Source organism: Dysidea avara, chromosome 15 (genome assembly GCF_963678975.1).
Source record: "Dysidea avara chromosome 15, odDysAvar1.4, whole genome shotgun sequence".
Lineage (NCBI taxonomy): Eukaryota > Metazoa > Porifera > Demospongiae > Dictyoceratida > Dysideidae > Dysidea > Dysidea avara.
Genome location: NC_089286.1, coordinates 10,141,302 through 10,380,926, shown reverse-complemented (window position 1 = coordinate 10,380,926; position 239,625 = coordinate 10,141,302). Strand labels below are relative to the sequence as shown.

The following is a 239,625-nucleotide window of genomic DNA, read 5'->3' as shown; positions in this document are numbered from 1 at the left end:
TTGCCTTAGCTGCATTCATTCTGTTTCAAATCTGGATGACTGTCCTGTGTGCAATAAACCCTTTTCTTCTTGTTCACAACTTTGGCAACATATTAATTCCATTCATCATCAAAGTCCACTTTTCCAACTGTTGCCTTCTTTAAATCTTGTAATTGTTTGGTTTGCTCACAGCCTTCTTGCCAGTGGGCTTTTCATTTTGGTTATCACAATTCTGGATGCAAGCGTCTTTTGAGTACAGGAAAGCGTTGTGTTCTTGTACATGCTAGTGCTGTGTTGAACATTCCTGTTTCTCAATTGTGTATCCCATGTGGCTCTGCTTCCCTTATAGATAAGCCTTTTTCCATGCCAACTGGTCCTTTACAAATTGGCTTAAACTCTGTAGAATGTGGACCTTTTCAAGGTCTGCTGCTATGGAATCTGAGGTACTTGCCTTTATGATGGACCATGTTATGGTTTGTCCTGTGAATACAGTTGCCCATGTTCCTCATAGTGTTCGTGCTCGAGTATTGAGGATTAAAGTCCATAAGGCTTGCTCATCTGTTTGGGGTTTTGTTCACTTAACCATGTTTGCCAAGGCAGTTTTGTGTACTCCTTCCACTAGTAATAGCCTACGTCACCATTTTGTCATGAGCTCCATTCTACCTGATCACTTATATCTCTGCCAGTGCATGTATTCATAGTCTTTGGTCTTCTCTACAGGATGACCTTAAAGTGTCTAATGGGACTTCTCTTGATTGTTCTTGCTAAACTTTGTTTTGGGCTAGGGAGGGTAGGCATAACAATGCCCTTCAGGCTCTTTCATGGCAGGGTGTTACTGGCCATGATGATGACTCTGCTTACCAGGATCTGCTCAATCATCATCCTTTCTTCGTCATGCCCAGACACTAATGAAGTGTCTTCTAATTCTTTGATTGTGATGGTTTTGAGCTGTTTACAAGCTTTTCCAAAAGGCACTAGTCCTGGAGCCTCAAAACTTTGCGCTCAACATTTATTGGATGCAAATGCTGGGTCCATCGTTCCTTCTGCTTGTGATTGTCTCTTGTCTCTTACCCGCCTGATGAACCACTTGCTTTCTGGCAAAGCCCCTTCATGCCTTGCTCCTTGGTTGTGTGGAGCCCCATTGACAGCATTGCTTAAAAAGGAGGGCCAGGGTGTCTGCCCAATTGCTGTGGGTAAAGTACATACTAAGGCACTTGGCTAGTTAGTGCTTATTTGCTGTTTGCTCATCTCTTCCAGGAGTTTTCCTTCCCTATGGTCAGGTCGGGGTAGGTATCTTTGGGGGCTTAGAGGATGCTATTCATGTCACATGTCATTATATCTCCCAAAATGCTTCTGACTCCACCTTAGCATTGACATGAAAAATGCCTTTAATGAATGTAGTCGTGCAGCTTTTTTCACTCATATTGCTGATGATTTCCCAGAGATTTGTTGTTGGATTAAATGGTGCTATTCACAACCCACTGAGCTATGTTTTGGCTCACAGCGCATCCTTGCCTCTTCTAGGGTGCAACAAGGTGACCCTTTAGTTCCTTTGCTGTTCTCTTTTGTGTTAATGCAGTTCATTGATTTTGTCAAGCTTCATAACCTCGTCAAGTTAAATCTTTGGTATTTAGTTGATGAGACTTTCATAGGTTCAAGATCTTCCTTGCTTCAGCTTTTGGATACTTTCATTACTCATGGTCCTCAGTTTGGCCTTCACTTAAATCTATCCAAGTGTGAGTTATTTTAGCCCATCAGGTGACTCTTTTCCTGATATTCCAACCAACATAAAATGTGTGACCAAGGATTTATAGGTCTTAGTATACCCGATTACAGGAACAGCTAAGTTTTTTGATAAGTTTTTGTCTTCTTGCCTAGCAAAAGTTGTGGCTACCCAAGATAGTGTTTCCCTCTTGGAGGACCCCCAGGTTGAGCTCCATCTTCTACGAAGTTGTTTAGGTAGCTGTAAAATTGTCCATCTTCTTCGAACAGTTCCATTTGCTATTTTACACTCTTTTCTTGAACTAATCTTAAAATCCACATTGTACAGTGTAGCCTTTCATGTGGTTGATGGTCCCAAGCTACTTTACCATTTTGTTTAATTGGTCTAGGTTTGCATTCTTCTTGCCATTCTGCTGCAGCAGCTTTCTTAGATTCATGCAATAATATTCGCCTACTGGCTTCCCAACTTTTGTCACTAGAATTTCATGAGTTAACCTTTCCTGATGAAGATGTTGCTGCAACTGCCTTTGAGAAGTTTTACTCCAATATTTCCACCTCTGTTGCTTCTCAGCATGACTTGCAGGTTGTTTTAGATCACCATCAATAATCAATATGACCAGCTTTTTGCTTCATTAAACATTCAAGAACAAGCCCATCTCACAGCTTTGTCTCACTCATCTGGCACCAGTAGTAGGTAGCTTAAGGCTATTCCTCAAGTATCACTTGGCCTTTCTATTCCTGGTTCTGAGTTTGTAGTCAGTCTGTGCTTATGGCTGGTAATTTTCTTATTTCCACTCTCACCACTTTGTGTGTGCCTGGCATTGACTACTGTGGTGATCATCTTCTGGAATGTGCGCATGGGACTATGTGCATCCATCAATATGACACCACACTAGTTGACATTGTTTACCATGCTTTGTCTCAGAGTCATCCTGGGAGCAGAGAGTTTCACTCCTGCCCTGGTGATGTTTGCCATCCAGATTTCCATCATGGCCGTCCTACATATTTTGACATCTCAGTTTGTAGCACTACTCAGGCTTCACCTATTTCATCCTCATCTACTTGTGCCGGAGTAGCTGCTGCAGCTGAGGAGTTAACAAAGGATGAAAAACATCAAGATGTTGTAGAGGAAGTAGGGTGTGACTTTTCCCCTTGATGTTGAAATGTTTGGCGTGTGGTCTCCATTCGCTCTTGAGGCTCTGCACTCCACTGCTGATCACTCCACAGCTAGAAGTAGTACTTCTACTCGACTGGCTCATAAGAACACTCTTCAGCAGCTTTCAGTGCTCACTTTGGTTGAATAATGCAAGAATGATCTTAAAATGCTGGGCTTTACAGTGTGGAGACACTGACTTCCCTTTTGTTGATGTCTAGTTTTGTAGTTATTATTTTTAGTGAAGTTATAAGTTACTTAGTTTAGTAGTTAATTGTGATTTTGATGTTTTTGGTGGTAACTTTTCGTATGCTCATGTCGTGTAGCCAAAACAACGGAACAACTCTGATGGTTTGGGGGTGCAACAATATAATTATTTTGACCGCTTTTTGTACTGGGACATGGCACAAAAGGGGAAAAATGGTCTGTTGAAGGAGTGGGCCAACCCTAGTCTCTGCTGATCACTTTTAAATTTTGTGTGGGGGAGGAGAAAACAAGGATATGATCGAATCTGGTGGATCTCCAATAAGTACTTTTGTGCGGCCAGATCGGTCTCTAAGTTTAGGGGATTATTAATTACACTAGGAAAATAATAAGATTTCTTGTACCAGGACATATGACTGAAATACCAACAACATACCAAATGTACTTTATATGGTGGTGGGATTTCCTTTTCAAGGACACATAATATGAAGAAGTTTGCTACATGGCAAGGACATATTCACAGAAACACTGTAATTTTCACAAACTAACCTGTGGAACTAATTCACAATGCTTTTGTTTCATTGTGACACTAATGTGGTGGATGTCAAGACATCAAAATAGTTTCAGAGTGTTCCCTTCGAAAGATCCACCATTCAATTCGCCATAGAAAAAGTAAGTGATTTTCAACCTTAAAATGACATTTCCTCTGATTTCCTACTACTATAGCTCATTTTAATGACTATTCACTGCTCTTTCCAAATCTGGTCCAGAATCTAAGGTATCTCATGGGTTATTATGCCATTTATTATGCCATTTATTACATGCTTGCAAAACACCCAATACAATATAATGTATGGGGAAATTTGCTATACTAGTTTAGGTCATTTTGACGTGCAAATGTTTCCATGAATTGGAGCATCATTGTACTCACAGAGAGTTGCTCTATATGTGTCTCTCCTGGAGAGTTACTAAACAGACTTGGAGTAGGCAGTACACAATAATTAATTTAATTTTTAATTGAAATGTATTGGACATGTCTAGTATAACAAATAACCACAAACTTCTTGATATGGATGGAAATTTCCTTTGAATTTCTTGGTGCAGGAAAGAGCTGAATTTACCATAGCGTTTTCTTTACATGTTGTTCACTAAACAGGTACAACATTTTGGAAACATTTCCAGTAAGCCCACCTCAAGATATGAACTGTAGGAGTAAACATGGACTTTCATGCATAGCAAAATTTCAGGTTTACTTTTGAGAACTTTTGTAATTTCCTTGTACAATGTAATTCAAATTTCCTTTACAGTATAGGTATACAGTAAGTGACATAACATACACAAAAACAAATACGTTCCAGATAGTCTCTACACTTTTCTAGCACCCCCGAACATTATTAATTGTCATGATGTGGCAATTGAACCAGTGTTGCAACCCCTATCTGGTGAATCTTTTCACTATGCCATGGCTAATGTGGAGGATGAGGCACACCTGGATGTCAGTGTACAAGGATTTTGGGGAAACCGTTTTCAAAGGGCTTTCTTTGATGTAAGAGTTTTTAATTCCACTGCTCAGATTTGAGCGTGACAAACAGCGTAAGTATGAGTAGCGTGTAAGATGTTAAAATAGGCTCTTTCACCCCATTGGTGTCCTCTACTTTTGGGGGAATACGTAGGTGGTGTGGCCACTACTGCTTAAAAGAGGGTGGCATCTCTGCTTGCCGCTAAGAGAGACCAGAGCTATGGTAGTGTGGTGTCCTGGATTAGATGCTCTAACAGTTTTTCTTTACTGAGGTCAGCTGTAACCTGCCTGCGTGGAGCCAGGTCTCATTGTGACTATCGGAGCACTTGACCTTGCAGTATCTGAAGGTCAGGTGTTTCCATCAATTGACTGTTGTTGTTTATTGTTCTCACTAGTACTCTTGTTTATTATTTTAAAATAATGGATTAATAGTACGTTATAGTTTTTTAAAAAACAAAATAAGAAGAAAAAACTAAGAAACTAAGCCAATTTTTGAAGTCACATATCTTGGGAATGCTTGAAGCAATATTGTTCAAATTTGGTTTGTGGACTACTGATGGTGGAGGGCATGTCCACAGCAAAATTGTTTCATTTTGTAAAGGCAGCACGGAGCTACGAATGCATGAAAATTGTGTTTTCTTCCTTCTTGTCAATATACTCATGGTGTTGCGTGCCAGCTCCTTGGGCTATGTGTCTTGATTGGGCCATGTGTCTTGATTAAACTCATCAGGAAATAATTGGTCTAGATGCCATAACAGCTTAAGCAATCAGTACCCAAACAATAATGCTGAATGTGTTATGCAGAGAATGCTATTGAAAAGAAGATACACATGTGAACTAATCACTTACACTTAGAGGAGACACACTTATTGACATACATTCCACACTAACAACCAATGGCAATAATCACATTAGTAAAAACCACTAACCTGAAACTTTAAAAGTTTTCATGTGGCCCATTCTTTGTCTTGTATCTCATTCCTAAAAAAATCAATGCAAAGGAGTACATGCAATATACAACTTACCTCAAGCATAATCCTTGAAGTCAAACTGCGCTGGGTTAACTCCTATATAGTTCATAGATCTCACAATCCGTGTTGCTACACTAATACAAACAAACACAGGTAAATTAATGCTTGCCTTGTACTTGGGTGTCAAAAGGCGGTACAGCGATACTAAGAACATCAGGAAACAGAGTACAAAGCGATGGCACCACAATAGTTGGGAGGCCACAGTAGGATTTCAGGTTGGTAAACTGCATCTTTCTCCCCCATCTGTGTGCACCACCATCACGCCAGTTCTCAACTCTGTACCTCAACATCTAACTGCTGTAGCTGTATCACACATCACCGTCAGCCGCTTCTTTGTTCTAAGTTACAACTTCTGTGAACTATCATTTCAAAAAAGCATTAGCACAATGATGGTGAGGATACTCTGCGATGGCGATAACGACTTCAACTAGACTACCTGGTGATTTGACAGACAATAGGAAATATATGTAAATCCAATCCGTTTTTGTAGTGGCTGTTCAACCCCAAGGTATAGTTTTAGCGCTTTAGTCTCATATGAAGGCAGTATAGTTGAAGAAATGACGACAATCTTGTTTAGGTCTAAATAAACTCATACCGATGGGGCAACAAAGATTTGAGTCTTGCTTCTTTGAGTAGTTAATGAATTTTTGTTTTTCTCAATATGCATGCTTGTGCAAACAAGGTGAGTTTTTACTGAGATGGTCACATAATATATATATAGACAAATCAAAAATTTAAAATAAGAAATAGGGATCGCTGAAAAAAGCCACGAAACAAGAAGGGATTGCTGGGGTGGTAATGTAAACCACATATCCCTATTTTGACTCTTAATACTCAAATGGAGCATTTATAGAGAGGCAAATAGTGATTTGTGCTTTACATTACCACCCCAGCAATCCCTTCTTGTTTTGTGGTTTTTTTCAGCGATCCCTATTTCTTATTTTTAATATGTCTAGTTTGTGTACTTTTTTCCAAATTCATTTATGGATTATAAGTTTATTGGCACATTAGTGTAGCAAGCTAACAGAGATTCCTCAGTTTAAAAGATTAACTCATTAACTAGATATCTTACAGGTTTTTGCAATTTAATTCGTTGCCTTTGCGATTGAATTTGTCCCGTTTGCAATTGAATTCATCGGTTTTGCAATTGAATTCGTCCCGTTTGCAATTGAATTCATCGGTTTTGCAATTGAATTCATCGGTTTTGCAATTGAATTTGTTGCGCTTGCATTACAATTCGTCGTAAACAAAATGGCTCCAAGAAACCAACCGTTCATTAAGAGATGACTTATTTACGCCATGGAGAGTTACACTTGAGACACTAGAAGGTAATTGGAGCTGGTAATACGCGAAGCTGATAGCTGTCTGACAAGTTAATTAGCTTGCTCGCGAGTGACCACACCCATTGCGAAAGGCATAGTAGAATTTGAAATGTTGCTGGATAGACTGTAGAGGAAGAATTATTGCCTTATACAGAGTTGTTTACCACTGTTGTACTTGAACAAGTTCTTGTAGCAGCTGCTACACCATGTTTTCGTGTTTTCTCCAGCTGCCATTCTTGTTACGGACGAATTTAACTGCAAAAGTGATGAATTCTATTGCAAAAGCGACGAATTCAATTGCAAATGGGACGAATTCAATTGCAAAAGTGACGAACTCAATTGCAAACAGGACGAATTCAATTGCAAAGTCGCCGAATTCAATTGCAAAAACCTGTAACGCATTATTAATTTTGTATTTATAAAGAGTCAAAATAGGTATTTGTGGTTTACATTACCATCCCAGCGATGCCTTCTTGTTTCATGGTTTTTTTTAGCGATCCCTATTTCTTATTTTAAATGTTTAATATGTCTAGTTTGTGTACTTTTTCCAAATCCATTTATGATTATAAGTTAATTGACACATTAGTGTAGTAAGCTAACAGAGATTCCTCAGTTTAAAAGGTTAATTCATTAACTAGTTGTCTTAATGCAATATTAATTTTGTAATCTATGATAAAGACTGTATTTTCATCCTAATTTGTACACGCACAAAATATAAGGCAGGATACATTAATTCCTAGTCTACTCAGTGCATGTTTCAGCCATCATCGTCACACTTGGTGCCATTGCTGAAAACACACTGCTATAACCTGTCAGAAGAATCACTGATTGTGCACCTATCACACAGGAGACAGTGTTGATGACGGCACGGGAGACTTGTGTTTATTCTAACAGAAGCACAAGAATGAAACTCTATGATATAAGTTATAAGAATGGTAACTGTTAGTGTTATAATTCCTGTAGAGCCCAATTTTTTTTCGAAAGAGAAGATAAATTTTCATGTGATATAATGATGCATACATCAAGCGTGTGCATTATAGGTGTAGAGTTGTCTAGCAGAATAGGTAGTGAAGAGATAGCCATACATTGTAGCTGTAGTGCTATTATTGTAGTGATGACACTTTACAACACCTTTGTATAAATGCACGTATGAACAAGGCTGCATGCAGCAGCAGCCGTGTGAGTTGGTGTTAATCAAGCTAAATAGGAGGAGATGGCTAGGCTTGGCCAAAAAGTCTTCCTATGCCGGTGTCTGCATGTACAATTCACAACGTCACTACTAGCGGCCAGTGGCGTAGCCAGTCTTACATGATTATCAGGGATTTGGCAGTCATTACCCATGCAGGAGTACTTTGAACTGGCATATTGAGTTCCAATTGCCAGGACGTAGACTGGGCTCTAGCCCTGGAAAGCCTAGGTGTAGCCTGCTAGCAACAGTGTGTCATAAAGTGGAACACCATAGGTATAGTCAGCAAGGTCTGGTTAGCATGTGGTCATAAATACTTGCAACTGTCAATGTCACTAGCTGATCGGAGAATGTGCTAGAGTAAGTACACAGTAGCTAGTTACAGTGACATAAGCACAGTAGCACACAATCCTCCCATACCATATAAGACTGTCAGGCTCACACCTAGGCATGAGGCTATTATGCTCCAAAAATTGAGCATTATGCTTTTGAGCAGTGCTCAAAAAATCACCTATTATGCTTTTGAGAATTGCCCATTATTCCCAAAATTATGCCACCATAATTGGCTAATAATGCCAGTTTATTGCTGTATCAGACCATTTTCATTGATGTTTAGGCTTCAAATAGTCTTGAATTCTTTAGCTGGTTACTGTATTAGAGAATTTCATTTCAATATGACTGCTTTATTAGAGTAAATAATATTCAATGACTGTTCTATTAGAGTTTCTGACTGCTCTATTAGAGTATCTCGATCTTTTTTAACGGAATTGTGCAATCTGCAGATTTTCCTACTGTTAAAGCTTTATAATCACCTCAAAATGCTAGCATAATTCCTGATTTCCACACATACCTATTATGCCTGAAATTATGCCAGCATAATCGCCGCATCCCTACTCACACCCTGTAAGTTGTTTATGACATGGATACCATATGGGAGGGTTGTTGATGATATGTGGTTAGACCGCAAAATATTTTTAAATAGTAGGGTTGTAATAAACATCCCACCCAACCTTTTTTGTGTGTGAAAAGCAGGCATGGTATCAGCGCTACCATTTATCTTCCCCCTATAACGGACAAACAAGGTACTCACTGTGATGGCTAGGAAGAATAAATTGGATGCTTTGCCTGCACACTTGAACGGCTTCTCGTAGCAAACATGGATAGCGCACTAGAGACCCTATTATGGTGATCTTGTAAGTAGAGATTTCCAACTAAATTAAATAATTAACATTCCATGCATTCATTGGTATGATAAATATTGTGCTATTTTGCAGGGTCATTTTAGTACAAATCCCACCTCAATTGGTGGTTCCTATCAAAAGATATAAGCAAAAGAAGTTGACAGTGTGATGATTTTTGTGTACAGTATTTTCAATGCTTTTATATATTGCACGGCACTAAACACAATATTCAAAGTGTCATTAATCTAGATAGGAAACTAATAATGACATGAAATTTTCATCACATAACTATTTTATGGAGAACAGCATATGAGCTAGGTAAAACCTCTCAAGAGTGACCACTTCTTTGTAGACTGACCACTCAGAATATTACATGAATAAAGCAAGTGATTCACAAATAAACTGTGTGTATTGTGTAATACTACATACACACAGGTACCCAATGCATTTTCAAGGATAACTAACTAGAAAAATCAATAATATTATATAACATGATAAGTAATTGCATCACAAGTCACAATCAACAAATACTTCGGAAACATGACAATCAGATGGCAAAATGTAAGACCAATATTATTATTAAAATAGATGTGTTTGGACACTGTTCAGCTTGATTTGTCACATTGTGAGCACTAAGGATAATATTATATAACACAATGACATCACTATATACTGCAAAGAGAAATTATAAATAGTTTCTGATCAAAATTACAATCACTGAAGCTGCTATAAAATGGATCAAAACAGCAGTAAATACACCAGAATATAACATCAGGTAAGTGTGGAGCCATGCAAGGTTATTATCACATGCCAGTCTCCACTTTTGAAAAGATTATGTACAACCTTGAACCTTATATTGCAATTCCGCGCAAGACAACAAACTGCTCACCTTCAAACTATACTTGCATCGATGCAAAGGGATGCCTTGAAGCCCACGGTGATTGTAATGCTGAATTCTGAACAGTGCTAGATGGCGATTTACCTTTAAAAAGGCCATATTTTCGTCGTAATCAACGTCAATCGTCCTCCAATCAAAAAACACACAGCATAATCGAAATCAGCATATACGGTTTGCCCAGGAACACTTTCTTCGTCCTCATCTGTCACAGATTCACGCGGAAACACTCGGAAACTTTGGCTATCACCGGTGCCGTATTCTTCCAATTAGAATTACGTACGCACTTATTTGTATGGGATTCCTATGGGGATTTTTATTTCTCAAACTTTGATTTAACATATTTCAATAAATACCACATGGATTTTGATCCAGTGAAGTGCGTTACGAAGTACGAAGCACCCACTACCATTAACTGGAACGGCAGCTTGTGAAACATTTATTGAAGGTGTGTAATTTAAGTAGCAAAAATATGTGTGAAAAATTGGTTGGTTGGAAATCGCTATTGTAAGGTAAAAGACTGCTACACAACTTCAATCTACCATCTATTAACGTTATAAACCAAAACAGCCAAGCTGTAAAAAAGTGTGCGGCCCTCAAAAAGGCAATGGTGAAAAAAGATGTGAAATCCAAGGTGGCGGCCAAGAAATGGCTGTGATGGTAGGTTAATGGTAAAAAATTTTAATAACGACAATTCAGGTGAATTTTTGTGCCGCTTGGTCTTGGCACAAAATTCACCTGAATTGTCATTGGCACAAAAATTCACCTGAATTGTCGTTATTAAATTTTTACCATTAACCTACCATCACAGCCATTTCTTGGCCGCCACCTTGGATTTCACATCTTTTTTCACCATAGCCTTTTTGAGGGCCGCACACTTTTTTTTACAGCTTGGCTGTTTTGGATTAGATTTCATTTCTTTTTGTATTTGTATACCCCAAAGCCAGCCTATGGCCAGTTTTGGTACTTTTTTAACCTATCTTTTTTTACCACAGGAAGAAGAAAAGATGAAGTAGATGTACTTTAAATATTTTATCAGTAAATGTACAAATTATATATATAATACATATATTGATTACAGAAATCTCCATGGTGGTTTCTTTGTAACTGAACACTCTACAAGGTGACTTCTTCTAGATGATCTCTCTACAGGGTGAATTGTTTGTAGCTGAACGATCTACAAGGTAACTTCTTCTAGCTGATATCTCTACAGGGTGATGTGTTTGTAGCTGAATTCTGTACAGGTGATTTGTTTGCAGCTGAGCTCTTTACAGAATGGTTTCTTTGTAGCTGAACTCTCTACAAGGTAACTTCTTCTAGCTGATCTCTCTACAGGGTGATTTGTTTGTAGCTGAACGATCTACAAGGTAACTTCTTCTAGCTGATCTCTCTACAGGGTTGTTTGTTTGTAGCTGAATTCTGTACAGGTGATTTGTTTGCAGCTGAGCTCTTTACAGAATGGTTTCTTTGTAGCTGAACTCTCTAAAAGGTAACTTCTTCTAACTGATCTTTCTACAGGGCAATTTGTTTGTGGTTGAATTTTTTACAGGGTGATTTCTTTGCAGCTGAACTCTCTACATGGTGGTTTCTTTGTAGCTGAACTCTCTACAAGGTAATTTCTTCTAGCTGATCTCTCTACAGGGAGATCTGTTTGTAGCTGAACTATCTACAAGGTAACTTCTTCTAGCTGATCTCTCTACAGGGTGATTTGTTCGTAGCTGACTTCTGTACAGGTGATTTGTTTGCAGCTGAGCTCTTTACAAAATGGTTTCTTTGTAGCTGAACTCTCTACAAGGTAACTTCTTCTAACTGATCTTTCTACAGGGTGATTTGTTTGTAGCTGAACTATCTACAAGGTAATTTCTTCTATCAGATCTCTCTACAGGGTGATTTGTTTGTAGCTGAATTCTGTACAGGTGATTTGTTTGCAGCTGAGCTCTTTACAGAATGGTTTCTTTGTAGCTGAACTCTCTACAAGGTAATTTCTTCTAGCTGATCTCTCTACAGGAAGATCTGTTTGTAGCTGAGCTATTTACAAGGTAACTTCTTCTAGCTGATCTCTCTAAAGGGCGTAGATGACTTCTGTACGGGTGATTTGTTTGCAGCTGAGCTCTTTACAAAATGGTTTCTTTGTAGCTGAACTCTCTACAAGGTAACTTCTTCTAACTGATCTTTCTACAGGGTGATTTGTTTGTAGCTGAACTATCTACAAGGTAATTTCTTCTAGCTGACCTCTCTACAGGGTGATTTGTTTGTAGCTGAATTCTGTACAGGTGATTTGTTTGCAGCTGAGCTCTTTACAGAATGGTTTCTTTGTAGCGGAACTCTCTACAAGGTAACTTCTTCTAGCTAAACTCTCTACATGGTGGTTTCTTTGTAACTGAACTTTCTACAAGGTGACTTCTTCTAGCTGATCTTTCTACAGGGTGATTTGTTTGTAGCTGAATTCTCTACAAGGTAACTTCTTCTAGCTGATCTCTCTACAGGGAGATTTGTTTGTAGCTGAACTCTCTACAGGTGATTTGTTTGAAGCTGAACTCTCTAAATGATGGTTTCTTTGTAGCTGAACTCTCTACAAGTTAACTTCTTCTAGCTGATCTCTCTACAGGGTGATTTGTTTGTAGCTGAACTATCTACAAGATAACTTCTTCTAGCTGATCTCTCTACAGGGTGATTTGTTTGTAGCTGAACTCTCTACTAGGTAACTTTTCTAGCTGATGTCTCTACAAGGTCACTAGTTTGTAGCTGAACTCTCTACATGGTGGTTTCTTTGTAACTGAACTTTCTACAAGGTGACTTCTTCTAGCTGATCTTTCTACAGGGTGATTTGTTTGTAGCTGAACTCTCTACAAGTTAACTTTTTCTAGCTGATCTCTCTACAGGGTGATTTGTTTGTAGCTGAACTATCTACAAGATAACTTCTTCTAGCTGATCTCTCTAAATGGTGATTTGTTTGTAGCTGAATTCTGTATAGGTGATTTGTTTGCAGCTGAGCTCTTTAAATAATGGTTTCTTTGTAACTGAACTCTCTACAAGATAACTTCTTCTTTGTAGCTGAACTCTCTACAAGGTAACTTCTTCTAGCTGATGTCTCTACAAGGTCACTAGTTTGTAGCTGAGTTCTCTACATGGTGGTTTCTTTGTAACTGAACTCTCTACAAGGTAACTTCTTCTAGCTGATCTCTCTACAGAGAGATTTGTTTGTAGCTGAACTCTCTACATGATGGTTTCTTTGTAGCTGAACTCTCTACAAGGTAACTTCTTCTAGCTGATACAGGGTGACTTGTTTCTAGATGAACTCTCTACAGGGTGACTTGCATGTAGCTGAATTGTCTATCAGATTAACTGTTTGTAGCTGAATTCCGTACAGAATATCTTGCAATGTAATATAATTCTGTAATGGAGTAAGTTATAAACGTAGCTGAATGCTCTATTAAGGTGACTGTTCTATTAGAGTATCTGGATCTCGCATTTGCTACACGTAGTTGCCTTTCGAATCATAACTGAGTGGTTTGTAATGCGATTCTTCTGTACTACTGCAAGAAGTTTCTATGATGATTATTCCAGCTACACACTGATTTTCAGCTCATTGCTCTAAGCGGTTTGCCTGGTAGATGTGAAAACTAATAGTTTTTTATTTATAAAAATCGATCGCGTAATTTTGACACAGGTTGGGTTTTGTGTCATATCTCCATGGTCTTTATCTCAATTCCTTTCAAACCACAAAAAAGGCACTCCTACGATGGTTACTCCATCTACATATAAATTTTCAACTCATTCCTCCAAGGGGTTTACCCTGTAGGCGTGACAGACCTTCGACCTTATTTTACGCACATAAACGGTCATAACTCCGTGTATGTTCATCGGATTCCTACCAAAGTTGGTACTGAGATCCGCCTTAATGAGCCCTTCAAGTGTGCCAAATTTCAGCCCTATCCGAGTACGCATTCGTGTTTTTAATATGTAAATATTTTAATAACGACAATTCAGGTGAATTTGGTGCCGCTTGGTCTTGGCACAAAATTCACCTGAATTGTCATTATTAAAATTTTTACCATTAACCTACCATCACAGCCATTTCTTGGCCGCCACCTTGGATTTCACATCTTTTTTCACCATAACCTGTCTGAGGGCCGCCCTTTTTTTACAACTTGGTTGTTTTGGATTAGATTTCACTTCTTTTTGTATTTGTATACCCCAAAGCCGGTCTATGGCCGACTTTAGGGCTTTTTTTAACCTATCGTTTTTTCTTTACCACAGGAAGAAGAAAAGATGAAGCAGGGTGATTTCTTTGTAGCTGACCTCTCTACAAGGTTATCCTTCTAGCTGATCTCTCTACCGGATGACTTGTTTCTAGCTGATCTCTCTACAGGGTGACTTGTTTGTAGCTGAACTCTCTACGGGGTGGTTTGTTTGTAGCTGAATTTTCTACAGGGCGATTTGTTTGCAGCTGAACTCTCTACATGGTAGTTTCTTTGTAGCTGGACTATAATAATAATAATAATAATAATAATAATAATAATACTATCTACAATGTAACTTCTAGCTGAACTCTCTACAGGGTGACTTGTTTCTAGCTGATCTCTCTACAGGGTGACTTGTTGTTAGCTGAACTCTCTACAGGGTGATTTGTTTGTAGCTGAACTCTCTACAAGGTAACTTCTTCTAGCTGATCTTTCTACAGGGTGATTTGTTTGTAGCTGATCTCTGTACAGGGTGACTTGTTCCTAGCTGATCTCTGAACAGGGTGACTTGTTCCTAGCTGAACTCTCTACAGGTTATTCTTTGTAACTGAACTCTCTACAAGGTAACTTCTTCTAGCTGATCTCTCTACAGGGTAATTTGTTTGAGCTGAACTCTCTACATGATGGTTTCTTTGTAGCTGAACTCTTTATTAGGTACCTTCTTCTGGCTGATCTGACTACAGGGTGACTTGTTTGTAGCTGAATTCCCTATGCAATGTAATATAATTGAGTAAATTATAAATGCAGCTGAATGCTTTATTAGGGTGACTGTTCTATTAGAGTATCTCGATCTCGCATTTGCTACACGTAGTTGCCTTTCGAATCATAACTCAGTGGTTTGTAATCCGATTCTTCTGTACTACTGCAAGGACTTTCTATGATGATTATTCCAGCTACACACTGATTTTCAGCTCATTGCTCTAAGCGGTTTGCCTGATAGACACGAAAACTAATAGTATTTTTATTCATAAAAATCGATCGCGTAATTTTGACACAGGTCGGGTTTTGTGTGATATCTCCGTGGTCTTTATCCCGATTCCTTTCAAATCACAAAAAGGCACTCCTACGATGGTTGCTCCATCTACATAGCAATTTTCAACTGATTCCTCAAAGGAGTTTACCCTGTAGGCGTGACAGACCTTCGACCTTATTTTACGCAAATAATCGGTCATAACTCCGTGAATGTTCATCGGGTTCCTACCAAAGTTGGTACAGAGATCCGCCTTACTGAGCCCTTTAAGTGTGCCAAATTTCAGCCCGATCCGAGCACGCATTCGTGTTTTATGGCGGATTTTGCGAAATGAAGAAGAAGTAGAAGAACAAAAAAACGAAGAAATTAAGACGAACTTTTGTTCGCTCGTATCTCGGAAATGGCTGGAGCGACTTTCTTCAAATTTGGTGTGTAGACTCCCCTTGCTGGCCGGCACCTCTCTAGCAAATTTGGTTCCAATCGGATAAGGGATCACAGAGCTAAATAGGTGTGAAAATTGCGTTTTCTTTCTTCCTGTTAATATACTCACGGGTGGCACGCCGGCTTCTTGGGCCGCACGACACTCTACCGTGTGTCTTGATATGAACAATTCGCGTAAAATTTGCAATTTTTGAATGTTTCCAAATTTCATCTAGACCATTTTTACTGCTATATCACCATTTGTCTGAGTTCAGTGTTTGATGATAAGCCTACCGAGCATTGTTTTATGCTCAAGTCTACTTTCTAAGGCTTGTTTTAGGTCACTGTTCTATTAGGATTTTCAAAAATTCTTCTGCGATCCCTATTATGAACCCACTATTGTGGTTCATGATACACACCAGTGGACATTAAATTCTGGTTCAGTAATGGTGTATAGACAATTTCATAGAATTTCAAACTTCAAATATTATAAATATGCCAATGACACAATTATTGTAAAGAAAATTTGTCTGTATGATGTATATAGTCAGATTCAGTGTTGCTAAAATTTATATTATATTATGGTTTGAGTGAACAATATCCTAAAATGATGAGCGCTGACTAAAGTGCTGCCTTTAAAATCTTCCTAAAGACATCTTATATAACGATAATCACCTTTATGGAATAATAATTTATTAGTCCATTTAATATCAAATGCAGCATTAAAAAAAATAACAAGAAAACACTTACAAGCAACTGGATATAGAATTTTTTAAAAATCAATTAAAATTTTGTTTGGTTGCCTACCTGCCTGCCTGTCTGTCTGTCTGTCTGTCTGTCTGTCTGACCACATTCTCAAGGCTGGAGAGGCCAAACAAAGCAGCATACGGCTACCACAATACCAGTGGCATGTGCCTTTTGGGGTTCCAACAAGTGTGTACCTTCTCTTTCCTTTATCTTTAATCAATCTAGTTGTCATCTTCTTCATGCAACGATGCTATATCAAGGCATTAATTTTCCTTATCAACCCTTTCCTTGAACAGCATATTTAGATGACACAAAATTATTTGAAGCACTTACGTTACTGTGAAAGGTACTGAACACCCAGTAGATACCTGTAACTTTTGAATCCACACCCATTAATAATTTAGGTTGGCTACTAAGTGGAGTCCACACCTTTACTCCCTTTGTAGCAGGATGCTGACTTGAGATACTCTAGTACAGCAGTCACCCTAATGGAACAGTGATGTGTGTAAAGCTGTATGCTGCAACAAATAAACTAAAATTACTAATTTAAAGGAATTCAAGCAATAAAAAGTAATGAAACAAGAGATGAATGATGATATTACAGCATAGCTTTGTGGGAAGATCCTGCTTAGGCATTGAACAAAATAATCACTATGACATGCACAGAGCTATGCTGTAATATCATCATTCATCTCTTGTTTCACTACTTTTATTGCTTTGATCCCTACTTCATTTTTAAATTAATAACTTTTATTTTGTATATATAGGTAGTAGAGTTGTATTACCATGGCATCTGGATCAGACAATGAAGATGATGACTTTGATAAGTTTATAAGTATGTTCAAAATCATACCTCCTGTGCTTATGATAGTAGCTATATGGTAGTCCTGAGAAAATATGAATGTTGCATGAGTATTGTTGCTTTTCTATTCCTAATTTCTGTTCCAGTTGTTAACTTGATTACACCAAATGGCCAATTTTCTTGGTAAAGTGTATTTTTCAACACAGATTGGAGTTGTGGGCTGGACTCGTGGACTAGTCATGAGCTTTAAACAGATTCTTAATAATTTATATAATTATATAATTATCCCTTTGTTACTGGAATTATTTTTTATAAAATCACAAAAATCGCAAGAGACAAAACAATAACAGCTTGTGTAAGCTGTGCGTGAAATGTGTGAAAGCCATCTTTCAGTTAATGCTAAACAGTATGTGCCATTCAAAGACCTCTCTTTACCCTACTCGGTCGTCTAAAAAGTTTCACAGTAACACACAGAACTCACGCACTGTGAAGCAAAGGAACTTGGTCTGCTCGGACTGTTCCTTCTGTCACGCGAAAATAAGAGCCGAGCCAACATCTTGTTATGTGTGATGCTGTCATACTGTATACCAATTGACTTGCCATCGCAACTTTATTCCAGTGGCGTACTATCACCAAGACAAAAGTTATGGCCGATTTTTCACAGGTATGTAAACAATACACGTGTTTTATACTTCTTGTGTGTATTCCAAGTGATATCGGTTTCCCTGGCTGCTTTTCTTGGCTTCACATGACATACTGTTTGAAATGTCTGGGCTTCCTGAATAAAATGACAGTAGTTTCAGCTCTGTAGCCCCCGGATTGAAGATGCTATGGATGGATTTCAATGGGTGCGCATTTAAATCCGCTTGAGGGGCAATGAACTAGGTATTATACAGTACAGTAGTACTGTATATTAGAGATCATGGTGATTTGGCCAAAGAAATCACCCTAAAACCAGCTTCATAACTCCATCCTGGCACCTTCGCAGTATTGGTTAGGTATAACCAAGCCTAAAAGTGCCTTCAGTACAATCCTAAAGGCTTCCAATAATTGTTACAGAATTTAATAAAAAATTATTAAATGGAATTTTCTACTGCCTGCCTGCCTGCCTGCCTGCCTGCCTGCCTGCCTGCCTGCCTGCCTGCCTGCCTGCCTGCCTGCCTGCCTGCCTGCCTGCCTGCCTGCCTGCCTGCCTGCCTGCCTGCCTGCCTGCCTGCCTGCCTGCCTGCCTGCCTGCCTGCCTGCCTGCCTGCCTGCCTGCCTGCCTGCCTGCCTGCCTGCCTGCCTGCCTGCCTGCCTGCCTGCCTGCCTGCCTGCCTGCCTGCCTGCCTGCCTGCCTGCCTGCCTGCCTGCCTGCCTGCCTGCCTGCCTGCCTGCCTGCCTGCCTGCCTGCCTGCCTGCCTGCCTGCCTGCCTGCCTGCCTGCCTGCCTGCCTGCCTGCCTGCCTGCCTGCCTGCCTGCCTGCCTGCCTGCCTGCCTGCCTGCCTGCCTGCCTGCCTGCCTGCCTGCCTGCCTGCCTGCCTGCCTGCCTGCCTGCCTGCCTGCCTGCCTGCCTGCCTGCCTGCCTGCCTGCCTGCCTGATACCTTCAGGTAAGCATAACTTGATAACAGCTAAGGCTATGGGCTTGATTTTTTCACTGTTTGATGTTGCTTCGTCCCGAGATGTGCCTTTTGGCATACCGCAGTACATACAATCCATGCATCATGGACTTACCTTTGTCCTCCTTTGTGTCCCATTTCTTTTTGCTGACAGCCCAAGGTGTCGATTCGTGGTAGCACGATGCATGGATTCCCTACACTATAAGTTTGTAAATGGGAATCGTCCATATTTTCCGTTGTGACTGGATTGATTGCAGAGATGAGTTTAACACTGTTCTTCATTTGTAATGCTGTGTAACGGGTTGAACACATAGCTGAAAGTGAAGCGTAATGGCCACTGCACTTTTGAGGCAGTAATTGATAGTTGGGGGCACACAAATCGTTGTATTTTCGTGGTGACTGGATTGTTGCAGAGGCACTTCTTCTACTGTTTTTCGTCTGTAGCGCTGTGTAACAGGGTGAGCATAGCTGAAAGCCAAGCGTAATGGCCACTGCACTTTCGAAGCAGTATTTGATAGCTGGGACACTCATTCAGACGAAAACATTAATTCTGACGCCAGTCTTTCTGTTGATGCGGTATGCATGGGTTCACTAGTCATAATAATGTTACAAAAAAAAGTAAACAAACAAGTCTAAGGAAAAATTAGGGATTTTAAGAAACGAGAGAGGTCGCCTACACCTGCAGATGTACCAGTGAACATTTAATCCCTAATTCAGTCTTGGTCTTGGAGTGTAGACTGAAATAGAAATTAAATGTTCACTAGTATAACTGCAGGTGTAGGCGACCTCTCTTGTTTTCTTACTTTTTTTCTATGATCTTAAAATTCCTAATTTTCCTAAAACTTGTTATTTAGCCCTTGTATGCAACTTCTGCTTCCTTATAGATCAGAAGGTTGTGTGGCAGTAGCTATCAGAATATTAAATAAAATGTGTGCCAATAGTTATTCCACAAAATACTCAAATATCCTGTAATACGTATAACATTGTGGGATGGTACATGACTATGCCCTACCATTAATAGTGAATACAGCTATTTATTATTGAGCAGGTGGGGAGTGTGAGAGAGCTTGGTTAAACATGTTGAATTACTTTTCCATCATTGGATCCTAAAGGTCCATAGAGCAATCTACAAGCTTAACTTCTGAATCTATGTTACAACATTATTCCTTGCCATTGTTTTTCTAACAAATTACTACATACATATGCCGAGTTTGTGATCTATAAGGAAGAGCTGTATCGGAAATTGTAGTTCACACAAAACTAGACAATACCTGGATAAGTGTTATGTTTCTGTTTCAAGTCTACTTCATGAGCCCAGTTTGTGAGTCCAGTTTGCTTTTTTCATTCAATCAACTATTAATGGATGCTCCTATTCATGGTTTCAGTGGTTGCTAACCTAACTACTATCTAGGAATACACCATTTTATTGTGGGGCATATATTAGGATGGTAAAAGTAATGAGAATACTGTAAATACTGGCAGAAGAGGAAGTGGACAATTAAGAACACAAACTTTGCACATTTTACAAAAGACATAGAGATACACTAATAGAACAGTCATCATTATTAACAGTCATTAACAGTCAACAGTCATGTGTCTAATAGGTTCACCAAGAGGGTTCTGTTACCTGACAACTATGTTGTCATTACCTGCATGTCTCTCACAACATGCCTTAAATATCTCACATCACAGACCATGACCACGTAGGTAACATAGTCCTTTCATAAAACATGTTTATGCCTACCTGCAGTACATTCCTAGATATGAAAATGCCACAGACTTGGGTACAAAATGTATAATGACATTATGGAGGGATTCCACGGATGATGTGGTATTTTGGGGACAGTTTAACCATGTCATTGCTAAGGTTGGTCTTTGTCAATAGTGCACCCAACTTCTCGCTTGCTTTGGTATCTACAACAAATGTATTGTAAGCGAAAAAAGCTGTTTACTCATGTCTCTTAAACCATTTTTTTCTATCACGCCACCTTAACTGACCATGTTCACATTTACGGTTCCATTGTTTCCACTTTGCCCTTATGACTTCTTTGTTCCCATCTGCTGTTGAAGAGACATGCCAGTATAAATGACTAATCATGCTCTTCAGCCACTCTCCTACTAGCTCACAGCCCTTCTGCTTAGCTAGCTTTTCCAACTTCTTATGCAAACCTGTATGATTGTACAGGTATCTGTCAACTTTGCTTGCTAGTTATATATAGAACATGATTACCTTTGGCTACAAGCCACACATTGTAACGCCGTTTTACAGGTGGATATGTTTCAAGAAGCCATTTGTTTATTTGCTTGTGGCAATCTGCGATTAATGTATCCACCTACAAACCATTGACTGATATTTATCATTAATTTCATCTTCAGTGTCTGTCTCATAGAACTCATGATTGGCTGTGGAGTTGAGTACTGGTAGAAAAGATGAGGTTGGCATCGGAAACAATAAGTCACACTGTACACCAAAGTCTTGAACTGTAGGTTTAGCTTCAGTTTCTAGATGTATATAAACCATATGAAAGATAGCTATAGGCACGGGTGCTTTACCTCTAGATATCATCTCTGGCAACACTTGTATTCCTGAATAATTGGTATATTTTGGCACTGCCTCAATGTCAGCCTCAATGGCATTACCGCTGCTGCTACCCAACTGTGAATCACTAGTCTCAGGCTGTGTGCCTGGTAATACAGCTGTTTGTAGATCAGTAGATTCTGCCTGGGTGCATTATGACATCAGAGCTTTCCCCTGTGAATCCCTAAATTCTGGCTGGGTGCCTGATGATGCAGCTGTCTGCAGTACTTCCTTGACAGTCTGTGTTTATATGATCAGTTATACCATCTATGACGTATATAGCTAAGTTTATACTATAGCTATAGGTAGCTACATAGCTATTGACACGATATACAGCACTTACACGAGATCTCTCTTAAGCCTGTCTTTTCTTTGGTGGCTTGTTCCCTTCATTGTGCAAAGCAACAGCTCGTTTTAGTGATGAGAAACAATCTTCTGATGAATGGGATGGGGTAGAGGAGGAAGTGTCTGGTCTTTTAAAAATCATAGGAATCACTCCATGTACTAGTCTCAGTTGTTTCTTAATTCCAAAACTAGCTGCTATATAGCAGTGTCCTTTTGAAGCAGTCTTTTGTGAAGTGCTCGCTGCATAAAACAGAATTCTGAGTTGGACCCTTCCAGTTTGCCCTGGTACTTTAAACTTGTTTTGTCTATTCTGCTTGCAATGCAAGATCTGCAGGGAACTGGAATAGGCTTTTTCCTTTGCCGGGTACATTAGAACATCCAAAAGCCACACATCGCTTTTCTATTGTCTTTACAAATGTCAATGTACAACTAACATGTATACCATTCCAACGATTAAAGCTTATACGCTTCCACTCTTGACATCATGAGCGCAAAAGGGAAGAAGCCATGAAATGGTCTAGTAGTCCCATTGTTTTGTCCACCTTTTCACCAGTAAAACATTATTATTTTCAAAAACAAATTATACAAACATTAAACACATAACATACACTATATACTGATATAAAAAATATGCACACCAAAATTTCATGCAATCCTCCCTTTAAAGTTTTAGTTACCATCATTAATATATGTGACCGGATCTGCGAAAAAGGGACATAATCGCACAAGCCTAAATTTACAGTATAAAGCATTGAATACATTGAGTGAAATACTTGTGTATCATTGAAAAACTTCCGTACATCTTTTTAACCTTTCTTAGTGAAGGAAAGGGCTAACAATAAAAACCTGGATATCATCTTATTCGCCTGCTCAAGAGGAGTTGGAAAATCTTTGTTTCGTTGCAGCAGACCCAAGGATACGTACGTTATGAGCGTTTGTTTACGTCATGTCAAAGCGATCGTACGTGGTCGATTTTTCTTCACAAATTGTGCCATTGTATGCAGTGAAGAAGAGTGAGTAAAGGACAAACTTACCCAGTAATTGATTCCCCTGTTCATGGCGAACACGATGGTGAAACGTTTTGCCCCATACCTCAACCCGTTGGTAAGTTACAATGGTTTTTGTAAGCGCCTGTAATTTATTTTCCCTATACTTGCTGTACAAATCGATTTTTCTGTTGGTGCTACTTTGTAGGGCTGTAACTCCCAAAGTTATTGGCAAATAAAACCGAAACGTTGCCAGAGGGTACACTTGGCTAAGTAGATTATAAATATTTAATAAACAGGAATTCGAAAAAAAATGTGATTATGTCCTGTTTTCGCAGATCCGGTCACATATTTTAGTTATAGCTTTAATAATACTGCATTTACACTAGGCGTTTACACTAGGCGCAATTAGAAACCACACTTGTATAAACCATGACAGAACTTTTATGGGTGCATGTTTACATTAATTTTATTCGAGCGTGACCAACCACGCGTGCCAACAACGAAGGGATATAGCAGTACTGCAGTTTTCTGCATCATTAAAGAGGAAAAGAAACCAGAACTCAACACACCCATCGCCTATATCATAGCCAGCACAGCCAGAGCTACACTTTCAACATTACTACTTGCTGAAAGAGACATCTGGACTTTACCAAGGTAATATCTAATGTAAACTTGTTAATATGTATGGCTTTCTATAACATCTATGAATACACACTGGCTTGAGAATTTTAGAATGAGTAAGCAGACGTTCCCTTACCTCTGTAATAGAGTACTACCATCCATTGAGAAGAGAAGTACATGTCTGCGCCAACCCATATCAGTGGAAAAACAAGTTGCTATTACATTGTGGTATTTGGCAACACCAATGGAATACCGAAGTATTGGACATTTATTTGGAGTAGCACGTACAGCATTTCTTTTTGTACATGGAATGTGTACAGCAATTGTAGATGTATTACTCAAGGCATATATTAGTTTTCCAAAGAGTGACAAAGTAAAGCAAGTGGTTGATAGATTTCAGAGAACATGGGGGGTGCCACAATGCTGTGGAGCAATAGATGGCTGTCACATACCAATATCAGCTCCTGCAATGAACCATACCAATTATTATAATTGGAAAGGATTTTATTCAGTGGTTACTCAGGCTGTAGTGGATTTCCTGTACAGGTTTCTAGACGTGTACATAGGGTGGCCTGCAGCTGGTAGTGTGCATGATACACGCATGTTGCACATTCCTCCTTGTACAAACTGGGTGTAAACAGCAGGCTACTTTTAGATACCGAACAGTCAATTGGAGGCACGGAAGTGCCGCTGTATCTCATCGGAGACTCTGCCTATCCTATACTTACATGGCTAATGAAACCATTTCCTCATAATAGTAGTTTGTCTGCAGAACAAAGAACATTCAACTACCATATCTGCAGAGCTCGCATTGTAGTGGAGAATGTTTTTGGCTGACTGAAGGCTAGATGGCGTCGTGTATCCAAACGTCTGGATGCTGATATTGATAACATTCCTACAATAATAACAGCATACTGCATACTTCATAATATGTGTGAAGTATATGGAGAGGCATTTGTTGACAACTGGTTGGATGAAGTTAGGAGAAATGATCAACCACATTTTCACTGTATGATTCAACTGCTAGAACTATGTCCACATCTGATGCTAGATCAGTTGGAAATGCACTAGTACAGCACCTATCAGGATGATAATCAGTGTACAACATACTGTATGTACTATGTATAATATACTCACATGATCAGTTCACAACAACATATGTGTCATATTAATTAATTTTTTCATGACATGTATTCAATGTTGATTGCACATATATATATATGGTACATGAATATACATCATCACAACAGCATTGTATAGAATCATGAATATGTTACAACTGTTCAGTGCTCACCATGTAATCATTGGTTACTGTTGATATCCTGGTGGCGGATGAGAATAATGGGAATAAGATCCTGACAGCATCATCTTAAACACACGCATCTGGAATTTTTGATCATCGCGGTGCATTTGTGCCTCCCGTTCCTGTTGTGCTTCTTCCATTTTCATCCTCTTTTCTGCTGATTTTAAAAACTTCTTATCTGGTTCCTTTTGTGCCTCAACAACCTGCTTGATCATTCCTTTCATCGCATCTTGATTTCTATTTATCATTTTCTTTTCTTCTTACTTGAAGACTAGTTCTCACCATTTTCCAACTTGTAGAACGGCAAGGATACCAAAATGCCTTCATTTGACTGCTGCTTCTGGTAACACTTCAATTTGTGGTAATCATCACGTGAGCATTGATTTATTCCCACGATCGATTTCGATCAGAGCTTGTATAAAACAGAGGGTAGTACCACTACCTCATCCACATCAAGGCCATATTTGCTTTGATGAAAGTGGCTTGCTCTTTTAGAAGTGCAACCACTTTCCCGGGATACATTTCAACATACACCAGGATACATTTCAATGTACACTAGGATACATTTCGATGTACACCTGTGTACATTTAGATGTCTCCCTGTGTTGAGGTGTACATAGCAAATGTATCCACTGGAATTCCTTTGATCTGAGGTATGAAAGTGTTACAATTATTTGTTGTATTTTCTTTTTTATGTGACATCTGTTGATTACATGCTGATCATTGTGATGTGGATATTCAGTTGGTGAGTCATGTTATAATGCTAGATGCAAGAATGTAACTGTCTTGAAATAAATTGTCTGTTTAAAATTCAACCAAGTAGTGTACAATTATTTGTTGTATTTTCTTTTATGTGACATCTGTTGACTACATGCTGATCATTGTGATGTGGATATTCAGGGAGTGAGTCATGTTATAATGCTAGATGCTAGAATGTAACTGTCTTGAAATAAATTGTCTGTTGTAAAATTCAACCAAGTAGTGTACAATTATTTGTTGTATTTTCTTTTATGTGACATCTGTTGACTACATGCTGATCATTGTGATGTGGATATTCAGGGAGTGAGTCATGTTATAATGCTAGATGCTAGAATGTAACAGTCTTGAAATAAATTGTCTGTTGTAAAATTCAACCAAGTAGTGTACAATTATTTGTTGTATTTTCTTTTATGTGACATCTGTTGACTACATGCTGATCATTGTGATGTGGATATTCAGGGAGTGAGTCATGTTATAATGCTAGATGCTAGAATGTAACTGTCTTGAAATAAATTGTCTGTTGTAAAATTCAACCAAGTAGTGTACAATTATTTGTTGTATTTTCTTTTATGTGACATCTGTTGACTACATGCTGATCATTGTGATGTGGATATTCAGTTGGTGAGTCATGTTATAATGCTAGATGCTAGAATGTAACTGTCTTGAAATAAATTGTCTGTTGTAAAATTCAACCAAGTAGTGTACAATTATTTGTTGTATTTTCTTTTATGTGACATCTGTTGACTACATGCTGATCATTGTGATGTGGATATTCAGTTGGTGAGTCATGTTATAATGCTAGATGCTAGAATGTAACTGTCTTGAAATAAATTGTCTGTTGTAAAATTCAACCAAGTAGTGTACAATTATTTGTTGTATTTTCTTTTATGTGACATCTGTTGACTACATGCTGATCATTGTGATGTGGATATTCAGGGAGTGAGTCATGTTATAATGCTAGATGCTAGAATGTAACTGTCTTGAAATAAATTGTCTGTTGTAAAATTCAACCAAGTAGTGTGCAATTATTTGTTGTATCAAGACACATGGTAGTGTGTCGTGCGGCCCAAGAAACCGGCGTGTAACACCCGTGAGTATATTGACAGGAAGAAAGAAAACGCAATTTTCGCACCTCCGTTGCTCTGTGCTTCGGCTTGATGAAACAAGACGATTTTTGCTGTGGACACTCCCTCCAACTGCAGCACTCCACATTCCAAATTTGAGCGAAATCGCTTCGCGCGTTCCTGAGATATGCGACTTCAAAAATTGGCTCAGTTTCTTCGTTTTTTTTCTTAATTTAATTTAATTAATTAATTTTTAACTATTGAACCTCAAACCTTTTGTGGTTTGAAAGAAATCGAGCTAAAAAACAAGAAGATACAACGGAAAAACCAACAGTGTGTAACAATTACGCAATCGAGATTAGCTAATAAAAAAACCACTGCCGGCTTGCCACGCCTACCAGATAAACCGTTTGGGGTAATGCTTTGAAAATCGTTGTACAGATGGAGTAATCATCTTAGAAAGGCTCATCAATAGTGTAGAATAATCAGACTTAAAGCCACGGAGTTATAACACGAAATCCAACTTGGTGCAGCAAGTGTGAGATCGAGATACTCTAATAGAGCAGTCATCCTAATAGAGCAGTCACCCTGAAGAGAATTCAAGAGATCAGCTAGAAACAAGAAACCTGTATAGAGATCAGCTACACACAAGTCACCCTGTAGAGAGATCAGCTAGAAGAAGTTACCTTGTAGGGAGTTCATGCAACTATGGAAAGGGATAGTTCAGCTAGAAAAAATCACCTTGTAGAGTTCAGCTACAAAGAAACCACCATGTAGAGAGTTCAGCTACAAAGAAACCATCATGTAGAGATTTCAGCTACAAACAAATCTCCCTGTAGAGAGATTAGCTATAAGAAGTTACCTTGTAGAGAGTTCAGCTACAAAGAAACCATCATGTAGAGAGTTCAGGTACAAACAAATCTCCCTGTAGAGAGATCAGCTAGAAGAAGTTACCTTGTAGAGAGTTCAGCTTCAAACAAATCACCCTGTAGAAAGATCAGCTAGAAGAGGTCACCTTGTAGAGAGTTCAGCTACAAAGAAACCATTCTTTAAAGAGCTCAGCTGCAAACAAATCACCTGTACAGAATTCAGCTACAAATAAATCACCCTGTAGAAAGATGAGCTAGAAAAAGTTACCTTGTAGAGAGTTCAGTTACAAAGAAACCACCATGTAGAGAATTCAGCTACAAACTAGTGACCCTGTAAAGACATCAGCTAGAAGAAGTTACCTTGAGAGAGTTCAGCTACAAAGAAACCATTATTTAAAGAGCTCAGCTGCAAACAAATCACCTATACAGAATTCAGCTACAAACAAATCACCATGTAGAGAGATCAGTTAGAAGAAGTTATCTTGTAGATAGTTCAGCTACAAGCAAATCACCCTGTAGAGAGATCACCTAGAAGAAGTTTACTTGTAGAGAGTTCAGCTACAAAGAAACCATCATTTAGAGAGTTCAGCTTCCAACAAATCACCTGTAGAGAGTTCAGCTACAAACAAATCTCCCTGTAGAGAGATCAGCTAGAAGAAGTTACCTTGTAGAGAGTTCAGCTACAAACAAATCACCCTGTAGAAAGATCAGCTAGAAGAAGTCACCTTGTAGAAAGTTCAGTTACAAAGAAACCACCATGTAGAGAGTTCAGCTACAAACTAGTCACCTTGTAGAGACATCAGCTAGAAGAAGTTACCTTGTAGACAGTTCAGCTACAAAGAAACCATTCTGTTTAGAGCTCAGCTGTAAACAAATCACCTGTACAGAATTCAGCTACAAACAAATCACCCTGTAGAGAGGTCAGCTAGAAGAAATTACCTTGTACATAGTTCAGCTACAAAGAAACCACCAAGTAGAGAGTTCAGCTGCAAAAAAATCACCCTGTATAAAATTCTGCCACAAACAAATTGCCCTGTAGAAAGATCAGTTAGAAGAAGTTACCGTGTAGAGAGTTCAGCTACAAAGAAACCACCCTGTAGAGAGATCAGCTAGAAGAAGTTACCTTGTAGATCGTTCAGCTACAAACAAATCACCCTGTAGAGAGATCAGCTAGAAGAAGTTACCTTGTAGAGAGTTCAGCTACAAAGAAACCACCCTGTAGAAAGATCAGCTAGAAGAAGTTACCTTGTAGATCGTTCAGCTACAAACAAATCACCCTGTAGAGAGATCAGCTAGAAGAAGTTACCTTGTACATAGTTCAGCTGCAAAGAAATCACCCTGTATAAAATTCTGCAACAAACAAATTGCCCTGTAGAAAGATCAGTTAGAAGAAGTTACCTTGTAGAGAGTTCAGCTATAAAGAAACCATTTTGTAAAAGCTCAGCTGCAAACAAATCACCTGTACAGAATTCAGCTACGAAAAATCACCCTGTAGAAAGATCAGCTAGAAGAAGTTACCTTGTAGATAGTGCAGCTACAAACAAATCTCCCTGCAGAGAGATCAGCTAGAAGAAATTACCTTGTAGAGAGTTCAGCTACAAAGAAACCACCATGTAGAGAGTTCAGCTGCAAAGAAATCACCCTGTAGAAAATCCTGCCAGAAACAAATTGCCCTGTAGAAAGATCAGTTATAAGAAGTTACCTTTTAGAGAGTTCAGCTACAAAGAAACCATTCTGTAAACAGCTCAGCTGCAAACAAATCACCTGTACAGAATTCAGCTACGAACAAATCATCCTGTAGAGAGATCAGCTAGAAGAAGTTACCTTGTAGATCGTTCAGCTACAAACAAATCTCCCTATAGAGAGATCAACTAGAAGAAATTACCTTGTAGAGAGTTCAGCTACAAAGAAACCATCATTTAGAAAGTTCAGCTTCAAACAAATCACCTGTAGAGAGTTCAGCTACAAACAAATCTCCCTGTAGAGAGATCAGCTAGAAGAAGTTACCTTGTAGATAGTTCAGCTACAAACAAATCTCCCTGTAGAGAGATCAGCTAGAAGAAATTACCTTGTAGAGAGTTCAGCTACAAAGAAACCATCATTTAGAAAGTTCAGCTTCAAACAAATCTCCCTGTAGAGAGATCAGCTAGAAGAAGTTACCTTGTAGAGAGTGAAGCTACAAACAAATCATCCTATTGAAAGATCAGCTAGAAGAAGTCACCTTGTAGAAAGTTCAGTTACAAAGAAACCACCATGTAGAGAGTTCAGCTACAAACTAGCCACCTTGTAGAGAGTTCAGCTACAAACAAATCTCCCTGTAGAGAGATCAGCTAGAAGAAATTACCTTGTAGAGAGTTCAGCTACAAAGAAACCATTCTGTAAAGAGCTCAGCTGCAAACAAATCACCTGTACAGAATTCAGCTTCAAACAAATCACCCTGTAGAGAGATCAGCTAGAAGATATTACCTTGTAGATAGTTCAGCTACAAACAAATCACCCTGTAGAAAGATCAGTTAGAAGAAGTTACCTTTTAGAGAGTTCAGCTACAAAGAAACCATTCTGTAAAGAGCTCAGCTGCAAACAAACCACCTGTACAGAATTCAGCTACAGACAAATCACTTGTAGAGAGTTCAGCTACAAACAAATCTCCCTGTAGAGAGATCAGCTAGAAGAAGTTACCTTGTAGAGAGTGAAGCTACAAACAAATCACCCTATTGAAAGATCAGCTATAAGAAGTCACCTTGTAGAAAGTTCAGTTACAAAAAGAAACCACCATGTAGAGAGTTCAGCTACAAACTAGTCACCTCGTAGAGACATCAGCTAGAAAAGTTACCTTGTAGAGAGTTCAGCTACAAAGAAACCATTCTGTAAAGAGCTCAGCTGCAAACAAATCACCTGTACAGAATTCAACTACAAACAAATCACCCTGTAGAGAGATCAGCTAGAAGAAATTACCTTGTACATAGTTCAGCTACAAACAAATCACCCTGTAGAAAGATCAGTTAGAAGAAGTTACTTTGTAGAGAGTTCAGCTACAAAGAAACCGTAAAGAGCTCATCCCCGATCAGCTACAAACAAATCACCTGTACAGAACTCAGCTACAAACAAATCACCCTGTAGAGAGATCTGCTAGAAGAAGTTACCTTGTAGATAGTTCAGCTACAGACAAATCTCCCTGTAGAGAGGTCAGCTAGAAGAAATTACCTTGTAGAGAGTTCAGCTACAATGAAACCATCATGTAGAGAGTTCAGCTGCAAAGAAATCACCACTGCCTAAATTTCAAGGCAATAGCTCTTTCCAATCTGAAGTTATCAATTGTCAAAGTTGGAAAATGGGATGTGTGGAAGGCCCCTTTTCGCAAATCCGGTCACATATGTATTATATGTGACCGGATTTACGAAAAAGGGTCTTCCACACACATCCAATTCTATGAACTTGAATGACCATACCTTTGTGCTCAAAGAAGATACTAACCTGAAATTTTGTTCATGTATTAACCTATGTTGTTACTCATCACTGTCCAAATTTCAAGGCAATACTATTTTCCTATCTGACATTATGAACTGCCAAAGTTCGTAAATTAGATGTGTGTGGAAGACCCCTTTTCGCAAATCCGGTCACATATATAATCTGTAAATTTACTGATAAAATATTTTAAGTATATCTACTTCATCTTTTCTTCTTCCTGTAGTAAAGAAAAAAACATAGGTTAAAAAAGTCCCAAAGCTGGCCATAGGCCGGCTTTGGGGTATACAAATACAAAAAGAAATGAAATCTAATCCAAAACAGCCAAGCTGTAAAAAAAGTGTGCGGCCCTCAGAAAGGCTATGGTGAAAAAAGATGTGAAATCCAAGGTGGCGGCCAAGAAATGGCTGTGATGGTAGGTTAATGGTAAAAATTTTAATAACGACAATTCAGGTGAATTTGGTGACGCTTCACAAAATTTACCTGAATTATCATTACTAAAATTTTTACCATTAACCTACCATCACAGCCATTTCTTGGCCGCCACCTGGTATTTCACATCTTTTTTCACCATAGCCTTTCTGAGGGCCGCACACTTTTTTTACAGCTTGGCTGTTTTGGATTAAATTATCTTTTATGTGACATCTGTTGACTACATGCTGATCATTGTGATGCGGATATTCAGGGAGTGAGTCATGTTATAATACTAGATGCTAGAATGTTACTGTCTTGAAATAAATTGTCTGTTGTAAAATTCAACCAAGTAGTGTACAATTATTTGTTGTATTTTCTTTTATGTGACATCTGCTGACTACATGCTGATCATTGTGATGTGGATATTCAGTTCGTGAGTCATGTTATAATGCTAGATGCTAGAATGTAACTGTCTTGAAATAAATTGTCTGTTGTAAAATTAAACCAAGTAGTGTACAATTATTTGTTGTATTTTCTTTTATGTGGCATCTGTTGACTACATGCTGATCATTGTGATGTGGATATTCAGGGAGTGAGTCATGTTATAATGCTAGATGCTAGACTGTAACTGTCTTGAAATAAATTGTCTGTTGTAAAATTCAACCAAGTAGTGTACAATTATTTGTTGTATTATCTTTTATGTGACATCTGTTGACTACATGCTGATCATTGTGATGTGGATATTCAGAACGTGAGTCATGTTATAATGCTAGATGCTAGAATGTAACTGTCTTGAAATAAATTGTCTGTTGTAAAATTCAACCAAGTAGTGTACAATTATTTGTTGTATTTTCTTTTATGTGACATCTGTTGACTACATGCTGATCATTGTGATGTGGATATTCAGACCGTGAGTCATGTTATAATGCTAGATGCTAGAATGTAACTGTCTTGAAATAAATTGTCTGTTGTAAAATTCAACCAAGTAGTGTACAATTATTTGTTGTATTTTCTTTTATGTGACATCTGTTGACTACATGCTGATCATTGTGATGTGGATATTCAGGGAGTGAGTCATGTTATAATGCTAGATGCTAGAATGTAACTGTCTTGAAATAAATTGTCTGTTGTAAAATTCAACCAAGTAGTGTACAATTATTTGTTGTGTTTTCTTTTATGTGACTACATGCTGATCATTGTGATGTGGATATTCAGAACGTGAGTCATGTTATAATGCTAGATGCTAGAATGTAACTGTCTTGAAATAAATTGTCTGTTGTAAAATTCAACCAAGTAGTGTACAATTATTTGTTGTATTTTCTTTTATGTGACATCTGTTGACTACATGCTGATCATTGTGATGTGGATATTCAGTTGGTGAGTCATGTTATAATGCTAGATGCTAGAATGTAACTGTCTTGAAATAAATTGTCTGTTGTAAAATTCAACCAAGTAGTGTACAGTTATTTGTTGTGTTTTCTTTTATGTGACTACATGCTGATCATTGTGATGTGGATTTTCAGAACGTGAGTCATGTTATAATTCTAGATGCTAGAATGTAACTGTCTTGAAATATATTGTCTGTTGTAAAATTCAACCAAGTAGTGTACAATTATTTGTTGTATTTTTTTATGTGACATCTGTTGACTACATGCTGATCATTGTGATGTGGATATTCAGAACGTTAGTCATGTTATAATGCTAGATGCTAGAATGTAACTGTCTTGAAATAAATTGTCTGTTGTAAAATTCAACCAAGTAGTGTACAATTATTTGTTGTGTTTTCTTTTATGTGACTACATGCTGATCATTGTGATGTGGATTTTCAGAACGTGAGTCATGTTATAATTCTAGATGCTAGAATGTAACTGTCTTGAAATAAATTGTCTGTTGTAAAATTCAACCAAGTAGTGTACAATTATTTGTTGTATTTTTTTATGTGACATCTGTTGACTACATGCTGATCATTGTGATGTGGATATTCAGAACGTTAGTCATGTTATAATGCTAGATGCTAGAATGTAACTGTCTTGAAATAAATTGTCTGTTGTAAAATTCAACCAAGTAGTGTACAATTATTTGTTGTATTTTCTTTTATGTGACATCTGTTGACTACATGCTGATCATTGTGATGTGGATATTCAGTTGGTGAGTCATGTTATAATGCTAGATGCTAGAATGTAACTGTCTTGAAATAAATTGTCTGTTGTAAAATTCAACCAAGTAGTGTACAATTATTTGTTGTATTTTCTTTTATGTGACATCTGTTGACTACATGCTGATCATTTTGATGTGGATATTCAGACCGTGAGTCATGTTATAATGCTAGATGCTAGAATGTAACTGTCTAGAAATAAATTGTCTGTTGTAAAATTCAACCAAGTAGTGTACAATTATTTGTTGTATTTTCTTTTATGTGACATCTGTTGACTACATGCTGATCATTGTGATGTGGATATTCAGTTCGTGAGTCATGTTATAATGCTAGATGCTAGAATGTAACTGCCTTGAAATAGATTGTCTGTTGTAAAATTCAACCAAGTAGTGTACAATTATTTGTTGTATTTTCTTTTATGTGACATCTGTTGACTACATTCTGATCATTGTGATGTTGATATTCAGACCGTGAGTTATGTTATAATGCTAGATGCTAGAATGTAACTGTCTTGAAATAAATTGTCTGTTGTAAAATTCAACCAAGTAGTGTACAATTATTAGTTGTATTTTCTTTTATGTGACTTCTGTTGACTACATGCTGATCATTGTGATGTGGATATTCAGAACGTTAGTCATGTTATAATGCTAGATGCTAGAATGTAACTGTCTTGAAATAAATTGTCTGTTGTAAAATTCAACCAAGTAGTGTACAATTATTTGTTGTGTTTTCTTTTATGTGACTACATGCTGATCATTGTGATGTGGATATTCAGAACGTGAGTCATGTTATAATGCTAGATGCTAGAATGTAACTGTCTTGAAATAAATTGTCTGTTGTAAAATTCAACCAAGTAGTGTACAATTATTTGTTGTGTTTTCTTTTATGTGACTACATGCTGATCATTGTGATGTGGATATTCAGAACGTGAGTCATGTTATAATGCTAGATGCTAGAATGTAACTGTCTTGAAATAAATTGTCTGTTGTAAAATTCAACCAAGTAGTGTACAATTATTTGTTGTATTTTCTTTTATGTGACATCTGTTGACTACATGCTGATCATTGTGATGTGGATATTCAGTTGGTGAGTCATGTTATAATGCTAGATGCTAGAATGTAACTGTCTTGAAATAAATTGTCTGTTGTAAAATTCAACCAAGTAGTGTACAATTATTTGTTGTGTTTTCTTTTATGTGACTACATGCTGATCATTGTGATGTGGATTTTCAGAACGTGAGTCATGTTATAATTCTAGATGCTAGAATGTAACTGTCTTGAAATAAATTGTCTGTTGTAACATTCAACCAAGTAGTGTACAATTATTTGTTGTATTTTTTTATGTGACATCTGTTGACTACATGCTGATCATTGCGATGTGGATATTCAGACCGTGAGTCATGTTATAATGCTAGATGCTAGAATGTGACTGTCTTGAAATAAATTGTCTGTTGTAAAATTCAACCAAGTAGTGTACAATTATTAGTTGTATTTTCTTTTATGTGACTTCTGTTGACTACATGCTGATCATTGTGATGTGGATATTCAGAACGTGAGTCATGTTATAATGCTAGATGCTAGAATGTAACTGTCTTGAAATAAATTGTCTGTTGTAAAATTCAACCAAGTAGTGTACAATTATTTGTCGTATTTTCTTTTATGTGACATCTGTTGACTACATGCTGATCATTGTGATGTGGATATTCAGTTCGTGAGTCATGTTATAATGCTAGATGCTAGAATGTAACTGTCTAGAAATAAATTGTCTGTTGTAAAATTCAACCAAGTAGTGTACAATTATTTGTTGTATTTTCTTTTATGTGACATCTGTTGACTACATGCTGATCATTGTGATGTGGATATTCAGGGAGTGAGTCATGTTATAATGCTAGATGCTAGAATGTAACTGTCTTGAAATAAATTGTCTGTTGTAAAATTCAACCAAGTAGTGTACAATTATTTGTTGTGTTTTCTTTTATGTGACTACATGCTGATCATTGTGATGTGGATATTCAGAACGTGAGTCATGTTATAATTCTAGATGCTAGAATGTAACTGTCTTGAAATAAATTGTCTGTTGTAAAATTCAACCAAGTAGTGTACAATTATTTGTTGTATTTTTTTATGTGACATCTGTTGACTACATGCTGATCATTGTGATGTGGATATTCAGACCGTGAGTCATGTTATAATGCTAGATGCTAGAATGTAACTGTCTTGAAATAAATTGTCTGTTGTAAAATTCAACCAAGTAGTGTACAATTATTAGTTGTATTTTCTTTTATGTGACATCTGTTGACTACATGCTGATCATTGTGATGTGGATATTCAGAACGTGAGTCATGTTATAATGCTAGATGCTAGAATGTAACTGTCTTGAAATAAATTGTCTGTTGTAAAATTCAACCAAGTAGTGTACAATTATTTGTCGTATTTTCTTTTATGTGACATCTGTTGACTACATGCTGATCATTGTGATGTGGATATTCAGTTCGTGAGTCATGTTATAATGCTAGATGCTAGAATGTAACTGTCTAGAAATAAATTGTCTGTTGTAAAATTCAACCAAGTAGTGTACAATTATTTGTTGTATTTTCTTTTATGTGACATCTGTTGACTACATGCTGATCATTGTGATGTGCATATTCAGGGAGTGAGTCATGTTATAATGCTAGATGCTAGAATGTAACTGTCTTGAAATAAATTGTCTGTTGTAAAATTCAACCAAGTAGTGTACAATTATTTGTTGTGTTTTCTTTTATGTGACTACATGCTGATCATTGTGATGTGGATATTCAGAACGTGAGTCATGTTATAATTCTAGATGCTAGAATGTAACTGTCTTGAAATAAATTGTCTGTTGTAAAATTCAACCAAGTAGTGTACAATTATTTGTTGTATTTTTTTATGTGACATCTGTTGACTACATGCTGATCATTGTGATGTGGATATTCAGACCGTGAGTCATGTTATAATGCTAGATGCTAGAATGTGACTGTCTTGAAATAAATTGTCTGTTGTAAAATTCAACCAAGTAGTGTACAATTATTAGTTGTATTTTCTTTTATGTGACTTCTGTTGACTACATGCTGATCATTGTGATGTGGATATTCAGAACGTGAGTCATGTTATAATGCTAGATGCTAGAATGTAACTGTCTTGAAATAAATTGTCTGTTGTAAAATTCAACCAAGTAGTGTACAATTATTTGTCGTATTTTCTTTTATGTGACATCTGTTGACTACATGCTGATCATTGTGATGTGGATATTCAGGGAGTGAGTCATGTTATAATGCTAGATGCTAGAATGTAACTGTCTAGAAATAAATTGTCTGTTGTAAAATTCAACCAAGTAGTGTACAATTATTTGTTGTATTTTCTTTTATGTGACATCTGTTGACTACATGCTGATCATTGTGATGTGGATATTCAGGGAGTGAGTCATGTTATAATGCTAGATGCTAGAATGTAACTGTCTTGAAATAAATTGTCTGTTGTAAAATTCAACCAAGTAGTGTACAATTATTTGTTGTGTTTTCTTTTATGTGACTACATGCTGATCATTGTGATGTGGATATTCAGAACGTGAGTCATGTTATAATGCTAGATGCTAGAATGTAACTGTCTTGAAATAAATTGTCTGTTGTAAAATTCAACCAAGTAGTGTACAATTATTTGTTGTATTTTCTTTTATGTGACATCTGTTGACTACATGCTGATCATTGTGATGTGGATATTCAGTTGGTGAGTCATGTTATAATGCTAGATGCTAGAATGTAACTGTCTTGAAATAAATTGTCTGTTGTAAAATTCAACCAAGTAGTGTACAGTTATTTGTTGTGTTTTCTTTTATGTGACTACATGCTGATCATTGTGATGTGGATTTTCAGAACGTGAGTCATGTTATAATTCTAGATGCTAGAATGTAACTGTCTTGAAATATATTGTCTGTTGTAAAATTCAACCAAGTAGTGTACAATTATTTGTTGTATTTTTTTATGTGACATCTGTTGACTACATGCTGATCATTGTGATGTGGATATTCAGAACGTTAGTCATGTTATAATGCTAGATGCTAGAATGTAACTGTCTTGAAATAAATTGTCTGTTGTAAAATTCAACCAAGTAGTGTACAATTATTTGTTGTGTTTTCTTTTATGTGACTACATGCTGATCATTGTGATGTGGATTTTCAGAACGTAAGTCATGTTATAATGCTAGATGCTAGAATGTAACTGTCTTGAAATAAATTGTCTGTTGTAAAATTCAACCAAGTAGTGTACAATTATTTGTTGTGTTTTCTTTTATGTGACTACATGCTGATCATTGTGATGTGGATTTTCAGAACGTAAGTCATGTTATAATGCTAGATGCTAGAATGTAACTGTCTTGAAATAAATTGTCTGTTGTAAAATTCAACCAAGTAGTGTACAATTATTTGTTGTATTTTCTTTTATGTGACATCTGTTGACTACATGCTGATCATTGTGATGTGGATATTCAGTTCGTGAGTCATGTTATAATGCTAGATGCTAGAATGTAACTGTCTTGAAATAAATTGTCTGTTGTAAAATTCAACCAAGTAGTGTACAATTTATAGTTGTAATATGGGCACGAGTGATTTGCCAGAATTGTATGCCCAAAGTCTGAGTGCGTAGTGTGTGAAGCAAGTGGCCTGGCTGACTTCCCAATAAACAGCATTGGAAGCTTAACTGTACCAGTTACATTTTTGCATACACATATTGTTACTTTATCGTTACATTTTCACTCCCTTTTAGCTATTTTCTCTGACAAGCTAACAATGATGATAAGCAATACTGAAGGCCTCACAATCAAATAACTGCTCTGTAGAATACTCAGCCAACACCGTTCAAAATCATATTTAAACTCGCAGGCAACGACAATATCCGCTGTTCCCTGTTCGCCTTACATGGTTATACTTAGAAGATTATGGTGTTTAAAAAATCACCATGTAAAACCACTGCTTGTACAAAAAGGAGTAGAAGTGTCTGGACACAATCGCTCGACTCTTGGCCTTTTCTTGGAACAAACTACTGTTTACAGACACATCCTCACATTTCTGTCTAAACCAAATATACAATGCCTTGTAAAGTGTTTGAAAATTTCCAATCTTCATTAATTATCACCCTTTCCATATGGCCATCCAAGATGGGTTCAACCTGGCAGAATAACCCACATTCAACCCAAGTTCAACCCAGTTTCTGTTCACAAGCAATCATCACATGATGGTATTCATTGAATGATAATTGTCTCCTATGCATGTTATGTATTCATTAAAAACCACAACTTGCTTTTGAAGCCATAAACTGAGTTCAACCCTACTGCTTTGTAGCTCGGTTATGATTTTTAAAGTGACCATATGAAAAGGGTATTAGTTGTCATCTCCCTCACACCCATTTCCTTTTGTAGTTTAGCTTTACTATTCTTTATATCTACAAGTACACAGGAATTTTCAACTAGAGTAGGGACCATAGCACATATATAAAATGTACTGAAACAAGCTGGAGTAGTGCACGATATTAAGTCACAGTAAAACAATAAGAAGTGTTATATTCCTACTGTGCATTTCCATTATGGTATCTTGAGCACAGTAGGGTTCTTATTGTTTTACTGTGATTTAATATCATGCACTACTGCAGCTTGTTTCAGTACTTTTATCGATGTGCTATGGTCCCTACTCTAGTTGAATATTCTAAATTTTTCTGTGTACTTGTTTGTTAACTTTTTTTGTAAATAATTATTATGACTGGTGAGCCCACACATACCGCATCTGAAATGGTGCCGTGCACCCCAATTATCGTCTGAAAAGTGAAGAATATCCATTACACTTCGTTGTCAGCTAGGTTCAATGTGTTACGCAGCATTTCGAATCAAGAACTGTTCGAAAAGCATCTCTGCAATCCATGCATACCGAAAGAAAGAAATGGTGCCGCACACCCCAGTTATACAATTATTGTCTGAAAAGTAAAGTATCCATTACACTTCTTTGTCGGTTATGTTCAACCCGTTACACAGCAGTACGAATCAAGAACTGTTTGAACAGTACCTCTGCTATCAAAATAGCCACTATGAAGAATACGAATGATTTCCCTTACGAAGGAAAGCCATCACGTGCTGCCGCCAAATTGGCACTTTTTGCTGTCAGCAAAGATGAATGGGATACAAAGGAGGACACCATGAAGAATGCACTGTACATAATGCAGTATGCCAAAAGGCACCTGTCGGGCCGAAGCGATGTCAAACAGTGAAAAAATCAAGCCCATAGCCTTAGCCGTTATCAAGTTACACTTGTATCAAGGCATCGGTCAGTCAGTCAGTAGAAAATACCATTAAATAAGTTGTTTTTCTACGTGTCATAAGTAATGCTCCAGTTTAGTTAATTAATGGTGTGCTTCAATATACTCAACACAAAAAACTGACTTACCCTGCCAAAGATATTTTGGGTGGTCAGGCCATTGATGGACTGCAATGGAGGTCATCGTCATGCACACTATACTTTTATTGATCTGATGTGATATTTAAGTTAGAAATTATGTAGCTATCTCTTTCATGTGATACTCAACTACATATGCTAAGCATGTCAAGCTAGGGAGTAGGGGCTTGAAAATATATGCTTTGAAATGGCATGTGGGGCTATTTTTTTTTATTGTAACTGCTAATGCCTGATATGCATGATCAATTAACTCAGTGTAATGCCATGCAGTTGTCTCACTAGAACTCAGTTTGAAAAGTAATTTAAAGACAATTAACATATATAATGTAAATGATTTAGACCAAGCACTGTAATGGGAGCAGTGGCTATAATCTGCATTGAATGCTCTATTAGAGTATATTACGATGACTGCTCTATTAGAGTATCTTAATCTTTTCATGCAAACTGAAAAGTGGCCCAACCAATGCCGGACTGTGTTACCATGGGCTCTGGCCCTGCTTACTACAGCCATAGACTCTATTATGTGTGGTACAGTAATGATGTCTAGTAGTAATGTTTGAGTAGAAAATTCAGTGTGCCAAAACTCAGACCTGCTCAGCCTGAATTATTGAGTATTTTTTTACCAAGGCAACTGCCTCGGTTGCCTTAATGGTAGCTACGCCACTGAGCCAAGGCCGTAGCCAGACTTTTATCTGGGTAGGCTCTTTTAGAAGAAAAGTAGACCTTTTTATATGACATGTTTCAGATTATATTATGGTGTGCGCACCCAGCATGCTGAAACTAGGGGGTCTGGGAGCATGCCTCCCCAGGAAATTTTTTGAAAATAGGTACTAAAAGGTTGAATTTAGTAGCATTTCAGTCAATAAATAACAATTTTTTAGGTAAGCTGAAGACCAGCTGTATGGATGATATCTGGAAAAATATCTCTATACTGCTACTGTATACCATCTGTACATGCATGTATCTAAATATAATATATTGGAATGTCACAGTGAATAAGAATGGGAAAGATTGAGCACTCTGCCATGATCAACAGGGGCAGTGGAGCAGAACAAAGGGTGTCTTAAACAATGAAATTTACACATTGCATACATGGAGTTGAAGTATGGGTGCTATTCGTGGGCTCTGTATGGAGAGGCTTTTCTACCAAAATCTTACATTTTAATGAAAGCTCGGTTTAGACAATCTACATGTAAATTAAGTAGCTTTTAAAAGAAAATGTAATCGTGACTGTTCTATTAGAGTGGTTGTTCTATTAGAGTGGTTGACTGCTCTATTAGAGTATCTCGATCTTGCATTGCATATAATACAAGCACTAAATAAGTTACTTGGAGCACTTAATTTAGCTTCTTATTAGTGCTATCTAGTAAACTGTAGCTAATGGACTTTTGCTCCTGAAAATTTGGACTTGTATACTAAAATTGTGGATCTTTTTGGTTAAATTATGGACCTTTATGCTAAAATTGTGGACCTTTTTACTGAAATTGTGGACCTTTTTTCCAAGAGGGCGGTTCTTCAGAACCCCCCGAACCCCCCCTGGCTACGGGCCTGTGAGCTGGACTAGGCCAATACACTTCCACTAATTGATCCATTTCACTTATGATCCAATCATGCCAGATATTCTATAACCTGGTTTCAATTCTGATATCGACCCAGGAGATGTGTACAGTAGCCAGCCTACTGATACTAGCTACTGATACTAGCTACTGATACTAGCTAATGATCAAGCTAGAGTACTGTCTTACTGATGCAAATAATGACTGATCATGACTACTGAATCACAACCTTGACATTTCAGCACAAGAAGGATGGTGAAGACCAAAATAGAAGCTCTTTTATGTGACCATTTAAAATACTATAGTATCAGTGTCTGTGAGTGATTAATTAGTAATCAGCTCTACAGTACATAGGTGGCTCCAATGATTGGCAGACATCCAAGTTGGTAAAAACACAGGAAAGGAGAAACAACAAAAGTTTAAAGATTTGTGACCGGATCTGCAAAAAAGGGACATAATCGCACTAGCCTAAATTTACAGTATAAAGCATTGAATACATAGGGTGAAATGCTTGCGTATCATTGAAAAAATTCCGTAAAATGTTTTAACCTTTCTTAGTGAAGCAAAGGACTAACAATAAAAACTTGGATATCATCTTATTCGCCTGCTCAATAGGAGTTGGAAAATCTTTGTTTCATTGCAGTAGACCCAAGGATACGTAAGTTATGAGCGTTTGTTTACGTCATGTCAACGTATGATCGCTTTTTCTTCACAAATTTTGCCTTTGTATGCAGTGAAGAAGAGTGAGTAAAGGAAAAACTTACCCAGTAATTGATTCCCCTATTCGTGGCAAACACGATGGTGAACACTTTAGTCCGTACCTCAACCCGTTGGTAAGTTACAGCAGTTTTTGTAAGCGCCTGTAATTTATTTTCCCTATACTTGCTGTACAAATCGATTTTTCTGTTGTTGCTACTTTGTAGGGCTGTAACTCCCAAAGTTATTAGCAAATGAAGCTGAAACTTTGCCAGAGGGTACACTTGGCTAGGTGGATTATAAATATTTAATAAACAGGAATTCGAAAAAATGCGATTGTGTCCTGAGTTTCGCAGATCTGGTCACATTTGGTAAAATTGTTTGATTCCATTCAACTTTCACAATGTTCTGACAGTATGTTAGTATATGTATGTCTGAAAAGTTATTCCACACACTGGAATTTTATGGGAATCAAAAATGGAAGGTAGTGACACAAAGAATTGCTAAAAAGTGGTGAAACAAAGAAGGTTGCCTATACCTTCTGCAGATATACTAAGACTAGTGGACGTTTATTTCCCAATAGTTATTGATTGACAGGGCCGCCCACAGGGGGGGGCAACTGGGGCATTTTGCCCCGGGCCCCAGGAGGCCCCATGAAGGGCCTCCTGAATACCTGTTTAAAAGATCGATATACTCTAATAGAGCAGTCAGATCTAAATACTCTAATAGAGCAGTCACAGTATTCTTCAGAGGAGCAGTATAGCAAGCTTATAGATAAGGAGATATGGTTGGTGATGGGTAGTTATTGTCATTGCCAGCAGGTTGGGACCTTTTTTTTTTTTTTTTTGGTCTTCACCTTACAACTTGGGTGAAGGGCCCCACTTTAACTCTTTGCCCTGGGCCCCTTAATTTCTCTGGGAGGCCCTGTTGATTGAAAGAGGGATTTAATCTCCACTAGTATATCTGCAGGTATAGGCAATCATCCTTGTTTCACCACTTTTTAGTATTCCCTTGTTTTACTACTTTATGCTTTGATTCCTTATCAACTTAAAATTCTTATTTTTTCTTCTACTTGTAAGGTAGAAATTAAGTTAGCTGAACAGGTGAAAAGAATGGTTCAATAGTGTTAAAGGTTTAACCTTGGGAGTTAGGTCCCTGGTTCGAACTGTTGACAGTTTTTGTGCACTTTTTGCTACTTTGTGACTGTTCTATTAGAGTATTTTGACCCAAGCAATGTTACATTATGTTGCTTTTTCCTGTAACTCTGTAATTCTTACTTAGATTTTATTTAAACCACAAAAGGTTTGAACTCTGATGGTTACCTATACACAGACTGATTTTCAAGTCATCTCTTTGGCGGTATACTAATCCAACAAAATGACTTCTTAATATTTCAACAAAAGGTGTTAACCAAAAAGTCCAGAAAATGTAAAAAAATGTTGGGAGCAACATGGTGAAGGCTATGCAAGATGCTTCCTTGGCACACTTCGGTTGTTTCGCTCACTCACTACAGCTGGTTGGGTTATTGTCTCAAAGAAGTATAGCTGACATAACAATTATTTGTAGGAGTATAGTGGGTCACTTTCACCGACTCCCTCATCATGCTATTACCCTTACAACCAACCACAACACAGCACCACATTGGGTTGTGCACCACCAAGCATGGGCTACTGTTAATGACTTTAACACACACTAGGGTAACAAAGAAAGCGTTACAGTAATACTTGAAGTTATAAGCCCAATTGCTTGGTGACAGACAATCTACTCTCCTCAGAATTAGTATATCACTGAGCCACTGGCTTCTATCAGCCACCTATGATTTGTTACACCTGTGTTAGATGGTTTATCTCCCATTTTGCTGAAGATTACGTTTTGCTGCCTGGCCAGCAGGGCATAGAACATAGCGTGAGTTGCTGTGTATAATCTCATCAGAGCTTGCAGAATACTAAACAAGCAAGCAATTCAAGCAACTTAACTATGTATAAATCCGAAAAAAGAACCACATCTCCCATTGTCCTGTACTGTAACTGCCACCTGGCTTCTATGTGGTTGTAAATAACCGGATATTTTTTTACTGCATTACAGGACCATAAATAACTATAGTGGCTGCATGTGCCTTTATCACTACAAAACAATTATAATAAAAATATGGAGTAATCAACATGTTGGCTTACTGACACCTCCTTTCCAAAGCCCTCTTGGCATTCAGGTTGTAAGCCTCAAAGTGAGATCCTTTGTCATAGGTAATGACACCATAACCACTTCCTCAGCTCCAGGCTGTGACCATTCCATCTTTGAAACTGGGGGGTCTGGGGGCATGCCCCCCCCAGGAAATTTTTTGAAAATAGACACTAAAGGTTGAATTTAGTGGCATTTCAGTCAACAATTTTTAGGTAAGCTGAAGACCAGCTATTTGGATGACATCTGGGAAATATCTCTCTACTGCTACTGTAATTATATCATCTGTGATTATACCATCTGTGTCTATAATATATTGGAATGTCACAGTGAATAAGAATGGGAAAGATTGAACGTTCTGTTGGATCATGCATTGAAGCATGGATGCTATTTATGGGCTCTGCATGGGAGGGGCTTGCCCACCAAACATTTTATATTATGAAAGTTCTAGTTTAGACAACAAATATGGCTTTGTAAATAAATTAAGTAGTTACATACAGGTTTTAAAAGAAAATGTAATTGTGACTGTTCTATTAGAGTGATTGTTTTATTAGAGTGATTGTTCTATTAGGGTGGTTGACTGCTCTATTAGAGTATCTCGATCTTGCATTAGATTACAAGCACTGAATGAGAGCCAGCTACTCGGAGCACTTAATTTAGCTTCTTATTAGTGGTATCTAGTAAACTGTAGCTAGTGGACTTTTGCTACTGAAAATTTGGACTTGTATACTAAAATTGTGGACCTTTTAACTGAAATTGTGGACCTTTTTCCCAAGAGGGCGGTTCTTCCGAACCCCCCCTGGCTACGGGCCTGCTTTGGTCATATATACCAGCACTCCAGGCTGTGACCATTCTATGTTTGGTCAAACATACCAGCAGTCCAGGCTGAGATCATTCCATCTTTGGTCATACATACCAGCAGGTCCAGCACTCCAGGCCATGACCATTCCATCTTTGGTCATATTTACCAGCACTCCAGGCTGTGACCATTCCATCTTTGGTCATATAATACCAGCACTCCAGGCTGAGACCATTCCATCTTTGGTCTTACATACCAGCACTCCAGGCTAAGACCATTCCATCTTTGGTCATATATACCAGTGCTCCAGGCTGTGACCATTCCATCTTTGGTCATATTATTATACCAGCACTCTACGCAGACTATGACCAATCCATCTGTGGACATACCTACAGACCATGACTATTCCAACATTGGTTGTACATACAGGCAACCCTCTTAGGCTGTGGCCATTCTGTCTTTGGTCACACATACATGTATCGGTTCTATAGGTTGCCTTGGCAATAAGTACTGGTCCTCTAAGACCATTCCACCAATGGTAATGCATACAATAGCCCTCTGGACTGTGACCATTTGGTCTTTGGTCAATTTTTAAAGCTCCATATCTATTTGTCAGAAGCCATGAGTTTAAGAAAACAATGCAATATGTATAAGGCTACAAATTAAAGCAGCACATCTAACATTTCTCATTATTTACGTCCATGCAGATCCCTTGGAGCCCGCTTCTACCCCAATGATAGTATCCCAAACTTGAGGTCAAATTTACTGGTAATCAAGTCAGTACCACCTGTGATTGGAACTTCTTTCTAATTTAATTTGTTCATTTTCGCAAATGCTGATGTTATCAATTCCATCCTCTTACCTGTTGACAGCCCTGACTTGTCAACTGCATTACCAGACTAGTTGGACTTCCTAATTAAACATTCGACTGTAGCTATATTTTGTTGCTACCATTTTATCAAACACAATGACTAAGTTGGGGAGGGCGTTATTTTTATGCATACATACTTCCACTTTATTTTAAATCTATTTATTTTAGAACTTTTTATTTTATTTTTATAGCTATACCAATAATAGTTTGAGCCCTTTAGCCATGCATGCATATGCCTACTATCAGAACATGAACAATAGGTGATTGAGCCGTACTGCTATTCAACCCATGAACAATATAGCTGGATGCGCCCTTTGCTCAATCATGAACAATAGATGGTTGAGACCTTCGCTCAATACTACTATCAACACATGAGTATAATAGATGGTTGAGCCCTTTGCTCCGTACTGCTATCAACACATGAACAATATAGCCCTTTGCTCGGTCATGAACAACAGATGGTTGAGCCTTTGCTCAATACTATATACTATCAATATATGGTTGAGCCCTCCGCTCAGTATTGCTATCAACACATGAACAACATAGCTGGTTGAGTCCTTCACTCAGTCATGAACCATTGCTGGTTAAGCCCTTTGATTAGTACTGCTATCAACACATTAACAATATAGCTGGTTGAGCCCTTTGCTCAGTACTATTTATTAACACATTAACAATAGATGATTGATCCATTTGCACAATAGATGGTTGAACTCTGCTCAGTACTACTATCAACATGTGAACTTAACCTTTGCCACCAAGAACAAGTAATACCAGTGAATATCACATACAGTATAGTAAAAAGCACACTCATAACATGATAACTGGTTGTAAATTTGACTGTGTATATAACCGTCTTAACTTGGCCCGTAGATTGTGGTGTTCCTATACGCCGGTTCCTTTGGACCATTAGCCAAAATGTGGTGAATACTCCATTGGAGAATTGCATCTCCAGTGTAACTATACAGGATCCTTGAGTTGTGGTTTATAATGGTGAATTGAATTCTTAGAAATGCTATGTGGCCACAAACTTACTATATTAAACTCTCTAACAGCATTCTCTCAAGTTTGACCAAATTTGTTCCTATGGTGCTTCTCAAGCCAGATGCACCTTCTTGTCTTCTTCTCCAATATAGTGCATACATTGCACATGCACTTTTATATTTGATAACAGCACTATAAATTGAGGTTACCCTGGGATTGCTCTGTATGAACAAAAGCTGATGGTACACAGATTATTCTATTTACTATTCGAATCTGTGTTGAATTAACCATTCATTGAATTTTGTAGGCATACATTTAGTGTTAGGAAAAAAATGTCTTCCCCCTACTTGAGAACAGCAACAGGTCAACTTAACTACCAAGAAATCATTTTCCTTTATTTGTTATAGAATTCTGTATCAAACCACATATAAGGATGCTCTAGACACTTTCTGGTACATGGACATTTACAGGGGCAGTTCCAAGAATTTCCAGAAACCATATGTTTCTTTTTACATTTTAAATTATTTTTTAAATTTATTTTAAAATCCACAACCACATGTTCTAATAGACGGAATAGCTATAGCAATCTGAACGCAAACTTTGTTTAGACAGCATTGGACAATGTTAAGTTACTTTAAAAGAACAAATGAAATTGGTCGTGGAACTTCCTATAACTTCTAAACATAATATAATCTAATCAAAAACAGCCAAGCTGTAAAAAAGGTGCGGCCCCCAAAAAGGCCATGGTGAAAAAAGATGTGAAATCCAAGGTGGCGGCCAAGAAATGGCTGTGATGGTAGGTTAATGGTTACATTTTAATAACGACAATTCAGGTGAATTTGGTTCCAAGACCAAGCGGCACCAAATTTACCTGAATTGTCATTATTAAAATGTAACCATTAACCTACCATCACAGCCATTTCTTGGCCGCCACTTTGGATTTCACATCTTTTTTCACCATGGCCTTTTTGGGGGCCGCACCTTTTTTACAGCTTGGCTGTTTTTGATTAGATATCACTTCTTTTTGTATTTGTATACTGCAAAGCCGGCCTATGGCTGGCTTTGGGGCTTTTTTAACCCATGTGTTTTTTTCTTTACTACAGGAAGAAGAAAAGAACTTAAAAGAAGAATTTTAGTACTTAAATTATTTTTGATTTTATTAGTAATTATACAAATTATATACATATATTTATTACATGCCCATTATTCCCCACAGGATATTTTTTTGCAGCTGATCTCTCTACTGGGTGACTTGAAATGTAGCTGAACTATATACAGGATGGTTTCTTTGTAGCTAAACTCTCTACAAGGTAACCTCTTCTAGCTGGTCTCTCTACAGGGTATTTTGATTCTAGCTGAACTCTCTACAGGTGATTTGTTTGCAGCTAAACTCTCTACATGGTGGTGTCTTTGTAGCCGAACTCTCTACATGATGGTTTCTTTGTAGCTGAACTCTCTATAAGGTGACTTTGTCTAGCTGAACTCTCTACAGGGTGATTTTTTTGTAGCTGAACTCTCTGCAGGGTGATTTGTTTGCAGCTGAACTCTCTACATGATGGTTTCTTTGTAGCTGAACTCTCTACAAGGTGACTTCGTCCAGCTGATCTCTCTACGGGGTGATTTGTTTCTAGCTGAACTCTCTACAGGTGATTTGTTTGCAGCTAAACTCTCTACATGATGGTTTCTTTGTAGCTGAACTCCCTACATGATGGTTTCTTTGTAGTTGAACTCTCTACAAGGTAACTTCTTCTCTACAGGGTGATTTGTTGTAGTTGAATTCTCTACAAGGTGGTTTGTATGAGGCTGAACTCTCTACATGGCGGTTTCTTTGTAGCTGAACTCTCTACAGAGTGATTTGTTTGCAGCTGAACTCTCTACATGATGGTTTCTTTGTAACTGAACACTCTACAAGGTGACTTCTTCTAGCTGATCTTTCTACAGGGTGAATTGTTGTAGCTGAACTATCTACAAGGTAACTTCTTCTAGCTGATCTCTATACAGGGTAATTTGTTTGTAGTTGAATTCTGTACAGGTGGTTTCTTTGTAGCTGAACTCTGTACATGATGGTTTCTTTGTAGCTGAACTCTTTACAAGGTGACTTCTTCTAGCTGAACTCTCTACGGGGTAATTCCTTTGTAGCTGAACTCTCTATATAATGGTTTCTTTGTAACTGAACTCTCTACAAGGTAACTTCTTCTAGCTGATCTTTCTACTTGGTGATTTGTTTGCAGCTGAACTCTCTACATGGTGGTTTCTTTGTTGCTGAACCCTCTACAAGGTGAATTCTTCTACCTGATCTCTCTACAGGGTGATTTGTTTGTAACTGAACTCTGTACAAGTGCGTTTTTGTGGGTGATCTCACTGCAGGTTGATTTGTTTGTAGCTGAACTCACTAAAGGGTGATTTTGCTTGTAGCTGAACTCCTTGCATTGTATCTAGTTTCTAGCTGATCTCTCTACAGGGTGATTTGTTTGTAGCTGATCTCTCTACAAGTTGATTTGTGTGTAGCTGACACAGCGAAACTGGTAGTCTATGACGACCTTGTCCTTGTACGTATAACATACCGTCGTGGATTGGTTACGAGTGGATACAGCGTTCGTATCAGATTTCGTATCATCAGTCGTCTTGCTTCGTCGTGGGACCATTTCTTGGAGACGGAATTCTGTCTGGCACCGTAACAGTAGCTCTCTATCAACACCCAGTACCTCCGTCGCGGTAGTATCAAAGCATCCTTTGCCGTATCAGCAGTCCTCTATTAACACCCAGCAACACCGTCGTGGTAGTATCAAAGCATGCTGAACTTCGTCCCAGTAAAACTAGATCCCGTAAAACTAGCCATTTTCCGTATAGGTATATTAAATTTTCCGTATACTAGATATTACATTTTCCGTGCATTAAATGAAATAAAATGTTAGTCTGAATCTTCAAATATGGCAACCACCGGATCAGCCAAATCAACTTGGTGTACCTAGAAATATGCACCAAATAACCACTTATTTCAACAGCAAAAACTTTACTTACAAGATTTGGAGGTGTAGCATACTGACCCTAAGGAAAAATAAATAATTTAGCATATACATATAATTTTGTACAATGTCTCAAATAGCGGGCTGGATGTTTCTTTCAAGCTACTGCCAAACCGCTAGCATAAGTGGAAAATGGTTACAAAGGTACTACAATAAGGATTAACAACACGGTTGTGGCTACACTTGTACAAGGCACGTCCCATAGGCCAACTTATGATGCATATTTGTGGGCTATCAACTGCCTTCATAGTTGTAAGGTTTCCAATACCATGCAGGACGCCCAGCCACTACACCTTACTCGGTGTTCAATTTCATAAGGAAGAAAGGAGCCAAGTCCTAGCGGCTTGCTTCAATTCCTTCATGAGTTATGATGGATTACACAACATTACCTTCTGTGGCTTATTTTTCACATACTGTAGACATGTACAAATTCATTATTTCACTCTAATGCTGTTTTCTAAAACTAAGGCTAAAACTTTGGACATCCCAGGCCATCGGTTTTTCTCTATATATAACCAAGAAGTTATTATAAAAAGTTTCAGAAAATTGCAAAACTAGCTGTGCTTTTGGTCACATATCAATAATGTATGGATGTAGCCAAGCTTTTACCACACAAACTCAATCTTAACATTTCAAGCAAAACGCCCTAGATTTGCTGTTGTATTGCCAAAGTATCAATCAACAAACTTTCTTCTCAAACGTTAACATGATGGTAGTGTATAAAGCAATCCCATTGAAATAACCCAATATTCAGTATGCAATGCTTATTATTTACAGTAATGACAAATTATACACAAACAACTCACCTGCTGTGATGGCAATGATTCTTCATAGTGCTACAAAATCAATAATATGTAAATGTAAGCCTAATCAACACTTTGACACTTACGTTAATGCAATGATCATTGTTATCTGGTCGTTGACTGAACTGTAATACAACCAGTTAAGGTACATCACACGGAAGATTTTGTAGGTTAATTTACCTGAAGATAGTACTGGTCTTGTGGAGGCTGTATGTTGCGAGCATAGTACGGTGAAGGTGAATAGCCCTTTGCAATGTGCAGCTAAACTAAACATATGAACTTTTATACTGTACACACATACATCTGAATAATCATCTTGCGGCAGAGGATAGTGTGTGAGGCTCTGAAAATAGATAATAGCCATCAGAAGAGGTATTTGCTATGTCATACGTAGTACATACTTCAGAATCATAAGCTGCGTGCATCTGATCATGACCTGTACCACCACTAGCAACAGCTGGATCTTCAACCTGTAGTGGTCAAAATAAAATCACAAATGATACAGCTTAGCTGCGTACACACCTGTTCCACTTCAGTATAGGAGGATTGCAACTGGTGACCATTTTGTGGTGCATCATGATAAGCAGTTGTTACCTAAAATGTATCATCTGTTACACTATACTAATTATAAGTTAACACACAGTAGGACTTATTGACCGTGCTCTCACTGCCCAAGCTGGAGCTCCCCTCGGGGCCTCACACACTAGTGGAGTAGACACTACTCTGGGCTTCTTCAATACACTTTTCACTGTCCACCTTTGATCCAGCTCTTGAATAAAGTCTTCTAGTTCTATCAGGGAGACCATAAAATCAGCCTTGTTGTAAGAAATACCATTCATGTAATGTAACTAACCAGTAGATCGCCACGATGGTGAATGTGTTCTGTAAGAGCCTTCACCGTCATCACTCTCTTCAATCATATAGGCTGGTATGATTTCTCTCCATCTTTTCTTTTCTTCTTTCGTCGCGCATAGCTTCTTGCGACGATCATACAACTGTTTCCAGAATATTGAAATTTATTGATGCACCCAAAGAAAACTAACCGCTTTCTGCCTGCTCCTCACTTTGGTGTTCCTGTCATTGGCTTCTTTAATAGCCACCCTGTCAGGCCTCACATCAGTAACTAGCTTTCGTCTACGGGATTCGTAGTAACGATGAACTGCCTCTAATATTAATAACCAACATCTATATATGTAAATAAAATATGTAATGTGTACTACGTTACATGACTCAAACAATATATACCAGTATGCCTTGCAAATCCCAGATTTTAAACAAAAAAACTATATGTACATGTTCCATCAATTTTTAAAGTATATACAGCAGGAGTTGCTAAAAGCTGACCAATTTAGTAATATGTAAATAAAGGGTCTAAGTACCTCATTAGCGACGAAACTTTAAAGCATACTATGCATACCGTAGTCTCAATTAGGTGTAGTCTCATGAAGGTACAAATATCACCTGGTGACATTGCTCTTACTTCAATGCAGCCAAAATGTTGGCTGGTCAATCATAATTATAACCCCAATCATTCAGAAAATCACGATGCAGAATTTACTTAAAACAACCTTGAATTATAGAGGAAGATGATTTATTTTAAAACTTCAGTGCTGGTCACTGTAAATTTCTTTTGAAATATTTGAGCCAAAATTCTGCAGTTCTCAAGTGCAATGAAAAGACGACTTGAGTCACTTGACAATGAACAATTAGGTGAGAAAAGGCAAAATATGGAATAATGGAACGGCAGAATTACAGAATAAGCAAAACTTTGAATATCCCTACAAGGCGAAGATGAGACAACACTAAAACTATGCTCAGCAATTCTCAGGACGATCTTGAAATAAAATCACTCTAAAGTAGAAAAGTACCAATACTGACATTACGTAGTATCACTGCCTATATTACTGGTATCGGTACCAGATCCATATTGGCAATACATACTAAGGAGTGAAGACTTACCACATTTCCTACATTTTCAACCATCATTAAATACGTTTCTAGTAGCAAATAACTTACAGTAGTTATGCAAACAAACTAATACCTTGTTACCGGGGCTCTTTTTAAACTATTGGCACACACACACACACACACACACACACACACACACACACACACACACACACACACACACACACACACACACACACACACACACTCCATGTGTATTCTAATAAATGCTCCACGTCATGTGGTGCTTAAAGTGCAGTTAGGTACAAAAACTTCAGTTCTTTCTGCTGTACTAGCTAATATCAGCTATCGCTCTAAGTTAATAGCCCTAATTTATTGCAGACACCTTTCTATTAACAGGTGAAAGCTAAAGCAGGATTTAACCTTCATATTTTTTTTTATTTGCTTAGAGATGGATGACTAACAGTTGAGGAAGATGATTAAGTAGAATAATTATTGAAAACACAGAATACGGCAAAATGCAATAGCAGAGTTGCAGAAAAGTGAAATTTGAAATCTACCGAATCCGATCTGGCTTTATATGCTCTTCACCTCATATAATCACAAACACAAGACAACAATAGAACAATGCTCAGCGATTTGAAGGGCAGTCTTTAACGAATCGAATAATGCTAGTAGCAAATTATCGAATAGTTATTTCAGCACTATTTCAAATGCACTTCACCATAATTTGCCACTAAAATTTAAGTTCTCTTTGCTGTACTAGCTAATACCAGCTATCACTCAACATTACCTGCCCCAATTTATTAGTGTACACTGTCTTCTACGAATATAATCTCTCAAACCCTAAAGCCACCGGGCTGCTCTTCATTTTCGTTTGCGTAAGTACGGGTCACGCCCACTTTTAGAACGGCGAGATACGCATCTACTGGGAGCCTATGAGGCCTACTACGGCATTTTTCAGTTATAGAACACCTGAACAGCCCACTAGGAAAGCCAATCTCGAAGCCTGTGGAGAGTCGCTGTGCCAGTTTTAAACCTTGGAAAAGAAACCACCTTCAAGCCAAAGCTCACCAGTGCGGTGGTTCACTAAAGGCTTTGTTTAGCCTTAACTTGTTGTGGATAAGCTGTTTTTACCACTGAGCTAATGGTTTGCTCACGTGGGTGTGTACAGACAAACATACATAGGCACACACACGTTTTTCGGGAAACAAGTTCAGTAAACCAGGCGCGCGCCCACAGCCGGCCTTCGGCTGGCTGTGGGTGTGTGCCTGGTTTAATTACATCAATATTTGTTGTCATTTGCTATTTCGTACCTTTCTTCTAAATCAAAATCAGCATCGAATTCTTCATATAGCTTCTTAACATCTCCCTACAAATATGATCAGTTAGCCATGATAACGGTTGCAGAAGTATCAATCCAACACAAGGTAAATAAACAAATGAAAGTTTATTAATCCACCTGCACATGGCAATGCAATCAAGTAAGATGCAGCAACTAATACTTAAGCACTTACATAAAAGCTTCTCTAATATTAACTGTTAATGAATACTGTAGTACTTACACTCAAATTGGTATCGAGACGTTCATCATTAGAGCTAGCAAGTGCTTCGTCTGGTGTGGTACCTTCCTGACCGGCAGACTGTAAGTTTGTTATCTCTTCTCTCATTGACAACTTCTTTTAAGGCTTCTACGGTCATCCTCAAAGCCTGATTGTCCATGGCAAACTTTGATAGTGCTTCCTGCTGACTTTGCATCATAGCAGCCATCTGGTCAAGTTTCCCCTCAATTTCTGAGGTCACAGGTTCACTATGCTGCTCTTGTCTAGATCTCGCATAGAATCCAACCAAATGACTGTTCCTATTATCCACACCTAGTGGTACCCAAGTAACACACAGAATAAATTTGGCCTGTTGCCTTCTCACCTCGAGTCCTTGAAGTAATTTGTTGCTCTAATCTTCAAGGTGTGCCACGGTTGGCATCCATATCTATTGGAGAAGTAGTGATATGCAGAAATTAAGTCTGCGACTTCTCACCTCGGCCTTGTGGAGTCTGTGATTGAAAGCTGTGATCTGGTCCCTGAGGTGTGCCACGGTTGGCATCCATACCTAGATATAAGTAGTGATAATATTGTGTAGAAATTATGTGTGCTGACTTCTTACCTCGGCCTTGTGGAGTCTGTGATTGAATGGTCTGACCTGGATCCTGAAGTGTGTCACAGTTGGCATCCATACCTGTATATAAAGTAGTGATATGTAGAAATTACATGTGCTGACTTCTTACCTCGGCCTTGTGGAGTCTGTGATTGAAAGCTGTGATCTGGTCCCTGAGGTGTGCCACGGTTGGCATCCATACCTAGATATAAGTAGTGATAATATTGTGTAGAAATTATGTGTGCTGACTTCTTACCTCGGCCTTGTGGAATCTGTGATTGACTGGTCTGACCTGGATCCTGAGGTGTGCCACGGTTGGCATCCATACCTGTATATGAAGTAGTGATATGTAGAAATCATGTGTGCTGACTGCTTACCTCGGCCTTGTGGAGTCCGTGATTGAATGGTCCGACCTGGATCCTGAGGTATGCCACGGTTGGCATCCATACCTGTATATGAAGTAGTGATATGTAGAAATTATGTGTGCTGACTTCTTACCTCGAGTATTGTAATGGGTCATTGTGTTAATTAATCAAAATGCTCGAAGAATTGACCACTGGGATTTCTGATTCCACTCTCTAGGACTAGCCAATTTCTGAGCTGGTTGGACTGTACAGCTGGCTGTTTTAGCGGTTCAAACAACTCAAGTTGTATAAATTTTCTTTGATGGCGCTTATTTCGTGTCATCCCTCTCCAATTTTCTTTCTACAACCAATTTCACGCTCACACATAACTCACGCTCACACATAACTCACGTTAGATATCTCAACAAAGTCCTCTTCGTTTCCATTTTCGGGGAATTCCAGAAGTTCCCTACTTGCGTCCTCCTCGAGATCCGAGTCTTCTGTATGCATTAACTTGTGCCGATAATACGTAGACTTGGACACTTCTTTGTGGCAGTGATCACAAAACTGTCGCTTTCTATTTCGCTTGACTCCTAGCTAGGCTTTGTGAAGACAAAGTCGTCTCGGCCATTTTATTATCGTGTCAAACCGTAATAGTTACGGATTCTTATACGATTGGCGTATCCAATGTATCACGAAATTTATTTCGTATCCGTACGTCTAGCTCGTCTCGAGAAATGGCAGGTTTTAAGTACGGAAATCGTGTCAACTCGTAACTATTAGTGAGTTTCGCTGTGTGATCTCTCTGCAGGTTGATTAATTTTTAGCCGATCTCTTTACAAGGTAATTTGTTTGTAGCTGAACTGTCTGTAAAGTGATTTATTTGTAGCTGATCTCTCTGCAAGTTGATTTGTTTTAGCTGAACTCTCTACAGGGTGATTTACTTGTAGCTGAACTCCTTACATTGTGTCTAGTTTCTAGCTGATCTTTCTACAGGGTGATTTGTTTGTAGCTGATCTCTCTACAAGTTGATTTGTGTGTAGCTGATCTTTCTACTGGTTGATTTGTTTGTAGCCGATCTCTCTACAGGGTAATTTGTTTGTAGCTGAACTCTGCACAAGGTGCTTTTTTTGTAGGTGATCTCACTGCAGGTTGATTTGTTTGTAGCTGAACTCACTAAAGGGTGATTTGCTTGTAGCTGAACTCCTTACATTGTGTCTAGTTTCTAGCTGATCTCTCTACAGGGTGATTTGTTTGTAGCTGAACTCTCTATAAGGTGATTTGTTTGCAGCTGAACTCTCTACATGGTGGTTTCTTTGTTGCTGAACTCTCTACAGGGTGATTTGTTTCTAGCTTATCTGTCTACAGGTTGATTTGTGTGTAACTGATCTCTCTACAAGCTGATTTGTTTGTAGCTGAATTCTCTGCAAAGTGTTTTGTTTGTAGCTGACCTCTCTTCAGGGTGATTTGTTTCTAGCTGATCTCTCTACAGGGTGATTTTTTTGTAGCTGACCTCTCTTCAGGGTGATTTGTTTCTAGCTGATATCTCTACAGGGTGATTTTTTGTAGCTGACCTCTCTTCAGGGTGATTTGTTTCTAGCTGATCGCTCTACAGGTTGGTTTGTTTGTAGCTGAACTCTCTACACGGTGATTTGCTTGTAGCTGAACTCCTTACATTGTGTCTAGTTTCTAGCTGATCTCTCTACAGGGTGATTTCTTTGTAGCTGATCTCTCTACAAGTTGAATTGTGTGTAGCTGATCTCTCTGCAGGTTGATTTCTTTGTAGCCGATCTCTCTATAGGGTAATTTGTTTGTAGCTGAACTCTCTATAAGGTGATTTGTTTGTAGTTGATCTCTCTGCAGGTTGATTTGTTTTAGCTGAACTCTCTACAGGCTGATTTGTTTGTAGCCGATCTCTCTACAGGGTAATTTGTTTGTAGCTGAACTCTCTACATGGTGGTTTCTTTGTTGCTGAACTCTCTACAGTGTGTTTTGCTTGTAGCTGATCTCTCTACAGGGCAATTTGTTTGTAGATGATCTCTCTACAGGGTGATTTTTTTGTAGCTGACCTCTCTTCAGGGTGATTTATTTCTAGCTGATCTCTCTACAGGGTGATTTTTTGTAGCTGACCTCTCTTCAGGGTGATTTGTTTCTAGCTGATTGCTCTACAGGTTGATTTATTTGTAGATGAACTCTCTACAGGGTGATTTACTTGTAGCTGAACTCCTTACTTTGTGTCTAGTTTGTAGCTGATCTCTCTACAGGGTGATTTGTTTGTAGCTGAACTCCTTACATTGTGTGTAGTTTCTAGCTGATCTCTCTACAGGGTGATTTGTTTGTAGCTCATCTCTCTACAAGTTGATTTGTGTGTAGCTGATCTCTCTACAGGTTGATTTGTTTGTAGCCAATCTCTCTACAGGGTAATTTGTTTGTAGCTGAACTCTCTATAAGGTGATTTGATCTCACTGCAGGTTGATTTGTTTTAGCTGATCTCTCTACAGGGTGATTTGTTTCTAGCTTATCTCTCTACAGGTAGATTTGTGTTGATTTGTTCATTGCTGATCGCTCTAATGGTTGATTTGTTGTAGCTGAACACTCTGTAGCTGAACACTCTGCAAAGTGTTTTGTTTGTAGCTGATCACTCTAAAGGGTAATTTATTTGTAGCTGAACTCTCTCCACAGTGACTTGTGTGTAGCTGAATTCTGTGTAACTGAATTCTTTAGAGAGTGACTTAATTGTAGCTGAATTCTCTACACAGTGCATGACTTTTTTATAGCTGAACTTTCTTCAGTGTTACTTGTAATGTTCTGAATCTCTATAGTGATATATTTGCTTAACTCTCCACATGGTGACTGTCTTCTTGCTGAACTGTCTATAAGATTAACTGTTTGCAGCTGAATTCCCTACAGAATAACTTGTGATGTAATAAAATTCTATAATGGAGTAAATAAATTAGCCGAATGCTCTATTAGGGTGACTGTTCTATTAGAGTATCTCGATCTCGCATTTGCTACACGGAGTTGGCTTTCGAATCATAACTCAGTGGTTTGTAATCCGATTCTTCTGTACTACTGCAAGGACTTCTATGAAGATTATTCCAGCTATACACCGATTTTCAGCTCATTGCTCTAAGCGGTTTGCCTAGTAGGCGTGAAAACTAATACTTTTTTATTCATAAAAATCGATCGCGTAATTGTGACACAGGTTGGGTTTTGTGTCATATCTCCGTGGTCTTTATCTCGATTCCTTCAAACCAACAAAAGGCACTCCTACGATGGTTACTCCATCTACATAGCAATTTTCAACTCATTCCATGAAGCGGTTTACCCTGTAGGCGTGACAACAAATCGATCTTGTTTTACGCGAATAATTGGTCATAACTCCTGAACCATTCATCGGATTTGTACCAAATTTGATGCTAGGATGCGCCTTTGGACTCCCTTTCTGTGTGCCAAATTTCGAGGCGATCGGAGTACGCGTTTGCTTGTTATAGCAATTTTTGCAAGTGTGCGAAAAGACGAAGAAGAAGAAGAAGAAAACGAAGAAAAAAACGAAGAAAAAAAAACGAAACTTTGGCAGCTCGTATCTCGGAAATGGCTGGAGCGATTTCCTTCAAATTTGGACTGTAGACTCCCTTGGCTGGCGGGCAACTGTGTAGCAAATTTGGTTCCAATCAGATAAGTGATCACCGAGATACAGAGGTGTGAAAATGACGTTTTCGTTCTTCCTGTCAATATACTCACGGTGTGGCGCGCCGGCTTCTTGGGCCGCACGACACACTACCGTGTGTCTTGATTTCTTATAACTAGGGAAAGGACTCTATTATAAACAATGTACTTCGGAGTGGAACCCCCGGTTTTAATTGTCTGGATAACTATTCAATAAGAAGGGTTCACCATGGCTATATAACACAAAGCAGCTGCTCTTCTACTTTGGAGTTCATAATAGTGGTACAATTGAAATCAGTAGAACTGTAATTCATTTCAAGGCATTGGAATGTCATGATTGAGCCTTTAACTCGGTACTAGCTGCCAACATGTGGACTTATGATTGAGCCCTTTACTCACTACTATCAACACATTAGCAACATTTCCTTAGTGATATCATCACTGTGACATTAACTGAACATTGTGATTGGGGCCTTTACTCCTAGTACAATACTATCAGGTAGTACTGCCAACACAAGCTCTGCTCAGTACTACATATCAGCACATGAGATTAATTTGCTTGCTCAATCAACACATCTATTGAGCACCTTATTTGTTCCATCAGCACGTGGCATTATTTATAATATTACCGGTATCAGCATGAAGGATACGGTTACTAGAACTTTGTGCTGCCAGCATACTTTCCCCTTAACATTTTTCTTGCTGTTCACCGAGCTGCCTCAGCCAAGTGCTTCCTCTATATCCCCTCAATGTGTCTAAGCAGTAAGCACCTTCTTTACGGCATCTTCGGGATCAAAAGTCCACCTTTCTGCTGGTCAGTGTCTCGGTTTTTGCTGCCGTTAAAGCTCGCCATCCTGGTGGCCACATTCTCCATCGCCGTTACTCGTACTGTAGAAGACGCATTAACGAACTCATAGCCTACTCGTACAAACACGTGGCGTAGAATGAATTGTAACACTTTACCTTACCTTTTATACCTACCGTCACGTGAGAGAGGCTCGCGTGACAACCATATAGTATTCATGCGGGAGCTTATTTTCTGTATTACATTCAACCAACAGAAAATACACTTGTCTACTGCATCACATAGCCTCACAAGAATCCAAGAGAACCTCAATAGTAGGGTCTGTTATGGCAAAATTTAGTCAAAATCAGATTAAAGCACCAAATTTGGTTCAGTGATTCCTTAGGATGTATAAATGATTTCAGAAGGGATGCCACTATGAACTCCCCCTGGGCTCCTTTGTACGACAGTTAATTTTGACAACCCACAAAATTAGAACCCACTACATTTTCAATGCTGAATAGCCCTTTTCTCAAACACATTCCCAAGGTTAATAGTTACTATTAGTGAGAGAGTAGTCCATAACATACCATAATAAAATATTATGACTCTGTATCAAAGATACAGAGCTTAAAACAAAATTGTACATTTAGCAAAAATTTAAATCGCTACAATTTAAGCACAGCTTTTTATTAAGGCATTCACAGTATCAGATTGTTCTATCAAAAACTATGTCCGTATTTGTAGTACACTGACTATGTACTGTGCTCAGAACATAGTCAGTATTGTACTGTACTGTGCATTACTGGATATAGGTTGTAAACAGGCTCAACCGTACATATAGCCAGAATTACACTACATAGCTAAATTTGTATAATTCTATTTCCTAATTGCTGTTCTGTTATTCAAATTCCAATGAGATGGCAAAATCAGATAAAGGTAAGAGACCATTGTCATGTTCAATTGTAACTTTAAACCAATGGTTTTAAGTCCACTTAGATTCTCAGATTTCAATGATCCCTCCAGAGCAGTATAACCTGCAGCTGGTATAATTATATTGGTGACAATGATAATTGCTCGTTCTCTAGCAGTTTCTGTATGCTGGGCTAAAAAGTATTGCTATTATCAAATATTGGCATGGAACACTCTTCATTAAGGAGTGCGCTATGATCTGAAAATATAATAAGCAACCATTAAACCTACGTATACGGAATTGGTATTTCCTGAATGTATAGCTACAGTGCCAATAGAAAACTTGCCTTGAGTTTAGCACTGACTATGATCAGCTACTGTACATAGAGATATGCATATAGTAAAAAGACAGCATTAAACAGATAGGTAATATAATCTGGCAATGATTAAAGCTGAAGATTTTTCTTTTCACCCCACTCCAAGAGGTGATCAAAGTCAACTTGAAGCCTTGTTAATTCTGGCTATAAGGTTGAGCCTATTTGCAACATCAGCAAGTGTGAAGTATCCGGTAACCAGGTGTTCTGTGCACAGTACTTAGTCAGTATGTGCAAACATGGACATGGTTTTGATAGAAAATAAGTAACAATTGTAAAAAATCCAATCCTTCATAGCCGTGTTTAAATTTTAGTGATTTTATTTTTTGCTAAACTTATAGTTTTGTTTAAGCTGTTTATCTTTGATACAGAGTCATAATAATTATTTTATTATGGTATGTTTTATGGACTACTCTCTCACTAATAGTAACTATTAACCTTGGGAATGTGTTTGAGAAAAAGGCTCAGTATAGAAAATGTAGTGGGTTTTAATTTCATGGGTTGTCAAAATTAGCTGTTGTATGAAAGGGTGCAGGGGAGTTCATGGTCACGCCCCTTCTGAAATCACTTTATAGACCCTAAGGATTGTAAGGAATCACTGAGCCAACTTTGTTGCTTTAATCTGCCATGTTAGAATTAAATCCATAAGGAACCAGACTACAGTACAACTTGCCACAGCACAAGACATAAATAAGTACCAGGTGGAATTCCACGCTGTATATGTTCCAATCAGTCCTAGAACAAAATATGGCTATAGCTGCTTGCTGTGCTAAAAATGACAATATTCAGCAGCTGTCTACTTACCAGTTAGGATTGGTGATAAAAAGTGTTGACATACTAAGTCCCACTGAAGAAGTAACCCACTCTATTTCTGCAAGACTCGCTTCTATATCAATTGTGATACCTTACATTCATGTTTTAATTAGAACTTTAGAAAAGAATGAGGATGACAGTGGGATATGCACCATGAAGTCACAGATTCTTCATTCTCTTAGGACACATTTTACTGGAGTTGAAGGTAGGAAGGAGCTTGCACTGACAACACTTGATCCTAGGTTTGAGGATAGATTTTTTGGAGGGGAATATTATAAAGGCTACTGTAAAGGAATTGTTGTTAGATGAAATGATGAAGGTTGCCACTAAAGCAGAGCCACAAGATTCTGCTGCCCCCAAAAGGATGTGCCCTTTGAATAACCCTGTACTGTTAGATGTTTTCACAGAAATTATAGCTGACCCCAGTAATCAAAACCCAAATTCCAGTACAGCCAGTGAACTTGACAAATACCTTAATGATTCACTAATTAATTACAAGACTGGGGACCCATACAATTGATGGGGACAGCACAATAAGGAATTTCCTACACTATCAATTCTGGCCAGGCATTTCTTGAGTGCTCCAGCCACTTCAGTCCCATCTGAACAATTAGTTTCAGCTGCTGGTGACCTATATGATGAGAAGAGAAATAGGTTGCTACCTCACCTTTCTGAGGAGTTATTATTTATACAGAACAACTTCTGCTTGATTAGGCAAACATATGAATTTAAATAATGCATAAAAATTTACCAGTGACTGACAGTAATCAATAATACTATTCCTTGTAACTTAGTATGTGTATCTGTGTGTATACAAGATTATTTTTTTAGATAACAACGTGGGATTATATCGGATCAGTTTAAATTATTGGTTTGATTTAGTATGCGGTTATCGGGATATTAGCAAATTCCCATATCGGTGCAACACTATACTTTGTTTTCAGCTATGTTATGCCCGCTATGCAGTGTGACAAACACAGAACAGTAATAGAAGTGCCTCTGTAATCAATGGATGATTTTTCCATCATAGCACAAGAAGCCTTTGATGCATTACCCATTGAAATTTCATATATAGCAACTTATTGGAAGCATTTTGGGTTGTATTGAAACTTTTGGGCTTGATTGTACCTAACCAATACTGCCATGTGCCCATGAAGGTATTGTAAGTCTGATTTCTGGTCAATATTTGTTGTGTGAGAAAGTGAGTGAGGCAAAGCAGTGTATCATGAACCATGACAGTGGTACATAATAGGGATTGGGGCAAAATTTTTCAAAAACTCTCTAATAGAACACATGCCAAAAGCAGCCTTCCAGGCTTTGGATATGCTTCAAAAACCTTCCAGACCTTCCTCTAGTGTTGTGAAGACTGACCTGGGAGTATAAAACACAAGGGAAGTGGTTTTGGGAGTTTTAAAAAATTTACAAAATCGTCCCAAATCTCTATCTTCTTATTCTTATTTCACGCATCTACAGCCCACAGGAAGTAGATATCAGCACTAAAAATGTATGGCGTATTTTAAAATCATTCCTACCCAGGTCTGTGTGGTATTAAAATCTTTGCTTTCTAAGGTGATTGTGAGATATAGAGCAAGAGTCATGGCTTTGAGATGCTATTCACTCACGAAGCCATAAAAGCAAAAGTACAGCAGTTTAAAAAATGCCATTTGAAGCAACGCATGGGACTAAAACGCATCAAGATGTATTAAACTAAACATTACACATAAATGCTACTCACTGAAATTGTTTCTGAATGTTTTAGAGTTCTTCAATTCGCGTCAGTGAAGGGTGTGTGGCCCATAGCCCATCACTGAAACCGCATTCCGGGCACTTTCCTAAGGGCTGCTACAGCCATTTATCAGTCAAGAATCGACGTAACAAGCCTCGTAAGCTATCAGAAATAGTGTAACCCTTCGAATCTAAAAAGGGGTGTGTCCCCTTTGTACGCAATCGAAAATTAAGGGCAGCTCTGAGGCTATGGGGGAAAGAATTTGCATAAGAAAACGGTATAAGGCTATGGTGAAAAAAGGTGTGAAATCCAAGGTGGTGGCCAAGAAATGGCTGTGATGGTAGGTTAATGGTAAAAATTTTAATAACGACAATTCAGGTGAATTTTGTGCCAAGACTACTTTTTTTACAGCTTGGCTGTTTTGGATTAGATTTCACTTCTTTTTGTATTTGTATACCCCAAATAGGCCGACTTTGAGGCTTTTTTAACCTATCTTTTTTTCTTCATCACAGGAAGAAGAAAAGATGAAGCAAATGTTAAATACTTTAAATATTTCTGATTTTATCAGTAAATGTACAAATTATATATGTAATACATATATTTATTACAGAACTCTCCGTGGTGGTTACTTTGTAACTGATCACTCTACAAGGTGACTTCTTCTAGCTGATCTCTCTACAGGGTGAATTGTTTGTAGTTGAACTCTCTACAGAGTGATTTGTTTGTAGCTGATCTCTATACATATTACTTGTTTCTAGCTGATCTCTTGAATTCTTTTCAGGGTGACTGCTCTATTAAGATGACTGCTCTATTAGAGTATCTTGATCTCACACTTGCTACTCCAAGTTGGATTTCGTGTTATAACTCTGTGGCTTTAAGTCTGATTCTTCTACACCATTGAAGAGCCTTTCTAAGATGATTACTCCATCTGTACAGCGATTTTCAAAGCATTACCCCAAGCAGTTTATCTGGTAGGTGTGGCAAGTAGTCATTTTTTACTAGCTAATCTCGATTGCATGATTGTTACACACTGTTGGTTTTTTCGCTGTATCTTAGCTTGATTTCTTTCAAATCACAAAAGGTTTGAGGTTCAATAGTTAACCTATTTACCTACCAATTTTCAGCTTCTTCCCATACGCGGTTTACCCTGTAGGCGTGACAACATATTGATGCTATTTTTCGTGAATAATCGCTCATAACTCTTTGCCTGTTTATTGTATTCCAGCCAAAGTTGGTACCAAGATGCGCCTTTATACCCCCCTTCTCTGTGCCAAATGTCAAGGCAATCGGATATGGTGTTCGCATTTTATAGCAGTTTTTGTAAGTGTGCGAGAAAAATAATAAGAAAAAAAAATTAAGAAACTAAGCCAATTTTTGAAGTCGCATATCTCGGGAACGCCTGAAGCGTTTTGCTCAAATTTGGTGTGTGGAGTACTGAAGTTGAAGGGTGTGTCCACAGCAAAAATCGTTTTGTTTCATCAAGGCAGCACAGAGCTACAGAGGTGCGAAAATTGCTTTTTCGTTCTTCCTGTCAATATACTCATGGTGTAGTGCGCCGGCTTCTTGGACCGCACGACACACTACCGTGTGTCTTGATCATCTTTTATATTAAGCAAAATAAAAACTCCCATCATAAAAAACAGAATTAAAAAGAGGGCGTGTCTCCTTCGTACATGATCGAAATATTGAGAGCACTTGCCTTAAGGATCTGCACGAGAGAAGACTAAATAGTAGCTACAGATAGTTATTACTTTTTACAGATTGGTAGAGTTTTCCAACTACCGTATAGTAAAAAAATTTGGCGAATAGCATTCAATTTGCCAAAAAAATTTTCACCAATTATTTTAGATGATCACACGAGCACATTGAGTAACTAGAACTTGAGATGAAGGTCAGCTCGTACCACCAAGCAATAAAGATCGAGCTGACTTTGGAGATCTTCCTAGGAATGTGTCCCACAGTTGTAAGCACTCCTTGGGATAGCATTTCCAACTGGCTTCCCGTTCGCACGTCAGCTAGTTCATCATCTCACAATGGATTTGGCCAAATACCTTGATATATGTGATAATCTCTGCTACTAGAGTTCACTGAAAAAGTAAATACGGTCACTCTCGGCATCGCAGGAGATAGCAAAGCACACCTTAGCTAGCACATTGTTAGATCAGTTGCTACAAAAGTACTGCTACAACAACAACGCTAGCTACCTATACACTTACTACACTACTTAACTGATGAGCTGACACCTTGTCGTAATATCCTTACGTACCGTACAGTAAAAACTTTGGCAGTAAAAACTTTGGCAAATATTATTTCAATCACCAAAGTTTTTCCGCCAATTTTTCAACAGAGGGGTTTCGTCACACTTTTTTTATCATCAAAGTTTTTTTACTGTACGGTATATACTTTCAGTGCCATCAATGCCTTTATTGTTATGGATCAAAGCATTTAACATACAGCCTGTTGCATGATCATGCCATTTCAGAGTCTACAGCTATTCCATAAGACTGATCATGAGTACACACTCTACCTGTAGCTAGTAGACAGATGCTTGAGCATCATGGAGCAAGCCTTCATATACTATATTACTGCAGTACTATATATTACTTCAGTACTATATTACTGCATGCAGTGCACACCAGCCATAAAATTCTGTTGTCCATGTGCGTGAACATGAAAAAAGTTCAGAAACTAGGGGGCAAAAATTTGTAAATTTAAACAAGTAGAATAGGGATCAAAGCTGTGATTCTGAAAAAAATGCGTAAACAAGAAGTAACAGGGATGGTGATTCACAATACTGCTTAACACATCAATACAAGCAAAGCAGCTTGATTTGTGTACATTGAATTTAAGATTCCTATTTCGGCTTTTTATTTTAACAGTCGAAATAGGAATCTTAAATTTAATGTACACAAATCAAGCTGCTTGGCTTGTATTGATGTATTAAGCAGTATTGTGAATCACCATCCCTATTGCTTCTTTTTTATGCAGTTTTTTTTTTCGGAATCACAACTTCGATCCCTATTCTACTTGTTTAAATTTAAAATTTATTGCCCCCCTAGTATACATAAGGCAAAGCATGCTATAGCTAATATGTGCCATTTGGTAAAATCACCCGTACATGTGGAAAACTGCAAAGTGTATTTAATTGGGCTATTAAGTGGATAATGATGTAAGAATTATGATAAACAGCTTTAATATGGAAAACTCAATTGTGGGTTTATGCTGAGAGCAAAGAAGCTGAGGAAATTGAAAGATGGAGTTCTCACTATAGTATCTGAAAGTCATAAATCATTTAATACAGTATAGTACTGTTAGTAGGGTTGGGGTTTCTTGACCTGAAATATCACATATACTTCATGACAGCTTGGAAAGGCCAGTACCCTTCCCACTCTCCCCAGAATTGTCTATGACACAGACATTCTACGGAAAAGACACGTCTCTGATCCAATGAAGATTTTGACAAAATAATTTGTGCTCTAACTAAGTAAGCGCAAAGCTTTCAAAAAATATGCTGGACTCTGGTTTAGTGTTCATTGTAGCCAGCCAATTATTGAATGTGTTTTGTGTCATGTTCAAACCCAGTCTTGATATTTGATGATTCTATTTGCTATATCTTTTCCTGTTTGTGTATGGTAGCTACCGTATGGCTCCAAATTTTCGTAGTATAAAAATTTCATAAAAGCCATGTTTTCATCAATAAGTAAATTTTCGTAAAAATAAATTTGTAATTTCAAGCTCTTTCATAATTAAAAAAAATCGTGACTTTGCACGTACGTGCTTTTACGGTAATATGTGGAACACGAGTTACATCGTCGTGAAGTAGAATACTTGTGAAGACAAAACCAGAAGCACGGATGTTTAATGGATGGATGAGTACTGAGAAAAAAGCATCATACTTGTGTCAGAGGTTATTAAGTGTACCAAAAACGACTGGACAGGTAGTACACCGAGCATTATTTTAAGGTCGAAGAATAATAATAATAATAATGATAACAATAGTAAATTTCATGTGATAGTAGCCTACTTGGAGATGGTATTTAACAAACTCCTTTTATACCAACACTTTCGTATAGCTAAACCCTCACAAGCCTCGTGCTTTAACTATCGGTGGCTCGATTTCAATGCACATGAAAATTTCGTAATAAAAATTTTCATAATTACAGTGCAATTACAAAAAATATGAAATTTTTTTGCTACGAAAATTTGGAGCCATACGGTAATACATATTTATTTTAACAGTGAAACAAGAAATAATGGATAAAATTCAAGAAGCAAAATCTAGTGGTTTAACTTTAAGATTATCATACACAACTATTAGTTTCACTGGATCAGCTGGAGCTGGAAAAACAAACTTTCTTAACTTGCTTTATAAAAAGAAATTTGTGCCACATCACAATAGCACAGGAGTGGCAACATCAGAAAACATTATTAGTATAAAACGAGCTGGTGTACTTGGATCAGGAAAGGAATCTCAGTGGATTGAGATGAACCATGACACAATGCTGGCGCAACTTAACAGTTATTTGTCATCCATTGAAAAGATGCCTTCTTCATCTGAAACCCAAATAGGAACACCATTATTTAAGTCAAAGCCAAAGGTTGCAGTGGAAAATGATATTGCAGCATCTCTTACTTCTCGTGGCACACCATTACTAGGAGAAGTGTGGAACATGATCAACCTGTTGGACACTGGTGGTCAGCCGGAGTTTATCAGTCTTTTTCCAGCTATCAAGAGTTCAGTTGCTCTTACTTTCATTATCCTCAATATGAAAGGAGGAGCAAAGAGTCTGGATGAGCCAGTATTGGTTGTTCATAGTGAGGATGGGGAGCAGTCATATGTTCCTTATCATTTGAGTATGACAAACTTAGATCTTGTTAAACTTCTTATGGCATCCTCGAAAGATTCCAGTGTTAAAATCAATCCCCCAATACTACCTAACAAAACTGAAGGTATTGAAGGAAACAACTCATATCAGTGTTATGTAGGTACACATGCAGACAAAGCAAGTAAAAAAGATATAGAAAGCATAGAAAAGAAATTAGAGATTGTTGCACATGAATTTAAGTGTGAGAAATTCTTATGGGAACATGAGAACAATTCCATATTGTTTCCAGTTGATAACACAACAGCAGGTAGTGACAAAGAAGATCCCATTGCTGAACTGATTCGTAGTCGTGTGCATGAACTAGTAGAAAAACGAGATATTTATGATGTGCCAATTACATGGTTTATATTGTTGCTACAAATACAAAAAAATACCCTTGAACAAAATCTCAAGTTTGTTTTATATGAAAGTGTAATTGAAATCTCCCAACAAGGAGGTCTTAATAAAAATGAAAGAGAAATACAAAGTGCTTTGTTGTTCTTCCACATGATGGGAATCCTACTCTACTATCATGACGTTCCTGGAATGTCCCAGTATGTGATCACTGACCACCAGTGGTTGTTTGATAAACTGACTAGTATTGCTAAGATCACATTCAAAAGAGCTGGTTTTGATAAAAAAGCCATTGAAGAATTTAAACATGAAGGTATACTACAAAAGTCATTAATTCATCAAATAAAACTAAATACAGATATCCCACCTGAACATTTTTTTCAGTTGTTAACCTGTTTAAAAATAGTTGCTCCACTCACTGAAGATAGTTATTTTATGCCATGTGTGTTACCAAGTTACACTTCTAATCACAACATTCTTGAGGATTATGGCAGTCTTCAGTACAGTGAACTGTTGGTTCAGTTTTCACAATGTCCTCTACCACAAGGATTCTTCTGCTGCTTTATTGTGGAGATATTTCAAAACTTACCAATGAATTGGGAACTGCCGCTACACTCTACAAAGAAAAGACGTCACACATACAGTAACCTGATAACTTTTCACACTACAGACACGGTCCATGCTGTTTGTCTACTTGACAAAGTGGGATACATTGAAGTTCAAATAAGACATAAAGTCACCTTACCAGCTATTCATTATGAAGTACAAACAATACTTATTGAAGCACTAAACAAAGCATGTGATCATCTTCAACTACAAAATGAACAGCTTTTGTTGGGATTTTATTGTCAGTGTGGGGGAGCTGATGAGAAGCACTTGGCTATGTTACCAAAACAGTTTGATAGTACAACTAAGTTGATAAAGTGTGACTATGAAATATCTCAATTGACAGTAGAACAAACTGTCTGGTTAACATCACAGGTAATTGTTTATAAGTAATATGTTGGTCTCCATAGTAAATCATTTGAGCTGACCCTATTCCCATATGTTATACTGCTTTGCACTTATTGTATATTCATGGACCTCAGCTGTCCAAACACGAGCAGGTATTGTTATTATTAAAGACTGCAAGTTTGATGGATGTTCCATTAGAGCAATGAATATCCTTTCAACTTATTAGTTTACTTCACTCATCTTTACAATGATGAATTATACTTTCTTCTTTCTTTTGACTGATGTAAATTAACTTGTACCAACTTCATTAATTTTATTCATGTTGGTCAGGACTTCATCAATTGTAACTATGAAGTTTCACAAACTAATCAGTTATCAGGTGTTTGAATACTTGAGGTTCCACTGTACATAACTTTCATGTTACATGATTTTGTATGCAGGCAATTTGAAACAGTGGAAATAGAAAACTGAAATGGTCAAATTGTCATATAAATGTACCCTAGAGTAAAATCCTTGTTTAGTTCCAATTGCCCTTTTTGTTAACTAATAATAAACATTGTGCATTATTTGTAATACTGCAATTGTTTATTTGTATACAGGTTGATTTAAACGCATCTTCACTACCCAAGAGCTACCCGAAGCAAGATACAAGAGCCAAATCAAGTTAGTTGGCAATATATGCTGGAATGTGGTATGAGACAGTTAAGCAAAAAAATCTTTAGGTGATAGTAGTAAGAAGAAAAAATTAAACTACATGTGCAATACTTAAATGCTAATAGCCATTATTATTATGTCCAGTAAATATAAGTAGTACTTTTACACCTAAAATTAATATAACGTGTCATGTAGCCACCATTTTAAGAAACTTACTTGTGGCATGTATTAACAGTACTAATCCATTTACTCATGCAGTAGTGAAGAGACACGATTATACATGAGAAATCCCTATTCTGGCTTACGAATTGTGTGTATTTATAGTTAGAGGTCAATCATGCATATTTGAGTAATCTGTATAAAACCATCCAATTTCCAAACAAGGTTGCATTATAAAGCTTTATTTTCATTAATCATCTTGAAACATTTGCCCATCTTCTATGTGGTATGCATAATTATGATAGCTGTATATTTTTTATATCTTATAAGGACCTACAATGAAGGTACTGCATAAGGTAGTGATTCCTAGAATAGCAGCTGTCTGGAGCCGAGTAGCTGATGCTTTAGACTATGAGCTGGAGTACAAACAAGTGATAAAGAAGCAAGGTCATGATGATCCTATGGAATGTTGTGTAGCACTCTTAGAAGATTGGTTGACCAGTGACAGAGGGATTTCTACAAAAACCTGGTCAGGATTAATAGGTGCTCTCAAAGAAATAAGGTCCCTCTCTGCAACAACAGAAAAAATTATAGATGAACTGACAAAAGAAGGAATATTACAAGGAAATGATGATTAACCTTCTGCATAGCTGCAACTTTGAACACATTTATTTTAACCTACAACTGTGCACACAAATATTTACCCAATATATTTGACCCGGCCCTTTTGCTGTTATGCTATTGCTGTACTCGTGAATTATTGTAAGGCACTTTTACATTTTCTTTTATTAGTTTTGGTAGCCATACTATTAAAATTAAACTGTTATTATTGGTGTTTTATAATGTAGAGCAACATGTTTCAATACATGGGTATTGCTGAAGTACTATTCAGAGACATTCATATCTTGCTGGTAGAAATAACACTATAGAACAATTATATGTAGCAGAGTAGCTTGAGCTTGTCTTGGAAACATCATCTGCCATTTTTACAACTACAGTGTTCACATTTAAAAGCCATCAATCGTGATAAAAATTGGAGGAGTTAGTATATTGATGGTAAAAGCTATTATGACTATGTTCAAGGTAAAACACAGGGTAAATAAAAACCTTTTGGAATTAAAATGTGGACTGCATTATTTGGACTAACCATAAGGCACTTTAAAAAGTATTACATGTTGCTGATTAGGGCTGTACCGATATGAAATATCCCAATATCTGATGTTCTTACTGCATAAATAAAATATTCTATATAGTAGTGGATTATCTGTAACCATTGGTAGTTTTTATTGTTGTACTCCTATTGGATGAACCAACAATTTTCATATCAAAACATGTCACACTTGAACTTTGTAAATGGTGAAAAATATATAACCTATGCTAAAACTAAACACAACCCTTTATAATTTAAGACAGTCAAAATTCAGTCTACACTTGTACTTATCTGGTAGTCAGAGCATAACAGTTGTATCACTACAGTGGAACCTGTTAATCAGGACACCTGAAAGTGAAGATCCCTGTTTAACCTTTAATCTCCCTATTATTGTGCTTGTACTACTCCACATATTGCTTTATATCTCCTACATGCATTAAGCAATCATGATGAAAGTTTCAGGACTAGCTCTCTACTGTCCATAGAACATTGGTGTGAATAATCCACTACTAAAGATTGTGATATCGATAGATTTAAATGTAAAGAAATTCTGAAAGTATAGTAGGTAGAGTTATTGGCAATCTTTGGTGCTTCTTTGGGTAACCATGATATAGCTACAAGCAGACAATTTTATGACGGGAATAAAATTATTCATTGGTGCATGACAATAGGACTACAAATGGCAATGTATTGTTTTGTATGAACCTTATATGGAAATTCATATTTTTATAGCTTATGCTAAGAAGTTACTGAACTGATCAATTAGACAAAACACTTTCCAACCAGCTACAAAAACTATTTCAATTAGATGTAAAAATGTATGGGAAAATAGATGCTGGGAGATGATATAATCTGGACACTTGCCAAAGTATTCCTTAGCTGGCATGTATATAGAGAATTAGAGATCCCTTGATAATCAGGATGGTCTCAGGTGCCCTTACACAGCTAGCCTAGTTTAAATAATATGGGTAGTATTAGCTACATGTATAATTATGTAACCGGATTTTGGAAAATCAGTTTTAATGTCAAATGAGAAATACATGTAATAGTTATTCCACTGTCACTCATGCTTTGTCTGCAGGGCCGCCCAGAGAAATTAAGGGGCCCAGGGCAAAGAGTTAAAGTGGGGCCCTTGACCCAAGTTGTAAGGTGAAGACCAAAAAAAAAAAAAAAAAAGTCACAACCTGCTGGCAATGACAATAACTACCCATCACCAACCATATCTCCTTATCTATAAGCTTGCTACACTGCTACTCTGAAGAATACTGTGACTGCTCTATTAGAGTATTTAGATCTGACTGCTCTATTAGAGTATATCGATCTTTTAAACAGGTATTCAGGGGGCCCTTCATGGGCCCTCCTGGGCCCCTAAAATGCCCCAGTTGCCCCCCCCCCCCCCCCCCCCCCCCTGTGGGCGGCCCTGTTTGTCTGATATTATGCACTTGCCCTCAGGCTGCAGTATGTTCTACTTTGACACACTCAGCCATTGCACACCTAATGGGTTTGCAGTATCTTCTCTTATATAGGAAACCAAGTAAGCTTGGATTGTGAGATTGAATTTTGCTAAACAAGATGTGATTGACTGATTGTGGGATGGAATTTTACTGCACCAACAGTAGCTAGTTTATTGCAAAATTAATACAGTAATAAAAAAACATGATTTAATTGATTAATCAACACCTACATTACGGATATACATAACAACTAACTTAATGCATGTTACTAAATTCCATCCCTAGGCCTGCACCAATTATACCAGCATAATTTGGAGCATAATAGGTAGGCAAAAGCATTGAGCATAATAGGCACAATTTGCACTACAAAAACAGAATTGATTTCCTTACCTTTAAGAGACTATAGAAATGTCAGATCTCCACAATATTACCTTACCTTTCCTTTTGTCAGGAATGATCATATTTCCACAACTTTCCTGAAAAGATTCAGCTGTCTTTTGTATCTTTCCTTACCACTTAAAGGCTAGGAAAGGTCATTTTTCCCAACAGTAAATGTAAGGAAATGTCACAATTAATGTCACATTTTTTTACCCCCATCACACCCCTATATTCTGTATAAGTTGGTTTAAATGCAAAATCAACAAAAGTCATCCATCCATACACAAAGTACACCAGTCAAAGTATAAAAATGTCTGTCATTGGTCTTCATCAATAAAGTCGTTGATCTTGACAAATCGCAGATTCCTTGCCCAAACGTTTTCTGTGCACTGTAAATGGAAAGAATAGATGTAATGCCAAAACATCGTACAGTACAATTAAATACCTGTTAGTATTGTATCTTTCTCCAAACAACATTCCACCTCTTAAAGTCGTATCTTTCTAATAGACATACCTAACAAAAATATTATATTACTGTACTATAAAATTATCCTTCAAGAAACTTACCAGTAAATAGTCGATCTAGATGCCACAACAGCTTGTCCTGGGCAGCGATCAATACCTGAACAATAATTTATTACATGCTGAATGGTCCAATGCAGAGAATGCTATCGAAAAGAAGATACGCATGTGAACTACTGCTGGTAATAGAAAAAAACACATCACAATACAACAGTACACAATATTTTATAGCTATATGAAGTGATGAACTAGGAATCCTCCTTGTATTTTGATATTATATTGTTGTAGCAATAAGAGTTTACCTAGCTACCATAGTTGACCTAGTAAATGCAACTGTCTCATGAAAACCTACCTAATTCGTACAATTCCTGAAGTTTTTTGATTTTCTCTGCATTGAAAATTTCAATAAAACATATAAAGTGAGTATGAATAAATAAGCATAGACCTGCATACAGTAGCACTACACAAATGCAGCCTAAATTACTTGCCTTTTTAACATTGGACCACAGTAGTGCTACATTTTTGTGTAGGCTAATGGCAATAAGGATAATTTTATCTGATGTTTAGTAAACAATGATGTGTATGCAACTAGCTCAGATTCTGAAACCACCTTACAAAATTTTGTTAGATTATAATATCAGGAGCTTATGAGCCACCGAAGGCGGCGAAGGAGCATGAAACTTACGCTGCCTGCCGGGTGCCATCACAATCCAAATTGTTTGCCGATTAGTTTCCTTATAAGGAAACTAAAATCTTGTTATTGGAAGCCGTATACGGAATTGCGAGTGACGAAAATATCAAGGGGCGGTAGTATCCCAAGCTCAGCCATAGCGGGCGGTGTTCATTGTCGAGGAGGCCTAAGTACATGATTGAACTGTCGACGTCGCCAAAGCGTGCCACGCTTCAACAATGAGGGAACACCAAGGCGTCACAGAAGAAGCACAGGGAGGCGACTGGCAGTGACGCATGGCGACGGTGAAGCGTACTCCTCTCCAACACTGGTTAGGCGCCCTCTAGCATTTCGAACTGGTCTTCACTTCCACCTCAGCTACGGCAGCTGGGGCGTTCTGACGCATGCCAATTACATAATATTCGTGTGTGTCGTATCCAATTTATTTCAAATGATGTGACATAATTTGGATTGTGATGGCACCGAGTTCCATGCTCCTTCGCTGCCTTCGGCGGCTCATAAGCTCCTGATAATATAGATAGCCGCTATTTTCACATCACTGTATCTACAAGCAATCAAGCCGAATGTCACAGTATGGTGAATGCTACACAAAACCATTAGCATCAGAAATGTCAAACAATTATGCTGCGTCCTAAACTTCTAAACTATATTTCTATAAACACTCTGGTTGGTGGTAAGCACCTCATACAACCTGTACCTCCTGTGTTTACACTTGAGCCATGGGTATGTGTCATTACAGATTTTTTGGATCAAGAATTGGATTATCAGATAGATACACAATACTTAGAGGAGACACTCACATTCAACACTAACAACCAATAATCACATTAATAAAAAACCACTAACCTGAAACTTTAAAAGTTCTCATGTGGCATGCCAGTGGTTAGCCCATTCTTTGTCTTGTATATATCTCCATCCCTACAAAATCAATGCAAAGTGAGTACGTGCAATATCTCATACATACAACTTACCTCAAGCATTACCCTCAAAGTGATTTGCTCAGTACTAAACTGCGGTTAGCTAACTCTCATCTCGCGATCCGTGAGCTACACTAAAGTCAACTATAACAAACACAGGCAAATTAATACTTGCTTCTATTGTACTTGGGTGTCAAAAGGCGGCACAGCGATACTGAAAGTCGGGAAACAGAGTCGGTACAAGGTAATGGCGCCACAATAGTTTGAAGGCAGTGGCAGAATTTCGGGTCGGCAAGAATAAATCTTTCTCCTCCATCCGTGCGCGCCACTATCACACCACTTCATCGTTCAGCCTGAGCGTTAACTGCTCTAGCTGTATCACACATCTAGTCTGGCGTAGTGCGCGCGCGGGTCTACGCCAGACTAGTAGTGTGCGATATCAGGATTTTTATTTCGATATGTTATCAATACGATATTGGGGTAAATATCGAAATTTCGATACGATTTTCGATAATTTTTAATTGTGTGGGTGGTGTAATTGCGTGGGCGGACGATACTTATAAATATGCTTGAAATGCACTTTACACACAAACTATTGCATAAAACTAATAATAAGCCTAGGAAACTGGTAGACAAGTTTTTAAAGTGGCTAGATAGTACAGAACCAACCTTCATTTCTAGCGTGATTGCGCAATCACACACTAAATGCTGTAGATTTATCGAAATATTCTTCGATATTTCGCAAAATATTACCTTTTCGATAAATATCGAAATCTGCTAAAGCAGTATCGAAAATCGATACGATAATGATATCGACAAAATTATCGCGAAATCGATATTTTTTCGATATATCGCACATCACTACGCCAAACTATCACACATCACCGTCAGCAGCTTCGTTACAACTTCCGTAAACTATAATAAACTAACATTTCCAAGAAACATTAGCGCAATGATGCGCTGCTGCAAGTTTTTGCGGTGAGGCTAGGTTACTCTGCGATGGCGATAACGACTTCAACTAGATTACCTGGTGATAATAGCCGAATAGGTAGACTAGATCTAACTCAGAGTGACCATTCAGAGCGCCCTGTACCAGTAATCCCTGGCATGGCTGCTTAAGCTTGCTTGTCGCGATCGTCTAGCAGTCTAACTAGCTCGCGCGTTGTAGTCTCATTCAGTAGTATCCATCAGTAATGAAATTCTTAGCTAAATAACTTCCATTGCATACATTTTAAAAACTTAACAATTTTTTACATATGTTTACCGTACAATGTAAATATATGGAAAGTTAGAGGGCTTTGAAAGATCGTCTTTCCGTGAGTTTCCTGAAACAAGGAAATATACGTAAATCCGATCCATTTTTGTAGTGTTGTATGCATTGGTTGCCAGAGAAGCTGAAAACTCTGTATATGTAATAGGACGGTGGCTGTGGTGTTTGGGATTAATAGTGCAAGCATTGTAAACAGGAAGGAGTAAAATACACTGCTTGAAGTTTCTTAGTTTACTAGAGTGTCTAGTATATGGAACAGTTAATTGTTTGTTATTTTAGTAGTTTTTCAGTAAACCCGCATTCACTGATGTTTTACTGAGAGTTTAAAACTTAGTAAAACAATATGTTCCATATTATATACTTAAAGTTACTGATATTTTACTATCAGTATAGCTAACTTGGTACAACTACAGCTTAAAAACTAAGAACCTTCAAGCAGTGATAATGCGAGTCAAAGCCAAGCACTATTTCCTTCCTATTTACAATGCAAGAACTATTAATCCTGAATACCACAGCCAGCCATCCTACCGTAATTTACTTTTTGTTGTAAAATAATTTTTGTATGCAAAGCTTGTAGGCACCAGCCTATTATGCTGGCTTAATTTTGAGCATAATAGGTGCCTGAAAACATCAAGCATAATGCTAGCATAATAGGCAGAATAATTGTCATACTGCATGCAAAAATGCACGCCACTGAAAAAGGTTGTCTTACAACAGTCGATGCCACTGATATGGCATTAAGTAGTTATTTAACATGACTGTTATTATAGTTTACAATGCAGCAAAATTCTTATTGCACAATGAGTACTTTTTACATTTAACCAGTTGTTCATAAGCCAAAGTTTATCATTATTCATTAGAAAGTAACAAAACATGTGAACTGTGGCAATAATTGTGAGCATAATAGGCAAAAATTTTAGCACTGCAGTAGTGTTGTTCCAATATACTTTTACTAATACTTACTTTGGGAAAAGTATAGTCCTTTTTCTGTTAGTATTACTTACTAATACTATACCACATGTTGGATGATTTACTAAAGAGATACTCAATACTTTAGTAAAGGGATGGTTAGATACTAAGTACTTACTCTTTGCTTATAATTGCTTCATCAAGATTTAGTTAGTATTTCATAAGTGACTGATTCGTTTATTCAGTATTTCAGCTGAGTTCTTACATTATTTACAGCATATAAACTTTTGAAGATTTCTTTTCAAAGCCACCACAAGTAGGCAAGCCTTAAAAGTGTTCTTTGTGCTTAGGCTCAAATAATTACTTTGCTCATGTTGTTTGGTCTGTCATTAGTATAGAGTATATTAATTGCTTAGTTCGCTTTGGTATCTGGAATTGTTGGAGGTCATTGTAACTGTTTGGAATTTGGGAGTTATTAAATAATCACATGCCAGTATAACCATTGAAGAGCATAGAATAGATCCATTAGATTACTGGGTTGAGAAACAGGCATTTTCCAGTATTAGCTCCTTAATGGCCTGATATTTTAGCAGTACCAGCCTCAACTGCCCCTATAGAGCACATTATTTCAACTGGTGGGATGCTACTAGTGGAAAGAGAAACAAAAATTTAAACAGAAATATTTATTCAAAGAAATCTGTAGATTGCACTGGCAGATTCAGACTAATTGTTACTATATAACTGGTTAGATATAATTATGTGATGTACTGACTACTTACTATAACTTTTGGTAACCTATGCTTTAACAAATCAAGTTTTGGTAGTAAATACTTTAAAATACTTACTTTTAAAATTTACATACCAAAAGTAATACTGAGTACTTTACTATCATTGAAAGTCAAGGTTAAATACTAATACCAATACTATACTAACAGATTTCTTAATACTGGAGCAACACTACACTGCAGCATAACATAATAGGCAAAATTAAAAGCATAATAGGCTGATGTCTAAAAACTTTAATTTCATGAAAATTTCTTACACAAAATTTTTACATAAGATTGAACTACTCTAATAGAGCAGTCATTCATGTAAATCATTCAAAACTATTTACATAAAATTTTTTATTGCAAAAAATTTTTACATGAAAATAAAGCAAATTTATGGTATTACAAATTAAAAAATAATCTGACAACCATAGCAACTGTTACTAAGCAACAGAAATTTAAAAAATTACCACTGCAAAGACCAATCACACTTAACAACTGTTGCTATGGTCCCAAAGTGATGTTTGCCTTAGCAACAGTTACCTAGCAACCGTGTTGTTGCTATGGGCATGTATCACTATGGTAACACTAGTTGTCAAGAGATTTTCTTCCAATAAAACACTATTTCAGCCAGATTAATTTTTGTCAAGGGATTGGACCTTGACAAACAAGTGTTCTATTGCACTGTGAAAAAAGCTCAGAATAATAAGGTCTATAACAGTCTTATTATGTTAGTATTGGAATGAAATAGTACAGCATATATTATTAGATTAGGACTTTACTATAACAAGCTTATTGAATACATTTAAGACAGTCATATATTAGAGATTAAATCACTAGTACACTGCGGTGTATTATCAGACTATACTAAGCCTATTTCAACCATATATTGGCTACTATACTACTGTACTTTTTTACTTTCCTATAATCTGTGGCTACCTTAATTAAATAATTTCTATAATTATATTTGTAATGAATTTAATTCTGTAAATATGTTAAAACCACAATAGGTACAGCTAGTAAATCAATGTCTCCTTGGCCATGGCAGTATCAAATCAATTTCGTCGTTTATCAGTCTTTATCCAACTGCAGCAGGTAAGGCAGTAAATACAATTCACAAGTTCCATTACAAATTACCTGTATTATCATCACTATGTAGAACTCTGTGACAATCTGTTAGTCGTCTGGTAGAACTGTCCCACAGCTCTAATACAAAGATAGTAAATATAATGTGTATTCTGGATAATCGTTGGACTTACAGTTTGTAACAATAAGAATCTCATAAAACCACGACCTTGTCTGGAACCTAGTATTACCATGTAGAATGGTGGCTAGATCCCACAACTCTATTAAAGATGGTAAATATAATGCGTATACTGAACAACCATTATACTTACAGTTTGTAACAATCTTTTAAAACTGAGACCGACAATCCATGTACATCTAAGACAAGTCTGATAAGACCAGGTCTCACAACCCTAAATGGAGGCAAACATAATTCATATTCTGGATTATTTGGTGTACTTACCGGTGTTATCAGTGAGTCTAACCAGACATAAAACAGCCACTTAGTATGTGACTTTGTTGGGCTAACGTGTTACGTAAGCTCACAAGAAGCATCTGATACACTGATAACCAAGTCCAAGAATCTTGTAATCACTAAGTACAACTGAAACAAGACTAAATATAATATAATTTGCATACTCTCAGTGAACTTACTTTTGTTAGCAATACGAGCATGGTCAGTGAAATAAGGACAAACAAGACGGAACAGGTTCTTGAAAGCACTCAACTCATTTACAGTGACAGACAAGGTAGCAGCCGTCAGCTGTTGATAAAAAGTAGTGAAAAACATGAAGAAATGAGACCAGTTTCCACAAACCTAAACGAAGGTAAATATAAATTGTATACTGGACACTCTCAGTGTACTTACTTACAGATGTTAGCAATAAGAATCACCAAGTCTGTAATTCCTACCCCATTGAAAAGAAAATGAATAAAAACACAATCAGGCTTAATGCACTTACAGCTGTAATTAATTAGAAGATGACGTTGAACAACTCCGTGAAAAAAGAACAAAACTGTCCACATATGGTCACTACCAGATTCTTTAAAGGAAGCAGCTGCCATTGAAGGAAACTAACACTGCAGATATTATACACTGACAGCCTGTAGAACTAAGAGGTTCGACAAGAAACTGTACCTCTGAAGAGATAATATACAAAATCGTAAGAGCAGACCATGCATACTCTTACCGTTGATGGCTGATGAACTGTGTCCACTCGTCATCCGCCAGAAGCTGAGATATAACAGGATATAAAACATGTAATACGTACACAGCAACACCAAAGTTGAATCATTTGCAGGCCATTGTCATACAATACACAATAAACAATTTAATACGGCTAAACCTATCGTACAAGCTATCATTTTAGTCTAATACTTACTCATCTAGAGCTGTTTTTGATTGCTGCCATCGAAGGAATTGTCCACTTGGCCGTGCCACTTCACCACTACAGCCAGCAGGCTGAGGGATGTACAGTTGTGGTCCATAACTATCATCGTGGCTCATTGGACGATGGCGCCGATCGCGTACACTCTCTCCGCGAGATACACCGTCGTATCACTCACATTTACAACCTCTGATACAACAATAGCGACAAAGATGGCGACTTAATTGCATCAGTAATACGCATGCGCTCCCCTTCAATTTTAAACAAGCATTACTACGAACTTTTGCAGCTGTGCTAACTGTGCAAGAAACTCTAGATTTGTATGGCTCTTAGATTGAATAATTAATTTTACTGGTATTAGATGCTTTGCTGTATGAAAATGTGTGCGTATGAAATTATCACAACAAACTGAAGCTATAGCTATAGCATAGATAATATATACCTGGTAAGGTATATATTATCTATGGCTATAGTTAGCTAGCTATAGTGATTAACAGAAGTGTAGCTACTTATTGTAAAATCATCATGACTTTGTTTGGTACAGTAAAAAAAACCTTAAGTCACATGAGATGGTGATAGCTAATGAGATGGTGAAGCTAAAAATGAGACAATAATGAGATCTGATGGTGAAGCTAAAAAGTTATCACATTTAGTTAAGTAAACAAAGCCATACAAAGAATGTGTATTAAACTAAAGTATAATCTGTTTCCCATAATATAAGATGGGGTTTATACTAAAGTATAAGATAGTTAGTATAATGCAAGGCTATACTGAGATTATTTGTATAGTTTAAGCCATTAGATATACCATATTATATTCCTCTTTTTTCACAGTGTTGGTTAGCTAATCATTCGACATAATATGTCAAGGTACTATTGAGAGTATTATAATGTAACACATTCACTTGTCAGAATATGCATGATACACAAGGAATCGTGAAATAAAACAGTAAAAAAAATCTGATTTGCAGCTCCTTGTGAAGGAAAAAGTGGCAAAAGATCGATATACTTTAATAGAACAGTCACCGCTTGCTGAAGTATCCTAATAGAAAGTTCACAGATACATTAGATACCCTAATAGAACAGTCAAGATATGATTTTCTAGGAACATACTTGGGGCATAACTGGACATAATAGGGAAAATATTGGAGCAATGCTCAAAAGGATGATAGGCAATTTTAAAAGCATAATAAACTCAGGCCTATCCATCCCACAATCACAATGTTTTGCAAAATTCAATCCCACAATCACAGCTTACTTGGTTTCCTATATAAGAGAAGAAACATAACAGAAATCTTATGATTTCTGGGTGAGATACTGCAGGTGTGCAATGTATGAGATATATGCACTGTTTACAGTGCATATATCTCATTAACATTTTGAGATGGTGCAATATGTGATATATATACACACTGGTTTTCCTTTGATCTAAGGTGTCATAGTAGTATAGAAATGTGTACTTTGCTGTCACCATTATAGCACTTGTGTACCTGTTAAAATATTTCATAGAAGTTGTTGTAATAATTCAAGGTACTGATCATGACTAATGATTCTAATCATTGTAAAGCTGATTGGTAGTTTGGAATGCCTCATTTTAATAATAAATACTTGAGTTGTAAAATGTGACATTGATAAGGCTGATTTCCATATAACTGCCCAAACCTGTTACAGGTGTAACATCATTCCCTGGCACAATCATACTGCATTGATTACTCCTGCTTGCTGATATATACCAATTGCAAGGTGTGTCTACTGTCTATATAGACCTGTCTTTAATATGTTGTGATGCACCGCTAAATTTTAAGTTCAACCCTAGAAGTTAAAGTACACTATTCACCTGTTAAGTTTCAATACTAAAAACTCTACATGTTTGTCTTTACATTTGTCAACTTGAACACTACGTTTTACCACTGGAACCCTATATACTTTGTCTTTTAATTACTACTTTTTAATTACACTGCTATAAGCTGCATCATTATACAGTTTACAAACCAATGGCATGTACACACATACACCCTTAAAGCATCATTCTTCAATAGAGAAACAACATCAACTCTTTAGTCTTCTCCTCCAGTATGCGGCAGATAGGAAGTTCGAAAGGCATACTCTTGTAAACTCATCAATACCATTAGTCAGTTGTTCAATATCCAGATTAGCCCACAATGTCCCAGACCACTCCTTCACTTGTTCACAAGTTATCTACATAATAGAGGAAGTGATGTGATCATTACATATAGTAGTGTGGTACTACTGACTATTGTGAACTTCTTCTTCAGTCACTAGACTATGGTCAACCATTTTAGCCTCCTTGAACAAGTCCAGCCACATTTGCTCTAGTCCATCAGACAACTTAAGCTCCTCTTCGGGAACCTGTATATATAACACAGAATAATGTACTATGAATTAACATGGCACACTTGTACATGCATAAATACTATGGTATACATATAATGGTGAACACTGCTGTATATTTACACACGTGTAAGTACCTGTACATCATACATCACTAGAGTACGATATCTCTCACGAATGTCACGATATTTCAATTCCACAGTTAAAGAAGTTGCTCTAATATTGGCAATAACACTGAGAACAAATTTGAGATCTTCTAAAGTATCAGGTGGTCTCTTCAGATCTGCAAACAACCCCTAAGAAAATGTGATATTAAAATAATTGTTAACTGTATTAGCTAATCAAAGTAGTGCAAGTGTATGTTCTATTAGAGAGTTTGGACATACCAGTCCATTAATGTACACCACAAAACAAACAAATGTTTACATTAGTTAATTAACTCCTGTTATCGTATAATGAGTTATATATTTTTTCAAATGGTTAACTTTTTGAAAAATGCCAACTTGCAAACATGTTGTAAAATCTAAGAATGTCTAGCATGCCTCCCTACTAAATTAAAGCAGACAGCACAAGGCTATTCTTTTTATTATGAAGTCACATGTCACCATATGACATGAACTTGGTATTGAATCTCATCTGCCAGCCATAATCTGCATGCTCACTGTCTGTGATTGAACTAAAAACTATAATTGGTCACATCAAAAAGGACTACTGATTGCAACATACTGTTTTCATCCAAAGTGGTATGCAAGGATAATCGTCGGCAGGAAACTTAGCTGTATAAAGAATTTTGCATGGGAGGATCAAAGTAAAAAAGTGTTCTATATTCACCATACAAGCACAAGTGTTCTCGTGGTATTTATCCCAAATTTCACTGCTACCCATGCTATTCCCAGTTAATACCATACTCCTACATATACGCATGCTGTGCATTAGCGTTGCTATGTATGCAATTTGTCACTATGTACTAAACATGCGTCAACACTAATTGGCGCTACACTGTTAACATAAATTCTAGCCAATGAAATTACAATTACAACTTTTTCACTGCTGTCAGTGAAATACGGGATAAATTTCACTGCTACTATTGAGACTTTTGAATGGACAGTGAAACAGGTATGGTATTATGGGCAGTTATAGAACACTTTAATAGACCACAGTTCTATATCAGGTAGTTATAGAACTGCCAGGCCTATTTTGCAGGCTGATAGCCTACTTTGAGTGAGTATAATCACTCATTCTGGCCAGTACAACCAATCAACCAAGCCAGTGTAGGCTGATAGCTTGACTGTGCTGGTTGACCAGCCAACCCAACCAGTAAGAGCAAAACCACTGGATTTAATTTATAGACACACTTGAAGATTTTGATGATGGTTGCTTGTGGTCAGCAGCAGTGAACGTTCTTACTACGTTTTATTCACATAAACGGATGAGTCCTAGGAATATCACAGAAATATGCTTATTAAAGCACCACAATCAAAAACTTTTAGTTGTTGAGAAGATGGACTAGACTCACAAAACAACTAATGAAGGCGCAACACAGTGCAACACAGGCAAAACACAGGCGCAATGTCTATTCTACCGATGATAACACTACTCCGTGAGTTTCTAATTGTTTCGTGTGTCTTGTGTGTACCTCAAGTTGACAGTTTTCTATACCAGATAAAGCACTGCCTTCACTTCTGCTATACGGGAAATACAGCACTCGGCTTCGTCTCATGCTATATTTGTCTCTCACCCACTCTTTTCGTGCTACATTTCCCATATAGCACTCGCGACGGTGCTTTATCTAGTACATATATATCCATTCAGCTTCAATTTGTATTTATTTGACAACAGATGACAATTCTTGAAATTTTTGTAATCACTATCCAAATATACAGTACCATGTTCTTCACACTATATTAATATGTACCTCTAAATTGTCTTCCAGTTGCATTAATCTACTCTTTGCAGAATCATTTAATAACTTGCCAAGTGATGTCACCAAGTGATGTCACCAAGTGATGTCACCCAGGTCCTAGCATTCTCTTTGATAGTACAGGCCAGTGGCTCCAGATGTAACATAATACAATCTATCTCCTTCTTCATTGGCTGAGTCATCACCTGTTGTAACAGTACACTAATGAATTATACTGAGATATACAATATGTTATACCTCTTCTGATAATGCATCATAAAACTGAAGCTTTTCATCATACGAGGTACAGGAGGGATCCTTCTGTGCAAATTTCTCCAACATTATATCCTGTAGGAACACGTAAATTTGGATAAAAATAAGCAAACACTGTGCTATTACCTATTTCAATACAATAGTGATTAGCTATAGATCAAGACAAACAGTGTGGCCAAGAAAGCCAGTATGCCACACTATGGGTACTTCAACAGGAAGAAAGAAAAGTACTTTTATACATGCATCACTCCATGGTCCTTGATTAAGTTTTGCATTATAGCTGCCTTCCACCTTCGGCACTCCACATACCAAATTTACGCAATATCCCATATGGGTTTGTGAAATACAGGCCCTCAAAATTTTTTTTCTTCGCATTTTGCAGGGGCTTAATTTTTCTATGCCTTCACACACTCTCAAAAGCTAGTATAAAACATGAAATTGTACCTCGATTGCTGTGAAATTTGCGGTGTGGAGTTAAGTATGGACATCCCTAGTTCAAACTTTAGACAACTTTTTTGACAACGTTTTTGTGCACTTTTTGCTACTTGGTGAGAATATTTTGAATCCCATGATTTTTGGTTTTTTCTTTGTAACTCTGTAGCACTCACTGCAGTTCCTTTTAAACTACAAAAGGTTGAACTATGATAGTTAACCTATACATAAACAAATTTTCTTTGGTGGTTCACCCTGCAGGTGTGACAAAATAAATCTTTTGAATACAAATAATCATCCATAACTGCGTAAATACTGATCAGATTTGCACCAGAAAAATTAGGTCCCCATGCAGAAAAAAATGGAGAAAAAATAACAAAGAAAATAAGCCTAACTTTGAAGGTTTGTAGTTCATGAATGCATAAAGTGATTTTGCTGGAATTTGAATGTAAGGTGCCTAAGCTATAATACAAAAATTGTGTACTTTCCAAGAAGGGACCATGGAGTGATGCATGCATGAAAAACATGTTTTCTATCTTCCTGTTAATAATATCTAATCAAAAACAGCCAAGCTGTAAAAAAAGGTGCGGCCCCCAAAAAGGCCATGGTGAAAAAAGATGTGAAATCCAAGGTGGCGGCCAAGAAATGGCTGTGATGGTAGGTTAATGGTTACATTTTAATAACAACAATTCAAGTGAATTTGGTGCCAAGGCCAAGCGGCACAAAATTCACCTGAATTGTCGTTATTAAAATGTAACCATTAACCTACCATCACAGCCATTTCTTGGCCGCCACCTTGGATTTCACATCTTTTTTCACCATGGCCTTTTTGGGGGCCGCACCTTTTTTTACAGCTTGGCTGTTTTTGATTAGATATCACTTCTTTTTGTATTTGTATACTGCAAAGCCAGCCTATGGCTGGCTTTGGGGCTTTTTTAACCCATGTGTTTTTTTCTTTACTACAGGAAGAATAAATGAACTTAAAGAAGAATTTTAGTACTTCAATTATTTTTGAATTTATTAGTAACTATACAAATTATATACATATATTTATTACATGCCCATTATTCCCCACAGGATATTTTTTTGCAGCTGATCTCTCTACTGGGTGATATTTTTGTAGCTGAACTCTCTGCAGGGTGATTAGTTTGCAGCTGAACTCTCTACATGATGGTTTCTTTGTAGCTGAACTTTCTACAAGGTGACTTCGTCCAGCTGATCTCTCTACGGTGTGATTTGTTTCTAGCTGAACTCTCTACAGGTGATTTGTTTGCAGCTAAACTCTCTACATGGTGGTTTCTTGTAGCTGAACTCCCTACATGATGGTTTCATTGTAGCTGAACTCTCTACAAGGTAACTTCTTCTTTACAGGGTGATTTGTTGTAGTTGAATTCTCTACAAGGTGGTTTGTATGAGGCTGAACTCTCTACATGGCAGTTTCTTTGTAGCTGAACTCTCTACAGAGTGATTTGTTTGCAGCTGAACTCTCTACATGATGGTTTCTTTGTAACTGAACACTCTACAAGGTGACTTCTTCTAGCTGATCTTTCTACAGGGTGAATTGTTGTAGCTGAACTATCTACAAGGTAACTTCTTCTAGCTGATCTCTATACAGGGTAATTTGTTTGTAGTTGAATTCTATATAGGTGGTTTCTTTGTAGCTGAACTCTGTACATGATGGTTTCTTTGTAGCTGAACTCTTTACAAGGTGACTTCTTCTAGCTGAACTCTCTACGGGGTAATTTCTTTGTAGCTGAACTCTCTATATGATAGTTTCTTTGTAACTGAACTCTCTACAAGGTAACTTCTTCTAGCTGATCTTTCTACTGGGTGATTTGTTTGCAGCTGAACTCTCTACATGGTGGTTTCTTTGTTGCTGAACTCTCTACAAGGTGAATTCTTTTACCTGATCTCTCTACAGGGTGATTTGTTTGTAACTGAACTCTGTACAAGTGCGTTTTAGTGGGTGATCTCACTGCATGTTGATGTGTTTGTAGCTGAACTCACTAAAGGGTGATTTTGCTTGTAGCTGAACTCCTTGCTTTGTATCTAGTTTCTAGCTGATCTCTCTACAGGGTGATTTGTTTGTAGCTGATCTCTCTACAAGTTGATTTGTGTGTAGCTGATCTCTCTGCAGGTTGATTAATTTGCAGCCGATCTCTCTACAAGGTAATTTGCTTGTAGCTGAACTGTCTGTAAAGTGATTTATTTGTAGCTGATCTCTCTGCAGGTTGATTTGTTTTAGCTGAACTCTCTACAGGGTGATTTACTTGTAGCTGAACTCCTTACATTGTGTCTAGTTTCTAGCTGATCTCTCTACAGGGTGATTTGTTTGTAGCTGATCTCTCTACAAGTTGATTTGTGTGTAGCTGATCTCTCTGCAGGTTGATTAATTTGCAGCCGATCTCTCTACAAGGTAATTTGCTTGTAGCTGAACTGTCTGTAAAGTGATTTATTTGTAGCTGATCTCTCTGCAGGTTGATTTGTTTTAGCTGAACTCTCTACAGGGTGATTTACTTGTAGCTGAACTCCTTACATTGTGTCTAGTTTCTAGCTGATCTCTCTACAGGGTGATTTGTTTGTAGCTGATCTCTCTACAAGTTGATTTGTGTGTAGCTGATCTTTCTACTGGTTGATTTGTTTGTAGCCGATCTCTCTACAGGGTAATTTGTTTGTAGCTGAACTCTGTACAAGGTGCTTTTTTGTAGGTGATCTCACTGCAGGTTGATTTGTTTGTAGCTGAACTCACTAAAGGGTGATTTGCTTGTAGCTGAACTCCTTACATTGTGTCTAGTTTCTAGCTGACCTCTCTTCAGGGTGATTTGTTTCTAGCTGATTGCTCTACAGGTTGATTTGTTTGTAGATGAACTCTCTACAGGGTAATTTACTTGTAGCTGAACTCCTTACTTTGTGTCTAGTTTGTAGCTGATCTCTCTACAGGGTGATTTGTTTGTAGCTGAACTCCTTACATTGTGTGTAGTTTCTAGCTGATCTCTCTACAGGGTGATTTGTTTGTAGCTGATCTCTCTACAAGTTGATTTGTGTGTAGCTGATCTCTCTGCAGGTTGATTTGTTTGAAGCCGATCTCTCTACAGGTAATCTGTTTGTAGCTGAACTCTCTATAAGGTGATTTGTTTGTAGCTGATCTTTCTGTAGGTTGATTTGTTTTAGCTGAACTCTCTACAGGGTGATTGCTTGTAGCTGAACTCCTTACATTGTGTCTAGTTTCTAGCTGATGTCTCTACAGGGTGATTTTTTGTAGCTGAACTCTCTTCAGGGTGATTTGTTTCTAGCTGATCTTTCTACAGGTAGATTTGTGTTGATTTGTTCATTGCTGATTGCTCTAAAGGTTGATTTGTTACAGCTGAACACCCTGCAAAGTGTTTTGTTTGTAGTTGATCACTCTAAAGAGTAATTTGTTTGTAGCTGAACTCCCTACAGAATAACTTGTGATGTAATAAAATTCTATAATGGAGTAAATAAATTAGCCGAATGCTCTATTAGGGTGACTGTTCTATTAGAGTATCTCGATCTCGCATTTGCTACACGGAGTTGGCTTTCGAATCATAACTCAGTGGTTTGTAATCCGATTCTTCTGTACTACTGCAAGGACTTTCTATGAAGATTATTCCAGCTATACACCGATTTTCAGCTCATTGCTCTAAGCGGTTTGCCTAGTAGGCGTGAAAACTAATACTTTTTTATTCATAAAAATCGATCGCGTAATTGTGACACAGGTTGGGTTTTGTGTCATATCTCCGTGGTCTTTATCTCGATTCCTTTCAAACCACCAAAAGGCACTCCTACGATGGTTACTCCATCTACATAGCAATTTTCAACTCATTCCATGAAGCGGTTTACCCTGTAGGCGTGACAACAAATCGATCTTGTTTTACGCGAATAATCGGTCATAACTCCTGAACCATTCATCAGATTTGTACCAAATTTGATGCTAGGATTCGCCTTTGGACTCCCTTTCTGTGTGCCAAATTTCAAGGCGATCGGAGTACGCGTTTGCTTGTTATAGCAATTTTTGCAAGTGTGCGAAAAGACGAAGAAGAAAAAAACGAAGAAAAAAAAACGAAACTTTGGCAGCTCGTATCTCGGAAATGGCTGGAGCGATTTCCTTCCAATTTGGAATGTAGACTCCCTTGGCTGGCGGGCAACTGTGTAGCAAATTTGGTTCCAATCAGATAAGTGATCACCGAGATACAAAGGCGTGAAAATGACGTTTTCGTTCTTCCTGTCAATATACTCACGGTGTGGCGCGCCGGCTTCTTGGGCCGCACGACACACTACCGTGTGTCTTGATCACGGTGTGGCGCGCCGGCTTCTGGGGCCGCACGACACACTACCGTGTGTCTTGATCTAATCCAAAACAGCCAAGCTGTAAAAAAAGAGTGCAGCCCTCAAAAAGGCTATGGTGAAAAAAGATGTGAAATCCAAGGTGGCGGCAAAGAAAGGGCTGTGATGGTAGGTTAATGGTAAAAATTTTAATAAGGCCACACCAAGTCAAACCTTAGTTTCTGGTCACCCGCCCGCATGGAAAACCTGGAACCCCAGTTTATGAGGACTATTATAATATACGACGCTTAAGTGCACGTGACCCAGCAAGAGACCGATTTTTTTGCTGCAAAAGATCGAGATATTCTAATAGAGCAGTCAGGGATTCTAATAGAGTAGTCATACTACCCTTAACTACAGTTAGGTATATATGCCGCACTAATAAATAATGTTTCTGACTAGTTTTGTCCTTGATTATATAGCTGTAATTAATGCTGCTTCTGTTACCAGTAGCTTGAGTAGCATTAACCACTAACTTAATAGCATCAGATAGGCCATAGCTTTAAAAGTTACATAAGAATATAATTCATATGTTGATTAGCCTAGTGATTCTTCCAAACTTCGACTTACTTACCAATGAACACTGGTACGGAAAGCTGGTAACATTCTGCGCGCTCAAACTTCAACTTTTCCACTGGACGACAGGGGCGGATCCAGGGGGGTTCCAAGGGTTCCATGGAACCCCCCTTTTGAAAAGCCTCTCTCACTCGAGATACTCTAATAGAGCAGTCAAATCGAGATACTCTAATAGAGCAGTCACAGTAGTCTTTTCAGGAGCAGTGTAGCAAGCTATATATCTAGTTATAAATAAGGAAGGAAATATAGTTGGTGAGGTGGCAGCTATTGTCAACAGGTGACAACTTACACAGCTAGGCTAAAGTTGCAATTTCAAAGTGGAACCCCCCTTTTTAAAAGTCTGGATCTGCCCTTGGACGACTAAAATTGTATGGTCCATGATTGGCAAGTAGAAGCCCTTAGTTAAAACATCAACTTTCCCACATGATCACTGAAAAACACTAACCTGGAGCACCCAATGACTCAAAACTTTGACAGTTACTTTTCTCAAGGTTTACAACAAGAGTTCACATTTGAATGAAGGAGTTTCTGATGTGTAATTTCATTTTAGATCATTTGAACAAATTAGCTGATAAATCATAGTGATATAGCTACTTTCCTGACATACCTATTGAGGCATTTCAGTTGCAAAGCTACATGGGCAATACATTTCCTATAGTGCTTAGCTATATATTGTTGTGCTCAGTTGTTTTAAAGCAGTGTAGCTAGCCATGATCCATCAACAACTTTCCTAGTGCATTTTTGCAGAAGTATAACTACTTATGCTGTTTGTTAAGCTTGACTAAATATAAAATCAACATGAATCTGCTAAATTGTGCAAATAATAATACTATACAGTGTGTCATCACAGTATACATTACTGGTGTATATGTAAGAGTCTATAGTCCTGAAGTCCTGATCATCCGCCCGCCCGCATCCTTTTGTTGGTTAGGGAGTGACCAGAAACTAAGGTATGACTTGGAGTGGCCTAACAATAATTCAGGTGAATTTTGGTGCTGCTTGGTCTTGGCACAAAATTCACCTGAATTGGTGTTATTAAATTTTTACTATTAACCTACCATCACAGCCATTTCTTGGCCGCCACCTTGGATTTCACATCTTTTTTCACCATAGCCTTTCTCAGGGCCGCACTCTTTTTTTACAGCTTGGCTGTTTTGGATTGGATTTCACTTCTTTTTGTATTTGTATGCTGGCTTTGGGGCTTTTTAAACCTATCCTTTTTTCTTTACCACAGGAAGACAAAAAGATGAAGCAAATGTTAAATACTTTAAATATTTCTAATTTTATCATTAAATGTACAAATTATATATATAATACATATATTTATTACAGAACTCTCTACATGGTGGTTTCTTTGTAACTGAACACTCTACAAGATGACTTCTTCTAGTTGATCTCTCTACAGAGTGAATTGTTTGTAGCTGAACTATCTACAAGGTAACTTCTTCTAGCTGATCTCTCTGCAGGGTGATTTGTTTGTAGCTGAACTATCTACAAGGTAACTTCTTCTAGCTGGTCTCTCTACAGGATGGTTTGTTTGTAGCTGAACTATCTACAAGGTAACTTCTTCCAGCTGATCTCTCTACAGGGTGATTTGCTTGTAGCTGAATTCTGTACAGGTGATTTGTTTGCAGCTGAGCTCTTTACAAAATGGTTTCTTTGTAGCTGAACTCTCTACAAGGTAACTTCTTCTAGCTGATCTTTCTACAGGGTGATGTGTTTGTAGCTGAATTCTCTACAGGGTGCTTTGTTTGCAGCTGAACTATCTACATGGTGGTTTCTTTGTAGCTGAACTCTCTACAAGGTGACTTCTTGTAGCTGAACTCTCTACAGGACGATTTTTTGTAGCTGAACTCTCTACAGGTGATTTGGTTGCAGCTGAACTCTCTACAAGATGGTTTCTTTGTAACTGAACTCTCTACAAAGTGACTTCTTCTATCTGATCTCTCTACAGGGTGATTTGTTTGTAGCTGAATTCTGTACAGGTGATTTGTTTGCAGCTGAGCTCTTTACAGAATGGTTTCTTTGTAACTGAACTCTTTACAAGGTGACTTCTTCCAGCTGATCTCTTTACAGGGTGATTTGTTTGCAGCTGAACTCTCTACAAGGTTTTATTTATTTATTTATTTTTATTTAACTTTACAAGGTAACTTCTTCTAGCTGATGTCTCTACAGGGTCACTTGTTTGTAGTTGAACTCTCTACATGATGGTTTCTTTGTAGCTGAACTCTCTACAAGGTAACTTCTTCTTGCTGATGTCTCTACAGGGTCACTAGTTTGTAGCTGAACTCCCTACATGGTGGCTTCTTTGTAACTGAACTCTCTACAAGGTGACTTCTTCTAACTTATCTTTCTACAGGGTGATTTGTTTGTAGCTGAACTCTCTACAAGGTAACTTCTTCTAGCTGATCTCTCTACAGGGTGAAGTGTTTGTAGCTGAACTCTCTACAGGGTGATTTATTTGTAGCTGATCTCTTGAATTCTCTTCAGGGTGACTGTTCTATTAGGATGACTGCTCTATTAGAGTATCTTGATCTCTCACTTGCTACACCAAGTTGGATTTCATGTTATAACCCTGTGGCTTTAAGTCTGATTCTTATACACCATTGAAGAGCCTTTCTAAGATGATTACTCCATCTGTACAAAGCATTACCCCAAGTGGTTTTTCTGGTAGGCCTGGCAAGTTGTCGTTTTTTATTAGCTAGTCTCGATTGCATAATTGTTACACACTGTTGGTTTTTTCGTTGTATCTTCCTGGTTTTTAGCTCGATTTCTTTCAAACCACAAAAGGTTTGAGGTTCAATAGTTAACCTATTCACCCACCAATTTTCAGCTTCTTCCCATAAGCGGTTTACCCTGTAGGCGTGACAACATATAGGTGTTATTTTTCGTGACTAATTGCTAATAACTCTTTGCCTGTTTATTGTATTCCAGTCAAAGTTGGTACCGAGATGCGCCTTTATACCCCCCTTCTCTGTGCCAAATTTCAAGGCAATTGGATATGGCGTTTGCGTTTTATAGCAGTTTTTGTAAGTGTGCAAAAAGAAGAAAAATAAGAAGAAAAAAACAAAGAATCTAAGCCAACTTTTGAAGTCGCATATCTTGGGAACGTTTGAAGCGATTTTGCTCAAACTTGGAATGTGGAGTACTGACGTTGGAGGGCGTGTCCACAGCAAAACTCGTCTTGTTTCATCAAGGCAGTACAGAGCTATGGAGGTGCGAAAATTGCGTTTTCGTTCTTCGTGTCAATATACTCACGGGTGTTGCGCGCCGGCTTCTTGGGCCGCATGATACACTACCATGTGTCTTGATACCCATGGTGTGGCGTATCAGCATGTTCCTATTTCCCTTTCTTTCTAACAGTGTAGCATACAAAAGAATTGTTTATGCTCACAGAATAAGAAACCATCATTGGAACATACACACTTTTACACAGTATACAACATACTCGTTGCAGCTTCCACAATGGTCTATACTTCTTCCACACTGACAGATACTTCAATATTTCCCCTGAATGTTCTGTTGTACCATAGCAGCTTTGTCTGCCACATCAGGGCGCATACTGATGTCTGAGAAGAATGTGAACGTCACTGGCTCATCTTGTCCAGGTACTTGTTGTGGAGTTTCCTCTATACAAGAACCATTCTTCCAATGTGGGAACAACTTGGTACTGAATATCAAATATAGTTTATCAATAGACTATATTGAATGCTACATTTACCCTTCCACTACATCCCTCATGGCTTGCATCATCAACTTGCACAGCTCATTAGATATCAAATATAGTTTATCAATAGACTATATTGAATGCTACATTTACCCTTCCACTACATCCCTCATGGCTTGCATCATCAACTTGCACAGCTCATTAGCAGGCAGATGAAGCACCACTTCTGGTGCTGACAGTAATGTCTCATCTATGAACAATGGCTTTTTAGAGCCCAGCACATGGTAAGATGAAGAGTTCAAACTTCCAAGCACCATCTATAGAAAAATAGGACTACAAATTCCTTAAAATTCACACCAATCTGACCTATAACACTCTTTAGAAATAGCATCAAAGATCTTTTTTTCCCAGTGAGCATAGTACGATTTCAGTCTGGGAGACTTGCCAGAGTTAATGTATACCACAACAAGTACAACGAGCACTCTGACACTCTGTAATAAATGAAGCATACAAGTTTCTAGCAACATTTATGCCAAGAACACACACATGTACACACAAATACTTGTTACTCAACACCTTTGCTTCAGGGAGTTCACATCCTGGTTTTGGTGGGGGAAGCTTAAACAACAGAGCAGAACAAACAGTGTGCAGTCTTTCATCAATATCACTACCATTCTTCTGTATCTGACTGGATAGGGACTCAAACTTGCTCAGTGCCTATAAGATGTACAAGTCATTGCATGGACAAATACTCTAATAGAACACACACGCCATTGGTTTATATTGGCAAATTAAAATTCACACATTCATACACACTTGACAATAAAGTTGTGAATGCTCAAAGAGTTCCAGTTTAATTGTTTCACTCCTGTATTAATTTGATGTGATCTTCTAGTAAATCAGACTATTCAAAAAATAGAATCATTAAGTCATTTGGCTTCATAAACGTTTGTTATCGTGGTTACAGACAGAAATACTACCATTAGGACTTGTTCCACAAGGAGATGAAAATTGACTATCACTATAGAGCCACTGGACCCAAAGCAGTGTATGATCCACGAACCTACTGACACCATCTTTGTCAAAAAGATTGATACACAATTGTTACAACTTTCTATGTGGCCATACAAGTCAACAATCACACTGGATGAACTACATAACTGACCCCTATTACTACCTGGTGTACCAATCTTGCCCACATAGTTACCATCAAGAGTAAAGATGGACATGCAGTGATCACATAGTTAGTAACAAGTACCTGATTGTTATTGGTGACTGCTACATCATAGGGACTACTCAATTGAATTGATCCAATAGTGTAGAGGTGTACCAATAAGGATTTTTCAGTTGAACCGATATCCTATTAATCTGTACCTAAAAGAGCCGATACCGATTATACCGATCTGATTATTGTATATTCTGTAAAATGTAAACCAAATAGAACTACATGCAGGTATAGCTACTGAATGATGCATCGATTTTTAGAGAAAACAGAAGTGATGTAACTATAAGGCTGTTAAGGCATAGGTCACCTATGGTGGTGTTGCCTCTAATACATAACCCAGACAATTAGGTACCACAAATATTTTAATAATACATGCTCCCCGGCTTGTCCGGATTACTCCGTGTTTTGATTAGTTTTCAAGATGGCTACTATACACAGATTTTCAGTTCAGCTTCCTGTGATGTAGTTCTTTATTCTTAAAGTGTAACAGCTACCGTTTTCAAAAGATCTGTGTAAGAATATTCTAACACAAATAGCAGTACTTACACGTGCAGTCATAAGGCTTCTTGTAACTTAGCATTTTAATGAAATAGTATAGAGAGACTTTCTATTTGTTTGTAGTGAGCAAAAAAGGCTTTTCATTGCTTTGCTGCAGTGGCGTATCTAGACTTTCGCTATTGGTAGGGCACAGTTAGGGCACTGTATATGCTGCTGAAGGCAGGGGAATTCCCCCAGAAAAAATTTGAATTTCAACAGCTGCAAAATGGTATCTGAGGCCATTTCAGCTACAAAAACATGCTTTTAGATTTTCATGAAGTAGTTTATAGACGTGGCTGTGGTAATTAAGAGTCACTTAAGTTAAAAGCACCACTATCACCTAATACAATGACCCCAATATTTCACACCTTTTTTTTTTAAATTTATTAAAGCTCTACAGCACAAGTGTTGAAGGTCTGTAGGACACCTGGTCCTACTAGAGCTGTACCGATATGGGATTTTAGCATGTACCGATATCCGATATGGATACCACCAAAAGAAGCCGATAACCGATAATCGATCCGATATTTGCATTACAAACAAAAGTCATAGTTAATCTATGCAAAAGTGTACAGTTACCTACTCTACAACAACATATGGATATATTCATTGCTCACTCTATGCCTGTGGTAATAGTGGCTTGGGTTTCTATTGTGCAATCCAGACAATTAGGCACACACAAACATTTTTATGTATACTCCCATTGAGCCTTAAACGGATATTTCTGCATTACTCCGCATTTTATTGGCTTGTGTGAAAGCTGGTACAGTAGGTTTTCTTGGTTATCCTGTGACTGTTCTTTTATATTACAAAGGTACTATATATGTATAGCTAACAGCTTCATTTATTTAAGACTGATAAGCTTTCCAGCAACAAACACTAGAATCGCGTGCATTTGTATGGCTTCTCGTAGCGTAGCGCTTGCTGTACAGTGAACAGTAAGCCACTGCTACTGAACAGCCACATGGATAACGTAGAAAACCAATATTATAATCCGTTTATGTACAAACTATTGCTGTATAAATATCGGTAGCGATATCGGTCCTCATACTGTTTTGTACCGATGCCGATATTGGTAAAAATTGCCATATCGGTGGCCGATATTTTGGCCAATCCGATTATCGGTACAGCTCTAGGTCCTACAGCCTGATCAAAGACATTAGTTACAAAACTTGCAGGGAAAGGTGTAACCATATGCTACATTATCCAAAAATTTCTAAAATTTACATACCAAGTATTGGGCATTTGACTTTTCACTGAAGCCATGTAAGTGTTGGTATTACAAGTCTTATGGGGGGATTATGAGTCACTATGTTCATAAAGTCATCATTTCATGTCAAATTATGGTAAATGTTGTGGAAACATTAGCAGGAACTCTAAAGACCGTCAAAACACCTTAGTTAACTTAGTACGTATACTTCATATCTTTGTCCTGTTTACTACATGGTAAGGGGTACAGGTAGCTAATCTGGAATGGTATTTCTATAGTGACATAGTTTAAAGTCCTGTGTAACATCTTAATTGGATTTGTGGTTAGCTTATGATCACTTCTCAGTGGTAGCACATTCCTTTCATCTTAAATTTGCATGATTTAACCTTTTAAATTTATTTTAAGCTATGTGACCCACAATACCCCCTGACCCATAATACTAACATCTTAGAGCTACAAGTAAGAATACAGTAGAAATATTTAAACTAAGAACCTGAACAGTGAAAAGCCAGCTAAATGGGCCTTTTGAATGCTAAACTAGTACTGCTATGTAATCACAGGATAAATAATGAAAAAAATGTCCAGTTGACAGCAATAATGAATTACCATGCAGGAGGAAAATCTGAATGTGGGTGGGAAATTGGAAACAATGAAATTTCTTGGAGTGGCCTAATTTAATGCACCTATCAATGTGTTGCCCCACTACCCCCCTTCGGCATCAAAAAAACTTGGGCGCATAATAACGATCATCAAATGCCCCATAGTAGGGCAGCAGTTTCGTGTCAATTCCCCCTGTAAAGCCCCACTTATGCCCGAGGGGTGGGGTGGTGGGGCAATACATTGATAGGTGCATAACCTGTTCAGATTGTACAGTAACACTAAAAACATTAGAACAAGACAACACTACACCTATACCTGATGACATCTTACAAGGATCTATAGATATGAACTACAAAAACACTAGGAAGACATGTCCTTATCATGATTTAGTCATGTGCTCAATTGATGGGTGTTAATTAGAATCATCGTAATTATTAGTCTTGTGCCCAGACCCCACTCACTGCGTGGTTGAGTAGGTGAGTAGGGTCTGATGACTTACACTACGTTTTTGGGCCCGCCACCATATTGCTTATGCATTTGTATCCATGATTCCAGTTGGCCATCTTTGTCGTTCTAGCCTATTAAATCGCATTACAGCTGAGGTCCCAAAACCCTTGTGTTTGTCACCAGACCCTACTCAACAAGACTACGTAATTATTGGCTTCGTGACAGCTCAATACTAATAAATTGGTCAGTAAGTTAGTAGAGAATAACTAGTTTCACTTGTTAGATAATGCAATGACCCATGAAAAGTTGGTGATTGTGGGTTTAGTAGTCTTCAGTTTGATAGGGCACTAGCCAAATTTAGCAGGGCCTAGGCCCTACAAAGCCCTGCCATAGATACACCACTGCTTTGCTGGTACTCATATTTGCCATCAGTTCTCAGAGCATTTGTGCCGAATACTGATATGGCAGAAATAACCATATCAGCAGCCGATCCGATCACCGATCCAATTATCGGTACATCTCTACAATAGCATGGATAAACTGATCATCATACTGGAACACTGAATGTGATTAAGCAACAAATACTATACTGTGATACTTACTGGACCAGATAGTTCACCATCACCAGTTTGTTGAACTGTACTGTACTAAATAGCTACCATTGGTATCAAACATGTGTGTACTTCCTGATTCCGTGGCAGTTACAGCTATTGTTTTGTCTGTTATACTCAAGCTGAATCACGAAGGACAATACAGTCCTTGATTATCCAGACTTTGAATATCTGAATTCCTGATTATCTGAGCAGTACAAATGACTGCCTCTTCTATTAGTTTTACACTATACTGCTTGTTCTATTAGAGTATTGTATGCTCTATTAGAGTGGTTGAACAAAGTGGATAAATGAGTGGGATTCACTTATCTGGACATCTGAACACAATTGTGATACACAGGTGTTTGGATATAACAGAGCACCCACCGTACACAAGCTGTGACAGTGGTGGTAGGGGCATGTATCGTGCAAAAATTTAAAAGTGTTCTGGCTTTTAAAGCATGATCACTATATTTATTATAGTGTATATCATGAACCACAGTAGTGGTTCATAATAAAGATCACCTGTTTTTTGCCAAAATCCTAATAGAACACACACCTAAATACTACCTTAGGAAGCTCACAAAAGAAGCCTTAGAAGTTAATTTGGAAGAAGTATAGGTCCACTGGAACATATGAAGTCATATATTAAGTTCATACCAGAGCGTTGTGTACACTGCCTATTGTTGGATATGTCAAAGCTGTATAGTACAAAGTACATTCAATGATACACTGGTGTTTGTTAACTCTGATAGTATTAGCTGACTATACAGCTACTGTACATGATGACTGACTGTTTAGTACTGTGTAATATCAAACACCACCAGCACCTCTTATTATCATGTTGGTTATCCGTAAATGGATTTATAAAAAGTAAACAAACTAGTGTAAAAAATTAAAACATGGGAATAGAGATTGCTGAAAAAAAGCAAAGAAGCAAGAGTCAAACAAGCAAACATGTTAAACACACAGATCTCTATTTGGACTCAAATAAACATTTATATAGAAGCATTCTCAGTACTTATATGGCTCTGATTTATGGAGAAACTACTGTACTATTTTTTCCTTAGTTTCTACCATATCCATTGAATCGAAATAGAGATCTCTGTGTGTTTAACATGCTGGCTTGTTTGACTATTGTTTCTTTACCTATTGTAACTTAGTTACTTTTTGGACAGATATCAAGTTACTAGTTACAAAGGGTGTACGTAACTAGTTACATTACTTAGTCACTTTAAAAGTAATAATTATGTTACATAACTTAGTTACAAAAGTACCTAGTTACCCCCCAACTCTGCCTGAGATCCAATCTTATCCCTGGTGGAGGAGACTTTCTTGTGTGCTTTAGCTAGTCCATCAATTATCTTCTCTACTGGTTCCATCATCATTCTACTGTCTGCTTGTTAGCCATTTTCTTCACAGCTTAAGACGATATCTTATTCTACAGTATTGACACATCAATTGTTCACATTTTTCACAGTAGAAATTCAGTTCCACGTCATGTTCATCATATAGCATTGGGACGTATTGACATCTTTCTTCTCAGATCATATCTACTTCAGCATGTGGCGGTCTTGATATTCTCGCTATAGACCCATTGTAGATGAACTGCTGCCATAGCAACATCCACCATCTTGGAGTACAACCCATTGTGCAACCCTGATAGCATAGGAGAGACCGTAGGTTTAACCTTAGCCGTAGAATGCAGAAGAAGCAGCTCTACTTCCCGGGTATTGTTTTATCCTTACAGAAAGCAACACCATCAGGATTGCAAAAACGGGTTGTATTCTAAAATGGCGGATGTTGCTATGGCAGCAGCTCACCTACAAAGGGTCTATGGGACTCATGGCAGTCGTTACACAAGAACACACCACATAAAACTATTTGCCATTTCATCAAAACTATTTGACAAATCCTTCACTTCTCTGCACGACCGTTTTCCTGCACTCTGGACAAGTATTTCTGTAACTTATATATAAGTCCTTTAAGACCAATCCTAGAGTACGCATCCCCTGTATGGCCACCACACCTACAATGCGATATTCAACAATTAGATAAGATCCAACGTAGTGCAGCACTCTATGTATTTAATGATTATTCTTGGAATAGTAGTGTTATTACTATGCTTTCTAATCTCAAATGGCCTACTCTAGATCAGCGTCGTACCTACAACAAACTAGTGATGTTTTTTAAACTTGTTGAAGGCATTATAGAGATCCCAACCCTACCACTCACATCAATCACCAGGGGGACACCACAAATGATACAGAATTCCACAAGCCAGAATTAACCTATTCCTACACTCCTTTCTACCACCAACAATCAAACTTTGGAACAATCTACCCAATCATATATCATCCTTAGACATTTTAAAAGAGCAATTGGCTGATTATTTAATGATGTAATTATACCTAATATATCTGTGTGTTTGTACTTGAGTTTACACAGTAATAAATATAATAACTTCACGAGACACTCGGAAGATATTTTGGCTGCTTGTACAGTTTATGACCATGAGCAGCTACTCTACGTACCATTTTAATCTCTTTTGCAGTCGGAGTGTCTTGCAATGAAATCAATGACGTGTAACTGCAGTGCACGTGTGAATGCACATGCTTGTCTGGTACATTGGATATCATCTCCCCGGGTATGGTAAATGCTTTGAAGCTGCACTGTTCGCCTATCAAACCTCAACGCTTGGAACTACTTTGTCGACTTCCATTAAGCTGTGAGTGTGACCAGCAGCCAAAAGAGAACTGAATGTCTCTTTCTCCGCATGGTGCTTATCGACTTTAATTATAAGCGCCTGCTCGAAGGTGCTTATAATTAAAATCGAAAAGCGCCATGCCGAGAAAAAGCGGTCTGGCCACGTGAGACTACACTGAATGGTTAGTGACATCAAGTTGAATATTGCATTTAATATCATCATAAAAATATAATTCATGTGACATGTGGTACAATCCATTACTATATACAATGGGGAACAATAACTAGCTAAACATGTGATTGTCATCGTTCAGTCCGTGTTCAGTAGTAGACACACACCTTGTAACACCCAGTGGGAAATATGTTCCTTAGTAGCAAGATCTGCTTCAAACACAAGACCAACTCCCATGGCATTACGACGATCTGATGTGGTGTAAACTGGTGTCCAGAATGTGTTCTAAAGTGAGGAAATGCAAAAACTCACACATTACTATTATAAATTAATTGCTCCTCACTCCTGTAAAAATCTACACACAACATCCACACGCAAACACAACTGCATTAGAACAAGGGCAAGCTAGAAAGAATATTGTAAGCAAGGCACACTTGACTACTCTATGAAGGTTGGTAGTGCTACGATGTGAATTCTCTTCAATGAACCTCACTTGGGCTTATTGATAATTTTATGTTCAGATTTCCTGCCCGCATTGCTACTGTATGTATCACCACCTAAATTTGGCCATTATCATGAAGTTTTCACTATTATTTCATCATTTCAATGTTTAATGATTATATAGAAGATATAAACTAACTTGCTTACATCCCTAGGCACAGAGAAAGGAAGGTTAGATGGGATGAAGACCAATCCCAATGTCAGGAAAAGGGATTAACCCTTTCACTTATCGGTTAATAAAAGATCAAGATAGTCAAATAGAGCATTCGGCTAACTAATAAAACAGTCAGGTGCATATAAATTGTAATGAATAATGAGCAACTCACCCACACTAACTTTCTGATCTGAAACATAAGTTATAAATAAAAATAAATAACTTTTACTAACTTGATTACCTCAATAGTTGCTATGCCACTATAGCATGCACACACACACACACACACACACACACACACACACACACACACACACACACACACACACACACACACACACACACACACACACACACACACACACACACACACACACACACACACACACACACACACACACACACACACACACACACACACACACACACACACACACACACACACACACACACACACACACACACACACACACACACACACACACACACACACACACACACACACACACACACACACACACACACACACACACACACACACACACACACACACACACACACACACACACACACACACACACACACACACACACACACACACACACACACACACACACACACACACACACACACACACACACACACACACACACACACACACACACACACACACACACACACACACACACACACACACACACACACACACACACACACACACACACACACACACACACACACACACACACACACACACACACACACACACACACACACACACACACACACACACACACACACACACACACACACACACACACACACACACACACACACACACACACACACACACACACAAATCAGTTTCCCTTTGAAAACCAGAATTTGCCACTATAGTACCGTATAGTCTCGAATTACGGCCTGGTCGTTTATTTCTTTCAAGCAACTTTTTACCCCAGCTACTAAATGAGACCAGCGACTATACAAGGTCGGCGCTTATACAGTAGAACCTCTCTTAACAAACTCCCCGAATTAAGGACACGATAGAAAAAAACTCCATAATAAGGAGAAACATTTTGGCTCCCACAGGTCTGGTTAATACATTTTTTATCCCTGAAAGAAGAAAACCTCTATATTACAGCAAAAAGGCCAAAAATTCTGGGTCCCAAAATTTCTGTAATAAAGAGGCTCCACTGTATACCTGATCAGCATTCACGAGTCAACTTCATACCTTGGTGTTGTACTCTCCTGGACTCTCCTTGATGTTTCCCTCAGCATATTTCACAGATTCAAGCTTAAAAGGAACTCTAAAACGTTCTTCACTTCATCGTTTATAACACCGCCCAGAATTCCGCCCAGAATTGTTAAAAATAATGACTGCACTAGACATTTATTTGAGACCTGGCATTTATTCGAGACCCGGCGTTTATTTTTTGTTATGATGCTGTATTGTATACCCCTGGCAACTAAACGGGACCAGGCGTTTATACGAGATCGGCCGTAATTCAAGGCAATACGGTACTTGTCTAAAGTATCAGTAGTAAATGGTATAACTAGCTATTTTAAGTAATCAATGTTTGTAAAATGGACAGAGCTGTAGCACTAGCAGCTGGAGATCAGGTGCTACTGTCAGTGTCTATATGACATTATCACATAAACTATGTATACTAATTTATGGACAGGCTTTTATACGTAAAAGTGTGCTTACTTGAAGTTTTAGACGGTGTGCTTCAATAGGAATTATCTGTAATGTTGGTAGTTCTTCAATGAGAACTTTAGGAAGAGACTTCTGAAGACATTGATTCTCCTGGTCCCACATGGCACCTTCTAAATACAGTCCACTAATATAACAACCTGACGGTGCTCTCTCAGACACCTGATCAGCATTAGTATACTAGAAGGTTAACAGTATATTACTAGCAATATGATTAGTAAATGTACACATATTGTATCACAGCTAATACATTCATCTACAATATGGCTACATACCTCAGTGACTGCAGTGTACAAAGTGGACCGATCTAGTGGCCAACCATTCTTCCTACATGTTGCCTGTACCAGTGCTGTAAGATAAGACTCTGGAATGTGTAGACCTGATAGCCACATCACATATGGCTCTCCCTCTTTTACCTAAATGTATATATGTTATGTGTTGATGTGTGTAGATTGTACAACTATACAAACCCATTGTTGGTATTGAGCATTTCTTCTTAAGAAGTGCAGCATCCAATTTCCTAGTGATTTCAATGTGGCAGGAGCTAATGCACGCCATATTGAGGGAAGATGACCATTATATAATGATTTGGATAACTCATCAAGTTCTACACTCATTCCAACCTCTCCTGCCAGTGCCTGTGTACAAATATAACACAATTTGGTTGTCATAAAACATCACTGTCTTTATGAAGAGTTAACCTTCTGAAGGTTGCTCAGAGACACTGACATTCTTTTGATTAACTTGTTAAAACGTTCCAACTCTTGTAGCAATACAATGGTGGTGGGTGATATCACGTCACCAAGCTGCTTTCTGATCACATCAAGTTTGTAGAACTCTGGTAACTTGGACTGTAACAAGATCAATGTGATAAACGTCACTGATTTGCTATGGTGTCTTCTCACCTGTATATCAGAAGCAATGTTGGCAATAAACTCTTCCCTACTAATACCAGAGCCAGATTCTCCAGTTTGAGGCTGCAGTTCTATCAGTTGTGACCACATGTCTTTAGCTGCTCTAGTAAAGTAGCCAATTTCTGCATTAGAGTGTAACCCAAATACTTCAGGAGTGTTTGCCAGTGGTAGTGCCTCAATAGCTTCCACATAAGTGTCCTTGTTGCCATCTTCAGGGATACAGTAATCCACGTCAACATTCTTGAAGAAGTGAAAAGGTTGGAATGTGTCAAATATGAAGTCTCCCATGTATTCATCCATATAAGTCTTCAGTACTCTTCTATCAAAGTCATCAATTGCTCTTCCACCATACATAACCTGTACATTAATGTTGTTAACAAATTGTCTGTACTACATTATGTGTATACCTCTCCTATGAGATATTTCAGGGACTCCCAAGGAATTTTGGTGTCTCCATTTTCATGAGCTTTAGTGAGGTAAGTATTTAGTATATCCATACACACCCGGAAATCTGATTCATTGAAGTCATATGATACATTCCATCCAATCTGTGTAAATCAGAATATGTAGCAACAACACATGTAGCTATACAAAACTCAGTGACAATAAACACTTACACGTGTATAAAATTATTATGTGTTCTACATGTGAATGTTACCTTTCCATACTTTCTCCTCTCTTGAACAACAGCATGGAAGAATGCTAGAGTAAACACAAGAGGTCTGAAAGCTGTATGTGGACAATCTCGAAGTGTTGATGCAGGAATCTTGTGATAGGTACTACGTAAGTTCAACTTTAGTCCATTGGGAGGTTCTGTCACAACCTGACATGATCATTCACACATACAGTAACACAATACTCAGTCAAACATGATGATACCTTAAGTGATCGTTGTAAAATACCAATTGGAAAATCTGGGGTAGGAGCAGTGGTTAGCCAGAGTCTAAAATCAGGGTGAGGTTTGGGCAGTAGCTCTAGAGCTTTTTCTAAGTCCTTCAGCCAACGAACTAACAAATGACAATTCTGCAACATCAGCCAGTGACCCCTTGAAGCAGCAGTTTCCAGTAGTTGCAAGGCTACCTATAAGTGGCAAAAAAATGAAGTTTCTTTCTATTTGTGTCTATGTTGTTAATAACATGGAAAATTAAAAGATAATGGCTAACACAACTCTTTAAGCTAGGACAAGTTAATGGGAAAGTGATCTTGGATTCTTGGCTATGTGTGAAAAAGTATTCATTTACCTTCTCTTGACCCTGTCCCATGGCTAGGAATTTCAGTCTGTTCCCTCCAAATCCCATTCTCTCAGCCAGTTTCCCTAGGTCTCCAGCAGGGTCAGCTCCAGGGCTCAATATGAACACAATGGGAGACAGAGGACTGGACTGTTCAAACACAGACTCAAAACTGATCACAGGTGGTGTGACATATTTCTCTCCCATCCTCTGGGTCACAAAGTTGGTGATGGCTCGGTAGACACGATCAACTCTAAAACATCTCAACAACATCAGTTGCTGCAAGTCAGTGAGATTCCTTGAGTATTTCTCAGGAAATGTAGCAGATTCTGGAGTGTCCAGATCATACCACTAGAAACAAGAACCAATGCAATAAATTATAGTATTTTGCAGATGAAGTGCAATAATTATCACAGCAGCAAATCAAATTTCACACTACAATAAGTGCTCACTTCTTTCCATGCCTTTTCACTCTTTTCCACATCACCAGGTAAGCTACCAAACACATCAGGGCTAATTTCACTCAGCCTTATAATGTCTTCCCAGCCCTGGTCTGGAATCCAGTTATATGGCTTGAGCCGAGAGCTCTTCTCCAATGAGATATTTCCCTTTATAAAGAAATCTAATTCTTCATGTTGTAAGCTCTCCTCTACTTCTTGAATTTTAATTGTCATTTGAAATGAGAATAATAACTTGTGCACCTCAAACAAACCTGTAAGATAAACAATAAGTATGATAAAAAATTAGAGTGACTTTGAACAATATGTTGTGCAAAGCATTCATTGCTACAATTATGTTATAGGTTAAAGCACTGCTGCACGTGTGTATGGAAAATATAGCACAAGGTTGTGTGTCAAGAGCTTCACCTCATGTGCTGTATTAGCCTCTCAACACACCCCCTCGTGCTGTATTTTTCATACACACAAACATAGGTGGTGCTTTAAGTGTTTTGTCATACTTCCTGGTCATCTTGCTTGAAGCGATTTTCTGAATTGCTTTAATTTTTGGTGATCAGACTATCAGTAAGTTATCATATAATCTATTGTAGTCGTGGAATGAACTGGTAACATTAGTTTGGCTAGTTTTAGCGTTTGGCTAGTTTTAGCGTTTGACAGTGTCACACACGTGATCCATCGTGCTGTCTGTGTGGGGTTGTTGCTTTGACTTTCCGTGATCAGTGTTCATGTAATCTATTTCTAGTCATAGAACCAACTTGTAGGATTAGTTTTAGCTATTTAAAATGTCATGTACATGCTGTTTGTTTTCGTAACATTCCTTGCATAACTGTATGACTCATACAGTACAGTTATGCAGCTAATTGGTACAGTATGGAAAATACAGTAAGTGGTGGCACTTTGATCCTCCCACGCAAAGTACAACTAACTTCATGCAAATACTTTAACACTCACCAGTACAAGCATAATTGTATACATTGTGTGTAAGTGTGTCCATGATATTCTTCAGTCTCTTGGGTAGGTGAGAGTCTGGGAGGCTCTTCTTAAGGGAATAGTTGAACACTTCAAGGTAAGAACTGAGGGAGTATTGGTACATTGTGTTGATGGCTGCCATGTCAGCTAGTATGAAGAAGAGTACAGCACCTCTCCTTGCTGCTGGTCTGTAACCATCTCTGAGTTTGTCGATGTCTGCTGATGTCACTTGAGCTTCTTTCAGTTTAGCAAACACCTACATATATAGCAATGTACATAGAATAGACATATAGGTTTTATGTATATACATAATGTTTTCTGTACCTCTGAAGCTTTAACTTTAGTTTCTTCCAAGGTTTGTACCAGTTCCTCATTGTCCAACATGTTTCCAGTAGAGGTAGCTAACTCTCTTAACAAAGTATCCTCTAAATCTTTCAACAGTCGCTTGTTATCACTAATATGAAATAAACAAATGATTATTATGCAATTATAAACTTAAACAGCTCCTTGACATTATAACATTACAAAAACATAAAAGTCTACCTTGTTTCTTGGATCAATCTTTCACGTTGCTCTTCTAACTCTTTCTTCTCAAACCCAACAATCACACTGAGTAGCTGATCTTCCAACCCCTTCAGTGTTACTGTATAGTTGATGATCATTGTTCTTCCAAATATGGCTGGTGTGTATTTGGGGTTGGCTAGTTTAGTATTCAAGTAGAGTTTAAAGTTTGGATCATAATCCACCTCCTTGTCTCCTAGTGTGATGGTCTGACGATTACCAGAACCTAAGTTTGCATGTATAAATATACTAGGAGAACCATATCGAATTCACAACCTTTAATGTTTTTGTCCAGTACAGAATCAATGACTGGATCAATGTACTCATCAACATCTTTAAACAGACATGGAAAACCAAACTTGATGGCAAGTTCTAGTTGCTTGATGAAGTCAGGATCATTAAAAGTACAAATCTAAATAATGAACAGAAGTACATATGAAGTATGGAATGATCATACAGTAACTAACTACCTTTAAATTATTCTTTTCTTCTTTCTTTCTGATCCAATTTAAAGCCTGCTGCTGAGGATCAATACAGAGAGGGTATCTGCTAGCATTTGTGGTGAGTATTCCATTTTGTATTGATAATTCATCAGGTGGTAATGACTCAGATGTCCACTTACTGATCTCAACATCATTTGTTAACAATGTTTCTAACTTGAATGGTTGACTGAGTGGAATCTCACGTTGTACAACATCAGCTTGCCAGTCCTCCACTTGCATTTGATAACGGAAGTCCCATGAGAAGGCACCGAGGTAGCTCAGAAATGAGGACGATAACAAACAGTCTCCTAATAGTCGTACACGTTTTTGTTTCAGCTCTTCTAATTCTTCTTTCCATCTGTGAAATTGTAAAGACACGCAAAGACGCAGAGTACATACAATACAACAGATATCTAAATACTTAACCTTTCCTTCTTATGATCGTAACGCATACATAGTACATAAATACAGCAGTATAATTGAGAAAAGGGCTTATCAGGAATTTACTGCCCCTTCCTGAACAGTAACTGGGATATAGCAGAATGGCTACTTTATGGAAACCCTTGCATGTTTCTATCTAATCAAATAAAATACATAAGTACTCCTCCTTGCAGGTATGTATATATTACCACACAATATGTACACTTCAGGTCAACGTGCTGTTTATGGGCTCATGAAAGCATGGATAGACCCATGATGAATTTAGCAGGCATACAGGTCTCAGACTGACAATAATGTTTTTAGCTAGATATTGAAGGAGCACTAACGTGCCCTTTATGCTTTAAGTGTAAGTATTATTAGTGAACACCTTATAATTAGGTATGACAATAATGTTTTTAGCTCCAAATTCTTCTGCCTATATACTACAAGTTAATATCTATGTTTTTCTTTGCTTAGGTTATAGCATTTGTGGCTACATAATAATAATTTGCTGATGGTTGCATTACCAACTCAGAAGTATAAACCACTTCAAAGCTGACACTCCAATGAAGCAATGATATAATCAAAACTTTGGTTCCACAGCAAATCGATTGCATCATCATGAGTCCTCACTGCAGTTGCTAGCTTTCAATCTCTATTATAGCTAAGGTAAGGGTGGGCATTTCCGTACAACGTTTGCATATGCATTAGAAATTAGCTCATTTCTCCTTGAGAGAATAACGGATTTTAACATGCTTGGTGCCAAATTGTAGCCAATGAACTAGGCTATTGGCGATATAAATTGTGAGTGGTAAAATGTTAGGTACTAGGAGAAAGAGCGGTCTAGGTTTGCAATTTGGCAAACCTAGACCGCTCTGGTTTGCAGTGTTACAAATCAAGGACATTTGCAATCAATCCAGTCACTAAGGAGAATATGGATGATTCCCATTTACAATAGCAGGGAAGCCATCGGGCTACCACAAATCGATACCTTGGGCTGTCAGAAAAAAGGAATGGAACACAAAGGAGGACAAAGGGCAGTGATCTCGAACAGTGAAAAAAATCAACCCCGCAGTCTTAGCCGTTATCGTGTTACGCTGTCTGAAGGCATCAGGCAGGTAGGAAGGCAGTTAGTCAGTCAGTAGACATTTCCATTGAATAAATTTTAAAAACAAAATCTATTGGAAGTATCTAGGGTCGTACTGAAGGCACTTTTGGGCTTGGTTATAACTAACCAATACCACCAAGGGATCAGGAAGGTTTTATTGTGAAGCTGGTTTTTGGGTGATTTTTTGGCCAGAAAAACCCAAATCTCCATGATTACATATATATAGCTATTTAAAAAATCTAAAATTTTCAAAGGAAGTAGGGATTGGTATAATATACATGCTACAAAAAGTAAGGAAACAAGCTCAAAAATGTTACAGCTAGTCAAAAGTAGGCATTAAAGTGAGTCTCATTTTAGCAAGTAGCCGTCTAATCTTGTTTCCTTACTTTTTACTGCTGGATCATTTCTCATTTTAGCTGTAATATTTTTGAGCTTGTTTCCTTACTTTTTGTAGCATGTATATTATACCAATCCCTACTTCCTTTTAAAATTTTAGATTTTTTAAATAGCTAGTTTGTTTACTTATTTGTCTAGGTAGCTAGCTAACTACATTATACTCTTTTTGTTTTCCACATAGTATAAATATCAGTTGAAGCAGCAATCTTTTACCCTTGTATGCAATAAGCGCCTCTAAAATAATTATTGCATTGTCTTTTAAAGCTATTACAGCAACTGTTAAAGGCTTCAGCTGCATTTCTAATGGCCTAAATATAGATGAGTTTACAGTAAAGCATCGCTGGATAGTCCACCATTAAGAGTGGAACCCTCGCTTTTAGAAGTCTGGATCCCGAGGTGGATCCGCCCCTCCAGGACATATTAGCTAGCTACCTCACAAAAAAGCTAAACTGGTATTTAAGACTATATATAAATACTAGAGACAACTCCTTGGGTACTACTTACACACACGTACTCACACTTCATTAAAATCACGTGTTTGAGCACGCCACAACTATTAAGCGCCGCAATTATTAATTATCCTTCAAGAAGAAAAAAGAAGCAAATGAATGATGAAAGCAAACAGCATGATGCAGTCAACAGAACGTAATCGGAACAACAGATTTGTGAATCCGCCGTCATTACCTTAGCTGTCTGAAATTTCTGGAGCCGTACACCTAGCGCAACCAGGTCTTACAGCAGGCAGGCAGGCAGGCAGGCAGGCAGGCAGGCAGGGCAGGCAGGCAGGGCAGGCAGGCAGGCAGGCAGGGCAGGCAGGCAGGCAGGCAGGCAGGCAGGCAGGCAGGCAGGCAGGCAGGCAGATGAAATCCAGGTGAATTTCAAAATTTTTAAAACTCACTGTACATTGAAACATTCGATTTTTCGCTTCGTTTAACCAAGGTACAGCATCATTACAGCAGTACTAATGTATTCTAGGTGGTTTTTTTTCGGTAAAACTTATTGCAGGGCCGTTTTTAAAGGTGCAAAAATTCATGAAACCATATGATTTCTTACCAACCCCTACTATATCGTACTGTATGATATGTAACGACGACGCGTAGTTCCAATGGCTACAAGGACACTTCTCCTTAGCTACGCTTCTCTTTAATTCTCGTAGCTAACTGTCTGCTGCCTGCATCCCACGCATGCCTATACAATGCATACATACATAATATATATACTATGGTTACTGAGTCAGTTCATTACATTTCCCCCCCCCCCCCCCCCCCCTGGTTAAGCCTGCTGCCCCTAGCTGACGTTTCCTTAACCTTCCAGTCCAAGATCCCTCCTGTACTGGCGGTGGGGATGAGTGGGCTTGACTTCTTGGCTTAGTCTCAGTAGGTGGTCTTTTTGACTTATCTGGTGGCCAAACTGATTGTCCAAAATTTCATCAGGGCACCTTCTGAGACAATCTATGGCTACCAACAGTAGATCTGATTCTGGTCTATCCACTCTTCAGATATGAGCATTTTTGTCTGCCAGTTTAACAACTCTGTAGGGTCCATGGTAAGCTCGAGCTAGTTTCCGGCCCTCCCCAGTCTTTTCAGCAGGCTTCAATAGAAACACTTGATCTCCTACTGAAAAGTTAGGTGTTCTGGCATGTTGATCATATGCCAGTTTCTGCTGCTTCCATGCTCTCTTGATATGTGTCCTGGCAAGGTCCCATGCTCAGGGCTCAACCCAGAATATAAACCTAGAGGGGGCGAAGTAAGTTGCTTCGGATTCTAGGGGGGTCTGGGGGCATGCTCCCCCAGGAAAATTTTGAAAATTTAGGTGTAAATATACTCAATTTTGGTGAAATTTTACTGTGATGCAATTGAATATTGACCATTGGATTATACAACTTTGGGATCAATTAAACCTTTCCATTTCTCAAGGCTTTAGGTATAAACCTGGGGGGGGGGGGGCAATGGCTAACCCAGAGGGGGCCTGTGCCCCCCCCTAGATTAACCCCTGCATGCTTCTGTTAATTTCTCAGTTAAATAGATGCCATACTCACGCAAATCAACTTGTGACCTTGCCTTAGCAGGGGTTAGTGCAGCTTCAGTGGGCAACCTGGGATCATGACCATAGAGCAAGTAGAATCCCAGTCACGGCCACCCTTTTGAGTAGCTTTGCTAACATAGTGATTAATGTGCGATTGAATTGCTCCACTAACCCATTTGTTTGAGGGTGGTACGCTGTAGTGTTTGTTTGGTGAATTCCTAGCAGTTGTGTAACTTCTTTTATTAGCCCTGATAAAGTTCCTTTTCCCTGTCTGACAAGATTTTTTTCAGCTGGAACACCATGACGACTCCCAGGTTCTCCCCGGACAAGCCCCCGAATGTAACGACGACGCGTAGTTCCAACAGCTACAAGGACACTTCTCCTTAGCTACGCTTCTCTTTAATTCTCGTAACTAACTTCCTGCCTCCTGCGTCCCGCGTATGCGCAAGAAGACTATACAATGTACACATACTTAATATATATACTATGGTTACTGAGTCTGACTCAGTTCATTACATATATATATATATATATATATATACAGTACTACCACACTGTATAATAATTTCACAAACATGCTTGTATGAGTATTTAGCTACACACAAGTGCACCCACAGGATTTACTGGGCTGATTATCCCCTATTTGCAAATAAACTTCACCCGCCTTTACTTCATACTACACAAATGTACACACCTGACTTTCTCAGAACCCAAACCAGATATCAACTTGTCAGCAGCTATCAGTCGTTTCTCCATAAGTTCAGCTTCAGCCTGTAATGCTTGCTTTTCTGATATGGCTTCTTCGTATTGTTTACTAAGAGCATTCAACTCTTCCTCAATGCTACTCAATTCTTTGTTGATCTTATCCAGCTCACGCTTGCTCATTTGATAATTTTTCTCCAACCTTGCCACCTATGGTATTACCAATAGAAAGATGCACAAGAGGTAAGCACATATACTTGTGTGTTCTACTGTAGTGTATACAATGTTATGAATACCCTATACACACCTTTTCTCTCTTAGGTTTAATTTCTCTGGCAACAGTACAGTAGCCCATGACTGCCTTGACAAACTTATACAAGCCAGCACCAGCTCTACTGATTTCTTTCATACGATCATATTCAATGTCCATCTTCTTTAAGAAAGCCTCAACTTGTTTTACCTGCATAAATGTGTTACATATTTACACTGTACATACTGTATGTAAATGTGCAGCTTACTTGTCCTGAATAGATTCCATCCACATCCAGGGTTGTTAAGGAGTTCAGGAAGTTTGTTTCAGACATCATCCCCTTAGCGGTTTTCCAGCTGACTTCTTTGAAGCCTCTCAACACGACTATGCACTCACACACTGTCTGAACTGGTGGGGGAGGCTTAGCAAATGATCTGCATTACACAGTACACATCATGATAAGTACTTGGAGCTATATACTACATTGACACTTCAGAACAAAGGAAACCACACAGTTATATCCCTGACCACAGGGCAATGTAATGATATTGTCCTGTGGTTTATCATGATACTGTATAGTCTGGTTGTTCTTCCCAAAATTTGTTAAGTATATGTGCCTAATAAAGAAATTTTGTCGTGAGAGTTTATTGATTCAATCTCTTGGAGTGGTGTGATTTGTATATACCAATATTTGGAGTCCAAAATCCTTCATGTGGAGCATGAGTACCATACCGTACTGTTGAACACTGTTTTGCTTGGTAAACATAGTGAAATCCACATTATTGGCACATACCACATAATCTTGAGCCTTGCACAGTTGATAAACCTCTAACATTTTTTCTAGCACAGCTGCACCTTGTGTTGGAGCTTTTGTGTGCATGCACTTCTAAACCATGACTTGGTATAAGAAATTGTAATATATATGTGTGTGACCGGATTTGTGAAACCCCGACACAATCCTGCAAGCTTTATACAGCAAGTATAGGGAAAATAAATTACATGCTCTTAGTTGTAACTTACGAACAGATTGACGTATGGAGCTTAAATTTTCACCATCGTGTTTGCCATGAATAGGGAAATCCGTTACTGGGTAAGCTTGCATTTTTATCACTTTCTTCACTGCATACAAAGGCAAAATTTGTGAAGAAAATTTGATTGCGTACGATCGCTTTGACGTGACGTAAACAAATGCTCATAACTTGTGTACTCTTGGGTCTACTGCAACGAAACAAAGATTTTCCAACTGCTCTTGAGTAGGCGAATAAGATAATACCAGGTTTTTATTGTTAGTCCTTTCCTTCACTAAGAAAGAGGCATTCAAAAAGTTTACGGAATATTTTCAATAATATGCAAACATTTTCACCCATTGTATTCAATGCTTTATACTGTAATTGATTTTTCTGTTGTTGCAACTTTGTAGGGCTGTAACTCTGAAAGTTATTGGCATACGAGGCTGAAACTTTGCCAGAGGGTACACTTGGCTAAGTAGATTAATAAACAAGAATTTGAAAAATGTGTGATTGTGTCGGGTTTTTGCAGATCCGGTCACATATGTGTGCTAACTCTGCGGTACAACCCTGATCACAAATGCCATTGATGCTGAGGTAGTATATTGAACTGTTTAAAGTTTTAGATTGTGGGTTTGAGTTTAGCTAGAATAGGCTAATTAGACTAACTGTTTTCTTGAAGGAAAAAGCATTGTATTGTATAGTTCAGCAACTAGATATCACTAAATAACTGTTTTGACAATGATTGGATCGTTTTTCCACACAACGCATTCCAATTGCATGACAAGACATTCAAGGTCAATAAATCTATACTCTCTACACTTATCCTAATGCCCTAGCTTATCTTTAATGGGTTATAAGACTAAAAATGGTATCACTAAACATGCAACACCTACAGCTTCTGTACAACAGCATTGTACAGGCTATGAACAATGTTCTGCAAGTACCATAGCCCACACTGTCAAACCCACAATCAATCTTTACATATCTTTGTATAAAGATACCTTGTATAAAGCTAATGGAATGAATGCCTTTCCACCTATTTGGTGAGTATGTCCACATGGTATATATTATTTATACTCTTGGGAATTGCCTAGATACATGCCAATCTGAGGACTTGCAGCCCTCAGGTTTTGGAATCTTTGTATTAAGGCAGATCCCTTGTGGCCATGGTACAACTATTACACAATGATTTGTGATCCCTACCTGATTTCTGTAACATCAGACTTGTCAAGATCACTAAGAGCAATTCTAGCCTCCTCCAGAGCTGGAAGAGCAGCAGCTAATGCTTCCTCAGCGTCTGCCTACAGTGCAATTGATGACAGAAAGTGCACAAATAGAAAGTTTGAATAATCATTGTAAAGCAACTGTACAAATACACATGCATACTTGTGTATGTAAGTTTTATAATAGTAATACACATTTAATCACATTACCTTTTCAACAGCAATAACTTTATTTTGTTCCTCAATTTCAATACTTTTAGCTTGAGCCATTTGTTGTTTTTCTTTGGCTTGTTCAGTTTTAGAAGATATATCATTCAACAGTTCCTCACAAGCAGCTGTCTTCTTTGTCACAGCTTCTTTCTGCACCTCTAGTTTTTCATTCAGCACACTCAACTGTTCTGAGGCCTCAATAAGTTTTGTAAGACCTCCACTGAGCCTGTGACACTGTACAAGTGTACACATACAATAATACAGGTTTAGTGCAGCAGCTGCTATACATGTGAAAATACATCATATCCATTCTAACCTGATCAAGGAAGAATTTATCCTTCTGTTTCAGTAGGTCAGTATAACTGTTGATGAAGTCAAGGTAGTTCTTGGGAGTGACATGATTAACTCTACGCCATTTCCGTAGGAATTTTTTACTGTAGTCAGCAACTGATAAGTGTACATATACAATGTGTTCCACTACTGCACTGGTCTTGTCATCTGGGATTTGATCATTCTGTAATACACAAATGTTCTCAAGATGAAATTCTTTTGGTTTGAGACTATGAATACACAGAGCAAGCACTATAGGTCATGTTTTGTGGTCCTATACATGACTACATGTATATATGTATATGACTGTATTTCACAATTCTAAAAATGTTTACAAGTCCTTGACAATGTATGTACTGTACACTGAATGTGCAACTGAATGTGCAGTACAATGTACTGTACGCTAAATGTGTGATGAAGAAATTTTATACCACACAATCCTTGTGCTTATCACCCATCCCCAAAAAGATGAAAACAAGAAAATGTAGTTGCAGCTGCATTTTACTGCCTTTTTTTTCTTTAAATTTTTTTTTTCATATGCTGCACCCTGAATTTTTTACTTGGTCTGAACCTGTACACGTACATTACATACTGTAGAGTCTGGTTGTTAAGTGCATACACACACACACACACACACACACACACACACACACACACACACACACACACACACACACACACACACACACACACACACACACACACATATATATATATATTAAGTGCATATTATTTGTTAAGCACATAATTGTGACCTAATTTTAGAAAACCGTCGATCTATGCACAAGAATACTTTTGTAATAAAACGCATTCAAATACAATGGGTAAAAAATGCAAGCTTCAGAAAAAATTTATGCAAGCTTTTATCGCCTTTCTGGTCAGTGAATTGACACTCCAGTGGATAAATCCTGGGCATCATCGTGTTCCCCTATTCATAGGGAGTTTTAAAATCCTTGTTTCATCTTCATACACAGGTGGGTTTCTGAGTTACGGACGTCTATTTACGTTGCGGTGACGAAAGAATTTACGACGATTTTTCTTCAATGAATTCGCCTTCCTTCCGGATCACAGAAGAATACCTTTGGCAAAAACTATATACCTTGGTGGTTTCATAAATTCATGGCGAATGCAATGAGCAAAGATTCAACTCCGTACACCGTTGTATCAGTATGTTATGTAGTCTCGCCCCCAGACCACAAGGGTATGTTATGATGGTTTATATAAGTGCCTGTAGATTATTTTCTCGATGTCTTCTGTACATATTGATTTATTCACTCGTCCGGGTGTCTTGCTGTATTTTCCACACTGCTTATCTTATGAAGCTGAAACTTAGCCAATCCATTTCTCTGTCCCTGTAGACAACAAAGAACCAATAAAATGAACTTTGATAAATGTGCGTATATCAATGGTTTTCTAAAATTAGGTCACATATTCATTTCTTGTACTTAATCTTTGTATCAGCACATGTGGACAAACATGAAGCTCCAATTTGAAGTGCACTATACAAGAGAAGAAATGCTAGAGGTTTTTCAATTGTGCAAGGTGTAAAATTTCACGTGGTACATGGCCAACAATTAATTGCCTTTCACTATACACTTACCAAGCAAAACGGTCTTCTATAGTATGAAATACATGCTCCACAAAAAGAATTTGTACAAAAACCAGACTCCATGTGGTGACTGCAAATGACAACACCTCAAGAAAGTGAATCCATATTGCTTGCAATGAGGTTTTTCAATTAACAAATGTGCTTAACAACTACGTAAATGTTAATTGTAATATTCTTTGTAAACTTTATTAAGCAGATGTACCTAACAACCAGACTCTACAATACCTTCTATTCAAGAGTGTACATACTGTTACAAGATTTTGAAGCAATTCTGTATCAACATACAGTGTTGCTAACCTCAGATAGAAATCGAGAGGCTACTGCTTGTAATGCTTGTTTAGGCCAAGCAGTGAACCAGTCAATGGATGAGTTATTGACTAAACCAGGAAAGTTTCTACATCTATTCTTTAGTGTATCACCAACTGGTGACATTGCCATCACAATGTGGAGATTGTTAGCACATTTACTGACAAAGTATCCCCAAGTGCTCTCCCTGGTGGGTGGTAACCCAGTCTTCTGAGCCTCAGCACGAACCTATATGTGTGTATAAATACGAACAATGTATTGCAAGGTATCTGTACATTTATGAAATAATTATACATTCATAGATATAATTAATATGTACAAACTATGGCTGGAACAAAGGTTCGGAAGCTTCGAAACTTTTGTAAACTTTGAAGGTGGTTTTACCCCCTCCAAAGCTTCATAGCCATGGATACTGCCATGTCTAATCAGTCAAAATGCCATGTGCTTCTTGGAAGCTACAAATATCATAGACAAAATCATGGTATCTGAGCAGTTGTACTAGAGCCTGTACTACAGCTGCAACAAAGTCTGCATGAGACCAAATGAGTGTACACCCATCAGATATGATCATTAATTACTAACATGGCATAATCAGCAAAGCTTCGAAGCTTGGGTGGCTTTCTTTCAAGAAGCTTCAGAGGGTAAAATTTGACCTTCATTTCAGCCCCGTATATTTTGATTGTGCAAGCTCATGTGCACATGTGTGCATATACATACAATGTGTTTATGTATATGGAAGATGTAGAAATTAAACATGATGTACATATTGTGTATTGTAAAATGTTATATGTACGTATGAGAGTGCTAAATTAGATTACTTGTCCAATAATCTGATCCTTTTCATCGTCAGCAAACAGAGCAGGTACCATACCACTAGTCAACATGTTGTTGATAAGCTCTAGAAATCCTACAAGTGATAATACACTAAAGTGAACCATAAACTAAACAGGTTCATAAATGTGTACCTTCTTGAGCCACATGACCATCAGTAAATAAGAACACCATCTACAGAACATAACATGTAACACCTTCACATGTAAGCAAATGTAATCTTGACTGGTGAAAGCATATGTCAGTAACTAAAGGTACATATATGCTATGTTTACCTTTTTGTTTTCTATTCCTAGCTTGTTGTAAAGTGACCTCAGATCCTCTCTGAACTCTTCTTCACCATATCCTCTACTCAGAGTGATCTCAAATACTCCACAACCAGCAGCATATGCTGCCAGACGAGCCAGACTCTGTCTACCACTACCACCAACCCCAACTAATAGGGCGTGACCCTGGTCCATACGGATCACCCGGTGGATACGTGTCAAGTGTTGTAGAGCATCATCAAACAACACCAGATTCATCGGCTTGTGACTATCATTGTATTCTTCCAGGATCTGAAGTGAACATCAATGCTACTTATGATAACAATCATAGCAAAGTCACACACTTCTTCAAATAATCCCTTGGCAGCATCATAGTCTTGGATGTCTTCATAGATCCTTGGCACTTCAGGGTTTAATGCTGTACGATAATCACCATACAGTAGTGGATCCCTCAGTGCTGTTTCTGTATGTTCTGAAAAGTGCTCTTGAAGCAAACTCTTTAAACGTTCCTACACAATCAATCAAAAATAAGTACACCAATGTCTGTTGTATACATAAGAGATAGATATGTCCATACATACTTGTGAATGCTCATACTAGTACTATATTACTTACCGAAACTAGATCTTTGTCCTTGTCATTTGTCAGTCGGTCATAGAACACACGCAGGCACTCATTTCTCCACACTCTGATGAAGCTAGCTACACTATCAAACCTGTCTGGGGTGGTCAAACACAGACCATGGTATATACGTGACAAGTCTCTGAGGTTGAAGATGTAGTGGAATTTGGATGGTGTGGAAGAGAGATCTTTTACAATACTGTGATAGAGCTCCATGGTAGCTGTGGTGATCTTTTTACTTAAATCATGCATAGCTGTAAAACAGGTATATAGAGTAGTAACATACTTACAGACCAAAAACAAAAACAAAACTACATACTTTACTATTATGTCTGGCAACATTTACCAGTGGTGGATATAATTTTTAATGGGGTTTCTGAAACTTAATGAAAAGTGTATTATTCGTAGATAAGGAATAAAACAATAAGGCATCTGAGGACACACTTCCAGGATTTTAGAAGCGCTGAAATTGGATTTTAGAATACCTTTATAAAGTTAACAATCAAATATGAAATAAACAAACTAACTGCAAGGCAAAGGTTGTGGCTAAGGTGTAGCTTTGATTGTTCTATTAGAGTAATAGACTCTTTCCAAAAATACGTCACTGCTTAGCAACACCTTTCCGACATTTTGATTGGGGCCACTGTCAATAATTACGATTGCTCTACATAGAAATACGGTGGTGAAAACAGCTCGAGCAGAGTAGTATCAGTAGTATTGTTAAAGGACAGGCCATAGAAATCTTCGAGGTTGCAAATTAGTGTTCTGGTTAGAGGCAGGTGGTTATCAGGGCTGAACAAGGTGTGAAACATCGACAACATTAATTTTCTTGTCTGCCAGTACAAGAAGCTATTATATAGCATGTGGGAGGTGGGAGGTCAGCCTGTTACAGTTACTATCACCAATACAGTACTAATGATTACCCATACAAAAATGCTATATAATAGCTTCTTGTATGGGCAGGCAAGGAAATTAGTGTTGTGGATGTTTTGCAGCCCTAATAACCACCTGCCTCTAACTAGAACACTAATTTGCAACCTCAAAGACTTCTATAGCCTGTCCTTCAACAATATTTCTCTGCTCGAGCTGTATTCACCACCGTATTTCTATGCAGTGCGATCGTGATTATTGACAGTGGCCCCAATCAAAATGTCGGAAAGGTGTTGCTAAGCAGTGATATATTTTTTGGAAAGAGTCTATCACTTGACTGCTCTAATAGAATATCTTGATCGCTTTTAAAGCAGTGGGAAGTGGAAAGCAAAGTGTTGCTGAGGGTTTAGTAGCTATAAAGGATGTTAGTTAAATGCAATCACATGTTTGCTAGTTAAAAGCAATCACATGTTTGCTACTTAGTATACTAGTTAAACTGCCACTGAACTAAATTTAAAAGGGGGTTTCTCTTGAAACTACAGAAACCTATACTTAGATCCACCACTGTTAAAACAAATGCACATACACACAATGTTAACAGAGGACATACATTTCTTAAATGGTTGCAGATGTCCCTGTAGAATGGAAGAGTATATGAGGAATAGTGATTCTGATGATGGAAATGTGATGTTGTAGACACTAAACAATGATATGAAACGTGGATCTACTTCATTACGACCTCCACCAGCCTGAAATTAGAGCAGAGCATGTACATTTCGCTGCAACTAATAAAATTGAAAGCTCAAATTAAACAATGGAAGTGTAACAGTTCATTCCAACATTTATGAAGTACATGGTGTAACATACTTTCCCCATAGCTGCTAAGAAGCCAATATCTTTGTATGCTTTCCAGTTGAGGTCTTTACCTCTATCATACATTCCTCCTCTCTCTAACAATAATTTCAGCAATGCTATTGGCTGTTGTGTGCCATACACATCAACCTAAAGCAAGCAATACAATAATACGACTTATATACATTAGTAGTTCCCACTTGTGGCATGTTCATGTCATCAATGAATATGAGTAGCCTCTTTCCTGGAGGTGGTCCATAAGTGTCCTTTGTTCTCTTCTCAACATTAGCCTCAATGTTACGTTGTACATCCATTGAAGTAGCTCTTGAGGAGAAGTTGATGTTCAGTAACAACTACAGTTTGACAAATAAAAGTAAGTATATTTGTTAGTGATGTTGTAATAAATAATATTGTTTTCTATAGTTCAAATATCTTAATCACGTATCTACAATTATATGCTCAAAAACGGTGGGGTACAATCTAGTATAAAGTGAGAACATGTTCATATGAACAGTTTTCTTGCAGCATATATTAAAACACACTAAAACATAAAATGAACATACATAGGATTCTGGATCTAGTTCTCGTAGGAAGTTTTGTGTGGTGGCAGTTTTGGAGGTACCAGTCTCTCCTACCAACACCACAGGTCTCCGCACTCGTACCATCAGCTGTAACAACCAAGTATTTCTCACAGTATCCACAGTGGGTACAAGGATCTCATTAAACTTCATTCCTGGCTTGTGTACATAGTCGGGCACCTTATCAGCCCAAGGTACCCACAGCATTTGTTGTTGATCAAACATGTACTCATAGAGTGTTGGTAAATTGATTGGGATTTCACCCTGCTTGGCACAAGCTCCTTCTCCATTGTTCTGTGTAAGACCTGCTAGTTTTTTTACGTATGCATCAAACTTGACTCGTCCTTCTTCTAACAAGCCCGCTCCTATTGACCAGATTATACACTGAATGAAAATAGTCTCTAAAACTTCTGAGCCAATTCCCATGCTTGGTCCATCTCCTTCCTTTCCTCCTAGCTCCACAGTGGGAAGAGGGAGTAATGCACCTAACATAACTGTTAATTGGGTCACCTGGAAGAGAAAGTAATTTTGTCATACATTACCTGTCCCAATTATGTGTATATTCAACCTACCATGTTCAGATTAGTTAGTGGCACAATGGTTTTCAGTTTATATCCTTGTCGACCTTCCACAATACCCTCCAGTACCATTGAGATACATTGTGGTACATATTTCTCATATAACTTCATCAATTCTTTACTGTCATTCTCATTAGGAATACTGTTCACCCATTTCTCCCAGAACGGAGCATAGCCAAGGTTCTTGGGGTCCACATACACCATACCACAACGTGACACAGTAGCTGGTGAAGCATACTGTAAGTCTGAAACCTGTATAGGTACATTTGTGTATATCATCACATGTGTAGTAACATTACTAAACACAATTTACCACTGTAAGTAAGGTACAGACAAGAAAGCCTGTGTATGGTTAGGATTAAACAAAATAGAACCCACAACCAATAATATTCAATACCATTGCACATGTACACATTGATCAGATGATCGTTGCTCGTGGTAATAGTTAGAATTACTTGAACTAAATCCTGTCACAGAAATTGAATCCACCGCAAACATGCCAAAACATCTGCAAAGACCCCTCCAGTAGATACCATGGATAAGAAATCCTTTTGTGGCCATAGTTTCAGTAGCATCAGAATTGGTCAGGAAAGGGATGGACTATTCATTACTGATGACTTATTATAACCGGTTAGCTTGTTCCTTGTATGCCATGTTGGACGAAGGACATTATTTAGATTTTAAAAATCTGTTGGCAACTGATTGTGCAGTCACGATAGGACCAAAGGCCGTCCTGGCTTACTTCATTATAGCTCAGCGCTTATACGTATGTTTTCTAATAAGTTTAACATGATTACAGTGTGTCGCTTGTCCAGGCAAGTTTGTCAGCCACCCCCAATATTTAATTGCATTTGTTAGGCACTTCTTGATGCTGGTGTTTAAATACAAATAAAGGGAAAAATAATAATTAAGAGTTTTAAAGATCATAGAAATAAAAGTAGTGAAACAAGGGAGGTCCCCTACACCTGAAGATATATTAGTGGATATTTAATCCCTAATGTGGGTATAGGGATTAATTTCCACTAGTATATCTTCAAGTGAGGGTGACCTCCCTTGTTTCACTACTTTTTATTTCTATGAACCCTAATCGGACTTAAAATTCTTAATTCTTCCTTATACTTGTTTGTTTACTTTTTGTAAAATTTTTGACTGGTGAACCCACACATACCGGATTAGAATGAAAAGAACTGATTGCACCAGGCTTATTGTTTCCATCTGAATGTGTGCCCCAGCTATCAATTGCTGAAATAGTGAAGTGGCTATTACACTTTATTTTCAGCCTGTTACACAAACAAAGAGCACTAGGAGAAGGACCTCTGCAGTCACAACAGAAAACTTAGACGACCACCATCAAACAAGGTAGCCATCATGTGGTGCTACCGCGAATTAACACCTTGCACTATCAGCAAAGTAAGTGGGACACAAAGGAGGACACAGGTAAGTACATGAAGCATGCACTGTATGTACTGCGGTATGCCAAAAGGCACCTGTCAGGCTGAGGCAACGTCTTCACAGTGAAAAAATCATGCCCGTAGCCTTAACAATTATCGAGTTATGCTTGTATGAAGGCATCAGGCAGTGAGTCAGTCAGTCAGTAGAGAAATTCACTAAATATATTTTTTTTAACTTCTTAGCAACTTTTTGGAAGTGCTTCAGGTCATACTGAAGGCACTTTTGGGCTTGTAACCAATACTGCTAAGGTGCTATGAAGGTATTGTGAGGCTGGTTTTAGGATGATATTTTTGGCCAAAAAAGTCCAAACCTACATGATCCCTAATATACAGTACTATCATACTGTATGATTAAGTCGATAAGAGAGAGCAACTGTTTTAATAAGCAATACTATTACTAATTTTGTATAGACAGAGAGATCGAGTGCTGCTGCATGATTCATTATACACTTTACTATTGAAACAGAAGATGTGGTGTTGGCCCATACATGCATGCATGTCAATAATTGCCTTTATTTTTTTAAGAGTGTCTGTGAGATTGGCTACCATGCATGCAGATATATGCATGATTTTTGTTGATGCATATGTACCAGAGATTTTTCTGCTTTTTGTATGTGTTACCTCTATGTGCTTGTATATATGACTCTGTGCATCATCTGCAACCATACTTGCTTGTTATATTGGCAGATAATTGCCTGCAATGATTGATTCATTATTAGTTGCTGCACGAATCATGGGTAACCAAAGTCTATGGTTATTTACATACTCTGTACACTCTCAGATTCCAGTTGTACACTCCTTGGTATCCTTACCGATATCCGCCTCACAGTTATTCACAAACAATTTCACTGTCTCGCGTGTAGTCATGCATAGTAGCCTGCAACTTAATGTTGTTGCCAAACTAAGTCTTTGCTGTATCCACAAACATATTTGATGTACCATTTGCCACTGCATGTGTGCTTGTGCATTTCACATTAGGTGTAGCTGAATTGCTGGGGCTATATGCATTTGGAATTATACCTGAAGTTATTCGCAAACTTGCTGTCTGCCTCCAGTTTGTATTGTTACTTGCTGTATATAAGTGTCGTTGTCTATGGTTGTTTGCACAGCTTGCCATGCTGCACTCTCTATGCATTTGCCAATTTTTTTTACATGCACGGTGGTTTGCTATATTCAAAAAACTTTGAATATATGTGTGATAATACATTAAACTGTATATCTAATATTAACTGTGTGCGTCTATTTGATGTTGTACACGTGATATAATAATAAGATTTGGGCGGGCGTTGAGCCTCGCTGAGAGCTGGAATTCGGGTGTTGTGTCGTGTAGTGTCTGTATTGTTAACAAGCCAATATACAAAAACCGCTACATATGTGTGATCCACATGTGTATTGGTGCACATACGTCGTTGCTCAAAGGCTATAGATTTTTGTAGACTTGCTGTTAGCCTCCAGTTGCATGCTTATTCATGCGGCTACACATCAGCTATTACATATAGGTGCATACTGCGATCTGTGACTGTTTTCAAGCTTACTACACATGTTTCTCTGGGCTCCAGTTGTACTTTCCTTTATGCCTCTAGTGATGTTTTTATGCACAGGGCTATTGCTATATATATAGGCTATTGCTATATAAATATATATTGCCATATATATATTATAGTTATAACACGCTTACGAGGGATATGACTAAAATATATGCACGATTCACGAGAACGCGTGCTCAAGTGAGAGTGCGTATATTTAATCATATCCCGAGTAATCGTGTTATAACTGTTATATTCTACAGCCTAGTAGATGAAAACGATTATAGATAGTAAGTTATAGTGAAACAGCACCTCCTGGAGATGGAAATCAATAGAAATTCTTGATGGATCAGACGTTTACACTTTTAACGGTGCCACGCCCACATAGTCGCAATTAGTGAGTTATCCATGAAGGAGACAAGAGTTCATCAAAACTTGTTCCAGTTCCTTAGGTGAATAATTGTTGGTTGATTTAGGTGCTTGTTATTAGAGACTTGTTTACCGTTTAGATAAGGATTTCATGGAATGTGTGAAGTTACACCATATATGGTAAGCATAGCCACAAAGCGTGGTATATCAGTTATATACCACAGTTTGCTGTGGTATATCAGTTATATACCACAGCGCGGCGCTTTTGATCTCAACCACAGGTGTGGTATATATATATATATACCACTTTAGCGTGGGCGTTCAAAGGCGCCGCTCGGTGTTTAACTCGCATATTTCCCGGGCAATATCAAGATATTGCCCGGGCAATATCATGGGAAAGCGGTTTGCCAATGACTTTGATACCCAGCCAGTTCAAAGGATCGATGCGCTTTGACTCGTTATATTGAGCGACATAGAGCTTTGTATTGTGGGACTCGGTTTTGTAGAGGTTGCTAAGCTTAGTACATAGGCTAAGATAGAGTAGTTGGTTGTTACTAAAGGATAATGAAGGCACAAGATAATTGTTTGGGCGATTGTGGATGCGTATTTCTACCCACCGCGTATCAGCCTTTGAACAGACCATGGAACAGACCATGGAACAGCAAAGCTACTACTGCTACGTTGAAATAGGTTAGTAACTTACAGTTCTAAGTACTTAACTTAATATAATAACTTACTGTCCCAATAGCGAAGTTAGTTGGCTTAACTTAGTACAAAAATGATAACAATATAAACTCCATCCCACAATCGCAAGTTTTCTAACATTGCATGTTGAAGCATAGTAACGTATTAATGACGTTTTAACGGCTATTAGCCCACGCTATTAAAACCACAATCGATCTTCAGATGCTACTGTATAAAATAAATGGGATGAGTTCTCATTAGTTCTTTCACCTATTAGATGAGTGCGCCCCAAGTAATATATATCACTTGTACCATGGCTGCTTGGGATTTTGCTGACATATACACCCGCAGCCCTTGGGCCTGCGGCCCTCGCGCTTTGGGTGTATATATCAGCAAAATCCCTCGCAGCCATGGTATAACTATTACATACAACCTTCAAATATATAAAAACACTACATTTCCATGCGCATCCAGTTAGCGGCTGCATACCTGCAACTCAATGTCTATAGCCATTGCAGGCCTGCTACATCACTGTCTTTTGGCTCCAGTTGCAAGTTCACTCATCAACATCTGTACGGATAATAGTGCATGTGTTTCGGATATAGTAATTCCTGCTGCACATGTAGTTGCGCTGCATAGTACATGCCTGCAACTCAACGGCAGCTGCTTTTTGAGTGAACTTGCAACTGGAGCCAAAAGGCAGCGATGTAGCAAGCCTGCAATGGTTATAAACATTGAGTTACAGATATTCAAGCCTGCAAATGGTTGTAGGAATTGCATGCATACTTGCACGCTGCAGCCAATATACATGTGCATATAAATGGCATGAAGCAAGCCTGTATGCTTTTACCAAAAGTACGGACAATATATATATACTATGATCACGTGAAACTTCAAAGGCGCAGCTGGTTGCATATAGGGCATATACACCCCAAACCCACAGGTGAGTATATACCTACCTGAGGTGAGTATATACGTATATACTCACCTGGGAAGTCACGTGACACAGTAAGTGACACATTAAGTGACACATTACTGTGTCACGATTACGGGCTGATATCCCGACGTGGGTGGGCGAGCGACGCCCACGCTAGCATGACCGATCACCCAGATGACTCAGGCTAATAGCCTTTGTCGCGCTAGGCGATCAATCACCTCAGCCAGTAAGAGTCCAACCACTGAATTCATTTTATAACCATACCTCGCGACTTTGATGATGGGTGGCAGCAAGTAATGTTGCTCCTACGTTTGTTGATATGAACAGACAAGTCCTGGGGATATACGGAAATATGTTTACTAAGTCCCACAATCAATTCGATTCTTCATTGTGAGCAAGCTGAATTGCGAGAGGAACTCTACCAGTGTGTCTACCATGCCAAACTATGGCGAATTAAGTGTATGTACATACTTGAAGTTGGGTTGTGTGCATATGGGTTGTTAGTAAGTAATGTAGTGCGGATTAATTTAGAAACACATATGAACCACGGCTCACTTCAGTGTATTGCACTTATATACACCCCTCCTCCTCAGTCATTGGAAGTTTACTGTTGATAAACACCTCAGCTTTGCCTCGGTATTTATCAACAGTAAACTTCCTCTGACTTCGGAGTCGGGGTGTATATAAGTGCAATACGCCTTGTAGCCATGGTTAATATATTACATATATTGCGTACCATGCTACGGTTGATACTCCTTTGTGCTTTACTAATATCCGTGGGTACAATAACATTGTGCTATATTGACAAACTTAAGGAGTGTGTATAAGGATCGCTATCTATGGTTATTTGCAGGCTTGCCAAGTACTCCATTCACACTCTCCTATATGTATTTGCCAATGTTTGCTCATACAGAAGTTTGCTATATTCCACAATAATATTCTTGCATATGTTTTGGATGGAAGTGCATCGGGGCCAAGCTGACATAGGATGTTAACTAGGGTTCTGCAATACAGTGCATTTTGTGTATCACGTATTACCATCAATAAACTGATACGATACTGTATTGCAATACTATAATGAAGTGGTCATGGCTAGTTATGACTGGTACTACCATTTTAGCTAACCACTATGATGAATTCACTCAATGTTGTGTGAGTTGTGCAATATCCTTTTTGATGCTTAAATTTTTAAAGAATAAACAGCTAAGAGTACATTAGTAGAAAGAGATCACTGTATTACCTATTATAGTATTTATGCTCTACTAGAGCACTCACTGACTGTTCTATTAGAGTATATATTGATATTGTTTAGGTGAAGTAACGTATTGTGATACTCAATTAATTGTATCAATATATATGTATTACTAACTACCTACATGAGCATATCATGCATTCCTAATTATACAGATCTTGCATGTACCTCCACTAGTAGGGCACAGTGCTTCTGTAGTCTGATACGTTCACCATTGGCTAGAGTAAGGAGTTTGTTGTCGTCCATGACAGAATTCATGTTCTCCACCCACAAGGCATCCACATCACCATCAAACAAAATATACCTTCTCTCATTCTTGTCTGTTGGTTTGTTCACTTCTCTGAAGATGTTTGATAATAGTCCAGAATACCATACAGTTCTATCACAGAACAAGCCTTAGGATTGAGAATATTCAACTTTGTGACCAATCCCAACCTAAGGTGATAAACAAAGTAGTTGTAAATACATGTGTTGACTAAAACTTACTTGGTTTGTGCCCTGCACAAGGTGTGTATGACAACTGATTTTCCACCACCGGTAGGACCCACGACCATCACAGTGTGACGTGTTAACATTGTCTCATACAACTGAACCACCTTATCCACCTGTATACAACAGAATAAATGTGGAATGTAACCAAGTCAGCTATTGTACTATTATTTTTGTTTGATTGCATAAATAAAATCGAAAACTGAATAGGACTATATGACGTATAGTACACTCACTACACTGACTGGTACAGAGAGTGGAACATTCAAATTAAGTATAGAACACATTTCAGATTAAGATACATAACTGAGAATAAACTACACAAATATGAATGTGCATCAATTTCTATCTGCTGTGGTAGTAGGATGTATTTATTGTCCACCAGTGCTTGTTCTACAGCATCATTGAAGTTAGGATATCTCACTCTTGGACAGTCCAGTCCAGGAAACAAATCAGAGATCAGCCCCAAGAACAGTGGAACATCTTCAAACACAAACTTGGGTAAATTCATATCACGTAGGGCTCTCATTAGCACCACATCCTATAATTAAATGTACGTAGCTAAATTTGCACACCAAACATTTGATATGTACTCACACATATATGTATGGACAAGCATATATGTGTGAGCAAACAAGGAATAGGATTCATTATAATTCACCTCTTGTAGATCAGATGATCCTCTCTTAAGCTCTCCAGCCATCACGAGTACAGCCTTTAGTGCACGTAATCCAAAGTCATAATGGTATTGTCTGCTGAGTTGTCCTTTAGCTAAACTGTATAGCACTGTCATCTTCTTAGCTAGAACCTATTGAGATTATAGACACTTCATGTATATGCATTAACATGTGTGTCTGTGTATGTAGTAATTATGTATATGCATGCAATTACCACCATACACTATAAATAAAAACATGTCCTTATGTACCTTGGCCATGAGGAATCCTTCAGAAAACAACATGATCTCACAGATCTGCATCAGGTCAGGTACAATCACAACTACTGGTCTAAACAATGCCTTCACACTCTCTGGTAGTTCAGTACGACCAGCATAACCGGGGTTCATCGTGATGAAGATACCCATCCTGTTGTCCATGGCTATCTCAACACCTTCAAACTAATAGAATACGACAGAAACATACAAAGGCCCTTCTGTGAATTTTGAATATCAAGACACACGGTAGTGGGTCATGCCGCTCAAGAAACTGGTGCGCCACACCAGTGGGTCATTGACAGGAAGAACAAAAATGAAATTTTCACACATACATGGCTCCGTGCTGCCTTTATGAAACGAGACAAATTTTGCTATAAAAATGCCCTCCATCTTCAATATTTCACGTACCAAGTTTGAGCATAATCACCACAGGTGTTCCCGAGATTCGAACTTTCAAATATCAGTTAAATTTTTCCTTCTTTTGCACACTTACAAAGCCGCCAAGATGTTATCCAATTGTCTTGAAATTTGGCACACATATATAGGGGTGGAGCTTAAAGTCAAAACTTGGTACCAAGTTTGGTTTAAATATGATACACAGTCACAGAGTTATTAACAACTATTCACAAAAAATAACTTGAAAATGTTGTCATGCCTACAAGGTAAACTGCTTATGGTAAGAAGCTGAAAATCAATACATACGTAGATAGGTTAAGGTTACGGTATAGTCACGGGGAATCATTCAAATTTTTGAATGCCTACCAATACTTTTTGAGAAGGCCATAAAACCAGTATACTGAGTCTAGCAGCGTGAAAGGTTTAAAGCGAACACAAAGCCCTTCATATTTAATGTTTTTATGTTGCTACAGTATAGTTTGAGGCAGGTGGAACACTACAAGTTGTTGTAGCAAGACAGGTAAACCAGCCCATACATCGCTCAGCCCAGCTTGTTTTTTGTGCAGCCAAATGCAGCAAAAGCTGTAGGCTCTATGGGCAATTCTGGGACATGGTGATACTGTACATTAAATTTATTAGGTCCTGTGGAAGTGTTTTTGGCATATTTCTTCCCAGTGACAGAGATACAAGCTATCAAAGAGCTTGTTTTACTAGAAAAAAACTACTAAAAGTTCAATAAAATGTCTTCACAAACAGTAATTTAAAATATTGCTTCCACAGGACCTAGATATAGTTACTTGTGTCAAAATTATAGGGGTTCAGTAATCTGCATGTTAGTCTGGTTTTTTGGCAGCGCGTTTTTGTAAAACATCGCTCTATCCTGGACCACACACCCAAGAACAGTTGTTATTCAGCAGTAAAAACATACAAGTACAAATAGTATTACTTCCACAACACAGTTGGTGAAATTATTTATCCCTTGCTTGGTTTAGAGCAGGTTCTGTAATTTGTTCTGCCCACGCATTTTAAAATATACCGTAACCTTAACGATCAAACTTAAACCTTTTGTGATTTGGAAGAAATTGAGCTAAACACCATGAAGATACAGTATGAAAATCAACAGTGTGTAACAATCACATGATTGAGTTCTGCTACTAACAAAATTACAACTTACCATGCCTATGCCTCGCAGGCAAACTGCTTAGCAGAATGAACCAAAACTGGTATATAGGAAGAGTAGTCAGTTTTTTAGTGGTATAGAAGAATCTGATTTAAAAACAATAGTGAAACCAACTACATATGTGACTGGATCTATGAAAACCGTTCTTATCACCCAAGACAGGAAGTTTGATTTTTCACACAAAAACAAAGCTTAATGAATGCACTATCAAGTTTCACCATCACAGTCAACCACAGTAAAGTGGTCTGCTTTTGCTAGCTGCTGTTTTAGAGCACAGTGGTGAGCCGTACGAGTGGTCTGGGGTCTTGATGGAACCCTGGCCAACCAGGAGATGGCTGTGTGTGGCTGTACAGCTCCGTGGTGTTGGACAATGACCTGTGCTGTAAATTTCCTTTCATTTTAGCCAGTTCTGAGCCCTGAATGGCCCATAACTTGGCCTAATTCATCCCAACACGTTTCTTTTCAATTTTTGAACACCATCTTGCCCGCCTTCCAGGGCCCCACCTCCCACCCTTCTGGAGCTCGCCTGATACAGACAACCTCGGTTTAAAAACTATCTAAAATGGCAGGAAACTTAGCTGTTGACTACTTTTTCACTGGGTGATCACTGATCAGGAAGATAAGAAATTGTTGCAAAACGTGTGAAAATTTGGTATGCGTAGCTACCACCATTGGCCAGCTACAGCACACTGAATATTTAATACCGACGTTTCTCGATACTTTTAAATGGGCAATAAGACTGGTTTTCCCAGAGACAGTCACATATAGCAAGTGTGTTATCGAGATACTCTAATACTGCAGCCACCCTATTAGAGCATTCAGCTATGAAGGTGGTGGCCAAGACATGGTTGCAATGATGCTAATGTCAGTCATTTCAATGATCATCATCATTGCAGTCATTTCTTGGCCACCATGTTTGATTCCACAACCTTTTACCCTGGCCTCTTTGGGGCTGTACCCTTTTTTCACAATTCGGCTGTTTTGGTATAGATAATGCAGTACAGTGCATCCCTGATTATCCAACCTCACACCTTAATTATTCGAATGTCATAAGTAACTGTTGAGTATTTTGTCACTAGCGTACACTCTATTACAGTAACATATGTTCTATTAGAGAACTTGAATGAAACTCTCTAGCAAATTCACTTATCTGAATAATTTGTGTAACTCTAGGAACAATGGTATTCAGATAAATGAGGACCAATTGTTCAAGACTTACTTGAAACTTCTTGAGGTTGTTGATGAGTGCATTTTGGATGATTTTGATTTGAGTGGATATAACTGACAATACTGAAATATCAATTCGGTTGAACTCATCAAAACATCCCCATGCACCACATTGAGCCAAACCAGAGAATATCTTCCCTACAGCCTACATAAACACAGACACATGTACATATGTTAAATCAGTTTCCTAACATTCAAATCAGTTTCCTAACATTCAAATCAGTCTTCTAAATTCAAATCAACATTTTAAAAAAGAATTTAGGTAAGTATATGTGTGTGGTGACTTGTGTGCACAGAAAATTCAAACATCGCACCTTGTAGTCCATACCCTCCCCACAGTTGGTCACAACACACAGTAGACCAAGAGCTTTAGCCAAATCTTTGGTAGTTTCTGTCTTGCCAGTACCAGCAGGTCCTGCTGGATGCATGGAAAGTGCCTACCATACACATCACAGTTACAGTATTCACATACATAACATGGACAGTTATAACAAATTATACCTGTGTTAAGGTGAGATGAATACGGTCAGTCAGTAGTGTAATAACTAGTCTTCCGTTCAGTCCCATATACTCATATCCATAACCAAATGATCCAGTACATTGTTGGATTGTCAGCTCATCTGGCTCCAACTGCCAGTAGAACCTCAACTGACTCTCCCACTCAAACTCTCTTGCATCCATAATGCTGTATAAAACAATCAAAATATGTACAAAAGATTGTTAGATACATTATTAGAGTACAACAACCTTTGCTTCAAAACATTGACCTTGCCAAACACAAAACATACAAAGTTACCTGTCCCTCACAAATCTGTCCACAATGTCTCTGTTATGTACATCGATGATCAGTAAACTGTTGAACTTCTTTCTGTCATTCTTGCTTAGCTGAGACCGAACCTGTAATACACACACACATGTGACAAAACAATTGAATGCTCAGACAAATTTTATATCATTTATGCATATACAGTTGAACCTCTCTTAAACTCCCCAAATTAAGGACACAGTAGAAAAAACCTCCATAGTAAGGACAAAAATTTTGGTCCCAACAGGTCTGGTTAATACATTTTTTACCTTTGATAAAGAGGAAGACCTCTATATTACAGCAAAAAGTGGCCAAAAATTCTGGGTCCCAAAATGTCCGTAATAGAGAGGTTCCACTGTATTGCATTTATATCTACCTTGACAACAACTTCTCCAATTTGAGTGTGAAGTTTCTTAGAATAGTTCTTTAGTCCCATCTTATCTCCCCTCTTTACTTTCATGAAGGTGTCTTCAACTTCCCATGTCCACCAGACCTGGTTAGCAGCTAATATCACCATACCTTGGAACCAGTACATCCACTCCACCCTATACCATACAAATAACACTGCACAATAGAACTGTGTGTGCTTTAGGAGTAAAGGAACATATACTTAATGATACACAAAAATAATTGTTAATCAAACACAGATGAAAATTTGAGTTCAGGCAATTTGAAATTCTATATTAGGTCATCTCTGTAATTGCTTTCTTGTTTTTAATGCTGCGTTTGGTGCTTGATGGACTAATATTAATCTGTAAAGGTGATTTTCATTGCATAAGATGTCTCTTGAATGATTTTTTAAAGGCAATATTGTAAGTGGCGCACATCATTTTAGGGATGATCCCTACTTATACAGTATTACTGTACCCTGCCTGCCTGGATGCCAAATGAAGCAGTGTACGGCCAACATTTTATGTAAAATAACAACTCACCAGTGGCATGTGCCTTTTGGGGTTCCGACAAGTGTGTGCCCTCTGTGCCTTGTCTTTCCTTTTATCTTCAATCAACCTGGTTGTCGTCTTCTTCATGTATCAAGGTGTTAATTTTCCATACCAACACCTTCCTTGTGCAGCATACTTAGATGCCACAAAAATATTTAAAGCACTTACGCTACTGTAAAAGGTACTGGAAACCTGGTAAATACCTGTAACTTTTGAAACCACACCCATTTAACAATTTAGAAGAACAATGGAATGGGAGACCACACCTTCACTTGGTAGGCGGGACGCTGACTCGAGATACTCTTATGCAGCAGTCACCCTAATAGAACAGTCACACATGCTGCAACAAAAAAACTAAACAAACTAGTATATTTTTAAAATGAAATAAGGATCCAAGCAATAAAAAGTAGTGAAACAGGATATGAATATGGTATTACAGGATAGCTCAGTGGGAAAATCCCTACTTTGGCAATGAACAAAATATTGTTATAACATGGGATTTTCTCACAAAACTATGCTGTAATACCATCATTCGATCTCTTGTTTCACTACTTTTTATCGCTTGGATCCCTACTTCATTTTTAAATTTTTAAATATACTAGTTTAATAGATGCAAGAAATAGACTACATTTAGAATTGATGGTACTCACCGGGATGCACCCTTTTCATAGTAGCGGAAAATAGATTCTTTAGTGATCAGACGATTTGTCCTTCTCATTTCATTCAGTACTGCAGTCATCCAGTCCTCTACTCTACCCTCCGCAGCAACAGCACTACGAAACTGCATCTCTTCTCCTTCACTGGATATCATGGCTTGTGCTAGGGGCTCTCCTGTGTGACCCTGACCAAACTTCAACTTTGAGATGTTGTCAAACATCTAAAAAAAGTTCCTGTGTACAGATCTACATACACAATTTCTCAAGGTTACCTTTATCATGTGCTCCTGTACACAAGTACACTCATGGCTACCAAGGATAGATAACAGTTCATCATCAGAGATGAAGAAGAAGCGTGGAAAAGCATTTCTCTTGGAGTCTAGATAATCATTCAAGCTTTTCTGACATTTCTCCAGACCAGTACATAACATCTGTATGTCCTGCAGCCTGTTAGCACTGTGACATGCCTCTAATACTCTTGGGTTCTTAGCAGTATCAGACATGATCTATTGGCACATGGTATAAAATGTTACGTGATTTGCATTTGTACCTTTTTTGAAGGTCTTATCAATATTGTCAAACTTCTTAGCCTCCTCAGGTAGTTGTGCTCTGATGTCACCACCAATGAAGATACTCTCAAGGTACATCCACTTCCTCTGTACTACCATCCACACCTACAATAACTTGTATCACACACACTGTATGTATTGGCTGTCTCATATACTCACTTCCACCACTTCACTGATGTGGGATAATGACTTCTCCCACTTCTGAACCTTATCAACAAATGGTCCTACAAAATGTGATGTTGACATGCTCTGAAGGTTCATTGTATTATCATCAAGTGTGATCATTATCTCATCCACTGAACCCAGGATGACACCTCTCTCTTGTGTACCCTTCATGTATCTATATATGTGACTGGGCCTGCGAAAATAGGGCATGTGGGCACAAACTACATCCCGTCACTCTACAGGTCACATCTCAGTACTGAAACAGAGTAATTGAATTTTGTAACTTATACCATAAAGCTAATTAAATACTTACTAAGAGTAGCGATGTCCAACCTCGTAATATCAGCACGCTGAAGATTCAATCTTGCATTGCCTCAATATCGTTTTGTTGGATGGTTTCTTGTTCTGCACAGTGAAACCCTGATGACCGCTGCAACTAACAAACTTTACTGCGCGTAATTCCGTTTTGTATTTCAAAAGTTATAGTATTTCAAAAATACGAAATAAAATTTTCCTGTAGAAATTTTAGGCCTCGAATAATAAGAAACAATTTGTATTACGGTCGTGGCACCTGCGACATGTTGTAGTGATTATCGTTTCCGGACTATTACAGCTGGAGTTTGAGTGGTTTACTCGTGCTATAGGTTTTTGACGACGCTGATCTCGAATTTGGCAGCCGTAAAACGCTAAAACCTAAGGTAACATTAGTATAGCACCTGAAAACGCTGGTTTTTTGGTGTTACTTTGTATACATGACGATATAATGGGAATGTTTCAGCTGGTATTGTAGTTGTCATCATGTTTTTAATCTGTTAATGTGATTTTTTCTATGAATAAAGCGTGTTCTTACTCCGCGCAGTGTTATATAGTCGTTTTATGCATGGTATAACTGTGCACAATGTAGTGATTGTCAGTAATCTATGGTTTATGTTTCTCATATCAGAAATCAGCTAGATAGTACCATAGGAAAGTGTTGTGAAATTCTAAATGATTGCAGTGCCTTAATAGCCCTTGTAGTTTGCTGGTATAGCAATATCAATGCACTGGGTGCTGTTGTTCTTACAGCATGGATGTCAGTAGTCCTGGACCTCTGTGTGAAGAGCTTGGCCTTTGTGGAGAGATACTGGTACTGGATACAATTGGGTTGATGCCAACTATTGATCAAAAAAAGATTACCAAAGGAGTCGTACTTGAGTTGAACCAGTTTCGTAAAGGTAATAACTTGTCGTGGAATCACTTTCATGCATGGATGATTGCACTGTATTCAAGATCCACTTTGCCTTCATTATCAGTGATTAGATCATCTATATACAGGATAGAAAACAAGGTCAAACAACTAAAACGAAACCACCATAATGATGATATAATTATATTGACAAGTGAGCCATTCATTACAGCATGCAACAAGGACTCCTCCAGCTCCTTTGGGCCAGACGATGAGCATGCATGCAGTAATGTTTTGACTGGCACTGATCAGACAGTGCTAGCTGAAGCAAAGACATGTAGTGATAGCCATGAATTAGAAGTGTTAACAACTGTTAACAAAGAGCTGGCTGGTGAGCTGTCTAAAGTTCAAAATAAATTGGAGCATGAAGTATCAAAAACAGATGACCTCACCACCAAGTTGAGCAAATTGAGTGTGCGTAATACCAATAAGAAACTAAAACGCAGAGATGAAAAGATAAATGAATTAAAAGAACAAGTTAAAGATAAGGAGAAATTGCAACACAACTTACAACAGGCTACAACACGTGTTAGAAGTTATCAGAACAAATTAACGGTAGCCACAAATAAATACGATTCCATCACTCAGAAATGTGATCACTTGCAAATGGTTACTAAAGATCTTAATGAAGAATTAGAGCTTGCTACAAGGTCATTGTGCGATTCAGAAAATAAATATGATTGCATGCTAGAGAGACTACAAGAACTACAATGTAATACATTTGAATCAAAAGTGCACCAAATGAAATACTTAGACAATGTTAGACAGTGCTGCATTGAACTTCTGAGTTTAAATGTTGGGGTCAAGAATGTTGAACCTATCATCAGGTGTGTTCTTAAGCATATTGCATCTTTTGAAATTAAAGAATTGCCACAAAAATCCACTCTTATTCGTATGTTTGCTGAAATGAAAGGGCTATCTTGTCAACAGCTGAGTGAAGAGTTGCAAAAAGAAGATAACCTTACTCTCCATAGTGATGGGACGTCCAAGTTTGGCCAGCATTACTATTCTTTTCAAGTCTCCACATCACATAGCACATACTCCCTAGGGTTAGCAGAAATGCTTAGCGGAACAGCTACTCAGGTATTGAGTACCTTTCAACAAATTTTATCTGATGTGGAAGTAGTAGCAGAGTCAGGGTCAGGCAATGCCATTTTATCAAAGATCAAGAACACCATGTCAGATCGGCACATTGTTGAAAAAAAATTTAATACCTTGTTGGAAGGATATCGTTTAGAGATTTTGCCCAGTGTGATCGATAACTGGAATGAAATGAACACTGATGAGCAACAGAGTATTGGCACACTTAACAATTTCTTTTGTGGTTTGCATTTGCTTGTGGGGATGGCAGATACCGCATCATCTGCCCTGCTGCAATGGGAACAAGCACACTTTGAAGAATGTGTCGGTGCATCAGCTCTTCCAAATTCCTTCAAGAAGTCTGAATCTGGTGTGATTCGTCTTGTCAGAACAGCGTGCAAGGCTCTCTGTAAGCATGCCAGTGAGCAAAGTGGTGTATACCAGCCATTTACTTCCTTTTTGAAATCAAAAGGAATAAACAGGAATCCTTTGGTGTCTTTCCGTGGCAATCGTTTCAATATAGTTTTTTATGATGCTGGAGCTTTGTATTATATTGCCGAGCATGTCATTAATTTTTTTAAGGAAGTGTGGCAAACCCCTAACCAATTACTTAAGGCTGTTTTCAGTGACATACAAGTTCCCGAATTTGTGGCTGGTTGCCGTGCATTAGGTCTGATTAATAAGATCATAACTGGTCCATTTTGGCGTGTGGTTGAATGTTCAGATGTGACCATTCTAGAAATGAATTCTTACTTTGATACTTTAATAAGAAAGCTTGATACCTGGTCACAAGATGCCAGTATATTGCTGCAAGGACATGCTGAGCTGTACACAGATTATCCGCCAAAGAAAGATGAGATTTGGAACCAATTGATTACGCCAACTGAGTTTGATTATGTTACTCAAGAAGTGCTAGAGGTATTATGCCATTCATTTTCAGCTCTACTCTCCCGACTGGTAGAAGATCATTTGCCTGGTGGCACACATTATGCTCCCAGTGCTCAGCTTACTGTTGAGACTGTGTCAGTTTCAAAGAGCAATGTAGTGAGTGAGAGGGATTTTGGCAAACTTGATCGCTTACTACGTGAGAAGCCAAATGCTACTACATTGTCTTTAGAGGCAATGGTTTTGTTTTCCAGCAATAAAACTATGAAATGGCTTAACACAAAATCAGCAGAAGAAGTAGAACATCTGCTGCAGATAGCCAGAAAAAAGGCCCCAGAGTTCAAGAAGCTTTTTAAGCAACGTAGAGAGGATATTCTTGAAGGACGTATCAAAGCACTTCATGAAAAGCAACATGCTTTAGATGCTGCCCGCAGAAGAGGCTTGAAAAGAAAAGAAAAGTTAACAGAAGACATCGTCCGTTATGGTTTGTGGCAGACCAAAGAAGACATTGTTAGAGGTGTGGCCAAACAAAGATCTAATACAGCAAAACTTAATGCTCTGAAGGCTCAACTGAACTTTAGAAAACAAGTTTTGGACCAGAAAAGTTATCTTGATAAAGATTTATTTTTGTTTTCTAAAAATGGGAAGCAGTATTCTGCTGATAAACTGGTTGAGAACCTTACAAAGTTGATATGTGACAAAAGGTCAGTGCAAGAAAGAGCTAGCTACATGCAAGAGTCCCTTGTTGGTAAGAAGATCAAGCATAAGTGGAGAGATGAAAATGGTTGTGAAAAGTGGTATTGTGGTGAAGTCTTGAGCAAGGTTATAGGTACAGAAGAATGGTATAATGTACAATATGAAGGTGAAGAAGATGTTCTAACTCTAAACTTGCATGAGGATTTTGACTTAGGAGATTTAGAGGTTGTTTCATAGTTACAACTGTATAGACTCTATTACCCTATTTTTAAACTGTGTTAAGAAGTGTGAAAATGTGTTATTATGGCTTGTTTCTTATTTGTAGCATCATAATATCATGAAATATTTTCCAAAGTCAGAATATTTGCATTAAATCCAAAAATCAGTTTTTTCAGTATTTCGGTGCCATTTTTCCTATGTAAAATGAGTACAACAGTGGCTAACATTTAAATAGCTATAAATTTCCATACAAATATAATATTGACCTGAAATTTTTACTGCATTTCTCCAAGCACATGACAATACTTTGACATAAGTTTGAGGTGCTAGCAATGAAGTTTAAATTTTTGTTGGACATCGCTACTAAGAGCTGAAAATTACATTACTATAGCAGAATGGTATAAAAAGTTACGAGTGATTGAAGTTCGAAAAAGTGGGAAAAAATCATGTGCCCACAAGCCCTATTTTCGCAGGCCCGGTCACAATTATGATGAGGGAAAAAGTAATAAAAGTTAAAATGGACATTACACCAATACATTCTATGTAAGCCTGTAAATATCAGTTGTCAGAATCTTGACTGTATAGTGTATTTGTTTGGGTGTTCTGTGAATATGTGTAAAATAATGAGTACTGGTTTGGTAAATGAGAGGTCTAAGGTGTGTGAGAGGTCTAAGGTTCAACTCCCTATTATTTCCTCAAACAAAAATCCTTTATTTTTTTTTTGTTCCAGTTTAACCATCTGCATTAATAGGCTACATGCATGATGTTGACTATGACAACTTGATGAACACTAGAAATATGAACATTAAAAAAAGCATTATGTATGTGTATATATTCTGCATACACTTACTTGTGTATCGTAAACTTAGTTTGTTGCCATGTTTCCACCACCTTATTGATGCCTCTTTCAATGCTCAATTCTTTACTGGCTGATGTGACAATCTCTGAGATGATATCTGCATAGTTGTGTAGCTGCATTGCAAACAAATTCTCCAGAGTGAATGTCTCAGGGTTCATGTAAAAATTCTGTTTAGTTGATTCCATAAGTTTCTGCCAATGTCTGTAATTCAATCATAGTCATGTACACAAGTATGCACTTTGTACATATGTCAAAAGTACATTAATACAGACACATACTCGCACGCACGCACACACGCACACACACACGCACGCACGCACGCACACACACACTGATTACATGAGTGCGTTTTAATCCAAGTACAGTTTACATAACAGAACACATATTAATATAAACTAGTATTTAAAAATATTGTTGATTTAATAATGAAGTAGGGATCTATGCAATAAAAATTAGTGAAACAAGAGATGAATTATGGAGGGACTTTCCCACTGAGCTATGCTGTAACACCATCATTCATCTCTCGTTTCACTAATTTTTATTGCATAGATCCCTACTTCATTATTAAATTAGCAATTTTTAAAAATACTAGTTTGTTTAGTTTTTTTTTTGTTGTGGCACAGCTAGCTACAATGTAACTTGTATTAGTCCACTTGTATTTTCCATGGGGAAGGCAGATACCATCACTTATAAACATCTTGCCCATTTGCTCAGTGAGAAGTGGAGTTCACCATATTCGTGGTTAAGGGCAGGCTTCGCTGTAGTTTGGGGTTCTCCTTGCTGCACTCTTCAGTAACGTGTATCAGGGGATCGTGTTCTAGATCCAAGTGTCCCTTGTGCCTCCGGTTGTCGACCTTGCTGTTGCTGAGGAGCATGCACCTGTCTCGTTTAGAACACTATCGTAGCTAAGTGTGCTTGCTTCTTTTTCTTAGCTATATCTACCAAAACAATGTAACTAGTAACTGTTCTATCATACATGACTGTTGTATTAGAGAGCTTAGAGTGCATACACACAAACATGACAACGAGTTTACAATACAGCATTTCAATAAATAAAAGAAAAAGTCATGCTCAAACTGTGGGCAGAGAGGCAAACTCTGCCCAATCCTGTGTCGATGGAATCATTGCCATTACAGATGCAGCATTGCCACGTTGAACATCGATAGCAACAGGTGTATTAGAGTGACTGTTGTATTAGAGTATATCTCGAGTCAGCCAAAGGGTGTGCAGCTAGCTATAGTATGTTCACGTTGAGCTGAATCCTGAAAAACAGCTAAAAATTAAAAGTAGACTTTTTCTCAACAGAGTTAACATTTCAGCGAACCAGATGACTATTGGCAACAGCAAAGGTGTCAACAACAGACATGTACAGTTTGGCTCCATTACAAGTTCGGGAAAGGGCTGCAGTGGACACTGTACTTATATGGCTTCCCCATAGGAAATGTATTGTGAAAATTTTGATTGGCCATAAATATTATGGCAAACACTGCTTGAAGGTTCTTAGTTTACTAATTTGTTAAGATGCCTTACTGTAGATATACTGATAGTAAAGTGTCAGTAGACTTAAGTATATGGAACATAATTATTTTACTAAGTTTTAAACTCTCAGTAAAACATCAGTGAATGCAGGTTTACTGAAAAACTACTAAAATAACAAACAATTAACTGTTCCATGTACTGGGGATATACCACTGTAGTAAACTAAGATACTTCAAGCAGTGAAACATTTGAACAAAAAGATTTTGAAACATTTTTAGCGGGTCAAGCAATACTACAAATGAGCCAAATTTCAAGATCGTGTGTAATTGCATCCATGAGTTATTAAATGTTTTTGAGGATTCAGCTCAACGTGAACATACTATAGACCAATAAAGAGTTGATTATTGTTAAGTAAATAGCTAAATTGTTAAGACGTTGGGTCTCCATACTCTTTCGCTATTAGTCCACCTAGATCTTTATTTGGTGGGCGTGGTCGCAAACCGGATCCCAATTGTGAAGTTGCAGATATCTAGCAAGTGTACCTCTTATAGTAGCACCAGGACTGAAGTGCTTCTGAAATCCAGCTATGAAATAATTCTGTGGCTTCTAGATATATATGCTGCTGAAAGAAAGCGTTGATATGGAAAATTAACGCCTCAATATGGTTTTGTTGGATGAAGAACACAAGCAGCCTGATTGAAGATAAAAGAAAAGACAAGGCGCAGAGGGCCTACACTTGTCAGAACCCCAAAAGGCACATCCCACTGGTGGGTGTGTTATTGTGGCATAAAATGGTGACCGTGACCGTATTGTATGCTCTATTAGAGTGGTTGAACAAAGTGGATAAATGAGTGCGATTCACTTATCTGGACATCTGAACACAATTGTGATACACAGGTGTTTGGATATAACAGAGCACCCACCGTACACAAACTGTGAAAGTGGTGGCAGGGGCACGTATCGTGCAAAAATTTAAAAGTGTTCTGGCTTTTAAAGCATGATCACTAGTTAATATAGTGTGTATATCATGAACCACAGTAGTGGTTCATAATAAAGATCACCTGTTTTTTGCCAAAATCCTAATAGAACACATACCTAATCACTACCTTAGGAAGCTCACAAAAGAAGCCTTAGAAGTTTATTTGGAAGAAGTATAGGTCCACTGGAACATATGAAGTCGTATATTAAGTTCATACCAGAGCAACAATGTTGTTGTGTACACTGCCTATTGTTGGATATGTCAAAGCTGTATAATACAAAGTACATTCAATAGTAAGGAAACAATACACTGGTGTTTGTTAACTCTGATAGTATTAGCTGACTATACAGCTACTGTATTATGATGACTGACTGTTTAGTACTGTGTAATATCAAACACCACCAGCACCTCTTATTATCATGTTAGCTATCCGTAAATGGATTTATAAAAAGTAAACAAACTAGTGTAAAAGATTAAAACATGGGAATAGAGATTGCTGAAAAAAAGCAAAGAAACAAGAGTCAAACAAGCCAGCATGTTAAACCATAGATATTATATACTACGTACCCATCTATGGTTAAACACAGAGAGATCTCTATTTGGACTCAAATAAACATTTATATAGAAGCATTCTCAGTACTTGTATGGCTCTGATTTATGGAGAAACTACTGTACTGTTTTTTCCTTAGTTTCTACCATATCCATTGAATCCAAATAGAGATCTCTGTGTGTTTAACATACTGGCTTGTTTGACTCTTGTTTCTTTACCTATTGTAACTTAGTTACTTTTTGGACAGTTATCAAGTTACTAGTTACAAAGGGTGTACATAACTAGTTACATTACTTAGTCACTTTAAAAGCAATAATTATGCTACATAACTTAGTTACAAAGGTACCTAGTTACCCCCCAACTCTGCCTGAGATCCAATCTTATCCCTGGTGGAGGAGACCTTCTTGTGTGCTTTAGCTAGTCCATCAATTATCTTCTCTACTGGTCCATCATCATTCTACTCTCTGCTTGTTAGCCATTTTCTTCAGTGTTATTCCAGAAGACGATATCTTATTCTACAGTATTGACACATCAATTGCTCACATTTTTCACAGTAGAAATTCAGTTCCACGTCATGTTCATCATATAGCATTGGGATGTATTGACATCTTTCTTCTCAATACTTCAGCACGTGGTGGTCTTGATATTCTCGCTATAGACCCATTGCAGATGAATTGCTGCCATAGCAACATCCACCATCTTGGAGTACAACCCATTGTGCAACCCTGATAGCATAGTAGAGACCGAAGATTTAACCTTAGCCATAGAATGCAGAAGAAGTAGCTCTACTTCCTGGGTATTGTTTTACTCTTACAGAAAGCAACACCATCAGGGTTGCAAAAACGGGTTGTACTCTAAGATGGCGGATGTTGCTATGGCAGCAGCTCACCTGCAAAGGGTCTATGGGACTCATGGCAGGCGTTACACAAGAACACACCACATAAAACTATTGCCATTTCACAAATTTTTTTATTAAAAATTTTTTTTTTTATTCCCACCTACCACCCCCAGCACAAAAGGCATGTGTGCTGGACACAACTGATACAACAATAATGGGGACAATTAAAAGTCCCTTGGGCCACTTACAAGGCCTAGTTCTGGGGAAGCATCAGATGATCTGTAAGTGATGGAACGGCTTCCCCGGATGCACATAGTTGCAGATCTTAAAAGAGAAAAGGACAACAAACAACAAAGCCACACAAGAGTGCTGCTGTAGGTCATGGTGTTACGTTTGGAAAGCAATTCGGCTAAATGGTGATAAAAAGTGACCGCTTCCTTGCCCATACCCCCAGTTGTTGAAAAAACTAAAGGAGTGAAAGATGCCAACTCCACCTCACGGACACGGTCACCATACTCCCTCTTCTTCTGTTGCTCATGACGTCTATATACAGATGGAATAGAAGTATTGCGGTAGCTCTGTGCATTTGGATGAAGCACCCTTATGTCAAAAAGGCGCTTTGCCGCGGCCCCCAAAATCCACGAGCGTGAATATCGGCTCTGGCATCATCTTGTCGGTTGGCAGACTGAAGAGTAATTACTTCTCCACCGAGATTGAAGAGGTGGCTCGATAGCAACGTCATTACAAACCTTAGACAATAACTCAGCTGTACTGTGATGTCCTGTAAATCATTATTTGACAAATCCTTCACTTCTCTGCACGACCGTTTTCCTGCACTCCGGGCAAGTATTTCTGTTAACTTCACGAGACACTCGGGAGATATTTTGGCTGCTTGTACAGTTTATGACCATGAGCAGCTACTCTACGTACCACTTTAAATAATCTCTTTTGCAACCGGAGTTTCTTGCAATGATTTCATCAGGAGACAAACGTGTAACTGCAGTGCACGTGTGAATGCACGTGCTTGTCTGGTGCATTGGATATGCCCTGCCGCGGGTATGGTAAATGCTTTGAAGCTGCACTGTATGCCTGTCAAACCTCAACGTTTGGAACTACTTTGTCGACTTCCATTAAACAGTGAGTGTGACCAACAGCCAAAAGAGAACTGAATGTCTCTTTCTCCGCACGGTGCTTATCGATTCTAATTATAAGCGCCGGCTCGGAGGTACTTATAATTAAAATCGATAAGCGCCGTGCTGAGAAAAAGCGGTCTGGCCACGTGAGACTACACTGAATGGTTAGTGACATCAAGTTGAATATTGCATTTAATATCATCATAAAAATATAATTCATGTGACATGTGGTACAATCCATTACTATATACAATGGGGAACAATAACTAGCTAAACATGTGATTGTCGTCGTTCAGTCCGTGTTCAGTAGTAGACACACACCTTGTAACACCCAGTGGGAAATATGTTCCTTAGTAGCAAGATCTGCTTCAAACACAAGACCAACTCCCATGGCATTACGACGATCTGATGTGGTGTAAACTGGTGTCCAGAATGTGTTCTAATGTGAGGAAATGCAAAAACTCACACATTACTATGATAAATTAATTATGGAAAATAATGTTAAAACTGGGCACACCCCCAAGACAGTTGTGTGCTTGCTCCTCACTCCTGTAAACATCTACACACAACATCCACACGCAAACACAACTACATTAGAACAAGGGCAAGCTAGAAAGAATATTGTAAGCAAGGCACATTTGACTGCTCTATTAGGGTTGGTAGTGCTACGATATGAATTCTCTTCAATGAACCTCACTTGGGCTTATTGATAATTTTATGTTCAGATTGCCTGCCCGCATTGCTACTGTATGTATCACTACCTAAATTTGGCCATTATCATGAAGTTTTCACTGTTATTTCATCATTTCAATGTTTAATGATTATATAGAAGATATAAACTAACTTGCTTACATCCCTAGGCACAGAGAAAAGAAGGTTAGATGGGCCAATCCCAATGTCAGGAAAAGGGACTAACCCTTTCACTTATCAATGAGTCAGTTAATAAAAGATCAAGATAGTCAAATAAAGCATTCGGCTAACTAATAAAACAGTCAGGTGTATGTAAATTGTAATGAATAATGAGCCACTCACCCACACTAACTTTCTGATCTGAAACATAAAATTAACAATAAGTGGCCATACTTGATAATATATAAATAAAAATAAATGACTTTTACTAACTTGATTACCTCAATAGTTGCTATGTCACTATAGCATGCACATGTGCACACACACCAATCAGTTTCCTTGGAAACCAGAATTTGCCACTATAGTACCGTATAGTCTCAAACTACAGCCCAGTCGTTTATTTATTTCAAGCAACTTTTTACCCCGGCTACTAAGCGAGACCAGCGACTATACGAGGCTGGCACTTATACAGTAAAACCTATCTTAACAAACTCCCCGAATTAAGGACAAAATAGAAAAAAAACTCCATAATGAGGACAAACATTTTGGCTCCCACAGGTCTGGTTAATACATTTTTTATCCCTGAAAGAAGAAAACCTCTATATTACAGCAAAAAGGCCAAAAATTCTGGGTCCCAAAATTTCCGTAATAAAGAGGCTCCCCTGTATACCTGATCAGCACTCACGAGTCAACTTCATACCTTGGTGCTGGACTCTCCTTGATGTTTCCCTCAGCATATTTTACAGATTCAAGCTTAAAAGGAACTCTAAAACGTTCTTCACTTCATCGTTTATAACACCGCCCAGAATTGTTAAAAATAATGACTGCAGTAGACGTTTATTTGAGACTTGGCATTTATTCGAGACCTGGCGTTTATTTTTTGTTATGATGCTGTATTGTATCAACTAAACGGGACCAGGCGTTTATACGAGATCGGCCGTAATTCGAGGCAATACGGTACTTGTCTAAAGTATCAGTAGTAAATGGTATAACTAGCTATTTTAAGTAATCAATGTTTGTAAAATGGACAGAGCTGCAGCACTAGCAGCTGGAGATCAGGTGCTACTGTCAGTGTCTATATGACATTATCAGTTCAATTACATAAACTATACTAATTTATGGACAGGCTTTTATAAGTAAAAATGTACTTACTTGAAGTTTTAGACGGTGTGCTTCAATAGGAATTATCCGTAATATTGGTAGTTCTTCAATGAGAACTTTAGGAAGAGACTTCTGAAGACATTGATTTTCCTGGTCCCAGATGGCACCTTCTAAATACAGTCCACTAATATAACAACCTGACGGTGCTCTCTCAGACACCTGATCAGCATTAGTATACTAGAAGAATAACAGTATATTACTAGCAATTTGATTAGTAAATGTACACATATTGTATCACAGCTAATACATTCATCTACAATATGGCTACATACCTCAGTGACTGCAGTGTACAAAGTGGACCGATCTAGTGGCCAACCATTCTTCCTACATGTTGCCTGTACTAGTGCTGTAAGATAAGACTCTGGAATGTGTAGACCTGATAGCCACATCACATATGGCTCTCCCTCTTTTACCTAAATGTATATATGTTATGTGTTGATGTGTGTAGATTGTACAACTATACAAACCCATTGTTGGTATTGAGCATTTCTTCTTAAGAAGTGCAGCATCCAATTTCCTAGTGATTTCAATGTGGCAGGAGCTAATGCACGCCATATTGAGGGAAGATGACCATTATATAATGATTTGGATAACTCATCAAGTTCTACACTCATTCCAACCTCTCCTGCCAGTGCCTGTGTACAAATATAACACAATTTGGTTGTCATAAAACACCACCGTCTTTATGAAGAGTTAACCTTCTGAAGGTTGCTCAGAGACACTGATATTCTTTTGATTAACTTGTTAAAACGTTCCAACTCTTGTAGCAATACAATGGTGGTGGGTGATATCACGTCACCAAGCTGCTTTCTGATCACATCAAGTTTGTATAACTCTGGTAACTTGGACTGTAACAAGATCAATGTGATAAACGTCACTGACTTGCTATGGTGTCTTCTCACCTGTATATCAGAAGCAATGTTGGCAATAAACTCTTCCCTACTAATGCCAGAGCCAGATTCTCCAGTTTGAGGCTGCAGTTCTATCAGTTGTGACCACATGTCTTTAGCTGCTCTAGTAAAGTAGCCAATTTCTGCATTAGAGTGTAACCCAAATACTTCAGGAGTGTTTGCCAGTGGTAGTGCCTCAATAGCTTCCACATAAGTGTCCTTGTTGCCATCTTCAGGGATACAGTAATCCACGTCAACATTCTTGAAGAAGTGAAAAGGTTGGAATGTGTCGAATATGAAGTCTCCCATGTATTCATCCATATAAGTCTTCAGTACTCTTCTATCAAAGTCATCAATTGCTCTTCCACCATACATAACCTGTACATTAATGTTGTTAACAAATTGTCTGTACTACATTATGTGTATACCTCTCCTATTAGATATTTCAGTGACTCCCAAGGAATTTTGGTGTCTCCATTTTCATGAGCTTTAGTGAGGTAAGTATTTAGTATATCCATACACACCCGGAAATCTGATTCATTGAAGTCATATGATACATTCCATCCAATCTGTGTAAATCAGAATATGTAGCAACAACACATGTAGCTATACAAAACTCAGTGACAATAAACACTTACACGTGTATAAAACTATTATGTGTTCTACATGTGAATGTTACCTTTCCATACTTTCTCCTCTCTTGAACAACAGCATGGAAGAACGCTAGAGTAAACACAAGAGGTCTGAAAGCTGTATGTGGACAATCTCGAAGTGTTGATGCAGGAATCTTGTGATAGGTGCTACGTAAGTTCAACTTTAGTCCATTGGGAGGTTCTGTCACAACCTGACATGATCATTCACACATACAGTAACACAATACTCAGTCAAACATGATGATACCTTAAGTGATCGTTGTAAAATACCAATCGGAAAATCTGGCGTAGGAGCAGTGGTTAGCCAGAGTCTAAAATCAGGGTGAGGTTTGGGCAGTAGCTCTAGAGCTTTTTCTAAGTCCTTCAGCCAACGAACTAACAAATGACAATTCTGCAACATCAGCCAGTGACCCCTTGAAGCAGCAGTTTCCAGTAGTTGCAAGGCTACCTATAAGTGGCAAAAAAATGAAGTTTCTTTCTATTTGTGTCTATGTTGTTAATAACATGGAAAATTAAAAGATAATGGCTAACACAACTCTTTAAGCTAGGACAAGTTAATGGGAAAGTGATCTTGGATTCTTGGCTATGTGTGAAAAAGTATTCATTTACCTTCTCTTGACCCTGTCCCATGGCTAGGAATTTCAGTCTGTTCCCTCCAAATCCCATTCTCTCAGCCAGTTTCCCTAGGTCTCCAGCAGGGTCAGCTCCAGGGCTCAATATGAACACAATGGGAGACAGAGGACTGGACTGTTCAAACACAGACTCAAAACTGATCACAGGTGGTGTGACATATTTCTCTCCCATCCTCTGGGTCACAAAGTTGGTGATGGCTCGGTAGACACGATCAACTCTAAAACATCTTAACAACATCAGTTGCTGCAAGTCAGTGAGATTCCTTGAGTATTTCTCAGGAAATGTAGCAGATTCTGGAGTGTCCAGATCATACCACTAGAAACAAGAACCAATGCAATAAATTATAGTATTCTACAGATGAATTGCAATAATTATCACTGCAGCAAATCAAATTTCACACTACAATAAGTGCTCACTTCTTTCCATGCCTTTTCACTCTTTTCCACATCACCAGGTAAGCTACCAAACACATCAGGGCTAATTTCACTCAGCCTTATAATGTCTTCCCAGCCCTGGTCTGGAATCCAGTTATATGGCTTGAGCCGAGAGCTCTTCTCCAATGAGATATTTCCCTTTATAAAGAAATCTAATTCTTCGTGTTGTAAGCTCTCCTCTACTTCTTGAATTTTAATTGTCATTTGAAATGAGAATAATAACTTGTGCACCTCAAACAAACCTGTAAGATAAACAATAGGTATGATAAAAAATTAGAGTGACTTTGAACAATATGTTGTGCAAAGCATTCATTGCTACAATTATGTTATAGGTTAAAGCACCACTGCACGTGTGTACGGAAAATATAGCTCAAGGTTGTGTGTCAAGAGCTTCACCTCATGTGCTGTATTAGCCTCTCAACACACCCCCTCGTGCTGTATTTTTCATACACACAAACATAGGTGGTGCTTTAAGTGTTTTGTCATACTTCCTGGTCATCTTGCTTGAAGCGATTTTCTGAATTGCTTTAATTTTTGGTGATCAGACTATCAGTAAGTTATCATATAATCTATTGTAGTCGTGGAATGAACTGGTAACATTAGTTTGGCTAGTTTTAGCGTTTGACAGTGTCACACACGTGATCCATCGTGCTGTCTGTGTGGGGTTGTTGCTTTGACTTTCCGTGATCAGTGTTCATGTAATCTATTTCTAGTCATAGAACCAACTTGTAGGATTAGTTTTAGCTATTTAAAATGTCATGTACATGCTGTTTGTTTTCGTAACATTCCTTGCATAACTGTATGACTCATACAGTACAGTTATGCAGCTAATTGGTACAGTATGAAAAATACAGTAAGTGGTGGCACTTTGATCCTCCCACGCAAAGTACAACTAACTTCATGCAAATACTTTAACACTCACCAGTACAAGCATAATTGTATACATTGTGTGTAAGTGTGTCCATGATATTCTTCAGTCTCTTGGGTAGGTGAGAGTCAGGGAGGCTCTTCTTAAGGGAATAGTTGAACACTTCAAGGTAAGAACTGAGGGAGTATTGGTACATTGTGTTGATGGCTGCCATGTCAGCTAGTATGAAGAAGAGTACAGCACCTCTCCTTGCTGCTGGTCTGTAACCATCTCTGAGTTTGTCGATGTCTGCTGATGTCACTTGAGCTTCTTTCAGTTTAGCAAACACCTACATATATAGCAATGTACATAGAATAGACATATAGGTTTTATGTATATACATAATGTTTTCTGTACCTCTGAAGCTTTAACTTTAGTTTCTTCCAAGGTTTGTACCAGTTCCTCATTGTCCAACATGTTTCCAGTAGAGGTAGCTAACTCTCTTAACAAAGTATCCTCTAAATCTTTCAACAGTCGCTTGTTATCACTAATATGAAATAAACAAATGATTATTATGCAATTATAAACTTAAACAGCTCCTTGACATTATAACATTACAAAAACATAAAAGTCTACCTTGTTTCTTGGATCAATCTTTCACGTTGCTCTTCTAACTCTTTCTTCTCAAACCCAACAATCACACTGAGTAGCTGATCTTCCAACCCCTTCAGTGTTACTGTATAGTTGATGATCATTGTTCTTCCAAATATGGCTGGTGTGTATTTGGGGTTGGCTAGTTTAGTATTCAAGTAGAGTTTAAAGTTTGGATCATAATCCACCTCCTTGTCTCCTAGTGTGATGGTCTGACGATTACCAGAACCTAAGTTTGCATGTATAAATATACTAGGAGAACCATATCGAATTCACAACCTTTAATGTTTTTGTCCAGTACAGAATCAATGACTGGATCAATGTACTCATCAACATCTTTAAACAGACATGGAAAACCAAACTTGATGGCAAGTTCTAGTTGCTTGATGAAGTCAGGATCATTAAAAGTACAAATCTAAATAACAGAAGTACATACGAAGTATGGAATGATCATACAGTAACTAACTACCTTTAAATTATTCTTTTCTTCTTTCTTTCTGATCCAATTTAAAGCCTGCTGCTGAGGATCAATACAGAGAGGGTATCTGCTAGCATTTGTGGTGAGTATTCCATTTTGTATTGATAATTCATCAGGTGGTAATGACTCAGATGTCCACTTACTGATCTCAACATCATTTGTTAACAATGTTTCTAACTTGAATGGTTGACTGAGTGGAATCTCGCGTTGTACAACATCAGCTTGCCAGTCCTCCACTTGCATTTGATAACGGAAGTCCCATGAGAAGGCACCGAGGTAGCTCAGAAATGAGGACGATAACAAACAGTCTCCTAATAGTCGTACACGTTTTTGTTTCAGCTCTTCTAATTCTTCTTTCCATCTGTGAAATTGTAAAGACACGCAAAGATGCAGAGTACATACAATACAACAGATATCTAAATACTTAACCTTTCCTTCTTATGATCGTAACGCATACATAGTACATAAATACAGCAGTATAATCGAGAAAAGGGCTTATCAGGAATTTACTGCCCCTTCCTGAACAGTAACTGGGATATAGCAGAATGGCTACTTTATGGAAACCCTTGCATGTTTCTATCCAATCAAATAAAATACATAAGTACTCCTCCTTGCAGGTATGTATATATTACCACACAATATGTACACTTCAAGTCAACGTGCTGTTTATGGGCTCATGAAAGCATGGATAGACCCATGATGAATTTAGCAGGCATACAGGTCTCAGACTGACAATAATGTGTTTAGCTAGATATTGAAGGAGCACTAACGTGCCCTTTATGCTTTAAGTGTAAGTATTATTAGTGAACACCTTATAATTAGGTATGACAATAATGTTTTTAGCTCCAAATTCTTCTGCCTATATACTACAAGTTAATATCTATGTTTTTCTTTGCTTAGGTTATAGCATTTGTGGCTACATAATAATAATTTGCTGATGGTTGCATTACCAACTCAGAAGTATAAACCACTTCAAAGCTGACACTCCAATGAAGCAATGATATAATCAAAACTTTGGTTCCACAGCAAATCGATTGCATCATCATGAGTCCTCACTGCAGTTGCTAGCTTTCAATCTCTATTATAGCTAAGGTAAGGGTGGGAATTTCTGTACAACGTTTGCACATGCATTAGAAATTAGCTCATTTCTCCTTGAGAGAATAACGGATTTTAACATGCTTGGTGCAAATTGTAGCCAATGAACTAGGCTATTGGCGATATAAATTGTGAGTGGTAAAATGTTAGGTACTAGGAGAAAGAGCGGTCTAGGTTTGCAATTTGGCAAACCTAGACCGCTCTGGTTTGCAGTGTTACAAATCAAGGACATTTGCAATCAATCCAGTCACTAAGGAGAATATGGATGATTCCCATTTACAAATGCAGGGAAGCCATCGGGCTACCACAAATCGATACCTTGGGCTGTCAGCAAAAAGGAATGGAACACAAAGGAGGACAAAGGGCAGTGATCTCGAACAGTAAAAAAATCAACCCCGCAGTCTTAGCCGTTATCGAGTTACGCTGTCTGAAGGCATCAGGCAGGTAGGCTGGCAGTTAGTCAGTCAGTAGACATTTCCATTAAATAAATTTTAAAAACAAAATCTATTGGAAGTATTTAGGGTCGTACTGAAGGCACTTTTGGGCTTGGTTATAACTAACCAATACCACCAAGGGGTCAGGAAGGTTTTATTGTGAAGTTGGTTTTTGGGTGATTTTTTGGCCAGAAAAACCCAAATCTCCATGATTACATATATATAGCTATTTTAAAAATCCATGATTACATCAAGACACACGGTAGTGTGTCGTGCGGCCCAAGAAGCCGGAGCGCCACACCGTGAGTATATTGACAGGAAGAACGAAAACGTCATTTTCACACCTTTGTATCTCGGTGATCACTTATCTGATTGGAACCAAATTTGCTACACATTTGCCCGCCAGCCAAGGGAGTCTACATTCCAAATTTGAAGGAAATCGCTCCAGCTATTTCCGAGATACGAGCTGCCAAAGTTTCGTTTTTTTTTCTTCGTTTTTTTTTTTTTCTTCTTCGTCTTTTCGCACACTTGCAAAAATTGCTATAACAAGCAAACGCGTACTCCGATCGCCTTGAAATTTGGCACACAGAAAGGGAGTCCAAAGGCGAATCCTAGCATCAAATTTGGTACAAATCTGATGAATGGTTCAGGAGTTATGACCGATTATTCGCGTAAAACAAGATCGATTTGTTGTCACGCCTACAGGGTAAACCGCTTCATGGAATGAGTTGAAAATTGCTATGTAGATGGAGTAACCATCGTAGGAGTGCCTTTTGGTGGTTTGAAAGGAATCGAGATAAAGACCACGGAGATATGACACAAAACCCAATCTGTGTCACAATTACGCGATCGATTTTTATGAATAAAAAAGTATTAGTTTTCACGCCTACTAGGCAAACCGCTTAGAGCAATGAGCTGAAAATCGGTGTATAGCTGGAATAATCTTCATAGAAAGTCCTTGCAGTAGTACAGAAGAATCGGATTACAAACCACTGAGTTATGATTCGAAAGCCAACTCCGTGTAGCAAATGCGAGATCGAGATACTCTAATAGAACAGTCACCCTAATAGAGCATTCGGCTAATTTATTTACTCCATTATAGAATTTTATTACATCACAAGTTATTCTGTAGGGAGTTCAGCTGCAAACAGTTAATCTTATAGACAGTTCAGCAAGAAGACAGTCACCATGTGGAGAGTTAAGCAAATATACCACTATAGAGATTCAGAACATTACAAGTCACACTGAAGAAAGTTCAGCTATAAACAAGTCATGCACTGTGTAGAGAATTCAGCTACAATTAAGTCACTCTCTAGAGAATTCAGTTACACAGAATTCTGCTACACACAAGTCACTGTGGAGAGAGTTCAGCTACAAACAAATTACCCTTTAGAGTGATCAGCTACAAACAAAACACTTTGCAGGGTGTTCAACTGCAACAAATCAATTACCTTTAGAGCGATCAGCAATGAACAAATCAACACAAATCTACCTGTAGAGAGATCAGCTAGAAACAAACCACCCTGAAGAGAGTTCAGCTACAAAAAATCACCCTGTAGAGACATCAGCTAGAAACTAGACACAATGTAAGGAGTTCAGCTACAAGCAATCACCCTGTAGAGAGTTCAGCTAAAACAAATCAACCTGCAGAGAGATCAGCTACAAACAAATCACCTTATAGAGAGTTCAGCTACAAACAGATTACCTGTAGAGAGATCGGCTACAAACAAATCAACCTGCAGAGAGATCATCTATATACACACAAATCAACTTGTAGACAGATCAGCTACAAACAAATCACCCTGTAGAAAGATCAGCTAGAAACTACACACAATGTAAGGAGTTCAGCTACAAACAAATCACCCTGTAGAGAGATCAGCTACAAACTAGACACAAAGTAAGGAGTTCAGCTACAAGCAAATTACCCTGTAGAGAGTTCATCTACAAACAAATCAACCTGTAGAGCAATCAGCTAGAAACAAATCACCCTGAAGAGAGGTCAGCTACAAAAAATCACCCTGTAGAGAGATCAGCTAGAAACAAATCACCCTGAAGAGAGGTCAGCTACAAAAAAAATCACCCTGTAGAGAGATCAGCTACAAACAAATTGCCATGTAGAGAGATCGGCTACAAACAAATCAACCTGCAGAGAGATCAGCTTCACACAAATCAACTTGTAGAGAGTTCAGCTACAAACAAATTACCCTGTAGAGAGATCGGCTACAAACAAATCAGCCTGTAGAGAGTTCAGCTAAAACAAATCAACCTGCAGAGAGATCAACTACAAACAAATCACCTTATAGAGAGTTCAGCTACAAACAAATTACCCTATAGAGAGATCGGCTACAAACAAATCAACCTACAGAGAGATCAGCTACACACAAATCAACTTGTAGAGAGATCAATTACAAACAAATCACCCTGTAGAGAGATCAGCTAGAAACTCGACACAATGTAAGGAGTTCAGCTACAAATAAATCACCTTATAGAGAGTTCAGCTACAAACAAATCACTCTGTAGAGAGATCAGCTAGAAACTCGACACAATGTAAGGAGTTCAGCTACAAGCAAATCACCTTTTAGTGAGTTCAGCTACAAACAAATCAACCTGCAGTGAGATCACCTACAAAAAAGTACCTTGTACAGAATTCAGCTACAAACAAATTACCCTGTAGAGAGATCGGCTACAAACAAATCAACCAGTAGAAAGATCAGCTACACACAAATCAACTTGTAGAGAGATCAGCTACAAACAAATCACCCTGTAGAGAGATCAGCTAGAAGCTAGTCACAATGTAAGGAGTTCAGCTACAAGTAAATCACCCTGTAGAGAGTTCAGCTAAAACAAATCAACCTGCAGAGAGATCAGCTACAAATAAATCACTTTATAGACAGTTCAGCTACAAACAAATTACCTTGTAGAGAGGTCGGCTGCAAATTAATCAACCTGCAGAGAGATCAGCTACACACAAATCAACTTGTAGAGAGATCAGCTACAAACAAATCACCCTGTAGAGAGATCAGCTAGAAACTAGATACAATGCAAGGAGTTCAGCTACAAGCAAAATCACCCTTTAGTGAGTTCAGCTACAAACAAATCAACCTGCAGTGAGATCACCCACAAAAACGCACTTGTACAGAGTTCAGTTACAAACAAATCACCCTGTAGAGAGATCAGGTAGAAGAATTCACCTTGTAGAGAGTTCATTTACAAAGAAACCATCATATAGAGAGTTCAGCTACAAAGAAATTACCCCGTAGAGAGTTCAGCTAGAAGAAGTCACCTTGTAAAGAGTTTAGCTACAAAGAAACCATCATGTACAGAGTTCAGCTACAAAGAAACCACCTGTACAGAATTCAACTACAAACAAATCACCCTGTATAGAGATCAGCTAGAAGAAATTACCTTGTAGATAGTTCAGCTACAACAATTCATCCTGTAGAAAAATCATGCTAGAAGAAGTCACCTTGTAGAGTGTTCAGTTACAAAGAAACCATCATGTAGAGAGTTCAGCTGCAAACAAATCACTCTGTAGAGAGTTCAGCTACAAAGAAACCGCCATGTAGAGAGTTCAGCCTCATACAAACCACCTAGTAGAAAATTCAACTACAACAAATCACCCTGTAGAGAAGAAGTTACCTTGTAGAGAGTTCAGCTACAAAGAAACCACCATGTAGAGAGTTTAGCTGCAAACAATTCAAATGTAGAGAGTTCAGCTAGAAACAAATCACCCCGTAGAGAGATCAACTGGACGAAGTCACCTTGTAGAGAGTTCAGCTACAAAGAAACCATCATGTAGAGAGTTCAGCTGCAAACAAATCACCCTGCAGAGAGTTCAGCTACAAACAAATCACCCTGTATAGAGATCAGCTAGAAGAAATTACCTTGTAGATAGTTCAGCTACAACAATTCATCCTGTAGAAAAATCATGCTAGAAGAAGTCACCTTGTAGAGTGTTCAGTTACAAAGAAACCATCATGTAGAGAGTTCAGCTGCAAACAAATCACTCTGTAGAGAGTTCAGCTACAAAGAAACCGCCATGTAGAGAGTTCAGCCTCATACAAACCACCTAGTAGAGAATTCAACTACAACAAATCACCCTGTAGAGAAGAAGTTACCTTGTAGAGAGTTCAGCTACAAAGAAACCACCATGTAGAGAGTTTAGCTGCAAACAAATCACCTGTAGAGAGTTCAGCTAGAAACAAATCACCCCGTAGAGAGATCAACTGGACGAAGTCACCTTGTAGAGAGTTCAGCTACAAAGAAACCATCATGTAGAGAGTTCAGCTGCAAACAAATCACCCTGCAGAGAGTTCAGCTACAAAAAATCACCCTGTAGAGAGTTCAGCTAGACGAAGTCAGCTTATAGAGAGTTCAGCTACAAAGAAACCATCATGTAGAGAGTTCGGCTATAAAGACACCACCATGTAGAGAGTTTAGCTGCAAACAAATCACCTGTTACAGAGAGATCAGCTACAAAGAAACCATCCTGTATATAGTTCAGCTACATTTCAAGTCACCCAGTAGAGAGATCAGCTGCAAAAAAAATCCTGTGGGGAATAATGAGCATGTAATAAATATATGTATATAATTTGTATAATTACTAATAAAATCAAAAATAACTGAAGTACTAAAATTCTTCTTTAAGTTCTTTTCTTCTTCCTGTGGTAAAGAAAAAAACACATGGGTTAAAAAAGCCCCAAAGCCAGCCATAGGCCGGCTTTGCAGTATACAAATACAAAAAGAAGTGATATCTAATCAAAAACAGCCAAGCTGTAAAAAAAGGTGCGGCCCCCATAAAGGCCATGGTGAAAAAAGATGTGAAATCCAAGGTGGCGGCCAAGAAATGGCTGTGATGGTAGGTTAATGGTTACATTTTAATAACGGCAATTAAGGTGAATTTTGTGCCGCTTGGTCTTGGCACCAAATTCACCTGAATTGTTGTTATTAAAATGTAACCATTAACCTACCATCACAGCCATTTCTTGGCCGCCACCTTGGATTTCACATCTTTTTTCACCATGGCCTTTATGGGGGCCGCACCTTTTTTTACAGCTTGGCTGTTTTTGATTAGATATATATAGCTATTTAAAAAATCTAAAATTTTCAAAGGAAGTAGGGATTGGTATAATATACATGCTACAAAAAGTAAGGAAACAAGCTCAAAAATGTTATAGCTAGCCAAAAGTAGGCATTAAAGTGAGTCTCATTTTAGCAAGCAGCCGTCTAATCTTGTTTCCTTACTTTTTACTACTGGATCATTTCTCATTTTAGCTGTAATATTTTTGAGCTTGTTTCCTTACTTTTTGTAGCATGTATATTATACCAATCCCTACTTCCTTTTAAAATTTTAGATTTTTTAAATAGCTAATTTGTTTACTTATTTGTCTAGGTAGCTAGCTAGCTACATACTCTTTTTGTTTTCCACATAGTATAAATATCAGTTGAAGCAGCAATCTTTTACCCTTGTATGCAATAAGCGCCTCTAAAATAATTATTGCATTGTCTTTTAAAGCTATTACAGCAACTGTTAAAGGCTTCAGCTGCATTTCTAATGGCCTAAATATTGATGAGTTTACAGTAAAGCATCGCTGGATAGTCCACCATTAAGAGTGGAACCCTCGCTTTTAGAAGTCTGGATCCTGAGGTGGATCCGCCCCTCCAGGACATATTAGCTAGCTACCTCACAAAAAAGCTAAACTGGTATTTAAGACTATATATAAATACTAGAGACAACTCCTTGGGTACTACTTACACACACGTACTCACACTTCATTAAAATCACGTGTTTGAGCACGCCACAACTATTAAGTGCCGCAATTATTAATTATCCTTCAAGAAGAAAAAAGAAGCAAATGAATGATGAAAGCAAACAGCATGATGCAGTCAACAGAACATAATCGGAACAACAGATTTGTGAATCCGCCGTCATTACCTTAGCTGTCTGAAATTTATGGAGCCGTACACCTAGCGCAACCAGGTCTTACAGCAGGCAGGCAGGCAGGCAGGCAGGCAGGCAGGCAGGCAGGCAGGCAGGCAGGCAGGCAGGCAGGCAGGCAGGCAGGCAGGCAGGCAGGCAGGCAGGCAGGCAGGCAGGCAGGCAGGCAGGCAGGCAGGCAGGCAGGCAGGCAGGCAGGCAGGCAGGCAGGCAGGCAGGCAGGCAGGCAGGCAGGCAGGCAGGCAGGCAGGCAGGCAGGCAGGCAGGCAGGCAGGCAGGCAGATGAAATCCAGGTGAATTTCAAAATTTTTAAAACTCACTGTACATTGAAACATTCGATTTTTCGCTTCGTTTAACCAAGGTACAGCATCATTACAGCAGTACTAATGTATTCTAGGTGGTTTTTTTTCGGTAAAACTTATTGCAGGGCCGTTTTTAAAGGTGCAAAAATTCATGAAACCATATGATTTTTACCAACCCCTACTATATCGTACTGTATGATATGTAACGACGACGCGTAGTTCCAATGGCTACAAGGACACTTCTCCTTAGCTACGCTTCTCTTTAATTCTCGAAGCTAACTGTCTGCCGCCTGCATCCCACGCATGCTTATACAATGCATACATACATAATATATATACTATGGTTACTGAGTCAGTTCATTACATTTCCCCCCCCCCCTGGTTAAGCCTGCTGCCCCTAGCTGACGTTTCCTTAACCTTCCAGTCCAAGATCCCTCCTGTACTGGCGGTGGGGATGAGTGGGCTTGACTTCTTGGCTTAGTCTCAGTAGGTGGTCTTTTTGACTTATCTGGTGGCCAAACTGATTGTCCAAAATTTCATCAGGGCACCTTCTGAGACGATCTATGGCTACCAACAGTAGATCTGATTCTGGCCTATCCACTCTTCAGATATGAGCATTTTTGTCTGCCAGTTTAACAACTCTGTAGGGTCCATGGTAAGCTCGAGCTAGTTTCCGGCCCTCCCCAGTCTTTTCAGTAGGCTTCAATAGAAACACTTGATCTCATACTGAAAAGTTAGGAGTTCTGGCATGTTGATCATATGCCAGTTTCTGCTGCTTCCATGCTCTCTTGATATGTGTCCTGGCAAGGTCCCATGCTCAGGGCTCAACCCAGAATATAAACCTAGAGGGGGCGAAGTAAGTTGCTTCGGATTCTAGGGGGGTCTGGGGGCATGCTCCCCCAGGAAAATTTTGAAAATTTAGGTGTAAATATACTCAATTTTGGTGAAATTTTACTGTGATGCAATTGAATATTGACCATTGGATTATACAACTTTGGGATCAATTAAACCTTTCCATTTCTCAAGGCTTTAGGTATAAACCTAGGGGGGGCAATGGCCCCTCCCCCCCCCTAGATTAACCCCTGCATGCTTCTGTTAATTTCTCAGTTAAATAGATGCCATACTCACGCAAATCAACCTGTGACCTTGCCTTAGCAGGGGTTAGTGCAGCTTCAGTGGGCAACCTGGGATCATGACCATAGAGCAAGTAGAATCCCAGTCACGGCCACCCTTTTGAGTAGCTTTGCTAACATAGTGATTAATGTGCAATTGAATTGCTCCACTAACCCATTTGTTTGAGGGTGGTACGCTGTAGTGTTTGTTTGGTGAATTCCTAGCAGTTATGTAACTTCTTTCATTAGCCCTGATAAAGTTCCTTTTCCCTGTCTGACAAGATTTTTTTTTCAGCTGGAACACCATGACGACTCCCAGGTTCTCCCCGGACAAGCCCCCGAATGTAACGACGACGCGTAGTTCCAATAGCTACAAGGACACTTCTCCTTAGCTACGTTTCTCTTTAATTCTCGTAACTAACTGTCTGCCGCCTGCGTCCCGCGAATGCGCAAGAAGACTATACAATGCATACATACATAATATATATACTATGGTTACTGAGTCTGACTCAGTTCATTACAGTACTACCATACTGTATAATAATTTCACAAACATGCTTGTATGAGTATTTAGCTACACACAAGTGCACCCACAGGATTTACTGGGCTGATTATCCCCTATTTGCAAATAAACTTCACCCGCCTTTACTTCATACTACACAAATGTACACACCTGACTTTCTCAGAACCCAAACCAGATATCAACTTGTCAGCAGCTATCAGTCGTTTCTCCATAAGTTCAGCTTCAGCCTGTAATGCTTGCTTTTCTGATATGGCTTCTTCGTATTGTTTACTAAGAGCATTCAACTCTTCCTCAATGCTACTCAATTCTTTGTTGATCTTATCCAGCTCACGCTTGCTCATTTGATAATTTTTCTCCAACCTAGCCACCTATGGTATTACCAACAGAAAGATGCACAAGAGGTATGCACATATACTTGTGTGTTCTACTGTAGTGTATACAATGTTATGAATACCCTATACACACCTTTTCTCTCTTAGGTTTAATTTCTCTGGCAACAGTACAGTAGCCCATGACTGCCTTGACAAACTTATACAAGCCAGCACCAGCTCTACTGATTTCTTTCATACGATCATATTCAATGTCCATCTTCTTTAAGAAAGCCTCAACTTGTTTTACCTGCATAAATGTGTTACATATTTACACTGTACATATGTAAATGTGCAGCTTACTTGTCCTGAATAGATTCCATCCACATCCAGGGTTGTTAAGGAGTTCAGGAAGTTTGTTTCAGACATCATCCCCTTAGCGGTTTTCCAGCTGACTTCTTTGAAGCCTCTCAACACAACTATGCACTCACACACTGTCTGAACTGGTGGGGGAGGCTTAGCAAATGATCTGCATTACACAGTACACATCATGATAAGTACTTGGAGCTATATACTACATTGACACTTCAGAACAAAGGAAACCACAGAGTTATATCCCTGACCACAGGGCAATGTAATGATATTGTCCTGTGGTTTATCATGATACTGTAGAGTCTGGTTGTTCTTCCCAAAATTTGTTAAGTATATGTGCCTAATAAAGAAATTTTGTCGTGAGAGTTATTGAATCAATCTCTTGGAGTGGTGTGATTTGTATATACCAATATTTGGAGTCCAAAATCCTTCATGTGGAGCATGAGTACCATACCGTACTGTTGAACACTGTTTTGCTTGGTAAACATAGTGAAATCCACATTATTGGCACATACCACATAATCTTGAGCCTTGCACAGTTGATAAACCTCTAACATTTTTTCTAGCACAGCTGCACCTTGTGTTGGAGCTTTTGTGTGTATGCACTTCTAAACCATGACTTGGTATAAGAAATTGTAATATATATGTGTGTGACCGGATTTGTGAAACCCCGACACAATCCTGCAAGCTTTATACAGCAAGTATAGGGAAAATAAATTACATGCTCTTAGTTGTAACTTACGAACAGATTGACGTATGGAGCTTAAATTTTCACCATCGTGTTTGCCATGAATAGGGAAATCTATTACTGGGTAAGCTTGCATTTTTATCACTTTCTTCACTGCATACAAAGGCAAAATTTGTGAAGAAAATTTGATTGCGTACGATCGCTTTGACGTGACGTAAACAAATGCTCATAACTTGTGTACTCTTGGGTCTACTGCAACGAAACAAAGATTTTCCAACTGCTCTTGAGTAGGCGAATAAGATAATACCAGGTTTTTATTGTTAGTCCTTTCCTTCACTAAGAAAGAGGCATTCAAAAAGTTTACGGAATATTTTCAATAATATGCAAACATTTTCACCCATTGTATTCAATGCTTTATACTGTAATTGATTTTTCTGTTGTTGCAACTTTGTAGGGCTGTAACTCTGAAAGTTATTGGCATACGAGGCTGAAACTTTGCCAGAGGGTACACTTGGCTAAGTAGATTAATAAACAGGAATTTGAAAAATGTGTGATTGTGTCGGGTTTTTGCAGATCCGGTCACATATGTGTGCTAACTCTGCGGTACAACCCTGATCACAAATGCCATTGATGCTGAGATAGTATATTGAACTGTTTAAAGTTTTAGATTGTGGGTTTGAGTTTAGCTAGAATAGGCTAATTAGACTAAGTGTTTTCTTGAAGGAAAAAGCATTGTATTGTATAGTTCAGCAACTAGACATCACTAAATAACTGTTTTGACAATGACTGGATTGTTTTTCCACACAACACATTCCAATAGCATGACAAGACATTCAAGGTCAATAAATCTATACTCTCTACACTTATCCTAATGCCCTAGCTTATCTTTAATGGGTTATAAGACTAGAAATGGTATCACTAAACATGCAACACCTACAGCTTCTGTACAACAGCATTGTACAGGCTATGAACAATGTTCTGCAAGTACCATAGCCCACACTGTCAAACCCACAATCAATCTTTACATATCTTTGTATAAAGATACCTTGTATAAAGCTAACGGAATGAATACATTCCACCTATTTGGTGAGTATGTCCACATGGTATATATTATTTATACTCTTGGGAATTGCCTAGATATATGCCAATCTGAGGACTTGCAGCCCTCAGGTTTTGGAATCTTTGTATATAAGGCAAATCCCTTGTGGCCATGGTACAACTACTACACAATGATTTGTGATCCCTACCTGATTTCTGTAACATCAGACTTGTCAAGATCACTAAGAGCAATTCTAGCCTCCTCCAGAGCTGGAAGAGCAGCAGCTAATGCTTCCTCAGCGTCTGCCTACAGTGCAATTGATGACAGAAAGTGCACAAATAGAAAGTTTGAATAATCATTGTAAAGCAACTGTACAAATACACATGCATACTTGTGTATGTAAGTTTTATAATAGTAATACACATTTAATCACATTACCTTTTCAACAGCAATAACTTTATTTTGTTCCTCAATTTCAATACTTTTAGCTTGAGCCATTTGTTGTTTTTCTTTGGCTTGTTCAGTTTTAGAAGATATATCATTCAACAGTTCCTCACAAGCAGCTGTCTTCTTTGTCACAGCTTCTTTCTGCACCTCTAGTTTTTCATTCAGCACACTCAACTGTTCTGAGGCCTCAATAAGTTTTGTAAGGCCTCCACTGAGCCTGTGACACTGTACAAGTGTACACATACAATAATACAGGTTTAGTGCAGCAGCTGCTATACATGTGAAAATACATCATATCCATTCTAACCTGATCAAGGAAGAATTTATCCTTCTGTTTCAGTAGGTCAGTATAACTGTTGATGAAGTCAAGGTAGTTCTTGGGAGTGACATGATTAACTCTACGCCATTTCTGTAGGAATTTTTTACTGTAGTCAGCAACTGATAAGTGTACATATACAATGTGTTCCACTACTGCACTGGTCTTGTCATCTGGGATTTGATCATTCTGTAATACACAAATGTTCTCAAGATGAAATTCTTTTGGTTTGAGACTATGAATACACAGAGCAAGCACTATAGGTCATGTTTTGTGGTCCTATACATGACTACATGTATATATGTATATGACTGTATTTCACAATTCTAAAAATGTTTACAAGTCCTTGACAATGTATGTACTGTACACTGAATGTGCAACTGAATGTGCAGTACAATGTACTGTACGCTAAATGTGTGATGAAGAAATTTTATACCACACAATCCTTGTGCTTATCACCCATCCCCAAAAAGATGAAAACAAGAAAATGTAGTTGCAGCTGCATTTTACTGCCTTTTTTTTTCTTTAATTTTTTTTTCATATGCTGCACCCTGAATTTTTTACTTGGTCTGAACCTGTACACGTACATTACATACTGTAGAGTCTGGTTGTTAAGTGCATACACACACACACACACACACACACACATATATATATATTAAGTGCATATTATTTGTTAAGCACATAATTGTGACCTAATTTTAGAAAACCGTTGATCTATGCACAAGAATACTTTTGTAATAAAACGCATTCAAATACAATGGGTAAAAAATGCAAGCTTCAGAAAACATTTATGCAAGTTTTTATCGCCTTTCTGGTCAGTGAATTGACACTCCAGTGGATAAATCCTGGGCATCATCGTGTTCCCCTATTCATAGGGAGTTTTAAAATCCTTGTTTCATCTTCATACACAGGTGGGTTTCTGAGTTACGGACGTCTATTTATGTTGCAGTGACGAAAGAATTTACGACGATTTTTCTTCAATGAATTCGCCTTCCTTCCGGATCACAGAAGAATACCTTTGGCAAAAACTATATACCTTGGTGGTTTCATAAATTCATGGCGAATGCAATGAGCAAAGATTCAACTCCGTACACCGTTGTATCAGTATGTTATGTAGTCTCGCCCCCAGACCACAAGGGTATGTTATGATGGTTTATATAAGTGCCTGTAGATTATTTTCTCGATGTCTTCTGTACATATTGATTTATTCACTCGTCCGGGTGTCTACTGCTGTATTTTCCACACTGCTTATCTTATGAAGCTGAAACTTAGCCAATCCATTTCTCTGTCCCTGTAGACAACAAAGAACCAATAAAATGAACTTTGATAAATGTGCGTATATCAATGGTTTTCTAAAATTAGGTCACATATTCATTTCTTGTACTTAATCTTTGTATCAGCACATGTGGACAAACATGAAGCTCCAACTTGAAGTGCACTATACAAGAGAAGAAATGCTAGAGGTTTTTCAATTGTGCAAGGTGTAAAATTTCACGTGGTACATGGCCAACAATTAATTGCCTTTCACTATACACTTACCAAGCAAAACGGTCTTCTATAGTATGAAATACATACTCCACAAAAAGAATTTGTACAAAAACCAGACTCCATGTGGTGACTGCAAATGACAACACCTCAAGACAGTGAATCCATATTGCTTGCAATGAGGTTTTTTTTATTAACAAATGTGCTTAACAACTACATAAATGTTAATTGTAATATTCTTTGTAAACTTTATTAAGCAGATGTACCTAACAACCAGACTCTACAATACCTTCTATTCAAGAGTGTACATACTGTTACAAGATTTTGAAGCAATTCTGTATCAACATACAGTGTTGCTAACCTCAGATAGAAATCGAGAGGCTACTGCTTGTAATGCTTGTTTAGGCCAAGCAGTGAACCAGTCAATGGATGAGTTATTGACTAAACCAGGAAAGTTTCTACATCTATTCTTTAGTGTATCACCAACTGGTGACATTGCCATCACAATGTGGAGATTGTTAGCACATTTACTGACAAAGTATCCCCAAGTGCTCTCCCTGGTGGGTGGTAACCCAGCCTTTTGAGCCTCAGCACGAACCTATATGTGTGTATAAATACGAACAATGCATTGCAAGGTATCTGTACATTTATGAAATAATTATACATTCATAGATATAATTAATATATACAAACTATGGCTGGAACAAAGGTTCGGAAGCTTCGAAACTTTTGTAAACTTTGAAGGTGGTTTTACCCCCTCCAAAGCTTCATAGCCATGGATACTGCCATGTCTAATCAGTCAAAATGCCATATGCTTCTTGGAAGCTACAAATATCATAGACAAAATCATGGTATCTGAGCAGTTGTACTAGAGCCTGTACTACAGCTGCAACAAAGTCTGCATGAGACCAAATGAGTGTACACCCATCAGATATGATCATTAATTACTAACATGGCATAATCAGCAAAGCTTCGAAGCTTGGGTGGCTTTCTTTCAAGAAGCTTCAGAGGGTAAAATTCGACCTTCATTTCAGCCCCGTATATTTTGATTGTGCAAGCTCATGTGCACATGTGTGCATATACATACAATGTGTTTATGTATATGGAAGATGTAGAAACTAAACATGATGTACATATTGTGTATTGTAAAATGTTATATGTACGTATGAGAGTGCTAAATTAGATTACTTGTCCAATAATCTGATCCTTTTCATCGTCAGCAAACAGAGCAGGTACCATACCACTAGTCAACATGTTGTTGATAAGCTCTAGAAATCCTACAAGTGATAATACACTAAAGTGAACCATAAACTAAACAGGTTCATAAATGTGTACCTTCTTGAGCCACATGACCATCAGTAAATAAGAACACCATCTACAGAACATAACATGTAACACCTTCACATGTAAGCAAATGTAATCTTGACTGGTGAAAGCATATGTCAGTAACTAAAGGTACATATATGCTATGTTTACCTTTTTGTTTTCTATTCCTAGCTTGTTGTAAAGTGACCTCAGATCCTCTCTGAACTCTTCCTCACCATATCCTCTACTCAGAGTGATCTCAAATACTCCACAACCAGCAGCATATGCTGCCAGACGAGCCAGACTCTGTCTACCACTACCACCAACCCCAACTAATAGGGCGTGACCCTGGTCCATACGGATCACCCGGTGGATACGTGTCAAGTGTTGTAGAGCATCATCAAACAACACCAGATTCATCGGCTTGTGACTATCATTGTATTCTTCCAGGATCTGAAGTGAACATCAATGCTACTCATGATAACAATCATAGCAAAGTCACACACTTCTTCAAATAATCCCTTGGCAGCATCATAGTCTTGGATGTCTTCATAGATCCTTGGCACTTCAGGGTTTAATGCTGTACGATAATCACCATACAGTAGTGGATCCCTCAGTGCTGTTTCTGTATGTTCTGAAAAGTGCTCTTGAAGCAAACTCTTTAAACGTTCCTACACAATCAATCAAAAATAAGTACACCAATGTCTGTTGTATACATAAGAGATAGATATGTCCATACATACTTGTGCATGCTCATACTAGTACTATATTACTTACCGAAACTAGATCTTTGTCCTTGTCATTTGTCAGTCGGTCATAGAACACACGCAGGCACTCATTTCTCCACACTCTGATGAAGCTAGCTACACTATCAAACCTGTCTGGGGTGGTCAAACACAGACCATGGTATATACGTGACAAGTCTCTGAGGTTGAAGATGTAGTGGAATTTGGATGGTGTGGGAGGGAGATCTTTTACAATACTGTGATAGAGCTCCATGGTAGCTGTGGTGATCTTTTTACTTAAATCATGCATAGCTGTAAAACAGGTATATAGAGTAGTAACATACTTACAGACCAAAAACAAAAACAAAACTACATACTTTACTATTATGTCTGGCAACATTTACCAGTGGTGGATATAATTTTTTAATGGGGTTTCTGAAACTTAATGAAAAGTGTATTATACGTAGATAAGGAATAAAACAATAAGGCATCTGAGGACACACTTCCAGGATTTTAGAAGCACTGAAATAGGATTTTAGAATACCTTTTTAAAGTTAACAATCAAATATGAAATAAACAAACTAACTGCAGGGCAAAGGTTGTGGCTAAGGTGTAGCTTTGATTGTTCTATTAGAGTAATAGACTCTTTCCAAAAATACGTCACTGCTTAGCAACACCTTTCCGACATTTTGATTGGGGCCACTGTCAATAATTACGATTGCGCTACATAGAAATACGGTGGTGAAAACAGCTCGAGCAGAGTAGTATCAGTAGTATTGTTAAAGGACAGGCCATAGAAATCTTCGAGGTTGCAAATTAGTGTTCTGGTTAGAGGCAGGTGGTTATCAGGGCTGAACAAGGTGTGAAACATCCACAACACTAATTTTCTTGTCTGCCAGTACAAGAAGCTATTATATAGCATGTGGGAGGTGGGAGGTCAGCCTGTTACAGTTACTATCACCAATACAGTACTAATGATTACCCATACAAAAATGCTATATAATAGCTTCTTGTATGGGCAGGCAAGGAAATTAGTGTTGTGGATGTTTTGCAGCCCTAATAACCACCTGCCTCTAACCAGAACACTAATTTGCAACCTCAAAGACTTCTATGGCCTGTCCTTCAACAATATTTCTCTGCTCGAGCTGTATTCACCACCGTATTTCTATGCAGTGCGATCGTGATTATTGACAGTGGCCCCAATCAAAATGTCGGAAAGGTGTTGCTAAGCAGTGATATATTTTTTGGAAAGAGTCTATCACTTGACTGCTCTAATAGAATATCTTGATCGCTTTTAAAGCAGTGGGAAGTGGAAAGCAAAGTGTTGCTGAGGGTTTAGTAGCTATAAAGGATGTTAGTTAAATGCAATCACATGTTTGCTAGTTAAAAGCAATCACATGTTTGCTACTTAGTATACTAGTTAAACTGCCACTGAACTAAATTTAAAAGGGGGTTTCTCTTGAAACTACAGAAACCTATACTTAGATCCACCACTGTTAAAACAAATGCACATACACACAATGTTAACAGAGGACATACATTTCTTAAATGGTTGCAGATGTCCCTGTAGAATGGAAGAGTATATGAGGAATAGTGATTCTGATGATGGAAATGTGATGTTGTAGACACTAAACAATGATATGAAACGTGGATCTACTTCATTACGACCTCCACCAGCCTGAAATTAGAGCAGAACATGTACATTTCGCTGCAACTAATAAAATTGAAAGCTCAAATTAAACAATGGAAGTGTAACAGTTCATTCCAACATTTATGAAGTACATGGTGTAACATACTTTCCCCATAGCTGCTAAGAAGCCAATATCTTTGTATGCTTTCCAGTTGAGGTCTTTACCTCTATCATACATTCCTCCTCTCTCTAACAATAATTTCAGCAATGCTATTGGCTGTTGTGTGCCATACACATCAACCTAAAGCAAGCAATACAATAATACGACTTATATACATTAGTAGTTCCCACTTGTGGCATGTTCATGTCATCAATGAATATGAGTAGCCTCTTTCCTGGAGGTGGTCCATAAGTGTCCTTTGTTCTCTTCTCAACATTAGCCTCAATGTTACGTTGTACATCCATTGAAGTAGTTCTTGAGGAGAAGTTGATGTTCAGTAACAACTACAGTTTGACAAATAAAAGTAAGTATATTTGTTAGTGATGTTGTAATAAATAATATTGTTTTCTATAGTTCAAATATCTTAATCACGTATCTACAATTATATGCTCAAAAACGGTGGGGTACAATCTAGTATAAAAGTGAGAACATGTTCATATGAACAGTTTTCTTGCAGCATATCAAGACACACGGTAGTGTGTCATGCGGCCCAAGAAGCCGGAGCGCCACACCGTGAGTATATTGACAGGAAGAACGAAAACGTCATTTTCACACCTTTGTATCTCGGTGATCACTTATCTGATTGAAACCAAATTTGCTACACAGTTGCCCGCCAGCCAAGGGAGTCTACATTCCAAATTTGAAGGAAATCGCTCCAGCCATTTCCGAGATACGAGCTGCCAAAGTTTCGTTTTTTTTTCTTCGTTTTTTTTTTCTTCTTCGTCTTTTCGGACACTTGCAAAAATTGCTATAACAAGCAAACGCGTACTCCGATCGCCTTGAAATTTGGCACACAGAAAGGGAGTCCAAAGGCGAATCCTAGCATCAACTTTGGTACAAATCCGATGAATGGTTCAGGAGTTATGACCGATTATTCGCGTAAAACAAGATCGATTTGTTGTCACGCCTACAGGGTAAACCGCTTCATGGAATGAGTTGAAAATTGCTATGTAGATGGAGTAACCATCGTAGGAGTGCCTTTTGGTGGTTTGAAAGGAATCGAGATAAAGACCACGGAGATATGACACAAAACCCAACCTGTGTCACAATTACGCGATTGATTTTTATGAATAAAAAAGTATTAGTTTTCACGCCTACTAGGCAAACCGCTTAGAGCAATGAGCTGAAAATCGGTGTATAGCTGGAATAATCTTCGTAGAAAGTCCTTGCAGTAGTACAGAAGAATCGGATTACAAACCACTGAGTTATGATTCGAAAGCCAACTCCGTGTAGCAAATGCGAGATCGAGATACTCTAATAGAACAGTCACCCTAATAGAGCATTCGGCTAATTTATTTACTCCATTATAGAATTTTATTACATCACAAGTTATTCTGTAGGGAGTTCAGCTGCAAACAGTTAATCTTATAGACAGTTCAGCAAGAAGACAGTCACCATGTGGAGAGTTAAGCAAATATACCACTATAGAGATTCAGAACATTACAAGTCACACTGAAGAAAGTTCAGCTATAAACAAGTCATGCACTGTGTAGAGAATTCAGCTACAATTAAGTCACTCTCTAGAGAATTCAGTTACACAGAATTCTACTACACACAAGTCACTGTGGAGAGAGTTCAGCTACAAAAAAATTACCCTTTAGAGTGATCAGCTACAAACAAAACACTTTGCAGGGTGTTCAACTGCAACAAATCAATTACCTTTAGAGCGATCAGCAATGAACAAATCAACACAAATCTACCTGTAGAGAGATCAGCTAGAAACAAATCACCCTGAAGAGAGTTCAGCTACAAAAAATCACCCTGTAGAGACATCAGCTAGAAACTAGACACAATGTAAGGAGTTCAGCTACAAGCAATCACCCTGTAGAGAGTTCAGCTAAAACAAATCAACCTGCAGAGAGATCAGCTACAAACAAATCACCTTATAGAGAGTTCAGCTACAAACAGATTACCTGTAGAGAGATCGGCTACAAACAAATCAACCTGCAGAGAGATCATCTATATACACACAAATCAACTTGTAGACAGATCAGCTACAAACAAATCACCCTGTAGAAAGATCAGCTAGAAACTACACACAATGTAAGGAGTTCAGCTACAAACAAATCACCCTGTAGAGAGATCAGCTACAAACTAGACACAAAGTAAGGAGTTCAGCTACAAGCAAATTACCCTGTAGAGAGTTCATCTACAAACAAATCAACCTGTAGAGCAATCAGCTAGAAACAAATCACCCTGAAGAGAGGTCAGCTACAAAAAATCACCCTGTAGAGAGATCAGCTAGAAACAAATCACCCTGAAGAGAGGTCAGCTACAAAAAAATCACCGTGTAGAGAGATCAGCTACAAACAAATTGCCATGTAGAGAGATCGGCTACAAACAAATCAACCTGCAGAGAGATCAGCTACACACAAATCAACTTGTAGAGAGTTCAGCTACAAACAAATTACCCTGTAGAGAGATCGGCTACAAACAAATCAGCCTGTAGAGAGTTCAGCTAAAACAAATCAACCTGCAGAGAGATCAACTACAAACAAATCACCTTATAGAGAGTTCAGCTACAAACAAATCTCCCTGTAGAGAGATCAGCTAGAAGAAGTTACCTTGTAGAGAGTTCAGCTTCAAAGAAATCACCCTGTAGAAAGATCAGCTAGAAGAGGTCACCTTGTAGAGAGTTCAGTTACAAAAAAACCACCATGTAGAGAGCTCAGCTACAAACTAGTGACCTTGTCGAGACATCAGCTAGAAGAAGTTACCTTGTAGAAAGTTCAGCTACAAAGAAACCATTCTTTAAAGAGCTCAGCTGCAAACAAACCACCTGTACAGAATTCAGCTACAAATAAATCACCCTGTAGAAAGATGAGCTAGAAAAAGTTACCTTGTAGAGAGTTCAGCTACAAAGAAACCATTCTGTAAAGAGCTCAGCTGCAAACAAATCACCTGTACAGAATTCAGCTACAAACAAATCACCCTGCAGAGAGATCAGCTAGAAGAAGTTAACTTGTAGAGAGTTCAGCTACAAAGAAACCATCATTCCAGTTACAAACAAATCTCCCTGTAGAGAGATCAGCTAGAAAAAGTTACCTTGTAGAGAGTGAAGCTACAAACAAATCACCCTATTGAAAGATCAGCTAGAAGAAGTCACCTTGTAGAAAGTTCTGTTACAAAGAAACCACCATGTAGAGAGTTCAGCTACAAACTAGCTACCTTGTAGAGACATCAGCTAGAAAAGTTACCTTGTAGAGAGTTCAGCTACAAAGAAACCATTCTGTAAAGAGCTCAGCTGCAAACAAATCACCTGTAAAGAATTCAGCTACAAACAAATCATCCTGTAGAGAGATCAGCTAGAAGAAGTTACCTTGTAGATAGTTCAGCTACAAACAAATCACCCTGTAGAGAGATCAGTTAGAAGAAATTACCTTGTAGAGTGTTCAGCTACAAAGAAACCATCATGTAGAGAGTTCAGCTGCAAAGAAATCACCCTGTAGAAAATTCTGCCAGAAACAAATTGCCCTGTAGAAAGATCAGTTAGAAGAAGTTACCTTTTAGAGAGTTCAGCTACAAAGAAACCACCTGTACAGAATTCAGCTACAAACAAATCACCTGTACAGAATTCAGCTACATACAAATCACCTGTAGAGAGTTCAGCTACAAACAAATCTCCCTGTAGAGAGATCAGCTAGAAGAAGTTACTTTGTAGATAGTTCAGCTACAAACAAATCACCCTGTAGAAAGATCAGTTAGAAGAAGTTACTTTGTAGAGAGTTCAGCTACAAAGAAACCATTCTGTAAAGAGCTCAGCTGCAAACAAATCACCTGTAAAGAATTCAGCTACAAACAAATCACCCTGTAGAGAGATCAGCTAGAAGAAGTTACCTTGTAGATAGTTCAGCTACAAAAAATCTCCCTGTAGAGAGATCAGCTAGAAGAAATTACCTTGTAGAGAGTTCAGCTACAAAGAAACTATCATGTAGAGAGTTCAGCTGCAAAGAAATCACCACTGTCCAAATTTCAAGGCAATAGCTCTTTCCAATCTGAAGTTATCAATTGTCAAAGTTGGCAAATTGGATGTGTGTGGAAGACCCCTTTTCGCAAATCCGATCACATATGTATTATATATATAATTTGTACATTTACTGATAAAATATTTAAAGTACATCTACTTCATCTTTTCGTCTTCCTGTAGTAAAGAAAAAAACATAGGTTAAAAAAGTCCCAAAGCTGGCCATAGGCCGGCTTTGGGGTATAGCTACAAATACAAAAAGAAATGAAATCTAATCCAAAACAGCCAAGCTGTAAAAAAAGTGTGCGGCCCTCAGAAAGGCTATGGTGAAAAAAGATGTGAAATCCAAGGTGGCGGCCAAGAAATGGCTGTGATGGTAGGTTAATGGTAAAAATTTTAATAACGACAATTCAGGTGAATTTTTGTGCCGCTTCACAAAATTTACCCGAATTGTCATTATTAAAATTTTTACCATTAACCTACCATCACAGCCATTTCTTGGCCGCCACCTTGGATTTCACATCTTTTTTCACCATAGCCTTTCTGAGGGCCGCACACTTTTATTACAGCTTGGCTGTTTTGGATTAGATATTAAAACACACTAAAACATAAAATGAACATACATAGGATTCTGGATCTAGTTCTCGTAGGAAGTTTTGTGTGGTGGCAGTTTTGGAGGTACCAGTCTCTCCTACCAACACCACAGGTCTCCGCACTCGTACCATCAGCTGTAACAACCAAGTATTTCTCACAGTATCCACAGTGGGTACAAGGATCTCATTAAACTTCATTCCTGGCTTGTGTACATAGTTGGGCACCTTATCAGCCCAAGGTACCCACAGCATTTGTTGTTGATCAAACATGTACTCATAGAGTGTTGGTAAATTGATTGGGATTTCACCCTGCTTGGCACAAGCTCCTTCTCCATTGTTCTGTGTAAGACCTGCTAGTTTTTTTACGTATGCATCAAACTTGACTCGTCCTTCTTCTAACAAGCCCGCTCCTATTGACCAGATTATACACTGAATGAAAATAGTCTCTAAAACTTCTGAGCCAATTCCCATGCTTGGTCCATCTCCTTCCTTTCCTCCTAGCTCCACAGTGGGAAGAGGGAGCAATGCACCTAACATAACTGTTAATTGGGTCACCTGGAAGAGAAAGTAATTTTGTCATACATTACCTGTCCCAATTATGTGTATATTCAACCTACCATGTTCAGATTAGTTAGTGGCACAATGGTTTTCAGTTTATCTCCTTGTCGACCTTCCACAATACCCTCCAGTACCATTGAGATACATTGTGGTACATATTTCTCATATAACTTCATCAATTCTTTACTGTCGTTCTCATTAGGAATACTGTTCACCCATTTCTCCCAGAACGGAGCATAGCCAAGGTTCTTGGGGTCCACATACACCATACCACAACGTGACACAGTAGCTGGTGAAGCATACTGTAAGTCTGAAACCTGTATAGGTACATTTGTGTATATCATCACATGTGTAGTAACATTACTAAACACAATTTACTACTGTAAGTAAGGTACAGACAAAAAAGCCTGTGTATGGTTAGGATTAAACAAAATAGAACCCACAACCAATAATATTCAATACCATTGCACATGTACACATTGATCAGATGATCGTTGCTCGTGGTAATAGTTAGAATTACTTGAACTAAATCCTGTCACAGAAATTGAATCCACCGCAAACATGCCAAAACATCTGCAAAGACCCCTCCAGTAGATACCATGGATAAGAAATCCTTTTGTGGCCATAGTTTCAGTAGCATCAGAATTGGTCAGGAAAGGGATGGACTATTCATTACTGATGACTTATTATAACCGGTTAGCTTGTTCCTTGTATGCCATGTTGGACAAAGGACATTATTTAGATTTTTAAAATCTGTTGGCAACTGATTGTGCAGTCACGATAGGACCAAAGGCCGTCCTGGCTTACTTCATTATAGCTCAGCGCTTATACGTATGTTTTCTAATAAGTTTAACATGATTACAGTGTGTCGCTTGTCCAGGCAAGTTTGTCAGCCACCCCCAATATTTAATTGCATTTGTTAGGCACTTCTTGATGATGGTGTTTAAATACAAATAAAGAGAAAAATAATAATTAAGAGTTTTAAAGATCATAGAAATAAAAGTAGTGAAACAAGGGAGGTCCCCTACACCTGAAGACATATTAGTGGATATTTAATCCCTAATGTGGGTATAGGGATTAATTTCCACTAGTATATCTTCAGGTGAGGGTGACCACCCTTGTTTCACTACTTTTTATTTCTATGAACCCTAATCGGACTTAAAATTCTTAATTCTTCCTTATACTTGTTTGTTTACTTTTGTAAAATTTTTGACTGGTGAACCCACACATACCGGATTAGAATGAAAAGAACTGATTGCACCAGGCTTATTGTTTCCATCTGAATGTGCGCCCCAGCTATCAATTGCTGAAATAGTGAAGTAGCTATTACACTTTATTTTCAGCCTGTTACACAAACAAAGAGCACTAGGAGAAGGACCTCTGCAGTCACAACAGAAAACTTAGACGACCACCATCAAACAAGGTAGCCATCATGTGGTGCTACCGCGAATTAACACCTTGCACTATTAGCAAAGTAAGTAGGACACAAAGGAGGACACAGGTAAGTACATGAAGCATGCACTGTATGTACTGCGGTATGCCAAAAGGCACCTGTCAAGCTGAGGCAACGTCTTCACAGTGAAAAAATCATGCCCGTAGCCTTAACAATTATCGAGTTATGCTTGTATGAAGGCATCAGGCAGTGAGTCAGTCGGTCAGTCAGTCAGTAGAGAAATTCACTAAATATTTTTTTTTAACTTCTTAGCAACTTTTTGGAAGTGCTTCAGGTCATACTGAAGGCACTTTTGGGCTTGTAACCAATACTGCCAAGGTGCTATGAAGGTATTGTGAGGCTGGTTTTAGGATGATATTTTTGGCCAAAAAAGTCCAAACCTACATGATCCCTAATATACAGTACTATCATACTGTATGATTAAGTCGATAAGAGAGAGCAACTGTTTTAATAAGCAATACTATTACTAATTTTGTATAGACAGAGAGATCGAGTGCTGCTGCATGATTCATTATACACTTTACTATTGAAACAGAAGATGTGGTGTTGGCCCATACATGCATGCATGTCAATAATTGCCTTTATTTTTTTAAGAGTGTCTGTGAGATTGGCTACCATGCATGCAGATATATGCATGATTTTTGTTGATGCATATGTACCAGAGATTTTTCTGCTTTTTGTATGTGTTACTTCTATGTGCTTGTATATATGACTCTGTGCATCATCTGCAACCATACTTGCTTGTTATATTGGCAGATAATTGCCTGCAATGATTGATTCATTATTAGTTGCTGCACGAATCATGGGTAACCAAAGTCTATCGTTATTTACATACTCTGTACACTCTCAGATTCCAGTTGTACACTCCTTGGTATCCTTACCGATATCCGCCTCACAGTTATTCACAAACAATTTCACTGTCTCGCGTGTAGTCATGCATAGTAGCCTGCAACTTAATGTTGTTGCCAAACTAAGTCTTTGCTGTATCCACAAACATATTTGATGTACCATTTGCCACTGCATGTGTGCTTGTGCATTTCACATTAGGTGTAGCTGAATTATATGCATTTGGAATTATACCTGAAGTTATTCACAAACTAGCTGTCTGCCTCCAGTTTGTATTGTTACTTGCTGTATATAAGTATCGTTGTCTATGGTTGTTTGCACAGCTTGCCATGCTGCACTCTCTATGCATTTGCCAATTTTTTTTACATGCACGGTGGTTTGCTATATTCAAAAAACTTTGAATATATGTGTGATAATACATTAAACTGTATATCTAATATTAACTGTGTGCGTCTATTTGATGTTGTACACGTGATATAATAATAAGATTTGGGCGGGCGTTGAGCCTCGCTGAGAGCTGGAATTCAGGTGTTGTGTCGTGTAGTGTCTGTATTGTTAACAAGCCAATATACAAAAACCGCTACATATGTGTGATCCACATGTGTATTGGTGCACATACGTCATTGCTCAAAGGCTATAGATTTTTGTAGACTTGCTGTTAGCCTCCAGTTGCATGCTTATTCATGCGGCTACACATCAGCTATTACATATAGGTGCATACTACGATCTGTGGCTGTTTTCAAGCTTACTACACATGTTTCTCTGGGCTCCAGTTGTACTTTCCTTTATGCCTCTAGCAATGTTTTTATGCACAGGGCTATTGCTATATATATAGGCTATTGCTATATAAATATATATTGCCATATATATATTATAGTTATAACACGCTTACGAGGGATATGACTAAAATATATGCACGATTCACGAGAACGCGTGCTCGAGTGAGAGTGCGTATATTTAATCATATCCCGAGTAATCGTGTTATAACTGTTATATTCTACAGCCTAGTAGATGAAAACGATTATAGATAGTAAGTTATAGTGAAACAGCACCTCCTGGAGATGAAAATCAATAGAAATTCTTGATGGATCAGACGTTTACACTTTTAACGGTGCCACGCCCACATAGTTGTAATTAGTGAGTTATCCATGAAGGAGACAAGAGTTCATCAAAACTTGTTCCAGTTCCTTAGGTGAATAGTTGTTGGTTGATTTAGGTGCTTGTTATTAGAGACTTGTTTACCGTTTAGATAAGGATTTCATGGAATGTGTGAAGTTACACCATATATGGTAAGCATAGCCACAAAGCGTGGTATATCAGTTATATACCACAGTTTGCTGTGGTATATCAGTTATATACCACAGCGCGGCGCTTTTGATCTCAACCACAGGTGTGGTATATTATATAGTTATACAACGGCCACGAGTGCTCTGCCTGATATAAACGCACGAGCCTGAGGGCCGTTAGGCCCGAAGGCAAGTGCGTTTATACAGGCAGAGCACTCGTGCACGTTGTATAACTGTTATGTACCACTCACCTAATAGGTGGGGAGAGTCTCACAAGACAGCTGTAACACTTATAAAGGACAGGTTTCTAATATCGATTGTGGGTAACCAAGCCGGACGTTGCGATGACGTCCCCCCTGCAGTACTGCAGCCACCTGAGATATTGAAAGCTAGTACGCTATGGGTTATATCACTAACCTGCATTCGCTGTTCGACTCTCATTATGTAGTGCTCAACATGCCAGCGTGATCACTCAATCGCCATATAGACTAAGCGCCAGACTAATCGCCATAGTGATTCCCTCGAGCGAAAAAAAGTAGCTAAATAGACGTTTTAAGTAAACAAAACCCAACTACTAAACGATACTAGTCTAATTCTTACTATTCACACTGGCTAAACTCGAATCTGGTGGCATGACAAAACTGGTTACCACAATCGAACGTAAAGGTTAGTATTATTTAGAATATAATTTGTTTTATTGAATCATTGTCGAAGTGGACTACAGTTTAACCTGGGCTAAGATGGCACCAGACTAGTAAGGTGTATAAGTACGTTTAAAGATATGTAGACTAGAGTTGTGACCACCCGTGTTGGCTTTTTCGATCGCCATTGGCTGCTTGTAAACATTATACGTATTGGTGACGTTATGGCCCACAATCGACCTTTACATGTCGGGCTATAAAAGAATTCGAGTGATCTGTGAAGTGTCCTTCCACCTATTAGGTGAGGTGTCGTAGTGGTCTTCGCCACCGGCACTTGTGCTATGCTGCACAAAACCGCAGCCAGTGCAATATCTGTATATTGCACTGCGGTCGGTGCATTATAACTTATAATGCACTCGTTGTGGTCTACAAAACCACAACCAGTGCGTTATAAGTTATAATGCACTCGCTGCGGTCTGCAGCAGTGCAGTATACAAATTATGGCACTGGCGGTGCCTTTGAACTGCCCACGCAGAGTGGTACATATATATATATATACAACCTTCAAATATATAAAAACACTACATTTCCATGCGCATCCAGTTAGCGGCTGCATACCTGCAACTCAATGTCTATAGCCATTGCAGGCCTGCTACATCACTGTCTTTTGGCTCCAGTTGCAAGTTCACTCATCAACATCTGTACGGATAATAGTGCATGTGTTTCGGATATAGTAATTCCTGCTGCACATGTAGTTGCGCTGCATAGTACATGCCTGCAACTCAACGGCAGCTGCTTTTTGAGTGAACTTGCAACTGGAGCCAAAAGGCAGCGATGTAGCAAGCCTGCAATGGTTATAAACATTGAGTTACAGATATTCAAGCCTGCAAATGGTTGTAGGAATTGCATGCATATTTGCACGCTGCAGCCAATATACATGTGCATATAAATGGCATGAAGCAAGCCTGTATGCTTTTACCAAAAGTACGGACAATATATATATACTATGATCACGTGAAACTTCAAAGGCGCAGCTGGTTGCATATAGGGCATATACACCCCAAACCCACAGGTGAGTATATACCTACCTGAGGTGAGTATATACGTATATACTCACCTGGGAAGTCACGTGACACAGTAAGTGACACATTACTGTGTCACGATTACGGGCTGGTATCCCGACGTGGGTGGGCGAGCGACGCCCACACTAGCATGACCGATCACCCAGATGACTCAGGCTAATAGCCTTTGTCGCGCTAGGCGATCAATCACCCCAGCCAGTAAGAGTCCAACCACTGAATTCATTTTATAACCATACCTCGCGACTTTGATGATGGGTGGCAGCAAGTAATGTTGCTCCTACGTTTGTTGATATGAACAGACAAGTCCTGGGGATATACGGAAATATGTTTACTAAGTCCCACAATCAATTCGATTCTTCATTGTGAGCAAGCTGAATTGCGAGAGGAACTCTACCAGTGTGTCTACCATGTCAAACTATGGCGAATTAAGTGTATGTACATACTTGAAGTTGGGTTGTGTGCATATGGGTTGTTAGTAAGTAATGTAGTGCGGATTAATTTAGAAACACATATGAACCACGGCTCACTTCAGTGTATTGCACTTATATACACCCCTCCTCCTCAGTCATTGGAAGTTTACTGTTGATAAACACCTCAGCTTTGCCTCGGTATTTATCAACAGTAAACTTCCTCTGACTTCGGAGTCGGGGTGTATATAAGTGCAATACGCCTTGTAGCCATGGTTAATATATTACATATATTGCGTACCATGCTACGGTTGATACTCCTTTGTGCTTTACTAATATCCGTGGGTACAATAACATTGTGCTATATTGACAAACTTAAGGAGTGTGTATAAGGATCGCTATCTATGGTTATTTGCAGGCTTGCCAAGTACTCCATTCACACTCTCCTATATGTATTTGCCAATGTTTGCTCATACAGAAGTTTGCTATATTCCACAATAATATTCTTCCATATGTTTTGGATGGAAGTGCATCGGGGCCAAGCTGACATAGGATGTTAACTAGGGTTCTGCAATACAGTGCATTTTGTGTATCACGTATTACCATCAATAAACTGATACGATACTGTATCGCAATACTATAATGAAGTGGTCATGGCTAGTTATGACTGGTACTACCATTTCAGCTAACCACTATGATGAATTCACTCAATGTTCTGTGAGTTGTGCAATATCCTTTTTGATGCTTAAATTTTTAAAGAATAAACAGTTAAGAGTACATTAGTAGAAAGAGATCACTGTATTACCTATTATAGTATTTATGCTCTACTAGAGCACTCACTAACTGTTCTATTAGAGTATATATTGATATTGTTTAGGTGAAGTAACGTATTGTGATACTCAATTAATTGTATCAATATATATGTATTACTAACTACCTACATGAGCATATCGTGCATTCCTAATTATACAGATCTTGCATGTACCTCCACTAGTAGGGCACAGTGCTTCTGCAGTCTGATACGTTCACCATTGGCTAGAGTAAGGAGTTTGTTGTCGTCCATGACAGAATTCATGTTCTCCACCCACAAGGCATCCACATCACCATCAAACAAAATATACCTTCTCTCATTCTTCTCTGTTGGTTTGTTCACTTCTCTGAAGATGTTTGATAATAGTCCATCAGTCCAGTCCCTAGTAATTGGATCCAGAATACCATACAGTTCTATCACAGAACAAGCCTTGGGATTGAGGATATTCAACTTTGTGACCAATCCCAACCTAAAGTGATAAACAAAGTAGTTGTAAATTCATGTATTAACTAAAACTTACTTGGTTTGTGCCCTGCACAAGGTGTGTATGACAACTGATTTTCCACCACCGGTAGGACCCACGACCATCACAGTGTGACGTGTTAACATTGTCTCATACAACTGAACCACCTTATCCACCTGTATACAACAGAATAAATGTGGAATGTAACCAAGTCAGCTATTGTACTATTTTTTTTTGTTTGATTGCATAAATAAAATCGAAAACTGAATAGGACTATATGACGTATAGTACACTCACTACACTGACCGGTACAGAGAGTGGAACATTCAAATTAAGTATAGAACACATTTCAGATTAAGATACATAACTGAGAATAAACTACACAAATATGAATGTGCATCAATTTCTACCTGCTGTGGTAGTAGGATGTATTTATTGTCCACCAGTGCTTGTTCTACAGCATCATTGAAGTTAGGATATCTCACTCTGGGACAGTCCAGTCCAGGAAACAAATCAGAGATCAGCCCCAAGAACAGTGGAACATCTTCAAACACAAACTTGGGCAAATTCATATCACGTAGGGCTCTCATTAGCACCACATCCTATAATTAAATGTACGTAGCTAAATTTGCACACCAAACATTTGATATGTACTCACACATATATGTATGGACAAACATATATGTGTGAGCAAACAAGGAATAGGATTCATTATTATTCACCTCTTGTAGATCAGGTGATCCTCTCTTAAGCTCTCCAGCCATCACGAGTACAGCCTTTAGTGCACGTAATCCAAAGTCATAATGGTATTGTCTGCTGAGTTGTCCTTTAGCTAAACTGTATAGCACTGTCATCTTCTTAGCTAGAACCTGTTGAGATTATAGACACTTCATGTATATGCATTAACATGTGTGTCTATGTATGTAGTAATTATGTATATGCATGCAATTACCACCATACACTATAAATAAAAACATGTCCTTATGTACCTTGGCCATGAGGAATCCTTCAGAAAACAACATGATCTCACAGATCTGCATCAGGTCAGGTACAATCACAACTACTGGTCTAAACAATGCCTTCACACTCTCTGGTAGTTCAGTACGACCAGCATAACCGGGGTTCATCGTGATGAAGATACCCATCCTGTTGTCCATGGCTATCTCAACACCTTCAAACTAATAGAATACGATAGAAACATACAAAGGCCCTTCTGTGAATTTTGAATATCAAGACACACGGTAGTGGGTCATGCTGCTCAAGAAACTGGTGCGCCACACCAGTGGGTCATTGACAGGAAGAACAAAAATGAAATTTTCACACATACATGGCTCCGTGCTGCCTTTATGAAACGAGACAAATTTTGCTATAAAAATGCCCTCCATCTTCAATATTTCACGTAACAAGTTTGAGCGTAATCACCACAGGTGTTCCCAAGATTCGAACTTTCAAATATCAGTTAAATTTTTCCTTCTTTTGCACACTTACAAAGCCGCCAAGATGTTATCCAATTGTCTTGAAATTTGGCACACATATATAGGGGTGGGGCTTAAAGTCGAAACTTGGTACCAAGTTTGGTTTAAATATGATACACAGTCACAGAGTTATTAACAACTATTTCACAAAAAATAACTTGAAAATGTTGTCATGCCTACAAGGTAAACTGCTTATGGGAAGAAGCTGAAAATCAATACATACGTAGATAGGTTAAGGTTACGGTATAGTCATGGGGAATCATTCAAATTTTTGAATGCCTACCAATACTTTTTGAGAAGGCCATAAAACCAGTATACTGAGTCTAGCAGCGTGAAAGGTTTAAAGCGAACACAAAGCCCTTCATATTTAATGTTTTTATGTCGCTACAGTGTAGTTTGAGGCAGGTGGAACACTACAAGTTGTTGTAGCAAGACAGGTAAACCAGCCCATATGTCGCTCAGCCCCAGCTTGTTTTTTTCTGCAGCCAAATGCAACAAAAGCTGTAGGCTCTATGGGCAATTCTGGGGCATGGTGATACTGTACATTAAATTTATTAGGTCCTGTGGAAGCGTTTTTGGCATATTTCTTCCCAGTGACAGAGATACAAGCTATCAAAGAGCTTGTTTCACTAGAAAAAACTACTAAAAGTTCAATAAAATGTCTTCACAAACAGTAATTTAAAATATTGCTTCCACAGGACCTAGATATAGTTACTTGTGTCAAAATTATAGGGGTTCAGTAATCTGCATGTTAGTCTGGTTTTTTGGCAGCGCGTTTTTGTAAAACATCGCTCTATCCTGGACCACACACCCAAGAACAGTTGTTATTCAGCAGTAAAAACATACAAGTACAAATAGTATTACTTCCACAACACAGTTGGTGAAATTATTTATCCCTTGCTTGGTTTAGAGCAGGTTCTGTAATTTGTTTTAAACCTTTTGTGATTTGGAAGAAATTGAGCTAAACACCATGAAGATACAGTATGAAAAGCAACAGTGTGTAACAATCACATGATTGAGTTCTGCTACTAACAAAATTACAACTTACCATGCCTATGCCTCGCAGGCAAACTGCTTAGCAGAATGAACCAAAACTGGTATATAGGAAGAGTAGTCAGTTTTTTAGTGGTGTAGAAAAATCTGATTTAAAAACAATAGTGAAACCAACTACATATGTGACTGGATCTACGAAAAGCGTTCTTATCGCCCAAGACAGGAAGTTTGATTTTTTCACACAAACACAAAGCTTAATGAATGCACTATCAAGTTTCACTGCCACAGTCGACCAGAGTAAAGTGGTCTGCTTTTGCTGGCTGCTTTTTTAGAGCACAGTGGTGAGCCATACGAGTGGTCTGGGGTCTTGATGGAGCCCTGGCCAACCAGGAGATGGCTGTGTGTGGCTGTACAGCTCCGTGGTGTTGGACAATGACCTGTGCTGTAAATTTCCTTTCATTTTAGCCAGTTCTGAGCCCTGAATGGCCCATAACTTGGCCTAATTCATCCCATCACGTTTCTTTTCAATTTTTGAACACCATCTTGCCTGCCTTCCAGGGCCCCCGCCTCCCACCCTTCTGGAGCTCGCCTGATACAGACAACCTCGGTTTAAAAACTATCTAAAATGGCAGGAAACTTAGCTGTTGACTACTTTTTCACTGGGTGATCAGCAGGGTATTTGATAAGGCAATATGGTGCTCCATTGGCCCAGTGTGAACACAAAATGGCCCACACAAATCATGACTTCTGCTCAAATTTTCTCAGCACTAGTTCAGCTTTGTGACTGCTACATTGGCCCAGTGGTATACTACTGGTGGAGCAGTAAATGTCTGGGTTGGGCCAGATTGGTTCAGAGTCAAAATACTTATCAAAAACTCTGGTGATCAGGAAGATAAGAAATTGTTGCAAAACGTGTGAAAATTTGGTATGCATAGAGCTACCACCATTGGCCAGCTACAGCACACTGAATATTTAATACCGACGTTTCTCGATACTTTTAAATGGGCAATAAGACCGGTTTTCCCAGAGACAGTCACATATAGCAAGTGTGTTATCGAGATACTCTAATACTGCAGCCACCCTATTAGAGCATTCAGCTATGAAGGTGGTGGCCAAGACATGGTTGCAATGATGCTAATGTCAGTCATTTCAATGATCATCATCATTTCAGTCATTTCTTGGCCACCATGTTTGATTCCACAACCTTTTACCCTGGCCTCTTTGGGGCTGTACACTTTTTTTCACAATTCGGCTGTTTTGGTATAGATAATGCAGTACAGTGCATCCCTGATTATCCAACCTCACACCTTAATTATTCGAATGTCATAAGTAACTGTTGAGTATTTGTCACTAGCGTACACTCTATTACAGTAACATATGTTCTATTAGAGAACTTGAATGAAACTCTCTAGCAAATTCACTTATCTGAATAATTTGTGTAACTCTAGGAACAATGGTATTCAGATAAATGAGGACCAATTGTTCAAGACTTACTTGAAACTTCTTGAGGTTGTTGATGAGTGCATTTTGGATGATTTTGATTTGAGTGGATATAACTGACAATACTGAAATATCAATTCGGTTGAACTCATCAAAACATCCCCATGCACCACATTGAGCCAAACCAGAGAATATCTTCCCTACAGCCTACATAAACACAGACACATGTACATATGTTAAATCAGTTTCCTAACATTCAAATCAGTCTTCTAAATTCAAATCAACATTATAAAAAAGAATTTAGACAAGTATATGTGTGTGGTGACTCGTGTGCACAGTAAATTCAAACATCGCACCTTGTAGTCCATACCCTCTCCACAGTTGGTCACAACACACAGTAGACCAAGAGCTTTAGCCAAATCTTTGGTAGTTTCTGTCTTGCCAGTACCAGCAGGTCCTGCTGGAGCTCCTCCAAGATGCATGGAAAGTGCCTACCATACACATCACAGTTACAGTATTCACATACATAACATGGACAGTTATAACAAATTATACCTGTGTTAAGGTGAGATAAATACGGTCAGTCAATGGTGTAATAACTAGTCTTCCGTTCAGTCCCATATACTCATATCCATAACCAAATGATCCAGTACATTGTTGGATTGTCAGCTCATCTGGCTCCATCTGCCAGTAGAACCTCAACTGACTCTCCCACTCAAACTCTCTTGCATCCATAATGCTGTATAAAACAATCAAAATATGTACAAAAGATTGTTAGATGCATTATTAGAGTACAACAACCTTTGCTTCAAAACATTGACCTTACCAAACACAAAACATACAAAGTTACCTGTCCCTCACAAATCTGTCCACAATGTCTCTGTTATGTACATCAATGATCAGTAAACTGTTGAACTTCTTTCGGTCATTCTTGCTTAGCTGAGACCGAACCTGTAATACACACACACATGTGACAAAACAATGGAATGCTCAGACAAATTTTATATCATTTATGCATATACAGTGGAACCTCTCTTAACAAACTCCCTGAATTAAGAACACAGTAGAAAAAACCTCCATAGTAAGGACAAAAATTTTGGTCCCAACAGGTCTGGTTAATACATTTTTTACCTTTGATAAAGAGGAAAACCTCTATATTACAGCAAAAAGTGGCCAAAAATTCTGGGTCCCAAAATGTCCGTAATAGAGAAGTTCCACTGTATTGCATTTATATCTACCTTGACAACAACTTCTCCAATTTGAGTGTGAAGCTTCTTAGAATAGTTCTTTAGTCCCATCTTATCTCCCTTCTTTACTTTCATGAAGGTGTCTTCAACTTCCCACGTCCACCAGACCTGGTTAGCAGCTAATATCACCATACCTTGGAACCAGTACATCCACTCCACCCTATACCATACAAATAACACTGCACAATAGAACTGTGTGTGCTTTAGGAGTAAAGGAACATATACTTAATGATACACAAAAATAATTGTTAATCAAACACAGACGAAAATTCGAGTTCAGGCAATTTGAAATTCTATATTAGGTCATCTCTGTAAGTGCTTTCTTGTTTTTAATGCTGCGTTTGGTGCTTGATGAACTAATATTATTCCGTAAAGGTGATTTTCATGACATAAGATGTCTCTAGAATGATTTTTTAAAGGAAATGTTTTAGGTGGCGCACATCATTTTAGGGATGATCCCTACTTATACAGTACTACTGTACCCTGCCTGTCTGGATGCCAAATGAAGCAGCGTATGGCCAACATTTTATGTTACAATAACAAACTAACCAGGGGCATGTGCCTTTTGAGGTTCTGACAAGTGTGTGCCCTCTGTGCCTTGTCTTTCCTTTTATCTTCAATCAACCTGGTTGTCATCTTCTTCATGTATCAAGGTGTTAATTTTCCATACCAACACCTTCCTTGTGCAGCATACTTAGATGCCACAAATTATTTAAGGCACTTACGCTACTGTAAAAGGTACTGGACACCCGGTAAATACCTGTAACTTTCGAAACCACACCCATTTAACAATTTAGAACAATGGAATGGGAGACCACACCTCCACTTCGTAGGCGGGACGCTGACTCGAGATACTCTTATGCAGCAGTCACCCTAATAGAACAGTCACACATGCTGCAACAAAAAACTAAACAAATTAGTATATTTTTAAATGAAATAAGGATCCAAGCAATAAAAAGTAGTGAAACAGGATATGAATATGGTATTACAGGATAGCTCAGTGGGAAAATTCCTACTTTGGCAATGAACAAAATATTGTTATAAGATGGGATTTTTTCACAGAGCTATGCTGTAATACCATCATTCGATCTCTTGTTTCACTACTTTTTATCGCTTGGATCCCTACTTCATTTTTAAATTTTTAAATATACTAGTTTAATAGATGCAAGAAAAAGACTACATTTAGAATTGATGGTACTCACCGGGGTGCACCCTTTTCACAGTAGCGGAAAATAGATTCTTTAGTGATCAGACGATTTGTCCTTCTCATTTCATTCAGTACTGCAGTCATCCAGTCCTCTACTCTACCCTCTGCAGCAACAGCACTACGAAACTGCATCTCTTCTCCTTCACTGGATATCATGGCTTGTGCTAGGGGCTCTCCTGTGTGACCCTGACCAAACTTCAACTTTGAGATGTTGTCAAACATCTAAAAAATAGTAGTTTCTGTGTACAGATCTACATACACAATTTCTCAAGGTTACCTTTATCATGTGCTCCTGTACACAAGTACACTCATGGCTACCAAGGATAGATAACAGTTCATCATCAGAGATGAAGAAAAAACGTGGAAAAGCATTTCTCTTGGAGTCTAGATAATCATTCAAGCTTTTCTGACATTTCTCCAAACCAGTACATAACATCTGTATGTCCTGCAGCCTGTTAGCACTGTGACATGCCTCTAATACTCTTGGGTTCTTAGCAGTATCAGACATGATCTATTGGCACATGGTGTAAAATGTTACATAACTGAATATGGGTATGTACCTTTTTGAAGGTCTTATCAATATTGTCAAACTTCTTAGCCTCCTCAGGTAGTTGTGCTCTGATGTCACCACCAATGAAGATACTCTCAAGGTACATCCACTTTCTCTGTACTACCATCCACACCTACAATAACTTGTATCACACACACTGTATGTATTGGCTGTCTCATATACTCACATCCACCACTTCACTGATGTGGGATAATGACTTCTCCCACTTCTGAACCTTATCAACAAATGGTCCTACAAAACGTGATGCTGACATGCTCTGAAGGTTCATTGCATTATCATCAAGTGTGATCACTATCTCATCCACTGAACCCAGGATGACACCTCTCTCTTGTGTACCCTTCATGTATCTATATATGATGAGGGAAAAAAAAGTTAAAATGGACATTACACCAATACATATAATATCATAATGCTAAGCCTGTAAATATCAGTTGTCAGAATCTTGACTGTATAGTGTATTTGTTTGGATGTTCTGTGAATATGTGTAAAATAATCAAATGGTTTGAGTACTGGTTTGGTAAATGAGAGGTCTAAGGTTCAATTCCCAGTGAGTGCTATTATTTCCTCGAACAAAAATCCTTTGTTTTTATTGTTCCAGTTTAGTCATCTGCATTGATAGGCACCATGTATGTATGTTGACTATGACAGTTCGATGAACACTAGAAATACGAACAATAAAAAAAGAATTTATGTACCGTATATGACCGTATAGAAGCCCAGGCGTTTATTTCCTATAAATCATTTTTGACCAGGCGTTTAAACAAGACCGGCGTTAATTTGGACCCGGGCGTTTATTTCTTACTAGCCACTCATTGAGAATGACAGGTGCCAGTAAAAGTACCTACGAAATACGAAATCCATAGTCCATCACGTACATAAACCCATTCGGACTCCTCTGCTGGGTGAAACATTGGAAGTCGAGCGGAAAGATGACAATGACCACGATAAATACGCTATGGCCATCACCAGAAGAGAAGGCATAGTCGAACAAGACAAGACATCATAAGACTGGTGACGAGACATCACTGTATAGTTAGCAGCTGACACGAGTTTAGAACTCCTTTCAGTGCATATCATTAATACCCCGGCGTTTAAATGAGCCCCGGAGTTTATTATGACAGTCCCCTAGCCGTACCCGGCGTATATTTGAGCCCGGCTTCAATACAGTCATATACGGTATGTGTATATATATTCTGCATACACTTACTTGTGTATAGTAAACTTAGTTTGTTGCCATGTTTCCACCACCTCATTGATGCCTCTTTCAATGCTCAATTCTTTACTGGCTGATGTGACAATCTCTGAGATGGTGTCTGCATAGTTGTGCAGCTGCATTGCAAACAAATTCTCCAGAGTGAATGTCTCCGGGTTCATGTCAAAATTCTGTTTAGTCGATTCCATAAGTTTCTGCCAGTGTCTGCATTGTAATTCAATCATAGTCATGTACACAAGTATGCTATTATGTCAAAAGTACATTAATACAGACACATACTCGCACACACATACTGATTACATGAGTGCGTTTTAGTCCAAGTGTGCAGTTTACATAACAAATTAAAACACTTATTAATATAAATACGTACCGGTCTCTTAAAGCATCATTCTTCAGGTCAGCAAACAGAGGAATAGACTCCTTGAACTCTTTCATCTTCTCCTCCAGTATACGGCAGATGGGAAGAGATTTGATATTCTTGGGGAATTTCTTCAGTCTCCTCATAAAGTCATCAATACCATTAGTCAATTGTTCAATATCCAGATTAGCCCACAATGTCCCAGACCACTCCTCACGAGCAATCTGTATGACATCACTGAAACTCAATTCTATATTATTACACACATACTCGTTGTGCTTCATAAAGTTCAAACACTTTGGCCATTCCCTGTAGTTGATTGTCCACTTCTATCAGGTCAGAGTAGAGGGTGATTGGTAGGTCAAACAGCTTCTCAGCATTCACTAGCTCTTGTCTCTCCTTCTCTAACTCTGCAAACTGTGCCTGGAAGTCCTTCAGCTTCTTAACACCTGTAATGAAGAAGGAAAGAAATAAACACACATACAATACATGCAGAGGTACATACCATTGTCCAAGTCTTCACCTACAGTTCCAGGACCCTCCTCAGAAAACTTATCATGGAAGACAGAAACTGATCCAGTAAACTCCTTCACTTGTTCACAAGTTATCTACATAATAGAGGAAGTGATTTGATCATTACATATAGTAGTGTGGTACTACTGACTATTGTGAACTTCTTCTTCACAGTCACTAGACTACGGTCAACCATTTTAGCCTCCTTGAACAAGTCCAGCCACATTTGCTCTAGTCCATCAGACAGCTTAAGCTCCTCTTCAGGAACCTGTATATATAACACAGCATAATGTACTATGAATTAACATGGCACACTTGTACACACATAAATACTATGGTATACATATAATGGTGAACATTACTGTATATTTACACATGTGTAAGTACCTGTACATCATACATCACTAGAGTACGATATCTCTCACGAATGTCACGATATTTCAGTTCCACAGTTAAAGAAATTGCTCTAATATTGGCAATAACACTGAGAACAAATTTGAGATCTTCCAAAGTATCAGGTGGTCTCTTCAGATCTGCAAACAGCCCCTAAGAAAACAAGATATTAAAATGCTATTGAATCTTGCTGATTGTAAGTACTGTATTGGCCAATCAAAAGCAGTACAAGTGTATGTTTTATTAGAGTATTTATTTGGACATGCATCAAATGTATACCACAAAACAAACACTCTTAATAAATTTACTGTCACGAGTTATTGTATTATAATAGGAAACTTTTAAAAATGTCAACTTGCAAACATTTCAAAATAAAATCTCAGAGTGTCTGCTGTGCCGACGACACAATTAAGACTTCCAAAGCTGTGAAGTTACATGTCACTAGCTATATGGAGTTTTCTTACAGGTTTTTGCAATTGAATTCGTCACCTTTGCAATTAATTTCGTCCCGTTGGCAATAGAGTCCGTCGCCTTTGCAGTACAATTCGTCCCATTTGCAATTGAATTCGTCGCTTTTGCATTAGAATTTGTCGCGTTTGCACAAGAATTCGTCATAATCAAGACACACGGTAGTGTATCATGCGGCCAAGAGGCCACACAACACCGTGAGTATATTGACAGGAAGAAAGAAAACACGATTTTTGCACTTCCATAGCTCTATGCTGCCTTTAAAAAACAAAGCGTTTTTGCTGTGGACATGCCCACCAACTTCAGTACTCCACATTCCAAATTTGAGCGAAATCGCTTAAAGAGTTTCCAAGATAAAAATTAGCTTAGTTTCTTCACTATTATTTTTTTCTTCTTTTCGCACACTTCCAAAACCTGCCATAAAACTCGAACGCCATAGCTGATTGCCATGAAATTTGGAACACAGAAGGGAGGTATAAAAGTGTATCTTGGTACCAAGTTTGGCATGAATACGATAAACAGTCAAGGAGTTATTATCGATTATTCACAAAAAATAACACCAATATGTTGTCACGCCTACAGGGTGAACCGCTTATGGGAAGAAGCTGAAAATCAGCGGCGTGGATAGGATAAGTGTTGAACCTCAACCTTTTGTAGTTTGAAAGAAATCAAGCTAAAGACCACGAAAAAAAGACCAACAGTGTGTAGCAATTATGTGATCGGGATTAGCTAATGAAAAAAAATGATTACTTGCCACGCCTACTAGAAAAACTGCTTGGAGTAATGCTTTGAAAATCGCTGTACATATGTCTTAGAAAGGCTCTTCAATGGTTTAGAAGCCACAGACGAAGGTATAACAAGTGTGAGATCGAGATACTCTAATAGAGCTGTCACCCTAATAGAGCAGTCAACTATAAGAAGTAAAATTCTCTATTAAAGCATTTATCTATATATTGTAGAGAATATAAACCACTCTGTATGGAGCTTAACTACAAAAAGGTCATCCTGTAGAGAAATCAGCTAGAAACAAGTCAACAGGTCACCCTGCAAAGTGTTAAACCACATTTCAAATCACCTTGTAGAGTATTCAGCTAGAAACAAGTCACTCTGTAGAGAAATCAAGTCATCCTGTAGAAGCATCAGCTAGAAACCAGTCACTTCAACTATATTTCAAGTCACCCTGTTGAGAGTTCAGCTGGAAACTAGTTACCTTGTAGAGAGATCAGCTAGAATCAAATCACTATGTTTAGAGAGTTCATGCATCTATATAAATAAGTCACCATAAAGAAAGATCAGCTAGAAACAAATCTCCCTGTACAATATTCAGCTACAAACAAGTCACCTGTAGAAAGAGCTAGAAACAAATCACTCTGTAGAGAGATGAGCTAAGAAACAAGTTACCCTGTATAGAGCTCAGCTGGAAACAATTAAGTCATTGATCAGCTAGAAAAGTCACCCTATGGAAAATTCAGCTACATTTTGTGCTTCAGCTACATTTGAATTCACCCAGTGGAGAGGTCAGCTAGAAACAAGTAATCCTGTAAAGAGATCAGCTACATTTCAAATCAACCAGTAGAAAGATCAAATCAAAACAAATCACCTTGTAGAGAAATCTGGTAGAAGCAAGTCACCCTGTAGAGAGTACAGCCAGAAAGAAGTCACCCTGTATAGAGAAATCAGTCATAAACAAGTCAGCCTGTAGTGATCAGCTAGCTAGAAACAAGACATTTCAAATCATCCTGTAGAAAGAAAATCACCCTATAGAAGCATCACTTAGAAGCAAGTTATCCTGTAGAGATCAGCTTGAAACTAATGAGATCAACTGGAAACAAGGCACCTTGTGGAGAGATCAGCTTGATTAAATCACCCTGTAGAGATTCCAACTACATTTCAGGTCACCCTGTGGAGAGTTCAGCTACAGACAAACTCTCAGTAGGCAGATCAGCAAATCACCCTGTACAGCATTCCATTAGAAACAAATTCTGTTATGAGAGATTAGCTAGACACAAATCACTCTGTAGAGGGACCAGCTTGAAACATAATGAGAGTTCAGCAAAAAAGAAGTCACCCTGTAGAGAAATCAGCTACCAGTCACCCTGTAGAGAAATCAGCTACCAGTCACCCTGTAGAGAAATCAGCTAGCTAGAAGATCATCTAGAAACAAGTCACTGTGTAGAAAAATCAGCAAATCATCCTGCAGAAAGGTCAGCTCGAATCATATCACCCTGTGGAAGGATCAGTTAGAAACAAATCATCCTGTAGAGAGATCAAGTCACGCTGTAGAAAATTCAGCTAGAAACATGTCACCTTGTAGAAAGATCAGCTACATTTCAAATCACCCTGTAGAAAGATCAGCTTGAAACAAATCACCCCATAGAGAGATCAGTTAGAAACAAGTCACCCAGTAGAGATATCAGCTAAAGAACTAGAAACAAATCATCCTGTAGGAAGATCAGCTAGAAACAATTACCCTGTAGAGAGCTTAGCTAAAAACAAGTCACCATGTAGAAAAATCAGCTACATTTCAAATCACCCTGCAGAAAGGTCAGCTCGAATCATATCACCCTGTGGAAAGATCAGTTAGAAACAAATCACCCTGTAGAGGGATCAGATAGAACTAAGTTACCCTGTAAAGAGTTCAGCTATATAGATACATGTAGATACAGATACATGATACAGATAGATACATGTCATCCTGTAGAGGGTTCACCTACAAGAAAACTACCCTGTATAAAGTTCAGCTATCTTGCAATCCTTTCTGTAGAGTTTAGTTACGTTACAAGTCACTCTGTGGCGAGTTCAACTATGTACACACTGTTCACCATGTAGTCTAAGAGTACAGCTACATTATGATTCTCCCTGTTTCAGCTACATACACATTTCCCTGTAGAGTATTCACATTGAGTTAATGATTAATGAACACAAATTATTGTTAAATGTGCATGTATAGCTAAACAATTAAACAATGTAATTTTCTCCTTAATAATTGTCATTCCTATAGAAAAGAAAAAGGCAAGTTAAAAGAAATACACAAAGCCAACCATAGGCAGTGTTGCGGGTAATGCATTACATAAGTAACACGTTATGTAATAATTATTACTTTTGTGGTAACGAAGTAATATAACGAAATATGCTGTAAAAACAGGTAATATAACACAAGCTACTTTACTTGCAAATGTAACGTGTTACCTACGTAATGAAGTTACTGTAACGAGTCTAATATTACATAATATTATTACTTTAAGTATAACAAAGTTACTAATCTCGTTAGTAATCCACTGAGTAATGCCTAACCACTACGGAGTAACCGAAGCCTACTGAATGAAGCTCATTCACCAGCTTCTTGCTTATAACCAAGATTTGCACATTGTCCAACAACGTAATTATGTCATGTGATAAAATGGTAGTTTCACACGTGACAGCTTTAGGCTGTGGACACAAAGTAATATAATATGTAATATTATTATCTATAGTTACTTTATTATATGGGTAATTCGTAACTGTAACTAAATAGTTCAGTTGTAAATAATATGTAATATGTAACGAGTTAAGTAACTGTCCCAACACTGGCCATAGGCTGGCTTTAGGTATGAAATTACAAAAAGAAGTGATATCTAATCAAAAGCAGCCAAGCAGTAAAAAAAGGTGTGGCCTCCAAAAAAGCCAGGGTGAAAAAAGATGTGAAATCCAAGGTGGCGGCCAAGAAACAGTTGTGATGGTAGGTTAATGGCAAAAATTTTAATATTGACAATTCTCTTGGTGCCGAATCTGAGTGAAACTTGGAGGAGGCAACACAAATTCACCTGAATTGTCGTCATTAAAATTTTTTCCAGTAACCAACCGTCACAGCCATTTCTTGGCCACCACCTTGGATTTCACATCTTTTTTCACCCTGGCTTTTTTGGAGGCCGCACCCTTTTTTTACAGCTTGGCTGTTTTTGATTAGATTACAATGACTACAAGAAACCAGCTGCTCATCACAAGGTGAATCATTCTTGCCATGGAGAATACCACTTGAGACACTAGAGAGTAATTGAAGCTGGTTATAAATGAAGCCAACAGCTGTCTGTCAAGTTAATTAGCTTGTTCGCGAGTGACCACACCCATCGCCAGCATACCAGAAGAATTGTTTACAACAGTTGTACTTCAACAAGTTCATGGAGCAGCTGATACATCTTGTTTTCGTGTTCTGCAGCTAGCAATCTTGTTACAGACGAATTCTTGTGTAAACGCGATGAATTCTAATGCAAAAGTGACAAAATCAATAGCAAAACCGACGAAATCAATTGCAAAACCAACCAATCCAATTGCAAACTGGACGAATTCTACTGCAAAGGCGATGAACTCTACTGCAAACGGGACGAAGTCAATTGCAAAGGTGACGAATTCAATTGCAAAAACTTGTATCATGATGCTCTCTATTCAATGGATTTGGGCACACCATGTGTGTAGGTGAGACAATATTTATGAAAAGGAGATTCCACTGTCACTATGAACTAGGTCGTGTTGTCCATGATGAAATTAGAGTTTAATCAGAAGGGGCAAAAGGTCATGTCAAAAGGGACTATATACATCATCCAATGAGGAGGTATTATTATGTGTAAGGATAATCACTCACAGGAAACTTAAAGACTAAGCTACTCAACATCAAAATGTATTTATTTTGTAAACAGGTGACAGTTTTTGAAATTATCTCATTCAAAATTTACCCATTATACAGTACCGTGTTCTTCAATACGTACCTCTAAATTATCTTTCAGTTGCATTAATCTACTCTTTGCAGAATCATTTAATAACTTGCCAAGTGATGTCACCCAGGTCCTAGCATTCTCCTTGATAGTACGGGCCAGTGGCTCCAGATGTAACATAATACAATCTATCTCCTTCTTCATTGGCTGAGTCATCACCTGTTGTAACAGTACACTAATGAATTATACTGAGATATACAATATGTTATACCTCTTCTGATAATGCATCATAAAACTGAAGCTTTTCATCATACGAGGTACAGGAGGGATCCTTCTGTGCAAATTTCTCCAACATTATATCCTGTAGGAACATGTAAACTTGGATAAAAATAAGCAAACACTGTGCTATTACTTATTTCAATACAATAGTGATATAGACCAAGACAAACAGTGTGGCCAAGAAAGCCAGTGAGCCACACTATGGGTATTTCAACAGGAAGAAAGAAAAGTACTTTTATGCATGCATCACACCATGGTCCTTTATCAAATTTTGCATTATAGCTGCCTTCCACCTTCGGCATTCCACATACCAAATTTATGCAAAAATCACATATGGGTTTGTGAAATACAGGCCCTAATTTTTTTTCGTGTTTTGCAGGGGCCTAATTTTTCTATATCTTTTCAGTTTTCACACACTCTCAAAAGCCAGTATAAGATATAAAACATGAAATTATACCTCGATTGCTGTGAAATTTGCGGTTGGGAGTTAAGTATGGAGATCCCTAGTTCAAGCTTTAGACAACGTTTTGTCAACATTTTTGTGCACTTTTTGCTACTTGGTGAGAATATTTTGAATCCCATGATTTTTGTTTTTTTCTTGTAACTCTGTAGCACTCACTGCAGTTCCTTTTAAACCACAAAAGGTTGAACTATGATAGTTAACCTATAGTGTATTATCTATGCCTATACATAGACCAATTTTCTTTGGTGGTTTACCCTGCAGGTGTGACAAAATGTCTTTTTTAAACACAAATAATCATCCATAACTGCATAAATATTAATCAGATTTGCACCAGAAAAATTAGGTCCCCAGAAAAAAAAATGGAGAAAAAATAACAAAGAAAATAAGCCTAACTTTGAAGATTTGTATTTCACAAATGCAAAAGGAGATTTTGCTGGAATTTGGAATGTAAGGTGCCTAAGCTATAATGCAAAAAATCGTGTTCTTTCCGAGAAGGGACCATGGAGTTATGCATACATGAAAAACATGTTTTCTGTCTTCCTGTCAATAATATACCCATGGTGTGGCACACCAGCAGGTTCCCATTTCTCTTTCTTCCTAACAGTGTAGCATACAAAAGAATTGTTTACACTCACAGAATAAGAAGCCATCATTGGAACATACACAGTATACAACATACTCGTTGCAGCTTCCACAATGGTCTATACTTCTTCTTCCACACTGACAGGTACTTCAATATTTCCCCAACAGCTCTCTGAATGTTCTGTTGTACCATAGCAGCTATATCCACAACATCAGGGTGCATACTGATGTCTGAGAAGAATGTGAACGTCACTGGCTCATCTTGTCCAGGTACTTGTTGTGGAGGTGCCTCTATACAAGAACCATTCTTCCAACGTGGGAACAACTTGGTACTGAATATCAAATATAATTTATCAATAAACTATATTGAATACTTCATTTACCCTTCCACTACATCTCTCATGGCTTGCATCATCAACTTGCACAGCTCATTAGCAGGTGGATGAAGCACCACTTCTGGTGCTGACAGTAGTGTCTCAACTGTGAACAATGGCTTTTCAGAGCCTAGCACATGGTAAGATAAATAGTTCAAATTTCCAAGCACCATCTAAAGTAGGAAAAGAAATGACTTTTTTTTAAATTTACACCATTCTGACCCACATTACCATATTTGGACATGAGCAAAATGCATTTGCAAAGTTATGTTCATACTAACTAATAGTGCTGGGCAATATAATGAATATATTTTTGTATCGTGATATATTTATTTATGTCGTGATATGATAGCTAGAAATTATTATCGTGATATTATCGTGATATTATCGTGATAGAACTCATGTGACCTACCCAGGACTATTTAAATTTATAAAATGGTGCCTCTAGTTTTGCCAAGCCTTGCACTGTACCCTCATTGAAAGTGTAATTATATCAATAAATATTCTGGTAACATGTACATCCAATCTAGTATACTTTCTACCATTTTGAAAGGTGTTAGGTAAATACACAGATATGTTTACAAAGGTCAATGCAATGCAGTGGGAAGTAAGAACAGTAGTTCAAAGAGCCATTGCAATTACAATTGTAATAGATAGATGACAAAGGATGCAGGTATCCCAGATTCAACCTTAACACTAAGTATATAGTAACTTGTAGCCTATCAAATACACTATATCGTGAATAAACTTTGCCATGACATATGACATAAGAAAAATGTATATCGCCCAGCACTACTAACTAATAACCTTAACAACAGCATCAAATATCTTCTTTTCCCAGTGAGCATAGTAAGATTTCAGTCTGGGAGACTTGCCAGAGTTAGTGTACACCACAAGACCCTCCATCTTGATCAGTAGTGGACCAATAGCATGATACTTACGGGACAGTGCATTAAGTATTGTACTACGATGAGCACTCTGAAACTCAAAGAACTCCTGTAACAAATAAAGTTTCTAGCAACTATTATTTAAGCATAAATGTACCAGGAATATGCACACGCACACACACACGCACACACATACACACGCACAGCCATACTTACGTACATCCATGCATGCACACACGCACGCGCACACACACACACCTTTGCTTCAGGGAGTTCACATCCTGGTTTTGGTGGAGGCAGCTTAAACAGCATAGCAGAACAAATAGTGTGTAGTCTTTCATCAATATCACTAGCATTCTTCTGTATCTGACTGGATAGGGACTCAAACTTGCTCAGTGCCTATAAGATGTACAAGTCATCACATGGACAAATACTCTAATAGAACACACATATTGTTGGTTTTGCAAATCAAGAATCATGTGCACACATTTATACCAACCTGTTCACACTTGACAATAAAGTCATGAATACCCAAAGAGTTCCAGTTTAATCGTTTCACTCCTGGCTTGAGAACTCTACGTAAGAACTTGATGTGTTCTTCCAGCAAATCAGACTATTCAAAAAAAATTGAGTCATTTTAGCTTCATAAATATTTTAATACAATACTGTAAAAATCCTTGCTTTGTACTTCTATATATTGTATAGTGAAATGGAAACAATATGTACAGTATATTATATGTGTGCAATGTGTGCATATATACTAGGTGTTTGGCTGACAAAAATCAGACTGACCTCTGCTGGTTCAAGAGATGCAATACAAGCTTGGTAACGTTGTAAACACTTCTTGATCCCATCCTGGTAACTAGTGAACTTCTCTTCCTGTAGGGCCACACTCCTAGCTAGCTCTGGTACAGGGAAGCCAAGCTGCTCCATGTACTTGGTCTCCAATATTATTTCCGTCAAGTCAGCAGAGAAATTTAGTGCATATTCAAATCCAGTGGGGCTCACTACATTTTAAACAATAAATGCATAGATGTTTGTGATTTAGCACCTATATGTGACTGCCTCTGGGAAAACTACCCTTATCACTAAGAGAAATGTCAGGTATAAGTATTCAGAGTGTTATAGTATGACAATGGTAGAGGCTACATGCACAAAAATTTTACAAACTTCAAAAACAATTCCTTTCCAGAACATCCACTTTGCAAGTGGGCAAAAACTTTGCAAGTGGACAACAGTAGTTCAAAAAATGAATTGAAAAAAGAATTTATAATTTATAGTACAGATCTTTATCCAACACCGCAGAGCTATAAAGCTAGTTTCAGCCTCACCCAATTGGCTTAAGACCACAAACCTTTTTGTATGGTTCACCACTGGGCTTGGTAACTAAAAGCATTTTTGAAATTTAATAGTGCATTCATGTAACTTACATGCTGAATAATAAAACTTGCTCTATGGATGATAATAGTGCATTCATGTCTAGAATTACATAACTTTCTATCATGGACAATAAGATCAGTTTTCTCAGAGCCGCTCACATACTTTATGTACACAACCTGCACAGCCTGACTGCTCTATTAAATCAAGACACAAAGTAGTGTATTGTGCAGCCAAGAAAGTTGATGCGCTAACAGGAAGAAATTAAAGGGAACATGATTTTCACACATATGTAGTTCCATGTTCCCTTCTCCAAATGGAATGAATTTAACACCGCAAATGGCCTCCACGTCACCTTCGGCATCCCACATACAAAATTTGAGCAATTTAGTCTCGCATTGCCAAACCAATACACGCCAGGCGCTTATCAATATCCTGATTATAAGCGCCGGCTGTAATTGGTCTGGTGACATTACGACTCATTACCATTTCTACTGGAATGTAGCGGCGCGCGCAGTACAGCCGTGGCGGCAGCTGTTTCCATAGATACCCAATATTTTGTTACGCTAGTGTTGGGACTATTCTATATAACACACAGCTCACAAGTGACAGGTTATTACACTCACTACTCACCACTACTATTCCTTAGCAACAGTGGCCCTTTGCCGTCAAACACAGGTAAACCCCATGTAAACGTGTACCGTTTATACTAATTGCTTGCCCACCATATGCTGCGCTACTGAACTGGTAATGGTTCGTAATGTCACCAGACCAATTACAGCTGGTGCTTATAATCAGGATATTGATAAGCGCCTGGCTTGTATTGGTTTGGTAACACAAGACTAGGGTACCTTATGCATTCATGAAATATGAGCCCTCAGAGTTCAGCTCAATTTTTTTCCCGTTTAGGGGGGCCATAGATTTTTCTATTATTCAGACACTCAGCAAAAACCGTTGCATATAAAAGCAAATGTGTAGCTCATTCACCTTGAAATTGTCAAGGACACGTACATTAAGGCTAATTCGCACACTAAGTTTGGTACAAATCTGATGATGTTCACAGAGTTATGGACAATTATTTGTATTATAACTCACTATTTTGTCACACCTGCAGGGTAAACCACTTATGGGAATATAGTTCTGTACATAGGTTAACAATCATAGTTCAAACCTTTTGCAGTAAATCGACAACTGCAGATATACCAATCTGGTATAAAATCACGGGGTAGAAATACTCTAATAGAACAATCATCGAGAATTACAAAAAAAGTCAAACAAAATTGTCCACCACACCCATTCCCCACTCTTCACCACTGAATCACTGCTGTTAGATGATCAGCTTACTTAATTTCTACATTATAAATGAAACTTCTAGTTTACTCTACTGAATGGTAAAAGAATTTCATTGATCTACCAAACTATGTTAAAATGTTAGCAAATAGTCAAATAAAGATTGCAATACGATACTACTGTAACTTCTATCTTCATTGTATTAGATAAGAAGAAATTGGGTGGAAACAAGCCCCATTACCAGTTTATACTTGGCCATGGGATATTTAAAACACAAAAGTGAAATTCATGCAAAACAGCAAAGCCAGTATGAAAAAGTTCTGAAATCAAAGGTGGCAACCAAGAAATGACTGCAATAATGTTTATGCTAATAATAGCTGTGTGCATTATAAAATCATCAACCATTTCTTGTCCACTACCAATTTGATTTCACAACTTTTTTCACCCAGGCCACACTCTTCTTTACAGCTTGGCATGGATTATATTAAAGAAGTCTTTTATTTGTACGAGGAAATCAAGCAAACAGCTTACTCATTGATGACATGTGAGGCATCAGTTCTACTGATGTTCTCCTCTCCTTGTTTACAGCAATACCAGAAGCAGTACCAGGTGGATGATGTGGGGTAGGGTCAATCTTAACCAATACTGTATGTTTCATCAGTCCTGGCAGGATAGCCTCTACATGTTCCATCCACCTCTCATAGTGTGTGTCCTCATATTCCTTCATTGTCCTAGCCACTGTGAGGTATTTCTGCCGAGCCTAGTGTGGTATAAACACTGACTAATAATGTACACAGGTATAATGTATATTCTAGATCGACAAAGAAACATGTAATAACTGTACATAATACTACATATATTGTGGATCACGTATTTAGACTATCAAATATAGTACTCCAGCTTACTGATTGTCCCTCAGGACTATCAATTAATTCCTTCATGGTCTGGAAACGGAGGACGGTTTTCTTGATCCTCTTAAATAGTGACCTAGACCAGCCAATGGCACCAGCTACAGGTGGTTGGTTCTTGGCAATAGGAGGATTATCTTTGTGTGTGATAAATAAGTCATTGATAATGTCCACCTGAATAACAAACATAACCAATTAATACATCACCAATATAAGAAAGCTGGCATGCTAAATCATTATAGTATATCAACTAGCTGTTTAAAAAAAAATTTTTTTTAAAGGAAGTAGGGATTGATTATACATGTTACAAAAAGTAAATTAGCCAAAAGTAGGGATTAAAGTGAGTCTCATTTTAGCAAGTAGTCGCCTAATCTTGTTTCCTTACTTTTTACTGCTGGATCATTTCTCATTTCAGCTGTAACATTTTTGAGCTTGTTTCCTTACTTTTTGTAGCATGTATAATCTATAATCAATCCCTACTTCCTTTTAAAATTTTTAATACTTTTTATGTCTAACTATATTATACTCTTTGTTTTCCACATAGCATAAATATCACTTGAAGCAGCTATCTTTTTACCATCTAAAATAATTGTCGTTTTTAATTTTTTTAAATTAAATTATTTTTTATTTTAAAAAGCTATTACAACATCTGTAAAGGCTCCAGCTGCATTTCTAATGGCCTAAATGTTGATGATTTAACAGTAAAACATCGCTGGAGAGTCCACCATTAAGAATGGAATCCTCGCTTTTAGAAGTCTGGATCCCGAGGTGGATTCACCGCTCAAAGGCATGCATTATTAGCTAGCTACCTCGCAAAAAAAGTTAAACTGATAAGATTATAAAACGACTAACCAGCATTAATAAAAGCTAGAGACAACTCCTTGGATACTACACCCGTTCACCCTCGTCTTACACACACGTACGCACACTTTGTTAAAATCACGTGTTTGGGTTGAGGTGCATGCCGCAACTATTAAGCGCCGCAACTGTTAATTATCCTTCGAGAAGAACAAAGAAGCGGATGAATGATGAAAGCAAACAGCATGGTGCAGTGGACAGAACGTAATCAGAACAACAGATTCGTGAATCCGCCATCATTACCTTGGCTGTCTGAAATTTCTGGAGCCGTACACCTAATGCAACTGGCTGGGTCTTACAGCAGACAGGCAGGGAGACGAAATCTAGGTGAATTTTGCACTGTACATCAAAACATTCGGCTTTTCGCTTCATTTAACCAAGGTACAGCATCATTACAGCAGTACTAATGTATTCCAGGTGGTTGTTTTGGGTAAACTTATTGCAAGGCTGTCTTTTACAGTGCAAAAAAAATGTGAAGCCATATGATTTTTTACCAATCCCTACTTATTAAGTACTATTGTACTTAATGATAAGTGAGAAAAAAAACCCACAACATTTAGGCATATATAGCTCCATGTTCCCTTCTCCAAATGAACTAATACTTATATTTCAAAATGTCCTCCACCTTTGGCACCACACATAAGCAAAATCATTGTATGCATCTATAAAATATGAGCCCTAAAAGTTCGGCTTAATTTCTTTAGTCTTTTTTCTCTTTCACTTTGGTTTCCACCTTTTCTGTTGTCTTATCCTTGTACATAATTAAAGTATTTTCCTCCAGACTATTGTACACATATACTTACATACGTGTAGTTTTAAAAATAGGGATCAATGCACTAAATAGTAGCAAAACAAGACACATTATGGCAAGTATTACAACAGTTTACTATGTGGAAAAGTCAGCAGTACATTAATTAAAATAAAACTGTTTAAGGAAATGACAGGGCAACATTGACGGAGCTAATGAAGAACAATAGCCACATGCAACTACTGCAGAAGAGGGGGAGGAAGAAACAAGTTCCAGTAAAATGTTAGGCTGCAGCTGGAAGAAGAAATGCAAACAGACAGAAAGGAAGACTTCTATAGTGAAACTGTACCACTGCCACCACCCTAGCTGTTATTCCTTCCTCCCACCTATGCTAACCAAACCAGCAAGCCATCAGTGAATAAAACTGCCACTCCTACCAACACAGCCAGAACCATCCCTACCAACTTAGCCATCAGAGACCCTATCACCTCTAAACAAAAGAGTAACAGTCGACTTCAGAGTATAGCTGTACTATGTATTGTAGTATTCTTGTTCATTTTTATATGAGCAATGAACAAAAAGTAATGAACAAAAGTACATATGGTTTGCATGCAACTGAATACAGTGATTGCATACTAAATATGTACAGCAGGCATGAAGTTTGCAACCAGGGTGTGTGTCACTATTTCATATTGTCATTGTGCTAGCATTATGAATACAGCTAGGCCAACAATAACGGGGTGTGACATCGTGATCAAGTAAAGAGATTGTTAAAAGGTGTGGTCTCAGTGCTCGATCATTACAATTAATCAACCAAGATCGCGTTAATAGGCGTAATATTGAACCTATCATGAAGCTTCAGGTATTTACTGAGCGTAAGCACTTAATTAAGTTTGCGGCATTTAAATATGCTGCTCAAGGAAAGTGTTGATAGGGAAAATTAATACCTCAATATGGTGAAGAGGGATGAAGACCAGCCTGATTGAAGATAAAAGGAAAGACAAGGTGCAGAGGGCACACACTCATTGAAACACCAAAAGGCACATCCCACTGGTGAGTTTGTTGCGACGTAAAATGGCGGCTGTGTGCTGCTTCGTTTGGATTCCAGCCTTGCGACTGTGGTCAGGCAAGCAGGCAGGCAGGCAGGCAGGCAGGCAGGCAGGCAGGCAGGCAGGCAGGCAGGCAGGCAGGCAGGCAGGCAGGCAGGCAGGCAGGCAGGCAGGCAGGCAGGCAGGCAGGCAGGCAGGCAGGCAGGCAGGCAGGCAGGCAGGCAGGCAGGCAGACAGGCAGGCAGGCAGGCAGGCATAGGCAGACAGACAGGCAGGCAGGCAGGCAGGCATAGGCAGACAGACAGGCAGGCAGCAGGCTGGCTGGCTGGCAGGCAGACAAATATATCTGGCCGCCTGTAAGTGTTTTCTTGTTTTTAATGCTGTATTTGATGTTAGATGGACTAACATTATTTCATAAAGGTGATTTTCGTCATGTAAGATGTTTCTAGGATGATTGTTAAAAGCAGTATTTTAGGCAGCGCTCGTCATATCCCTACTTAAACAGTACTACTGTACTGTTTGATGAGTGAAATTACCTATTCCCTATTATAGTAGTACTAGCGATATTATAAATATATCCACCTGGGCTAATTAGAAAGGTGAAAAAGATTAACCCCCTGTTAAGATGTCTTCTTATAAAGAAGATGACATGGGTAAAGGCATGGCCAAGAGAGCGATGTGGGTAGTTATATATACGACATGAGGTAGCTAAGTAACATAAAGTATATTTGATGGTATGTATAACAATTAAGAGCTATATAGGAAACAGCAACATAATAGAATACTACAGTAAAATACGCTGCACAATTATGCAAGTAATCTATATGTTTATTTTATCCACACAAAAACAGCCAAGCTGTGAAAAAATGGTGCGGCCTTAAAAAACCTGGGTGAAAAAAATTGTGAAATCAAAGGTGGCGACAAAGAAATGGCTGCAATGATGTTAATGCTAATAAATTTTAACAATGCACACAGCCACTATTAAAATTTATTGCAGCCATTTCTTGGCCGCCACCTTTGATTTCACAACTTTTTTCACCCAGGCTTTTTAAGGCTGCACCATTTTTTCACAGCTTGGCTGTTTTGTGTGGATTTCATTTCTTTTTGTACTTTATAAGGCCCCAAAACCAGCCTATGGCTGACTTTAAGGTTTGTTTTACTTTTTACTCACATTTCTTCTTTTCTATGCAGACACAATGATGATTATTGAAGACAGACTTATAAATGTATGGCACTGCATGATTTAATTCAATATTTGATAATATTATTGTAATACTCTAATAGAGTGCACATTTTTGAGGACTTCTAATAGAACATACATAGAATGTTCTAGAACGATCTAGTACTTTGATTGGTAGATCTATGAAATTACACACGTTTGATCATAACTAGATTTAAACTAGAAATTACATTTAGTGAAGTGATCAGCCAAGGTACAGTGGTTCAGTGGTTAACGATGCAGGTGTTAGGTATGGAGGTTCCTGGTTCGAACTCTGGTAAGGTTTTTTTTCGACATTTTTTTACCCCATGGTGACTGCTCTATTAGAACGCGACTTTACACTTGTTTGATTTTTGCTTTATAACTTTGTCGCTGTGACTCTATTACTATTCAAACTATCAAAAGGCACTGCTATGATGATCAGCCTATCTACACACTAATTTCCAAGTTATTCCTATACTCGGTCTACCCTGTAGCCGTGACAGAAGTTTGATCTTTTTTTATGTGAATAAAATGCTCATAACTCCTTGGATATTCCTCAGATTCACAACAAACTTGGTATGTGAATCCACTGTTACACACTCTTCATTTGTGCCAATGATCGAGGCAATCGAGTTACACGTTTGTGTTTCATAGCAATTTTTGCAAAGCATGCAAAAATAAATCGAAGCCCTCATAGCCCCCCGTACGGCATAAGAAGAAAAAACAAAGAAATTAAAAGGAGAAACTTTGAATGCCCATGTCTCGCAAATGGTTGTTGCAAATCTAATCAAATTTGCTGTGTGGCCTACCCTACCTGGCGGACAGTTATAAAATTGGTGTGCTTTGGAGAATGGGCCATGGAGCTATGCACGCATGAAAAAGCTGTTTTCTTTCTTCCTGTCAATATACTCATGGTGTGGTGCGCCAGCTTTCTTGGCCGCATGACACACTACCGTGTGTCTTGATACAAGTTATATACTGAAGATCTGTAGGACACCTGATCCTATAGCCTGTTTAAGATATTATAATTAAGTATGTCTGTTTGACTTGTAAATATATACACACACCTCTTTCTCAAATTGCATGAGAATCTCATTGAACTTCTTCATCATTGTATTATTGATGGCATCACGTGATCTGATGTGTTTGAAATTGTGTAACATGTCAAAGGCTCCCTCAGCTGATCGTAATGTCTTGAATGATTCATCAATGAATGAGTTAGCCTCTTGTTCTATCCTCTGTACATTACGCTGAAACTGATCCATCAGAACTGTCCACTTTGACTTGTTCACTGGTGCATAGGGGTCAAAGACAACCTACAAATATTACATAATACCACCTTACAACACACACATACATACAACACACATACATACACATGCGCGCACACACATACAACACACACACAAACATGTACACACACACATGCACACACATACACACAAACATGTACACACACACATGCACACACGTACACACACACACACACACAAACATGTACACACACACAAACATGTACACACACACAAACATGTACACACGCACCACTAGCAAGTGAGATGAATATCACTTTACCTGTTCAATGGGGATAACCAGGCTGTCAACACGTTGAACAACTTCCTCAATCCTCATAGGATCACCAGTAACAGCTTTGAGCTCAGGACCAAAAATATTATGAAACTCTTCGATAGTCTAATACATCAACAACAGTACAATACAATACCATTAACAAGGTACACAGCGTACCTGTACTATATTATAGATGTCTTCACATGTTTTAGCAATGTAGTCAGTACGATCAAACAACCTCTTGCGGTCAAACTCCCAGCGAGCATCACGACCAGATGTCTCAATCTTCTTCCTCACATCAAGGTAAGATTGTTTCCAGACATGTAGACACCTGGTGGCCTCCCTGGTCTTCTGTTTAACAACACCAGGACTCTCCCTATGCAAAGCATGCGAGTTTAAATTTTAAAAAGGAAAAGAAAAAACCACCTACTTGAACACAGTTCTGATGTCCACTGCTCTGGTTACTCGTTCACAGAGCTCTCCAGCAATCCTCTCCATCAGAGGTACCATTCTCTCATCACGATTGTAGTGTCGTGATATCACCCATACCATCCTTAGGGCATTCATCATTGATGGGATGGTATCAGTTACTATGGGGAAACCAGCTCCATGTGTGATATTCTTGAAGTGTCTCTCCAATGTTGTGAGAAACTTCACGTTATCCCTGGCCTCAATGAAATAACGACTCATCTCATTGCGATGATATTCAAAATTTGACAGGCTGGCAACATTGGCTAGTTTTAGTACCTCCAAGATTTTCTGTACTTGAGGCAGTTTGAGCTGCTCTGAGAGGGCACCTAAAGCTGAATTTCTCTCCTTCCAGAAATCAATTTCAGCCAGAGGACCAGAACCACGAGGTGCCTTCTTAAGGATAGATTCCACTGTGTTAGAGATGACCCTAGACCATCCCTCCATTGCTGCCTCTAGTTGTATTACTATTGGTGCCTGCCTGGCCACTATCGCTGCTTCTTCAGCAATAGTAATATCAGGTATTTCCAGCTTTACCTCTCCTTCAACTTGCTTGATGACCACCTCAAGATGTGAGGCAAACTTCTCGACATTAGTGACAAGCTCATCTCGAAGGAACATCTTCATTCTGGAGTCTACCTGATCTTGAGTACCAGCACTTTGTTGCTCATCTTCTTCAGTTTCATCTCCACTATCTTTTCCAGCCTTGTCAGCCCTGAAACTAACCCTACTGGCAGGCCTACTGCTAACAGCAGTTGCTTTAAGCTCGCCGTCTCCATGTCTTTGCCCTGATGCTTTCAACAGTGGTATATATACCAGTTGCATTAGTTGCTGTAGGTTGACTAGTGTGGAAGAAGTGCTTAATGTTCCCACTTCAAAGTATTGCAGCATGCCCTCATTAGCTAGTTGTATGGAGCTGAATGTGGTAATGGGGTCTGTGGTACATCGTATGAAGTATACCGCCTTGTGGTCAACATCTTCGGGTAGGTGCTTGTAGCATACATACAATGTCGGCTGCATAACTTTTCTCTTTTCAATTCTCTGAAGGAGATGTACACACATATAAAATAATATATGCTTGTAGGTAACCATGCATAAACACAAACACATTACTTCCTACTCTTTGTATAAAATGTAGTCTAATACATATGTAGATCTTGCAAACCTTTTGCTGTTTAGGTAGTTTCTTAACACCGTTATCTCCATTGGTTTCATCATCTCCTGATTCTGTATAAAACGTGTATCATGATAGACATTGTTGAATTGTACATATGTACCTTTGTCTGAAGAGCTTTGGATATTTTCGCTGCTCTTGTCAGCTGGGGCAGAACTCTCCTGACCAACAGGAGAAGCATTTCCATTGTTAGTGAGTTTCTCTGCTTGTTCTACAAGCTGTTCTATGAATTGTTCTACAAACAGCACAAATTATATACACATCACATAACTGTAAATACATGCACTACTTACTACACACATATTCTTTTAGTGCATGTGTGTGAGTAGCAAAAAAAAATATTGTTTCATGCACACAGTCCTGGAGACTCTATGTACTATGCTTGCACTGGGACTGCGGCACATGTACAATTTAAAACAATTAACATTGGCAACAAAAAATAAACATGTCACACTTCTGAATGAAGAGCAAATCAACAAATAACAATTGAATTTTTGGTCCTCTACACATAGAACACTTCTGAGAATACACACACTACAGTGAAAACACAAAACAATAAAGAAGGTGCCGTTGCAAACATTACAATATGGATACACTGGTACCATGTAGCTGGACCGCTTCTTTATCTGTGTCCTTGAACCTATTTTCTCAGAACTGGATAACTATAGCTATCCTAGGTCCCAGTGCCCAATTACAAAAGTTGACAACAAAACTGTTAACAATTCTTTCCTGGTTGGATTCTCCAGATTAAGGCCACTTCAACTAAATTTCTTGTTTCTCAGACCCGACCGACTCATAAAATAAAGTTCTTGTTCATTTTTAAAGATCACGTGTTTGATCATGTGCGTTTGTAAGATGGGGTCGATGTATTGTTGGCCATCCGTATCTGCTAAGAGTGGGGCGAGCTTGGTTACAAGAAGAGTTATAAAAGCAGACTATGGATGGACGTTTGGTTATTTACTAAACATAGCTAACAGTTCATTATCGAACGCCATAGTTACACGTGTTGTCACCTCCAAGAATGAACATTTTATCGATCGTGTAGCTACATGAGTTGCAATTACCACCTATTATTATTTTATTTATACCTACCTACTGACCCACTTTTCAACTAGTTTCAGTCCGAGAAACAAAAATTTAGTTGAAGCGGCCTAATCAGAATACCGGCTTAACTGACCAGTCACGGTTGTGTGCTGCTGGTCTGTGGATCAAGTCAGACCTGGGGATTAGGATTTTATTTTTTTCTTTACATGTCCCGTGTTGTGTGTCTCAGTGCGTTGTACACTGAGTTCATGCAGGCTTGGCCATTGTGTAAACACATAACCACGCCCTTTACTTTGCTAAACAATTATAAATACATCCCCAACACACTTATATTGTACCTTCAACTACTTCTACCTCCACTTCAACCTCGCGCTCTCCCTGGTAAAATAATATCGCTGGAGCATGCTTGCTGGACTCGCCTTCAAGTTGCTCCCTCAATTCCTTCGCATATTTTCCATCCTCGCGCTTTATAAAATCGCTAAAAATGTCCTCTTCTTTAATAGCGAGGTAGTGATAGACTCGCTCCTTGAACCACACTATCCTGTAGTCGTCCATCACAGTGGTATCCAATGGTAACGACAATAAATATGGCGCTATATTATAAAGTGCGCTTAATTTAACCACTCAAGTAAATTGCGCGGGCGGGAGATTTGCTGCCATAGAAACAAGCTAAAAGTGGCGTGATTTTTACCACGTGCATGCGGTTCATTTTGAGCATAGCCCTACGTAGCAGGTTCCTCCCCACTCATTTTTAATGCTGCTCAGAGTGTTTGTGACCTATTGAAGTAGCGAGCGAAGATGTCGTTAAGTTTCTGGCTAAACCCAGTTAACGTGTACGAGTTCGTGAGGGACTTCTACTATGAAAAGCTCAAAGTTGCAGGTGTGCTGTATCGTTGGTAAAATTGCAAATAAGCATAGCCTAGACTTGCACTTTGCCCTTTCATCTGCTTCCATGAATAATGTGGCTGTGCAATGATAGTCGGTTAATGTGGACACCTGGGGGTTAACCCACCTGGGACCTGTTTGTGCAGGCAGTATAATGTTTTGCTGTGGGATTTTGAGTGTCCATGTTAACAGGTGCCACTGTAGTTATAATTGGATGTAGTTTGGATTAAGAGTGACATGTGTGTTGTGTACAAATGAAACATAGTGTTTGAGAGCTTGCAAACAAGTTGATCATGATTTTGAATGCAAGTACACTTTTGTCGTGGCAAATCTCTGTTAGTAACAACTTCTCTGTGTATAAGCTCTTTGTTCAAGAGCAAACACATAGTACATCATGCTGCATTCTTGGCAGTATTTGGACAAGTGGTCCTGATAACAGAGTCTATAAAGGTCTATTTTGGTATGAGTTTTACTGTGCGTATGTGATCAAAATACACCATCGTCTCGTGAGGCAAATGTAGTTTAGTTGGACTTCAGATATTCAACTGACATGCTTAAACTTTAATAGGAGGATTTTCCTCTTAGTAACACACTGTTCTATTTATAGAACATGTGTGGGTAACAAGCCTTGGTTTGTGTTATTTATCTACTGTAAAAAAGTTTCTTGGAAATTCCATTAGTATTACATCTGTAATTTTTTTTGTTCAGATCCCAGGTTAGACAGCTTTCCTCTGATGAGCTCCCCAGTGCCCACAGCAATACTGATAGGGCTCTATCTGTTGTTTGTGCTGGTGGGTCCTCGAATAATGAAGAACCGACAACCAGTGAACGTTAAGATACCGATGATGATATATAACCTCTCCATGGTAATATTGTCCTATTATTTATTTCACGAGGTAAGCCTGACACCAACAACAGACATTGTGTAGAATTTTTTTAAACATTTTGTAGCTGCTTTTTGGAATGTTGGATGCTAATTTTACATTCCTCTGTGACCCTATTGATTATTCTAATAATCCTAAAGCACTTCGGGTGAGTTGGTTGGTAGTATATAACAAATCTATAATTTATGTCACTTCTTGTTGTCCTTAGCTGGTGTCTGTGTGCTGGTTGTATTACTTCTCAAAGTTCATAGAGTTCACAGATACAGTGTTCTTTATCCTGCGTAAGAAGGATAATCAAGTGACAATCTTACATGTCTACCATCACTCATCAATTGCTGCATTGTGGTGGATGTGGGCCAAATGGGGATCTGGTGGAACATGTAAGTGTGTGGGTATGTATTTGCCGATTGCAGTGTCAATTTTAAAGTGGGAACTACTAACACTTCTTACAAATCTCCTTATAATTAAATAAATGTCTTAAGTGCATACTCCATCCAATATTTTTACAAAGGTTATATAAATGTTATTTTAAGTAGTGTAGGACATATATACTGAGGTCATTGTCAAGAGGTCTTGTCAGCGTATTTCATATCCTTGTAACCGTATTTCATAACCTTGTAACCATGTCCCTCCCTCCCCCTAGCCTGCTTGGCACCTTGTGTCAACTGTGGTATACACATTGTCATGTACTCCTACTACTTCTTGTCTGGACTGGGACCACAAGTGCAGAAATATCTTTGGTGGAAGAAGTACATCACTGTGATGCAACTGGTGAGCCTGTCTGTAATGTATATGGTGGAAATTAAACCCTCTATTCTAGTGAGGTGTCCTGATTTCAGAGGTCTAAATGTATGTACTGTAATAGAAATGGGACCATGGATGGACAAGTATCCTGATTACTGTACACATTGAGAGATTTCATTGTATAGATTATAGATGTGTCAATGTGTTTGGTAGCACAGCTTACTATCCACTAGTACTGCCATTACATGCATGTAGCACTTTATACAGCTATTGAGTACAGTAGTTTTTGTATACGTATGTAGGCACATAAGATTTTGTATATATGACTGTATACACATGTTTCTACTCCCTATACAGATGCAGTTTGTTACAACAGGTTTACACACGCTCTACGTCACTGTTACTGACTGTGACTACCCTAATGGTCTGAAGATCACTCACATGACCTACATGATAACATTGATAATACTATTCTCTAACTTCTATATACAGAGTTATAGCAAGGGAAAGAAGAAGCCACCCCCTATTGTTCTGCCTTCGGAAAACGGAGGCCCAGCCACAAGTCAAACAGACAAGAAACACAACTAAAGTGAATGCATTGTATTATGAGTGGTAATAATGTGTGTGATCGCAATTCGAACTTTTTACATACATACATACATAATACATAACATGTATGATTTTTAATATATTTTTACAATTAATAAATAGAAATATCAATTGGCTATGTAATTATACATAATTATGTATTTACAGAACCAACAAATATGTTTCATTATACAGGCAATACAAAAATATTCACACACATACATGAATAGTTATTCCTTCTTGTTATGTCGATATACTAACTGTTGTCCAAGTCTTTTGAGATGTTGAAGATGACATGCAAGTGCTTCTAATGGTGTGTCCACATAGTTGTACTTGATGCCAAACTCTTTACATGTCTGCACCACAATTGGAGTAATCTTTTGATAGTGAGACTGGATCACCCCCGGGAATAAGTGATGAGCGGTCTGGTGATTGAGAGCTCCTACAACACATAACAAGATGGGGAACATTACAATTCACAGATGTCCCTTAAGGGTACACACATGCTCTTAAGAATGAAAACAAAACTTGGGGACAATTGCCCTAATACCATAAACAACCTTACCTGTGAAGACAGTCCAGAACCAGCTGTCAGTGGCGTAGTCTTGAGTAGTGGCCACCTGTAATTCAGCCCTGTGTGATGAGAAGACAATAACTAAAATTAAGAAGCAAACATTTCTACATACAGTACATAAGTAAACATGTAAGTGAATTTTCTTCAACTAACCAGTCTTTGTGGACGACATTGTTTTCATCTGGTTGGGGCCACTCCACCTAGCAGAGGTCATTATTAAGCAGTACAAGGTGTGGCTGTGTGTACCTCACTAATGACATGAGATGCCTGGAACACCAGTGCTAGCCACCAGCTACCAATCATTTCACCAATTATGTTTAGTACAATCTGAAGATGACAAGCAATGAAGGTTATAGATATGTAAACAAACAATATAATATTATATGTGACCAAAATTTTCGATAATCATTGACCCACACACCAGTGAAGTTCACTTTTCACCATGAATGGACAGCCATACCAATACATTTGTACCACAGACATTCCACTGATTTACTCTGCATGATTGGATTTCGAGAGACGTGTGCCAACTGTTCTGGTACCTTACAATATGCCAATGGCCAGTTGAACATGAAACATATGAGGACAGTTGCCCAGATGTTTTATGTAAATCTCTTCCATTTTAGGTAGTCTTATGAGCCCACCATAATTATAACCTACCTGGCCATTTTCTGGTCATATACCAATAGCCCACCCATTGATATGCTTGTGTTACAGATACCGTCATGAAAAAGGGTGCTCAAAATCATGGTTATATCATGTTTAGCTTGCCATGGCATAAACACTGTGGTTGGCTGCATTCATGGTAAAATTTTCAACCTCATAAATTATAGCCTTTGACCTTCCCAAGCTGTATACTGGATTGAAACACACAATTCATAATCTTAATGTGTGTGTGTGTAGATCTACGGTTTTCCCAAATATATATACACATGTACATCAAGTTATAGGTTACTATAAAATAAGATAATTTCTTAAAATAGGTCCAACTCAAGTACCCTAATATGTAACTGGCTGAACAAAAACCTGCCATTTTGCAAAATTTTATTTTGCTATCAAAACATTAAAATAAACTAACTGATTGGTATGTAATAACATCACTCACCAGTTTCCATGCAGGCATGAAGAAGAGTGGTATGATGAAGCGGTAGAAGACATGAGTGAACTTGCCACTAAAGAACCTGATATACTGCATCCTGGTAGGCCGGTTCATCCTGATCACAGCTACAACACAGTGTGTACATTAGATGTGTGTACACTATGAGTTACTACTTACTGTTTCTCATCCTGTATAGAATGACAAAGTCTTGCAACCGAGTCTTGACACCCAACTGTAGAACAATACAGCATTATGTACAAAATCTTGAAGGACTTTAATGGAAAATTTGCACTATAGACAAAATACGTATCTAACTAGTGTACATAACTTCAACATAAAAGAAAAAGTGATTAAAAAACTACACCATACAAATTATACTAACTTCAGCTTGTGCATACATACATTTCACTCATGCCCACAACTACTGTATGTACACAATACACATGTATACACTATACAATGTAAGCTTCAGAGAGAACAGCAGTGCTCACCAAGCAATACAATATGGGACAGTAGAAGTGTTGGTAGAAGTAATAAGCTATCCATCGTTGAGTGGTCTTGATACGACGAAAATCAGGCATCTCTGGAGCTGATGTCATAATATCAGGATCATGTCCATCAATATTAGTATAGGGGTGATGACCAAGTACATGCTGTGGAATAACACAACAGCAAAATCTCTATAATATAAACCATTGAAGTGTTTGGTTGACTATTACATAGTTACACTGGGACCTTGGCTGTATGTGCATATGTACAGGGTACTCTTGTGACTAGAACTTCAATGCACACCTGAACCCATGTACTGTACATACGTATAGTTTCTCTAACGCTAGCAAAGTAAGCCTTCTAGCACTAACAGAGTAAACACTGACCTACCAACTTCAAATGACTGTAGTTTGTAACCTAGATTAGTAAACAGTACCTGGTAGATCCAAGTCAACATGGATGCTCCATGGAAGAAGTCGTGAGCACAACCAACCAATTGCCACATCCAGGGCTTGTGAGTGACAGCAAAATGACTAGAGGAACACAACATAAAAATGGTGTATGAACTACTGGTAAAGTTAATGTATTTATCAAACTATTCGGCTCACTATTACACATACACCACACACACACACACACACACACACACACACACACACACACGCACCACTCACCTAGCATCATGGGTACAAGACATAGCTACCAAAGCTCCTGTCATACCAAACCCAAATGCACTGAGTATTGCCATTGGCCAGTTGTCTTGGAAGTACATCTAAACAGCATAACATGTCTTCAGTGACTTTAAGTACGTATTGCAAAATAACACAATAATTAGTGGAAGCTTTTTTAATAACATAACCCTGTTCTTGAACTTGCCTCATGTCCAGCTGTGATAGTGCAAACACCGTCTGTTGAATTTCTTGAGTCTGGAAGTGCAATCCAGCCGGAAATTGGCTGACCAATCAGAATCAAGGAGTTTGACAATTAAAGCTGCTTTATTAGAAGTTTCCACCGAAGTTGTTGCTGTCAAAGTCGTCTGTACCAATCTCATATTATAAAAATTATATGAAACACTATATTCTTTACTAGATAAGAAAAATATTATTTCTAGTACAGTACGTTTTCTGGGCATTTTTGAAAAGGGTTTTCACTGCTTTTGAACTCTTCGATTCTGATTGGCCAGCCAATACAGTGTATTGTGGCTGTATAGCAGCTTCCAGGCCCAAATACTTCAAGCATTGCTGTCACCAGACTGTGTTTGCGCTATTAGCACAGACCCGGCTGAGCACAAGACTATTCTTGAACTACTGTGATTGCAGTGAACTATCTCACGACAGTGGTCCACAATCTACATTTCTTCCCTGTTTCTTAGCACCACTATTCTAAACCTGGGCACATCTCTGAGACTATAAGTACACTATGAAACACGACACTGCACACGCACGCGCACGCACACACACACTGACCAGTCCAAACCAGCAGAAGAGAGATAACAAGATGAACACAGTATAACGTAAGAACATCGAATAGTCAACCTTCGGATCCTGCAAAAATTGCACAATGCTAATATAAATATGACGTTTTCCCATTTGATAGAAGCATGCTAACAACCCACACAAGCACAAACTACAACTCACAATATTGTTCTCCTTGAAGTAGTTAGCAATACGCTCCTTCAATGTACGATAGAAAGTTCTATACCAGACCAAAGGTAGCTAATCACATACAATAATAAGAGACTCACCCCGGTTCAGGGAATACTGGATGTTCATTTGTAATCAACTCACCGACATAAAACTTCTCCAACACCCTACAAGACAAATTATGAGTAACTACAAACATTTTGTTGCAGTGTCATAGTGTGGTAAACACTATCTGTAAGGTATTCTGCTGTTCTTCAAACTACACAACAAATCTCTGCAAAAGTTGTTGACGACTCTTTCTACTTGTCTAGTCTTTTGAGGGGAGGCTGTATTCCGCGGAATACGGAATAGCGGAATAGCAGAATTACGGAATAAGCGAAAATCGCATTCTAAATATTTTGTTATTGTTTATAGCCTCTATAACATTTTGATATACATTCCTCACCTCGTAGAGAACACAATCACGATGGCACCGATCCTTGGGGCAATCTTTAAATAGGATATGTACAAAGATATTCACTCTAGAACAATCTAACTAAGCTAAACTACCATCAAATACACTCACTACGCAATCGCTAGAAAACTAGAAGTTCTTTGTGCTATACTTACTCATACCAGCTGTCACACATGAGTAACTTCCCGAATTTATTAGAGCTATATACAAAGTGTTAGAGCCGAGGTTGGAGCTCTGACGTTGGCAGTATTATTCTCCGAATATATTTGAAACACTTTAGGAAATGGTAACAGAGTTATAAGAAAGGTCAGATTATTCCATGCATACAGGGTAGTTACCTAGGGGGTGGATTGTTTTGCACTAAACTATTCGGCCAGTTAGCTAGCTAGCTGCTCGTGCGTGATAGCTGGTATCAGCAAGTATAGCACAAAGAACTTCTAGTTTTCCAGCAATTATGTAGTGAAGTGTATTTAACAGTAGTTTAGCTTAGTTAAATTGTTCTAGAGTGAATATCTTTGTACATATCCTATTTAAAGATCGCCCTGAGGATCGGTGCCATCGTGATTGTGTTCTCTGCGAGGTGAGGAATGTATATTAAAGTGTTATAGAGGCTATAAAATATGTAGAATGTGATTTTCGCTTATTCCGTAATTCTGCTATTCCGCGGAATACAGGCTCCCTCTTTTGAGCATGATTTGTGTAAAAGCCGCTGTGACAATATTACATCTTGTCATCTCTGCATGAAGCAATAAAAAAAAAGGCCGTTTCAAATTAGTGATATTGAGGTTAACCATTTATCAGCTGAAACAACTGAAGCATAAGAAACACTTCAGTATGTATGTACTAGGGCTGAAATAAATACATGGATACTCATTAAGGATTTAGATGGTACTCAACATCACATCATCTGTTATTTATCAGCTCACATGACACACACGCGGGTTGTGCCTTTTCCTGAAATTAATACTAATGATGCACTTAACACCATCAAGGATGTTATGAAACTTGTGGAGTTTGATTTGTGGAATTTACTTGTTACACACTAGCAATTGTACCTCTACTTGTTACTTGACAAGGTTGTAAACAACTTATAAAACAAGTATCATTAAGGTATGACTAGCATTTGTGAGTACTCGATCATCAACACTAGAGTAATCAAATACTGCCCAATAGTATGTATCATAAACATGTACGTACGTGCGTGTACAAACAATTATACACACTCACTTATATACTGAGAATGGATGGTAGGACTCAAACAATTGGGTGATGTCCCTACCAGCTCCAATCAATATCTGCTCCACCCCGCCAGGATGTCTGTCCACAAAACTGCTGACATCATACACCTGTGTGTTAAATAAGTTACGAAGCTTTATTAATGAAGTCTTGGCACTAAGCTGACTAAGAGGTCATCAGGTGTGATACTTACTTTCCCTCGGACAGCTACGTAAGCGTTGTGTCTTTGGTTGAACTTGCTGAGATCTTGCCAAGTGAAAACAGTTTTATCACTTTTAACGCCACAATCTTTAGTTTCCCTATCGCCTTCTTCGCCAAACTCTGACGGCATTCTCTTCCCAGTTCACGTGAACATCACAACACAAAAGTGACCTTTGGCAAGAATTTCCCCCAGTCGGTTTATTGATCCGTACATTATACCCGGATACTCAGCATTTCCCGGAAATTCTTATTCAGCCACGTGATACTTTCAAATAAAAGTGCATATTTGAAATCACTCAAGATCATACAGTGCATATTTGAAATCAAGATGTAGAGCTGCAATTTGCTAGTCAGGCACAGTCACAGCTTTGAGATCTTTCTGTATGCACTGTTTTTTTGCTGCAAGTTTACGATATGTTCAGTATGGCTATAAAAATGTAAACTTGCATTAAATAAAACTATGTTAGCTACACCTGTATAATATTTATTGCAACAGTACTAAATACAATAATGGCAATATTTATACAATGAAAATGAGGGCTGTGAAATGGTCACAAATGAGTTAGCTATTACTTCTTGTCATGTTGATGTACTAACTGTTGACCCAGTCTTTTGAGATGACGAAAATGACATGTGAAGGCTTCTAATGGCGTGTCCACATAGTTGTACTTGATGCCAAACTCTTTACAAGTTTGTACCACAATAGGGGTAATCTTCGGGTAGTGAGATTGGATCACTCCTGGGAATAAATGGTGAGCGATTTGGTGATTCAGAGCACCTAAAGAACATACACAGAATGTACATACAACTATAGCTACAGTGTATTTGCATAAGGTATGAGCTCTGAAGAAGTTACATGTGCACGCATAGTTCATTTATCAAGTTAAAGTGAGTTGTAGTCTCTGGTCAGCATATACCACAGAGCCATACACCTAGTAAACAGCGTAGCACAGTTTACCTGTGAAGACAGTCCAGAACCAGCTGTCTGTGGAGTAGTCTTGAGTAGAGGCTACTTGTAATTCAGCCCTGTATGAAGATTTATAAGTATAAATATTAGTATTGGCAAACATAATTATTAACTGACCAATCTTTGTGTATGACATTGTTCTCATCTGGTCGAGGCCACTCCACCTAACAGTTGGTCACTATTCAGAAGTATGACTTATTAATGTAGGCACTCACCTCACTGATCACATGAGACACCTGAAACACCATAGCCATATACCAACTACTTATCATCTCGGCAACAATGTTGAATACAACCTGAAGATGACAAGCAGTACTACTTTAGTCTGACAAATGTATGGCATATATATGTACGCAAAATATTAATACAAGTATAAATTGTCCTGCGTCTATAATACTCACCAGTTTCCACAGTGGCATGAAGTAGAGTGGGATAACAAAGCGGTAAAGCACATGTATGAATTTACCACCAAAGAACCTGAAATACTGCCAAGTGGTAAGTCTGTTCATCCTGATCATAGCTACACGTGTAGTGTGTATGTGTTTAAATATTTTACAATTTGTATGTACTCACAATTTCTCATGCTGTACAAAAGGGCAAAATCCATCAAGCGAATCTTGACCCCCAACTACAATGAAACAATTAATACAACAGTACAAGCTTTAACACTGTACATGCATCATATAACAGAGAACAGCACTGCTCACCAAACAATACAGTAAGGGACAATAGAGGTGTTGGTAGAAGTAATAAGCTATCCATCGTTGAGTAGTCTTGATACGACGGATGTCAGGGCCTTCAGGAGCTGATGTCATAATATCAGGATCGTGTCCATCAATGTTAGTATAGGGGTGATGACCAAGTATATGCTGTGGTGAAGAATTTTACTGCAGTAACAAATATACTGTCGGTGGTCTAAAGCCTACAATGGAATTGTACAGGTTCCAGTTGTATATAACTATACACACAATGTTAAGTACTGAACACACATCATAGTGGTCACTAATACCATTCTAACTGTACAATACGAGTGAAGGCAGAAAATTTACCGGATTATCAAATTTACCGATAGGCATCACCACTGCACAAACATGACCAATTTGAGAAACATCACAAACAGTACCTGGTAGGTCCAGGTCAGTGCAGATGCTCCATGAATGAAGTCATGTGCAGACGCAACAACTTGCCACACCCATGGCTTGTGAGAGACAGCAAAATGACTGTAGAAGGAAAGCACAAGGATATCACAAAGGAGAGCTCCTAATCGCCACATAATAAAACATATGATGGCCAGTTTTAACAGTATATGGGGATAAAAGATAACTGATTAAGTTACAATGGAATTGTATCAAAATTAATTACGCTACTCAGTTTCACTCTACAAAATTAATGTCTACAGAATACTATAGCCATATAAGGGCACTACATCAATGGCACAATATACACAGCTCACCTAGCATCATGGGTACAGGTAATACCAACCAATACTCCAAACATGCCATACATTAGTGCTGACAATATCGCCATCAGCCAGTTATCTTGGAAGTACATCTAATGATTAATACAACAACATTCTGATAACATGTCTATGATGCAAACACTACAACACAGTAATTACCCACTACTTTACTAGCTACAACACAAACTTTTCTAAATGTAATTTGATTTACAAAAGTTGATGTAAATATTGGATTTAGTGAACACCGTTTAATTACACTTCCATTGTTAAAATTACATTATTGTGTGTCACACACACATGAAAAATCTAATGTCCATTAAATTGTGTTGTGTTGGTTACAACAATTAGCGTCACACCCATACTCATGCATATACACACTATACACAAGTACACACCTCTACACCAGGGTTGAAATTGGGTCAGGTCATCCAGGCAAGAAGAGTAAATCCTCAGATATGGATCATGTTGGTGAAAAGTAGAAAGTATAGCATTGGAAAAGTTTAAAATCAAGAGGTGACTGCTCTATTAGAGTATTTAATTGCTTGGTGCTGGGATACAGTAACACACTTGGAAACCATTTTCATATCATGCATTTATAATTCATACTATAATTTTTACTTGTTAACACAGCATAACCAGTTGTCCAACCAGAGTCACTTTCATTTTTGTACACTAGATTTAAGATTGCTATATACTGCTTGAATCTATACATTACTTTTTGCTTTTGCAAAAACTAGATAATATCACTATTTAGTATTTAGTAAGTGTCCGAAATGTAAGGCTTCTATGTATTTTGGGTCAGATCCAGGATTGCTAACGGGTCACGTTGTCCCATTTTGGTTTTCAACACTAAACTAAAACTCTGGCACCTTGAAATTCCACTGGCTAGCTGAAACACGAGGCTATATCCTTTGATAGTTTTCCAGATGTTTTCTATGTAAATCTTTTATTTTCAGTGGCACAAGTGGTCCTGAGAGCCCAGTATGAAGGTTGGAGACACCATATGCCCTACTCAACCATTTTCTCATCATATAACAACATGCCAGCCCACCCCCACCCACCCCGACATTTGTGTTACAGACACCATCATGAAAAAAGGTGCTCAAAATCATGGTTATATCAATAGCTAGCTTGTCATGGATCACAGTGAGATAAACACTATAGTCGGCTACATTCATGGCAAAAATTTCAAACTTGTAGCTTTTGACCCTCCCAAGTTGTGCTAGATTGAAACACTTAAATTTGCATATATCACAATCTATGATGCGTATAGATCGATAGTTTTTACCAAATTAGGTCACATATATGCACAAAACACTACACACACGTGCACAAATATACACTGACCAGTCCAAACCATCCAGAGAAGAAGATTAAGACAAACATCACATAACGCAGGAACATCCAATAATCAATTTTCGGATCCTGTAATAATAGTATTTCTGACTGATTGATCACACACAACAGTAAATATATCAAACAGTACGGTAGTACTGTTTAAGTAGGGATCCCCCCAAAAATGATGTACGCCACCTAAAATACCACCATTAAATCCAGAAACATCTTACGTGACCCTTTATGGAATAATATTAGTCTATCTAACATCAAATACAGCATTAAAAACAAGAAAACACTAACAGGTGGCCAGATAGTCTCACTGCCATACCACAGCCACAAGGCTAGAGGCCAAACAAGGCAGCACACAGCCACCATTTTACACTACAATAACAAACTCACCAGTGGGATGTGCCTTTTGGGGTTCTGACAAGTTTGTGCCCTCTGCACCTCATCTTTCCTTTTATCTTTAATTGCTTGAACATTGTTTAAATTTCATTTCCCATTTAAACATACACAACACAAGTGCAAACACAAAACTTTCTTTTTAGTACCAAGAGTTAATAATAGTAGCTCCCTACTATTATTAACTCTTGTTAGTACAATTCATTGCATTATATATAAGAAAGTTGAATTTCTGCTTCTATGTTAATTGTAAAGCAAATTAAACTACTAGCACCACTACTACTACTCTAATGCTTTACATATGTCACATCATATATGATTGAATTATGCATTAAACCACAAAACTAGCTATTAGCTAATATAATATAGATAGCACACTACAAAAATTACAAACTCACAATGTTGTTCTCCTTGAAATAGTTAGCCACTTGTTCTTTCACAGTACGATGGAACTCTCTAATACACACCGGACAGCAGGTAGCTAAAAAGTGACATACACTAATAAGGGACTCACCCTGGTTCAGGGAATACTGGATGCTCATTCGTAATCAACTCCCCAACATAAAATTTCTCCAGCACCCTACAAAACGTGCAGTGAAATGGAATGGAAAAGATACTATATGAGCAAAAGTACATTTAACAGATATCACATAGTGGCAGAGCAGCTCTGTGTAGCCGTATGGTAGTTATCACCCAAACTGGCTATGGGATTTAAATTATTTTAGCACCTGCACAAAATGGAAAAAAAAATGCATGTAGCGGGTAATTTTAACACACTGTTAAAATTATTATCGATAATATAAAGTGGGGAAAGTCTCACTTGGGTTTATATATGTGTGTATAATATAAACACACAGTACTCACCTATAGGCTGAGAAGGGATGGTAGGACTCAAACAATTGAGTGATGTCCCTACCAGCTCCAATCAATATCTGCTCCACCCCACCAGGATGTCTGTCCACAAAACTGCTCACATCATACACCTGTGTGTTGAACACAACATGTAGGTCTCAGCACTGGCCAGTCACGACCACTAGTTTGTCAGCCACACTAGTGAGATGGAACCTATTATATTTTATTTTTCTTGTTTCCATCAGAAAATGCTGCTTAGTAAAAAAAATGCTTGTCTCCATTACAAGCATATAATAAGACTTGATAATTATATGCCACTAGACACAGCTACGCTGCTATCCACCAGGATAAACTTGTCTTAGCTGAGACTTCAATATAGCTAAGTAGAGATGATCTTGCCTAACTCCTAGGAGGTCAAAATCGGTAGCTGTAGATTATCATATTAGATATACATGCGTCACATTTCATCTTAAACAACATCATGTCAGTAATTAAAATTTGCTTAGTATGCTCATGAATATTAAATAATTATTATACCAATTTAATTTCTGGCTAAATAAGATAACAGTACACTGCACAAAAAGTAACAAGTGGTCACGATAGTTCACACATGTTCGTTAGGTGTGAGCTGGTCACATAGGCTTTACGAACATCACAGAGCCTTTGAACACTATGCATATAATTGCTAAGCTCTGTTGTGTTGTATTTACTAATTGAAATCAGGCTGTAAATTATATACCTGCAATAAATTATCACTAATTGATCCTGTTTCTTATTAAAGGTTTATATGTATGGCTTCATGAACCCCACCAAAGTACATGTGAGCACTTACTTTGTAAGCCAATCACAAACCTTACAAAATCTGTTGACAACCTAACAGACTTCACAAACAATAGCGACTTCTTCGTTACCTTTTTTGTGCACTGTACTGTAAGTACATGACTTAAGGTTGTGTGGCAGACATTACATAAGATGAATAGTTATTACAGCAGTGGTTTTGTATTTTTGTACTTTTGGATAGTTTCTTTAAGCATTTAGCACCGACCAGTGATAATTGTAACCATTAAACTTAACTTAAACCACCTCTCTGTAAGCCTCACACCTTTCCTTTCATCCATTAAGAAATAAGACTGTGTGTGTAAGCTGGAAATCATATGTATCATAAAGATATTTAATTAGATGCTTGTTTCAAGGTTTTGCCAGGTGGTTGTGGGCAGTATTTCATTTTATACTGCTACTAGGTGGTGCATTACTATTACCAAGACTAAATAATGGAAGAGAGAGTATCCAACTGTCATATACTGCATCAAAAATGAGCACACAGAGTAGAGAAGCCATACTGTAGTGCTGTCAAAGTGAGTACAATGAAGTAATAAACACCTTCTAGCTCAGACTGTTTGAAGTGCTCAAAGTCAAACAGTCTGAGCTAGCAGGTGTTTATTACTTCATTCAACACATTCTTTACTCTTGTTAATACCAAGTATACTGTTTAATGATGTATTGATTAGACTAGCATGTATACATGGTATTCTTCCTTCATGCATCAGAGACCCTCCACATTTTAGTTGATAAGGGTGTAGCTACATGGCCCACATTCACACTGTTAGTTGAGGCATTTGTATCTGGTAACTATCAAAAAATTTGATAAACTGAGGTTACGTAGCTTGGTCGCTTAATTTCACATAGAAAACTACAGTATACATACAAATTTTCGAGGGATGTATTTTTCACGGATTTTGCGGTTGCTTAGCTGTCTGAGAATTTTTACTTAACAATTAGCAAGACTAGCCCTAAGCTAAATAACAGATAACCTGAATGAAAAATGAGTAATCCACAAAAAAATCCTGAAATTTGTCAATCCACAAAAATTCTAAAATTAGTACATACACATATGGTAGTGTCACAATCTCACCATAAAAAAGCATTAGTAAATTCTGAAAGTTAGCGTTTTAAGGTGTTTGAATGTCTTTTCTATGGACTTTAATCATTTGACTCACTGCTTCAAAACAGTAACCCTTTGGTTGATAGCTATATGAAAGTGTTTTAAGCATCCAAGACTCACATACACTTATCCCCCACCCTTCCTTCTGAATGTCTCTTGTGGTCTCCATATACTATTGAGGATCCAGTAGCAGATACAGGGGGATTGTAATGGTTGTGACTGAAATCCCCTCTGAAAATTGTGAACGCTCGAAATCAGTTTGTAGGCGTGGGTGTGTATACGTCTAGTGTGCAGGCTAACACTAGTAGCAGCTAACTGCTAACAGAGCCATAATAAAAGATGCATTTGTCATCACTTAGTAACATGGCTAACCTTAATTCAATACCACTTCAGCCCTGCCCCTATAAGGGTGGCAGCACTGCAGCATGAGACTATCGTTATTATTTTGCTCTGTGACTTATGACACCCAATCATCAAAGCTAGACTACAGCCTATTGCTTTTGGAAATCCTCCTTTGAAAATTTCTAGATCTGCCACGGGGATCTAACATTTGATCACGTCTTGTCCCACACTTGGGACTGTTAACCAAATCCCTTATAGATTCCCTATTGGGAGGCTGGGACATCAGGCAAATATGCAAGTGGATATATTACACCAAATCCCCTAAATATAAATACACTAACCCTGTTTGGTAGTCGCATGTGACTGAGGACTCATTTATGTACTTCTGTGTGTCTCATTATTATAATGATGGTTCATCTCTCCCTGAAACTGAAAGAGAGGTGATCTCGATATGATCGACAAGTGCATAAACAAAACTTCTGAGTATCGTAACTTATATCTAGACTAAAAAAAACTTGAACTGTACTGTACGCATTAAATCATAGATAATAATACATTATCTGTGTTAATGTATGTGCATTTATCCTCAAACTGAGGCTGCACATAAAATAAACAAAAACTTGTTTGTGTTCTAGCAATTAAAATCCTTAGTTGCCTAGTATCACACAGCTACTTACTTTCCCTCGGACAGCTACGTGTGCGTTGTGTTTTTGGTTGAACTTGCTGAGATCTTGCCAAGTGTAAACAGTTTTACCACTTTTCACGCCACAATCTTTAGTTGTCTTCTCGTCTTGTTCGCCAAACTCTGACGGCATTTCGTCCTTCTTCCTCTCGCGGTTCGCACGTAAACACAATGGGTGGAGATAAAATTAGCTACCATAATCGTAGACAATGATCATGAGGCATGAGGAGCACACAACTCTACACATTTATCCCGAGATTTATCCAGAAAATATCTACCATTATGTAATTAACAATTACACACAATTACAAAACAATTACTAAATCATGCTATATGGAATATCATAATCATCATCATCATCTCCCTCGGAGTTGCGGCCTGTTTGGTTCGGTACCACCTCTGGCTCTTCATAAAGAACTTCATTCTGCAGCTTAGATCTATCCTTGCCAAAAGCAAACAGAGGGGTGGAGCTAGTTTTGTGCCCAGGAGGTGGAGAGAATGCATTACTCATACTGTCAGTGTCACTGAATGCTCGGGATTTTGGAGATAAGGGACTCTTGGTTGAAGAAAACGAGGAGTCCAGGTCATGTACTCTATAACTTCCTGATTCATGTAGTAATGACTCATTGTCAAACTCCATTGATACGTCCCTAGGAATAAGTGATTTTTCTCTCCCACTAGATTTCTGTTTATCCTCTGACTGATTCTGGAAGCTTTTTAAGGCAGCAGCAACCTTGCCTTTAGGAGTGGCCTGAGTTTTCTTTGTAGGTTTATCCTCTACTTGTTCCTCACCACTGTCTGAATCACTGAACACTTCTGGCTTGTAAGCAGTAGCCTTTGCTGCCAAGTGCATGATCATATCAGGCAGGTCAATACTTTTAGCTCTGGCCCTGTTCTTCCTTGCTTTACGCATGTTTACTTTCTCTTTGGCTGTAGTTTCCTGTTGTTCTATTTCAATTTCTTTTTCAGATGTACGTGTTCGACGCTTTAATCGTGAGTGGATTCGTTTTAACTGACTACTTTCTGGAAGCTTTGGTTCAGCTATCATTTGGTCGAGAGCAAAATCTGTAATCTCTGGCTCAGCTTCCCCAACCTTCTTAAACGACTCCTGCCTTGCTAACCGATAACTACTCCTAAATGTCTTCCTGTGCTGCTCTCGTTTCACTTCAGAGTCAGTGCGAGGAATGATGGTAGGCACAAAGAGAGTCATCAATACGACCACTCCATCTCTTCCACCTGTAGCTATCAGAGAACCATCTGGTGAGATGGATACAGCTTCAACCTCTTTGCCATGTTGATGGAGGGAGAGGCTGGCTAAAGACTGGCCTGAGTGTGATGGCCTGGGGTCCCACACTTTTAAGCTGTAGTCACCAACTGAGGCTAAAGTGGGAATAGCAACATTATGAGTGTTTGTATTGTATGTGACATTCTTCACGGTAGCAGTGTGTCCAGATAACACATTAACAGTCTCTTGTTTCCTCACATCCCAAATTGTAATCTAAATGATAAGATATGTGGTACTAAGCTGTATGCCTTCCTGTAGTGTATCTCACCTTGTTGTCTGAAGATCCTGCAGCGACCGTTGCATTATCTGGTGACCATTTTACACTGTAAACTGCACCAGCCTGTGATCCTTCACCATACACTGCTGCACACTTGTTTGATCTGGCATCCCATAATCTGACAGTACCATCTGCTGACCCACTACACAAGACGTTTCGCTCTGAGTGAAAGTCAAGGCTCCATACACCACCCTTGTGGCCACGGAGCGTGTTCAATAAGCTACCAGTGTTTGGCTCCCACAATCGTACTATCTTGTCCCAAGAAGCAGCAGCAAGGAATGTACCATCATTGGAGAAACATGTCCCTAACACCCATCCAAAACATTCTGTAAGCACCATCAGGTTTTCACCAGTAATAGAATTCCATAATCCAATCTTCGTATCCGCCGAGCCTGTGGCAAGAAGTGTGCCTTCCGGCTTGAACCATGCTAGGGAGGTGACTGGTGTTTCGTGCAGACCCGACAGAGTTACTTCCGTCTCCAAGCTTCCAAGGTTCCAAATGTGCGTTTCCTTATCCCACGAACCAGTAGCCAGTCGTGCCCCATCTGGGCTAAAGTTGAGGCAAGAGATTTGCCATCTGTGTCCTTCAAGTTTGGTGAGTTCTTCAACTAAAACAGGCATTTGATAAACACAAAACTAATCGGCTTAAACCACGTAGCCACGCCCACGATTCTATATAAAGCACCCTTTACAAGCTTGATCTATTGTATGATGAAGACGTAAAGTGAACGTGTGAAATGTAGACCTTTGGGGTAGTGACACGTTGCACATTTTACAAATCAATTAGCCTTCTTTTTGACGCCATGTTTTGTTAGGTTGTCATAGAAACGGGTATTTAAAGTTTGTAAAGGGAAGGCGAAAATCAGTAGACAGTAACACCAAGCGGTCCGCTAATTGTACCACTGTCAGACGATGGCATCTTCCGGGTTGGATGAATACTTCATGTCCGCATTTGAAGACAAACTGCTCGTGTAAGTTGCATGGGGGCCGACATGAAAAACATTGAAAGACTGCAGTGTTGGATGGTGCCCGTTTGCGAGCCCGTTTGTAGGTTGTTGTTCGAATTGATAACCTTTTAGTGAGTGTAAAAAGAGCCACATCACACAGAACTATAGTCAGAGTAGTACTGATTGTTTTGTACATCCAGGTACCATAAGGATGTAGTATATGAAGCTACATTATTGCTCCAAACTGCCTTATACGAAGTTAATGGCATAATAAAGTGGATGAACAACTACATTAGCTTATTTAAAGCTATGGGTTAGAAAACACATTCTTGGTGCCTTGCAATAATTTCGTGCTTGTAAACCCTGTGGTTCTAGCACAATCATTTGCTATGAGTTAATTACATACATCATAGTATGTGTACATATTGTGATATCACATTATCACCTGATGGTGTACTGTAGGAGGATGCCTGAGAAAGAAGCTGACCACCTCACACCAGCTACAAGGTTGCTGGAGAAAAAGAGAGAAATGACAGAAGTTGAACAAGCTCTACAAGCAACCAAAGATGTATGTTAAGTGTGCATAGCATAAATGATATGCATTTGTACACACGCGCACACACAGTGACACTCTATAAACACATTATATACCACATGTATTTTATAGTTGTGCTTATTAAAACTAACATTTGTGATTTCCCATCACAGGATTTTCATGTTAAGATGGAGAGCTTGCAGCAACGAAGAGAAGAGCTGGAGAGGAAAGAACAAGATCTTAAGGACTCACTATTAAAATTTGATAAGTTTCTAAAGGTGCATCAATGCGTGTGCATGCATGTGTGTGTGTGAGAGAGAGAGAGAGAGCTCAGCTGTAAGTCTGTAACATCAATGGGTACCTGGGGAAGCAAATATCTAACTGTCCTTGTCTCACTTTGCAGTGTTGAGGTCATTGTGGAGCTACAATTTCTCTCTGAGACCTGGACAGTCCTCCTGTGGGTTTCTAGCCCTGCCCCAGGAGGATTTGTCTGCAAAAGGCTCACGTGCCTGAGTAGTGCACAGCCATAGTTCATAGCAGCATAGCTGTATTTCGCATGGCAGCCGTAAGCTTGTGTGTTGTGTGTGTGTGTGAGTGAGGATAAACAGGTTATCACAGGTTTAATGTATGGTGATGCCCACATTGCTCCAGTCTACCCAGATAGATTAATGGGTGGGAAAGCAAACCTATAGCAGATAATGTTCAGATGGGACCTACCTTGTGCCCATACCTTCACCCATGAGACATGGTGCAGTTCTTGAGGGATACATATCACCCTACCCTAGGAGGGTTAGCTCATACTACATGATTTTAATGCCCAGTGTGTAGGTTGACCATATATTGAGCAACTGACCATGTGTGTACATTGTTTAGTGTATGAATCATAAAACATACATGCTCCATAGATACTGTAGGTGCACTTTTTATTGGTGGTGATATTCTTACAGGAGAATGACATGAAGAGATCTAGAGCCATTAAAAAGACTAAAGATGAGGAAGATCTTGCTCTCCAGAAAGAACGAGAGATTAGCCGGTATGCTTCACAGTGTAACTACTCAATGACAATGTTATTGTTGTGTAGTCTACAAAATGAGATTGATCAGTTAGAGGAACAGGTGGATCAACAAGCTCACAAGATACAACGTTACAAGGTGTATAGGGAGTACATGGAACAAGTACTGGAGTACTCTCAAGAGGTAATCATCTTAAATGTGTGTAGTGAAACTTTACAGTAAGAATAGAATGATGTGGTCTATACACAACAAGAATAATAATAGCACAAGTTTGACTAAGAATTTCAAAACTACAAAGCAATAGACTTGTTTGGAAGGGTAGTTCTAAAGACTTAGAGAAGTTCAAAATACATTTTTAATTTCATGTTGTTGTTTTGTACACTAGTCTCTACTTCCAGACCCAGATGTCATCTTTGCAAGCAATTATCCCAGTGCTCGAAATAACGTCCGACAAACGGACAATTTCCGGTCAATATTGCATATTTCTGGTCAATTTAATTGTTGTCCAGACATAGTGTCTGGGTAACTCAGAATGCTGGTAAGGAGCCTTACAACAACAGTGGAATTTCATTAAGTAATTTGTTGATGGTTTGTGGGTGACCACAAGCCACTGGGTGTATACCTCAGACAAACATTGAGGTTTGAACACCTCCTACTTGTACTTGTCAGCTATGAGGATATAAAATGTATTTATAACCTTGCTTACCAGTGTTACCTTTGACTTGTGGGATCCTTGTAACTTGATTGTAATAGCTTAAAACTCCTGTTTTTCTGCTGTATTTGACTAGAAACAGTGTGTACATTATGTTATGACATTGTTACAGTACTTTCAGCACTTGCTCCATGTGTTAATCTGGTGTATGGGTCAAACTAAAACTGTGATGCAGGACAAATTTATACTTTGGCAGGTCATTTACTGCTTTGTCCAGACATTGTGACAGATCATTTTTAATACACTATTTCGAACACTGTTATCCATTTATAAGCGCATGTGCTAGAGGATAGGCTAACACGCTACACAATATTATAGAACATACTATGGTATACATGCTCTAGAAATTAATCTCTATGCAAAATTAGTCAGGATCTGGAAGTAGAGACTAGGGCTGGGATGAAACTTTGAATGTTTCGTGGGTTCGAAGGTTAAGTAAGCTGAGGTTCCCTGGCTCGTGGTAAGCACCTCTTACAGGCTTTGCCTCCAGTGTTTGCCCTAACTAGTAAAGCAGAAAGAAACAACAACTTTCCCTACTTAGCTGGCCTCCCTGGTTTGACCACCAAGTGTGGAGTTTGGCCGGTATCCGGGTGGCCTGCAGATTAAAGTCAGGTTAGGGATGGATATTTTCAAAGCCCTATTTGTCCTGTTTCACTTTACTTAGCAATTTTTGCTTGAGTTCCCTGCCTCATGGTAAACACCTCATACAGGCTTTGCCTCCTCCAGTGCTTAACTGGTATAACAGATTTTTTAATAACTTCAAATTATAAAAGAATCCTTCAAAGTTTTGTAATGCACTTATAGTCTACGAAAGAATTACAAGTTAAATGTCATCTTTATTGCAGCTGCTTATTCACCTTGTGCGATCTTAGATAATACATGGAATATCCTATTATCCATTGACTATGCATGATTTGCAATAGACAGTGAACATTTGCAATCAATCAATCATGTCATTCAGTACTGTTGCTATGCACTTTCCTAATGTTTACAAACTTATTAAATAGGATAAAACTTAAAGAAGGATGTGCATAAAAGCAAGAAAACCTATAACTTAAGCTAACACAGAAGCTTTGAATGCTCAAATGCTCATACATTTAAAATATTCATCTTAGTAGAGACTAGTGCGCAAAATAACATGAGGTATGAAAATATGAATGCAAAGGTGTATTTTGAAAATGTCTCTGTCCGTCATCCGACCATGTTTTTTCCATATCTGCCATTTCCACTTATCCTATTTAGAATGTTGTTTGAGTTGTATCAGTACACATACGTAGTGATGCATTATACTACATTAGGAATATTTCAGTTGTGTTTACTGTAGTATCAGATTTGTTTCATTGTCTGTATCTACAGTTTGATGAGATCAGGGAGATCATTGCTCGATATGATACATTGAAAACAACCAGACAGGTATGGTGATATTATTAATGTGGTTAATGCACTGTAATTAAGCTAAGATTTTTAACCATAATTTGCAATTTAACAAATCCAATGGAGTTTCCATAATGCAACTGCTGCACTTTCAGTATAGTATCGGTTGTGTTGTGAAATCGTATAATTTCTGTAATTGCTTGACGGTTAGATATTTAGTTCCTAGAGTGTGTAAAGAAAGTCATTTTCTTCAGCTTGATATTTGTTATCATCCTGAACTTATCTGTGTGTGATGCACCATGTCTTTGATGCTAATTCATTAGGCTATGATGTGATGTGGTTTACACTGTTACTATTATCAGGATTTGTTAGAACGAGAACACAGGAATCAAGATGCTATAGAAGCTGAGAAGGCTGACCTAATGAAATTCACTGAGGTAATTTAAGTGTCTAATACTACACTAATACACACATACTTGTAGGAGAAGAACAATGAGATATTGAGCTATAACAATCAGGTACAATCATAACAGTATGGAACACTATAATGATTTATATTATTCAGTTGGCTCAACTTCAGACTAGACTGGAGAAGGCTCAGAGTACAGCAGTCAAGTGGTTAGTACGCCACCATACATAGTTTCTCAATATAATCAAATTCATTCCTAACTTATATGTAATTGTATGGTAGGACTGTTTAGTAGGGATACCCAAAATGTTTGCTTTTAATGCTTTACTTAATTCATACAAATTAGTCACATATGAATTTTACTGGCAATGCTTTGTTGGGTACCCTACAGAAGAACAAGCAATCTTTTATCTCCCTACCTGCTTGCTACACAATCACGTTTGCAAGATTAGAGGATAAAAGACACATTGGACAACCACAATTTACACTATAACACACAAGTGTGGGATTTGCCTTTCGAGATTCCGACAAGTGTCTGCCCTTGTGTGCCTTTCCTTGTATCTTTGATTATGCTGCTCGTCATCTTCATGCACTTGAGGAGTGCATTTACCTTATTGTCTCAAATTACAGCCCTGGTGTTTGTTTCTTTCAAGCAACTTTTTACCCCGGCTACTAAATGAGACCGGCGTTTATATACCTGATCAGCATTGACGAGTCAACTTCATAACTTTTGCTCTCCTGGACTCTCCTTGATGTTTCCCTCAACATATTTCACAGATTCAAGCTTAAAAGGAACTCTATACAACGTTCTTCACTTCATCATTTATAACACCACCTGGAATTGTTAAAAATAATGACTGCACTAGACGTTTAATTGACCCGGCATTTATTTGAGACCCGGCATTTATTTTTGTTATGATGCTGTATACCCCCGGCGACTAAATGGGACCAGACATTTATACAAGACCAGCTGTAATTCAAGGCAATACGGTATAGGTAAGTTAATGTCAGTTGTTTACATGTGCAGGCTATAATTTGACTAGTGATTGGAGGAATGAGTGAAAGAATATGGCATGAGGTCCCGGAACAGCTGATGGAACTCACATACAACAAATATTTGCACAGATATAGTATATTTACAGGTTACCTGATTTGAAGACACGACTACTGGCTCTAACATCTGTCTCTGTTTGGGGTTGAATGGGAGTCAGGACTGACTCCATGGCCCGGGACCAGGTCACACCTCTCCAGGTGGACAGGGTTTGAGGTGGGTGGGTTCAACACTCTGACAGTCAATCCACGGTGAGGTAGGCGCTCAAAATTGCCCACCAAAATTCTAATATTGCGCATGCACTGCAGGGCTTAGGTTACGGGTATACGTAAATGCTGTTCCGTGACCTCTCTCCATTAACTCCGGTTAACTCTAGTTAACCTTCATTAAAAGTGATTATAACAGAGCATGATGACTCCACCCATCAGCAATCTAGCTAGTATCTTTGGTAGCTTAATCCTTTGAACCAATGATGAACAAGGCACTTCCTCAAGGGTGATGTGGAATCAATCAACACCCACTAGCTAGCCACTGATGTGAGACTAATCAATCAGCAATACAATTGTGCATAACAGTCATCTTCAAATTGTATACCCTGTGCATAAATGTGTTAAACTATAAAATGGGAATTACAGTAAAATAATATCCAACTGTGTGTTACACATAGTGTGTATTTGTGGTATGTATACACAACACACTGTTAAAGACTCAACTACATTCACTACAGGGAGTCAGAGTGGACAAGAATACAAACTACTGCAGCTAAGAAGACATTAATGCTTGGTCAGATTAAAATGTGAGTACACACACACACACACACACACACACACACACACACACACACACACACACACACACACACACACACACACACACACACACACACACACACACACAGCATTGTACAATCGAACTTTATAGTTGTCCAAATATGATTGCTCCATTAGAATAGTGCAATCACCGTGTCTATTACACACACTCTCAGTAAGATTTCAACCATCAGAACACCCAAGAGGTCTGCAAGACCGATACTCAAATATATACTCGATGCTTTTAACAATTTTCTTTGATATTTGGAGGCTTAATTGGGTTACCATCTAAGACGAATACTAACTAGTTATGTGGTATTGGTTCAACTACCACAATTGTGTAGGATGCGTTCTAACTGTACAGATACATGTGTGGTCACAAAGTTGCCATTTCACACTACATGGACAACTCCCATTTAGGGGTGGACAATATACCAATTTTTAAACCAAATCACTACATATTCAACATTTAGTAATACCGCATACCGAGAATACTGGGAAAATTCTAAATTATTTAAACAGTATTAGCAGTGGAGCAAAGAGCCTACCATGGGACCACTAGTGAAGTACTAATGGGAGGCCAGTCAAATATGAGAGTACTATTTGTTACCTCTGTCAAAAAAATGTTGGCTCACTCTAAAAAGTTTGTTGGCTAACGCCTCCAATTTGTTTTCTCACTGGAAGAGTAAGCACTGCTTTAGTCTACAATGAGGCCATTGATGCTTATACATATTGAGGGGGTATTTAGTAACACTGATAAAAGTGTGGCCCCGACTAGACATTGGGTGACCTGCAGTTCGAATCCTGGGGTTGGAGGGATTTTTTTCCTTTCTTTGGCCCCTTTTCTGTTACACCTTTTCAGTCATTAAGTCAGTCACTATATGTCAAGTCAATAAGTCTAAGTCCTTGAAATTAGGTTAGGTAATCCTAAGGCTACAGCACATGTTGCTGTCAGACCTTCAGTGCTGGTCACTGTAAAGTGTTAGTAATGGACAACTCCCATTTAGGGGTGGACAATATACCAATTTTTAAACCAAATCACTAAATATTTAACATTTAGTAATACCGCATACCGAGAATACTGGAAAATTCTAAATTATTTAAACAGTATTAGCAGTGGAGCAAAGAGCCTACCATGGGACCACTAGTGAAGTACTAATGGGAGGCCAGTCAAATATGAGAGTACTATTTGTTACCTCTGTCAAAAAAATGTTGGCTCACTCTAAAAAGTTTGTTGGTTAACGCCTCCAATTTGTTTTCTCACTGGAAGAGTAAGCACTGCTTTAGTCTAAAATGAGGCCATTGATGCTTATACATATTGAGGGGGTATTTAGTAACACCGATAAAATTAAAATACTGTGTTATGATATTGATCAATACCACCAATCCCTACTCTCATTCCACACTACATGGGCAACTCAAATTCATTGGTTCCCTAAATATACAAGTGAAGTAGATTTAATATCCACTAATATATCTTCAGGTATAGGCGACCTTCCTTGTTCCCTACTTTTTTCTATGATCCCTATTAAAATTCCTAAATGTTGTTTGTTTCTCTGTCATCAGGGCTACACACAACCTGTACACACTGATCAATAAACACTTACAAAGAAAGGTACCAATACAAGAAGCAGATCAAACACTACTACAACTAGACAAGGTGATCACAACATGTACTACACATTAACCAATACAGCTACTCCTTCAGATACAGATGTTCATTAAGGACTTGACTGAGATCACTCATGATATTCAGAGACGTGAATCAGCTGCTGTACCAAACATGCAATTATTGGCTGTCTGAATGTGAAGTTGTGTACATATTATGTGATGTTACATGATGAGAGGAATGTTTTACTAGTATATGCAATCTAAGAGAAAGGGTTTTAGCCATAATGGAATTAACTAACAGTATATATTGTAGAGAACATGCATGGGACACACCAGATAAAAGCTTTGAGTATCTATTAAAGATTTTTAGGATCCATATCCCACCCACCACCCCGAGTTGATTAATTGCAGATGAGTGCACTATTAGGTATTTCTCATCTTCTCCCACATCCCTTTTTACCCCCCACCGCCTCTAATTTCATTATTGTTGTTATCAATCACATGCACACTTATTTTGATGTTTAAAAGGCTGGCTATCATT

The 239,625-nt window shown here is 38.3% G+C and overlaps 11 protein-coding genes, 3 long non-coding RNA genes and 2 pseudogenes across 22 annotated transcripts; 5 read left to right on the top strand and 11 right to left on the bottom strand.

The window, feature by feature from the left end:
- The first annotated feature begins 23,619 nt into the window (after positions 1–23,619).
- On the top strand, positions 23,620–24,578 carry LOC136245268 (uncharacterized; annotated as a pseudogene).
- A 25,330-nt stretch (positions 24,579–49,908) lies between these two features.
- On the bottom strand, positions 49,909–54,679 carry LOC136245427 (uncharacterized). Of its 2 annotated transcripts, XM_066036952.1 has the most exons (13): positions 54,373–54,679; positions 54,124–54,179; positions 51,943–52,084; positions 51,753–51,894; positions 51,541–51,689; positions 51,422–51,493; positions 51,301–51,369; positions 51,201–51,242; positions 51,080–51,145; positions 50,986–51,024; positions 50,903–50,932; positions 50,092–50,118; positions 49,909–50,038 (listed from the first exon to the last, which is right to left on the bottom strand). In XM_066036952.1, exons 1-13 carry the CDS (start codon positions 54,475–54,477, stop codon positions 49,982–49,984), a joined length of 996 nt encoding a protein of 331 aa, XP_065893024.1. In that variant the 5' UTR covers positions 54,478–54,679; the 3' UTR covers positions 49,909–49,981. The 2 variants fall into 2 exon arrangements, with proteins under 2 accessions (XP_065893024.1, XP_065893025.1); XM_066036953.1 differs by lacking the exon at positions 50,092–50,118.
- Positions 54,680–54,730: 51 nt separating this feature from the next.
- Positions 54,731–55,391, bottom strand: LOC136245428 (uncharacterized). Its single transcript, XR_010695854.1, has 3 exons — positions 55,339–55,391; positions 55,092–55,163; positions 54,731–54,796 (listed from the first exon to the last, which is right to left on the bottom strand). It is a non-coding gene; the product is annotated as an uncharacterized lncRNA (long non-coding RNA).
- A 12,437-nt stretch (positions 55,392–67,828) lies between these two features.
- Positions 67,829–71,471, top strand: LOC136245849 (uncharacterized). Its single transcript, XM_066037318.1, has 3 exons — positions 67,829–69,783; positions 70,356–70,419; positions 70,900–71,471. Exons 1-3 carry the CDS (start codon positions 67,837–67,839, stop codon positions 71,205–71,207), a joined length of 2,319 nt encoding a protein of 772 aa, XP_065893390.1. The 5' UTR covers positions 67,829–67,836; the 3' UTR covers positions 71,208–71,471.
- A 2,328-nt stretch (positions 71,472–73,799) lies between these two features.
- On the bottom strand, positions 73,800–76,111 carry LOC136246012 (uncharacterized). The gene is made up of 5 exons (XR_010696207.1): positions 75,736–76,111; positions 75,611–75,682; positions 74,119–74,219; positions 73,997–74,065; positions 73,800–73,940 (listed from the first exon to the last, which is right to left on the bottom strand). It is a non-coding gene; the product is annotated as an uncharacterized lncRNA (long non-coding RNA).
- A 3,477-nt stretch (positions 76,112–79,588) lies between these two features.
- LOC136245466 (uncharacterized) lies at positions 79,589–81,425 on the bottom strand. Of its 6 annotated transcripts, none has more exons than XR_010695871.1 (10): positions 81,075–81,389; positions 80,883–80,926; positions 80,655–80,832; positions 80,561–80,600; positions 80,347–80,509; positions 80,156–80,296; positions 80,025–80,105; positions 79,887–79,973; positions 79,765–79,833; positions 79,589–79,713 (listed from the first exon to the last, which is right to left on the bottom strand). XR_010695871.1 is itself a non-coding variant. In XM_066037002.1 (9 exons), the coding sequence occupies exons 1-4, from the start codon at positions 81,197–81,199 to the stop codon at positions 80,452–80,454; spliced, it is 417 nt and encodes a 138-aa protein (XP_065893074.1). In that variant the 5' UTR covers positions 81,200–81,425; the 3' UTR covers positions 79,589–79,713; positions 79,765–79,833; positions 79,887–79,973; positions 80,025–80,105; positions 80,156–80,307; positions 80,347–80,451. The 6 variants fall into 6 exon arrangements, 2 of the variants coding, with proteins under 2 accessions (XP_065893074.1, XP_065893073.1); XR_010695870.1 differs by having other exon boundaries at positions 80,565–80,600; positions 81,075–81,388; XR_010695873.1 differs by having other exon boundaries at positions 80,565–80,600; positions 80,655–80,750; positions 81,075–81,387.
- Positions 81,426–83,026: 1,601 nt separating this feature from the next.
- Positions 83,027–102,025, bottom strand: LOC136245708 (dynein axonemal heavy chain 10-like). Of its 2 annotated transcripts, XM_066037193.1 has the most exons (9): positions 101,767–102,025; positions 94,990–95,340; positions 94,777–94,940; positions 94,405–94,626; positions 85,590–85,679; positions 85,347–85,537; positions 83,569–83,727; positions 83,335–83,449; positions 83,027–83,278 (listed from the first exon to the last, which is right to left on the bottom strand). In XM_066037193.1, the coding sequence occupies exons 6-9, from the start codon at positions 85,368–85,370 to the stop codon at positions 83,268–83,270; spliced, it is 309 nt and encodes a 102-aa protein (XP_065893265.1). In that variant the 5' UTR covers positions 85,371–85,537; positions 85,590–85,679; positions 94,405–94,626; positions 94,777–94,940; positions 94,990–95,340; positions 101,767–102,025; the 3' UTR covers positions 83,027–83,267. The 2 variants fall into 2 exon arrangements, with proteins under 2 accessions (XP_065893265.1, XP_065893266.1); XM_066037194.1 differs by lacking the exons at positions 85,347–85,537; positions 85,590–85,679; positions 94,405–94,626; ... (1 more) ...; positions 94,990–95,340; positions 101,767–102,025 and adding an exon at positions 84,158–84,206.
- Positions 102,026–102,130: 105 nt separating this feature from the next.
- On the bottom strand, positions 102,131–136,642 carry LOC136245553 (dynein axonemal heavy chain 10-like; annotated as a pseudogene).
- A 774-nt stretch (positions 136,643–137,416) lies between these two features.
- LOC136245547 (uncharacterized) lies at positions 137,417–141,147 on the top strand. Its single transcript, XM_066037067.1, has 2 exons — positions 137,417–137,556; positions 137,924–141,147. The coding sequence occupies exon 2, from the start codon at positions 137,925–137,927 to the stop codon at positions 140,979–140,981; it is 3,057 nt and encodes a 1,018-aa protein (XP_065893139.1). The 5' UTR covers positions 137,417–137,556; position 137,924; the 3' UTR covers positions 140,982–141,147.
- Positions 141,148–141,883: 736 nt separating this feature from the next.
- On the bottom strand, positions 141,884–146,860 carry LOC136245554 (uncharacterized). Its single transcript, XR_010695928.1, has 3 exons — positions 145,917–146,860; positions 145,177–145,345; positions 141,884–142,023 (listed from the first exon to the last, which is right to left on the bottom strand). It is a non-coding gene; the product is annotated as an uncharacterized lncRNA (long non-coding RNA).
- Positions 146,861–146,975: 115 nt separating this feature from the next.
- LOC136245546 (dynein axonemal heavy chain 10-like) lies at positions 146,976–212,857 on the bottom strand. The gene is made up of 70 exons (XM_066037066.1): positions 212,619–212,857; positions 211,340–211,471; positions 211,228–211,289; positions 210,025–211,103; positions 209,772–209,970; positions 209,601–209,717; positions 209,093–209,341; positions 204,167–204,343; positions 203,793–204,021; positions 201,387–201,601; positions 201,094–201,207; positions 200,853–200,993; positions 200,515–200,703; positions 199,717–199,880; positions 199,431–199,665; positions 198,281–198,370; positions 198,064–198,228; positions 192,848–193,006; positions 192,612–192,728; positions 192,453–192,555; positions 192,218–192,396; positions 191,960–192,171; positions 191,584–191,793; positions 190,543–190,723; positions 190,366–190,488; positions 190,083–190,316; positions 189,801–190,027; positions 188,590–188,758; positions 188,202–188,302; positions 187,907–188,090; positions 187,708–187,842; positions 187,406–187,558; positions 184,433–184,621; positions 184,166–184,312; positions 183,854–184,045; positions 183,501–183,619; positions 183,155–183,449; positions 176,514–176,771; positions 175,927–176,451; positions 171,471–171,623; positions 171,286–171,420; positions 171,029–171,167; positions 169,542–169,801; positions 169,271–169,435; positions 168,936–169,217; positions 168,795–168,834; positions 168,648–168,736; positions 167,821–168,057; positions 165,963–166,160; positions 165,647–165,880; positions 165,417–165,514; positions 163,473–163,638; positions 163,267–163,419; positions 162,952–163,169; positions 153,389–153,758; positions 153,199–153,334; positions 152,905–153,148; positions 152,686–152,815; positions 152,344–152,617; positions 151,404–151,663; positions 150,964–151,302; positions 150,602–150,802; positions 150,381–150,545; positions 150,130–150,270; positions 149,714–150,079; positions 149,510–149,659; positions 149,279–149,446; positions 149,084–149,224; positions 148,803–148,988; positions 146,976–147,240 (listed from the first exon to the last, which is right to left on the bottom strand). The coding sequence occupies exons 1-70, from the start codon at positions 212,833–212,835 to the stop codon at positions 147,094–147,096; spliced, it is 13,971 nt and encodes a 4,656-aa protein (XP_065893138.1). The 5' UTR covers positions 212,836–212,857; the 3' UTR covers positions 146,976–147,093.
- A 103-nt stretch (positions 212,858–212,960) lies between these two features.
- On the top strand, positions 212,961–215,507 carry LOC136245550 (very long chain fatty acid elongase 7-like). 2 transcript variants are annotated; one of them, XM_066037072.1, is made up of 6 exons: positions 212,961–213,160; positions 213,874–214,061; positions 214,117–214,197; positions 214,258–214,429; positions 214,693–214,820; positions 214,870–215,137. In XM_066037072.1, exons 1-6 carry the CDS (start codon positions 213,079–213,081, stop codon positions 214,870–214,872), a joined length of 654 nt encoding a protein of 217 aa, XP_065893144.1. In that variant the 5' UTR covers positions 212,961–213,078; the 3' UTR covers positions 214,873–215,137. The 2 variants fall into 2 exon arrangements, with proteins under 2 accessions (XP_065893144.1, XP_065893142.1); XM_066037070.1 differs by lacking the exon at positions 214,870–215,137 and adding an exon at positions 215,151–215,507 and having other exon boundaries at positions 212,966–213,160.
- Positions 215,419–225,039, bottom strand: LOC136245267 (uncharacterized). Its single transcript, XM_066036757.1, has 24 exons — positions 224,851–225,039; positions 223,498–223,595; positions 223,168–223,264; positions 222,752–222,913; positions 222,618–222,672; positions 222,446–222,564; positions 222,260–222,340; positions 222,162–222,208; positions 222,036–222,103; positions 221,651–221,855; positions 221,070–221,217; positions 220,868–220,986; positions 219,288–219,353; positions 219,181–219,238; positions 219,010–219,087; positions 218,218–218,315; positions 217,980–218,076; positions 217,546–217,707; positions 217,232–217,286; positions 217,061–217,179; positions 216,202–216,282; positions 216,109–216,155; positions 215,947–216,014; positions 215,419–215,823 (listed from the first exon to the last, which is right to left on the bottom strand). Exons 1-24 carry the CDS (start codon positions 224,905–224,907, stop codon positions 215,612–215,614), a joined length of 2,397 nt encoding a protein of 798 aa, XP_065892829.1. The 5' UTR covers positions 224,908–225,039; the 3' UTR covers positions 215,419–215,611.
- Positions 225,040–225,481: 442 nt separating this feature from the next.
- LOC136245552 (uncharacterized) lies at positions 225,482–229,205 on the bottom strand. The gene is made up of 4 exons (XM_066037073.1): positions 229,057–229,205; positions 226,108–226,226; positions 225,758–225,823; positions 225,482–225,699 (listed from the first exon to the last, which is right to left on the bottom strand). The coding sequence occupies exons 1-4, from the start codon at positions 229,192–229,194 to the stop codon at positions 225,630–225,632; spliced, it is 393 nt and encodes a 130-aa protein (XP_065893145.1). The 5' UTR covers positions 229,195–229,205; the 3' UTR covers positions 225,482–225,629.
- Positions 229,206–229,319: 114 nt separating this feature from the next.
- LOC136245548 (POC1 centriolar protein homolog A-like) lies at positions 229,320–231,420 on the bottom strand. The gene is made up of 2 exons (XM_066037068.1): positions 230,615–231,420; positions 229,320–230,559 (listed from the first exon to the last, which is right to left on the bottom strand). Exons 1-2 carry the CDS (start codon positions 231,242–231,244, stop codon positions 229,381–229,383), a joined length of 1,809 nt encoding a protein of 602 aa, XP_065893140.1. The 5' UTR covers positions 231,245–231,420; the 3' UTR covers positions 229,320–229,380.
- Positions 231,305–239,336, top strand: LOC136245549 (coiled-coil domain-containing protein 42 homolog). The gene is made up of 12 exons (XM_066037069.1): positions 231,305–231,594; positions 232,033–232,138; positions 232,279–232,383; positions 233,053–233,138; positions 233,187–233,301; positions 235,187–235,243; positions 235,567–235,641; positions 235,687–235,722; positions 235,770–235,822; positions 237,392–237,460; positions 239,040–239,133; positions 239,182–239,336. Exons 1-12 carry the CDS (start codon positions 231,536–231,538, stop codon positions 239,275–239,277), a joined length of 951 nt encoding a protein of 316 aa, XP_065893141.1. The 5' UTR covers positions 231,305–231,535; the 3' UTR covers positions 239,278–239,336.
- The last annotated feature ends 289 nt before the right edge of the window (positions 239,337–239,625 follow it).

Excerpts from the sequence above, each read along its gene's own strand:
- LOC136245427 (XM_066036952.1), bottom strand. The coding sequence starts at position 54,477 with ATGAGAGAAGAGATAACAAACTTACAGTCTGCCGGTCAGGAAGGTACC. Across the intron at positions 51,243-51,300 it reads ACGCAGCTTATGATTCTGAA|AGCCTCACACACTATCCTCT; the intron begins GTATGTACTACG and ends ATCTATTTTCAG. Across the intron at positions 50,119-50,902 it reads AATCATTGCCATCACAGCAG|GGTCAGTATGCTACACCTCC; the intron begins GTGAGTTGTTTG and ends ATTTTTCCTTAG.
- LOC136245849 (XM_066037318.1), top strand. The coding sequence starts at position 67,837 with ATGGATAAAATTCAAGAAGCAAAATCTAGTGGTTTAACTTTAAGATTA. Across the intron at positions 69,784-70,355 it reads CTGTCTGGTTAACATCACAG|GTTGATTTAAACGCATCTTC; the intron begins GTAATTGTTTAT and ends ATTTGTATACAG. Across the intron at positions 70,420-70,899 it reads AGATACAAGAGCCAAATCAA|GACCTACAATGAAGGTACTG; the intron begins GTTAGTTGGCAA and ends ATATCTTATAAG.
- LOC136245466 (XM_066037002.1), bottom strand. The coding sequence starts at position 81,199 with ATGAGCCACGATGATAGTTATGGACCACAACTGTACATCCCTCAGCCT. Across the intron at positions 80,927-81,074 it reads TCAAAAACAGCTCTAGATGA|CTTCTGGCGGATGACGAGTG; the intron begins GTAAGTATTAGA and ends GTTATATCTCAG. Across the intron at positions 80,510-80,560 it reads CTTATTGCTAACATCTGTAA|GTTTGTGGAAACTGGTCTCA; the intron begins GTAAGTACACTG and ends ACCTTCGTTTAG.
- LOC136245708 (XM_066037193.1), bottom strand. The coding sequence starts at position 85,370 with ATGCAACTGGAAGACAATTTAGAG. Across the intron at positions 83,728-85,346 it reads AACTGGAAGACAATTTAGAG|GGGTTGTTTGCAGATCTGAA; the intron begins GTACATATTAAT and ends ACATTTTCTTAG. Across the intron at positions 83,450-83,568 it reads TAGTGATGTATGATGTACAG|GTTCCCGAAGAGGAGCTTAA; the intron begins GTACTTACACGT and ends TTATATATACAG.
- LOC136245547 (XM_066037067.1), top strand. The coding sequence starts at position 137,925 with ATGGATGTCAGTAGTCCTGGACCTCTGTGTGAAGAGCTTGGCCTTTGT.
- LOC136245546 (XM_066037066.1), bottom strand. The coding sequence starts at position 212,835 with ATGGACGACTACAGGATAGTGTGGTTCAAGGAGCGAGTCTATCACTAC. Across the intron at positions 204,344-209,092 it reads TCATGCAATTTGAGAAAGAG|GTGGACATTATCAATGACTT; the intron begins GTGTGTGTATAT and ends TTTGTTATTCAG. Across the intron at positions 184,622-187,405 it reads ACAACCTCAAGAAGTTTCAA|TTTGAAGGTGTTGAGATAGC; the intron begins GTAAGTCTTGAA and ends GTATTCTATTAG.
- LOC136245550 (XM_066037070.1), top strand. The coding sequence starts at position 213,079 with ATGTCGTTAAGTTTCTGGCTAAACCCAGTTAACGTGTACGAGTTCGTG. Across the intron at positions 214,430-214,692 it reads ATGGGGATCTGGTGGAACAT|CCTGCTTGGCACCTTGTGTC; the intron begins GTAAGTGTGTGG and ends CCCTCCCCCTAG. Across the intron at positions 214,821-215,150 it reads ACATCACTGTGATGCAACTG|ATGCAGTTTGTTACAACAGG; the intron begins GTGAGCCTGTCT and ends CTCCCTATACAG.
- LOC136245267 (XM_066036757.1), bottom strand. The coding sequence starts at position 224,907 with ATGTTCCTGCGTTATGTGATGTTTGTCTTAATCTTCTTCTCTGGATGG. Across the intron at positions 222,209-222,259 it reads TGTCTCATGTGATCAGTGAG|GTGGAGTGGCCTCGACCAGA; the intron begins GTGAGTGCCTAC and ends ACCAACTGTTAG. Across the intron at positions 218,316-219,009 it reads TCTTCTGCTGGTTTGGACTG|ATGTACTTCCAAGACAACTG; the intron begins GTCAGTGTGTGT and ends TATGCTGTTTAG.
- LOC136245552 (XM_066037073.1), bottom strand. The coding sequence starts at position 229,194 with ATGCCGTCAGAGTTTGGCGAACAAGACGAGAAGACAACTAAAGATTGT. Across the intron at positions 226,227-229,056 it reads ACGTAGCTGTCCGAGGGAAA|GTGTATGATGTGAGCAGTTT; the intron begins GTAAGTAGCTGT and ends TTCAACACACAG. Across the intron at positions 225,700-225,757 it reads CCAGTATTCCCTGAACCAGG|AGAGTTCCATCGTACTGTGA; the intron begins GTGAGTCCCTTA and ends GGTGTGTATTAG.
- LOC136245548 (XM_066037068.1), bottom strand. The coding sequence starts at position 231,244 with ATGCCTGTTTTAGTTGAAGAACTCACCAAACTTGAAGGACACAGATGG. Across the intron at positions 230,560-230,614 it reads CAGGATCTTCAGACAACAAG|ATTACAATTTGGGATGTGAG; the intron begins GTGAGATACACT and ends CTTATCATTTAG.
- LOC136245549 (XM_066037069.1), top strand. The coding sequence starts at position 231,536 with ATGGCATCTTCCGGGTTGGATGAATACTTCATGTCCGCATTTGAAGAC. Across the intron at positions 235,244-235,566 it reads CATTGAAAACAACCAGACAG|GATTTGTTAGAACGAGAACA; the intron begins GTATGGTGATAT and ends TACTATTATCAG. Across the intron at positions 235,642-235,686 it reads ACCTAATGAAATTCACTGAG|GAGAAGAACAATGAGATATT; the intron begins GTAATTTAAGTG and ends ACATACTTGTAG.